Source organism: Heloderma suspectum, chromosome 1 (genome assembly GCF_057233095.1).
Source record: "Heloderma suspectum isolate Gila_16-S chromosome 1, 16-S_ref, whole genome shotgun sequence".
Taxonomy (NCBI): Eukaryota; Metazoa; Chordata; class Lepidosauria; order Squamata; family Helodermatidae; genus Heloderma; species Heloderma suspectum.
Genome location: NC_139458.1, coordinates 377,508,299 through 377,794,028, shown reverse-complemented (window position 1 = coordinate 377,794,028; position 285,730 = coordinate 377,508,299). Strand labels below are relative to the sequence as shown.

The following is a 285,730-nucleotide window of genomic DNA, read 5'->3' as shown; positions in this document are numbered from 1 at the left end:
TCCTGAATGTGAAAACAAAACAATGCATCCACTTCAAGCACTTCGAGCCGGAGGCCTCCTAGCACCACCAATTAGGAGGCATTGGGCAGGTCCTCCATTTTTTTTTCTCCTCAACAGATTTTCCACGTAAGAGAAAAGACAGAAGTGGTGGGAATACATGGGAGGGCTATGAGTGGAAGACAATGATGTTTGGACACCCACACCCCCATAAAGTTCTGCGAATGAGGCAAGGTGATGGCATGATAAAAACCTCATCTGGAAGAAGAACCCCTAATCTCTCTCCCCCCAAAAGTATTTTATTGGGGTGTTGTGCCAAAGTGATGCAGAGAAGTGTCAGATCTGGACAGGGATCAGTTTGGATCAAAGTCCTGCTCAGCTAAAAAGTTCACTGGGTGGTCTTGGATCAGTCATCCTAATCTACCTTACAGGGTTATTGTGAAGATAAAATGAGATAACCATACACATGCTCCCCTGAGCTTCCTGAATGATACAAATGTGGTAGACAGAAAGATGAATATCTAATTATGGCAGACCTGAAGCAGAATAGAGAGGGTATACAACGTCTTTGGGAAGAGGAGAAAAGCCCACTAAGTTCTTGTGGACCACAATTTGAGGCAGACAAATAGCCTTCATCAGGGTCCAGGGATCTTAGAATATGGGCGGGGGGGGGAGGGGGCACAGGCGTGCACAGCACATTTCATTAGGGTGTGCACCCAGGGAATTTTTTTTTAAAGGCGAACATTTACCGAATACTCAGTCATAAAGGACATTATTTTTATTCATCAAACAGACTGAAGGAACTAAAACTTGGTATTTTGCTCTCACTTTTTAAGTTTGCATTTTAAAGTAAAGTTTAGTTGTTAATTTAAAAAAAGTTTATTTAAATTAGCAACTATACTTTAAAAATACAAACTTAAAAAATGAGACACAAAATACCTTTTTTGTGTGTGGTCGCTTATAGTCAAAGAATTTTCTACAACAGTAGTTGGAGGGGGAGGGGAAGACCAATGGCGGTAGCGGGGAAGCATGCTGCGAGCAAATGCAAGCTTCCTATACATTTCTACTGTATCTATATTACGCAATTTGGCGCTTATTGCATAATACAATAATCAATACTTTAAAACAAAACGAGCGTATCATGCGATTAAATTAAACCGCAAAGCCACCTCTGTTTTTTCCTTTCTTTTGTGACACATTAGGGTGTGCCTGGCACACCCTGTACGCATGCCTATGAGGGATGGGGGCAGAGGCCCCTAAAATTAATATGAGAGAGGTACAACTCTAGGAATGGGCAACTGACTGCAGGATCTTGTCTACTATGGGCTCCTTCGCACAGGGCTTTTATCCTGTGATTGAGATTGCTCCTTCACGGAAGTTTGCAGGCTCTTTACATGACACCGTGACCCTGCCGTGACCCTCCTGCACTAAATGCCCTTTGTTCTGTTTTTAAATAGATCACCGATAATGAGCTATCAAATTACCTCCCACCCTTGTGTTCCGCTTCAGTTTCCGCCCTGAAAAGAGTAAAAGCTGCAAGAAGAGGAGAGAGATCAATGAAAGATAATGGAAGACTTGGATAGGGGGAGAAGGAGGGGGAAGGGGAGGGGGGAAAGGAAGCGTGTGTAAAGGGGGGCAGTTGTGATCCTGCATTTCAAATGGAAGCAGAAAGCCCCGTTATAAATGCAGGATTTTAGGCTGGTGTAGAAATGCTCTGTGCCTTGGGAGCAGAGCTCAGCTTAGCTGTGGAGGAAGAAGTGAACTGAGCTGAACTGAGTCCTAATGTGTGAAGAGGGGGAAAGGAAGGAGGGAGACAGAAATGAGGCTCAGAGTGAATAAATCAAGCTCCAAACAGTACTTCTACCATTCTATAATATCCATAAATAGTGTGTTCTCAGTACAGGTGAGATCCCTTTTGAGTTTAAATTTTAATTTAATCACAGAATCATAGAATCATAGAATAGAAGGGTTGGAAGGCCATCGAGTCCAACCCCCTGCTCAATGCAGGAATCCAAGTCAGAGCATCGCTGACAGATGGCTGTCCAGCCTTGTCTTGAACGCCTCCAGTGTGGGAGAGCCCACCACCTCCCTAGGTCATTGGTTCCATTGTCGTACTGCTCTAACAGTCAGGAAGTTTTTCCTGATGTTCAGCCGGAATCTGGCTTCCTGTAACTTGAACCCATTATTCCATGTCCTGCACTCTGGGATGATGGAGAAGAGATCCTGGCCTTCCTCTCTGTACTTCTTTCAAGTACTTGAAGAGTGCTATCATATCTCCCCTCAGTCTTCTCTTCTCAAGGCTAAATATGCCCAGTTCTTTCAGTCTCTCTTCACAGGGCTTTGTTTCCAGTCCTCTGATCATCTTTGTTGCCCTCCTCTGAACCCTCTCCAGTCTGTCTGCATCCTTCTTAAAGTGTGGTGCCCAGAACTGGACACAGTACTCCAGATGAGGCCTAACCAGTGCTGAGTGGATGGGAACTAGTACTTCCCAGGATTTGGAAGCTATGCTTCTATGAATGCAGCCCAAAATAGCATTGGCCTTTTTTGCAGCCACATCACATTGTTGGCTCATATTCAGCTTGTGATCGACAGCAATTCCAAGATCTTTCTCGCTTGTAGTGTTTTTGAGCCACGTATCCCCCATCTTGTAACTGTGCATTTGGTTTCTTTTTCCTAGGTGCAGAACTTGGCATTTCTCCCCATTAAATGTCATTCTGTTGTTTTCTGCCCAGCGCTCCAGTCTATCCAGATCACTTTGAATTTTGTTTCTGTCTTCCAAAGTATTAGCTATCCTGACCAATTTTGTGTCATCTGCAAATTGGATCAGCATTCCCTGCACCTCCTCCTCCAAGTCATTAATACAAATGTTGAAGAGCACTGGGCCCAGGACTGAGCCCTGCGGTACCCCGTTCGTTACCTCTCCCCAGTTTGAGAAGGTCCCATTGATAAGCACTCTTTGAGTCCAATTCTGTAGCCAACTGTGGATCCACCGGATCGTTGTTTCATCTAGCCCACTTTGAGCTAGTTTGCTCATCAGGATATCATGGGGCACTTTGTCGAAAGCTTTGCTGAAGTCGAGGTATATGATGTCTACAGCATTCCCATGGTCCACAAGGGAGGTTACGTGATCAAAAAATGAGATCAGATTTGTCTGGCAGGACTTGTTCTTGACAAATCCATGTTGGCTTCGAGTAATCACAGCATTGTTTTCAAGGTGCTTCCAGATGGATTGCTTTATCATCTGCTCCAGAATTTTCCCTGGGATTGATGTCAGACTGACTGGTCTGTATTCCCAGGTTCCTCCTTTTTACCTTTTTTTGAAGATAGGGACAACATTAACCCTCCTCCAGTCATCTGGCACTTCCCCCGTCCTCCATGATTTCTCAAAGAGAATAGACAGCGGTTCTGAGAGTTCTTCTGCCAGTTCCTTTATTACTCTAGGATGCAGTTTATCTGGCCCTGGAGATTTGAACTCATTCAAAGTAATTAGGTGTTCCTTGACCATATGCCTATTGATCTCAAGCTGCAATCCTGCCCAATGTTGGACCTCTGTGTGAGTCTCCACTATTAAAAATACATCAGGGGGCCTTCCTTCATAAATGACCCCAACTGACTTTTGAAAGGAGAAGCACAGTATACAATTTATTTACTTGTATTTTTATTAATTAATTAATTCATTCATTTCATTTCTATACCGTCCAATAGCCGAAGCTCTCCATTTGTACTCATAGGCTGGTCAGATCAGGTGAGTAAGTACTCCTAACCTAATATTGCCACACAATCATGTGAGATAAGTTACTATAGTTTCCAAGCTACATCTCCTGGATTGAAGCTTGGAGCTACTAAATTGACTTACAGTGCAACCCTATACATGTCTACGCAGAAGTAAGTCTCATTGAGTTCAGTGGGGCTTACTCCCAGGTAAGTGGGCACAGGATTGCAACCTTAATAGCGCAAATGGTCTGTTTTGATAGCCCTGCTGTTGCTGCCACTTGGTCAGACTTACTTTTAAATTATGTTTTAAAACTTGAATTGTTTTAATTGTGAATCATCCAAATTTGTTTTTATTGTAAAATGCCTTTGGTAAGACCAATTATGGGCAGTATAGAAATGTAATATATAATAAATAATACATATAGTAAAATACATATAACAGAACTGGACTTCAGAGATGGCAATTTATAAATCTCATTCAAAGCTATGACTGCACTCCATAACATCCAGTGGAGGCTGGTAGCTCCTATGTCAGTGGGGCATCCGCTCCAGGTTTCCGTCAGAACCAGTCAGAACTCTAAAGGAGCTATCCAAGGGATCAAGGGCGGTCCAAGACATTTTGTTGCTTGAGGCAAAGAACAAGTTGGCACCCCCTCCTGTTCCATGCACAAAAGCCAGCTGGACTGGCAGTTGAATCTTACTTCTATATTGTGGATGGGACAGTGTCCTCCGCTGCACCTGAAGGCAGCAGGCTAGTTTTGGGAGTGCAGGGCAGGCTTCATGGCACACACAGCTCTCTCCTCCAACAGCTTTCTGCCGCCTCCCAGCATCTGCTGCCTGAAGCGACTGCCTCACTCTGCCTAATGGTAGGGCTGGACCTGCAAGGGATTCACCGCCCCACTGACATCAGAGCCACCAGCCTCCACTGATAACATCCTAATTCAGCCTTCCCCAACCTGGCTGCCTGGGGGATACTGGGAGTTGTAGTCTAACACATCTGGAGGACATCTGGGGAAGGCTGTCTTGGTTCATTCCATGGCTTGCCTGATGTTTTAAGAAAGCTGTCAAAAGTCTGAACCAACAGCAACAGTTGTTGAGCTAGGAAAGCCCAGGAAGTAGGTCCAAATCCTAGAAAAGTGTGAAGAGGGCAATTTTCCTGTGTCAATAGAATGTAAATGGGGAATTAATCTTTGAGTAGCCAATCAGAGCAAAATGTTACATGATAGTACAAGGTATTTCATAACTTACCACAAAATGATAAAACAGCCCAGGACTACATTTCCCTGCTTGCAGGCATAGATTTGTAATGAGGTTTTTAAAGTAGTTTTTCTGACTGGGCTCAGAATGATTTCCATGCTTTCTTCATAAGTTATCTGTTTTATGCAACATATTGTGAACATGGAAAGCTTTGTCTTTGCCATCTGATTCTGCAGCAAGGACAAGCAATTGATTTTTTTAAATATATGCCTTTACAATCTAGAACACCAGGAGAAGACTAGCTGGTACTCACATAATACTTGAAGATGCCAGAACTAAGAATATAAGAAGAACCCTGCTGGCTCAGACCAAGGGTCCATCCAGTCCAGCATTCTGTTCACACAGTGACCAACCAGCTGTTGACCAGGAAACCACAAGCAGGACATGAGTGCAACAGCAGCCTCCCACCCATGTTCCCCAGCAACTGGTGTACATAGAGTTACTGCCTCTGATACTGAAGGTAGCACATAGCTCTCAAGACTAGTACCATTGATAAGTGTGACTGTGCAGCTAGTGTGTCCATTGTAATTGTGGATGCCTGTGGAATGTGCTCGTGCAAATGCCATGGATACGGATTGGATAGTGCTTCTGACAAGACTAGAGGGAAGTGACTCATTCTACCCCTATGCCTCCACCATTTTGTGACAGGTTTTTGAACATTTGTTTATTTCCTTTTTTGAAGCAGATGAGCAAGAATGCTCATGAAGCTGTCAGAAGAAGCAAACAGCAGCAGGTCACACACACATGAACAGCAATGCTACTGACCTCCCATTTGTTTTTGTTTTTAAAATATATTTAATTCTTTGAAAGCTGTGCGCTACTCTTCAGTATATTTGGAGCACACATCCCCTGATTTTTCTTATAACAGAAAACGGGGTTACAGTTACCCATGCTCCCAGAAGTAAGGTTATCATTCTTTTGTTATGTGCAGACAGAATATTGTGTTATTGGTGTTGAATCAGTGCTACAAGTGCTTCTTCACACGGTGCTTTTATCCTGCTATTGCGATTGCTCACTCACGGAAGTTTGAGGGTCCTTTTCATGATGTCGTCAACCTCCAGGGCACATCCAGAGGTATTTCCTGGTTATTCCATCTTTAAAAGATCCAGAAATAATGAAATATCAAATTAAGTTGGATTGTTGCGCTATTAAAACAGCCACTAGATGGCAATGTTTCATTGAGTTCTATGGAACCTTGAAAATTAAAAACTTCCCCTCTCCGCAATCACGTGGTTGCCATTTGGGAGCCGTTGGAAACGCGGAAAGGCTCTGCAATCGGAGGACTACAGGTTTTTTCTTTAATGTAAAGGCATGCCATAAGAACATTGGGGTGGGAGGTCTGGAAAGATCCTCAGTAACATGTGATATTCAGGACAGGGATGGTCCATTTCCACTTGCACACCTGTGAAAGAGACCTGTGTTCACAGTGCATAGCTGTTAGTCTTTCCTTTTAAACCTTTTGTTCCTATGTTTATATAGTCTATCATAAATGTACCTCAGGCAACATTTCATTTTGATTTACAAAACTATGGAGAGGGGCAAAGATTTATGGGATTAGAAAGAGGAAATTTATCTAATTCATAAAGCTCTTTTCATCTGCATTCTGTGGATTATTCTATTACTACTCAGCTGTAAAATGCACCCATCCTTGTTATATTTGGGCTTTTGTTACAGCCCTTTAAAGAACAATGAAGATACTCGGCTCAAGCCCCATCCTCCCCCTGTCATCTCCTCTTGTGTCCTCTCAGTATATTTATTTATTACATTTTTATACTGCCCAATAGCCGAAGCTCCCAATTGTCAACTATCCTCAATTCTGAAATCAGTACACATTAGGGGGAAGGACAGTCTGTGCAGGAAGAGGAGAGCTTCCCAATGGATTGCTCACTTTGATATTTACTTGTCCTACCTATCGACTGCATTTAGTGTTGGCTAAATTATGATTTTACCATATATCAGTGCTGACTTGAAGTTGATTTAGCTGGTATGTGGGCCACAGCCTCAGTATAGCAAACATCTTGGATCCAGAGCAGGCAGCAGCGTTTACATAATTCAAGTTTCACCACTTTGAAGAGGGTTATATCCCCCCTCCCCCAATGGGTGCAGATTGCCATCCAAGTTAACTCCATCCTCAACGATCTCAAGGCTAATTTGTATAGTCAGTGTGCTGTGTGTGCCTGCCTGGGATTGTGCTGGGAAGCTCAGATGAACCAGGCTGTACAGAGACTGTGGTTCTGCAGAACATGCTGCCACAATTACAGGTCAGGAGTTTCCTAAAATATGCTCAACCCAGGCCCTCTAAGGGTTGAAACAGGAATCACCAGCACCTTGAATGTGCTGGTGATGTAAAGTGTCAAGATGTTAACCGCCAGCCAGTGCAACCAATACAGCGGTGTCGATATCGTCTGAGGCCCACACCCAAGAGCAGAAAGGCAGCTACATTATACACTAAGATGCAGCTTTCAAACAGGCTTCAAGGTTAACTCCATGTAGCAGTCGGTCCAGATGTATATTACTGATAATTTTCGTGATGATCCTGCTATGGGAGTCCACTTTGAGCACGCATACCATGTTCTGACCTGGATCAAGCTTAGGGGGGAAAAGTCATCTTCTAGTTTGCAACTGAAGGGCTGTGTAAGCCTGAATGGCCTTATGTAGGGATGTACGAAAGTGACTTAGCTTTTTGCGGATTCTGTTCATGGTGGGGGGGGAGGTGTTCCGTCCCTCCCCCCGGAATCCTCGACCGGGGGGGGAAGCAATCCGGTCCTCCCCCCTGGAATCCTCGATGGCCGGCTCTGCTCCGCGGCGGCTCCACAGAGCAGCCGGCCAGGCCAGGGTTGTCCGCAGCCGGATTTCTGGCCGTGGTGGCTGCTGGGTAAAAAACCCAAAAAAACAGTGTACGCAAATGGCAGCAGCTACGGCCGTCGCCATTTGCGTCCCTTTTTGATTCGCCGTCTTAGTCTACGTAAATATTTACGTAGGCTAAAACGGCAAATCAAAAAGGGACGCAAATAGTGCCCACTACACTATTTGCGTTCCCCTTTATTTTTGCCATAACAGTCTACGTAAATATTTACGTAGACTAAAACGGTGAAAAATAAGGAACGCAAATGGCGGCGGCCGTAGCCGCCACCATTTGTGTACACGTTGTTGTTTTTTTTAACCAGGATGTGATAGGCTACGTAAGTCTTTATGTAGCCTATCACGTCTCTGAAAAAAAAACAAAAAAAACAAAACGACAAGACTGCAAATGGCAGCGGTGGCGGCTGGTCGGAAGACCAGCCGCCGAAGCCGCCGCCGCCGCCACCACCGGAGCTGCCACCACCCGGAACATCCACCCCAGGTAAGTCTCGTCCCGGGGGGGATCCCCGGGGGGGTGGCAGGCCGTTCCGCCACAGATTTCGGGGGGCTGAATGCACTGGCATTCGGCCTCACTGAGATCCGTGACAGAATTCTCTGACATCCCTACCCTTATGACAGCCATGAAGTTAGAAGACTGAACCCTGAGAGAGATCACACGTATTGAGAGCATTTTTCTGGTGGAACTCTCCCTTCCCAACCTTTGTTTTGGTCCTGCTTTCAGACTGACAATCAGTAATGTTCACGAAGATAAGATCTGGATGGTGTACTAACTTTGCTTTAACTTTCCTTCACTAATGAAATAATTCTAATCACAACTGATAGCAAATGGATTCGAACCAACTGCTACACTGTCATCGTCTCTTCCTTGTTTACTAACAATCTATTTCTGATTGAGTCTTAACAGAAGAACAAACTATCCCATGTTTGAATATTTTCACTAATATACTGAAGGACCATTAGAAGTAGAAAGAATGTTTGAACACAATTGAATCTCAGTTTCTCAAAGCCTTACATGTTGATATACACAATCTGATGTGGCAGAAAATTGTTGGTGTAAACAATTTGGGTGTGCCAAAACAGGTAAATATATTTGGATCAACTGTTAGTCTATGAGCTTTGGAGTTACATAGCATTCTTTCTTGGGTAGTTACATTAGGTAGGGCTTCCTGGAAATAATTAAATATAGGGGTTGTAGAGGTTTATTCGGGAAATGTATAATTGACCTCGGTGGGACTTGTTTCCGAGTAAAATGTATGCAGGACTTACTGGGCTTCAAGATTATGTGTCGTCATCAAATAATATGAAGAAAACATCACATCGCCCTGCACCAATGAAGCACAGCACATTTTCATTGCCATCCCATACTCTCTAGACTATTAGAAGCCTGTCTTTTATAAACGATCATTAAAAAAAAAAAATTCACAAGGGTTAGCTGCTGCAGTGACTGCTAACGAATTACAACAAATACTTCCTTGGCTAAATGTGTTTTAGATTATACATATCTTTTCCTGAACAGAATGTGTAACATTGGCTGCATGTGAAATAAAATAAGTTAGCTGAATACTTGAAAGGGCTGAAGGAGAATGAAATATGGTTCTGTCCCTTTAAAGCCATCCTCCCCCTTCCCAAACCACTATCCACTAATTGCCTGCAGCAAATCTACTGGGGAATTGCGTGCAAACTCTGACATAACCCCAGGCTTAACATAAACTAGACTCTCTCAGGTCATTGGCAAGTAACAGGTATATCCGGTTATGCCTTTGTACCTGCCTGCACACAAATTAAAAGTGCATGTAGAGGAACCATAATCAAAGGCAGAAGGGGGTGGGGGGACAGGGGCTAGAGCTAATAACCAAGTGGATCATGCTATACATTGCACGCTTTATTAGGGTCCTTGGTGGCAGATGGAGCAAAGCACTACGGTGGCCCAAGATGTACTGCCATCCCAAATGCCAACACTGCATAGTGCAAAGGTGCACCCCAGGATTCATTGCAGTGTTGCAGAGGATGCTGGGATTGTGGACAGCGACATAACCTGCAGTCCACTGCTCAAAATGGAGCTTTAGCATACCCTGGGAAATGCAGCACCTTGTGGGAGGGAGCATATTTAGAGTTTACCATTTCCTTTTCAATTTAAGCATATTTCTCTAAAAAGCTGAAGCCAATCTCCCTCTTTTTATTGTTACAGAAAAAGCAACTGAATTAAGCAAAGAGGGCTGATTCTTGTTCCATCATGGATCTACAGCAGGGGTCTCCAACTTTTCTGAGCCCATGGACACATTGGGCATTTTTAAAAAGTGCCCTGGGAACCACCACAAATTAGCTGCTGTAGGGGGGTGGACAGCCAATCACAAAAATGTTGGGGGCACCTGCTCCCTTATCTGTGTTTACATGTGTGCATGGATGTTCACCCTGTGTGTGTGCTACTCACTCTGACTTCTCTCTCTCTCTCTCTCTCTGGCTCTTTTCTCTCCTTCTCTCTCCCTCTTTCTGGCTTCTCTCTCTCTCTCTCTCCCTGGCTCTCCGCTCTTCTTTCCTTCCATCTGTCTCTCTGGCTCCTCTCTCTCTCTCTCTCTCTCACTCTGGCTTTTCTTTCTTTCTTTCTTTCTTTCTTTCTTTCTTTCTTTCCTTCCTTCCTTCCTTCCTTCCTTCCTTCCCTTTGTCTGATTCCTCTTCCTTCCATTTATGTCTCCTCTCTCCTTCCTTCCTTCCTTCCTTCCTTTCCCGACTTTTTCTCTCTCTCTGGTTCCTCCTTCTTTCTTTTCCTCCATCTCTGGCTTCTCTCTCTTTCTCTCTCTGGTTCCTCCTCCCATCCTGCCTATCTCTTTTTCATTTTCTCTCCCCATCCCCATGCAAGTGAATGGAGCAATTTCTCCATTCATTTGCATGGAGTGAAAAGCCCCCCTGCGGAAAACCAGCTAGAAGAGGGGTGAAGGTCACCCCACTGCCAAGAACCCTGTTGCCCCAGTGGTCCTTGGTTGGGGTGAATTTCACCCCCCTTGTGCCATGTTTGGCGGGCGGGCTTTCGCCCTCCCTATTAAAGTCAATGGACAAATCACTCCATTGGCTTTAATAAGGAGGGGGGAAGTCCCCCTCCCAAAAATTGGTTGGAGAGGGATGAAGGTCACCCCCTGCCATGGATGCTGTTGTTCTGAGTGTCCTTGGTGTGGAGGGGAGCGCACTTTGCCACCCCTTCAGCTATTTTTCAACAAGAAGGCCTTTTTCCCCCTGTGCAAGTAGCAGGAAATTTGCATCATCCACTGTATTTTCTCACAGTTTCTAAAACTAAAAAAGTCCTTTTGAGGTTATCATATTTCCATCAAGTCAAAACCAGATGAGCTTTAAAAACTGCAATTCCAAAATATAACCTGCATTTCCCCCCTTTTAATCATCCCGTTTTTGCCTTAAGAAGAAATGCTTCCATTGTGGTAAACTATTAAGGGCTACTAGTCATGATGGAGATTATATATACATAACTTCCAGGATCAGAGACACTATGCCTCTGAATGCTAGTTGCTGGGGTTCATAAGCAGGAAGATGCTATTGCTTTCATGCCCAGATTGTGGGCTCTGGGGTGTTTCTACATTAAGCAAAAAATCCACAAAAATCCACATCCTTTCCAGAACTTCATGCTTTCAGTTTCTTTGTGGGATTAGGAAGAGCTCCTTTACATGGCAGACACATGGTTTGAACTGAGGGAGTGCCTCCCTCCCTCCCTGGCATGTGTGCAAAGGAGCGGGGGGGGGGGTGTTCTTGTTTTCGTAGCTTAACTTCTGCTGTACTCTTTTCTCGCAGCGCTCAGTAAACCCCTGACCTACTTCTGACTAGACATAAAATGTGAGATTGTGCCATAAGTCTGCAACTCTCGGCACACTTACTTGGGAGTAAGCCCCATTGAACTTAATGGGGTGCTCTGAATCAACAGAGGACGTTGCTTCTGAGCTTGGTGGGGTGGGGGATCAGATGTGTCTCCCTTCGTTGCAGAGACGCATTTTACCCTCTTCTCCCTGCAGCTGAGAAATGTGCTCAAGCATTTACATGGCAGACACCTGGGAATCGAGGACAGTCCTTCCTCAGCAAGACTTGAGCGGAGGCAGGAGTTGCAGTTGGGGAGCGATTCTTGCCCTCGCGCCTCAAATCTGCTCCTGCACGCTCCGGTCCCATCTTCAATGCCTTCATCATCCTGACCGTGCATGCGCCCAGCAACTGAAAACAAATGCCCACAGCAGGCAGGCAGAGTGGTTTCTCCCGCTATTGGAGAACTTCATGGGGAGGTCATGGCACTCCTGTTCCATGGGCTGGAAAAAATACCACATTTATTGTGTTTGGGGAAAACACGGGGGAAATTGGCTGGGGGAAATTGTGGGGGACACCCTGGAGGGTAACGGTGTCATCTAAAGAGCCTGCAAAATTCCGAGAGAGAGCCATCTCAATAGCAGGATAAAAGCTCCGTGTGTTGAACCCTCTGGACAAAATACGGCTTTCGCCTGATCCAGCAGGGCTCTTCTTATGTTCTCCTTGTGAGAGTCTTGCCAGTTGGAAGCTGTGCTGACGGCTTACGCAGATCCTGCAATTGTCTCTGCCAGCCATGTGGGGAAGTGGCTATGAGCCCCTGATGTGTATTTGTTTTGTGAGGCTGGATGTGATAAAACACAGCACAAGTGAGCACTTAAATATAATCCTGTAGCCTAGAGGCTAAGGCTGTGAGCTCTGAGTCATTCACTTCAGCTGTGAGCTCTCTAGTTGGATGTGGGCAGCTAGCCCCTCCTTCTCAGCCTCAGCCCCACCTCTGTAATATGAGGATCATAATATTGGCCTACCTTATAGGGTTGATGCTAACCTAAAGGTTACTGAGATTATAATACAGGAAGTATTTTGAATCAAAAAGCACTGTATTGTTAGGGAAGATCACCATTTTCATATGCATCTCTTGCATGTTTTTAAAAAGAGGACAATTAAAAGAGTTTGGAGACAGGCAAGTCTGTTTTTTTTATACTGACAGAATATGTGCTATACTTTAAACAGCTGTCTCGTAGGCAAAAATATTCCAAAGGTAATGCTTTCTCTGGCGCGGATAGAGAGTGGTGACAAAAGCGTCATATTTTGGATTTCTTCCAGTCATGCAGGGGATGAAGACAGGGAGCACCGACGGGAAAAAACAACTGGGCAGGGCTGGACGGAGCTCAAGGGATGACGTTTGCCATTTGGGTCACCTAGGAGAGCACAAACGGAGCTCACCCATCAGCAAGAAGCAGGGTCATTCGAAGTCCTGAGAAACAGCAGAAGATCACATGGTGGGTGGTGGACCTCCAAGTGTGATTACTGCAATGCACTCTACATGGGGATGCCTTTGAAGATGGTTCGGAAGCTGCAGTTTGTGCAAAATGTGACGGCTGGATTGATAGCAGGGACCACACAATAAAATTCTGGCTCACTTGCACTACTGCCTGTATGTTTCTGAGCCCAATTCAAGGTACTGGTTTTGACCTATAAAGCCTTACACAGCTTGGGACTGAAGTACCTGACAGAGTGGCTCTTCTGGTATTAACTTACCCATATATTATGCTGATCATCTGAGTGCCTCCTCTGAGGGACGCTCAGGGGATGGCAACAAGGGAGAGGGCCTTCTCAGCAGTGGCTCCCCATTTATGGAATACTCTCCCCAGTGAGACCTGCCTGGTGCCAACACTGTCATTCTTTTGGCAGCAGGTTAAGACTTTCCCCTACTCCCACGCATTTAACAACATATGATAAGATTTTTAATGGGGCCTGGGATTTAATGTAGTTTTAAATTGTTATATTTTTGTTTGTTGATCTTATATTATGTTATTGTATTGCATTTTTGCATTTTAATCTTTGTAAACCACTCAGAGAGCGTTGGCTGTTGGGCGGCACAGAAATGTAATAAACAAAAGGAAATGAAAATTAAATTCAGAAATAAGGGTGATTTCTTTTTTTTAACTCATTAGGCATGCATTGACAAGGTAATTGATCAGAAGACTGGAGGAAAGACTACCTGGATTTTGATGAAGGATGGAGCGCTTTCTAAATTTCCTACATTCTTCGAAATCCAGGCTTCCTGTAGCCAGGCCCCCCAGGGCACCCAAACATAATTAACACAGGAGATTTGCCACTTCCCCTTATAAAGTTGACAGGCATAATCTCATAAAATAAATGAGAGACAGTTCCCCAAAGGTGATCGTTCTAGACAGAGACATGTCACAACAGCTACAATGAAGCCTGTCAGCAGCTGCCACTAGGGGGTCTTAAGCAGCAGAATACTCCCAGCCTGCATTGCACATCTCACAGCCCCAACCTAATGCAGTGCTGGCATGTGTGTCCTTGGGGCAGTGCAGCCTCTCCCAACCTGGTGCCCTCCGGATGTTTTGGACTACAACTCTCATCAGCCCCAGCCAGCATGGCCAAACATTATGGTTTCTGGGACTTGTAGACCAAAACATCTAGAGGGCATCAAGTTGAGGAAGGCTGGAATAGTGTAGATGCCAACAGTAACAGCAGCACAATGCAGTGGTATTGGCCTAATGTCGTAGGCAAAAAGGGCTGGAGCAAATAATTAAGGGCATAGGAAGCTGCTTTATACTAAGACAGACCCTTGGTCCATCTAGCCCAGTACTGTCAACACCAGCACATAAGAAAAGCCGGAAAATTCTGGCTCACTTGCACTGCTGCCTGTATGTTTCTGAGCCCAATTCAAGGTACTGGTTTTGACCTATAAAACCTTATAGGTTTTGACCTATAAAGTGGGTCCAGGGGGTGGTAAATGCCTCACTCTGTCAGGGGGTGGTGCCTATCACCTTGAAAGAGGCTGTAGTGCACCCTCTCTTGAAGAGGACCTCCCTGAATCCAGAGGTATGTGAGATTGCCCCATTGCTAATATCCCCTTTGGGGCCAAGGTGCTGGAGCATGTGGTGGCTGGGCAGCTTCAGACGTTCTTGGAGGAAACTGATTATCTGGACCTATTTCAGTCTGGTTTCAGGCCAGGGTATGGCACTGAAATGGCCCTGGTTGCTCTGACTGACAACCTACTCCGGGTGAAAGATGGGGAAGTGCTACCCTGTTGACCCTCCTGAATCTCTCAGCAGCTTTTGACACCATTGATCATGGTGTCTTCCTGGATCGGCTCTGCAAGCTGGGAGTTGGGTGCACTGTGCTACAGTGGTTCTGCTCCCATCTGCAGTGCCAATTCCAGAGAGTGGTTTGGGGGATTCCTGTTCTACCCCATGGCTATTAAGCTGTGGGGTGCCACAGGGTTCTATTCTCTCCCCCATGCTGTTCAACATCTATATGAAGCCATTGGGAGAGGTCATTCAGAGTTTTGGGATGTGGTGTCACCAGTACACTGATGATACTCAGTTTTACTTCTCCTTGTTGTTGGAGTCAGCTGGGGCGGTGAAGGTGCTGGACCAGTGCCTGGAGGCTGCAATGAGCTGGATGAGGGCCAATAAACTGAAGCTAAATCCTGACAAGATGGAAGCTCTGTGGACTGGTGGTTTCCGAGTCCAGGAATTGGGTATGCAACCTGTCCAGGATGGGGCTGCACTCCCCCTGAAGGAGCAGGTGCGTAGCTTGGGAGTACTCCTGGATCCATCCCTGTCACTGGAGACCCAGGTGGACTTCGTGGCCCGGAGTACTTGGGGCCAGCTTCGGCTGAACCGCAAGCTACGGCCTTTCCTGGACAGGGAGAACCTAGTCACAGTAGTGCATGCGCTGGTATCTTCCCAATTACATTACTGTAATGTACTTTATGTGGGGCTGCCCTCGAAGACGACTTGGAAGTTGCAGCTATTGCAAAATGCAGACCAGAGCACCTCATAAAGATCATATAACATCAGTTTTAAAGGAATTGCACTGGCTGCCAATACACTTCTGGTAGGAATTCAAGGTCCTGGTGATGACATTTAAAGCCCTAAGCAGCTTGGGACCTCGATATTTGAGGGAGTGCCTCTCCCTATATATGTCTGCCCAAGAACTGAGATCTGTTGGAGGGGCCCTCCTTTGCATCCCACTAGTGCAAGACACATACTATGGTGGGATGTGGGAGAGGGCCTTCTCTGCTGTGGCACCTCGGCTGTGGAATGCCCTCTCCCTGGAGGCCCAATTGGTACAGATGTTGGTTTCATTTCAGTGCCAAGTTAAAACATGGCTTTTTACCAAAGCCTTTGAGGGCTAAAATTGCACACTGTTTTAACTGTTTTAGATTTTTTTAAATTGGTATTAGCTTGTTCAATGGTTTAATATGCTTTTAGCTGTTTACATTTATTGTTTTATACTGTTTAAATTGATTTTACCTGTACATCTCCCTGAGATCTTAACGATATAGGGCAGGATTCAAATGTTTTAAATAAATAATAAATAAAAAGCCATGCTGGACCAAGGGTCCATCTAGTCCAGCAGTTTGTTCACACAGTGGCCAAATGTCGATCAGGAAACCACAAGAACACAAGTGCAAAGCACCCTCCCACCCATGTTCCCCAGCAAGTGATGTACATAAGCATACCGCCTCTGGTACTGGAGGTAGCACAAGAGGCATCAGGACTAGTAGTCATTGATAGCCCTCTCCTCCAGGAATTTGTCTAACCCCCTTTTAAAGCCATCCAAATTGGAGCCATCACTACTTGTTGTGGTAGCGAATTCCATAGTTTAATTATGTGCTGTGTGAAGAAGTACTTCTTTTTATCTGTCCTGAATCTCCCACCAGTCAGCTTTACGGGATGACCTTGGGCTCTAGCATTATGACAGAGGGAGAAAAGTGTCTCCCCATCCACATTCTCCACACTGACTGGCAGCATCTCTCCAGGGTTTCAGGAAGGATTATCTCCTAGCCCCACCTGGAGATACAGGGGATCGAAACTGGAACCTTCTGCATGCAAAGCAGGTGCTCTACCACTGAGCTACGGCATCAAGTAGTTCAACCATGATCACCTCAGTTGACCTTGCTGCATTTTCACAACTGTCCATAGTATATTACTTAGCAGTAAATCCCCATGAGGTCTGCATTACTATTCCAAAAATATAATTACAGGATAATTATTAGTGATGTTTTCAGGACCTTCCTGAAAATAATTAGCATACAAAGAGGATGACAAAAAGAAAAACAACAACTATCAATAGAGTACAATAAAACAAAACAAAACAGACAGAGGCAGAAGACCCTGATAACATTTCAAAGCATCAGATAGAAAAGCTTTGAAAGGAGCAGATTTAAAATCCTGCAATGAAAGCCCATTGAAACAAAAAGAGACACTTAGGGTGCAATTCTATGCATGTTCAGACAAAAAAAAAAAGGCCTACAACACCCAGCATGCCCCAGCCAGCTATGCCGGGAGTTGTAGGCCTTTTTTGTGTGTCAAAACATGCATAGGATTGCGCCCTTAAAAACCACAATAAATGGTAGCTGGTGGGCCTGCAAAAGGTGTACTATGCTCTTTCAAGGTTATGGACAACGTGCAAATTACAGACGCCCCTTTCTCTGTGCTGCTATCATTACCCAAGTACCTATGAACTTGATTAGCGATATTAACATTTTGGATAATTATAAGTTTATGATTTTTGGTTATGTATTATCTATCTATCTATCTATCTATCTATCTATCTATCTATCTATCTATCTATCTATCCCTACCTACCTACCTACTTACCTACCTATATTATATACAATAGTAAATACAAGTTATAGTTTACAAGTATAGATAAATACCTACCTGCCGTTGGGAATCCACCCTGTCTATTAAAGGATCGAAAACAGAAACATGTAAAGTCCTCCAACCTGTCACTGGAAATGCTCCCACCCCAATCTGAGGCTGAAGAGAAACTTGCACTACCGGAATGTTGACAATGGGTGAAACAGCGCCACTGCTCAGGTGGGAGGACTGCAGTGGGACGGGGGCAAGGGATGACTTAGATTACGCACAGTAGCTTAATAAACTACTCACGGGGGCGGGGCATCGTGGATTATTTAAAAAATAAGCTACCATCAATAGGTTATGAACCCACCGTGACTTAAAGTGACGTCTGAATGAGGCTGGTGTGTCTGTGTGTGTTCTGCCACACGTATAGCATGACTAGCTGTTATCTGGCATGCTAGCCACCATTATTGGAGATAGCTCATACTATGGGCTAAATCCAACATTATGCAAGAAGACATTTGCTCATGTAATGGCCATTGCCATTCCCATCCTCCCCCTGTATGCCCCCCCTAAATCTGCTCTGGAGGGTCCCCCAACCCACTGGAGCAGTTTTGGGACTTGTGAAGGGGGGGGGAGGCTTCTGAGGAGAAGGGAAAATTGATTCACCACCAGTGTCCATGCCGCTGGTGAAAAGACACCACTGGATACAAAGCTATGCATTTTCACTTATTAGACGTAAAAACTTTCCCTTTTCTGACTTTTGCAGTAATCTGGCATGCACCAAATTCCGGTTTCCAAGGATGCCTTTTGCCAGTGGTGTCACTAAGTAATTTTAGACTGCAGACATACTGCATTTACTTCCCCCACTGTTTAGATGGCCATGTGTCTAAGCGAATACAACTAACATTCCTTTTCTCCACGCTCGAACCACCATTCCATGCTTTACACCTGCTTCTCCATTCCTGATAAGTTAGAATAACAAAACTGTTTGCCAATCCTGATTCAAAACAACAACAACAGCTGCTATTTTGTATTTGCAGCTTACTTAACTCTAGTGCCATAATGACTACGGAATAAAATGGAGATTACTCTTGCTGTCCTCGTTACCTGCCACCCTCTGGGTGGTCATTCTGCCCTTCCCCACCCTTCCACTCCCTGGACTCCAAGGTCCAACCCAGCTGCAGCACTTCCTCTTGTCACTAAACATCTTAATTATGGTAGGACTGATTTTAACAAAACAGAAATGACAAAATAAATTACAAAATGTTGATTATTCTAGATAAGGCGTAGGTGGTGCAACATGTCCATCCTTAGCAACAGGGGTTGCCCTTTTCTTGCAAGTACATATGTCTTTAATTAACAGCTTTGAGACAGGTAGAAATTAATTAAATGATACATTTCTCTCTACTGCATCTTCATGTTAGGAAAAATGTGTTATATGCTTGCCATGAAACTATTAAAGGAACAGATGCCTTTTCTGCAACAGACCTGTAATACATGGCAAGTTACAGACGTCTGTTACATCTTGCACAGACTAGCCCACAAAAGATTATGCCACCATTCTAATGGTGCAATTCTATGGGTACTTACTTGTGAGTAAGTCCCACCGAATGCAGTACAACTTACTCCTGAGTAAACACGTATAAAAGACTAAGCTGTAGGGTGTCACAAGATACTTGTGTGCTGTAATAAATGAGCACAGCTATCCTCTGGAATTTATTTTATATTGTATCATTATTATATTTTATTTATTATATTTATATCCTGCCTTTTTTCCTCTCGCAAGGAACCCAAGGCGGCTTACATTATCCTCCTCCTCTCCATTTTAGCCTCACAACAACAACCTTGTGAGGTAGGTTGGGCTGAGAGTCTGTGACTGGCCCAAAGTCACCCAGTGAGATTCCATGGCCGAGTGGGGACTAGAACCCGGATCTCCGGGCTCCCAGTCCAACACCACTACACTCTCTACCATTACACCTCCACTATTCTCACCACTATGCCACATTGGCTCTTATTACTGTCATTACTGTCATTACTGTATTACGTCATTACTGTCTAAAATTATAAATTAGTAGCTTATTTGACAGAAGGCCCATCCCCTTCTCTCTCTCTCTCTCCACACACATACATATACACATACACATACACAGGAGGATAAAATTTCCATGGTGATTCTCATTTTTAAGAGGAGCAAGGAATAGAAACTGCAACTGGGATCATCAAGCTGGCAACTATAAGCTAACATACTTTTGAAAATTAGAAAATGCAGTAATCAATACACATCATAGTATGCAATATCTGAAAGTAGCTACTAATCCTGGAACCAACTAATATTTAAAGAGGGGAAAGCACATAGCTTACTTCTTAAAGACAAATAGGCAATTAACAACTATAAATGGGGAGGGGAAGTCTGGGGAGAATTTAGCTGGCATTTTCCCCAGTGGAGCATATCCTGACAGTCAATACCACATAAATAGCAAATATGAACTAAGAGAGTCTTATTCATTCCTTGAACCTTAAGTATTTTAAGTTTGAGCTGAACCAAGTATTTTTGTCCTCCTGTGTGCAAAACTATTTCACTAACAATAAGGTGTTTGAAAACATCATGAATGAAATTATGGCTCCATGCAAGTATTCACTGTTTTTGGCAGAGTGGTTTCGTTACAGTATTACATCATTTCTTTTGCATTATATCGTTATATAAGAGAGCACTGAAAGAATGAACTGGTCCCAGACATACCCACTATGGTGAGATACATGGTATTCCTATTTAAATTATAGTCATTATTTTAAAATTTTTCATCTATACCTATACATTAGCATATGCACATTTTTCTCAGATCGGTATCCTCTTTTATTCTTTTGGGGTGGGATTGCATTTCCTCCTTTTCAGCGATGCATAAGCGGCCACCCTACCTTTCCTCTACATGGCTGTGGGGTGAAACTTCCCTCTGTACTGCAAGCCAAAGGAAAGCGCTGGCAAATTACTCATTTGAGCACCTGGATGAGGGGCACCACTGCTTCCTAATGTACTACTCTTGAAATCCCAAGCACAGACTTTGAGGGGCAATCTACATTACAACTTTAAACTGGTTTCAAACCTGTTTTTAGCGATTACGGCTACCAAATACTAGGAAGAGGGGCCGCTTGGTTAGGGGGACGGGGTCTCTAGCAAAGAATTCTCAGTACCCTCATGAAACTGCAGGATCCCTTTAGATAAACCGGTTTGAAACCAGTTTAAAGTTGTAGTGTAGATTGCCCATGGGTCTGTGCCTGATCATCTTAATGCCAGCAGTTGCGGTTTCTGTGATGGTGGCGGCAAAGTAGACGGGATGCAGAAATAACAAGAGGAGTGTTGGGCTTATTAGAACCATGGAGGCCTAAGCAGCCCTGAGCTGGTAGAGATTTTGTAGGGAGGGTTCCTGTGGCAAGAGACAGTGCCTCAGCTTTCATTGTCACAGCTACTGTGGCTCTTTAGGCCAGTGGTCTTCAAACTTTTTTGATCGCGCACCCTTATCAGTCAAAAATTTTGAGCACGCACCCCCAATATGTGTGTATCTATTTATAAATTATATACATGTACTACTGTACTAATATATTGTTGTTGTTGTTGTTCAGTCGTTCAGTCGTGTCCGACTCTTTGTGATCCCATGGACCATAGCACACCAGGCCTTCCTGTCCTGCACTCTCTCCCGGAGTGTGCTCAAGTTCATATTCATTGCATCGGTGATGCTATCTAGCCATCTCATCCTCTGCCGTCCCCTTCTCCTTTTGCCTTCAGTCTTTCCCAGCATCAGGGTCTTTTCCAGAGAGTTTTCTCTTCACATTAGGTGGCCAAAATATTTCAGCTTCAGCTTCAGTATCTGTCCTTCCAATGAGCACTTAGGGTTGATTTCCTTTAGGATGGACTGATTTGACCTCCTTGCAGTCCAGGGGACTCGTAAGAGTCTTCTCCAGCACCACAGTTCGAAAGCATCAATTCTTCGGCGCTCAGCCTTCCTTATAGTCCAGCTCTCACAGCCATACATTACTACTGGGAAAACCATAGCTTTGATTAGACAGACCTTTGTCGGCAAGGTGATGTCTCTGCTTCTTACTATGCTGTCTAGGTTTGCCATAGCTTTCCTCCCAAGGAGCAAGCGTCTTTTAATTTCATGGCTACAGTCACCGTCTGCGGTGATCTTGGATCCCAAGAAAGTAAAATGTGTCACTGCTTCCATTTCTTCCCCTTCTATATGCCAGGAAGTGATGGGGCCAGATGCCATGATCTTCGTTTTTTTAATGTTGAGTTTCAAACCAGCTTTTGCACTCTCCTCTTTCACCCTCAACAAGAGGCTCTTTAGATCCTCTTTGCTTTCTGCCATTAGGGTGGTATCATCTGCATATCGGAGGTTGTTGATAATTCTCCCGGCAATCTTAATTTCGACCTGTGATTCATCCAGCCCGGCGTTTCTCATGATGTACTCTGCATATAAGTTAAATAAGCAGGGTGACAATTTGCAGCCTTGTCGTACTCCTTTCCCAATTTTGAACCAATCGGTTGTTCCATGTCTGGTTCTTACTGTTGCTTCTTGACCCTCGTACAGGTTTCTCAGGAGACAGGTAAGGTGGTCTGGTACTCCCATCACTTTCAGAATTTGCCACAGTTTGTTGTGATCCACACAATCAAAGGCTTTGGCCTAGTTGATGAAGCAGAGATAGACGTTTTTCTGGAATTCTCTTGCTTTCTCCATGATCCAGCGAATGTTGGCGATTTGATCTCTAGTTCCTCTGCCTCTTCGAAACCCAGCTGGTACTTCCGGTAGTTCTCGGTTCACATACTGCTGAAGCCTAGCTTGTAGGATTTTGAGCATAACCTTGCTGGCATGTGAAATGAGCGCAATTGTGCGGTAGTTTGAACACTCTTTGGCGTTGCCCTTCTTTGGAATTGGAATGTAAATGGACCTTTTCCAGTCTTGCGGCCATTGTTGAGTGTTCCAAATTTGTTGGCATATTGAATGAAGCACTTTAACAGCATCATGTACTAGGATTTTAAATAGCTCAGCTGGAATACTGTCATCTCCGCTAGCTTTGTTGTTACTAATGCTTCCTAAGGCCCACTTGACTTCACTCTCGAGGATGTCCGGCTCAAGTTCAGTGACCGCACTATCATGGCTATCAGGGACATTCAGATCTTTCCTGTATAGTTCTTCTGTGTATTCTTGCCACCTCTTCTTAATCTCATCTGCTTCTGTTAGGTCCCTGCCTTCTTTGTCCTTTATCATGCCCGTCTTTGCACAAAACGTTCCCTTGAGGTCTCCAATTTTCTTGAAGAGATCTCTAGTCTTTCCCATTCTGTTGTTTTCCTCGATTTCTTTGCATTGTTCATTTAAGAAGGCCTTCTTGTCTCTCCTTGCTATTGTCTGGAACTCTGCATTCAGTTGGGTATATCTTCGCCTTTCTCCCTTGCTTTTCGCTTCCCTTCTTTCGTGAGCTACTTGTAAAGCCTCATCAGACAGCCACTTGGCTTTCTTGCATTTCTTTTTCTTTGGGATGGATTGCGTTGCTGCCTCCTGAACAATGTTACGGACCTCCGTCCATAGTTCCTCAGGCACTCTGTCTATCAGGTCTAATCTCTTAAATCCATTCCTCACCTCCACTGTATATTCATCAGGGATATGATTTAGGTCATACCTGAATGGTTTAGTGGTTTTCCCTACGTTCTTCAATTTAAGCTGAAATTTTGCAACAAGAAGCTCATGATCTGAGCCACAGTCAGCTCCAGGTCTTGTTTTTACTGACTGTATAGAGCTTCTCCATCTTTGACTGCAAAGGACATAATCAATCTGATTTTGATATTGACCATCTGGTGATGTCCATGTGTAGAGTCGCCTCTTGTGCTGTTGGAAAAGAGTGTTTGCTATGATCAGCATGTTCTCTTGGCAAAACTCGATTAACCTTTGTCCTGCTTCATTTTGTACACCAAGGCCATGCCTGCCTGTCATCCCAGTGATTTCTTGACTTCCTACTTTAGCATTCCAATCCCCTATGATGAAGAGGACATCTTTTCTTGGTGTTAGTTCTAGAAGGTGTTGTAGGTCTTCATAGAACTGATCAACCTCAGCTTCTTCGGCATCAGTGGTTGGGGCATAGACTTGAATTACTGTGATGTTGAATGGTTTGCCTTGGATTCGTACTGAGATCATTCTATCGTTTTTGAGATTGTACGCTAGTACTGCTTTTCCCACCCTTTTGTTGACTATGAGTGCTACTCCATTTCTTCTAAGGGATTCTTGCCCACAGTAGTAGATATGATGGTCACCTGAATTAAATTTGCCCATGCCTGTCCATTTTAGTTCACTGATTCCCAAGATGTCGATGTTCAATCTTGCCATCTCATGTTTGACCACCTCCAGCTTACCTTGATTCATTGATCTTACATTCTAGGTTCCTAAACAATATTGTTCTTTACAGCATCGTACATTATAAAACATACACAAAATATTAAACAGGATGAGATAAAGATGAAATAAACAATATTTTAAAAATAATTTCATTTATTTATTTATTATTGGTACAAAAAACCCTTTTGCTCTCAGTTTTTTAAAAAAATATTAATATAATCTGTAAATCCACTTAACTGCGCACACGTTGTTTTGCTATACGCTGACAATTGAGCGAGGGCACCACTGTCAACTTGCATGGAGGGGAAAAAAGTGCTTGGCCGGTCACCAAGCGGGTGCCAAGTCCCGTACACTGCGCAGGGTCCCCACTCCTTGGCCGACTGGTGGCTTGGCCTGGGCTGTTAACCCTTCCCGCTCTCCTTCGGCAGGATGGCAGCTGAGAGGAAAGCAGGTGCTTGCTTCTCCGGCTTTCTTCTCAGCTTCAGTCTGCCAAAGGAGAGCAGAAAGAGTTAACCTCCTCCTGGGCAGTTAACCCTTCTCACTCTCCTTTGGCAGGATGGAAGATGAGAGGAAAGTGCCCTATTCCTTCAGTGAAAGGAGAGTGGGAAGGGTTAATCTCTTTCCCGCTTTGCTGAGTGGGAAGGGTTAATCTCCTTCCTGCTTTCCTTCCGCTGCTGCCACCACTGACGCCACCCTCCTTGCACACAAAGGCAGCTGGTAGGAGCAGCGGGGGGCAGCTCATGCACCCCAGTGGATCGTCTTCTGCACTCCCTGGGGTGCACGCACCCCACTTGGGAGACCACTGCTTTAGGCAAACTGGCTTCCCTGTCCATCAGTAGCGTAGTGGCAAATGCAGAAGTGCAGGGTCCCTTCGTGACAGTCACAGCCATGCCCCCTTCTAAGATTGTACAACCTTGTAAGATATACAGCCTTCAACTGGGATCCAAAAACAATGCAGCTGAGAGTAAGGCAGGGGTATTTCAACTGGATGTCGGAGAAAAAATGCAGGGGTGATAAAATCTTTTTCACCCACCCACCCACTCAATCACTCGCTCACTCACACACAAACACTTTAGGTTTTCAAAATATACTCTATGGAAGCTTCACCCTCTCAACTCAGCTCTCATGGACAGATCCCTTCCCACTGAAACAACCCCTTGCACACTCCTCAGCGCCCCAACATCACCCATTAGTCTTCCCTAAGCTCCTTCATTATATCTCCCCCCTCCCCCTCCAACAGAAACGTCCAAACACCCAGCTGGATTGAACTACACACATGCACACACACACACACACACACACAGAGTGGTGCAGTGGTAAATTTGGAAATGCAGGAGCTCATTGTGACAGTCTCCAGGGGCAGTCAAAAAATTCCAGGCAGCTGTGTCGATCCATATCAACAAACCAGTTCAAGAGTTTTCATTTCCACCAGGAGCACATCTTTGGTAAAGCGAATAGGTCTTAATTGCTCATTCCAGACCAAGTCATCCCAAAGACTTTGCATTCCAATATGGAACAATATATTGTTGCTTGGAAAATTAATTACCCCCACAGCTACAGTGAGGATCGCAGCTAAGTTCAGAGGGAACCAGGAATTCTGAGCAGGGTGGCAGATGACATCAGAGTCCCTGCTAATGAAAAAGTGGTGGGGTTATGTCCCTGTGAGCCCTGCCTCCACTACACCAGTGCTGTCCATTCTTTGAGGTGTGATTGCACGTGACTTACATGCATGCTTGAAAATGCTATGCACACACAATCTTTGAGCAATATTTCTAATTACAGAAGTATAGTGGAATAAACATTGTCTCGCCAGGTATGATCTGCAAAAGAAATAATAAAAAACCACCTTAGGGCAAAGTTCACTGAAGTAATTTACCTTCATCTGGAGATATACCTGCTGTGGCTTGAATTTGCCTGGAGTTAGATGAAGCCGATATCATCCGGCCGTCATATGTTGCACGCAGGTTGTGAATAATGCTGGTGAAGGCTAATAAAAATGAAAAGATTAGCAGCCAGCCTCCAGTTAGCGCAGAAGCAGTTTTGAAATTATATTCGACATATGTTTCAGAAGCTGTGATTTAAGCATAAAGCCAAAAATGGTAAAGAAAGAAAGATGATAGATGGATGGATGGATGGATGGATGGATGCAGGGACACTGCCAAGGCAGAGTACAGAGACACAAAAATTATGAATGTTTGATGGGGGTGGGGTAGAAAGGACCAAAATTAGACCTCTGCCTGTTTTTTATAGCCTGGAAACTGTGGGTGAGCAATAGTTTAGGGTTGTGATGGGCTCCCTCTCATGGCAAGTGCTGCTTGGCAACAGTGGTGTATTGCTAATTTGTTGTTGTTGTTGTTAATTTTTATTGTAAATTTCAACAAAACAAAACAGATCATAAAAAAGGGAAAATAAAGAAAAAAATATAAGAAAAAATATATATGTATTGCTAAATTTTGAAGTTCATTATGACAGTCCCTAAAGCCATGCCCCCAAGGAAAGACCAAAAATGCAGGCAAGTCTTGATCCATCTCTCTCTCTCTCTCTCTCTCTCTCTCTTATATATGCTTTTTGTAAAGCTAATGGGTCTTGATTGCCCATTCAAGACCAAGCCACCTCAAAATATTTTTATTACAATGGGGATAGCTCACAACCTAAAAAAAAGATTTTTTGGAGCTGGAAAAAGTGAAGAAAAGAGCAACTAAAATGATCAAGGGGCTGGAGGATCTCCCCTATGAGAAAAGGTTACAACAGCTGGGCTTGTTTAGCTTAGAAAAAGGAGGGTAAGGGGAGACATGATAGAGGTCTACAAAATTATGCATGGTTGGTGTAGAGCATGTGGATAAGGAGACATTTTGCTCCCTCTCTCAAAATACTAGAACCCGGGGTCATCCCATGAAGCTAATTGGTGGGGGATTCAGGACAGATACAAGGAAGTACTTCTTCACACAGCGCATAGTTAATCTATGGAATTTGCGACGGCAGGATGTAATGATGGCCACCAATTTGGATGGCTTTAAAAGGGGGTTGGACAAATTCATGGAGAAGAGGGCTATCAATGGTTACTAGTCTCGATAGCCATGTGCTACCTCCACTACCAGAGGCAGTGAGCCTAGGTACACCAGTTGCTGGGGAACATGGGTAGGAGGGTGCTGTTGTGCTTATGCCCTGCTTGTGGGTTCCCAGTCGACAGCTGGTTGGCCACTGTGTAAACAGAATGCTGGCCTAGATGGACCCTTGGTCTGATCCAGCAGGGCTCTTCTTACGTTCTTATGTTCTAACAATATATTGCTGCTTGGAAAATTCATATTTCCCCAGCTACTGGCAGGACTGTGGGGAGACTCAGAGGGAACACAAAGCCAGAAGGGGGTGGCAGATGATGTCATCATCCCTGCTAATCAAAACATCCTGGTGCTTCAACCCTGTGAGCCTTGGCTCCACCACACCACTGCTCAGCATCCCCTGAATGTGAGACACTCACCTGCTTTGGTGGGGAACTTTGGGATATTTGAATTTGGCCAGAGAAAGAGTTTTAGGGCCAGTTTAAATGATCAACAGCAAACACAATGCTGGATTCTTTGGTTGCCGCACTCTGCTGAAAAGTGGGGAGAAGAATGAGTATAGTTTGAAAGGAAGGGGAAAGCAGTGGTGAGTGGTGTTATGCATATGGCTTTGGGGATTTTTTGATGCAGTTTCATCAGCTACATCCATTCACACATTTGCAAAATAAAAAAGGGGGAGCTGTTGGCTCCTGTGTGTGAAACATTTCATGAAAGTGAGAGCAAATAAAGATGCCTATATAAAAAATAACAGCAGTGCTTTATTATACTCAGGCATACAGTGATGTATATAATGGTCATCTTGCAGCACATTTGAAGAACAAGGGCTGATATTTTACAAGCAAACTAAAGATAAAAATGCTGTGCTTAGAAAAGTTTTCAGGAAACGTATGAATGCATGCGCATTAATTTGCTTCATTGAGTTGGGCCATGCTTCCATATTACCCAGTACTGCCTTATACCAGCTGGTACCATTTCTCAGGCACAGGTTCTTCCCAGCCCTCCTCCCTGAGTAAATGAAGATGCCACGGATTGAACATGGACTTGGAGCCCTATGCATGCAGAGGACATGACCCCCGGGTGGCCTTGTGCCCTCTTTTACAGAGGACAGTCCTGTTCTCGATCCGTAGCCATCGTTGTTTTCAGGGTATGAATTGCATTTATGGGAACCTCTGCATTTTGGGGTGTATATGTATAATCTATGTGCATATGAGGCCATGGTGGAGTTTGGGATTGGGCCAGAGCATGCAACCCTGTTTCATACTCACACACACACTTCTACCCAAACGAAGGCATCAACAAGGCTAAGGACTTCTATTGACCAATAGATGGGCTTTTCCGTAAATACACATTTCATGCACTGACAACTGAGATACTCCCTGGTGTTAATACTGATTGACAGCAGAGAACTGGAATTACTCAAAGAAGCATAAGACTCACAAATCTCTCCCTGCTTTTCAGAGTGGAGAAATTAAAGGTGCTGAAGTAAATGGTTTTCTTATGTAGCTGGAGGCATATTCTTGGAACTATAACATTTCTCCTCTCCTAGGAAATACTATTACTGAAAGCAAAACCAACATAGCTAAACAATCACGGAAACAATAAAGTGTACTGATGATAAAAGCTATGTAGAACATAGATAGATACTAAAGTCAGTAAGTTAAACACTGCCCCCTTTAAAGCCCCACATCAGATACTGAATAGCATTTTAAAGTTGCAACCCTATGCACATGTACTTGGAAGTAAACCTCACTGAACTCAAAGGGATTTACTTCTGAGTAGAAGTGCATAGGACTGCAGTGTAAAAAATCTGTCATAATAGCAAACTACCTTCACTCTGTGTATGTTCAGTATAAAGGGATTCAACACACAAAGTTATTTTAGTTAATTTAGCCCATTCTTAAGTGGTTTCTCTCCTCCTGCCCTCGGTGTTATACTGTAGCTATGATTTGTTTCTTACTGACTGAGCTGGAGGTTGAATATCTATTTGACGGACACCACGATTGTTGTTCCAAATTTGTTGGCATATTGAGTGCAGCACTTTAACAGCATCATCTTTTAGGATTTTAAGTAGCTCAGCTGGAATACTGTCATCTCCACTAGCTTTGTTGTTAGTAATGCTTCCTAAGGCCCACTTGACTTCACTCTCGAGGATGTCCGGCTCAAGTTCAGTGACCGCACTCTCATGGCTATCAGGGACATTCAGATCTTTCCTGTATAGTTCTTCTGTGTATTCTTGCCACCTCTTCTTAATCTCATCTGCTTCTGTTAGGTCCCTGCCTTCTTTGTCCTTTATCATGCCCATCTTTGCACAAAACGTCCCCTTGATATCTCCGATTTTCTTGAAAAGATCTCTAGTCTTTCCCATTCTATTGTTTTCCTCAATTTCTTTGCATTGTTCATTTAAGAAGGCCTTCTTGTCTCTCCTTGCTATTCTCTGGAACTCTGCATTCAGCTGGATATATCTTCCCCTTTCTCTCTTGCTTTTCGCTTCCCTTCTTTCCTCAGCTACTTGTAAAGCCTCATCAGACAGCCACTTTGCTTTCTTGCATTTCTTTTTCTTTGGGATGGATTGCGTTGCTGCCTCCTGAACAACGTTACGGACCTCCATCTATAGTTCCTCAGGCACTCTGTCTATCAGGTCTAATCCCTGAAATCTATTCCTCACCTCCACTGTATATTCATCAGGGATATGATTTAGGTCATACCTGAATGGTTTAGTGGTTTTCCCTACGTTCTTCAATTTAAGCTGAAATTTTGCAACAAGAAGCTCATGATCTGAGGTCTTGTTTTTACTGACTGTATAGAGCTTCTCCATCTTTGGCTGCAAAGGACATAATCAATCTGATTTCGATATGGACCATCTGGTGATGTCCATGTATAGAGTCGCCTCTTGTGCCGTTGGAAATGAGTGTTTGCTATGATCAGCGAGTTCTCTTGGCAAAACTATTAGCCTTTGTCCTGCTTCATTTTGTACACCAAGGCCATGCTTGCCTGTTATCCCAGTGATTTCTTGACTTCCTACTTTAGCATTCCAATCCCCTATGATGAAGAGGACATCTATTTTTGGTGTTAGTTTTAGAAGGTGTTGTAGGTCTTCATAGAACCGATCAACCTCATCAGTGGTTGGGGCATAGACTTGAATTACTGTGATGCTGAATGGTTTGCCTTGGATTCGTACTGAGATCATTCTGTCGTTTTTGAGATTGTACCCCAATACTGCTTTTCTCACCCTTTTGTTGACTATGAGTGTTACTCCATTTCTTCTAAGGGATTCTTGCCCACAGTAGTAAATATAATGGTCACCTGAATTAAATTTGCCCATGCCTGTCCATTTTAGTTCGCTGATTCCCAAGATGTCGATGTTCAATCTTGCCATCTCATGTTTGACCACCTCCAGCTTACCTTGATTCATTGATCTTACATTCCAGGTTCCTAAACAATATTGTTCTTTACAGCATCGGACTTTCTATTCACCACCAGAAACATCCACAGCTGAGTGTCCTTTCAGCTTTGGCCCAGCCGCTTCATTCTTTCTGGCGCTACTTGGAAATACCCTCTCTTCTTCCCCAGTAGTATATTGGACACCTTCTGACCTGAGGGGCTCATCTTCCGGTGTCATACCTTTTAGCCTTGTCATACGTTCCATGGGGTTTTCTTGGCAAGAATACTGGACCGGGTTGCCATTTCCTTCTCCAGTGGACCACATTTTGTCAGAACTCTCCGCCATGACCTGTCCATCTTGGGTGGCCCTGCACAGCATAGCTTATGGCTTCACTGAGTTACGCAAGCCCCTTCACCACAACAAGGCAGTGATCCATAAATACTTATTTATTAGAAATTGAATAACTAGTATTTTCTGTGATTGATTAAATTATTAATTGACTAAAATTGACTGGTTAAATGGTTACAATTTTTTTTCACTATGGGATAGGAAAATCATCAAAATAATCTTACTGGGGAAGGCCTGAAGTATGGGAGTAAAACAGTTGGTACCAGAGAGGAAAGGATAGCATCTGTTCACGCAACACGACAACCCAGAGTATGGCTTGAGTATGGATTATCATTGAATCGTGGGTAGTGGTGCTATATGAACACAGCTGTGCTAGCAAACCATGGTTTGTTAACCATAACCCATGGTTTGTTGTTGGGTTGTGAACTCTGGACTGTCCGTGGTTAACAAACAATGGTTTGTTAGCATGGCTGGGTTCACATAACAACCCATGATTCAATGACAAACCATACTCAACCCATACTCTTGAGTTGCCATGTTGTATGAACCCAGTAGACTGAAGAAACTATAAAAGAAAATGTATTTAGGCTTAAGTCCAAATGTTCTGCTTTAGATAAGACAAGGGATATTTTAATAGACTTAAAATGCTTTCAGAATACTTTCTGACAGGCATCTGGGATTATTAGTCTCCAGTTTAGCTTCTGTTTGATCTTTAAAATCTGTGATTTCTGTTCTTCAACATGAAACAATTGTTAGACCTGAGGATTTCTGTTGGGCAGAGCAATCCTGAAATGGCCTGATAGGGAGATCCACCACAGAGCCACCTCTGCACCCCAAGCCCTGGCTGAGCCCAAGTGGCCAAGGTGGAGGTGGTGGTGGGGATTATTTTTCACAGTTTTTTTCCTTTGTGGATCTCTAAATTTCCCCCCATCTGATTGATTACAATGAGAGGGGAAACACCAGTGCCACTCTGAGGCTGGGGAAGATTGGGGGCCCAAACCTGGAGCCTCACTGGGGAAAGGAGGCTCTTTGACCCAAAATCACATAATAATAAACACCCAAAATTTCATAATACAGGAAAGTCTAATGTCTCAAAAATCAGATTTTGGTGCCTTAAATTCATTTCAAAATTTAATTTTCAAAATTCTGCCACTGACATTTGAAAGTCACCTGTTATGATTAGCAAAAATGCTGCCACCCCTGCTTGCTTGAGCAACAAGGTCTTTCTGAGGTCTGTTGTATTCCTGCATCCCAGTCTTTCCCAAGCTGGGGCCCTTCAGTAGTGCTGGAGGACAAATCCCAGCATGGAGCAATTTCTCCATTCATTTGTATGGGGTGAGAAAAAGCACCCCTGCAGAAAATTGGCTGAGGGGGGGGGCAAAGTCTCCCCCCTCCACCAAGGACCCTGTTGCCCCAAGCATCGTTGGTGAGGCATGCATTTTGACCCTCCTTCAGCCATTTTTCAGCAGAGGGGCTTTTTTGCTCCCTATACAAGCCTATGAGGATTCACTCCAGATGCTACTATAGGGAGTAAAAATAGCTTGGTGGATGCCAGTGTAGGCTGGTGGCTCTGATGTCAGTGGGGTGGTGAGGCTGCTCCAGGTTTCAGTCAGAACCAATCAGAAGCACCTTGGATAAGTCCTTTAGAGTTCTGACTGCTTCTGACTGAAAACCGGAGCGGATTTACCACCCCACTGACAATGGAGCCAGCAGCGTCCACTGGTGGGAGCCTCAGCCTGGCTTTGCAGGTGCTGTGTGGGGGACCCCTGGTTTACATGATCACTGGTCCTCAGGTGAATATGAGTGAGTGTCTGACCTTCCAGTTGAATATTCACTTTTTGCTCCTTCAATCTCGGGTTCACGCTTTGGACATGTGAAATCAGAATGACATGGGCTAAGAGGTTATTTCACAGAATTACCAAAAACACAAACACACACGAAACAATAAACCACAAAAACCCAGTTTAAAAACCCACAGAATATTTTTTAAGAACATTTCATTTCAGGATAACTTCACACTGTCATTTGGGTGAAAGATAAGCAGACATTTAAATAGAGGAGATGCAGACCTCGCTTAAATAATCTTAACCACAAATTAAGCTATTCAAAGTTTGTAGGACGTTCAGTTTCTCTTTACCTCATAAACAAGGCCCTAGCCTATTCCACAGGAGCTCTTTTTAAGCGCCTCTTTTAATTCAGTGGAAAAGTGCTGACAAGTGTTGTCATGCAGAAATTAATTCTTTCAGCACAATCTTCCGTGGCTTAGAGTGATTTATACAGTGTAAAATGTTTGGCAAAATTGAAATCCATTTATCCTGTTTGAACAATGGAACAAAAGTATTAAAATAAACATTCCATTCAGCTCAGCCTCTTCATTGCTGGCTTCAAAATCAATGTGTTCACAACTGTAACATCCAGTTTAAGATCCATTAAGCTAACATATAAAAGGTTTTCACAAAACGCTGGACATTTTTCTCAATGAGCCTGCTGTTCACCTTGGGCTGATATTGTCATACGGGTAAATTTTCTATTCTGGATTTTAAAAAACTGTACTTCTATTTAGATTTATAGACCATCTTAATCCTAACAGCCAGCTGTATTATGGCAGATTGATGAGAAGGTTCCATTAGGATTAGCATCAGCCTACATTGGCAGTTGATACTAGTAGGTACCATTTACTGGTCTAGGATGCAGGGACGTATGTATAACCCCATACTGCTCTTTAAAGGCAAGTGGACCACATCTGAATATATTTCCCCTGTAACTGAATTATGGTAATGCGTATCACTTTAGCAACAGATATCAGGCCAGAATGGATGGTGGATATCAGGTCTCAGATCTGTGTTTGCAATGGAACAGGTACATCTTATACACTGAGCTAAGCTCTCTGCGGTTATTTCTGTTTACTTACTGCTACTGTATGAGATCTCAGCATATACGGACTTTTGGCTTAAATTATTTTAATGAATCTTATAAGGAGAAGTTTCATAATTACACATGCAGGCATACCCTAACAGATGTACGCTGATCGTGGGGTAAGCAGCTCCCTCCTTTTGACCCAGTACAGTTCTCAGGCCATGGGAAATGGTTTATGCTAAATTGTTAATAAGTTCAAATCATCTCATGCTACAGGACAAAGCACAAATGAAACAAGTTTAGGCTGCCACCCTATACACACTTACCTGGGAGTACGTCCTACTGAATTGAGTAGGATTTACTTCTAAGACCTAAACAGAATTGTACTGCATAATATATTAACAGATCAGACACATCTTACCCTGGTGTTATTAATTAATTCAGAGGAGGAAAATATTAATAAGCTTAAGAGAATAGGTAAAAACATGCCTTCAAAGAAATCTCTCCTCTTTCCCAAAAGCTTTGAAATATTGTCACCCTCCAAAGTTCTTCATTGTTGCTAAGATACTTTACACACACAAACACACGCACACATGCATACAGGACACACGCACAAGACTTGCATTGGTAGGACTTCCATAAATAATTTGAGCTACCAACATCTTTTCCTTTTCAATAGCAGCTGCACAGGGAAGGGTAACCCTTCACCCGCTGAACCATTTTCTGGCTCAGAAATTGCCCCCAATTAAAACAAAGTATAAGTACAATGCCTAGCTTTAGTTCAAACATCCTTACTCATTAAAAATTCTTACGATTCTCTGGAGAGAGTCCTGTACCACATATTTGCAACAAGGGACTAAAAAGTAAACTTCTAGAAGGGTAGCTGTATTAATCTGTTGCACTGAAATCTTAAGGCATGAAATGTCCTTAGTTTGCAGGCATATATAAATATGCATACATAGAGGGAAAAACTGGTAAATGCTGAGTTCAAATTATATAAATGCAAAAACTACTGTCTGTGATAATTCACTTGTCAGTTTTCAAAATTACAGACTGTGCTTTTTGCCTTTCATTGTCATTTGACCCCACACTTTACCATTTTTCTCTCTTTCTCTCTCCATTCATATATATATATATATATATATATACACACACACACACACACCTCAGCTGAGAATAACACTTCATACATCTGATGAAGTGAAGCAATTGATGAAGTGGACTTTAGTCTGATGTAGCAGTAAGCCAAAGGCAGAGAGTTCTGACAAAGCTGCATGAATGAGGTTGCTAGAATATTACAACAGATCTTCAACTGTCCATCAAAAGAGAGATCAAGCTAGAGATTTCTGGAGTACAGAGGTTAATTGACACTCAAGGTCTATTGTACTGACCAGTGCCAGCTCCAGGCTTTTGACGGCCCTAGAGCAGGACTCCCTCAATGGGCCCCCTCCCTCAGTAAGGGGTTCATCACATGGAGCTTTTATCCTGCTATTGAGATGGCTCTGTCACAGAAGTTTGTGGCCGTTACCCTCCAGGGTGTCTCCCACAATTTCTCCCAGCCAATCCCGTGTTTTCCCCAAACGCAATAAATGTGGCATTTTTTCCAGGCCACGGAACAGAAGCGCCATGACCTCCCCGTGAAATTCTCCAATAGCGGGAGAAAGAACACACACACCCTGCTCCTCTTCACACATGCCAGGGAGGGAGGAAGGCACTCCCTCAGTTCAAACCACATGTCTGCAGTGTAAAGGAGCCCTTCCTAATCCCGCAAAGAAACCGAAAGCAGGAAGCTCCGGAAAAGATGTGGATTTTTGCGGGGGTTTTGCTTAATGTAGAAACACCCTGAGTCTACCTTCCCAACACCATTATCACTAGCTGCTATTGCTCCTCCTCCTCCTCCTCATTGCTACTACCACTTGCTTTCTTGACAGACAGACAGCCAGTGAGCAAGTTGGCAGTGGCATCTACTGCTCCTCCTTCTCACCACCACCATTGTCAGAGTCAGACAAATTATTTATTTATTTATTTATTTATTTCTATACCGCCCAATAGCCGAAGCTCTCTGGGCGGTTCACAAAAATTAAATCCAAGCAACACACAATAAAACAATTTAAAATATACAGAACATTAAAACCACAATATAACAATACAACCACAATAAAACCTAGCAGCAGTGCAGGAGTTTAAAATACAGATTTAAAACAGCAAAGATAAAAATTTAGAAAGAGACAAAGAGACAGATGAACAAGCAGGTTGCAACGGTGAAGAGGAGGAGCAACTCTTGTCAGTGGTGGTATATACCTGATGGTGTATGGGCCCTCAGCAGCTGCCCAACCATGCCTATTCTTGACGCAGGCCCTAGTACGGACAATCCCTTGGCTAGTGATTTTAAAGAATGTGTAGAAAATAAATAATAACTAACTATATATTTAGATTGTACTCCTGCAGGCAGGACCTCTGTTGTTTTTAATTATTGTCCAGTGCCTAGTAAATTTATGGGCTTGATAAACACTACTGATAAGTAATGCTAGACTTAGACCTGGAAGACCGATTCCTGCTCAGCCCTAGACTCAAGAGATGGTATTGCAGGGACATCACTACCTCTCAGGGCACAACCAAATGGCTCTGACACTGGCAACTAAGCTCATCTGACCTCCACAGCCCAGTTCTGTAGGACTGCTTCACTCCCTGCAAATCTCAGCAGTAATGTAAGATATCTGCCTAGACTGAAAAAAAAATGGGGACGTGAATATGTAGTAAGCCAATGTGCACATGATCATCTCACTGGCCTGCCCAGAGAAAGCCTACATCAATGTACATTGCAGCACACTTTCAGGGCCATATGGGGATTATCACATTATTGCATTAATCACCATTACTGTTACAGCAGTATAAATAGATGGGAGCACCATTCAGAGCATTGACAGGTACAGATGTAAGCCTAACACAGACACACACACACACACACACACACTTAAACTGGATCTTTAGCCACTTCTATTCTCCCGCCCCCCCCCCCTTTTTTCACTTGCTATTGCTATATAAAACAAATATATGAGCTTCCATCAGGGGTTAATCAGGACTGTTTTTTGCAGGTCTTCAGGACAGTTCTAAAGACCCACTTGTTTTCCCTGGCCTTTCCCTGGCTGTTGGTTTTATGTACAAGCACTGTTTTTATTGAATCTGTTTTATACTATTTGTTTTTATCTTGTACGCCACCTTAGGAGGGTTCCACCCTTAAAGGTGGCCTAAAAATAATTTTAAATACATAAAATTAAAGTACATATATGAATCTGCCACTGTTGGTGAGGGGATGAACTGTGCCTCTGTTTCCCACCTCACTGGCAGGTTTCAAGGATACTTAAGTAAATTCTATATTGAAAAATAGTAAAAAATAGTTTTTTAAAGAAAAGGGACAGCTGTGGAAAATATTATTTCTGCATCTTTTTTCCCCTTTTCTTTTCTTCCTCTGACAATGCTCAGAAGCTGAGGAGAATTTCTTGGGACTCCTCTGCCTGAGAGGCTTTATTCTCCATCATTCACACAGAAGCAGCTCTGAGAAACAGGGTGATGAATGGTACGAGAGAGGCGGGAGGCCGCTGAAGGGGGCCCTTTCAACTGGGGCTGAACAGGCTGTACAAAGAACTAGTTGGAATTCTGCATAAGGCCAGGCTACTGGCAGAATTCTGGTTAAAAGAGACAAAGAACTTTACATTCATTCATACATATATTATATATAATCTCATTGTATGAAGTGTTCAGAAACTTTGCTTAAACAATAATGAAGAATGGGAGATGTGGGTGTTACATGAGGGAAAAATGTCCTGTTTCTAGACATGGGGAAAGATGGGAATGTTTCTTGTCTCCCTGTGATGCTCCCACTGACTTTCTGTCTTCAATTTTGCATTCTACTTCTTTTGTTCTTTAAAATACTAATTTATTAATTTTGTCTGGCTTATTTTTAAAACCTCAGCAAGCTGAGATGTGAGTGAAATGTAATGGTTTGCATGTATTTTATATTATTTGACGGGTTTCCCCAGTAAATCCATCGTGCCAACAAGTGCAACTGGAGTTGAACAAGAGGTAATTTATGCTAGTGCAATGTAATTTACGTTAGCAGTAGTGTTGCACTGGATACTGCCTTTGGCTTACAGAGATACAAGATTAATAGGCAATAGTACATTCCTACGCATCTCTATCCAGAACTAAGCCCTGTTGGCTTATATTCAACCATGTCCTTCTGCCAGCGGAATGGGCACCGTTGGTAGATCAAAGTCCTCCTCTCCACTGCAGGCATACATGTGTGCCCCCCCCCATCTGTTCCAGAAGGTGTTCACCCTCTGGAAGAGATTTGTAGAACATGCGGGGGGAGGTGTGCAGGGGGAGATGGGGAAGGGAAACTCCCATAGCACAAGTGCAGCCTAACGGAAACTCAAGAAGGAAAAATTAAACAGGCAGGCTGATAGAAGCGACCACAAACTGTGAGTTTCTGCATTTGATTGGCAAATGCTTATCCTATATACCAATAGTAATCTCAATTCTCTGAGTGCAGTCCATATGTAGCCAAAACAGCACTATCCACACACAACATGGAAGTATTAGCAGGGTACAAAAAATATTTGGGAAAAAAAGGGGGCAACCCTCAAATAACATCTCAGTGAGGACTGAGCATGTTCAGTGGACATTGAATACTGACTTACTAGGGGTGGGGGTGGGGACACACGGATGGATGGAAAGAAAAACAGGTGGGAGGTGGAACGGAATGGAGTATCCTGATCAAGAAGACTGTGTACTGCAAGTTTTTTGTTGCAGGTCCAACCTGTGACATTAGAACAGAGGTTTAACAGCCTTTTGGCTTTATATATATATATATATATATATATATATTCCTAAAACATAAAATGGTGACATTCATGTATGGAACTGCCATCACAGAACAGACACCACAGCCTAACATTTCCAATTCCATCACATCATCTCAAATGCAATACTTTTGAATGGAATCAGTTCACAAGTTCAGTTGAGAGTCACTGAATGTATATTAATGTGTAGAGCAGGTCTAATTACATCAACAAATAGTTTATGATGGGTAACCTGTGCTTGTGTATCCTCGTAAATAATGAATTTATACTGGTGTTGCAGGCACATTTTTCCAGAAAAGTCACCAGGACTGAGTTCACAGATTATTATTTTCTTAAATCCTGATACCATGAGAATATATATAATACAACTGTGAAGCAGGTGGGCTGGGCTGGGCTGGGCTGGGAAGGGGTGGGAGCGAGACAGATGCTGTGAGCATGCAGGCAGGGAGCAGGGAGATGGACGGGGCAGGGGGCAGATGGACACGAGTGCACATTCTGATTTATACATATGCGCTCGGCACATCTTTGTGAAGAAGCAACATAAACATCTCCCTGATTGGAAATCTTGTGTTGCCAATATGGGTACAGCATGCACATCTCCATGTGGGAGTTGGATGGGTTCCACATTTGCACAATACTCAAATTATGGAAACAGGGTGCAACAGTTAGTATAGTATAATATACTTGGGGAGAAATCCTATGGCTACTAGACGCTGTCTAGAGGGTCATTGGATATGCTCATTTCTGGGAACTGACCTTGGAGGCCGCACTCCGAGGTCAGTTCCCGGAAAACTGACCTCCCCCCCGCGTCCGCACTGCCTTGGAGGCTGCGCGGAGAAGCCCTGTCCTCTACGCTTGGAAGAGGAGCGCAGAGTGACTGAAAAGGGGCAGGGGCAGGGAGAGTGGAGCTGCATGTAAGACACATCCTATGTGTCATACACACAGCCTCCTCTCCTGGTCGCCACACCCCCACATGGCTAGACAGCTGAAAACGGCTGTCTAGTGGAAAATAACAGGGCAGAAGATGCGGAGGGAAGGATCCCCCTGTTCCTCTTTTGCCTTGGTATGGATAGGCGGTCGCCTCTGAGTTCGGAGGTGGCCACCTATCTTGATAGAACTGCACCCTTCGTGGCTCTGAATTACCACTTTCAAATGCACAAAACAGGAGGTGAATAAAACAACCACTCGCTTAATAGTTCTTTTTATCCTGCCTTGTCTTTCCTTCTCTGTTCACACAAACTTCTAATTATCCTTCTGAAATTGCACTGTGATATCTCAGAGGCATTTTAAATTGAATTTGACTAATCCCAAAGTTTGATTTGTCTCTCTAGGCTTGTTCTTTCTTTTGTTTTCAGTCTTTTAATGACAACAGTGTTATCTTCCTTGTTGTTGAAGCATATAGCTTGTGAGTAGTTTCCTTGTAGTCTTCCCTTTCTTCCCAAATTCTGTTGCTTAGTTTTGTAGATCTCCACTCCCTTTATTACATTATATATTTAATGAACTGGAACAATCTTTTCTTTTTTGCTTCCATTCCACTTTAAAAACCAATCTGACATGTCACTGTTTCTCAGTTTGATTACTGAAATCTGCTACTTATATATATTTTTTTAAGTCTCATGATTTCTATTGAACAGCTGGCTACCAACATTATTTCTTTTGTTTCCTATTCCAACAAATAGTTTTTGTAAAAAACGACTTTGCTTGCATTCTTTCTCTTTTCTTGATATCCAATGAAAAGCACATAAACATGTTTTCTACACCCTTTATGGCTTTGCTTTCCCTGGCATTTCAGCTCTTAGGTTAATTTCTGACGTCATGTTTTACATCCATGGGACAAATCTTGTGTAGTGCAATCTAATCACTGCCTTGTCGTGGCGAAGGGCTTGCATAACTCAGTGAAGCCATAAGCTATGCCGTACAGGGCCACCCAGGATGGACAGGTCATGGCGGAGAGTTCTGACAAAATGTGGTCCACTGGAGAAGGAAATGGCAACCCACTCCAGTATTCTGGCCAAGAAAACCCCATGGAACATATGACAAGGCTAAAAGAGATGACGCCGGAAGATGAGCCCCTCAGGTCGGAAGATGTCCAATATACTACTGGGGAAGAACAGAGGGTATTTCCAAGTAGCACCAGAAAGAGTGAAGCGGCTGGGCCAAAGCCGAAAGGACACTCAGCTGTGGATGTGTCTGGTGGTGAAAAGAAAGTCCGATGCTGTAAAGAACAATATTGTTTAGGAACCTGGAATGTCAGATCAATGAATCAAGGTAAGCTGGAGGTGGTCAAACATGAGATGGCAAGATTGAACATCGACATCTTGGGAATCAGCGAACTAAAATGGACAGGCATGGGCAAATTTAATTCAGGTGACCATCATATCTACTACTGTGGGCAAGAATCCCTTAGAAGAAATGGAGTAGCACTCATAGTCAACAAAAGGGTGAGAAAAGCAGTACTGGGGTACAATCTCAAAAACGACAGAATGATCTCAGTACGAATCCAAAGCAAACCATTCAACATCATAGTAATTCAAGTCTATGCCTCAACCACTGAGGCCGAAGAAGCTGAGGTTGATCGGTTCTATGAAGACCTACAACACCTTCTAGAACTAACACCAAAAAAAGATGTCCTCTTCATCAAAGGGGATTGGAATGCTAAAGTAGGAAGTCAAGAAATCACCGGGATAACAGGCAAGCATGGCCTTGGTGTACAAAATGAAGCAGGACAAAGGCTAATCGAGTTTTGCCAAGAGAACATGCTGATCATAGCAAACACTCTTTTCCAACAGCACAAAAGACGACTCTACACATGGACATCACCAGATGGTCCATATCGAAATCAGATTGATTATGTCCTTTGCAGCCAAAGATGGAGAAGCTCTATACAGTCAGTAAAAACAAGACCTGGAGCTAACTGTGACTCAGATCATGAGCTGCCTGTTGCAAAATTTCGGCTTAAATTGAAGAACGTAGGGAAAACCACTAAACCATTCAGGTATGACCTAAATCATATCCCTTATGAATATACAATGGAGGTGAGGAATAGATTTAAAGGATTGGACCTGATAGACAGAGTGCCTGAGGAACTATGGACAGAGGTCTGTAACATTGTTCAGGAGGCAGCAACTCAATCCATCCCAAAGAAAAAGAAATGCAAGAAAGCAAAGTGGCTGTCTGATGAGGCTTTACAAGTAGCTGAGGAAAGAAGGGAAGCAAAAAGCAAGGGAGAAAGGGGAAGATATAGCCAACTGAATGATGATTTCCGGAGAATATCAAGGAGAGACAAGAAGGCCTTCTTAAATGAACAGTGCAAAGAAATCAAAGAAAACAATAGAATGGGAAAGACTAGAGATCTCTTCAAGAAAATCAGAGATATCAAGGGAATGTTTTGTGCAAAGTCAGGGATGATAAAGGACAAAGAAGGCAGGGACCTAACAGAAGCAGATGAGATTCAAAAAAGGTGGCAAGAATACACAGAAGAACTATACAGGAAAGATCTGAATGTCCCTGATAGCCATGAGAGTGCGGTCACTGAACTTGAGCCGGACATCCTAGAGAGTGAAGTCAAGTGGGCCTTAAGAAGCATTACTAACAACAAAGCTAGCGGAGATGACAGTATTCCAGCTGAGCTATTTAAAATCCTAGAAGATGATGCTGTTAAAGTGCTGCACTCAATATGGCAACACATTTGGAACACTCAACAGTGGCCACAAGACGAAAAGGTCAGTTTACATTCCAGTTCCAAAGAAGGGCAATGCCAAAGAGTGTTCAAACTACTGCACAATTGCGCTCATTTCACATGCCAGCAAGGTTATGCTCAAAATCCTACAAGCTAGGCTTCAGCAGTATGTGAACCGAGAAGTACAAGCGGGGTTTCAAAGAGGCAGAGGAACTAGAGATCAAATCGACAACATTCGCGGGATCATGGCGAAAGCAAGAGAATTCCAGAAAAATGTCTATTTCTGCTTCATTGACTACGCTAAAGCGTTTGATTGTGTGGATCACAACAAACTGTGGCAAATTCTTAAAGAGATGGGAGTACCAGACCACTTTACCTGTCTCCTGAGAAACCTGTACGAGGGTCAAGAAGCAACAGTAAGAACCAGACATGGAACAACCGATTGGTTCCAAATTGGGAAAGGAGTACAACAAGGCTGTATATTGTCGCCCTGCTTATTTAATTTATATGCAGAGTACATCATGAGACACACCAGGTTGGATGAATCAGAGGTCGGAATTAAGATTGCTGGCAGAATTATCAACAACCTCAGATACGCAGACGATACCACCCTAATGGCAGAAAGCGAAGAGGATCTAAAGTGGATGAAAGTGGACAGTGCCAAAGCTGGTTTGAAACTCAACATTAAAAAAACTAAGATCATGGCATCTGGCCCCATCACTTCCTGGCATATAGAAGGGGAAGAAATGGAAGCAATGACAGATTTTATTTTCTTGGGCTCCAAGATCGCCACAGACAGTGACTGTAGCCATGAAATTAAAAGACACTTGCTCCTTGGGAAGAAAGCTATGGCAAACCTAGACAGCATAGTAAAAAGCAGAGACATCACCTTGCCGACAAAGGTTCGTATAATCAAAGCTATGGTTTTCCCAGTAGCAACGTAGGGCTGTGAGAGCTGGACTATAAGGAAGGCTGGGTGCTGAAGAATCGATGCTTTCGAACTGTGGTGCTGGAGAAGACTCTTACGAGTCCCCTGGACTGCAAGGAGGTCAAATCAGTCCATCCTAAAGGAAATCAACCCTGAGTGCTCATTGGAAGGACAGATACTGAAGCTGAAACTCAAATATTTTGGCCACCTAATGCGAAGAGAAAACTCCCTGGAAAAGACCCTGATGCTGGGAAAGATTGAAGGCAAAAGGAGAAGGGGACGGCAGCGGATGAGATGGCTAGATAGCATCACCGATGCAATGAATATGGACTTGAACACACTCCGGGAGAGAGCGCAGGACAGGAAGGATTGGCGTAATATGGTCTATGGGGTCACGAAGAGTCAGACACGACTGAACGACTGAACAACAACAAGTGCAATCCAATGCATATTTACTTAGAAGTACATCACGTTAAGTTCAGTATTGCCCAGTTAGTAAGTTTAAGATTGCAGCCTCCATGAAAGGAGAAAAGAGCTAAGCAGTAAAGAATGGCTCATCCATATACTTTGCTCCTAAATAATCCAAGAGCTGAGGCCAGGGGTGTGTTTCCACACTATCACCTTCACTTCTTTTCCAATTTTGTTGTGCTGTTTCCCCAAGCGCATTTTCTCTCTCATGTGTTTCCATGTCTCAAAAGGACCCTGTATAATGCTATCATCTTTGTACCCTGGCGGGCTGCGCTGTTTCCACTGAGCCCTAATTGCGTTATTCTCTTGATGGCTGGGTGGAGCCTTTTTGGAGTGGGTTGGGTCTGCTTACTCTGTCTGTTTTCCCGCCTCCTCCTGTTTCCAATTTCCCCTCCCTTGCCCCTCTGCCCCACTGAAGTTTCCCACTCTGGCCAGTCTCCTCCTTGCCTTCCCAGCCCTTTTGCTTGCTTTAGAGAAGGAGCGAAAAATCAAAGCGCTGTGTCTGGAGCATCCGCCCCCTTTAAACCTTCCTTGTTGCCCCTGAAACGGGGATTTAAGGCACAATTGTGCATTAATGAAGTGGCGATCATCCCACACCCCTTCTTTCTTGCCCCTAAAACGGGTGCTTATGTGTGCATCTTTTCATCTCTGCCTGACTGCGTACTCCAAGATCATCTCCCCCTCTCCTTCACACAACTTCAGTCTTCCCACCTCCTCGGCTGTGTTTTCAGGACAACCGAAGGAGAAGCTAATGAAGGAGTATGGATTTTTTAAAAGGCTTTCCCTCTCCCCCCACTGCCTTTGCGTGGTAAAGGCAGCCATGCAAATGGCGGCCGCTATGCCATTTGCGTGGCTGCCTTTACTGTGATAGGCTACGTAAATACTTACATAGCCTATCATGGCTGACTGCAAGGACGCAAATAGCAGCCGCTACGATGGCTGCCATTTGCGGCCGCAGCAGCCCGGCCATGGCCAGAACCGGCCCCGGCCAGCAGCTCCGTGGAGCCGCAGCGGAGCAGAGCCGGCCGGGGAGGATTCTGGGGGGAGGGACAGAGCGCCTCCCCCCACACCGCAGATTGCTTGGCACGGAGCAAGATAAGTGTTTCGTACATCCCTAGGCATGCGATGGGTCTTACTTTTGAGTAGACATGTATAAGATTGCACTGTGGATTACTTTTATAACTTGCTTTATATCTCCTTTAAATATTTATTTACTTCATGTGGTATCTCCAGCTTAATTTGGAACTATGTAATTGGATGTTTATTTTATTTATTCAACTTGTATGAAGTACCATTTAACTTTCTTGATACATCTTTCACTGTGTATTGAATAATGAATCATAATTACATATATATATATATATATATATGCATCCTAATGCATTCTGATCTCTGCATGCCTTGTTTTACATGAAATGATTACAAACTTGTTTTCAATAAGAAGTATTTTAACAAAAGTGTAAAACAGACTGACAACGTAAGAAAATGTAATAAAAATCATATTTTGCATATGCTTTATCAAGTCTATGCATTTCATGCCTATGGAAAAAAGAAAACTGATCCTGGAACAGTTATTAATGGCTGTGATTATCAGCCTGAAGTCCCTAATTGCAGCCTATTAGAAATAATGAGATTTGCATGGCAGAAGCCAGGGTTTTATGAGGATAAAAGAAAAACAAATCACAATGCAAAAGGTTATTACAAAAATATACTGCCTGAAAGTGCAAAAGACCCATCAATTGAGGCCTCATTACTGAAGATTGACCCATGGGTAAAAGTGTCACCCAGTTCAGAGACTTTCCCATGAGGTCTGGCTGCAGAAGTTACAAAAGATAAGGACACAGTTGTGGAAACTTTTAAACTAATGAGAGTTGAAAGTCGTTTGAAATATCCCAATGACCTCACAGATGGGATGCTTATTAAGGTATCTGCATCAGACTCCCTTTTTGTCTAGCAGACTGTTGGAAAGCTGTGCCGAGGCGTAGGCAACAGTCCGTGAAGGTGTCACTATGCTTTCCAACATAGCTAAGGCATATCTGAATTAATTCAGAATCAAAACCAACATGCTCGCCCAGTGTTTTTGTTTTCAGACATGATTGTGGGATAGCACAAGCGAGGCAGTCAACTACGATTACTTCATCAAAATTGGCTTCGCTGCTACCTATGTGACTATCTGCTTCAATGCGCTGGTAGCGAGCCAACCTCCAATGTAGGTCCTGAAAGTCCGAAGAAAAGCGCTTTATATGTACGGGTTCCATGAAGGCTTTGAAAAGTAATTAAGCCATCTTTTTCTTTCTTTTTTTAATAATAAAAGGCTAGCCACTGAGATGACATCAGTAATTAAAATATAATTCAAGAATACAAATGTGTGCCCTTTCCATTTTTAAATAATTTTGAAACATATCGGAGAAAAAGAACAACTTTATTGGGCCTTAGATGAAATATTAGGTGAGGTGTGTGTGTGTGCGTATAAATTTAGTGACCACTAAACATAAAACAGTGACTTTCTGTTAAAATGAATAGGGGCCTCATCATTGTGGAAAGCTGTTGATGCTATTAACATCTTGGTGTTAAAGTGATATGGGAAGTCACTTTGTGAGAGAAGTCTTTGTAATGGCGCTATTTTAATGGCACTCAGTAATTGCTGTAGGCTGGATTTTGGTCACGTATGAAAATATTTAGTCACTGAAGTAAGAAGATTGAAGGCTGCAGCCTTAACAAATAAACCATAATGACTGGGGATGGTGGGAAATCACAATTTTGCTCAATACTCTTTGAGCTTGAATGTTTGCATAGCACTTTAAAAAGTCTGCCCCATCTCCATTTTATGAAACATTCTAGGATCTATGACCTTGGAATTTCTTTAACCATCATTTAGACTAATATTTTTATTATTTAATTTGAAAGACACTGGTTATATTATACAGAATATAGCCCCTAAACAGAACTATGAATAGGGTGGTCATTTACACAGCAGCAAAAAAGAGAATAAAAGAAGGCACAGATTTGGATAAAATTTCCATATACTAATTTATATGTATAGCGGCATATTTAGAAATAATTCCAATAAAATAAATAAAAATACGATGCTTCTCTCCATAGTGGGGAAAACTGTGACTAGGTCACCTGTGTGCTCGCTCAGTCTTCTGTCCAGGTGCTAAGACTGGATGGGCAACTCCTCCATTCTTTATGGTTCTTAATCTTTAAATTGGACTTGGATTGGTCAGCCCATCAAATAGAGGGTGCCTTCAAAACAGAAACCTGTCCTCTGTATATTAGGATACATGGCCACCCTATGAATGTGGATTCCTGTTGCTCCCTCCCTTTATCGCTATTGAAAGGAGTGCATTTAAAGCTAGTGTTGAATGTATGTCTGCTAGATTAAGAAATTTAGCAATGGCTCCATTTCATCCAGAGTAAAGTATTAATATGAAACAGTGCTAGAAGTCTTCTCTTACATCACTGCCACATGTAAATTGTTTGATCTCACCGCACCCCCGCACCCCTCCAGCAACATAGCAAAAATAATGAACACTAAAAAAACAAATTCAGTACATTAAAAGTCTAAAGTAGGTAGAGGAATATACAGCAAAATATAACACTAGAAAAATAGGACTGTCAAGCTAAAGTTTGCCCCAGTTAATTACTAATGTGGCCTTGATTAATTGATTAATCAACTAAAGCTGGAATCCTGTACACACTTACCTGGCCGTAAGTCCCATTGAACTCAATGGAACATATTTATGAGTAGAGATGTAGAGGCTTTCACTGTCAATTTAAATAAATGGACACATTGCAAAATATTTATAATGGTAATATTTTTTGCAGGATATTTTAGCAAACAGGTAATATCCATTACATGGGAAATAATTTACAAGTTATTAAACAAAACATAATCTTTACTGTAGAATGAAAGACTATCTTTAACATTTTCTTTCCACCAATTTGGAAATTTGGAATATCCATTATTATAGTAAAACACCAGAATAAAAATGGCTTTAAAAATTCCTTCAACCCTTATTACAAAAGATCCAGATTTAAAATATGTACTAACAAAGATATCAACTGAGCACCGTCAGCTTCATTTTCATACAGTTCATTTTGATTAATCGGAAAGGCAGGCTAATTACTCTAGTTACTCTCCCTGGGGATAACAGTGCCAATGGGGAAAATGAGTGAAGGGGGGAGGGGAGGCCCCACCCCTTGACCACATCACAGCCAGGTCACAAAGGCACGCCCAGGAGTTAATACCGAGGAACGCGGCACATGCAGCAGAACCACCTAGGAGCTGCTTTAACTGAAAAAAAGGAGTAAAACTCCTTTCCGATGATGCAGCTTTTCAAGACAGAAGCTGCTGGTTGGCAGCACACTGGCCACAACATCAAGTACCGCAAGTTACCTCAAAATGCTTCTAGTCCTCAGGAAATCGCCCATAAAGATAGCCCCTTGGGCCTACATACCTGAAGGAGTGCCTCGTCAGATCACCCTGTCCACGCATTATTATCTTCAAAAGACATGATACTTCTCTGAGTACCATTTGGGGGCGGGGGGAGAAATACATCATGCATTAAGAAAAGGGAGGGCCTTCTCTGTGGTTGTGCTTTGACTTTGGAATGCCTCCTGAGGAAGATAAGATCAGAGCACCAATCTTGCATTCTTTTCAACGCCAAATCAAAATTTTCCCTTTTGCCCAGGAATTTTAATTTCTTTTAATGGATTGGCTTGTTTGTTTGCTGGTTGAACATTTTTATGCCTCTTATTTTGTAATTTTATCACTATTGTATTTGCTTTTTCTTATATAATGTTATGTATACCACCCTGAGATCCTTTGTGGATGAAGGGTACAATACAGTTCACATTGCCAGAAGGAAAACCACAGAAAAATGCAAAATGTTTGCTAGTTTTGCATACAAACTGGAAGGAAAAGCTGTATTTAACAGGGAAGAGGGAGCTATGTGGCCTGTGCAATATGCTTCTCTATCTTAGCCCCATAAATTAATGGGGGGAATTGCAGCACCCCATGCACCCTCAAAACCTATTCAGGGGGTTGAGGGACCCTCCAGAGCTGTTTGGGGGAGCAGAGGGACCTGCAGAGGGGAGGAGAAAGTCCTGTTGCACAAGCAGATTTCCACTTGTGTGTCGTTGGATTCCTCCCTAAACCTGTAGTTAAACTGGCTAAATTATTTAGGGCGCAATCCTATGGAGATAGGCAGCCACCTCCAACGCAGGGCAGGAGAAGCACAGAGGGGATCAGCCCCTCTGCGCTTCAACTGCCCTGCATTTGTGGCTAGGCAGCCGATTTCAGCCGTCTAGCCGCGGGAAGGTGGAGTAGGGGAAGCGGCTGCTGGACGACACATAGGATGTGGACAACACATAGGATGTGTCATACCATCATTTCCGCCTTCCCTGCCCTGGAACGCCCCCCGGAACGCCCCATTTTTGCCGCTCCGCACTCCTCTCCCGAGCGCAGAGCACGGGGCTGTTCCATGAGGCCTGTGAGGCAGTGCGAGAGCGGGGGAAGGTCGGTTCCCAAAAACTGACATATCCTACAGCCGTCTAGCCACTGACTAGTGGCCATAGGATTGCTCCCTTAGAGAGCAATCCTATAGTCCCTGGGAGAGCATCCCAGGGACCATAGGATATTTCAGATTCCCCCTTCTGAGGCCACAGACACTCCTTCTGAGGCTGTAGACCATCTGACATAAGATCCCTCCCCCTTGCAACTGACACAAAAAGAACCACACCGGCTGCTTTCTGAGGTTGCAAAAGCAGCTTCAGATGATCTTGTAGAGATCAAAAAGTGGGTGTTCCAGTGGGCAGGAAAGGGAGGGAAGAAGAGAGGCCAGGATCCACAAAATCATATAGCCTCTTGGTTGCCTGCTGGTAAAGTCAGTTCGATGGGCTCAGAGGCTCATCTAGCTATAGGCAGGGTGTTTTTGTTTTGTGAGGAGGAACGTGAGGTGAAATTGCCTCTGTTCTTCTCCTGCCCTGCTGGCAACAGCCCAGTAGGGCATAGGATTTTTGGAAGCCTTGGGGCTCCTTCACACCAGGCATTTTATCCCGTAACTAACCGGTGCTTCTGCTTCCAGATTCTTTTCAAGATCAACGCTGGCCCTGTACCCAGTCATCTATTATATCGGTATGTTCCACTGTACACCTTTACACAAGTGGGTGGAGTCGCCAGTAAACATTGGAACCGAACCGCGGAAGAGCTTACATTGTACATCAGCAGTCCACCCTGGGGTAGCCCCTCCTCCCCTCAGCAAGAACTTTTCCATTTCAACATCCTTGCTCCCCTTTTCACTTCCACTGGCTCTGATCCCTACCTCAGCAACTTCTATAAAGAATCCACAGTACTTCTGCAACTTCAGAAGTCTGCTCTCCACCCCTCATGTGCGCAAGTCAGTATTGTCCCTGCCAAAGCCAGCAGTAACATTTCTCTCGTTTGAGTATACAAATCCACAGTATTTTTGCAACTCCAGAGGTCTGCTCTTCCCCTCGCACACCTATTTGCCTGCATCATGTAGGGTCTGCGACAACCTACCTCTCCTCCCTGCTGCTGCCCATCTGCTTAGGCATCCCTGAAATGTGAGCTGAGCGCAGCTTGGCTCCATTTTGCTCCTGCCCCCACATGCTGCCAATTTGCTCACTTGCTCCCGCCTGCCTGCCTTCCACCCTCACAGCTGATTCACCTGGAAGCAGCAACTGCAGAGCAGAGCAAAGCACTAGCTCTGATCCCATCGTAAAACGCTGCTGGCTCCCCCAAGGAAATCGGTGTGGAGGTGGGAGCAGGCAAGAAGGAGAAATGGAGGAGGACGAGGCGGCAGCTGCAGCCAAAGTGCCAGATGGGGAGGAGGAGACAATGCTGCTCTACCGTGCTTGTGAACCATATTGTGCTCTGCCGGCAACCGGGCACAAGGCTGCCCGGAAGTCTCCCAGCTGTATGGACAGAAAGCCCATTGAATTCAATGGCATGTCCTTTCCTGCTGCCGCCTGTTCGCCCCAAAGGAAGCCTTGACTGGATCAGTGAAGGCTGAAGCTGAAGGGCTCTCTCCCCAACCCCGCACGTGTGCAAGTCAGTATTGCCCTTGTAAAAGCAAGCAGTAACACTTCTCTTGTTTGAGTATACACTGGGAGAGGGGATTGAGTGGAAAGCAGTTGCATGTACTCATGTTTTGCCTGTACCATGTAGGAGCCGTTACACACACACACACACCACTGTCCATCTGCTTAGGCATCCCTGAGACAGGGAGCTGAGCATGGCTGGGCTCCATGCTGTACTAGTGAAACATCAGTGTGCTGCACTTCCGACGTTCCCAGTGTGGTTCCCAAGACGAGAATGGCGGAGGGGCAGGAGGTCAAAGGACACGTGGGAGGAGACCCTCCTGTCTGAGCCTCGTCAGTACCAACATCAACATCACACCACCCAACACCTGCCTACACAAAGCAGGACATAGCGCAATGGCAGGAATACACGGGGAGATGGTGGCGATTTCATTGTGCGACCACAAAAAACCCTGCATTTTCCCCATTCCAAAATAGCATGGGAAAGGGCGGGGGGGAGACATGAGACAGCAGCTGCACAGCAATGATGCTGACATCATGTAAAACACGCAGGAAAAACTGTGAACAAAGAAAGACGATTACATGAAAAAAATCCTGTGTGAAGGAGCCCTCGGAGCTTAGAGGCTTTTGTCTAACAGGCAGCAATCCCATAGGATTGCTCCCTTTAAAATACCTAACAGCACAATCTTATGCATGTTTACTCAGCAATAGGTCCCATTTAGTTGAAAGGGAGTGTGTACAGGATTTTCATCTTCACTGACTAACATATTGGTTACACTGATTAAAGGTGCAATCCTATTAGGATAGGAGGACACCTCCAAACTCAAAGGCGGCTGCCTATCCGATGCAGGGCAGGAGAAGCGTGGAGGGGATCATCCACTCCACGCTTCAGCCACCCTGCATTTGTAGCTAGACAGACGATTTTGGCTGTCTGGCCACAGGAAGTCAAAGCAGTGGTGGGGAGATGCCGGACACATAGGCAGCATCGGAATGGCACTTCTGCCCTCCCTGCCCCGGCATGCCCCCAGGAACACCCCATTTTCGCCGCTCCATGCTCCTCTTCCGAGCGTGGGGCCATTCTGCGCTGCCTACGAGGCAGTGCGGGAGGGGGTCAAGGTCGGTTCTCAGGGCTCAGAGAACCGGTCCTGGGAACCGACCTATCCCATGGCTGCCTAGCCACTGACTAGTGGCCATAGGATTGCATCCTAAATTGATTAACTGGTTCTAGAATCAACACTTTGCTGTTCACTGCAGAATCACTATCATCACATATAACAGACCTGGCCACAGTTTGGTGATGTAAATCTGACTGGGACCATGGAGCTGGGGTTGGTGGGTGGGGCTTAATCTCTATACACCATGCTATTTTACCTATTAAAATTGCCCATCCTGGAAGAAAACTTACACAGCCATAATACAGCACTTATACGTTTTTTGCCATAGAGCTCACAGTAGATCCAGGAGAGTGATTTTAACAGGGGAAAAAGTGGCAGGAAATGGGTTAACCTTTCCCTCTCCTAATAGTCCTAATGAGTTTTGAAGCTCCCATGGCCGATACCAATTTTGTTTAAAACTACAAAGGATCTATGATTACAGATATCCCACTTCACATCTAGTTTGATCCTTAGACCCAATTCATATGTTGCCTCAGGGCTTCTTCACACGGAGCTTTTATCCTGCTATTGAGATTGTTCACTCATGGAAGTTTGCAGGCCCTTTAGATGACCTTGTGAACCTCCAGGGCATCTCCTGCATTAAATGGCCTTTATTCTGATTTTAAATAGATCAGAGATAATGAGCTATCAAATTACCCCACTTGTGTTCCGCTTGAGTTCCCTCCGTGAAAAAGGAAAAGCCCAAGAAGAGGAGCGAGATCAATGAAACATATGGAAGATTCAGATAAGGGGGGAAGGAGGGGGAAAGGGGAGGGGGGAAAGGAAGCATGGAAAGAGAGTCCGTTGTGCATTTAAAAGCAGAAAGCCCCCTTTTAAATGAGGGATTTGGGGATGGTGTAGAGATGCTCTTAGCCTCACCAATGTGGTAGCTCCTGAAAAACTGCTTTTGCATGATTAGACTCAATATTACAGCAATCATGTATGCAAGGATAATCATATGGGTTACCCCACATTGACTGATTACTTTCCATTACAGTGCAGCACTTCTACTGGGGCTGCTGGTACTGGATGACATGGTATAGTAGTCTACTGAAATGACTGGTCCTTGCATATGTTACCGCTGTAATGTGGTGCTGGGCCACACAGAAGCACCCCCCTCCCACATTGCTAAGCCATTGCCTAGATAATGTATGAATTGGGCCTCTGTGTGCAAAGTGCTTTTCCATTCCTATTCCATTCATCCTCACAATAGTCTTGGAAAAGATGAAGGCCATCCTTCTTTCCATGTTACAGCTGAAAAGCTGAAGCTAGAGGGGGGAAGTTTCCCGAAGTGCACTAAATGAATCCTGGGGTGAACTAGGATGTGAACACAGGCCTCCGAGGACCAATGCCAAGTCAGTATACATTGGGTAATGCTGGCATTTTAAGTACTTGAGTCAGTGTGTGAGAGAGGAAGTTTTTTTTCTGCAGTGCTTCAGCCAGTTTGAGGCATATCATTTCCTAGTTTGACCCAGTTTTATCCTGCTCTTTGGAACAAAGAGGGAACTGGACAGAGTAGGCGAGATTCAGGAGACAGGCTAAAATGGCAAAGCAGCAATCATTTATGCTTCAGTTTGGCAGCCTGCAGTGAGTTTTGTGTCTCACGCTGCTTTTGTGTACCCAGATCCTGTGGCTGAGTAGCTCAGAATGATTAATTTAGAAAGAAACAAGCCTGTTCACAATGCTGCAACCTGGAATGGTTGAGATGATGAGTTCCTATTCATATTTAATCACAGCATGAGGGCACTGCTGTTTTTTTAACCCTAACAAGATCTGTCATTAAAAGTTACTGGAGCCTGACTTTTCTTCATTCTCCGCTAGTCACCCACATCCATGGCTGCGGGTCAGGTTTTCTTTGGAGACAGCTGAGCTCCTGCTCTGCTGTTCTGCAGTCTTTGTTTCCATTTTTGCTGGATAATGATCGGCAGTTCTAGTATTCAGTGGTGGACTTCCTCTTTGCATAAAAGGCCTTAATGAATTACGACTCCCACAAGGGGACAAAAATATCAGGTACCAGTCATTATAGAAAGGTGTTCTCCCCTCCCCAACCCCCCAACCTATTAAGGTGAAAGATGGTCAAAATTAATCCATATTTCATCAAATTAGAGAAAGTAACTAAACTAATTCCTTACATTAACCACTGTCTAAATTATTTGTGACATCTGATGCATCTTTATTCAGATGCTGCTATGTTGGTTTAAAAGACCAAGAGGTACAAAGTTGGTAAAATTATCTCTTTTATTGAACCATCTTAAATTGCTGTAGAAATTCAATACTCTTTGTTGTCTTTGTAGAATATGCAAATTTTCAGAGTTTCACAGAACTCAACATGATGCAAAGTGCTGTGGAACTCTACAGCTTTTGCTTCCTCGGCGCACATCAACTTAAGTTGGACAAGAAAGAGAGAACATTTTGCTTAATCTTCAGCTTAGTTCTTGTCTTTTTAAGGCATTAAGACTGCCATCTAAGTAACAATGTTTACACCCCAATTCTATTTGATTGATTAATTGATTGATTGATTGAATTTCTGTTTTGCCTTTCTGAGACCAACCAAGACAGTTTACAAAATGTTCAAAACATAAAAAACAATAGTCAAATGAAAACATAGTAAACATTAAAAACAACTAAAAACTATAACAACAGTTTTAAAAACCAAGTTAAAAAGATGTACCTTTAATCCCTTTCTGAATGCAGAGTGAGTGGGGATCAGACACAACAACTCCACAGAGAGCATCCATGGTTTGGGGACAACACAGGAGAAAACCCATTCTTGCATGCCTAACAGGCCTCTGCAAGTGAGGGTGTCTTCAAAAGGGCCTCTCCTGCTTATCTTAATAACTGAACAGGTTCATACTGAGATAGGCAGTCACTCAGTCAGGCCCTACGCTGTTTGGAGTTTTAAAGGTTAACATCAACATCTTGAATTGAGCCCAGAAGACAACTGGAAACCAGTGCAGTTTTAGTACTGGGGTGATATGATCATGACACCATGCACCGGTTAGCAGCCTAGCTGCTGCATTTTGCACCAATTGAAGCTTCTGGATTCTCTTCAATGGCAGACTCACATAGAGTGCATTGCAATAGTCTAACAGTGATGCACCCAAGCTGGTGCACTAGATGTAGTTGTGCAAATGCACTCCTTGCCATCACAGCCCCCTAAAGATCCAAGAATAGTGTAGTATCCAGGAGCACCCCAAGCTATTATCCTGATCTTTCTAAACATAGAGGCCATATTCTGTGGCACACCCAATGAAGGGTATATGCATTTTTGACCTAGCACAATTTCCCTCACCCCCCCCCCCACTTCTGCTGCCAAGCTGCAAGTCAACAGAGAGGAGTTTTAAGCGATTGACTACAGCTACACGTGTGTGTTTGCACTGGAGCATCAAGACCTTTGGGTTGTATCCAATGCTAGTCTAACTTAAGTCCCATTAATTTATTAGGTCTACTGTAAGTAGGACTAACATTGGATACAACCCTTTAACCCAGACTCTATTGGTATCAGAGCACTAGGTCTTATGCATAGGTAGCAAAATACCATTGTCTATTTTTTAAATCTATATCCTGCCTTTTTTTCTTTAAAAGAATCTACATCAGGTTACATAAATTTAAAACATGTCATATATGTATTTTACATTTGAAAAACATTTTATTATAATGATTGATAAAATAATTACTAAAATCAGCATAAAATGCAACAGCGGGATAAAGGAAGAAGGGGTTACTCAACTACTAGAGGCAAAAAATAATAATCTGATCATTTAAATTGGTCTTCCAGACAACTTGCCTACAATATGCTGGATTTGCCAAATGAAAACAGACCAGTTTCCCAGAATTTATTCTCTATGCTTGAAGTTTTCCTTCTGAGATGGGTTTAAATTATATTAAGCTAAATTGTACTACATGTGGATAATTAAATGAAGTCATAAACCATCAGTGCTAATTCTGCCTGGTTAGAGCCAATTAAAGGGGTAAACACAAATCCAGCACTTTACTTGAACTTACAGTGGAGTATGACAAGCTGTGGAGGACATCTCTCTCTATACTTATTATCAAGTAAATTTCATTGGTATGGTTCATTGATAATTAAAATAATAAACACTGTGGAGTCACCAGTTCATCCATATAATTAGAGTCAGGTAAAAGCAAACAAAATGGAAGAGGATTCTGATAGAAGAAATCCTGGCACCAATGTCTTGTTTGCCTTTTACATTATTGTTGGCTGATATTGTATGGTTGCATTTTCATTCATTCAGGGTTCAGATTACACATCATCCTTCCAGTGTAACAGGGGGAAACCCCTTTACTGGTATAATAAGCAAACAGCCTCAAATATGTAACCACAAAATTACACTTTAGAATCAAGCCTTGAATTCCTGTTGATTCTGATCCTTTTTCAATGTGTCAGAAGAATGCCTAACCATCCCCATCACCCCCTAATGCTGTGGCAACTCAGAGATGAACTGATTATTATTGTAGCCTAAGCTTTTTTTTAAAAAAAAGACAGTATACTTCATCAGAAGGATGAAACTGAGAAGACGTTTGGTATATATGAGTTGGCAGAAGATAAATGAAGTTAACAAGGGCAGGCAAGGTAAGAACTAAACATAAATGGAATGCAAAGCAATAAAAAAACTTAACATCCTGGAAGAGTGACTTGCCACCAAGCAAAATGGAGGCATAACTGCTCTGCAGACCCGTCTCCTTGTAGGCATCGATAATGGCAATCTTTATCAACCCTCCTCCCCACCGCACTCCACCACACCCAGATAGGAGATGCAACAGATAACAAGCGGGCAATATGGCAAAATACTGAAACTCACAATCTGTTTGGATATAGCCACTGACAGCTCGAAGGCCTCAGCGAGGAAGAGGAAACTGACATGACAGAGGGCAGGCCAAAAACCCAAAAGGGAGCAAAACTAACTAATGCCCTAGCTGTGGACATTGACATATTCTCACTTAGGGCATGTCTCCAAGAGCAATATACTCCAAGCTGGCTGCGTATGGAGGTCGTTAGGGATACATGACGTCGTTGCCATCCAGCAGCCACCCCGCAGCTTATCAGGGGAAAAAAAGATTTCCTGAGACTGCATAAAGTCCAATTCTTTTCCTTAAGTTGGGTTCTCCCAGGTATAGCTGCTGTGTGCCCCAACTCCCGCATTTACCTCGGGTCTGCTAGCCCTGCCCAGAGGTGTGCCTTTCACCCTGACCCTGGTCAAGGGGTGTTTCTTGTGTGTTTCCTGTCCCTGTGCAAACCAATTAGCATCTACTCAGAAGTAACTCTCAGTGTGCTCATTGAGGCTTGCTCCTGAAATGCAGGTGCATCTGGAGCTTCAGGAGAAAAGGGGGGAGCTTCTCTTATTGGTTGAGCAGCCCCTGCCAGTCAGATGACATTCACTCCACCCCCACCCGGAAGTATGTTCTGTGACGCAATTTTTACTGGTGCGAAGCACTTGCTGTGGAGCCCTGCATGGACCAAAGCACAGCAAAACTGATTCCTTTTTACAAATCTGGTACTACTCCATTTGCTTCTCCTTCCGTTGTCATGGAAACACCCCCATAGTCAACAATTTAGGACAGAACTAGCAGAAAACTGGGCTGCAGTCCTAAAGGAACTCTGTCCTACAGAGCTGACATTAGACTCAGTCTCAGCGCAACTTGCATTGCTTTCAAATACTGCTAATGAGGCTTTGAACCTAGGCTTTGTGCAAGAGGCAAAAACAGAAAGATTGACAAAGATAACTAGGGACTTGCAAATGAGGCTGGAGAAACAAGAAGACAGTCGTCACAATTTTAGGATCTGTGGCCTGCCAGAATCTGAGGAAGGGAAAGACATAGTAGAATTCCTAATAAGGTGGTTAGCAACTCTAAATTTAGAAATTACAATCAAAATGGAATATACAGAGTGCACACAACGCTAGGACAAAAAACAATAGCGGGCACTGGCAGCCAAACTCAAGACATAATCAGGTTTGAAAAGTACCGCATGATAGAAAAGGTCTTCCAAGAACTACAAGACACCCGTTATCTTCAGTATAAAGGCAGAAACCTACAAGTTTTTCAAGATAGTGGCGCTCGCACCCTGCAGCGAAGATGGCTTTTTAAACCTGCTACTGAGAAACTGAGGGAGGTAGAGATTGCATATCGCTGGGGGTTTCCATTCAAGCTGATAATAAAACACAAAGGTAGGTTACATACGGCCTCTACACATGTACAAGTGAGGGAGACATTAGTGCTTTTTAGCTTGGAAGCCCCCCTGCCTACATTTGATGATGAAGACCCACTGTCCTACAAAGACTTGGTAGCTGGGTGAAGAATGAAGTAAAAGAAGAAAAATAGCAAACCATGGTGACCGGAACTGTTGGGGAACCATGACCCACCAGACAAGATGGCTGCCATCATGGCACACTGATTCTTCACTCCACAACAGTAACAATGGATTCTCTGCATTAAGAAATTTAAGGAAGGTCCCTTTTGGCATTTCCTAACATGAGCAGTTGTCCAGCTGGGGCAACATGACTGATATACTCATCTACGCAGTCAGGTAATATGGGAAATTGGAGGTGGGGTAAAAGGGAGTATAAAATTAATACCATGCTGTTATATAAAGCGTAACACAAAATAGATTAACAACTGGAACTGGGGAGAAGGAGTTAGCACATCAAAGAATGGATATATGGGGACAATATAGCCCCCCAAATCCTACCGTGGTTAGGGGAAGGAAATCACACACACACACAACCCACAGAATTAGTGGCACAAAGTTGGTATGGCTTGGATTCTGTTTTGATGTTATGCTTAATTGGTTCTCTCATTCCTGTTCCAATGGTGCATGCTTTAATATTAGGCCCCCAGTCATGGATCCCATGGTTGCCTCTTATATAATTGGCTTGAAATGTATGCAGTGACAGGAGCAACAAGTGGGAGGGATCTTTCCCTCCTAACACTGAATGTTAAAGGTCTCAGCACTCTGATGAAAAGGGCGAGTGTGCTTGCAGAACTACATAGACATAGTCCAGATCTGGTGTTCCTGGCAGCATGTCCAGGCAGAAGCCCAGAGCCAGAGGCACAGGGCCCATCCAGCAGCATATCAAATATCCTACTCATGAGGAGGAAGCATGCTCTGGCTGAGGGCCCTAATGACAAGCCAGGAAGGGGTGGGCCATCAACATCCCCTATAAAGCTGCTGAACCAACATATTCCTTATTGCACCCTCTGTTCAACAACTTCCCTGCTAGTCTGCCCTTCCTGAGCCTTGAACTGCAGGACTGCTCCTGATAAGCCAAGTTCCCCTCTTACCGGGGAACCATGATTTGTGGGGGGTGCAAGCCAGTAGCAAAGAGAGGAAAGGCTGGTGAGGACCAACTGCACAGCTGCAATATTGACGCCTTCCCAGGGAGAGGACTGCTGACCCAATCGGAGCTCCCATGGGCTTGATGGGGGTGGGGCCAAAGGGGCAGACCCACCGGAGTGAGATCTCTCTCCTTTGTTCTCCCTCCAGTTCAACCTGAGGACTCGAAAAGCAGGCCTCACACTCTGCTGCAGAATTGCAGTCACTGACTACCCCACCTACCCACCCTGGGTAGTAAAATGTCTTGCAGTGGGAGAAGTTGTCGCCAGTTAATGGGGCCAGGAAGGAGTTTTACCTGCATACCTATCGGCCAGGACGGTGCAGGATTTTTTGCCTTCCCCATTGCAAGATTAATTCCACTGTAAATAAGTTGATCTGGACTATCAGTAAATTCTTTGTGGATGCTTCATTTTATAACATTTGTTACAACTACGTAGGCATGATAGGCATTGGGCTGGATCCACTGGTGAGGGGGAGCAGGATTGGGTTTGCCGCTCTCCTGTGGTGGGGATTCTTGGGGATGTGGCACCAAGACTGGGGCAGGATGGGGGCTGTGAGCTGGCCACATCCGGGACGGTGGAAAAGGATTCACATTAGCTGCCCCTGGCCCCGCGATCCACCACCAGCACTCCTGGCATGTGGCCCAGGAAGGGAGAATTGGACAGCAGGTGGGCTGGCTGATGACAGGATCCACGCCCTATGCCACCACCAAGCCTATTCAAGTGAAAGCCAATAAAGCTGTGGCCAATTTATTTTCCCAGCTATGTCCGTGTGTCTAATTTGTTCTCTTCCCTTGACCAATTGGACCCAATTAAATGCTGCCTACAAAAGGCAGGAATTGACCTACATGGCAAGCATGGGAGGAATAGGACAATATTTCTAGTTCTTGTTTTGTACTTGTGGCATGTTACTAGTCTGGATCATTGTAGACTGACAGTGGTGGTGTCAAGAATGGGTTAATAGAGTAGGAGGCATAAGGGCCACTGGGGTAGTCCGGTATGCAGCAGCCACCTGGAGGTTGATGGTTTTTAGCTGGTTCTCAGCCTGCAGCTCAAGGTCATGATTTGCCCGGCTAATTGGGAAAATGATAACAGCCATGCTTGATGGGAAGATGCAACCTTGTTGGAGGATGGAGTGGGGTGTCCCAGGCCTGGGTTGGGATTGGGTGCCTAGAATCTGCCTTGGGTTGCTAGCGCTGGGCGATAAAAGGAGGGCTAGAGAAGGGGCAGGTGTCTCTTCTTGGCCCTGATGGTATTAGAGTGTGCTGCTGCTGCTGGTTGATGGCTATCCTGAGAGGCCCATACTTTGGTATGTATAGGATAGACTAGCTAGTTTTATTGTTTTGCTCTTGGGAGTGTGTGCCTTGGTGTTTGGCGTTTCTGGTTTTGTTTAGAGTCTTGTACCTTGCTTGTAATTTCCTGTACAACCTACCACCTCTGCCTATTCATTTCTTTGTTCCATTCCCCTAATAAATTTTTATCCAACTTCCAGTTGGTGTGGTGTGTCTAGAATAACTTCAGCGCTAAATACGGTGCCTGTTGGCCTGGGAGGGAGCTACTGGGTTAATTTGGGGGAAAATGAGGCCAAGTTTGGCCTGGTCTACCTTGCAGGGTTGTTGGGGTGAATACCAGCAATCCTTCACAGGTGGCCTCATATCATCTGGGGGGGGGGGCTGACTTCTTGAGTTAGAATTCCACACCTGTGTGAAAGCAGCTTCCACAACCAAGTAACATGACTTTCAAGAATCTCTTAATAGTTAGAAATTCTTGCACTTATTTTCCTTTACCTGCCTTTTACTAGTTGCTTATTCCTGTACTTTATCTCACTGCCCCTTATTCCAATCAAGTGGTGTGTGATTATGATTACTGAGACTGGAATTTGGTATTCACCATGTCTGTTCTAAAGAAACATCTGCTTCATAGTAATCTGCAACAATATGAGGTTTGATATATAACATCAGCACTTTCCTAAATGGTACTTACAAAATGCTCACTGGAGTCATGCAGTTCTAAACTAACTTTTGATATACTTTTTAAGCAACACCTTATGAGCCTAGAGACAAATTCACTTTTGATTTTGAAGTATGTTACAATGTAGAGGTACATAATTAACTCATTAATGAATGGCCTGCCACACAGGAAATGTTAGAAATAACACCTGGGTTCTACTCTAAAGGCAGAAACACACCCTTTCTTGCCTTTTTAACTAAGTTTCTTGTGGCTCGTAAAAAGCTATTTTTAAAATAAACGGAACTACTTAATTTAGATATAAGAACAAACAGGGCAATGCATCTACTTGTAGCAACTCCAATGGAAGTTAGGAGTTATAAAATAGACATGGTATGTGTCAGTAGACCATTCCCTGGTCACCTGAAGCAGGAAGAAAGCAGCTATACTCAAACATACGACCAAGAGCAGCTGCAGGAAACCTTTGTGAGACCTTAATTGTCACTGGCCATGTGAAGGAAAGGGAAAGTAAACTTGGAACATATCATTATGACTTCCACAGACACAGCTGGTTGGACCCCACATTACCTTATTCCTGCAGTTGATCAGGCAATTACTTAAGCACAATCTCCATTTCACAAAGGAGCTATGCCAATCCCAAAGCACTCATAAGAACATAAGAGCTATGCTGGATCCATCCAAGGGTCCATCTCATTCAGCCTTCTGTTCACACAGTGGCCAACCAGCTGCCTATAGGAAACCCATAAAGTGGACATGAGTGCAATAGCACTCTCCTGCCCATGTTCCCCAGCAACTGGTGTACATAGGCATAGTGCCTCTGATACTGGAGGAAGCATATAGCCATCCTGACTAGTAGCCATTGATAGCTTTATCCTCCATGACTCAAGGGGCCTGAAGATATTTTAGAGGTTTTCTGTTAGCTTTAGAGGTGGCTCACTATTCTAGCAGCTGGAATGAGGCAAGATAAAAATTAAAATAACTAAAATAACTACACACACTACTATAGATAAGGACACAGACTGCCACAGAGTCCCAAAGGTTTGATGTGTCTTGGCAGAGTATTCTACTGCAATGTGTATTGTACTGTAATGCCTTACTTTAAAAGTACATATTGAGCTTTAACAAGAACATTTTCTTTCATTTATGGCTGCAGTCTGCTACCACAATGTTCCCAAGTTCAGAAGAGTCAGTCATGAAGGGCAAAAATCAGGGCTCAGTTCTGAAAGGTGATGCCATACTAAGGTTCAACTGCACAGCCAGCATAGCCTGACTGACTTGATAAAACTTAAGGTGTAGCATGCCAGGACGACTGCCAAATCTTTTGAATATGCTTTTGTTATCTTCTGGGCTGTAGCTGCCAAGGTATGTGGTCTGGCAGAGTGGGAGCGAGTCTCTTGTTTTGTTTTGTTTTTATTCTCCTGTGTCAACACATTGGACTACACATTGATGAATCAAAAGTGTATTATTAAGTTCTTGCATGCATGAGATATTGGCAAACCAAACAGCTTCCCTATCATTTCAACAGCTGAGAGCCACAGGATGTATTCCCATCATTACCATTTGTAGATTTTCCAGAATGATTGGAACCATTTGTTTTATTATAGCCCAAATGAAGGGTACCAAAGTTAGTAAAGCGTTTGTTATTTCCCTACTGTGATGCCGACATTTGGCCTTGAGAGAACTTAAGGATGACAATTTCACTTCTTAATGAGAGACACATTGTAAATGACAACACTTAAGAACATAAAAAGAGCCATGCTGAATCAGACAAACAGCCTATCTCATCCAGCATTCTGGCTGAAGCAAAATAAACCATGCAGAAGAAAACCAACGTTCTAAAACCAAGAAGATGTCTGTTCTTTTGGTTAAAGTTATATTACAAAAATATTATCGCCCTACAATTGATTATCAATCTTTCAAAATAAGCTTCACCAATGTGCAAATTATTAGCACTGCATGGCATGTGTGTGTATATCTACATTTGTGACTGAGTTACAAAATGCATCCACCTAACTCAGAGATTTCAGCTTCTATATATGCAGAGTAGGGAAATGAAGCTTGAAAAATGGCAAATCTAGAAACACATACTAACAGAATTAAAACAGGCATCTGCAAGGCAAAAATACAGACAAAATAGTGATTGTGATTTATCTGGGACTGTCCCTATTTTCTCTGGTATCTACCCCTGGCAAATTAGGACAGTTGGAGCATATGGACATCACATTTTCTTGATGTAGAACCTGGCTTACCTTCGTGCAAATTCCCCCCACACACACACACTTTTTAAGGAGCAGTGAACATCTCTGTAACAGTATACATGGTAAGTGGTAAGTGGGCTGCAGGAAGCCCAGGGAGCTGCCCTTTATCCTTCTGAGTGGCTGTGAGCTCACCAGGTACTTCTGAGAGCTCCAACTGAATTGGGGGTGTGTGGCCTGATGCCTGAGTACTCCCAGCAGCTGAGTGGGCAGGAAGCTTCAGTCTGTTTCCCGCCTCCCAGCAGAGCAGAGCAAGCTGCTCCAGCTGGTCCAGGGACTACCTACAGAAGCATGCAAGCTCCCAGAGAGCAAGCAACCAGAACGAGCGAACAGGGGGAGCAAACAGGGCCAGGGACTACAGAAGCAAGCAAGCTCCCAGTAGAGCAGAGCAAGCTGCTCCAGCTGGTCCAGGGACTACAGAAGCAAGCAAGCTCCCAGAGAGCAACCAACCAGAGCGAGCAAACAGGGGGAGCAAACAGGAGTTGGCCAAGGGAGTTAGGCAGGGGAGGTCAAGGGGGAGGCCCCTAACTTTTTTTTTCTTTTCTAACTAACTTTTTTTAAATTTATTTGTCTTGTAACACACACTTCCACACCAGTGGGACTCTGCTTTTAACCTCTACTGAGTAGAGGAGCAGGCACAGGCTAGTCTAGAACAATCACAAAGCTAGACACAACAAGGGAAAAGTGGCTATGGAAGGACAAGACAATCCAGTGGTGACCTGCAAGGTGTGTGCAATGTTTGTTTTCTTGCCTGAGAACAACATGGCCTACACCCGCAACAAGTGCAAGTTGATCACGCTGCTGGAAGAAAAAGTGGACTGGAGCGGCGACTGTCGACCCTCTGGGGAATAAGAGAACATGAAGAGTTCTAGGACAGAATGGGGGAACTACAGCAGCAAAGGGAAGACCAGAAGTTTGAAGAGCAACAGCAAGCTGAGGCAAAAGTGGGAAATGCTGAGGTGAAGAAAAATGGAGTAGAGGATACTCCTTGGAAAAGGGTGACAGTTAGGAGAAGAAGAACTAGACGCCACTCTGCACCATTGGAAGCAGTGGAGCTGTGGAACCGATTCCAGGTACTTGCGGATGAGACTGGAGGACAGCCTGCAGAGGAAGAATCACAAGGGAACCTACATGAGAGTGAGCAAGAGGCTGAAGGTCAGTCAAACAGAGGCAATGAAATCCAGGCCTACAACAACAAGAGTGGTAGTAGTGGGAGACTCCTTGCTGCGTGGGATCGAGACCTAAGTATGTTGCGAAGACCCGTGGACTCGCCAGGTATGTTGTCTCCCGGGAGGACGGATTACAGACCTGACTGAAAGGTTGCCTGCACTCATAAAGCCCACCAACAGGTATCCCTTTCTTCTCATCCATGTGGGAACAAATGATACCGCCAAGCGCAGCTATGAAGAAATCACGTCAGACTTTGAAGCTTTGGGAAGGAAACTCAAGAACTTTGGGGCCCAGATAGTTTTCTCATCCATCCTTCCAGTAGTTAGAGGAGGGATAAAAAGGGAACGAAAAATACTCCGGGTGAATGACTGGCTACAAAGGTGGTGCCAACGAGAGAGATTTGGATCCTGGGACCACGGGCTATACTTCCTGGAAGATGGGCTGTTGGCAAGGGACGGGTTGCACCTCACAAAGGATGGGAAGAATGTGTTTGGCTACAGCATGAAGAACTTCATCAGGAGGGCTTTAAATTGAATCCTACGGAAGGGAGATGTAAAGTTGGGGGTAACAATGGACGTAGGCTCATGCACTGCAACAGAGAGAACAGCTCTAATAGCGCCCAATAATAGTCTTCAGACACATGTAGGAAGAAAGCCAGACTATGAAGCACATGGTCTTCGATGTCTATATACTAATGCCCAGAGTATGGGAAACAAACAGAACGAACTTGAACTCTTAATACAAGAGGGAAATTATGACTTGATAGGTATAACTGAGACTTGGTGGGATGACTCTCATGACTGGAATACAGCAATTGAATGATATAACTTGTTCATAAAGAACAGGAGGAACAGAAAGGGAGGTGGGGTTGCACTGTTATGTGAAAAATAAATATCTCTGCACAGAAATACAGGAGGATGAGCTTGGTAGCCCCATCGAGAGCATCTGGATCAAAATAAATGGTGCAAAAAATAAAAGGAACCTGATGGTCGGAGTCTACTACCAGCCACTCAATCAAGGAGAAGACGAGGATGAAACTTTTGAAAAGCAAATAGCCAGTGTTTTAAGGAAGCATGATATAGTAGTAATGGGGACTTCAATTTCCCTGATATTTGTTGGGAGACAAATTCTGCAAAACATAGCCCCTCCAGGAAATTCCTGACTCGTGTGGCGGATAACTTCCTCCTACAGACAGTAGAGGAAGGAACTAGAGGATCGGCTATCCTTGACTTGATCCTAACCAACAGAGATGACTTAGTGGATAAAGTAGCAGTTACAGGATCTCTGGGGGAAAGCGACCATGTTGTACTTGAGTTCTTGGTTCTAAGGGAAGCAAAAGCCGAGTGTAGTCAAACGCGTACCCTGGATTTTAGGAAAGCTGATTTTAATAAACTCAGAACAATGATCAGGAAGGTCCCATGGCAAGCGACGCTAACAAGAAAAGGAGTCCAAGATGGGTGGGAGCTTTTAAAAAAGGAAATTCTCAAGGCACAATTACAAACAATTCCAATAAGAAGAAAAGGTGGAAGACAACAGAAGAAGCCAATGTGGCTTCACAGAAAACTTAGAGATGACCTGAAAACAAAAAAGGACACATATAGGAAGTGGAAAGAAGGCCAAGTAACCAAGGAAGAGTACAGGCAGGTAGCACAGAATTGCAGGGATGGTGTCAGGAAGGCTAAAGCTGAGAACAAGCCGAGGTAAGCGAGGGATGCTAAAAGCAACAAAAAGGCTTTATTCAGCTACGTGCATAGTAAAAGGCAGAGGAAAGAAATGGTTGTTCAGCTATTAAATAAGGATGGCAAAACGATAACAGAGGACAAAGAAAAGGCAGAGGTGCTCAATTCCTACTTTGGCTCAGTCTTCTCCCAAAAGAGGGTCTATGACCCCGCCTGGCAAAGACGAAGTACAGGCTGAAGGGGCAGGATTGCAGCTTGAGATGAACAGGCATCTGGTCAAGGAACACCTAATTACTTTGAATGAGTTCAAATCTCCAGGGCCAGATGAACTGCATCCTAGAGTCATAAAGGAACTGGCAGAAGAACTCTCAGAACCGCTGTCTATTCTCTTTGAGAAATCATGGAGGACGGGGGAAGTGCCAGATGACTGGAGGAGGGCTAACGTTGTCCCTATCTTCAAAAAGGGTAAAAAGGAGGAACCTGGGAACTACAGACCAGTCAGTCTGACATCAATCCCTGGGAAAATTCTGGAGCAGATGATAAAGCAATCCATCTGGAAGCACCTTGAAAACAATGCAGTGATTATTCGAAGCCAACATGGATTTGTCAAGAACAAATCCTGCCAGACTAATCTGATCTCATTTTTTGATCAAGTCACCTGCCTTGTGGACTGTGGGAATGCTGTAGACATCATATACCTTGACTTCAGCAAAGCTTTCAGCAAAGTGCCCCATGATATTCTGATGAGTAAACTAGCTCAAAGCGGGCTAGATGAAACAACGATCCGGTGGATCCACAGTTGGCTATAGAATCAGACTCAAAGAGTGCTTATCAATGGGACCTTCTCAAACTGGGGAGTGGTTGGTAACGAGCGGGCTACCGCACAGCTCAGTCTGGGCCCAGTGCTCTTCAACAGTTTTATTAATGACTTGGAGGAGGAGGTGCAGGGAATGCTGATCCAATTTGCAGATGACACAAAATTGGTCAGGATAGCTAATACTTTGGAAGACAGAAACAAAATTCAAAGTGATCTGGATAGACTGGAGCGCTGGGCAGAAAACAACAGAATGACATTTAATTGGGAGAAATGCCAAGTTCTGCACCTAGGAAAAAGAAACCAAATGCACAGTTACAAGATGGGGGATACGTGGCTCAACAACACTACAAGCGAGAAGGATCTTGGAATTGTTGTCGATCACAAGCTGAATATGAGCCAACAATGTGATGTGGCTGCAAAAAAGGCAGATGCCATTTTGGGCTGCATTAATAGAAGCATAGTTTCCAAATTCCGGGAAGTACTAGTTCCCCTCTACTCAGCACTGGTTAGGCCTCATCTGGAGTACTGTGTCCAGTTCTGGGCACCACACTTTAAGAAGGATGCAGACAAGCTGGAGAGGGTTCAGAGGAGGGCAACAAAGATGATCAGGGGACTGGAAACAAAGCTCTATGAAGAGAGACTGAAAGTACTGGGCATGTTTAGCCTTGAGACGAGAAGACTGAGGGGAGATAGGATAGCGCTCTTCAAGTACTTGAAAGGTTGTCACAGAGAGGAAGGCCAGGATGTCTTCTTGATCATCCCAGAGTGCAGGACACGGAATAATGGGCTCAAGTTACAGGAAGCCAGATTCCAGCTGAACATCAGGAAAAACTTCCTGACTGTTAGAGCAATACGACAATGGAACCAATGACCTAGGGAGGTGGTGGGCTCTCCCACACTGGAGGCGTTCAAGATGAGGCTGGACAGCCATCTGTCAGGGATGCTCTGACTTGAATTCCTGCATTGAGCAGGGGGTTGGACTCGATGGCCTTGTAGGCTCCTTCCAACCCTACTATTCTATGATTCTATGGCAGCCTGACAGCTTCTTATCTGAGCAGGTGTTTTTTTCCAGACTTGTTTTCTCAAGCTGTTCTGAGCAGGCAGCCTGTTAAAATAATTTGATGAGAACTTTTGGTCAATGTTTTGCAGTTATATCAAAGTCTGATTGTTTCTGGCTTTAGAAACTATTTTTAAAAACAGCAACAACAGGAGGTACTTCCAGATTAACTTTTATCGTGCAATCGCCTTGCCTCATTCACAGAATATCATTGGGGGTGGGGATTCCAGACTTCATTGTTGTCTTCCACTTGTAACCGTGCTGTGTTTTCCCATTGCTGGTTCTTCCACAAAAACTCAAGGAGGAAAAGACAGAACAGCTGCACAATGCCTTTTGATTGGTAGCACTGGGAGCGCTCTGTCTGGACACACCTAGGGTCAGGGGTTAAGATTCAGTGGTTATTTAATATTAATGAGAAGGATGAATCTCTTTCCCCTGCCTAGATTTACTAAAAGGTGTCAAAGAAATCTACTTTAAAGTCCTGTTGACTCTTGGATTTTAATACATCCCTTGAAAGATTAAAATTTTGTTGAATACCTCATTTACCTGATATCCTGGAAATAAACTAACTCAGGAAGATAACTTATTTTTTGTTTTCCCTTTTGTTAAGGGAACATATTCAGGTCTGTCAAGATGGGTGTGGTTGGCTGTTCTTCAAACTAAAATGCACTCTAAAATATTAAAGCAGAGCTTGGCACCGTTTCAGACAAAGCAACTTATCTGTGTACAAAATGCCACCAAATGGCATGTAGAATAGCCTTCTCTTCTGCAATTACGCAAGGTCTTTACACCACATACAAAGAAAATCAAGTGATTCAGCTTCATTTACGCTAATTAAATATGGTATGTGAGGAAAACACTGAATCTCCTTCTGTTTATATGTGGTTTCAGTGTATGTGGTGAGAGAAGCTGAATGAGCCGGTTCATACCGCAGCTAGCTACAATGCACAGGCCTAATTACCTGTAAAATTACTTCAATGAAAGCTAAGACCAAGTAAGCATTGCAAGCAAAGGTTTGTATCCATTATAGCTGAATTGCCAGGCTTCATCTCAAGCTGAGGTCTGAGATCAGGCTATGGATTCTATTCTTTGTCCTCTTCTCCCACTAAATTTCCGGTACTGTTGGTGCTGGTTCAGAGATTCCACTATTTTACTGGGTTTTAAGGATAAGGAAAGGGATAGGTGGGCAGCATCAGCATAGTGATGGCAGTGAACTCCAAAACCTTGCCCAACCTCTTCCTGCAGGGAAGAAGGATAGGAACAGGATGGCACCCTGCATCAGCAGCACCTGAAAAGATAATTCTCATGGGGTGGAGCCACCTTCAGAAACATGCTTGACAGGTAGGAACACAGAGACATCCCTACCATTTGGTAGAGAGAAGTAGCCACCTCAGGCAGCAGATTGTTAATATCATGAAAGGGCAACAAATGGTGGATTATTTATTATTGTTGTATTATTACTGCCAAGGTAGAGGAGAAGCACTTGTGGTATTTTCTGCCTCAGATGCCAAAATAACCTGACCGGCTGCTGGGACTATGTGCCATGGTGTAGGGAATCCTTCCTCCAGATGTTTTTGACTTCCCACCAGCCCCAGCCAGCATGGCCAATGGTCAGAAATCCTGGGAGTGGTAGAATCATATAATCATAGATTGGAAGCAGCCATTTAGGCCATCGAGTCCAAATCATCTGGACTTGGGGGGAAGGGGTACCATTTGCTGCTCAGCCTCAGGCAGGAAAATGTCTTGGGCCAGCCCTGTAGGAACAGAACCATGTCATTATGAAGCCCAACCCAGTGAGAAGGTCCAAATGGATACTGTGGCCAATGGTTCTGAAAGCTGCTCAGATTCCTGCACTGAGGGGTTGGACTTGATGGTCTTGTAGGCCCCTTCCGGCCCTACTAGTCTATGATTCTATGTCTGGGAAAAACAAACAGGACCTATTTCCCTTATCTGTCTCCCAGCTAAGGTCGTCAACCAGTATGGCCAAGGAGGTATCCTTCCTAAAACCTGGCCAAATTCAAAGTCAGATAAGAACAAGAACCTGGATGACAATCTGGATTTGACTCACTATAACCCGCTGTACCATCTTGTATGTGAATGGAATATGTGAGGTTATTTGAGTCAGATGAATCCAGTGAGAGCTTCTTCACTGAAGATCATATAAAGGTCCTGGAACAATCTCTTTATTTAGGGAAGCATTAACTGGAGCCCTAATAAACTCAGCCAGCCCCTGCCAATATGTTAGAATTGGGTTGGGCAAGAGTCCAATCAATGCAAGTTGCAAGAACTTTATCCATATCAGGTCAAACAACTGAAATCCAATCCAAGCAATTGCAATATGAAGAGGCTCTGGATACCTCCTGGGACAAATCTGGAACCAATATAGAGGCCAGGCTGGAATGGAGGCAAGTAATTTTGTCTAAAAAGTGTCCCAAATAGATTACAATGGGTAACCACGCAACTGTACATCCTTCTGGAAACTCACAATGATGCTTGAAGTCATGACCATTCCCTCCAGGAGACTTCCCCAACCTAGTGCCCCCAGATATGTTGGACTACAACTCCTATAACCCCCCCACCCCATCCAGCACCAGGTTGGGGAAGGCTGCCCTACAGTTTCCCTCTCTCCTACCTGCCTAACAAATTGACAGTTTACCTGGCAAGTTAACAACCACACAAAAGAGAAAGGCCTGCTGCCACCAGCACTAAACCACAATAACCATATGGAAGTCTGTATACGCCACCTGCTGTATATTATGTCTACTGCAATAAAAGTAATTAAATTTTGTTTCCTAAATCCACATTTCTCCATGAAAAATAAAGTCATCTGACCAATTCAGAATTACTGAAGTATATTTCAGTACTGAATGTGCCCATCTTTCAACTGGACACCCTGGGGGGTGGCCTGGATTTTCCTTTCCTTAGCATATTTTATATCCTGTGTGAAGGAAGGGGGTTACCCTAGGTTCCCGCAGTGTAGGCAGGGACGAGAGGTTGCTCGGGCTGGGGGAGACAGTTCTCACAGAAGCCCAGCTGAAATCATTCAGTGTAACTGGCAGGAGTCCTACTCCGGCTTTGAAGCCAGAACAGATAACGCATGCAGGTGGTTTAAAAAGTGTGTGCAGGCCCCTCTTCATAAAACAAATTTTTACAGGCAGCTAGATCACAGAAAGAAAATGGATTTATTGACATCCTGATTTCCAAATGTCTCCCAGAGGGCCGTACAGAAAAATGATAAGATAATCGCAATAAAAGACAACAATAATAAACAGAGCGGCCAGACTGTTGGAGTGTTAAATCCGAATGAAAACAAGGATCTACAGTTCTGAAAGATCTAAAAATCCTGGGCAAATAAAAAGGTTTTCACTTGGTGCCAAAAATACATTAAACTAGGTGTGCATCTCTGGAAAGAGCTTTCTATAGCCAAGGCACCACCGTCAAAAAAAAGGTCTATCATAAGGATTTAAAGAAATAAGCATGTCTTCTATGTGTATGCAACAGAAGTATATGAAAGCCAACCCCAGGCTTCTTTGAATAGTCATGAAGGCAGCAATCCTATGCCCACTTTCCTGGAGTAAACCCTATTGAACACAGAGTGTAAACATGCATAGGATTGCAATGTAAGTCAAGATCCTCCATATCCATATGATGATTCCATAACATATCATACATACCATATCATACCATATCATACAGGTTAGGGGTAGGCTGACGTAAGTCCTGAATGGTTTTCTCCCTCTCTCTCTTAACCCTGTAGTCCACCAATATATTAATTTTACAAAGCAACACTCAGGATTCCTCACAGTTGAGACATGACTAATTTGTGTTAAGTAACATTGAGTGTGCTTAGGAATGTAAATACTTTGCAGAATCAGACCAAGGTCCACCTTGTCCAGAATTCCGTGCAAGGATCCCAGGAAGCTGCAGGTGCTAAATGGACTCCTGGTTCACCAGTGGATTATCGTCTACCTCCTGCCTACCCTGACATAGGTTATAGTATCAAAGACAGAGGAAGGTGCATAGTGCCATTAATGCCAGTGGAATGAGTAATATACTTTATAATTCAAGCTAGTGATCCTACATGGAAAGCTGAAATTCATCCATTATCAAAAGAAACTCTGAGTTATGTAGAGGCTGTGGTGAGAAACAGAGAAGTGTTCAAAGAAAGATTTTTGTTGATAATTTTAAAATGCTGAGATAATCAAAGTTTAGATAGAGAAATTCTTCTGCTTTGCCAAACAAAACACACACACACACATGCAAGAAGTGGTTTACACTATAGCATTGAAAAAACATATTATAACAGGTTTACTGATGGGTATGGAACAATGCAAAAATGCATAGAAAATGCATGTATATTTCTTATATATACACAGCAGATATTTTCAGTGTAACTGAGATTTAGACAGCATAGTAAGAAGCAGAGACATCACCTTGCCGACAAAGGTCCGTCTAATCAAAGCTATGATTTTCCCAGTAGTAATGTATGGCTGTGAGAGCTGGACTATAAGGAAGGCTGAGCGCTGAAGAATTGATGCTTTCGAACTGTGGTGCTGGAGAAGACTCTGACGAGTCCCCTGGACTGCAAGGAGGTCAAATCAGTCCATCCTAAAGGAAATCAACCTTGACTGCTCATTGGAAGGACAGATACTGAAGCTGAAGCTCAAATATTTTGGCCACCTAATGCGAAGAGAAAACTCTCTGGAAAAGACCCTGATGCTGGGAAAGACTGAAGGCAAAAGGAGAAGGGGACGGCAGAGGATGAGATGGCTAGATAGCATCACCAATGCAATGAATATGAACTTGAGCACGCTCCGGGACAGAGCGCAGGACAGGAAGGCCTGGCGTGCTACGGTCCATGGGGTCACGAAGAGTCGGACATGACTGAACGACTGAACAACAACAACAACAACAACAAAGAAGCAAATGACTTTTTCCCCATCCTGTTGCAGTCAGGAAGGAAGCAGCTTATTTCTGTTGTTGATATATTTTCATACTGAAAGAAAAAGGAGATTATTCAGGGACCCTCTCAGTTAAATGCCAACAAAAAGCATCAATACTTTGGAAAACAAAAGCCTGCAACATGTTTATGGCAGTTGCTCTGAATCCCTAGCACTAAGAAAGATCTTTCTATACCATAATAAGTCATACTGGTGATACCAAACAACAATTAAGGTAGTTATATAGTAGTTCTAGAACTTCATAAAAATACCCCCTGACCCTCCCAACAGGAAGAAGAGGAAGAAGAAGAGGAAGAGTGCTGGTGTGGAGAGTGAAAAGGTTTTGCCCTTCAAAAAGGGCAAAAAGGAGGAACCTGGGAACTACAGACGAGTCAGTCTGATATCAATCCCTGGGAAAATTCTGGAGCAGATGATAAAGCGATCAGTCTGTAAGCACCTTGAAAACAATGCAGTGATTACTCAAAGCCAACATGGATACTCAAAAGAATGACCCTGCTTTCCCTCTCATCTCCAGGGACAGGGGCAGTCTAACTGGATGCCCCTGATGCTCCCTTTGCCTGCTTCTGTCTCCCTCACTCCATGTGTTCCACAGGGCAGTTGATGTCAGTTAGTCCTGTTTGTTCGGGGGGGGCGGGGGAGTCCAATTTGAGCCCTGAAGTTATGGGGAAGAATCGGTAGGTGGCGGAAGGGTTGAGTATTGCCTTCCTACTCACTGATTCTCCCCTACAAAGGCCCCCCAGCCCCATCTTACTGTTACCTGGCAAATACCGCAACTTCAGCAAAGCTTTCAGCAAAGTGCCCCATGATATCCTGATGAGCAAACTAGCTCAAAGTGGGCCAGATGAAACACCGATCCGGTGGATCCACAGTTGGCTACAGAACTGGACTCAAAGAGTGCTTATCAATGGGATCTTCCCAAACTGGGGAGAGGTAATGAGCGGGGTACCGCAGGGCTCAGTCCTGGGCCCAGTGCTCTTCAACATTTTTATTAATGACTTGGAGGAGGAGGTGCAGGGAATGCAGATCAGATTTGCAGATGACACAAAATTGGGCAGGATACCTAATACCCTGGAAGACTGAAACAAAATTCAAAGTGATCTTGATAGGCTGGAGCGCTGGGCTGTAAACGACAGAATGACATGTAATAGGGATGAATGCCAAGTTCTGCACCTAGGAAAAAGAAACCAAATGCACAGTTACAAGATGGGAGATACTTGGTTCAACAATACTACAGGCAAGAAGGATCTTGGAATTGTTGTAGAATACAAGCTGAATATGAGCTAACAAGGTGATGTGGCTGCAAAAAAGGCAGATGCCATTTTGGGCTGCATTAATAGAAGCATAGCTTCCAAATTCCATGAAGTACTAGTTTCCCTCTACTCAGCACTGGTTAGGCCTCATCTGGAGTACTGTGTCCAGTAATGGGCATCACACTTGAAGAAGGATGCAGACAAGCTGGAGAGGGTTCAGAGGAGGGCAACAAAGATGATCAGGGGACTGGAAAAAAAGCCCTATGAAGAGAGACTGAAAGAACTGGGCATGTTTAGCCTTGAGAAGAGAAGATTGGGGGGAGATAGGATAGCGCTCTTCAAGTACTTGAAAGGTTGTCACAGAGAGGAAGGCCAGGATGTCTTCTTGATCATCCCAGAGTGCAGGACATGGAACAATGGGCTCAAGTTACAGGAAGCCAGATTCCAGCTGAACATCAGGAAAAACTTCCTGACTGTTAGAGCCATACAACAATGGAACCAATGACCTAGGGAGGTAGTGGGCTCTCCCACACCGGAGGCATTCAAGATGAAGCTGGACAGCCACTTGTCAGGGATGCTTTGACTTGGATTCCTGCACTGAGCAGGGGGTTGGACTCGATGGTCTTGTAGGCCCCTTTCAACCCTACTATTCTTTTTTTTACCACAATGGGAGTTACTTCTGAGTAGACACACACATTTGTGCTAGGAAAGATGGGGACGGGAAACCAGTCCCCTTTCTAACCCAATGCAGTATAGGGCCAAAGGTGTGAATTTATTACTTCTGAGCAGCAATAAACCAAACAACGGAGAATCGCAGCTTCAAGATAGCACTTTACAGTCTTCAGGGAATTCGTGCTTTAAAATGTGCTATTTCAATTGAGGGGGATCTCTAAACTCTGACGTGCACTTTAAGGAGACAAGCCACATTGACCACAATGGGAGTTACTTCTGAGTAGACACTAACTGGTTTGTGCTGGGAAACACAGGGATGGAAAACAGAGACAGGAAACACCCCTTGAGCAGGGTCATGGTGAAAGGCATACCCTGGGCATAGCTAGCATACCTGAGGTAAATGTGGGGGTTGGGGCAGCAACAACTATACCACAGAACACCCCACTTAAGGAAAAGAATGGGGCTTAAAGTAGTCTCAGGAAATCCCGGGTTTTCCACAAAAAGCTCCAGGGTGGCTCCAGGATGGCCACAACATCATGTGTCCCGAATGACCTTGAAGTGGAGCCATCTTGCAACAAATCGACCGTGGAGACCCCTCTGGTAGCAATGGGGTGTGCCCCATTACAGCAATGGGGTAATGCATGAGGAATACCCTACTATACCTGTACAGCTTGCCACGTCCCCCAAGTCTGTACATTATTTTAGCCTTGTTAATTAATCCACAAAAGGCTTTAAAAAGTTGGTTTTGGTTTTAGTAACTGGATGTTTAATTGTATTATTCTAGCTAACCAGCTGCCTGTGGGAAACCCACAAGTAGGACGTATATGCAATAGCATTAAAAACCATCACAAATCTCTTGTACTATTCGGCTTTCAAAACAGATGATAAAGCCCATTAGGATAAGCTCTACATTATTTCCTGATATACAAAATAGTCCCAAGGCCAATTACTATGATCATGTAGAATAAGCCAAACACATCTGAGAAAGGTTGAGCAACCAAAGGCATATACTCTCAAGTTATATTCCATAGGGATGCTATCACCACACTGCTGTAAAATGCTAGCATTAAAATCAACGTGAGTACATTATCTCACATAAAGCATTTCATTTTAGCATCTCTGATAAAGCATCTGTATACATTCTCTCTCACTCACTCACACACATATCTCATAGAGTAATTTTTTCCCTACAGAGAGTTGGCATCATTTTATTGAAGAACACTGCAAAAACCCATAAAAATTCACAAGAATATCAAAAATTACAAGAATGCAGAAAATGATAAAAGACCAAAACTCTATGTCCAGATGGATGTTTAGCTATCATGTTAGTTATCATGTTAACTCTTCAGGAGTTAACTCTACATTCCTAAAACAGATACCTCATATTCTTTCATCTGCATTGCTGCATGTATGTGGTTTCAGAATGGCACTTTGTATTGGGAATCCTACTATAGTTTTCCATCAGTTTTATACATTGCAAACAACTGTCTGTGCTTGAACTTCTCCACTTACAAGCTACTAAATTTCACTGAAATCCAAACCATATTCACTCTTTTCTTTCTTGAGGCAGAATATGCATTACCTTGATTAATGTGTTTGCCAGGTAACAGTAAGATGGGGCTGGGGGGCCTTTGTAGGGGAGAATCAGTGAGTAGGAAGGCAAGACTTAACCCTTCCGCCACCTACCAATTCTTCCCCATAACTTCAGGGCCTGCTCAAATTGGACTCCCCTGCCCGCCCGAACAAACAGGACTAACTGACATCAACTGCCCTGTGGAACACATGGAGTGAGGGAGACAGAAGCAGGCAAAGGGAGCATCAGGGGCTTCTCCAGTTAGACTGCCCCTGTCCCTGGAGATGAGAGGGGAAGCAGGGTCATTCTACCAGCCCTGCTAAAACAGTTTTCCCCCCTCTTCCCTTCCCACCACTTTTTCTTCGTGTGTCGTGTCTTTTTAGGTTGTAAGCCTGCGGGCAGGGACTGTCTTTTTTCTTTCTTTCTTTTTACTGATTGTAAGCCACTCAAAGAGCCTTTTTTGGCTAAGGAGCAGGATAAAAATACTTCAAATAATAATAAATAAACTTCTCCTCCCCCAAGCTGGTTTTCTCCCAGTTGGGTTTACTTCTGGTCTCAGAGGTGGATAAGGAAAAAAAGGCTGAGAGGGAAAGAATTGACAGGTGGGGTAAGGGTTAAACACACCCCACTCCTGTACACTGATTCTTGCCTGCAAATGCCCACCCCTGAAATAGTCTTGCAAGGTAAACGTGGGAGCCCCATGTTTGCAGCATAATGTATAGTTCTGCTCTAACTGGAAAAAAAATCCTAAAAGCAATTACGCCTGTAAAATTAAACATACAACGTAGACAGTACACCAACAGAAGACAAGTTTACAGTCTAACCAACAAGCCAGTTAAACGGAATTATCTGGATTGAAGATACTTTGCATTCTGTATCCTTGTGTCAGCTCATTTTCAACAACACAATCATAATCACACGTTGAATTGTCCCACTCAAAACAATGGGACTTGCTTCCAATAAATGCATTTAAAATTGAAGGTTTTGCAATTGTCTGAGCACTTATGTGCTGGCACAGCAAATTTCCAGATTAAACCAGGTTTAGTTGAAGGAAACAGGAATAATATAGTTTTAGTACGAAGCACCTCAGCTTAACTAGGTTATAGATTCAACTGCCATTAACTACTTTCTTTTTAAAGAAAAAGAAAGTAACGGAGAAATTTCCAGTCAGCACTTTTATGATCTTTGAATTCAAACAAATATATGAACATGTTATATAAATAAGCTTGCATGGGCAGAATGTGTTGCCTTAGGGCCACACTTTGTTTCCATGAGAGATGAGCACAAAAGGCATACTTGAGCCTGTTTCATGCTATTTGTGCTGCATGTGAATGCTATTAATGTGGGACAGAATGTAGAAATCAGATGTACATTGTGGCCAAAGTAGGGTGCGCGTGTGTTTTAATGTTCACACCATCAAGCATTTAAGACAAATCAATTTAAGCGTCACATATAAAAATGTGCTAACTCCTAGATTCTTCAGTGGAACTATCACACATATTCCAAATACCAGCCACCTTGTTAGTTTCTAAGTTAGCATTTCCTTTGTTCTGTAAAATTCCTGGAAGATCAAGAACAGACGAAATAATATAGTGAGGGACAGGAGAACTGTCTTTTGGAGCAGTTACAGTTTTATTTATCCATATGGTTGCTTTCAAGCCTGCATTCAGGCCTCCTTGAATATCTGTATCTAGAGAGTCACCAACCATCACACAGTCCTCAGGCTGAACCCCTAGAACATCACAACAGTGACGAAATATAGAAGATGCTGGTTTCTCCTCTTTTTGCTCTCCTCCTACAACAATGGCATCAAAGTACGGTTGGCAAGCACAGGCTTCAATCTTCTCTCTTTGTGTCTCCGTGTCTCCATTGGTTAGCAGAAGCAAACGGACAATCTTTCTAAGGTCACTGAGCATCCCTCGTGTCTCCTCTGCCAAGGTCAGATGTTGCAGACGGGTAGTTTTCCAAAGGAAATAACATTCTGCTGCCAGATTCTGATTGGTTGTTCCTCCCTTTATTTCTTGTATAGATTCCTCCCAGTGTTGAATCCTTAGGTCCGTAATAGACATCTTAGAAGGATCGTGGCATTCTTTGAGGAGTTTGGCTTGGACTTTATCACAAATCAGGTGAGCTTCTCTTTCATCACAATGATGCTCTGACTGTAAAACATTTATCACCTACGAAGAGAGGGTCAAAACACAGCAGGATCAATTTGGTTCAGAGTCTATTGTTTTGCTTTGTACTGGGTAATGGCTACAGACGTTCCACTGGAATGAACAACATGATTGCAACAAGGACCCGCTATAGGAAGGATGCATCATAGTTACAAAGCTAGGATTTACGAAGTGACCCTCCTGGTGAACCAGGAATAAGGAATGTGTGACCCTCCAGATGTTGTCAGACTGCAGTTCCCAACATCACTCACCATTGGCTTTGCAGGCTAGGGCTGACTGGATTTTCAGTCTCACAACATCTGGAGGACCGCACGGTCCCCAACCCTGTCACATGCACTGTTTCAAAGGGCATCACACACATTGGCTTGTCCTTTAGCACTCATTCAATCATTATTTGTGGTTGTTCCTTCTCTCATGAGAGTCATCTACAGTGTGACACATGAGATGGAATTCATGTATGTCAGCCACAACTTCCGCAATACAGAGCACTCCAAAATTTACAGAAACCGCTGTAGTCAACGCCTGAGAGCTCCCCGTTCTGCCATTATATTGCTCAAACAAGTCAACAAAGCAGCCACAATTAAAGGGAGGGCTGCTCTAAACTCGTATTCTGATAGCAGTGCTAGAACTATTAATTCTATTCTACATTTACAATAGAAGCTCTCCTTTTGTGAAAAGAGGTTAACACACAGCAAGGGGTGTGTGTGTTCAAACACTAGAGCTTTCTCTATGCAAGGCCACATTTTGAACCTAGTGCATTTGTGTAAAATCCTTTAACCACCTCCCTGACTGAGTATAGATAGGCTACATTACCCAAACGAGCATTTTGCTTTAAAATACCTGAGATCCATTCTCCTCCATTTTGAAACAAAAAATCATGACACATTTTGTGGAATGCAACTGTGATGCATATCCAAGGGTTGGTGTTATTTTGTTGATTCAGAAAAGATCTCTCTCTTACATACACTGTACTTCAAAAAAGAATTTTAAGTGTGAGCAATCTCTCCCTTTATCCCAACACACTGTCACATAATGCACCAACTCACATTCTCTTATTCTGGCTTAATTAACCCAGAACAAATTGATTACCTTCTGATTACTAGCTAATGGTCACCAAATGTGTAATCAACACATAACTTGTTGGCAAAACTCACAGACCCATAGGTTCATCTCTAAGTCTGTCTTCATCAGTGCACAAAGTTGCTTTTTAAAAGGATATGCAATGCACCCACAGTGTCCCTTACCCTACAGATGGCCACAGATCTTTTTTTCTTTGAAAAACTTCAAGGAAAGAGATCCCATGAATCTGACTGTCATAGAGGGGAGAGCACTACCCTTTAGCATGAGCCACCCGGGTGGAATTGGATGTGGGGATAGTTTGCACCTACTTTATGAGAGTCACACCTGAAAAAGTTTTAACAGTCAGATTCAGAGAAGGAAACCTTTGAAACAAAGGCTATAAAGTAGCCTTCCCCAACCTGGTGTCCTCCAGATGCGCCAGACTACAATTCCCACAATCCCCCAGCCAGCTGGGGGATTATAGGAGTTGTAGTCCGGCGCATCTGGAGGACACCAGGTTGGGGAAGGCTGCACTAATGTGCGGGCTTTCCACCTGACCATATTTATTGTGCTTCCTGGTTTCTTGATGGCGGCAGAACGGGTGGGAAGGAACAAGGAGCACCCGGTACCTCTTCAATGGCTCTCCTGCCTGCCGCGTTGGTGTCGATCAAGGTGTTGTCCAAGTCGAAGAAAACCGCCTTGACCCCTTGCAGCCCCATGGTAGCAGCGACAGCGGCAGCAGCCTCACCCGGGTCGCAGCAGAGCTTGCCGACGAAGAGAAGAGCGGTCACCGCGACCCCCCCCCCCGCCTCGATTCATTCACTTGTCTCGCGGGAACTGGCAACTAGCCGAGAGAATGCGAGAATACGCTTGGAATGGGAAAGGGACGCGTCAGCTTCACCGGCCCGGGGCTTCCGGCGTTGTGGAATTCGGTTATACCCGGGCACATAGATTTGTAATAGTGAAGACCAATATATGAGAGCCAGTTTCAGGTTTCAACGGAACTTTTCTTAATATTTTTTTTGTCTCATAGATGGAATGGAATTGAGCGGCGCCCATCACTTCCTGGCATATAGAAGGGGAAGAAATGGAAGCAGTGACAGATTTTATTTTCTTGGGCTCCAAGATCACCGCAGACGGTGACTGTAGCCATGAAATTAAAAGAATTTTCCTTGGGAGGAAAGCTATGGCAAACCTAGACAGCATAGTAAGAAGCAGAGACATCACCTTGCCGACAAAGGTTCGTATAATCAAAGCTATGGTTTTCCCAGTAGCAACGTATGGCTGTGAGAGCTGGACTATAAGGAAGGCTGAGCGCCGAAGAATTGATGCTTTCGAACTGTGGTGCTGGAGAAGACTCTTACGAGTCCCCTGGACTGCAAGGAGGTCCAATCAGTCCATCCTAAAGGAAATCAACCCTGACTGCTCATTGGAAGGACAGATACTGGAGCTGAAGCTCAAATATTTTGGCCACCCAATGCGAAGAGAAAACTCCCTGGAAAAGACCCTGATGCTGGGAAAGATTGAAGGCAAAAGGCGAAGGCGATGGCAGAGGATGAGATGGCTAGATAGCATCACCGATGCAATGAATATGAATTTGAGCATGCTCCAGGAGAGAGCGCAGGACAGGAAGGCCTGGCGTGCTATGGTCCATGGGGTCATGAAGAGTCGGACACCGCTGCAGAACCCAGAGTCAGAGAGACCACGGAGTGAAGGAAAAAGAGTTTCTTTATTTAACGCGCGGGCTTAAGGCTGGAATCATTTCCAAAGAGCCAGAAGCCCCGATTTACATCAGCACATTGTTTTTACAGACATTGTGACACATATGAAACGGCTCCTCCTCCCCCTCCCGTGTGGGGTTGCAGTCCTCAACATTTCCTCTCTTAGCACCATTGTTTATATCCCAGGAACTGGGTTATAGGCCATGATAAACAAAGAACATAATATGCAAGAACATGATATCCACTATTCTGACTTTAGCCTTGCTAACTAGATAAGACATTCCTGCGTCTTGTCAGCTTACAAACATATATTTCAGAGAGCAAGAGCTCAGCAAGAACATGAGACTGCATGAGGCTACTTAGTCTGACCCCCGATATGGCTGCTACACACAACTTGACTGAACAACAGCAACAACTGGACAGCAGCATGTCGTGGTCCATTGCCCTGCCCTGCATAAAAAGTAGGGGTGGCAGCAAAGAGGAACTCCTCCTCTTTCTAATTCAGTTCTTATTTCACATGATTTGGGGGAGGGAGAGTTTTTAGACATTCAAAAGTGCAATGCGGCTGCATGCAAATGAATGGAGCACAAGGCTTCTGCTTGCAATTTGCTTATCTATTACATTTATATCTCATCTTTCGTTGAAGGCACCTAAGGGCTCCATCACACAGGCGGAGAATTCCGTATCAATGCCGGTTCTTTCCACATCCAGTATCATTGCAGGACTGGGTCGTTCTTTTTAGATGGCTGTCCCCATCAATTTTTTGTTTCTTTCCTTCTCATGGGGGCGGTGATGCCTCTCAGAGGCATCGCCACCTTTCCGCAAAAAAGCATTACACATGTTTGGGGTGTAGCAACAGCTCCTCCCTGATTCCTGCCCCTTTCCCTCCCTTTGCATGTTACTGGTGGATGATCTCCCTGGGTACCCCATCTCCCTGTTCAGTGTTTTTGACAATCTCTGCTGTTCACTCGCTGGGAATGCACAGCAGGCAGGTCGGAAGGCCAGCATGCTGCTCTGCCAACCTGCAGTTCTGCCAATCTGCTCGTCCCCCACAGCCCATTGTCATCGCCTTTGCCATCATGACTGCGCCCCCAGCAACCCAAAACAACTCCCCACAGCTGCCAACACACAGCAGTTCATTCATGCTAGGGGAGAAATACATGGGGAGGTCATGGTGTCCCATTTGCGCATATTTGGAAAAATACATTTTTTCCATTTGAGGAAAACACGGGATAGGTGGGTGAAATGGTGGGATAATGACTGGACGATGATGTCATGTAATGGACCCACACAATTCAGTGAGTGGACAATCATGAATGTGCAGTAAACTGGAGGTGTTGTTGTTCAGTCGTGTCCGACTCTTCGTGACCCCATGGACCATAGCACGCCAGGCCTTCCTGTCCTGCGCTCTCTCCCGGAGCGTGCTCAAGTCCATATTCATTGCATCGGTGATGCTATCTAGCCATCTCATCCTCTGCCGTCCCTTTCTCCTTTTGCCTTCAGTCTTTCCCAGCATCAGGGTCTTTTCCAGACAGCTTTCTCTTCGCAAACTGGAGGTGTAGAGATGCCCTAAGACACTATACATGGTCCTCCTCCTCCTCTCTATTTATCCTCAAGAGCCCTTTCAGGTAGGTTAGGCTGAGAGCCAGTGACTGGCCCAAAGTCACCCAGTGAGCTTCATCGTCAAGTGGGGACTAAAACCCGGATCTAGTCCCAGTCCAACACTCTAACCACTACACCACACTGGCTTTCTCAACTGAGCGCTGGATTTTGTTGGGAGAAGCTCGGTGGGGGCAATTTAAGTAGATTTGCTGAACTTAAGGAGTGTTTTGTATGGAATTCGTTTTTGGCTGGAAATCTAAGCCAAACTTAGCCGCATCTCCGATATTAGGAGTGGATTATATTGCAGGGCCGTCAGAAGTCGCTCTGTCAGGCTCAACCTGACCCCCAACGTACAATATTAACGTTAGACTACATTGCAAGTTTGTTGTAGGCCACTTCTCCCTCCTTCTCTCTCAGCAGCTTCTGTTTGCTTTAGGATCGTCATGGGCTGTTGATACTGAAATTTGGACACACACACACACACACACACACACTGCTATTTATTTATTTTTATTGTAGAAACCCGAAAGCAATTATTATGCTCCACACTGCATCAGACCTAAGTGACAGAGAGCTCTCTTCCTGCTACCCTTCCCTTTGGGGCAGAGGGAGGGGTTGCCAAGTCAGAGCTACGGGAAAACCTCGCCTTTCCTCATTCACGTCTATGAGCAGCTGTCACGACTGCCCTGCGGCCCTTCTAAAAATGCCTCCTTCCAGCTCAACCTGGAAACAGGCTGCCCAGGCGGCGAGATCGCCGCTGCGGCCTTTGTGTACATCTCTGCGGCCTCCCCTCACAACCTCTCGGGGGCTGAGTCGCAGGCGCGCCCCCTCCCTTCCCTCGCCTCGCCCCGCCCCCGGCCCACCGCTTCCCTCGGTGGGGGCGGGGCACACCGTCGCTCCTCGCTCTGTGTGGGAGGGAAGGGAGCGCCTCTTCTCCCTCCCTCAGGCGCGCTGTCCTGCGTGAGGAGAACGGGCCCTTGAGACGTTTGTCAGCGCCCGGGAATAGGCCCTTTCATCTGAATGGAGGGTCAGCGGCTGGGGACTACCGCTCCCTTCAGACCGAAGGGGCAGCACGAGTGCGCTTGCAGGCGGTCCGTTGCCGGGCCGTAGTTAAAAGCAGAGCAGGGAAAGTGAGGCAGCCTCCCCGTCCCCCGCCCCCCTCCGTACCACCACCACTTCATGGCTGCTCTGGTATTCTGCAATGCGTGCTTCCAGAAACCCCAGGGAGCCTCTCCAAAGTTCAGCCTGACCAACTGCGGCCACGTTATCTGTGAGCAGTGTCTCCAGAAAGGTAACGGGCCCAGTGTGTCTTGACTGTCCACGCAGCGTGCCATTCATTCACAAGTGCACATGCTTCTCTTCGCGTTGATTCATCCTGAAGGGTTCAAATGGCCAGGCTGCACTTCGGAGTGCGCTCTTAAGATTATTTCTGTGTCCAGTGTGAACAAAAAGGTGGTTACGGTGGAACTAGCAATCTTGTTGGTGCATTTGTAGCCCAAAGGCAGGACTGGTGGAGACAGATATGACGCACTAGAGTTGTTTGCCCTGACGCTTTGAGGTTTTCAATAGAATATGTCAGCAAATAGCATGGCGCTTTGGAATGCTTTTAATCAAGACTGGGAACAGGCCCTGAAACCGTGCACCACTGCTTTTAGATTACCAGTCTGAAATCCTCATATCAGAAACTCAACATTCTCAGTTTTGAAAGGAATGCTGATACAGGGTGGCAAAGAGGAAAAATGCCAGTCTTAGCCTGTGCTTCTTTCTCTCACAGACCAGGGGCACTATATGTGTCAAAAAAGTTCCTTGGAAGACCATGGTTTCCATGTTCCTCAGAAATTTCTCACATCAGGCAACAGTGACAGTTGCTTATCCACACATTTGAAAAGGGTTCAGGATTTCCACTTCACTTCTTTCTTGCAAAAACTGTTGCCACCTTAATTTCATTGCCCAGTGATGCTGCAAAAGGGAAGATGTCCACAATTTACCTAGAAAGAGGGAAAGAAGTTCTTAACCTATACTCTGTCTCAGAGGCATATACATCAACCCCTCCCATTTTTGGTTTTTAAAAAACGCTCCTGTTTCAGCCATCACACACTTTTGCTTGAGATTTTCTGCCCATGCTGGGACCTGTTACTGTGCTGCCCTTCCCAAAATTTCGCACCAAAGTATCAAATCCAATACTTTGATTCCACAGGGCATTGCACAAGTTGTTCTGCAACTCATTTCGCAAGGCATTGAACAATTCATTATGACTTCATTAGGTTACGTGTTACTTGTGCTAGTTCTGCTAGTGGTTGAACAACAGGAACTCCTTTGTTATTTTTCCGCTAGTGTAACATTTGATATAACTCATATTGCAGTTGTTACCTGCTCCAATAAATCAAATTAGTACATTCTGTAGTATGATGAATATGCCAGGGGAGGAAAAAAGACCATAAAAATAATTTCCAGTTACTGCCTTATGAATGAAATACATGTTTGTCTATATGTAATTGATCAGGCATTACAACACATTTGCCAGTCAAAATGGTATGTACTGATTTTTATTTTCTAGGTAAAAAAGAAGAGTGTGTGATTTGCAGAGCGCCTTGTCGTACAATGGTACTGTCGAAAAAGGTATAGAAAAAAGTTTCTAACAACTACAATGGATCTAGTGATTTACAAGATGCTTAACAGACATTTTTGATGGATATCTTAGATCAAAACCAAGCTATTTGGACCTATTGATTCCAGTGAAACATAATCCCAAATAAGTGGGCTTCTGTTCTGATCACAGAACTACTGCCCACTTCTGTAAATATGCACACCATGAATGGAATATTTAGTGTTGGTTACAACAAGACCTTTGCTGCTATAATTCCAGACTTGTGCTGCCATTGGGACCCTAACCAGGACTCAGTGTGGGTACTACGGCAGCACTGGGAGGTTGCCTATTTGTGTTGTGCCATGCTGTACACCAGGGGTATGAAGATTAATTGTGTGGCTTCAAAAAGAGCATAAGGGAAACCGTTGGAAAGGCAACGAACAGGAGACAACTTCATTTCCAGGCCATTACATTTCATTCTAAACATCTTTTTGGTCCCAAACATTCCAAGGAAATTAGTACATTCACGTGTGGATGTTACCTGAGAGCAAGTGGAAAGATGTTTAGCATGGCAAGTGAGGTACAGCTCTTAGCTCTGCTGCATTTCCAGAAATAGGGTGCTACATTCACAGGGAAAATCAAAGCATACTATGTCAAAGTGCCAACCCCTTTTTTGTGTGCTGCCTGCCTGCACAAGGTTACATGAAGTATGCACATACAAAACTTCCAGCTATAGTATTCTGTGTGTGTGTGATGGTAATGTCTGCCCCCATCCCATGCATAGAGGCATACATCTTATGGCATAACACACTAGAGAAAATGGCTTCTAGTGTGCCCAATCTCGTCTGATCTCAGAAGCTAAGCAGGGTCAGCCCTAGTTAGTACTTGGATGGGGAAGTCCCTGGGAATCAGGCTTCCTGCATTGAGCAGGGGGTTGGACTTGATGGTCTTATAGGCCCCTTCCAACTCTATGATTCTATGATAACATGCCCCTGAAAGGTTACTTTTTGGTGACTTTCAGGCACATAATTACATTGTACACAATTAGATTAGCACTGACATGGTTGAGGGTGGGGGGAAACCTCCCTTACAATAATAAAAAATACCATGATGTGTTGGGCAAACTAGATGCGCTCCTCAGCACATAAAATTAACTGACCATCTGAACAGCACTTAGAATTACTAGAAGGCTCATATCTTAGACCAAGGGGGCTTCAGTATGGTGCCTGTGGGCACCACTGTGCCCCCCTCCTTTGGCACCCACCAGCCTTCCCGCCCCTCTTTATTTTAATTTTTTAAAAAAGATTTTAATTTTTTTAAAAATAAGAGGCTGGCATGCTGCAAAGTGAAGTGCTGTATTTATTTCCAAAATGCCTCTGGGCCCCATCTTGTTTCCATTTTTAGAAAATAAAAAATGGTGAGTGGCTGCAGCCCTGCACTTCATTTTTGAAGCATGCCCAGCCACTCACAGGAAAGAAAACAGTAAGGTGGGGTGGGGGAGCATCCTGGGGGCCTAGGGCAAGATGCAGAGTAACTTGGGGTGCTAGAGGGGATGGCAGGGAACAAAGGGGGGTGTTTTGCCTGGAAATTATGTGTGTGTGTGTGTGAAGAAAACAGAAGGAAGTGAGCACCAAAAGTAAATCACAAAGAGGAGAAACAGGTTCTCAAGATGCAAAAAAGATTCATTGTAGGAAGCCCAATGCGTTTCGGCCTTTTTCTTATTTTTAGGCCCTCTTCAGGGAGCTGTAACATTAATGGTAATAACAATACTTTGAATATCACCAGTTTGCGTTCTGTGAAATGGATATTTTGTTGTGCTTTATTTGGGGAAAAATCTGGTTTGGCATTTGGGGCGCAAACCTCACCCTGCCTTGTACTTAGGTTCTTGGGCAAGTTATTTTTCTTTTAACCTCATCAGTTTGGGAAATGGGTGTCTGCCATGATGCCCATTATGGCAGTTATTCTGTAAATGGGCAAGCCCCCCCATGGTAGCCAATATTCTTTCAAAATTTTGAATGTGCTCACTGGCTCAAAAAGGCTGCCCCCCCCATTTTAGATGGTTTTCCCTTTTCCAAAATGTTGTGCCAATATACTCCATTGTGTACCTTAAGAATGTGAGAATTACCTTGATAGGTTAGATCAAAGATCTATCTTGCCTAGGTCCCTGCCCCTGACAGTAGCTAGCCATATTCCCAGTAAAACTTGGAAGCGCGATATGATAGAGATACTATTACTAACAGATTTCCTCCTGTTTGTTCTTCAGCAATGGTAACCAAACGTATATTGGCTCTGCACGTGGAGGTTGCATGTCTAGTAACCATTGAGAAACCTCCTATGAATTTGTCTAATTGCTTTAAAAATAGCTTATATTAGCAGCCATCACAATTCTATTTGACAATGAATTCAGTGGTGCAGTTAGGTAATTTTAGACTTTGAACTTAATGGAATTATGGGCGATGGCTCTTTAGATAGCAATGTGTATTACAGGGATGGGGAACATGTGGCCCTTCAGGACTGCAACTTCCATCATCCGTCACTATTCGCTGTGCTGGCTAGGGCTGATGGTAGTTTGCAGTCCAACAATATCTGAAGGGCTATGCATTCCCCACCACTGACTTATTACTTCACTTACTTAAACATGTGGTAAGCCATCCCTGCTGCATTAGGGGGCACTTCTGCTCATTCTGCTGATTGGGGCCCTGGACATCTGTCCCAAAGTCCTGCCTTGACAATACCAATGACTTAACTAAGTTAATTTGTTAACACAAATAAGATACTTCTGTTTGTTCATTTTGAACAAAGATTAATTGGAAAGCACTACATTTCTAGTCCTGTATGTTTGTTTGTTTGTTTGCTTTAGAGAAAGTAGGCTTGTTAAGATTTTTTTCCTGCAAAGTGGCTTGCTTTTACAGATCTCAAAAATATTTATACACTTTTATTATTTTTGGTAATTTGCAATTTGTTTTGCTGCAGATGAATTCAGATATCCAGTCATTGTTTATGGGAATTGATGGATTATGCAGAAAATATTCCAAAGAAGTCACACAAGTGAGTTGCTTGAAAACTGAGTATTTTCCATCAGGAGTGTACTAGATAGTAATTTTCTTCACCAAACCTTCTCACAAGAGGAAATTCTTTGTTGGTATCTTCTTAATGAAGATACACAATACAGCAAATAGCTGTTAGAAATGACCTTTGATGTACCATTCCAATGGAAGAAAAACTGTTTTGGTATCGTTTCTATTAAATAGGAAGTAATTAAAAAAAAATCTTGTACATATTTCATCCCACCTCACCCACAGTGTTTTAATATGTGTTTAATGACACTTATTTATAACACTAAACTCAAATTCTAAAAAAAGAAGACAAAATTGTAACAGATTAGAGTGTATGAATGCAAGTGGGCTGTTAGCTTGACGCTGAGGCTCACCTGTGCGCCACTCTGGATCATCTGACAGTTTCCTGTTCTTCCCTAGGCTCATAGCACACAGGGCTACTTTCAGCAGAAGGCTGAGTGGTGCCACAGCTTGAGTGGTGCCACAAGTGGAGTTCTGAAGAAGAGCTGGCCACTGGTGAAGTATTGGAAGCTTTCAGCTTTGTAAATGGCCTGGCTGTACCCAATGGTGAGGTGGCATAGCATGGGACAGGAAAGTCATGTGGGACTCCATTGAACAGTCTCTCTCTTTCTTACTGTCCAAGCTTGGAGGGAACAAGACTGGATTTAGGCTTTGGAAACAAGGCAATAAATGGGGGGGGGGTTAAAAGATGGATCATTACATGCCAAATCAACACAATATGGCAGATCAAAGTCATAGATTTAAAAAAAAAATGATGCAGAGTCATTATACATGTTGCTATCACCTGGGGAAGAGCCATACCCTGCCAAAAAACTTGTTTAAGGTCTCTTTTCCTATAAAACATGTGCTTGTTCTTTTTTTGCCATAAAATGAGATGTACTCTACCTATAACATTATTTTAGTGCACAGTCCTATGCATGTTTAGACAGAAAAAAGTCCTACAACCCCAGCATTCTCCAGCTATCCATGCTGGCTGAGGAATGCTGAGAGTTATAGGACTTTTTCTGTCTAAACATATATAGGATTATGCATTTTGAAGCTCAGGGGCTCTTTCAGAAATGTGGAGTGTTGTGTGCCAAAATGAGCAGAAATACAGCAATTAATTGGCAACCAAACATTTATACAAATTCCAAATCATTATAACAAATTCCTTAGATCACAGGGTGAGATACAGACTGAGACCCAAAACCAAAATGCAACTTTTAGAACACCGTTATTTAGGTAAAATACAGTTAATTTCAAATTCACCCTGTCCAAATTCACTCAAATAGTTACCAGTGTTGGAGCAACAGAACCGGGTGTCCAACCTAGGTTGTATACTTCGAAGTAGGAGGTGTGCTCGCATGCTAGCCGCTTCTCTCTTTGGTGTCCATGTCTTCCTCGGAGTTCTGCTGATTTTGGTGGATCTTAAATATTCTTTTTCTCATGTCTTTGCACACTGCAGAAAAACATGGCCTTTGAATACGTGTCCTGGCTGTGTTTTAATTGAGCTCATCTTATCTCTTTTTGAAATCCTTCTTTCCAATGTTAAAGGACATCACTTTTTTCTCAGAAGCTGGACTGTCACTTCTACCTGCTAACAACATTCCTGAATTAACTCAACCATTGCCTCAGTTTTTGGACTTTTCTTGGAAGTTTCTGTCCAGTATTTTCTTCCCAAACTCAGCTAATTAACTGCATCTTGCTGTTCATGTTCAGTCAGCTTTGCACAAACACCCACCTGCTTTCCAATTCTTCAGCCTCTTTTTCTGGTGACTCTGCACATTCTTTTCTGCTCCTCAGGAACCCTTTCACCCCAAAGGGGGCCATTATATGATTTTACATGACTTCATCAGGAATTTCTGCACCTATTATCCTATGTGTGCAAGTAGACCAGTAATGCTGTTGGTTATGTCGATCCACTGATCTACTAATGATCAGTTCACCCAGCACATTTCATTATGATAATGTCATGTGCACATGATATTTTGGGCTGAATTTCTGAAAAATGCAAAAAAAAAAAAAATCCTCCCCCTGCCCCATTAACATGTCTGCAACGTGCTATAATTTTCAGAATATAATTGGTCGTTAGGATTTGTTTGTTGATTTGGAATGGAATGACCCAGAAAAAACATGAAAGATAGCATGAGGAATTCCATTCCTGTTGATTTTTTTTACTGTTCTAGTTTTTTATTCTTTTAGCTTTTTCTCTTCTACTCCTTATCATAGCAACATTATATTTAAAATGCCTGGTACTGTTTCTCCCTCCCTCAATTTTTAGATTGCCCAGTTCCAGGAAAAACACAGAAGACGGCTATTGGCACACTACAGAGGAAAGGTACTTTGAACTCATGTTGAACTGAAATATTGGGCTGTGGGAAGATTAGATGAAGTCACGTTTACATTTTGATATTGTATTACTGAAATGTAACAGGTCAACTAACCTATCAGTATTATTACTATTACATTAAATGTCAGAGGTAGGGCAGCTTCAGAGGATTCTTGCTTTCCACCATGTGAATGGGCTAGATCAGGAAGAGGTATATTTAGTCTGGTCCTTTCTATTAATTAACAGTCAGAACATGACTCTGAATCACTTACTCTGGAACAATCCCATTAAAGAGAGTTGGAGTTTTTCAGTGGTGGTAGATGAAAACAAAAATCACAAAGATTAAATTACTGAAATACATTATTCCATACAGATTACAAAACTGGAAGGATATCTTAAGAAAGCAACACAACAAATTCAGCATATACAACAACAGTAAGCAGCATTTTAATTATTAGCATGACAATTGGAATTGCAAATAGAATGGGGGAGGGTGTTTTTGCTTTCATGCCCTCTTTGTGGCTGGTCACCATGGAAAACATGGTGCTGGACTAGACGGACCTTTGGTTTGATCCATCAGGACGCTTATGGTCTTAAATGGAAAAGACAAGTATTAAATCTTTGCTACTCTTGTGAAAAAAAACTGTGTTTCCCAAATCAACTAGGTAAATGCTTACTATGAATCCAGGAAAGTTATATAATTGTGATAAGATGGAATTGCTCACCTTTCATTCACAGCACCATTTAAAGCTGCAGTCCTACATCTACTTGCCTGAGAGAAAGCCCCATTGAACCCAATGAGGATTACTTCTAAATTAATATGTTTAGGGTTGCTCTGTAAGTCTCTGAAGGAATCAATAACCTTCTAGTTCTTTACAAAGGACTTTGAAGTGTGCAGATATGTCTATAGCCTATGAAAGAGAAGATAAATGACATGAGATCTTATACACTCATATTTATAGATGGTAGTTCACCCCAAAAGGCTTCAATAGGATTAGCTTAGCTTAATACTGCAATATCTTATTATTTGTAACTCAAATGATCAAATATAACATGGGGATATAACATATGTTTAGCAATTTTTGAGCTTTACTAGTATTATTTTATATTAATATTTCACATCCTGCAAATTATTTTTTCCATATGAATCCCAATCTATCAGTAGGGTTTCATCAATGGAGGTAGATCATGTGCCAAGGAAAGTAAGTGGCTTTCTATTTTCTATATAGAAATAGTTTCAATTATAAAGGTTCAGCTCTAATTTGCACTCAGATTTGTGACAAAAAGCAAACTGCTATTTAGCATGCTTTCCACCTTGACCTCTTAAAAGTATAAGATACCCAATGAGAGGGAAATGATGTATTGAAGCTTTGTCATTAGTGGTTGGAAAGCAGAAAACAACAGTCTTAGCATTCCTCATGGCAGTCTACTACTATCTCACACATACTCTCTCTCACACACACAGATACACACACACAGTCAAACTAGATGTAACTGTGGCCAACTCATTTGTTTAAACTTGGATCTGCTTCAGTTACATGATAAGTGTGGGTTGGAGTCCAGTTTTTAGAGTGAAATGTGCATGCATGCTGTTAAACTCTTTTCCTCCCTGGAGTCTATGTTCCCAGCTGTTTTCCACATTAGTGAGCTTGGCTGAGAGAAAAATGCTTGGGAAGAGGGGGCACGGCAGCAATAATGGGTGTAGAGACAGTTCAGGCCTCCACACCCATGTGACCTTCTGTTCCAAACCTTGGACCTCTCCCCATCTCATTCATTCATTCATTCATTCATTCATTCACACACACACACATGCACTTTACTTTAAACTGTGGTTTGTCTGAACATGTCAAGATTGAGCTGTGGTTTATTTTGAGTTATACTTATTAATAATAATATTCCTACTTCACAAGAAAGCAATGAGCTCCTGAAATGAAAACATCCATGATTCAGCCACTGTGGAACAACAAATCCCATACGATATATTTTTTAATTAAATTATTACTTACGTTACACGCTTTTACATTTATTGTACTGTCTTATCTCCAAATACACCTAGACTGAAACACTGGCTGGACCTACAAGGATATCACTGATAAGCCCACCTCAGAATGGACATATGGGTAAGAAGAGATAATTACCTATTACTAAAATCTGATCAGGAATAGATATGTTTTGGGGTTATATGCTGATAATGATTCTGTTCTCTCTCTCTCTCTCTCTCTCTCTCACACACACACACACACCAGCATTCACCACCTATTATTCTGTTCTCACCTTGGGGGACAATCACCTTGAATTCCAGGACAGGGAAGCAAGCAGCAGCAGCTCCTTTGAATATGGGAGGCCTCTCTTTCTTCTCCCATGATCCCCACTGGAAAAAGACATAAGGATTGTCATGATTTTGACAGCATCTTAGAATCATAGAATAGTAGGGTTGGAAAGGGCCTATAGGACCATTGAGTCCAATCTTTTTCACTTTACAAACAGCTGAGGGAAAGAGAAGTTTGGTTGGCCTGTACTGCCTAACACCCCAGCCTGGCCCTCAAGTTTTTGCACTGGAGATAGGATGAGGTAGTAGAGGAAATCAGACCCTTTGAATGGTCAAAAAAGCCCTTGAGGGGCTTCAAGCTTCAACTGAAATACTCAAAGGGTGCAATTTCTTTTAAGGAAATGAGCACAAAACTACTCACCCAGCTATAGAAGAAATGGCCAAAAAACCTACATTCTGTTGAAGGGGTAGCTTGACTTGTCTACTCAGTGCTGTGATTAGATAAACTTTATGTCATGCATGTAAAGATTTAGGTATAAAGTGTTCCATGTTTCTGCTTGTCTAGTAATCATAAGAACATTAGAAGAGCCATGCTGAGTCAGACCAAGGATCCATCTAGTCTAGCATTCTGTTCACACAGTGGCCAACCAGCCGGTGACCAGGAACACACAAGCAGGGCATGAGCGGAACAGCACCCTCCCACCCATGTACCCCAGCAACTGGTGTACATAGGCTCACTGCCTCTGGTACTAGAGGTAGTGCATAGCTATCAAGACTAGTAGCCGTTGATAGCCCTCTCCTCCAGGAATTTGTCCAACCCCCTTTTAAAGCCATCCAAATTGGTGGCCATCACTACATCCTGTGGTAGCAAATTCCATAATTTAACTATGCACTGTGTGAAGAAGTACTTCATTTTCAGGTGTCCTGAATCTCTCACCAATCAGCTTCACAGGATGACCCTAGGTTCTAGTATTTTGAGAGAGGAAGAAAAATGTCTCCCTATCCACATTCTCCACACTATGCATAATTTTGTACATTTCTCCCCTTACCATCCTTTTTTCCAAGCTAATCATGGTGTTTTGTATTACGTATGTACCAATTTTCACTTTCTGTCTATTTTGGAAGTTGTTTAACCATTTTGATCCATCACTGTATGAATGAGACCCAAGAGGATAAATGGTTAGGCAGATACTAATAACTCAAATTATAGCGAAATGTTATATAGGAGAACGTGATACATCATGTTGTCTAAGTGAATGATGTTAGTGAATTTCTATTTAAAATCATGGCCCATTTGCAATGGTTTATACATTTTTACTGACATTTTATACTATTAGCCATCCTGCTAGCTTCAAACAAACTAGATAATTTTGAGTGATCTAAAGGCACTTCGACTAAGATTTAACTTTTTAAAAGAGCTATATTATATTTATACATTTCTGGAAATGTGCCTTCAAAATAATGCATTATGCAAACTATATTCTTTACAGCACAGTCATATACATGGCTGTTCAGAAGTAAGACTTAATGAGTTCACTGGAGTTTACTCCTGGGCAAATGGGTATAAAATTGCAGCCTTAATCTGCTAACATAACCAGGAATATTATTTACAGGTAGTGTTAAATGCAGAAGTTCTCAATTGTCTGGAATTACTTCATGTCAAAGGAGTACACCAGGGTCAATAAGGTAACTAAAATCAACTTTGCAATGGGATTCAACTGCTGTAATGAAAGGGTTATCTTTGCTCACCTCAGTTTGTATTGGACATTTTGACTTTCCAGAGAAGAAATGTTTTCATTCAAATTGGCTTCACTTTATGCAAATATCTTCATCATGGTTACATTCCATCATTGTGAAATTTGGGTACCAAGTTTTATGTAAATAATTATATTATTTTAATTTGTTTACTATATTAAGTACAAATTTAATTTTCACTTTGTTGAAAATTAAGCTCTAACCTTAGCATCTCTATTATTTTCTTCTTCTGTAAGGTGGGACTTCCAACAATACTGTCACTCATAATATTCCTATATGACTGTAGCAATGACTGGGGTGGGCCATGTACTAGCATAGAATCTTCCCAAATGACCAAATTATCCTTCATGTATCAAATGGACTGTTATCTTCCTCCTTTTGGTTCATTTGAATTTGTAGCCCACACTGCAGTGAAGATGGAAATAAATTAAAATATAAAAAGAAATGGATGCCTGACCAAAAGGTTCAGAGCTTGAAGTCAATACAGGAAATGGTTGTCTTATCCTAATTAATCCCCCACCCCAGGTACGTGTTGCTTCAAAGTGATCATAGAATCATAGAATAGTAGGGTTGGAAGGGGCCTACAAGGCCATCGAGTCCAACCCCCTGCTCATAAAAATGATCACTTTTAGCATCCTGGACTGTCAGCATTCTAGCACTTCTGAGGAATGATCATGCTCGATTCTCTTAGGACTGCTTGTCTTTTTTTTTAAGTTTGCAATCCAATATTTTCAGGTCTGGTGTCACCACCCAGCATGGTCAGGTAGATGCCAGCGCTCACAGCCCTTGGTGGGCCCCCACAATTGATGGCAAGCTCCTCTAAAAACAAACAAACTTTTGTTTGTTTGTTTCTTTGTTTAGGGAGAGGTGCTGGGCAAGACAGCCACCACAGACTTCCTTGCTTATGGGGCCCAGAGGCATTGGGAGTAGAGCTCCTCAACTGCCTTATCCAGACTGTGGGAAAAGGTACTAGGTATGAAGCTGCAGCTGCTACTTACTTCTGTATTCCCAATACCTCTGGGCCCTGCCTCTTACATGTATATTGGGAGTGAGAATGGGGAAGATGGCTATGGCTGTTGTTGCCTCACCTAGCGCTTTGGCTGAGGAAGTAACAGGTGGCTGCCACCACCAGTCCCCATCCACCCTCTGGTAAGCTTTGGGAGGGGCTGCCCGGGCACCTTCCCAGGGTCTCATCAAACCTGGTGCTAGCCCTGAATGTTTTTCTTCGTAAGTGGGAAGTTCTCTCCCCACAAAATGCAGAAACCATTACCTTGTCTATAAGCAATCCCTTTCACTACCCAGCAGATAGGCAGAGAGCTTTGGCTACTGGGCAGTACAGAAATGTAATAAGTAAGTAAGACAAACCACCAAGTTTAGTATTAGAAGGAACTGGGAAAATACAATAAAAAGTTGCAATGTATCTTCAGCTTCTTATAGGAATTCTTCTGTTCACGGCACCAGCCTGAAGCAGGAATCTTCTAGTGCTATCAGAGCTTACAGGATAGGGAGAAAATGTATCATTTTATTATTCAGTTTGAAAAAAATGTGTTAAAAGTCAAACCTGTTTTAAAAACAGTAGATTTTGCTATAACTGATTATGCTATGTCTACCTTTCTCAATATGCTAGACTCCGTCTTCTCTATTTAATTACTAGGTCATCACCATTAAGAATGTCAAATAGTGGGACTTCTTATATATCACCATTTGTATCATCACAGAATAGTAGAAATCACATACCAGATACTTTTGGACTTCGAAATACTCAGCATTATCAGTGTACTCCAACATTTTCACTGCCATCAGCTACAAGACACCCAATTAGCCTTTCCAGTCTTTTACAAAGGCAACATTTAGGTAAGCGAGTTAGTAACTGAAATAAAATCATCCAGAATCAAACTGCTATTCAGGTAAAGTGCAATGTGTAGATTGTATGGGGCAGTGATAACACCTGATAACTCCGACAGGGAGTTGCTTTTGTCCTTTGAAAGTAATGCAAGTCACTTTGTGGCTGGGTTCACACATAATGCTAACCCGCTGTGGATCATGTTTGGGAGTGACCTACATGGGGTTAGCATGTTGTGTGGCCGGAGTTTTCCGCACCCATGATCAGTAAGTTACCTACTTGCGGTACCCACCCTCTGCGGTGGGGGTAAGGGGCCCCAGGGTGGCTTACCATGTTGTCTGTCAGGCACTCCATCACTAAAGTCCTGCGACCAACAAGACGGACATCTAGAGTGGTGGAAAGTTCCAGCAGCGCTCTAGCCAATGTAGGCAATCTCTATGATAGAGATCACCTAGTGACAGCTGGAACAGCCAGGAGGAGCCCTTTCCCACCGTGTGGCTGCCGGGATACGCAGCCACAGCAGTGGGAGGATTGGCGAAGAACCACGCTGCAGGGTGGGTAAGTTACCCAGCCTGCACCATGTGTTTCATTGGTCATGTGGGGGGCACATGTGCTGTGGTTCCCTTAGCCCCTCCCTGTTTTGTGGTTCCGTTACACCCCCCCCCCCCGGATCAGGGCCTGTCTCTCCTATGAAGAACCCTATCCAGCATCTACACAGGCCTGAACCCACCATAACACTATATTCAGCTGTCCAGCCTATTGCCCAAGATGTTATATGGCCACTGCTCAGAACCTGTATAATATACGCATTACAAACTTATGTTTATCATGTGCATACATTTCTTGTTTATGTGCAGATGTAAAAAAATTTATGATGAGGTCTTGAGGTGAGGAGGCAAAGTTGAGGATGCTCTTTTCTTTTTTTAAGGGCAGGTTGTTCACTTAAATGGATAGGTAATGCATTTGAGACCTTGAACAAAATACCTGCTTTAAGAACTAGTTCACAGAATATAAGGTTACACTACAGTTGTCTGCCATAAAAATAGGACTGTTCAGAGATGAAGTATGACTAAATTATAGTCTTGCCAGGCAGTTGTCACATCCAGGAACTGGTCTCTAAAACTGAATATGTCCTTGTTTTTAAGGTAAATGTGCATCTTTAAGTAGTTGTGGCTAAATATGGTTGCTGTTATTTACAGTTGTTTATTTGTTTATTATGGCTATCCAAATGATTTTCTTTGCAAATAATGTATTAATGTGTCACTTCTGGAAATGAAATTTATTTAAATCTTTCTTTTTATAGGATCCACTAGTCTTCCAGGACATTCATTACAAAAATAAACACACCTACAAGCTCGATTCAACAAAACCTGTACACTGTATATTTTTAAAAATTGTATATAAAAAGAATATCACAGTTCATACCATTGTAAATATCTATCTTGATTAAAGACTAAGAGAAAGCTTGTATTGTTGTTATTGCACTTTTTTGCTGTTTTATTTTTCAGAGAAAACAAAACTACTACATTTTGCTACTATTTAATGGTTCATCTCACTCCAGAGATCAGGAGTAAAATAAATAATGAAATAAAAATTAACAAAAACAATAAATGCCACAGCAATAATGCTAACCAACATCCAGCCTCAAAATCTGAAAGAATTAGTTAAAAACCATCAACCTAAAATACAATTCAAGAGAGAGCCAACAAAAACAAATGGGTCTTTAGAGCTTTCCTAAAGGCCTGTAGAGATGGGGCCTAACGGTCCCTAGATAGCAATTCCTGAAAAATGTTGGTACTACTGAGAAGGTCCATTCCCTTGTACTCACCAACTAACTATCCTTGGTGGTGGGCAAGTGAGAAGGGCCTCTGTTGCTAAAGGAGGCCCTTCTCACCTTGAACATAAGAAGAGCCATGCTGGATCAGACCAAGAGTCAATTTAGCCCAGCATATGCTCACGCAGTGGCCAACCAGCTGTCCATGGGAAAAACACAAGAGGACATGAGCGCAACAGCACCCTCTCACCCATGTTCCCCAGCAACTGGTGTACAAAGGCATACTGCCTCTGATACTGGAGGAAGCATATAGCCATCAGGACGAGCAGCTATTGCTAACGTAGTCTCCTTGCTTCAGCTAAAATGTGAGCAAGCTGGTACTGATATAGGCTGCTGTTCAAGTATCTTGGGCCCAAACCATTTAAGGCTTTGAAAACCAGCACTTCAAACTGGGTTTGGAAATGCACTGGCAGGTGTACCTGGCACAGTATCGGTGTCACATGAACTGAATGCCTGACTCCATCTAGTATCTGGGTGGCCACATTCTGCACCAGCTGAAGTTTTTGAACCATCTTTAAAGGCAATCCTTGCAGTATTTTGTCATCAAAACATGGATAACAGGCAAAACCAGATCTCTCTAGATGGGATTACAATTGGCCTAAACTGGTAAAAAGCAGTCTTGGCCATTGCCACCTTCCTCAGTTAACACCAAATGCAACAGTACTCCTAAGCTGTGCATTTGTTCTTTTTTACTGAGTTTTAATAAAACAAAAATAAAAAAGTAACAAAACCAAAACAAATCAAAAGTATAACATATTATATAACATCTTCAGTTTCAAATATTACAATATTCTAAGAAGAAAAAGAGAGGGAAAGAATAGGGTAAACTCCAGTAAAAACAGACCAGGTATCAAAATGTAAGTCCATTTGCAAGTTATGCCTATATACCACTCTTTCAAATGTTGCTATTGTTGTTAAGTCTTCAATCCATTGCATTATAGGCGGTGAGCTTTTATCCTTCCAGTATCGTTATATCAGTCTTTTAGCAAACAAAAGGATGCGAAGAATCCATTCACGCTGACCATCTGTTACATTCCAAAAAGCAGGAAATTAATTTAAGAGAACATTTACATCAGTAAATATTAAAGAGCTTTCCAATACAAAATGAATATGATAACTTCCTCCCAAAAGGAGGCAACTGGTGGGCATTTCCAAAACATATGAATAAGAGAAGCATTAACTGCATGATACCTCCAACAATTAGCCAAGTTTGACAAAACTTTATTAAAGAGATGTTGTGGTGTCCAACAGACCTGAAACAAACGTTTTTACTGAATAAGGTGTAACTGAAGATCCATAGAGATATCTGATACAGACTCCAAAATGGCGGTCCATTAATTAGACAAAATAGGACATTCCAATTCCCTGTTCCATTCCTGCTGTAGACCACATGTATCATATTTATCCATTGATAATGGGTATTTGTAAACATGAATGGTGGGCCCATATATCTGGTCAGTTTCAGTAAGTTTTTCCAATAGCAAAGGAGACTCCAAGGCAGTAAAAGCAGCTGGACCAAATCTAGATACTAACAAATGTTTCAACTGCAAATACTGCCATTCCGCTGTAGCAGGCAAATCAAATTTATCTCACAAAGTTGAAAATAGCAAAAACTCATCATCAACACCCAATAATTAATCCAGGTTAAAGATCATTTTATCTGTTCAGGTCCGCCACAAGAACATTTTCTTTCCAGTTCTTAAATCTGGATTTCCCCGTAACGTCAATTTGGCATGGGAAAATGGGTCAAACTGTAATTGGCGTGACATTATACGCCATACAACTCTTAACTGCAAAGACTGTGGGAGGAGCTCTATCAGCTTTAATATGCCTAGAACCTAATGCCATCCATTCCGTGGAGCTGCTAGCCATCTCCGAAGTGCCAGGGATACAGCCACCATGCCATATCGCTGGCTGAAGGGGACTTAACTGCGGATGCAAATGGCGTCCAGGACGCTGTTTGCAGCCATGCTTTTCATTCACGTGATTGGCTACGCAAATATTTGCGTAGCCTATCATGTGAATGAAAAGCACAGATGCAAATGGCGTCCAGGATGCCATTTGCGGCTGTAAAGGTCTTAGTTTAAGCTAAATGCAGCCATTTACGGCTGCATTTACCTTAAACTAAGGCCTTTACGGCTGCAAATGGCATCCTGGATGCCATTTGTGTCCGCAGTCAGTCCCTTCAGCCAGCCATATTGCTGGAAATATGGAGGCCGTATCGCTGGAAATCCGGAGCCGGAGGAGCCGGCCGAAGAGGATTCTGCGGGGAGGCGGAGGTAAGTGTTCCATTCCGTCACGGACTATGGGGGGCCAGAATCTTTAGAATCCGGCCTCATTGGAGTCTGTGGCGGAATTCTCCGCCATCCCTAATTGTATGATCCTGAAGGATACCATAGTCAATGGTATTGAAAACCACTGAGATGTCCAGTAGAACTAACAGGATCACACTCCTCTTATGTCCATTCCCCAGTGTAAATCACTAGGTTGACCAAGGCTCCTTCCATCTGAAAACCAGGCCTGAATCCAGATTGAAATGGATCCAAATAATCAGCATCATCCAACAGTCCCTGGCACTGAGAAGTCACCACAAACTCTAATATCTTACTTCAAGAGTGGCCTCACCATTGCTTCCTTCAAGCTAATGGAGGCCATGCCATCCGTCAAGGAGGTATTAATCACCACTGAGCCCAGGATGGGCAAGGGTTCAAAGAATGAGCAAACAGTGGCTCTCTATCTTCCAAGCAGTACGGCCACATTTTAGGCTGCACAAGCTGCAAGATGTACATTATAACATGTCTAGACAACTTGCTGGTCCCATCTATCTCTGACTGTTAAAACAATTGTGTCTCTGGGGCTGTCTTCACAGGGGATTTCCTGTGGATTGGGAGCATTTTGAGATTGTTCACGGCACATGACATTGTGGCCAGTGTGCTGCCAACCAGCAGCTTCCGTCTTGAAAAGCCTCATTATCGGAAAGTAGTTTTACTCAGTTTTTTTTCAGTTAAAGCAGCTCCCAGGTGGTTCCACTGCAGTGTACCATTCCTCCGCATTGACTCTTAGGCATGCCTTTGTGACCTGGCAGTGACATGGTCAAGGGGTGGGGCTGTCCCTCCCCTCTTCACTCATTTTCCCCATTGGCACTACTATCCCCAGGGAGAGTAACTGGAGTAACTAGCCTGCCTTTGCGACTCATCAAAGCACTATTGTGCTCTTTTGAGCCTTCAGAATGGCATTGCACTTCCTTTTCACCAGTGGGAGTAACTAGCCTCTGTTTCCCTGTTGATAGCTGTCATTATGTGCTTCTCTAATGTTTGCATTATTTCGCTTCTCTGATGTTATGTTAATTCACTTTTCTGATGTCATTGCCCTGCTTTAGATCAAGTCTTGGCCATTTATAGTATGGATAGGGAGAGAGGCAGTAGAGTAGTCAAGCTGGCAAGCAAAGGGTCAAGCACACAGGTTTCAGTCCAAGGAGGTTTAAGCTAAGACAGAAGTGGTCAAAATCCAGGCAGAGGTCAGAACACAGGCAGGCAGGCAGGCAGGCAACAAGGATCAGAAAGTAGCAAGAGTAGTCAAGGTAACAAGAAAGAGTTCAAACATAGTAAATCAGTCACATATGTTACGCAGTCCAGAAGCAGGGTCACTGAGCACTCCAAAAGGTCAGGAAACAGAGCATCAGATAGGGCACAATTCAGGATGCAAGGTACATGGCAGAGACCGGATGAACCAAGTTGTTCCAACACTGTAGAGGTTTTCAGTGAAGGCTTTTAATCCCAAAGCCAGCCAGACCCCACCCAGAGCTTAGCTGCAGCAATCAGAGCTCCCTTTCCAGAGCCTACTCCTGAGGAGTCCCTTTCTCCTCAGGAGACTTTTTCTGGAGGCCAGCACTTCTCTCCACAGGAGCCCTGCTAGCCTGTCACTTGAGGCAACAACGCTCCCGGGGACCAGGAGATGGCTCAGCCTCTGCCTCAGAGGCAGAGTCCTTCTCTCCTGAGAAGGATGGCCTTGCAGCCACTTCATGCAAAGGTTCAGGCTCCTGTGGGTCTGGTGGCAGTCCCTGATCTGGGGTATCCTGGGCTTCTGGGGCTCTAGCTTCTCCTTTGAGGAGGACATCTCCATTGGGGCATGACAGTCACATCAGTTCGCTTCTCTGATGTTATGTTAATTTGCTTCTCTGATGTCACATTACTTCACTTCTCTGATGTTTGCTTTACTTTGGTGCTTGTCTGCTATTTATTTATTTATTTATTTATTTATTTATTTCTATACTGCCCAATAGTCAAAACTCTCTGGGCAGTTCACAAAAATTAAAACCACGGAGTGCAGCATAAAATAAAATAAATATGAAAGCTTAAAACCTCAATATAACAGTACAACCAGAATCAAACCTGCACTGGATAATCTCATGCCACAGTTGTTTCCCACCTGTGAGCTGTTGAAAGAGTTGGCCTTAACACAGGACTATGCTATGATGATAAATGAGAGCTCCTTTTACTTCTTTTACTCTGGTTCTACTCCATATGTCAGATGATGAACATAGTTAGCATGCTGTTTCTTACACTAAATCCATTTTTTTCATACTCATTTTGTGACTTTTTTCCATCACAGTGGCTTCAGTGCAATTTGGCAGGCTGTGTGACCTCAACTAGCTTCGCTGACGGCTGGTGGAAGTGGTACTGATTGGTGGAAGGGGAAGTTGCCTGGGACGAGGGCGTGGAGAGAGCAAAGGGCTAAATGTCTACCCGGATGCAACTCATTGCCCTCAATTGCACTTTGCCTATAATCGCTGCCTCTCCCTTTTCATATTCATTCATTGAGCACGGGGTAATCACGCGTACTCGGAAACAGGGATGGGTGAACGGAGCCTTACTTCGCCTGGGTTTAGGGGTGCTGCTGCAGCAGTGTCTGTTATTATTATCATTATTAGTTTTGGTTAGGCCTCATCTGGAGTACTGTGTCCAGTTCTGGGCACCACACTTTAAGAAGGATGCAGACAAGCTGGAGAGGGTTCAAAGGAGGGCAACAAAGATGATCAGGGGACTGGAAACAAAGCCCTATGAAGAGAGACTGAAAGAACTGGGCATGTTTAGCCTTGAGAAGAGAAGACTGAGGGGAGATATGATAGCACTCTTCAAGTACTTGAAAGGTTGTCACAGAGAAGAAGGCCAGGATCTCTTCTTGATCATCCCAGAGTGCAGGACACGGAATAATGGGCTCAAGTTACAGGAAGCCAGATTCCGGCTGAACATCAGGAAAAACTTCCTGAGTGTCAGAGCAATACGGCAATGGAACCAATTACCTGGGGAGGTGGTGGGCTCTCCCACACTGGAGGCCTTTAAGACGAGGCTGGACAGCCATTTGTCAGGGATGCTCTGACTTGGATTCCTGCATTGAGCAGGGGGTTGGACTCGATGGCCTTGTAGGCCCCTTCCAACCCTACTATTCTATGATTCTATGATCTAGATGTATCATTCCTGACAGCAAGGCAACAACAGTTAATACAAAATGATATGGGTGGCATTACTGGCACACTACAGCTGTAATGTGAAACACACTTTTGATTATTTTTAAAAGGGATTTTATATGACACCCTCAAATAAAATCCCCAGTGTAGCTCACAATTTTTAAGAACCTCCTATTAAAAACATACACATTATAAAAAGGCAAAAATATACTAACTTATCTATTAGGGTGTAAGGCCTATTGATCAGTGTGGCATATTTCTAGGTAAGGAGGCATAGGATTGTGATGTAAAAGATCTGATCTAATCTAATAATAGTACATGTCTTACACTGTGTTTTAAAGTTCTTTCATGTTCTAGAGTGAATAGCTATCCAGACTTTGTCATATTAAACATTCATGCTACACAGTTGCCAGAGAATACTAAAGTGGGGAAAGCTTCAGTATAGTACTATCATTCCTTAAAGAGACAAGGAGTTCTTTAAGGTATCTGTGGTTTCAGTCTGTTCTCTCCACCGCTGTAGGGCCTCTAGTGTTGGCGATCTCTTTCCGTAAGTGATTTTGTGCCCAGAAAGAGTTCCGCCCAGCTCGTAAAAGATTAAGTAATTCTTAATTCCAGAAGCTGATGAAGCAAGATATGCTTACAAGTCAAAACAACCAGAGTTTAATGTTTCAGGAATTACTTCCTCCTCTGCAATATCTTTTACTGCGCAAGAAAAGAAGTGTGCAAGAATCTGGTCACACAGAACTGAACCTGCCCTTCAAACGGTAGTATCGGTAGTATCGTGACAAGCCAGCAAGAGAAAAGTATGGCTGACAAAAGGAGTAACTTCGTGAAACAAATAGACAAGTTTTTTGCTGACAATAGAGAGAACAAGAATGGGGAGCTGATGTTTACTTTCAGAGGAGTATTGTATCCTAATCGCCTTTGTAGTGCCGAGACCTTTGCGGCACTGGAAACCATGGAAGCTAGAAAGGACGATGTGCTGATAGTAGCTTATCCAAAATGTGGTGAGTATCTGGTGTTTTTTTTTAAAGGAGAAGTTAAAAGGAAAAGGATTTTAAATCAATTACTATCTGATCACTGATGATTTGCTTGCTTATTTTTAAGAGTTATCCCCCACTCTGCAGTCTTTCAGTCAAATGACCTCCAAGGTAGCTTACCAATTACAACAGAGTAGAAAAATATAATGGCTTGGGGCCAGAGGAACCTGCCAACCTTAGAGGCCATGCTTCCTGGCCTGCCTGTTTGTGAGATTAGACAGGTGGGCATGACAGAGAAGAACGCCTTTTCAGTGGTGGTGCCTGATGGGAACTGTTTGGAATGGCTGTCTTGTGTTTGGGCTTACCAGGTCTCCAGGCCCTGCCTGGAGTGTCCAGATGCGAATGGAGGGGGGAATATCTCTAGGCGAGAGCTCTCTCCCAGCTGCGCCCCCCCTTGTCCTCCCCCCCCATGAGCCAGGGAGGTAGGGAGCGAGCACACCAGCCGCGGGGCCTGTTTTTGTTCTGCCCCCTTGGAGCTGCTGCCCTTCCGCGCACCTTACCTGCTTGGCCAGCTGCTCCCTCACTTGCTCAGGAAGCGACATGCAGGGCTGTGGCGGCGGCAGCTTCCGAGGGAGGCAGGACAGTTTTACGGGTAGTGGCTGCAGCCCAGCTGGCGAGAACCCACTCAGTGAGGGTGGAGAGGAAGGTGAGGGAAAAGCGACCTAGGAAATGGGAAGGAGGCTGGATTTCTCAGATCGGTGGGCAAGATCACTTTCGGGAGAAGGATGGGGCTGGAGCGTGCGGTACAGCCCTTTTACACGGGCAGCACCGAACTGCCAATAATAATAATACTTCCGGTCATGTGGAGCAATTGGGCAGAATGAAGTGGTAGTCTGAGAGGAAGTGCTAGAATTTTTTTTGCTTGGCTACAGAATCGGACTCAAAGAGTGCTTATCAGTGGGATCTTCTCAAACTGGGGAGAGGTAATGAGCGGGGTACTGCAGGGCTTAGTCCTGGGCCCGGTGCTCTTCAACATTTTTATTATTGACTTGGATGAGGAGGTGTAGGAGGTGTTTTTTCTCTGCTAACTGCCTTTTTAACGGGAGTAGGATTGCAAGGTCCATAATATCCCAGGCCCTGAGATTTCAGGGCCTTTGGGTGATTTCACAGGGGTGGCCCCTGGTGATGTCATTAAGCATGATACATTAAGCATCAAGCACAGATGATCAGAGAATGTAATTCAGATAAAAAATACAAAGTCTAACCAATTAGAAAACATTTATCTGGTTAGAAATTAAGATAGAAACCTTAGCTAAAAGGGGGTGTTCCCAGGGCCACCTGAAGTGAGGGGATCATTCCTTCTCACTTGTTTACAAAGCCTGGTTAGGGAACATTTAATCTAACCTATTAACTTCCTGCTTCTGAGGGTTTAAGTGTCTTCAGGCCAGTCACCAGAAAGCCATTGTAGGAAGAGGGGAGCCTAAGTCCCATAGAACTCAATGGAACTTACTTCTGAGAAGATATGGTTAGGATTCTGCTGTTATTGGTAAGGCTTGACTAGTGGGGATCCATCTCAAAATTATCCATAGCCCACTGAAGCTTCTAGTGTTGATCATTCTCTGTTCAAAGAAATTCTACTAGTTCTAGCCATTTCTGGTCTAACGCTACTCTGTCTGTGTACAGTCAAAAGTAGATACATGCTCAAAAAGGTCATGGAGAAAGGTGGGGGTGGGAGAAGATGCTGCTGCTGTTGCTTTCCTCTCCCTAGCCAAGCTGGCTTCCGCCGCTGCCATTGGACATGGCATTTTCTGTGGCTACATTAGAATTTGCATGACAGTGTGTCAACAATACATTGTAAAACTATTTGCTTTAAAATTTGAGTTCCTGAATAGAGAGTTTCAAGACCCTTTGCCATATTTATAAAGAGATCTCAAAAGTTGCACATTTTTTGTGATCTTTGAGTTGGCCCAATAAAAATATTACATTAATATGGATTTTGGAATTTTTCTTCTAGTCAACACGGCACCTTTTTGCCAAAAACCGGTGCTCAATATGGCTAATAAAATACAGACTAAAAATGCAGTATTAATTAAAACAGAACACAAAACCAAATACATTAAAAACAAAAAACACAGCAATACGAAAAAAAACAACAGCAGCCAACCAATTAAAAACCCCTTCAGCCAAAGGACTGAATAAAAACGTCTTTGAGTGCCTATTTCCTATTTCTCATCATTCCTATTTCTCAACTTCTATCAAGTTGCCTTAATAAACATCACTTGCAAAAGTGTATGATGAAAACCCTTCCTTTATTACGTCATCTAGTTTTTACAAGCTTGCAAGGGGGAACGGTATCTATCAAAAGCCTATTGCCTCTTATTATTCTACATTTTAAAAGAGCTAGCAAACAATGGCATTTAAGCTACAATCTTATACACACTTACCTGGGAGTAAGTCCCATTGACTCATTGGGGCTTACTTCTGACTACATATGTAACACACAGCTTAGAAGTCATAGAATCACAGAATAGGGGCCTATAAGACCATTGAGTCCAACCCCCTGCCCAGTGCAGGAATCCAAGCCAAAGCATCCTTCATCTTGAGTGTCTCCAGTGTGGGAGAGCCCACCACTTCCCAAGGTAATTGGTTCCATTGTCATATTGCTCTAACAGTCAGGAGGTTTTTCCTGAAGTTCAGCCAGAATCTGGCTTCCTGTAACTTGACCTCATTATTCCGTGTCCTGCCCTCTGGGATGATGAAGAAGAGATCCTGGCCTTCCTCTCTGTGACAACCTTTCAAGGACTTGAAGAGCGCTATCATATCTCCGCTCAGTCTTCTCTTCTCAAGGCTAAACATGCCCAGTTCTTTCAGTCTGTCCTCATAGAGCTTTGTTTCCAGTTCGCTGATCATCTTTGTTGCCCTCCTCTGAACCCTCTCCAGTTTATCTGCATCCTTCTTGTGTGGTGCCCAGAACTGGACACAGTACTCCAGATGAGGCCTAACCAGTGCTGAGTAGAGGGGAACTAGTACTTCCCGGGATTTGGAAGCTATACTTCTATTGATGCAGCCCAAAAGAGCATTTGCCTTTTTTGCATTGTTGGCTCAGATTCACCTTGTGATCTACAACAATTCCAAGATCCTTCTAGTATTGTTGAGCAAAATATCCTCCGTCTTGTAACTGTGCATTTGGTGTCTTTTTCCTAGGTGTCTCAGAACTTGACATTTATCCCTATTAAATGTCATTCTGTTGTTTTCTGCCCAGTGCTCCAGCCTATCAAGATCACTTTGAATTTTGTTTCTGTCTTCCAGGGTATTAGCTATCCTGCCCAACTTCCACATATACACACTATACACACCATCACCACCACTACCAATTCACACTTTTAGCTTTCAGTTTGCATCTTAGAACTACCTGTTCTTGCAGGAAACAAAATATTAACTACTGCATATAGAGCATCCTGTGTCCATGTCCAGATGCCTAAAGGAGAGGTAACTTAATTGAACTTAATTGGGCTTACTTCTGAGCAGACATGTATAAGATTGCCGTGTCATATGTCCTTCTAAGAAATATTCTTGAGCAAACAAACCTGAACCAACATATTTACATATTTACTTGAGGACATGTAGAAGAGTCCTCATCTCTTTAACAAGCTGAAAAAGACTACTTGTACCTTTGTTCATTACATGATTATTACATGTTCTAGGGAAGGTTTCTCCACAGTACTACTTCATGAACAGCTAGGATAATCTCTCTTTAGCAAACAGTATCTCCAGCAGCAAACTAATGTCTTATTACATCAGACCTTCAGAGGTAGTTCAGCCATAATGCCACATGAATGAGCCAAGAGGAGCCTCAGGATCATTCACTTCCTCCGTTGCTCCCTCCTTTACACCAGGGGTGGGCAACCTGTGGCCCTCCAGATGTTTTCCCTTACAAGCCCATCACCCCTTACTATTGGCTATGCTGGCTAGGGTTGATGGGAGTTATAGGCCAAAGCATCTGGTGGGCCACAAATTGCCCAGCCCTGCTTTACAAATTCATCCCTCTGATCTTATTTTGAGGCAAACCACAGTTGCCATTTCATCAAATCAGTGAACTCCGGTGAGTGCTTGCCCTGCAAACCAGAATCAAACCCTGGTTTGCAGTCCTGGGTTTGCAGAGAAATTGCAAACCATCGCTTCCTCATTTGGATGAAATGGCAAGCTATGGCTTGCCTCATCGGAGGGAAGGAATCATGATGCAGAAGGGGAAAAAGGAAGGGTGAGGAGGGAGTACACATTCCCAAGGCTTTTCTCTGCTCATTTACGAAATGCTAAACCAGCCTTCCCCAGCTTGGTACCCTCCAGATATTTTGGACTACAACTCCCAGCAGTCCTGACCTTTGTTGTCCCAGTTGGCTGAGGGACATGAGAGCTGAAGTCCAAAATATCTGGTGGGACCAGGTTGGGGAAGGCTGTTCTCAATTACAGTTTGACATTACATCCAAACCAGGTGGTGGTACGCACTAAAGCTTGGAAACTAAGCGCTAAATATTTCAGAAGTCCATGGTCATAGTCCAGCGTAGACTTTGGCATGCTTAAACTCCACTGACTTAAGTGAACATAACTGTGCTCACTACTGTGTGGCTTATGCCTCTGGAATTCATATGTGGTTCATTTGCCTTTCTATTGCAGGTACTAACTGGGTACTACACATTATAACTGACATGGTAGCTGCAGTTCCAGATTACAAGGACAGGCCACCACTAGAAACCTTCCAAATGCTTGAATTCGGACCCTCCAAAAAGGTTGAGGTCAGCATGAACTCAAAGTTTGTTTAGCAAACTATCTGTGTTTGCATGTGTTTATGTTACAGTGTATCATGCAGAAGAAAAACACTTTACAGCTATTGCATGTTATTGTATAACGGTTATAGAGTTAGATTCCTTGAACTTTTAGCCCAATGTTAGAGTATTGTAAAATAAACACAGAAATGTTACTACAGGCCATCAAGATATAAGCAAGTATAATTTGCCTTTAGATCCTTAACACTTCACTTGGAAGTTCCATCAAGTGCAGTAGAATGTACTTCCACCGAGCCACCCCAATCCAGAGCCTGGCATATGTTCTGATGTGTTTGCAGAACTACTTGTGCAAGGGGGAATGGGAAAGACAATGATGTGCACAAAGGAATGCGTAGGTGGAGCTGCCTCTCCATTCAGGTGAATGGAACAACATTTACAAACCGAAAAGCTCCAAGTGGGCATCGGAACCTTACCACCACCAGAACAATGATGTATTAAGGTAAAAGCGTTTAGGATCAGAGCATCAGCAAGCATATGAAGAAAAAAGAAAAGCATCACTGATCCTGGTAGTAGTATTAATGCTATTCTCTGTGGCAGAAGCATGCCACATACTATTCTTATCTTTCCCAAATATGCAACCATGCTGCTGATACTCATGTATTTCCATGACTAGAAAAAAAGTCGTTTAGGGGGCACCACCCAAAAAAGCAATGGGGGAGCAATCCTATGGCCCCTATACAGCGTCTGTGGGGGCCACAGGATATTTGGGATTCCCAGATCCGAGGTCAGAGACAGCGCTCCGGTGTCAGGTTCAGGCATCTGTGCTCCCCGCCACGCCCTCCCCCCCGCACAAAGAGAACCGCGCCAGTTGCTTCTCCGAAGTCGGGAACTTGACCTCAGAGATGGGGTAAAGGCGGTGTTCTAGTGGGCAGGGAGGGCGCTGGGAGGCTGGGATGCAAGCTATCCCCAGGCCTCTCTGGCCTCCTTCTCTCCCCCTCCAGAACGCCCCAGCTAGACAGGCAAAAAAGCCTTTCTAGTGCAAAATGCAGAGCAGGAGGATGGAGGCGGCAGTTGCCTCTGCTGCTCCTCCCGCTCTGCATTGGGATGATTGTAAGCCTCCCAGTTTGGAGGCTTACAATCGTCAAGGGTGGGTATCATAGGATTGCACCCACAGGGCACAAAAAAAATCCTCCAATTCTTGGCATTCCCCGGCCAGCATGACAGTGTTGTAGTTCCTGCAAGAGACTACAGCTACCCTTCTGGTAATCACACCTTCTTTCATTGTTGGTAAAATGAAGCTGTGTTCATAGAATCATAGAATAGTAGTGTTGGAAGGAGCCTACAAGGCCATCGAGTCCAACCCCCTGCTCAATGCAGGAATTCAAGTCAGAGCATCCCTGACAGATGGCTGTCCATCCCCGCCTTGAATGCCTCCAGTGTGGGAGAGCCCACCACCTCCCTAGGTAATTGGTTCCATTGTCGTATTGCTCTAACAGTCAGGAAGTTTTTCCTGATGTTCAGCTGGAATCTGGCTTCCTGTAACTTGAGCCCATTATTCCGTGTCTTGCACTCTGGGATGATCAAGAAGAGATCCTGGCCTTCTTCTCTGTGACAACCTTTCAAGTACTTGAAGAGCGCTATCATATCTCCCCTCAGTCTTCTCGTCTCAAGGCTAAACATGCCCAGTTCTTTCAGTCTCTCTTCATAGGGCTTTGTTTCCAGTCCCCTGATCATCTTTGTTGCCCTCCTCTGAACCCTCTCCAGTTTGTCTGCATCGTTCTTAAAGTGTGGTGCCCAGAACTGGACACAGTACTCCAGATGAGGCCTAACCAGTGCTGAGCAGAGGGGAATTAGTACTTCCCAGGATTTGGAAGCTATACTTCTATTAATGCAGCCCAAAATAGCATTTGCCTTTTTTGCAGCCACATCATATTGTTGGCTCATATTCAGCTTGTGATCGACAACACTTCCAAGATCTTTCTCGCTTGTAGTGTTGTTAATCTTTGAGAGCTAATTGCCCCATGTTGTTGGAGTACAGTGCACGATCCGCTATGCATGTGCCACACTTCTGCAAAAGATCCCCATATTTCCAGGTCTGTCAGGATTGTTTTATGTATTTTATTTATTAGATTTATATACCGCCCAGCTGGCAAGGCTTTCAGGGCGGTTTACAATCATAAGTTAGAGAACTATCCTTTGATTTAATTTTCATTCTAGATTTTCGAAAACCAGCCTTCTCCACGTGTTTTTATGACTCATCTCTTTTATGATAACATTCCCAAATCTTTTATTGAGAAGAAGGTGAAGGTGAGTGACCACCAACCTTGCTACTATTATTGTCTAAAAGCATTGCCCGATAGCACTGATGTGTGTTGATAGTGCATACTTTATTTCTATAGGTCTCATAATCTCACAAGCTTTGTTATGGCCAAGCAGATGTTAAGTACATTGTATTCGCAGCATAGCTGGAGGCAGATGTGAATTTTCCTTTATAATTTCTGTGCCAGGTAGGATACTCCTGGAATTGAGTCCCCTTCAGACTGAGATCCTGCCACAGCTTTATCATATGACTCAAACCACTGCCTATATTTGACAATCTGCCTTCCTGCCTTCTTCCTCACATATGTACCCCTCCTTACCTGGCAAAGAAATCCTTCTTGGACTCAAATAGGGTAATGTAGAGCCTGAATATGAAACAAATACTATCCCTCAAGTCTCCCCAACAGGAAGTGTTCTTGGGATAGATGTCTGCTCCACTTAACTTCCTGCCTCTTGGTGTGGCAGTCTGCGATGTCCCATAGAAATATGGCCTCCCAGCCCCCATTCTAGGTGGGATCAGAGGAAATGGAAACCTCGCAGATTTTGATGCAATCGAGGGTTGAACACTTCCAACATTCCAATTTTAGTTTGCACTGATACGTTGATTTCCATATAAAAATCGCTCACACCACAGGACGCCAGTTGTTGCTGTTTATTTGCTCAGTCGCTTCCGACTCTTCGTGACTTCATGGACCAGCCCACGCCAGAGCTTCCTGTCGGCCGTCGCCACCCCCAGCTCCCCCAAGGTCGAGTCCGTCACCTCCAGAATATCATCCATCCATCTTGCCCTTGGTCGGCCCCTCTTCCTTTTGCCTTCCACTTTCCCTAGCATCAGCATCTTCTCCAGGGTATCCTGTCTTCTCATTATGTGGCCAAAGTACTTCAGTTTTGCCTTTAATATCATTCCCTCAAGTGAGCAGTCTGGCTTTATTTCTTGGAGTATGGACTGGTTTGATCTTCTTGCAGTCCAAGGCACTCTCAGAATTTTCCTCCAACATCACAGTTCAAAAGCATCTATCTTCCTTTTCTCAGCCTTCTTATGGTCCAGCTCTCGCAGCCATAGGTTACTACGGGGAATACCATTGCTTTAACTATGCGGACCTGTGTTGTCAGCATGATGTCTCTGCTCTTCACTATTTTATCAAGATTTGTCATTGCTGTCCTCCCAAGAAGTAAACGTCTTCTGTTTTCCTGGTTGCAGTCAGCATCTGCAGTAATCTTTGCGCCTAGAAATACAAAGCCTGTCACTGCCTCCACGTATTCCCCCTCTATTTGCCAGTTATCAATCAAGCTGGTTGCCATAATCTTGGTTTTTTTGAAGTTTAACTGCAACCTAGCTTTTGCACTTTCTTCTTTCACCTTCGTCATAAGGTTCCTCAGCTCCTCTTCACTTTCAGCCATCAAAGTGGTATCATCTGCATATCTGAGATTGTTAATGTTTCTTCCAGCAATTTTAACTCCAGCCTTGGATTCATCAAGCCCAGCATGTTGCATGATGTGTTCTGCATACAGGTTGAATAGGTAGGGTGAGAGTATACAGCCCTGCCATACTCCTTTCCCAATCTTAAACCAGTCCATTGTTCCGTGGTCTGTTCTTGCCGTTATACTTGGTCGTTATACAGATTCCTCAGGAGGCAGACAAGATGATTTGGTATCCCCATACCACCAAGAACTTGCCACAATTGGTTATGATCCACACAGTCAAAGGCTTTAGAATAGTCAATAAAACAGAAATAGATGTTTTTCTTAAACTCCCTGGCTTTCTCCATTATCCAGCAGATATTGGCAATTTGGTCTCTAGTTCCTCTGCCTTTTCGAAACCCAGCTTGTACATCTGGCAATTCTTGTTCCATGAATTGCTGGAGTCTATCTTGCAAGATCTTGAGTATTACCTTACTGGCATGTGAAATAAGTGCCACTGTTTGATAGTTTGCTTCCCTTTTTTGGTATGGGGATATAAGTTGATTTTTTCTAGTCTGGTGGCCATTCTTGTGTTTTCCAAATTTGCTGGCATATGGCATGCATCACCTTGACAGCATCATCTTGCAAGATTTTAAAGAGTTCAGCTGGGATACCGTCGTCTCCTGCTGCCTTGTTATTAGCAATGCTTCTTAAGGCCCATTCAGCCTCACTCTTCAGGATGTCTGGCTCTAACTCACTGACCACACCATCAAATCTATCCCCGATATTATTATCCTTCCTATACAGATCTTCCGTATATTCTTGCCACCTTTTCTTGATCTCTTCTGCTTCTGTTAGGTCCTTGCCATCTTTGTTTTTGATCATACCCATTTTTGCCTGGAATTTACCTCCGATGTTTCTGATTTTCTGGAAGAGGTCTCTTGTCCTTCCTATTCTATTATCTTCTTCCACTTCTGTGCATTGTTTGTTTAAAAATAATTCCTTATCTCTTCTGGCTAACCTCTGGAATTTTGCATTTAATTGGGCATATCTCCCCCTATCACTGTTGCCTTTTGTTTTCCTTCTTTCTTGGGCTACTTCCAGTGTCTCAGCAGACAGCCATCTTGCCTTCTTGGTCTTCTTTTTCTTTGGGACGTTTTTTGTTGCCACCTCCTGAACAGTGTTGCGAACTTCTGTCCATAGTACTTCCGGGACCCTATCTACTAAATCTAGTCCCTTAAATGTATTCTTCACCTCCACTGCAGATTCATTAGGAATATTAGTAAGCTCATATCTAACTGATCTGTGGGTCTTCTCTTCCCTATTCTCTTTAGTCTGATTCTAAATTGTGCAATAAGGAGTTCGTGATCTGAACTACAGTCAGCTCCAGGTCTTGTTTTTACCAACTGTATAGATGTCCGCCACCTTTGGCTACAAAGGATGTAGTCAATCTGATTTCGGTCTCGACCATCTGGTGAAGTCCATATATAAAGTCGTCTTTTAGGTTGTGGGAAGAGTGTGTTTGTTATGCACAGTGAGTTGCCTTGGCAAAATTCTATCAGCCTATGTCCCGCTTCATTTTGTTCTCCCAGACCATGCTTGCCTGTAATTCCAGGTGTCGTTTGACTACCCACCTTAGCATTCCAGTCTCCTGTAATGAAAATAACATCTCTTTTTGGCGTACTATCCAGTAAGTGTTGCAGATCCTCATAGAACTGATCTTCTTCTGCTTCTTCAGCATCTGTGGTTGGGATGTATAATTGGATCTCTGTGATGTTAAATGGCTTACCCTGAATTCGAATTGAGATAATTCTGTCGTTTTTTGGATTGTATCCAAGCACTGCTTTAGCCACTTTATTATTAATTATGAAGGCTACTCCATTTCTTCTGTGGTCCTCTTGTCCACAGTAGTAGATCTGGTGGTCATCTGATGTGAAGTGGCCCATTCCAGTCCATTTCAGTTCACTGACACCCAAAATATCTATATTTAATCTTGACATCTCCCCAATAACCACATCCAATTTGCCCTGGCTCATAGATCTTACATTCCAGGTTCCTATGGTGTGTTGATCTTTAGAACATCGGATTCGTCATTCACCACCAGCACCATTGGCCGCTAGCCGTCGTTTCGGCTTTGAGCTAGCTGCATCATCACATCTGGGGCTAGTTGAACTTATCCTCTGTTCCTCCCCAGTAGCATTTTGACCATCTTCTGACCTGGGAGTCCCATCTCCGATGGTATACCGACATATCTCTGGTTGTACTGATCCATTTAGTTTTCATGGCAAGAATACTGGGGTGGGTTGCCGTTTCCTTCCCCAGGGATCATATTTAGTCTGACCTCTCTGCCATGACCTTCCCGTCTTGGGTGTCCCTTCACAGTTTAGCTCATGGTGTCATTGAGGTGCGCAAGCTCCAGCACCACGACAAGGTAATGATCTCCTTTGCTGGAGACAGGCTGCCAGTAGTTGCTTTAAACCACAAAATCTAACATATCTTTTATTATTGTTTTAATAGATCCTGGTGATATTTCGAAATCCCAAAGATGCAGCTGTATCCTATTACCACTTTTACAACAAAAATCCTTTGCTTCCAAATGTCAGTTCCTGGGATGAATTCTTTCAAATGTTCATGAGTGGTGAAGGTATATTATGCTAGAAGCTTTTCCCATCTGTTTTTCAAATGTGCAGCACACCCTTCCAAAATTCTACCTAGTATGAATATTCTCCCAAAGTATCTGTATACACAACATGTCCACATGAAACTGGTTCCAAATGAAAAGGGCACTTGATTGCTGGAAGAGAAACAGCTGATATTTCTTTTTCTCTGAGGAGATATCAGGAGATAATGAGATGATTTGAGCAACTGGAGTCTTGCACTGGCCAAGTGTCTTACCCAAAAGGAGGCTGTGAGTTAATTATAAGGAGAGCTATCACGTTGAACTCAAACTGGTACACAAATACTATATTTGCCATGTTTCTAGATTAGCCATTCCTGTACATACATATCTTCATTTTTGTTCATGCAATCAAGACTTGTGCAGCAATTAACTTCTTATATCAAATGTTTTAAGAGCTGAATAAATGACAGTTCTGAAGTCACACACATGTCAGTTTCATTTCAGGATATTATAATGATGATACACATCCATCACTCTCCTCTACAGGAACTCACAATCCCTGACCATTGGCTATATTGGCTGTGGTTTATGGGAGTTGTGATCCAAAACATCTGGAGAGTACCCCATTGCCTCCCCCTGGTCTAAAATGATACACGTTGAATAATTTAGAAGACAAATCAGTAGTTAAAGTTCATTAACTAAAAGAATAATCGAACAGCACAAAATTAGCCCAGTGCAAGAAGCTTATATAGCCTGATTTCATGGCATGTAAAATCAACATGTCATTGACAAGTTCCCATTCAGATCATGGTGAGTAGCCAAATTTATCACTGATTTATCTAGATCAGCCTTCCTCAACCTGGTACCCTCCAGATGTGTTGGACTACAACTCCCATCAACCCTAGCAAGCAAGGGCATTGCATCAGGTCAGGAAAGGCTGTTCTAGAGTGCATTTAGCCATTCTTTCACCATCTAATCATCTTGATTTATGTATATTGATTTTACTTGTTACAAAAATGGGTCCTGTGTTGGCCAGTCTGGGGCTAATACCACATTAGGTTGGATCCAGACATAGTCATGCTAAAAGCAGACCCATTAAGATCAATGGGACTTAAGTTACTCATGATAGGGGAGCAACCCTATGTGGCTTGACAGTTGCCTCCAACCCCGGGGGCGACCACCTATCCAGGGCAGGGTGGGAGGAGTGGTGAGGAGAGGACCTTTTCCTCACTCCCCCCACCCGGCTTCATGGCTAGACAGCTGATTTCGGCTGTCTAGCCGCGGGACCTCGGAGCGCGGGAAGCAGTGGCCAGATGACACCTAGGATGTGTTGCACCGGCATTTCCGACCTCCACGCCCTGCCCCTGGGATCGCCCCGTTTTTGCTGCTCCGCACTCCTCTTCCAACTGCGGAGCACAGGTTCGATCCGTGCTGCCTACAAGGTAGTGCGGGAGGGAGTGTGGGGGCAGTTATTCGGGAACCGACCTTGGAGCGCGGGCTCCAAGGTCAGTTCCTGGTAGCTGACCTATTCTATGGCCATTTAGCTGCTGACTAGCGGCCATAGGATTGCGCCCTAAATCTAGTTCCAACCTCATGTGTGAAAACTGATATGAATGAGCCACTACTTCCTTATTTTATCATATTTGGAGCTTTTGGCATAAATTGGAATGGGTGTTATTTTCTGTAGCTTTGATGTATTTGGTTTGTGTTTCATTTCAGTTGGTTGGAAATCCTACTTTGAGCATGTTCTTGCTTGGGACAAACACATGGATGAAGAAAATATCATGATCGTCACATTTGAAGAGCTGAAAGAAGTGAGCATTTTTAGAATCTGAAATAGTATTTGTTACACATCCATTTTTCTGAGGACTGTCATGGAAAGACTTCTTGTACTGGTCATTTAGGGTGCAATCCTATGCATGTTTAGACAGAATGAAAGCCCTACAACTCCCAGCATTCTCTAGCTAGCCCTCTGGTCTTGCTCTGGTCTTCAGCAGTGGTCCTGCTTTGTGCCCCTTTCTGATATTAGACACAGGAGGATTTGGAACAGGGCATTTTATGCCTGAGATTTGGAACGCCCTTCCTCATGACATTCACAGGGCCTCTTTACTCTTGGGGGCGGGGGAACTCCATGGCAACGGGTTTAGTTCGCTCTCCACTTTGCTGCACTTTTTACTGGAGTCAAATCTGCTCTGTCTGGGAATACACAGGGCTTGAAAACCCGGATTATCCCAAAGCTAGCCTGGGGCTCTCAGCAGGTCACAGCAGTTTACTGTGAATTGTTTGGGTGGCTACTGGGTGGAGTCTCCTCCATGTCATCATTTATAGAACCTGTTCCCTCCCACTCACCATGTTCCCACCTTTCTGCTTTCTCTGGCCAGTGTGGGTGTTAGTGCCTGCTCCCTCCCCATCCTATGCCCAACCCTCCCCTACCCAATTTTTAAAAATTTATTTTCCCTATAAGACTGCAATAGCACAATAGCGACAGGACTAAATGCTCAAACCCATTGATTTAATTTTACTTGGGGTGCTGGAACCATCAGGTGGAGTAGTTCTTTGCTGCGAGACTGCGCCCATTCCCCCTCGTTTCCTCAGCGGGAGTAGTTTTTCCCATTCCCATTGAGAACATCTCCAGGAGTGCAGCAGCAACCCCTCTCATTACTGCAATAGTGGGGACACTCAATCGCTTTAGGTAGCTTGCTTTCAGTCTGTAACATATCCCCCCCCCCCAGTGCGTGTTTACTCGGAAGTAAGAAATAAATCTCACTGCCCTGCAGTGGAAGGGTTAAAGGCTAACTTTGGTAACTCACCCTAAAGCACTCTTTTCCTTCTCCCTTAGATCACTATTGTGACATGTTCACTAGGTTCGCTTGTTATGTAAAATACCTTCTCTGCTTTATTGCTTTGTCACACTAACATTCTTTCCTTCACATTGCTGAGCTGGGGGAAGGAGAAAGGGAGAAGGGGGGTGGGGGTTGGAAGCAATGGGCAAAAGTGCACACATGGGGAAAAAATGGCGGCGGGAGCAATAACTCCACAGCAGATTGCTGGGATGTGGCAAAATTGCGGTGGGGTGGGGGGGCTCTCAGGAGCCATATAAAGGGGGGGGCAGTTAAGATTATGAAGGCCAGTGTAAAATTACCTAATTGCACCACAGTTGAAATGAACGATTTGGATCAGAGGGGAGTGGAGTGAGAAGATGGCTTCCTCCACACCCAGAAAAGGAAGGAGAGAAGGAACTCGGTGCCCTGTACCCCCCTCCCCCACCCCCCATGCGGCACACTGGCTCTCTCACCCCTTAAGCTTGGGGCAGAGCCAAGTGTGGAAACGGTTTCCACAGGACAGGCTGGAAAGGGCTCAGGAGTCCTGGCTTTCAGCCCCCAATACGCCCCCCAACACTCCTCTGTCTGAGTTGGGGGCAGTTATAAGGTCCCACCCCCCTAAGACAGCAAAGTAGCCCCATCTCCGCCAAAAAAGAGAATTAAACCCCGGAGACTCGTATCTCACCTCGTCTTGTCTTGGGACCCTCAGAAGCTGCCAAGAAGACCCACTGCTCTATTCTTGTTTGACCATTAAGTGGTATGATTCCCTTCCAGCGACCTCCGGGACCCAGCATTTTGGCTCTGACCGCTGTATCCCCCTCCCTTTGGCAAGGTTCAGGCAGTGCTCTTGGTTCTTGCCAGGACAGGCAGGCATTCAGCTCACACTGTCCCAAAGCGGAGAAGGGGAGAATGCCATCTTCACCTGTTGAATGTTTGCCTGTCCTGCAGCAGTTAAAGGCACAAAAGCTCTGCTAAGAGGGTGTGGGTGGGCACCCCCCAATTTAGAGGTATTGACTGGATTGACAGATATATAAATAAGCAGACGGGATGGGCAGTCTTGAGGGGGGGAGGATTGGAATGGGGTGGTGGCCATAGAGACAGCTCTACCATGAGGCAAGGTGTGGTGTACCTATCAGGGGGCAGAGCTGGGGTGCCATTAGGTCCTCATGGGGTAAGTTCTCCTGTGCAAACCACACCTAAATGAGCAAGAGCTGTCAGGCTCCTTTTCTTCTGGTGAGAGCCTGCCTTTGGTTCTGCACATCTCGCTACCCTCAGATAGTCTGCTAATGAAAGATGCTCCATTCTGGAATCCAAGCACAATGCACTGTTAGCTTTCAAGGTTGTTGAACTCAGGCGTCCAGGCACCCAGACCCTCTTTCCTCATGCAGAAAGAATGAAAATTTGGGGAGGGGGTCCACCACCATCAAAGGTGCTGTAGGCGCTGAGAAAGACCTTACTAGCATCCTCATTTTGGCCATTTGTGCTAGGGTTCACTTTATGAAACATAATGTGATGTTATCTTGAAGAGAAAGGGGTGCATTTGAACATGTGCGGAGTGCCTTTTCCCCACCACCAGAACGTCACCACAACCAGCTCCCCACCTAACTGGAGTTACAAAGGTTAGGGATTGCAAGTCACAGAAAGCCCGGATTGGCAATGTTGACATGGCGCAGTGGTTAGAGTCTCGTACTAAAACCAGGGAGACCCAGGTTCAAATCCCTATCCTGCCACAAAGCTCGCTGGCTGAGCCTAAGCTACTCACTACCTATCAGCTGAATCTACCTCACAGGGTTGTTGTGTGGATAAAAAGGGGGACGGAAACAGTGTAAGCTGCCTTGTGCTCATTAGAGGAAAGATGTATGTATGTCTATATATATGTGTGTATGTAAGGAATTAAAGTGCTGCCTGGCATTCTATGGAACCAGGGCTTCTGCAGAAGGGAGCAGTGCCCAGCAATAAGAGCTTGTCTTTGGGATGCCATTAGGCGCCCCATGGGATGAGTTCCCTCCTCTTCTTTCGGGGAGGGCCTGCCTTTGGTTCTGCACACCTTGCCATTGTTTGGTAGACTGCCAAGAAAGCCAGTGTGGCGCAGTGGTGAGAGCGTTGGACTGGGACTCAGGAGACCTGGGCTCCAGTCGGCACTTGGCCACGAAGGTCACTGGGTGACTTTGGGCTTATCACTGATTCTTAGCTTAACCTACCTCACAGCGTTGTTCTGAGGATAAAACGGAGAGGAGGACCATGTAAGACACCTTGGGTTCCTTGCAAGAGGGAAAAAGATGGGATTTAAATATAATAAATAACAGAAGCTCTGCTCTGCTCCTGAGTTCAGTTCTTCCCCCACAGCCTCCATTTGATCCCAGAGGGCCTGAACACTGAGGATGGTAATGCTTGCATGAAAAGAAAAAAGGAGCGTTAGAATCCTGGGCAATGCCTCTTTGACCTGGCAGTGTCCTAGGATGCCCCTTTCCCCAGTGGAAGTAGTTTTTTCCATTCCCATTGAGAAAATGGGGAAGGAGAAAGGGAGCAGCGACTCCTCACATTACTGCAGTAGTGGGGACACTCAATCACTTTAGGCAGCCTGCTTTCAATCTTTAACATGCCCCCCTTCTGTGCGTGTTTACTCAGAAGTAAGAAATAAATCTCGCTCCCCTGCAGTGAAAGTGTTAAAGGCTAGTGTGGTGTAGTGGCAAGAGTGTTGGACTGGGAGCTGGGAGATCCGGGTTCTAGTCCCCACTCGGCCATGGAAGCTCACTGGGCGACTTTGGGCCAGTCACACACTCTCAGCCTAAAAACCTCACAGGGTTGTTGTTGTGAGGATAAAATGGAGAGGAGGAGGATCATGTAAGCTGCCTTGAGTGCCTTGCAAGAGGAAAAAAGGCGGGATATAAATGCAATAATAAAAATAAAATAAAAGGCTAACTTTGGTAACTCACCCTAAAGCAATCTTTCGCTTCTCCGATGCTCTTTCAGATGCTGTTGCTAGGTTGTGCTTCTTTGATGTTCTGTAGTTCTCTGTTTATTTATTTATTTATTTATTTCATTTCATTTCATTTCATTTCTATACCACCCAATAGCTGAAGCTGTCTGGGCAGTTCACAAAATTAAAGACAATGTAAAATATGAAAGCTTAAAATGACAATATAACAGTACAACCAGAATAAAACCTACCAGCAATGCAGGGATTTAAAATACAGTAACTTCTCATTGCGAGCAGGGGGAAGAAGAAAGGGAGAAAGGGGTGGGTGGGAAACAAGCCTCACACACTGGTCTCCCCTCCTTTTTTTCTCTCATGTCCAACCACCCCATACTCCACTGGTAAATAACCCTACTTCTCCCAGGCGGCTGTGGTTGGTGAAACTGGACCGCTTACTTCGGGTTCACAATGTAGTGGTCATGTGCAATTTCGACGTTGCACTTTTACACAGTATCAATTTAAGAGGATTTTTTTAAAGGTAGAGGCTGCCCAGCAGAGCACACCTATACTATTGGGGGGATGGCCACCAGAAGTTAGTGGTAGGCAAGGCAAAGTAAATACCATGAGGTAGCTCAGAACTCCTGAATGGCCAGCTGCAAAATGGCAGAAACACTGGGAAGGGAAACATTGGGGGAACACCCCTTGACTGGGCTTAATGAGGTCACAGCCAGGTGAAAGACACACCCCTGTGCAGGGCTATCATGCTGAAGTAAATGTGGAGGGTTAGTACACACTGCAAAAGAAGTGCAGACAAGCTGAATTAAGGAAAACGATCAGACTAAAAGTAGTATAAAAAAGCACAGTTTTTCCACAAAAAACTCCGGAATGGCTGCGGGATGGCCCTGAATGACCTCCAAATTCAGCCAGCTCGCAGCAAATCCCCATTGGAGACACCCCCTTGGTCTTCTATCATATAATAAAAGCTTTCTGTTCACAGGATGTTTGGGGTTAAGCTGTTCTAATGTGTGCTGGCTTTAATATTTTGACTTTTCTCTGCAATTATTCTTATGATTATGTTTTTATTGTATCTTATTTTTAGCCATTTTAAAGCTGCTTTGGGTGTTCTATATTAAATGTTTTAAAATTTAGGAAAAAGATAATACTGCATTTGATTAACACTAAGCACATAAATGTTCCAATGAGATTAACAGCACAATCCTACGTATGTTTATTCAGAAGTAATTCTCATTAAATTCAATGGGTTTCCTTTCTGGTAAGCGGGTATGGAATTTCAACCTAAGACTTTTTAACGTAAACTCTTTCAGTGTGATTCTTCTCAGGCCTACACATCATTTATATATACATATAGGTTTTTTCTTACTCATAAAAATATTAAGAGTGCAATCGTATGCATGTTTAGACACAAAAAAGTCCTATAACTCCGAGCATTCCCCAGCCAGCACTGCTGGGAGTTGTAGGACTTTTTTCTGTCCAAATATGCATAGGATTGTGTCCTTAGGGCGCAATCCTAAGTTGATAGGTGGCCACCTCTGACCTCGGAGGTGACCGCCTATCCAAAGCAAGGCAGGAGAGGCATGGGGGTGGGGATCGTTCCCTCCACGCCTCTCCTGCCTTGCTATTTTTCACTAGACAGCCATTTTTGGCTGTCTAGTGGCAGGGGGCACACCGGGAGAGGAAGCTGCCGTACGACACATTGGATGTGTTGTATGCACAGTTCTGCTCTCCCCACCCTGGAACTAGGGGTGGACGAAAGTCACCTTTTCTCGCAGCTTGTTCACGGTGGGGGGGGAGCGCTTCGCTGCTCCCCCCGCGAAGTTCAGGCCGGGGGGGGGAGGCTTCCCGCCTCGCCCGGCCGAAATTCAGGCCGGGGGGGGAGGCTTCCCGCCTCGCCCGGCCGAAATTCAGGCCGGGGAGGAGGCTTCCCGCCTCGCCTGGCCGCGAACACGAAAGTAAAAAAAAACCAAAAAAAGTCCCCTGATAGGCTACGTGACGATTCACGTAGCCTATCACGGCTAGATCTGGAAAGTCAGCCGTGATAGGCTACGTGAATCGTCACGTAGCCTATCACGGGTAACTTTAAAAAAAAAAAGCGCGTACGCGAATGGCGGCCCCCATAGGGAGCCGCCATTCGCGTTCCTTATTTAGTTGCTGTAGTCTACGTCAATGTTTACGTAGACTACGGCGAAAATAAGGGCAACGCTATTTGTGTTGCCCTTATTTTCGCCGTAGTCTACGTAAACATTGACATAGACTACAGCGACCAAATAAGGAACGGGAATGGCGGCTCCCTATGGGGGCCGCCATTCGCGTACGCGCTTTTTTTTTTTTAAAGTCACCCGTGATAGGCTACGTGACGATTCACGTAGCCTATCACGGCAAGATTTGCAAAGTCAGCCGTGATAGGCTACGTGAATCGTCACGTAGCCTATCACGGGTGACTTTAAAAAAAAAAAAAAGCGCGTACGCGAATGGTGGCCCCCATAGGGAGCCACCATTCCCGTTCCTTATTTGGTCGCTGTAGTCTATGTCAATGTTTACGTAGACTATGGCGAAAATAAGGGCAACGCAAATAGCGTTGCCCTTATTTTCGCCGTAGTCTACGTAAACATTTACGTAGACTACAGCAACTAAATAAGGAACGGGAATGGCGGCTCCCTATGGGGGCCGCCATTCGCGTACGCGCTTTTTTTTTTAAAGTCACCCGTGATAGGCTACGTGACGATTCACGTAGCCTATCACGGCTGACTTTGCAAATCTTGCCGTGATAGGCTACGTGAATCGTCACGTAGCCTATCAGGGGACGTGTGTGTGTTTTTTTCTTTCATTGCAATGGCGGGGGCGGCAGCCGGTCGAAAGACCGGCTGCCGCTCCCGCCCCGCTCGAACACCGGACGAACCGCCAGCCGGACCCGCCGCCGGGAGGGACATTCAGGGAAGGTAAGTCCCGTCCCGGGGGGGGGTGCAGGGGGGGTGCGGAGGATTTCTCCCCGAAACTTGTTCGGGGGGCCGAACACGTTGGCGCTCGGCCCCCTGAAGTTTCGGGGAGAAATTCTCCGCCATCCCTACCTGGAACACCCCCAGCACCACCCCGTTTCAGTCGCTCCACACTCCTCTTCCGAGCATGGAGGACAGGGATTCTCCATGCTGCCTTGGAGGCAGCGTGGACGATGGGGGCAGTCGGTTTTCCAGGAACTGACCTCCTGGAAATGAGCATATCCTATGGCCCTCTAGACAGTGTCTGGTGGCCATAGGATTGCTCCCTTAGTGTGCTAAAGCATGTACAGTTTATTTATTCCAGTTCCTAGCCTGCCCTATCCTTGTGTTCAGGAGAACTTATAATTTAGGGTTCAATCCTATACCCTCTTATCTGGGAGTAAGCCTCATTGAACTCAATGCGACTTATTTCTGAGTAGACATGTATGTTATTGCACTGTTAAAAACCTAAGTGCCGGACATATTTATGAATTCATCACTAACGTGACTGTATTATTTTACAGAATCTTTATGAAGGAGTGAAACAAATAGCTGATTTTTATCAATTTCCTCTGCCTGACGAGAAGATTAAGTCTATTGCAGAAAAAGCTACCTTCCAATCAATGAGCAATAAATCACAAGAAACTCATGGTGCTTTTGGTCCTGTCCTTTTCAGGAAAGGTACTCTTTTATTCAGCATAGTAATGCCATTTCAGAGTCCTATACCATAGCTTTCTTTTTTGCATACTGTTTCTTCAAATAACACAAGAGCCCTCTAGTGGAAGCATTTATGGTTTAAAGCAAAATTGAAATTTATACAATTATCTCTTGTCAATGTCTCCTAGTAAATATTTATTAACACTAAGCACATAAATATGCCAAAAGAACAAAACTTCAAATAGACAGTTGATTGACTTTTTTTTAACCTAGTACAGCATCTAAAATCATCTCTGGCTTGGTCCAAAAAGAAGCTAGACCCATAAAGAGTGCCTAGTTTCCCTCTGTGATCAAGTAGTAAAAGGAGTCTGTGTCCTTTGCCCAGGATAAAACAGGTCTGAGTAACAGCTGGATTTTCTATTTCCAAAATAGGGGATCCAATATTTTTCCCTTTCTGGTTCCCAGGAACCCTGAGGGCAGTTCCAGGTCTAACCTTGTAATCATCACATGACTTGCAGAACCTAATTTCATGCCTGCAAAACCCTGTCCCCTGGCCCACACACACACACCACCTTGGGACACTAAACATACAGAGACTGTGATTTCACCAGGGTTCCCCTGCAATTCCATCCCCACGCAGCCCTGCCAAACCTGCTGTTTGTAATGTCTCTCCTGATGAAGATATCTGAAGATACCTCAAAAGCCTGCACTTTTTTGGGATCTTTTGGTTGGCCTAATAAAGGTTGTACACAGATTTTAAAACAATACTGTTATGCATGCAACCCAATCCTCTTGGGCAATGGAGAACTCCAGGGCTGGAAGTACTTACATAGGTCTGGTTTCCTTTGAATGGGGTTACTGGAGACTTGCTGGCATATTTCAGTATTTGCATTTATTTACAGATATACAGGTTGAGCATAGATGAAGGTACACAACTTAAACACTCCACTGTTCACTGCTACCTCTGAGATTTCTGCAGAGGCAGCCAGCACATTCAGAGCTCCAAAAAATTACCACTTCTGTCCTTTTGCCTAGACTGACCACTAGCAGCTCCTTCCTTTGTTCACCCATGGACTGCATTTGCACATTCCTTGGGGTAGAGGGAAATCCAGTTGAGTCATCTTCTTGCCTTTCTGGTCTGTTCACTAAGGCAGCAGCTGAGCTGCCAACCATCCGTTAACACAGGGACGGGTCCAGGCCATGATCTCGCCAAACCCATTTCCTATATCTTGCTCCTCCCAGTCCAGGATCTTTGTCAGTCAGAGTCATTGCGCTGGGAGGGATCCCAAGAGATCGTCCTAACCCCAATCCAATAACAACATTGTAAAAACCTTTCCATAGGTGCTCATGATTCTGAAAGATAAAACATTTCATGAGGTATTATTTTTCTCCAAAATGTCCCATTCTTCCATTGGAAAAAAACTGGGGGAAAGAATCTCTTTCGTAGTAGTAACAACAATGTGAGGTTGATTTTAAGCTTTATTATTATATAACATTATAAAACAAATGATTTGTTATTATTATGTATCCTTTTAAATCTCCTTCCTTTTTTGTTATTATTACTATCATTACTGGTTAGTAAGATTTTTGGCTGGTTAAATTGTTGAGCTTTATTATTATATGTTAGCTGAAGGGCAATATATGGTTACTGGAAATGAATTGTAGGCCTGCTTCCTTGCTATAAGACTAATGATATGATATTGAAATGTTAGGTTGATTATTTATGCTGTATTGAATTGTAATATTGCCAATGTTATAGGTATAATTTTTAAGCAGAATGGGATTTGAAGTTTCTGTGTAATGGAGTTTCAATTTAATTCTTTTAAATAATTTTTTCCATTCCCCCCCCCCCGCTCTTTCTTCTGTTTTCTTTATCTTTTCCGTTATTGCTATGTCCTCCTAAGAATACTGTATTGTTGGGAAATTGTAGTTATTGATTAGGTTGTTGGTATTGTTTATTTCATTTATAAAGTTAAAAAATAGAATAAAAATATTTTTTAAAAAAGTAGTAGTAACAACAACAATTTTAAAAGGAGAAATATTTTTAAAAGAAAAAAAGCCTCCAAATATACACACCCACACATTTTTTTTCTGTCCCCTTTCCAGGCCTTCACATCTCTACTCCCAACAGGCATGTTTACTCAGATATACCCTCTTTACTTGGTTTATTCCCAAGTGCCTTAGGCTCCAATCCTATACTCATTTACTTGGGAGTAACTCCCATTGAACTCAATGGTGCTTAGACATACAGGTTTGCACTGTAAAGCAATCATTTAAATTATGACAATACACTTACTTGTTTCAACTTTTCAAAATCAAACCTCTATGTAGGATGCAGAAATAGTCATTCATTTTTCATTGTTCCTATACAGGTACAGTGGGTGACTGGAAATCTTTGTTCACTGAAGCTCAGAACCAGGAAATGGATGCAAAATTTGAAGAGTGTTTGGCAGAAACCAAACTGGGTAGAAAGCTAAAATATGATGTATACTGTAAACCTTAAACCTTGTAATTTTGAAGTCATGGTCTTAAGCCCTTTAGTTGTACCTTTTCTAAATGCAAATAAAATGATTTCCAGCAGTGTAGACATTTACACACAGAAAACTGATAAATGTTTCTGTCTTTTTTGGTTTTAAGTTTAAATTTTTAGCCTTCTAAATGGGAAGAATTTGGAGAGTAACATGTTTTTTCTGTGAATGAATTCTGGAGATGGTGTCTGTTATTCTGTTGTATTTAATAACTATGTCCTACTTTAAAGATACACAACTTATTCCCCCAGTTTTATCCTCATTTATCCTACAACTGATAACATTTCATGCATCTGATGAAGCGGACTGTGGTCCACAAAAGGTTCTGCCATAATACATCATGTGTTAGTCTTTAAGGTGCCACAAGACTCTTCAGGGGTTTTGTGTTTGTTTTTACTGCAACACAGACCAACATGGCGACCCCTCTGGAAACTATTTACTTTCTCTGTCCTATTGTAAGGTCAAAACCCACTTGACCATCTTGTTGTGCACTCTGTTGAACTTACTGAAATTACTCGAGCCCCTTGCCATATTTGCCAGACACATGCTCGTCTATACAGTCTTCGTAGTATCCATACTGTGACACTTCTGCACGTGCTCCTCTCTTCTCTGTATAAAGCTACACGTATCTATTGCATACCTATGGAATGTAGCATAACATACCCACCATGAACACAGTTTGGTGGAAAGGTGGAATACAAATTTAACCAATACGTATAAATAATACTTAGGGGACAACTGTGAATCAGTTCAAATCTTATTTTTCCTATGAACTAAAGGTGCTGTCCTATGAAGATAGTTGCTGGCCTCTGAACTCAGAGGCTGCTGAGTATCCAATGCAGGGCAGCTTGAACACAGAGGCGATCTTCGCTTCCGCTCCCCAGCCACTCTGTGGGGATCTCTACACCTCAAGTTTATTGCGCATTCATGGTTGCTCACTCACTGAATTGTGCGGGTCCATTATATGACGTCGTCGTTGTCCAGACATTATTCCACTATTTCCTCCCACCTATCCCGTGTTTTCGTCAAATGGAAAAAATGGGGTATTTTTCCAGATATGTGCAAATGCAGTGCCATGTCCTCCCCGTGTATTTCTCCCCTAGCATGACTGAAGCACTGAGTGTGGTTGTTGGGGGTGTGGTCATGGTGTCGAAGGTGGCGACGAAAGTCTGATGGGGGTTCAGCCTTCCCGCTCCTGCACCATTTTGGCTCCTCGCCATTTTCAGCCTGCCCTTTCAGAACAGAGTGGCGGGGGGGGGGGCAGCAGAGTGGAGGATCAGCAGAGGGGCTGAGCGGCACAGACTGGCCAAAAGCATGGAAGAAGGAGGCAGGGCCCGGGGAGATCGGTGGGGTGGGGGGCTGTCCACTTATCAGTCCCCATCCACCAGTAATGTGCAAGGAGAGGGAAAGGGGCAGGAACCCAGGAGCAAGTATCACGGAACTTGGAGCGTGTATAATGCCTCTTCACAGAAACATAATGCTATGGGAACGGCCATCTACAGAGAAGGAAGCGCGTGTAAAGGGAATCAGTTGTGAACTTGCATTTAAAATGGAAGTGGAAAGCCCCGTTTTAAATGCAGGATTTTAGGCTGGTGTAGAAATCCCCTCAACTTCTGCTAGATGGACGATTCTGTCCATCTAGCAGAGGTGCTTCAGAGGGGGAGGGAGGGAGGCTGGGGTGGCCATAGGAAACACCTTATGGCTGATGCCCCAGTCTCCTTCCCTCCCCCAGGAATGCTCCCTTTTCCAGTCTTCACGCTCCATTTCTGAGCGTGGAGATGTAGCCAAAACTTTGCTGATGACGACGGGGAGGGGAGTGCGGTTTCTGGGCTCCAAGGTCCCAGCTCCCAGATGCTATCTAGGGGACATAGGATTGCTCCCTCAGCCAACTATTTCCTCAGTCTCAGTCCCTTACCCCCACCTGCAATATCCCAATAATACTGACCCACCTTGCATTTATTTCAAATTATTTTAGGCTGCTTTAAGGGTAGAGCCCTCTCTGAAGATACTGTTGTAAGGCAGGGGTGGGCAACCTATGGTCCTCCAAATGTTTTGGCCTACAACTCCCATCCACCCTAGCCAGTGGTGATGAATGATGGGAGTTGTGGGAGGAGGTAATGTTTGCAACATGATTTGAACACATGAAATAATTAAATGCTAAATATTATTACAGACATCCATCCACAAAGGCAACTATCCTAATCCACCCCTCATCAGTTAGGTGACTGAGAGGCACATTCAATTCCGATAGCAATTTGCAGATGCATCACTTATGATTATGGCAGCCAGATGCCAAAGGACATAGGACTCCTGCAACCTTTACAGTGGTGCAGAAAAGGGAATTTCAGCAGTGCCACTTGTCATGCAAGCAACACCAGCTGAAATGTATTTATTTTTATTCTATTTTACACAACTATGAAAGGTGCAGGAGCCCTGTTTTCTTTTACATCTGGACATCCTACCTGTGACAGAAGCCTTCCAGGTGATGCCATGCTCAATTCCTGTTCTGTTTGCCATGCTGAGCTTGACCCCATGCACCATTCCTTTGTTTGCTATACACAAATCAACAAACCCAAATATGTGTTGCTAGGCTCTTTACATGACACCGTGACCCTCCACTGCGTCTCCTGCACTAAATGCCCTTTGTTCCGTTTTTAAATAGATCGCAGATAATGAGCTATCAAATTACTCTGCTGTATTCCACTTCAGTTTCCTCCGTGAAAAGAGGAAAAGCAGCAAGAAGAACAAGATCAGTGAAAGATATGGAAGACTCAGGGTGTTTCTACATTAAGCAAAAAAGCCGCAGAAATCCACATCCTTTCAAGAGCTTCCTGCTTTCGGTTTCTTTGCGGGATTAGGAACGGCTCCTTTACATGGCAGACACGTGGTTTGAACTGAGGGACTAAACACATGTGTGCAAAGGAGCGGGGGGGGAGTTCTTGTTTTTGTAGCTTAACTTCTGCTGTACTCTTTTCTCGCAGCCCTCAGGAACCCTCTGACCTACTTCTGAGTAGACATAAAATGTAAGATTGTGCTGTAGGTCTGCAACCCTTGGCACACTTATGTGGAACAAGGCCCCATTGAACTCAATGGGACTTACTTCTGAGTAGACATAAGATCGCCCTATAAGTCTGCAACCCTTGGCACACTTACTTGGGAGTAAGCCCCAATGAACTTAATGGGGTGCTCTGAATCAACAGAGGACGTTGCTTCTGAGCTTGGTGGGGTGGGGTATCAGATGTGTCTCCCTTCGTTGCAGAGACGCATTTTACCCTCTTCTCCCTGAAGCTGAGAAATGTGCTCAAGCATTTACATGGCAGACACCTGGGAATCGAGGACAGTCCTTCCTCAGCAAGACTTGAGCGGAGGCAGGAGTTGCAATCAGTGGGTGATTATTGCCCTTGCGCCTGTCAAATCTGCTCCTGCACGCTCCGCTCCCATCCTCAATGCCTTTGTCATCCTGACCGTGAGCGCCCCCAGCAACTGAAAACAAGCCCTCACAGCAGGCAGGCAGAGTGGCTTCTCCTGCTATTGGAGAAATTCATGGGGAGGTCATGGCACTCCTGTTCCATGGGCCGGAAAAAATACCACATTTATTGCATTTGGGGAACACACGAGATAGGCTGGGGGAAACTGTGGGATCAGGCTAGATGGTAAACAAATATTGTGGTGCTGGTGGAGAACTTGAAAGCTTGCCTAATAAAAGGTATTGCCCTAATACGGATTTTTTCTCCTGGTCAATGTGGCTAACCTTTGCTTTTTTAAAAACAAGAACCCCCCCCCCCAATTAATAATGTAGAGGAAGAGAAGCATTCATATTTCAAATGAGCCATCTGATCAATGAACACATTACAACTTCAGCAAAAATTGCTTTGAAGATTAACTATGAAAAAACCCTCATCTTCTACCCCGTGGTGTAGTGGTAAATTTTGAAGTGCAGGCATATATCACGACAGTTCCCATAGCCATGACCCCAAGGACAGCCCCCAAACGCAGGCAGCTGTATGGATCCATCCATCCATATCCATCTCTCTCTCTCTTTCTCTGCATGTGTATATATGTCTTTTGTAGGTCTTTTGTAAAGCTAATGGGTTATCTATTTAATTACCCATTTAAGACCAAGCCACCCCAAAATACTTCTCACACCAACAGCAATAACTCACAACAATATGTTGGCCCTAGGAAAATCCATCCCCTCCCTTACTGTAAGGACTCCAGCAAAGCTCAGAGGGATAGGGAAGTCTGAGGTGGGTGTGTGTGGGCTGGGTTGGAGTGGGCAGATGAATTACGTCATCGTCGCTGCTAATCCAAAAGTCCCCGCATTTCAAGATATCCAGTTGGAGCCATGGCGTCCTACAGTGACTTGCGGATCTCTGCAGGTTGCTTATCTCAAACAGCTGTGAAAAGGTTGAGAAACCTTTTTATCTTCTCCTGGAATTAAAAGGGGAAGCTTACAGTACCATCCGGATGAAATCTTGGAAGAACAGCTGCTTCTGCGGAGAAACAGAGGGGCTGGAATCTAAGGTTAGACGCCAGAGTGTCATCTACTGAATGCTGTTTGAAACTCCTAAGCAATTAGGAGACAGAAGGACAAACGGCTCCAAATAGTATTTCTGAATGTAAACTACCAGCAATATTTGAGGACTTCTAATTAAATCTGCATAAGTGTTTGTTTTTGTTTCTGCAATCATACTTGCTTGTTGTGCTTCTGAAAGTGGAGGATGGCTTTCCTTTTTTTTTTCCTTTGGAGGATTTTCCAAAGGAAAAAAAGAAAGGCTTGAGAACGCCACCTACCCCCCCCCCATTGCTCCCTCGCAAAGGTTTCTAGAAAAGCCAGAGATGAAGAGGAGTTGCTTGCTTTGATAAAAACTATGTCTCCTCAGTTACCAGAGCAGTCAAAGAAACTTGAAACAATTCAGGACTCAATTATTGCCCTTCAGGGGGCTGTGGATTTAATTAATATCTCTTTTCAAAAGATGGAATCGAAGGTTAAGGCTCCTGAAGATCAGGTTACTGCTCATGAAACGGCCATGGAAACGTCACATATATCGAATTTCTCAACTGGAGGCCTGCACACGTACAGCGAATCTATGTATCCTTGGAAGCAAAGACGTGGCTATTGATATAGGTTTGGCTGAATTTATGGATAAACTTCTGCATGAGCTATTTGGGTTACCATCTGATTTTTTACTTGATATTGAGCATGCATATCATGTTCCTGGTTCAATTGTTGTTGTTGTTCAGTCATTAAGTCATGTCCGACTCTTCGTGACCGCATGGACCATAGCACGCCAGGCCTTCCTGTCCTCCGCTCTCTCCCGGAGTGTGCTCAAGTTCATTCCTGTTCAATACGTGGCACTAAAGGGACTTTTGGGACTGTTATTGTTCAATTTTCACGAGTCTCTACAAAAAATTACCTTATGTGTCTGGCAAGAGAACAAGGTGAGCTTCGGTGGGGGCCAGCAAATGACAAGATTATGCTCTTTCCTGATTATACTAAAGAAATCGCTGACAGCAGAAGGCAATTCACCAAGGCGAGAAGTTTGGCAAACCAAATTAACCTGCAATATTAAATATCCAGCTACATTTTGCATTCTTTTTGAAGGCCAGATGAAAAGATGTTTGGATCCTGATGCTGCAGAATCATTTTTAATTGGTATTAAAATTAAAACAAGGGAACCAACTCTCTCAGCCTGCGGAGTTGGAACTTAGCCACCTTTACTGTTCTTTTGAAGTGCAGTTTGGGCTATAGCTGATAAGATGTTTAGGCAGTATGCCAGAGTAAACATTTGCATATTCTTTTTTCTTTCTCCTTTTTTTGTGTTATAGTGTAATAAAATGCCTATTTGTGTGTGTGTGTGTGTGTGTACACACACATATATATTTTTAGATATGATATTACTTAAAATATACAAATGATTTGCTTTTGTTTTTTGTTTTTTATCTTTTTCTTAAACTTTCCCCTCTTTTTATTATTATTATTATTATTAATATCATTATGGGATTATTATTATTACTATTTCTTGTTGGCTAAACCTTTAATGTTTATTAATATGCGTTAACTGAATGGTAATATATGGCCAATAGAAATTGATTGTTTGCTCCCATTCCTTTGCTATAAGACTGAGGTTATGATACTGAAAGATAAGGTTTACTGTTTGTGGCATAGCAGATTGAAGATTTAATAATACTTGCAATGTTTGGAAGAATGCTGTATAGGTTAGGGATGTCAGAGAATTCCGCCACGGACTCCAGTGAGGCCGGATTCTTTAAAATCCGCCCCCCCCAGAATCCATGGCGGAATGGCCCACCCCCACGGAATCCCCCCGGGACGCAGTGTACCTGACAGCAGATGCGGCGGATGCGGCAGCTGCCGGGCTGCTGCGGCCGCAAATGGCAGCCGTCATAGCGGCCGCCTTTTGCGTCCCTGCCTTTTGCCGTAATAGGCTACGTAAACACTTACGTAGCCTATCATGGCTAACTGCAAGGACGCAAATGGCGGCTGCTACGATGGCCGCCATTTGCGGCCGCAGCAGCCTGGCAGCGGCCAGAACTCCAGCTGCGGCTGGCCCCAGCTGCCAGCTCAGTGGAGCTGCCACGGAGCAGAGCTGGCTGTGGAGGATTCTGGAGGGAGGGACGGAGCGCCTCCCCTCCACCGTGGATTGCCCGGCACGGAGCCTGGTAGGGCTTTCGTACATCCCTAGTATAGGTATAATCTGCAGTTGGATTTATATTTGGATATTTGGTTTGTTCTTATTGAAGTTTAATATAATCCTTTTTCCCCCTCTTCCTGCTTTTGCTATCCTCCCTTTTTTCTTTTCCTCAGAATACTGAGGAATGTTGGAAACTGGAGATTCTGATTATGTTGTTGGTAGCGTTTATCTCATTTACCAAAATAAAATAAAAATAGATTAAAAAAAACCAAAAGTCCCCGCATTTCGGCCGGGCTCTGCCACCCCACCGCTTTTACCTGTCCATAGGCAGCCCACTGAGTCGATTCCCGGAGCAGGCGCCGTCTAACCCGCGCCCGCAGGCGAGCGTAGGCGCTAGGGGGCGCCTTGTGGCGCGCTGTTCTCCGCGGCTCGGCCTTTCGGTTTCGTTTATCCGCGGCGCCAGGCGGCACCGCGGAAGGGGCGGCGCTTGGCGGCCGGCTGGCAGCCGCAGGAGACGACAGCTGGGCTGCCCGCAGCGTCTCCAAGGTGCTCCGCCGGAGACGGCGCCCCGGCGCCCCAAGGCTTGGCCTGTCTGAAGGGAAGCGCTGCCGCTGCGTCCGTGAGGATCCCGCGGCTGTACGTGCGTGTGTGGGAGGCCGAGCGGGCTGCTGTCGGTAAGCGGGGGCGCCCAGGGGTCGGGGAACCGCAGATGGAGGCTGGCGTCCCCAAACCTCTTCATATTTCATGCGATCCCAGTGGGATCAGGGCCGGCCCCAGGCTTTCGGCTGCCTAAGGCGGAGCAGCAAATGGAGGCGCGCCCCCCTCCTGAGCGAGTTAAGGTGCATAGTACCCAAGGCTGGCCCAGTTGCTTTGACACCGGAGGCACAAGCCCCTGTTCCTGGGTGCACCCGAGGCCAGTTCCCCCTCCGTCCATAAGAGAGATGCCAACATCCACGCTTCAGCGGTGCCTGGTTTAGGACCCACCAAACCCCCCCCCCCGCCCGGGCCCCGGGCCCGGCCCCGGCGCGCCTTTCCCGAGATGTCACTGGCTTCCCTTTGCAAGTTTACTGTGTCCACCTGGAGACGTGCCCAAGCTCGCGGTGTGGTAAGAGCGTTATTCGTTGGTTTAGGGTGTAATCCTCTGCGTGCTGAGACGGAATAAAAAAATCCTGCCCTGCACCCAGGACTCTTTTTTTTTTCTGTCTAAAGAAGGGAAGGAGCTTTTGAGATCGTCGAGACTCCTTCGTAAAAAAACGAAAGGGGAAATCGAAAGTAGTCCACTCTGCAGTTTGTAATAGCCTGCAGCAGCCTTCCCCCACCTGGTGGCCCCCAGATGTGTCAGACTGCAACTCCTCTGTTGGCTGGGGATGTTGGGACTTGTAGTCAAATGCACCTGGAAGGTGCCAGGTTGGGAAAAGCTGATCTGCAGACTAGGACTTACTCTTTTTTGCCTTGCCACCAGCATCTTTTTTTTCCCATCTACCTCTCCCTTCCTCTTCCTTATTTTGGTGACCGAGGGTGGGGTGGGGGCTTACCATCCACTCTTCTGAAGAGTTTGGCTGACCTATAGCAGTCCTTTTAAGGGTCCGAGATATGCCCAGTAGGTATTGGTCTCCTTACTTCCTCACATTGTGGCACTGCATATGTGGCTGCCAGATGGGCCCCCCTGCACCCAGTCTATCTGTCCCAAGCCCCCACCTGTGGACTCTCCAAACTTGGTGGAAGATGTCAGTAGAAATGTCTTCCAGAATCCCCATCAAGCTATGCTTCACAACACTGTGTGTGAGTTTATGATCTGTAAATGCTATTCATGATTTTGATCTAGTTTATTGAAGTATTTTAGGCTTTGATCCTATGCACACTGAATTGGGAATAAATTTTATTGCATTCAGTGGGACTTGATTTTGAATCTATATGTATGGGATTTTATTTGTTTGCCTTTAGAACAGGCGTGGGCAACTTGTAGGCCAAAAGCTCTGGAGGGACACAAGTTGCCCACTGGTGATTTAGAGCTCCACTGCTCCGGTCACAGAGCTTCACTGCTCAAGTGTCTGTGGTGCACTTTGAGGACTTGTCTGTTAGGACAGGCTTGACATCAGTGGTCAGTATAGTCAGGTATGTGAAGCCCATAGAGTGGAAGAGAGCTTATAATTGATAAAAGATGCTGGGGACAGAATGAGCCTCATCCTGCTGCTTTTCCCTATGGAGCTGCTGCTATGGGTCCCATTTTCCCTATGGGAAACTGGGAGACTGCTCCAGCAGCTCCTGTGAAGACATGCGTGGTAGGAGCAGAGTGAGAATGTCTCATGCCCAAGTACGCTCGCCCCCACTGGCAAGGAGGCTGGTGCTAGTGAGGCAAAAAGGAGCACAAAAAGGAGAGAGCTGAGCTCCATTCCTTCCAGGCACCCTTCCCTTTGGGAAATGCGGGATTGCCTCTGCCACTGTAGAGCCAGTGTAGTGGTTAGAGTGTTGGACTAAGAGTCAGGAGATCTGGGTTTATTATTTATTTATTACATTTATATCCCGCCTTTTTTCCTCCTTAAGGAACTCAAGGCGGCTTACATAATCCTCCTCCTCCATTTTATCTTCATAATAACCCTGTGAGGTGGATTGGGCTGAGAGTCTGTGACTGGCCCAAAGTCACCCAATGAGCTTCCATGGCTGAGTGGGGACTAGAACCCAGATCTCCCAACTCCCAGTCCAACAGTCTAGCTACTACACCACAATGGTTCTAGTCCCCACTCGGCCATGGAAGCTCACTGGGCGACTTTGACTCTCAGCCTAACCTACCTCACAGGGTTGTTGTGAGGATAAAATGGAGAGGAGGACAACGATGTAAATCATCTTGGATTCCTTGCAAGAGATAAAAAGTCAGGGTTTAAATATAATAATAATAATAATTATTATTATTTTAAAAATTGTAGGTGCAGTTGAGGCAATTTCCCACTGCGAGTGATACTTGGCCGCCATGCTTGTATTGAGCTTCCTGGGGGAAGGAGGTGGTCGTGAAAGCCCCTGTGGCTATCAGTACAACTGCATCATGACTGGGGGCTGGGGGGGGGAAGGACAGCCTTGCAGGTCTCTTGTCCAGGGTGCCCGGTGTTTAGACCTCTTTTTCATACTTTAACGTAAGAGACAGATGTTCTTAAGAATGCAGCGTTCCTTATCAGATATTCTTTCATTTTCATAGGCTACACCAAAATGGCAGTTAACCAGGCTGTTCCATTTGTGTACATGGCCAATCTTAATGAACACTGTCAGAGAAATAATTTAAAACTGGAGTATGAAGTTGTTGATGCCACAGGCCCTCCACATGACCGCATGTAAGTTGATGAAGAATGTCAAGAAGGAGATACGATGGGGAAAATTTTATATATATCTCAAGGCGTGTGCTGTGTAAAAATTGAACAGGGCAGGTGTTTTTCATGCAGCCAGAGACTCAGTGTTGATAGGAGATCGATAGAAAGCTCCAGGCTTTTCTTCAAACTTGTTCAACCCCGCTCTCCCCCTGCATTTAATAGCTGTGCTGGTGACACACTTCTCAACTGCCACAGCTTCTCACTCCACCTGAATTTACTAGTTTCCTCAAGATCAAGCATAGGGCAGCGTCAGGCTTCCTTCTCCATACCTAGTTTTGCACTTTGTTTCTCGTCCCAAATTCAGTTCCTAAGTTGGGGAGGGTGGTGCTGCATTTTCTGTGTAGCACGGCTTTGTTTTCCCTCTCAAGTCAATTCCCCAATTGGAGAAGGCCAGGAATAGAAATGTGTCACGCTGTCTCCCTTCTTAAAGATCAGTCCTGTACTCTGGGGTCTTCGGAGAGTCCTTACCCCTCTCCTCAGCCTGGCACCTGGTGGGTCACTAGATACGCCTAAGTAAAAAGGTGTCTAGTTATCCCCATTTTACCACAAGGACTAGATCTGCCCCAAAATATCCTAATTACTAGTTTCTCCTATATACTGAATTAGCACAGCATCAGGACTCAACAGTATTATGGCAGGAGTCGGGGAGGAGATCTAACTGAGGTATTGAATCGCTGCTGTACCAGTTCGGAATCTCTGTCCATCCAATTCTCTAGAGGGTCAGCGCATGTCAGTGCAGTAGCTTGGCTGAGAAGACTAAGGGAATAAGGTGAGGCAATATACAATGGTCCAGAATTTACCTAGATAAGAACATGCCAGATCACTTCAACAAAAGAAGTAGATTTTTTACCCAGCTCACACAGGCCATAGCATTGCAGTCATTTTAATGAAGAAATGATGAAAATATTATTTCTAACTCCGAAGACTTCCCTTTGGTGGCATAATAGGCAGGTGGGTCTATCTTACATGCTGCAGAAGATCCATTTTAAGAGGAAATATTTGTGTGTGTGTGTGTGTGTGTGTGTGTGTGTGAGAGAGAGAGAGAGAGAGACCTCGTTCACACATAATGTTAACCCATGGTTTATTTAACCCATGTTTAACCATGGTTTGTTGCCCTACCCCAGGGTCTGACTGTCAAGTGATCAAACAAACTGCGTTTTTTTCCTCAATTCCTGGATTGTTTCTGTCCTCCTTCGCCGTCAGACCCTGTATCCCAAATGCCTTTATGACACTATAGTACTACCATGCAGAGCAGCTGACTTTTTTTTTTTTTTACCACTATCGCCTGTCACCTCTGTAGCCTGGTGAAACAACCCACCATTCTGGGTTCACACATAATGACAACCCATGACTTCACAACCCAACACCAAACCATGGGGTTCTCTTTCTGAGTTGTTTGTGGTTAACAAATTATGGTTTGTTAGTGTGGCTGCGTTCACACATCATAGCAGCCCAGAATTTAACAACCCATGGTTTAAATAAACTATGGGTTAGCATTGGCTGGGTTCACACAACACAACAAGCCTGAGTGTGGGTTATCATTGAATCTTGAGTTGTTGTGTTGTGTGAACCCAGCTGTGCTAACAAACCATGGTTTGTTAACCATGAACAACCCACGAAGACAACTCATGGTTTGTTGTTGGGTTGTTCACAGTTGTGAACTGTGGGTTGTTCGTGGTTAACAAACCATGGTTTGTTAGTGTAGCTGGGTTCACATAACACAACAACCCATGATTTCAACAACAACAATCTCCCAAAAGAGGGTCTATGACCCCCCTGGCAAAAGCGAAGTACAGGCTGAAGGGGCAGGATTGCAGCTTGAGATCGATAGGCATATGGTCAAGGAACACCTAATTACTTTGAATGAGTTCAGATCTTCAGGGCCAGATGAAATGCATCCTAGCGTAATAAAGGAACTGGCAGAAGAACTCTCAGAACTGCTGTCTATTCTCTTTGAGAAATCATGGAGGACGGGGGAAGTGCCAGATGACTGGAGGAGGGCTAATGTTGTCCCTATCTTCAAAAAGGGTAAAAAGGAGGAACCTGGGAACTACAGACCAGTCAGTCTGACATCAATCCCTGGGAAAATTCTGGAGCAGATGATAAAGCAATCCATCTGTAAGCACCTTGAAAACAATGCACTGATGACTCGAAGCCAACATGGATTTGTCAAGAACAAGTCCTGCCAGACGAATCTGATCTCATTTTTTGATCAAGTAACCTCCCTTGTAGACCGTGGGAATGCTGTAGACATCATATACCTCGACTTCAGCAAAGCTTTCGACAAAGTGCCCCATGATATCCTGATGAGCAAACTAGCTCAAAGTGGGGTAGATGAAACAACAATCCGGTGGATCCACAGTGGGCTCCAGATTTGGACTCAAAGAGTGCTTATCAATGGGACCTTCTCAAACTGGGGAGAGGTAATGAGCGGGGTACCGCAGAGCTCAGTCCTGGGCCCAGTGCTCTTCAACATTTTTATTAATGACTTGGAGGAAGAGGTGCAGGGAATGCTGATCCAATTTGCAGATGACACAAAATTGGGTGGGATAGCTAATACCCTGGAAGACAGAAACAAAATTCAAAGTGATCTGGATAGACTGGAGCGCTGGGCAGAAAACAACAGAATGACATTTAACAGGGATAAATGCCAAGTTCTGCACCTAGGAAAAAGAAACCAAATGCACAGTTACAAGATGGGGGATACATGGCTCAACAACACTACAAGCGAGAAGGATCTTGGAATTGTTGTCGATCACAAGCTGAATATGAGCTAACAAGGTGATGTGGCTGCAAAAAAGGCAAATGCCATCTTGGGCCGCATTAATAGAAGCATAGCTTCCAAATCCCGGGAAGTACTAGTACCCCTCTACTCAGCACTGGTTAGGCCTCATCTGGAGTACTGTGTCCAATACTGGGCGCTACACTTTAAGAAGGATGCAGACAAACTGGAGAGGGTTCAGAGGAGGGCAACAAAGATGATCAGGGGACCGGAAACAAAGCCCTATGAAGAGAGACTGAAAGAACTGGGCATGTTTAGCCTTGAGAAGAAAAGACTGAGGGGAGATAGGAGAGCGCTGTTTAAGTACTTGAAAGGCTGTCACAGAGAGGAAGGCCAGGATCTCTTCTCCATAATCCCAGAGTGCAGGACACGAAATAATGGGCTCAAGTTACAGGAAGCCAGATTCCAGCTAAACATCAGGAAAAACTTCCTGACTGTTAGAGCAATACGACAGTGGAACCAATTCCCTAGGGAGGTGGTGGGCTCTCCCTAGGGATGTACGAAAGTCACTTACCTGGTCTCGCAGCTTGCTTCGCAGTGGGGGGGAGGCGCTTCGCTTCTCCCCCCGAAATTCAGGCCGGGGGGGGAGGTGCCCCGCCTCGCCCGGCCGAAATTGAGGCCAGGGAGAAGCGCCCCGTCTCCCCGGCTGCGAACTTCAAGAGAAAAAAAAGAAAAAAAGCCCCGTGATAGGCTACGTAACGATTTACGCAGCCTATCACAGCTAGATTTTCAAAGTCAGCCGTGATAGGCTACGTAAATCGTCACGTAGCGTATCACGGGTGACTTTGAAAAAAAAAAAAGCGCGTACACAAGTGGCGGTGGCCCATGGGCACCGCCATTAGCGTTCCTTATTTGGCATGTCTAGTCTGCGTAAAGATTTACATAGACTACGGCGAAAATAAGGGCAACGCTGCGTTATAAGCGTTATAATTATAACCTAATGGTTATAATAAGGCCCTTGAGGGATTGCCTCTGCGGGAATGTAGATCTCAGATGGAAAAGGATCCCTGTCCCTGTTCTGGTAGCGTATGGCATCCTAGTTGCGGTCAAACCATAAAAATCACTTCTCTGCTCTACCTACTTTCCAGTCTTCTTCAAGTGATATATATATGAAGGTCTTGTAGATGAAGGATGATGAACTTTAGGAATGTTTTATAAATATTGGGAATCATAGATTTATAGTACTTATAGTACTATCTGAAGATCCCATTGTCTGTTTTAGCTACCGTTCTTGCTAGCTTTCAAGTCTTCAAGCATGTTCACATTTGGCCTGTGCTCTCCCTTCCCCAAATGTTTTGTGAATTATTTTGTTCAATGCAGATTCACTGTAGCAGTTGTAATAGACAAAAGACAATATAGCCAAGCACAAGGCAAATCAAAGAAGGAGGCAAAACATCACGCAGCAGTATTGGCTTGGGAAATCATACAGCAAGGAATGCAGGTAAGTAGAACATACAGAACGCATGCAGTGGAACGGGGATGATCTAAAAAACCAGCAACAACAGCCTTTGGCCAGAAAAGAGAGAGAGGCAACAGCTTGATTCTAAATAGCTTGGGTCGCCAGAGGTAGAGAACGTGATTAGCTCACGCTCTATTAGGGCCCATGCATATTTCCTTTTAGTTACTCCTTCTCATGAAAATGGAAGGAAGCAGAGTTTTCTTCATTGCTCTACAGCCAGATTTCCCCAAAAGGTAGAAAACCCTTTACAAACCTTGGTAGTTCTGCTATCACTCGCACCGAGCCGTCAGAGATCCTTTAAGGGTGCAACCCTAGGCATGTTTAGACAGAAAAGTATCCTACAACTCCCAGCATGCCCCAGCCAGCCATGCATAGGATCGTGCCCTAAATTATTTTATTAGAAAGGGTCCTGGTATTATCTGGGTATCATGAAGTCAAGCAGAGTTCGCATTGTGTAAAACATAAAAGGAAGAAAATATTTCTAACGTTTTATCTTTTTTATTTTTTAAATTAAAATAATACTTTTATTTCGCCATAAAAATGGCGAGAAAACCCCATATAAAGACAAGCTTCCTTACATAAATGCATTTCTACGCTGCATGGTGCAGGTGAGATACCAGGCAGACACACACACCCCTTACATGTTCCACTGTTACATGATCTTAAGCTATTGCAAAGGGTTTCAGAAGGAGTCACTGACATGTTAACTGGGATATTGCAGCTCCAGGCAACTGTGCACTTCACACAGACATAAGGAAGAGAGTAATTCACTAGGCAGAAAGAAAGTGTCTGATAAAGTGGGCTGTAGTCCATGAAAACCTGTGTCACAATAAATGTGTTAGTCTTTAAGGAACCACAAGACACTTGGTTGCCTTTTGTGCATCAGAGTAGCGCCAGTTAATACCTGCAATCCTTAGACCTGTGCGCTGCTAGGTTTGTCATTCTCCCTCACCCCCCTTTGCGTCGGATGCATATTGTTGTCATCACATAACATGTTGCAAAACGTTGCTCTGGTTAGCAAAGGGTATTCCAGTGCTGGCCACCAACATGACTTGGAACATGAAAGGCAAGCTTAAGAGCAGACCTACCCTCCCCATGTGGTGAGGAGGAACTGGTGAGCTACCTCTCTCCGCTCTTAAGTAAACTGAACTTATGCATATTCCTTGTAGGCAGATCCGGCCCCAAGACTACTGCAGCGGCTGCAGCCCTCTCCGTCACCACCACTGCTGCAACCATCACAGTTGCCTGAGCCAGCTCAAAACTTAACAGAAGCATCACCTCAGCCTTCAGTTAACTACATTTCTTTGCTCAATGAATATGCTCTGAAGAACAAAGTAATGGTTACATATATCTTGAAGGATAAAGCTGGACAGGACCATAAGCCAATGTAAGCTATCAAAAATACTTTATTTTTATTACACACACACACACACACTGCTCTTAGTGGCGTGCTTCCAGACAGGTGGCTTTATCATTACTCTTCCACTGTAAGCTACATGTGGTAATCTACACTTTGCATCCTCCATGGGGTATAGAGTTTTGTGTGTGTGTGTGTATTACACCAGCCTTCTCCAACCAGGTGCCCTCCAAATGTGTTGACAGCAACTCCCAGCATGCACCAGGAGCTACGTGGCTTGGGGAATTATCTCTTTCCCCACCCCCAGCCCTCCAATTTCCATCACCATTCTTCTTTTCCTCCTCTTCCTTCCCCTCTCCTGGTTTTTCTTCTTTATTCCAGAGCAAGTCCTGGAATTCTCAAGGGAGGAGGATGGTGGGTGAGAGAAGTTCTGAACTGTATTTGACTTTATACAAACAGGCAAGAGGATTTGTTTTTCTCCTTCTCCCCCCGCCCCAAACTCCTAGGGAAAAATGGCTTCACATGGTTGCAGAGGAAGGAATCTGAGTCTATTCTGAATTGCAGTCTTAGTTGTGATTTTTTTTGTCCTTGGATGTAATAGAAACCCATGAAACCCCATTAGAGTTCATATGGTTACTTTGAGCACACATAGACATGTATTTTAAACTAATTTGGGTAAAGAATAGGAAAATGGGCATCTTTAGGTATTGACAAAATAACGGTATTGTTCCATATTCTACATCTGCATTATACATATGAATAGATTGGATTAATGTTTATATACATACTGTTTTTGTAAGAGACCACTGAAGAAGACCATTGGGTCGAAACCCATCTGGTTTTATTTTGAATAGTTACAAAAAAAAAGTGGTTGGTTTGGTTGTATATAGCGGTAACAGATTTTATTTTCTGTTTTATAGTTATTTTCAGAACGTACAAAGTTACTACGTCATACTTTTGGAAGTCAAGTAATTGGACTTCATGTTATCAGTTTATCTCATGATAACACAGTAGCTACCCTTCGTCCAATTTTTGTCAGACAAAGTTCATTGAATTCGGTAACTTTGAAAAGGCATTTTAGTGCACATTTGAAAAGAGGGAAAAGAAACGCCATGGTGATCAGTAGCAAGTTGCGCTACTGATATGTTCTTTCAACAACAACAAAACTCCCGACTTTTCTGTATCCTGAGTAGTTGGAAGGACCATGGGGGAAATAGAAGGGAGCAACAGTTGGGTGACAATGTCATATAGATGCCCCATTAAAAAATGAGTGGCTATTCTGCAGTAGACACCTACTGTGGAAACAACCTGACAGTGCAAACTGTTGTATATCTATTCAGAAGCAAGTCCCACTACATTAAGTGGGGTTTATTCCCAAGTAAGTGCGCTCTGGATTGCAGTCTTAGTCTACAACAGTTAATGCTAACTGATTTCCCCACTACTCTCTGTTATATCTTCTAGCTTTTCCCAGGTGTGTAAAATAGAGGATGAAGATTTCGGTGTGGGCACAGGAAATAATATACAAATTGCAAAACAGAATGCAGCCAAACTAGCATATGAAAAGTTGACTCTCCAACCAGCTTCCAGGGTATGTATAACATTTACAGGAAAAATAAAGAAGTAAATTCATTATTCCTTAAGTGTAAGAAATCAGTGCTGCTTTATGAGATTTCTTTTCCAGGACTATGGGCAGTATCCAGTGCTGCCTGCATGCTAGCAGGACCCACTTGTAGTGCAACGGAATGCTAGCAAATCCTTAAGCAAATGGAAACGAGCAGAAATGCTCAGTTCTGGAATGGGGCAGGTCAGCGGAGTTTGCAGTAAGGAGCTCTGCTGACCTGGCCTGTTCTGGAAACGAGCTTTCCTGCTTGTTCCCAGGGTTGCTTTAGGAATGCTAGCACTCTGTTACTCTAGTACTGTGTTACTCTAGAGTTCCACAGGTACAAAAGAAACAGCAGGAGCTTAGCAGCAGTATAGGATACTGTTGTATGGAATTAGATAATTTGTTTAGCATTGTATTATACTCTTGGTTTTCTAAAAACCGACTTGCTTTCTTGACAGAAATAACCTATTCAAAGTTCTAAGTCAGGCTTTTTCAACTTGATGACCTCCAGATTTTTTGTATCACAACTCCCAGAATTCCTGGCTATTGGCCGTACTTGTTGGGGCTGATGGGAGTTGAAATCCAAAACATCTGGAGGATACCATATTGGGGAAGGTTGGTCTAAGTAAAAGTTAACCTTAAATTAAGTTTTAAATCTGATCAGCAATCATTTCAATTTTTAGAAGTGATAGAGAAGTAAGATAGAGAAGTAATATAATAAGAACAAATTGTACACATGAGATAAAATGCATGGGGTACAAGTAGATTTTGGGATCTGTTGGTAGTTTTCTGGGTAATTTCAAGTAAATAAGGATTTATGGCTCCCAATTGTTTAATTATGGCAACAACAACCCCCCCCTACCAGTGATATTACTGGAATGAATAAAGCAGAGGTGAGTTGGGGTTTCCGAGAGTGGGTTTTGATGTGGAAGGACTGTGAGCTCAGTTATAGTTCTAGTATTCAAAACAAATTCCTGGGCTCAGAATTCTTTAATTCTTTGCACATGTCTTTATATCTGGCTCTGCTTGTTGGATCCTGGGGGTCTAGTAAAATAACAAAGTTGATCTTGCAAGGCTGAAGTCTATCCACCCCTAGGATACATTGGTTTATAGGTGTAAACCACTTGATCAGATAACTTCCCACATGGCATCATGGAAAACTTGAGTAATATAACAGCAGGCTGAGGTTTGTTTTCAGTCCTTGCAGACTTGGGGCAGTATCCAGTTCTGCCTGCATGCTAGTGGGACCCACAGTGGGAAGCTAGCGGTTCTTCTCGTAACTGGAAAGAGTGGGAACGCTTGTTCCGGAAACAGGGCAGATCAGCAGAGCTTGACAAAGGAAGCTCCACTGACATGTCCCACTCCAGAGATGAGTGTTTCCACTCATTTCCAGGGATGATTTCAGAATGCTGGTTCCTGTTGTGCTAGCAGAGGCGCAGCAGCGGTAATGCGTCCTGCCCGTGTTCGTAGCAGGCGTGTGAATGGTTTTGTCATGAGTTCAGAATGTTAGTGTTCTCATAGTGCAGTGGCATTCCCTTTGTCCCACATTTCATTGTGAGATCGCCACAGTCTGTGTTCATGCTGAACTGATTAGCGTGGTATACGCATTTTCAGTCATGTGATGAATCCCTTTTCTGGGCATTGTTGCTGCTTCATCAGCCCGGGACAGGGATACGTGACAAGATATGACACTGAGCAACGTCCGTGAATTCTCTGTTGTTGGGAATGTGTGTAGGGAGCTGTCTGACAGTTTAGGGCTCTCCTTTTTAATCAGGGTCGGGTGAAGGAGTGAAAGTGTCTAGAATCTGTAATGGACAGGATGGGGGCTAATAAACTGAAGGATTAAATTCAGACTGGCAAGTTTTGTTGATAGGGGGCCTACCTGACTTGGGAGGCAGCTTTCAGAGTGTTCTGGCTGGTGTTGCCCCCCTTCACCTTCGCAGTCTGAGCTTGCTGACACACGTGGACCTTACCTTTGATGCACTGGTGGCATGACACACTCTGAGGAAGCTTGGGCTAGTGAGCCAGCTGTGACTCCTGGCCAGAGGTGGTCCAGCCAGAGTTATTCAGGCCCTACTAACATCTAGGCTGACCGTTACAATGTGTTGTATACGGGGCTGCTGTTGAAGATCCCTTAGAAACTGGCTTCCTCTGCATTTCCAAGATTAATTCCAAAGTCTAGTCAGGGTATCTCAAGGGCATCTTAACCTGTCTTTTCTTTTGATATTCTTTGGAGGCCCTTCTCCAGTTCGCCTTACCTACTTACACAGATGGATAGCTATTTATTTCCTTAAAGATGTTATTGTGACTATTCAGTGACTGGGTTCAGACATCACAATAACCCACAATGGGTTAAATAAGCCACCATGGCTTATTTAACCCACTGTTGGTTATTGCGTCATCTGTCAGGAATTTTTAAATCCACAATGGCTTAGTTGGCCAAAATAAGCAACTCGGATAACCCACAGTCTGCAGTAAGGGTTATTTAACCTACTGTGGATTAGTGTGTCATCTGGTGCTCAGTGTGGCTTATTCCGATCACTTACAGAGTTGCCTGGCAAGAGCAGTCAACACCATTGTGACCGCTCTGTTCCAGCCTGCAGAGCGCTTTTTCTGAGATCTAGCAAGCAGCCGAGGGACAACGGCAGCCAGCCTTCCACAAGTACAGTGACAGCCTCGCACTATCGTGCTACCCCGCTACAGCAGAGTTACACAATGACAGGCTTCCCTGATTGCTACTCTGAAACTGCGCAACTTGGGGAATAGGGAAAAAATTGTTAACTTTTCCATGAAGAAATGCAGTTCCACAATTACCCACTGTAGCATCTGGAGGCTTCCCACGAAGGCACCCCACCTGTGCAGTTTCACCCCATTCCGGCAAACTGTCAGGAAGTTATAGGTCCCACCGCCTTTTTCCTTCTCTGGTCACTTTTCCATGAAGAAGCAAAATGGCTATGGGGGGTGGGGGGATGTGTAATTGCGCTATAGTGAACAGCAGTGGCTCAGTCAGCAATGTGGGGGGGTGAAATGCACAACTCTACTGTATCGGTAAAGCGCTTTAGTGGTTTTGACTGCACTAAAGGCTCTATGCCAGCAATGACTATGGGGGTCTTTTGTGCAATTTTGCTTTAGTGCTATAGCGAACAGAAGTGGCTTTGCCTGCAGTGTCGTGTGTGTGTGAAATGCGCAACTCCACATCATTGTCAATTTTGATGACAATAAAGGTGTCTGTGCCAGCAGTGTCTCTGGAGGCGATTGAGGGTTTTGTCCTGATCCTGCAAACCCCAAGGATTTATTTGTGCCACCTCCTTTTTGGTGCACCCAGGATTTTCTCCCCTCTGGGGTAAGTGTGCAGGGTTTTGATGCTGCATCAGGTACCTCCCGACTAGGAGAGGCTGCATGTGAAGTTTGGTCTGGATCTTGCAAACCTCCAAGGTGTTATAGCTGCCATCCTCTTTTGGTACACGCAGGATTTCCTCTCCTTTGTGAGTAATCACGCAGGGTTTTGATAGTGCCTTAGGTGCCTCCTAACTAGGGGAGGTTGTATATGAAGTTCTGTTCCGATCCTGCAAACTTCCAGCACTTTAGGGCCACCACTCCCTTGTTGGGGTGATGCTGTAAGCGCTGAATTAAGCCTCTGTACTGCACCCCACACCTCTCCCCTCTCATTGGGATATTGTGGAAGGTTAACACAGGCCGCTGCAATGTTGTCAATGGGTGGAACTGTGCCACTGCTTGGGTGGGGGTGATTCAGATTATGCACAGTAGCTTAATAAACTACTCAGTAGCTTATTAGCCCGGTCATGTGGCAGGGCATCGCAGACTATTTGAAAAATAAACTACTGTGAGCAGTTTATTAAGCCACCATGGCTTAAAGTGACGTCCGAATAGGGGTGGACGAAAGTCACTTACCTGTCCTCGAAGGACGTTCGCGGTGGGGGGGAGGCGCTTCACTGCTCCCCCCGCGAAGTTCAGGCCGGGGGGGGAGGCTTCCCGCCTCGGCCCGGCTGAAATTCAGGCCGGGGGGGAGGCTTCCCGCCTCGGCCCAGCCGAAATTCAGGCCGGGGAGGAGGCTTCCCGCCTCGCCCGGCCGTGAACGTGAAAGCTAAAAAAAAAAAAAAACAAACGCCCCCTTATAGGCTACGTGATGATTAACGTAGCCTATCACGGCTAGATCTGCAAAGTCAGCCGTGATAGGCTACGTCAATCGTCACGCAGCCTATCACGGGTGACTTTAAAAAAAAAAGCACGTACGCTAATGGCGGCCCCCATAGGGAGCCGCCATTCGCGTTCCTTATTTAGTCGCTGTAGTCTACGTAAATGTTTACGTAGACTACGGCGAAAATAAGGGCAACGCTATTTGCGTTGCCCTTATTTTCGCCGTAGTCTGCGTAAATCTTTACGTAGACTACAGCGACCAAATAAGGAATGGGAATGGCGGCTCCCTATGGGGGCTGCCATTATCCGTACACACTTTTTTTTTTAAAGTCACCCGTGATAGGCTACGTGACGATTGACGTAGCCTATCACGGCTGACTTTGCAAATCTAGCCGTGATAGGCTACGTGAATCGTCACGTAGCCTTATCAGGGGGCGTTTTTTTTTTTTCTTTCATTGCAATGACGGCGGCGGCAGCCGGTTGAAAGACCGGCTGCCGCTCCCGCCTCGCTCGAACACCCGCAGAACCGCCGGCCGGACCAGCCACCGGGAGGGACATTCGGTGAAGGTAAGTCCCGTCCCGGGGGGGGGGTTTCGGAGGATTTCTCCCCGAAACGTGTTCGGGGGGCCGAACACGTTGGCGCTCGGCCCCCCGAAGTTTCGGGGAGAAATTCTCCGCCAACCCTACATCCGAATGTGGCCAATAAAATAGCATTTTCAGGACACAGTTGTTGGTCGTTAACGGTGCAGTTGTATACATGTCTATTGAAAAGTACGTCTTGCTGTTTTCGATGAAGCTTATTCCCATGTAAGTATCTATAGGATTGCAGCGTAACATAGCTATATTATTGGATTATTCTGCATTTTTTCTCAATACGTCTATAAATATATCCCATTGGATGCTAGAGCACATGCTTGGGTAAATTCAGACTGCTTATTAACTGTTCATTCACATAGTGACAGTCTCATTTTGCGGGAACTTTCTCCCATTGAGATCTGTTAATCTCTTCATTTTCCAAGAGCTTCTCACCTTGAGTGACCATGTAATGAAGATTTCAGGCAGTTACGATATCATGTGATCATTGCAGTCATTATCACCAACATGATTTAATCAGTCATGGCTGTCAGAGTAATGATTTAATCATGCCCTTCCTTTAACTTGCATTGTCACTTTTTGTTGAAACAGATCTTTTAATTTGCAGTTATTAAATTATTCTGTATTGTTTTCCAGACAGAAAGAAGTGCTACTCCTACAAATACTTCTACAAATAGTTCATCTTCTAATTCCCAAGAAGCATCACATGAGGCATCTGTGAAGTAAGTTAAGTGTTTAATGAGGTCTTTTTAAAAAATACTGTCTATTTTAAGAAAAAATGAAACTGTATGATATCCCATAATGAACAGGGACATTTAAAAGTAACTTAGCATGAGTAAAACAGAAAAAGTAGATGTAGTAAAATGTAACATAGCAAAAGTTAATGACAGACAGGTGTGGTTGATGGTGATGTGAGACATGAGAGCCTTTTCAGTGGTGGTGTCCTGATTGTGGAACTCCTTCCTAATGGAGGTTAGATTGGTACCTTCTTTCATGTCTTTTAAGTGGGTGCTCAAGACATCTTTATTTCACCAAGTGTTTGCTGTATTTTAATCTTGCATGTTTGCGGATCTATTTTATTTGCTTTGTTTTGCCTTATTTTAATTGTGAAGGTGTTTTATACAGTTTATTGCTTTTTAGCCAATCAGGCCGTCCGCACACAAAACAAATAGAATTCTCACATCAACCCAAAAGGGAGACCAAAGTACAAATTATTAATAAAATAACTAACAAGAGCAAGTTAAAAACATTTTAAAATCCTAAAACAATATCTGCCAGAATATTATTACCATGTTTACGGATTTAATTTTTTTATAACAGTCAATGACTTTCGCCTCTCCAGGAATTGACTGACAAACTTAGCAGTCCTATATGATGTATAATGATCTGTTCCAGCTAATAATAATCGAGTTATACTTGCACCAGAAGTATCCTCAAGTACAGCTAATAGGGGCTCAAGATATTGCTTCCTCAAATCGATATACAATGGGCATTCTGCTAAAAAGTGTACCATGTCCTCTACCTTGGGGCAGCCAGCTGGGCAATCTGCACTCATGCCATGATGGATCCTATAACGTGCCTTCACCTCCATCAATTGGAGTGAGTTCAGTCTACATCTAGTCATGAGCCATCTCAATTCATGTGAGGTGATGGAAATCAAATACGGGGGAGCCTTCCCCGGAGAGGTCATGATGCTTTTATAGATCTTGTTAGGGCGACTTTCAGCAGCAACAGCCATTGTTGTTTGAATATCAACATCCTGTAACCTCTTTGAAATCTCATCCCTAGCTCTATCATAGCCCCTCGCAAGCAAATATGATTGTGAAAAGCCCAACTCAGAGATAGATGTGGTTATCTTGTCTGCCCATGAGCCCCTTCCCATAGCTTCATATGCTAATAAGACCAAGGGGGAGGCCAGTTGGAACACTATCTTTAACCAGAAGAAAGTGGCAGCTTTTTGAACAAGCATTCCCACTGAGTGACAAGCTGTTTCTAGTCGGACAATGGCCTTAGAAGTGGATCTGGGAACCCCGAGTACTCTGGATAGAAATTTATGCTGCACTGACTCCAATGAAGCAATGTTAGCATGGGTCCAGGCAGGTGCCCCATATAATATTTGGGGAAGTAATTTGCCCTTGTATAGCTCTATTAAAGGGGCCACCATCTTACCACCTGGTCCAGCAGCAAAACGAAGAATGTTACTACTAGTTACATTAGTTGTCAGGGCTATTGCATTCAAGTGCTCCGACCAAGATCCTGAACTTTGAAATGTCACTCCTAGGTATTTATATTTGTTGACCTGATCAAGCAGATGGTTATCCAGCTGCCATCGGTATTTTTTCCTCCTTTTGCCAAAGACTAAGATTTTAGTTTTTTCGTAGTTGACCTGAAGGGCTTCTCTCACACAATATGAGCTTAGGGCTCTTAAAAGCCTACGCATCCCCACCTGGGTGTATGACAGGAGAACAGCATCATCTGCATATAATAACACTGAAATATTCCTGTCTTTTAAAAGAGGTAGGAAGAAGTCTGGATTAGATAAGTAGGGAACCATATCATTAAGATATAGATTGAATAAAAGAGGTGCAAGCAAACATCCCTGGCGCACTCCTTTGTTAACAATAATGGAGCCTGAAAGATCACCTGAAGACTCTCTCACACGCAAGATAGAATTCTCATACAGCCCCTGTATTCTTCTGAGCAATTTATAATCCACATTTAAAAGTGTAAGCTTCTGCCAAAGGCGAGGTCTAGATATAGAATCAAAGGCTGCTCGAAGGTCTACAAATGCAGCAAAAAGTGAGTGATAAGGGGGAGATGTATATTTCCCAGCCAAATATTTTAGTAGAAAACAATGGTCTACTGTAGATCTGCCACATCAGAAGCCTGCTTGTTCTTCAACAAGGAGATTCTCCCTGAGCACCCAATTTTCCAGCTTATCTAAAAGATGTCTTGCATACAGCTTACTTATAACATCCAGTAGACTTATAGGGCGATAATTCTTAGGGTCTGACCGATTGCCCTTTTTATAAATAGGCACTACAATAGCTACTGCCCAATCTTGGGGAAATTTCCCAGTTCTATCAGTAAGTGTAAATAAGGTTGCTAACATTGGGATCCACCAATGAGGATAATCGATCAAGAAATCTGGTGAAATGCCACTCCTTCCGGGGGCCTTTCTGTGCTTCAACTTCCGTATCAGCATAGCTATTTCCTCACAGGTGACTGGGGGCCAACTAGATGATTCTGGGTCTTCCTCCTGTAATGGGGGAAGACAGGCCATCTCATCATAAAAGAGGGAATGGAAGTGTCGTTCCCATTCATGTGTTGTAATAACAGAGTCAATGGATGGAGTCCCAGAGTATCTTAAGTCTGAAGTAAGGTGCCAAAATCTAGGTCTATCATTTCTTTCGAGTGCTGATGCTAGTTCCACCCATTGCAACCTAGCATGCTCTTCCTTTTTTTCTTTAATTGTATTTTTATATAATTTACACAGTGCCAAATAGGACTGTGGTAAAGGGACTATACCTCTGTCTCTTAGGAGTTTATGTTGTCTTTTAATTTCCTGCTTAAGTTTCCTACAGTCCATGTCAAACCATGGATTACCCACTTTTGGCCCCTGGTTCTTTGACTGGCCTTTCCAAAATAAGAGAGGTTCGACTGCTGCTATAATCTGGGCATAACATTCTAGTACTACTTCCGTCTCTTTGGAAGAGGACAGGGTATTCAGCAAGAGTTGTACATTCTCAGAATGCCATAAGCGTTCCAAAGCATTTAAATTCACATTTGCCCATTTACGATGGTATGTTGCAACCCTCGTGCTTGGGACTGGGAGCCTATTTTCTTGATTTGCCTGGGCATTTTTAAAACATTCTAACTGGACAATCAGTGGTTGGTGATCACTACATGGATATGAATCTACTCTAAAGAGCGTAATCAGCCCAAACACAGCTGGAGGAACTGCAATATAATCAATTACACTAGCCCCAAGATGGTTGATAAATTCCCCTGTCAAATCCTCGGACAGAGAGCCATTCAGAATGAGAAGTCCAGATTGAAAGATCATTTGAATAAACTGCTTCCCTTGGGTGTTAATCGTGTGATCCTTTGACTGTCTATCCTTTATCAGTGGGAAGTCATCCAGGGAAAAATAGGAGACTGGCTCTATTGCATTCCAGTTTGGGCCAATCCGGGCATTAAAATCACCAACTAATATCAAATGAGCTCCAGATAGTTGGGTCTGCAGGCCAAGTATGTAATCTGTAAGGCTTTCCCAAACATTTTTGCTGTGATGAGTTGATTTCCAAGGAGGAATATATACATTTACCATGATATATGATGTTAAATTAATTTTGAAAAATATAGCCAAAGCCCAGGACTCCAAATTACTGATGAGATAGCTTTCGCCTTTCAATGAAGTTGATATACAACAGGCTAATCCCCCCCACGGGTGTCCCATGCCTCTGGGGATACTTGCAGGGACTTCATAGGTTTTGTAATTACTCAGAAGAATTTCCCCCGTGCACCATGTTTCCTGTAGGAATATGATATCAAAAGATCTAAGGTACCTTCTGAATGAACCATCTGCCCTTTTATTAGACCATCCAGAGATGTTCCAGGAGACACACTTAAGTGAACTCCCCAAAGCCTTATTTTGTCAGGAGGAACAATCTAATGTAATTTGATCTATTGAGGGGTCAAGCTGTACGGCACCATTTAAGCAGGAAGTGGAGTTCTGGATCATGTGTTTCCTTTGAGAATTATTTGCTATTGGGACTACTGTAGTGTTGATTTCAGCTACCACTGTTTTCTGTTTTTTTTGTGGTATCAACTGAAAGTTGTCAATATAAGAATTAATTGCAGTATTGGTTAAGAGAATTTCAGTGTCTAACAAAACATCATTTTTGAGTGGGGGACTAGAGGGACATAAAGACCTAAAGTTTGTTCTCTGAAGGCCCTGATCAGTGGACTCTATATCAATGGTCCCAACATCTGTCTCCTGAGTTGTAAAATCAATGAGCATTTCAGTGTTAGACTGCTCTAGAACATTATGTAGTCGACTTGCTTCTGGGGCATACTGATCTATGGGTTTCCTTCTAGATATCTGCTTAAATAGTGGTGTTAATGAATAAGTTTTAAAGACCCTTCTAGCCCTTACTCCATATTTACCCAGTTGGAACCTCGCAGCAAAGATTTCTTTAACCAACATTGGTGAGTTAAAAGTTATTATACATCTCTGTAAATACAGAGAGCCTGGAAGTGTGTGTACAGATCTAATATTTCTTATATGAATTCTTAAGTTCAACAATGCATTAAGATTATACACAACTCGGTTTTTCCCCCACCAACTAGGCAGAACCCCATTTGATAATGGTGATATTTCAAAGGCCACTTGGTCTGGGACTAAAATTAAGTTCCCTTTAAAGTCCCAATTCTTCAGTTCTACAAGTTCTCCATAGTCTGCAAGGTTCAAGGAATTCGAACGCTGGGATACAGTTGAAGGAACCAAAGCCTGTACAGGTTGTAAAACTGGAAGTGTCATGTCTTTCTGATTTACTTCTGGATTCACGTCTTGTTTTGTTCTGGTATCCTGATCCTTGAGAAGTTGTATAATCTCATCAAGTTGTTTTGTATATCCAGTGATAGGAATTAGTTTATCATTTATAGCTCCGATTGTCCCAAAAATATTAATTAGAGTTTTAAAAATTAACAAGCACTGTTCTGCCATGGTATCAATAATTGCCTTGTTCACATCTTCAGGCTTCATCCCGGTAGTTGCCTGTTTCTCCTCATTTCTCCATTCCTGGGAGTCCTCAATTTTTCCTTCCTGGGACTCATCATTTTCCCCCAAAGTGGAGGCCAGGATTGAATATCGATTAGTAGTAAGGATTGGGAGTCCTCCAGGGGTATCAGAGCTACCGAGCATGAAGCTATCAATTTTAGATTGTTTTGAAACAGGGAAAGTTGGAGACTCTAGTTGGTCTCTCTGTCTCTTTTTCTTACTACACATTGCAAACAGAGGATAGAAAAATCAGGTAGCACCACTCCGCAAGCTCCTCCACTTGATAAATGCTTACAGAAGTTAGCAAAATTGGCAAAACAATGAGGCAGGCATTCACATATGCTTCTATGGCTTGTGTGTGTATGTAAGGACTTTATCAGAAGAATTCAAAACATAGTCCAAACACTGAGAGCTCTCGCATTGCCTCCTCATAGCTGGTAAAAACTTGAACAGATTAAACCTTTAGGGCAGCCAAAACATTACAGTTGTCTGGCGTGCACTACAATAATAGAGGTTTAAACTGGCAAATTAAAACTTAAAACACATTGTGACAATTTAAAACAATTGAAATTTAAAACAAACAAACAGACCGAAGAGCCATGAAAGCTACCGCTGCTTGTGCTCGAAGGTGTTTTAATTGTTGTGAATTGCCTTGGGGGCTCTTTTTAGGGCTGAAAGGCTGTGTGTGTGTGTGTGTGTGTGTGTGTGTAAAATGTTGTTTTTGCTGTTGTTGTTGGTTTTATCATTGGCTTTTATCGTTGCCTTTATTGCTCTTTTATTGTGTTTCTGTTTTATCGCTTTTAATATTTTAACTATTTTTATATATTTTATTGTTGTGAGCCACCTTGGGAGGGCTTCTGTAAGGTTGCCAAGAAATTATTTAAATAAATAAATAAAATAGGCACCTACCGGGTTGCGAGTGGTATGTAAACCTTTCCTTCACATGACCAGGCATAGCCCCGCTGGTGCTGCATGTGAACCCCTCTTCCTATACGGACGCAGAAAGGTTTCTTCTTTTTTCTCTTTTGCCAGAAAGATACTCAGTGCCCAGACTAGGGGCAGCCATAACTTGCTTGTGCGGATCCTGGGCTGGGGAAACACTTCAGCACACTACAGCTATCTATCTCTGCAAGTCTCTTCACAGACAGAGTTACTAAGAGTGGGGGACCCTAACCCTAACCACAGATGCCATAGTCCCTTGGTGGGGAAAAATAGTGGTGCCTTATGGCTGTTGCTCCTGTGATCTCTGTGTCTCTCTTCTGGCAAAAATAGGGAGAAGGTGTTAAGATTGGGGGCAGTCTTCATGCCATCATAAGCTTACAGGAAGGTTCCCCTTATATATGTGCATATAGAGATCACTGGGCCTGAAGAAGAGACTTGTTCTACTGAAGCCAATAACTAAAGTCTTCCTTAGACCAAAAGAATTGCTCGCATTATGCTACAATATTGCTTCAAACAACTTTTGGGGAGACACTACTGTCTTCTCTGGGTTGGGTTTCTTCGAGGGTTAAAAATTGTTTAGGTGGAATCTACAGCTTCCTAATCTGCAGAGGGTCTGTTCTTTTGATATTATGTTATAGTTGAAACTATTGAAGCCATTTTAAACTGCAATCTGAAAACTTGTCTTTCAGGTCTGTTCAAGAGGGCATGGATCTTGCTTCTGACAGGTCGGAGAGTATAGTTTTTCAAAACTCAAAGTAAGGGACAATTTCAGTGCCAATTTAAATATGAACAGGTCAAAGGTAGTTGAGAAGAGAGCCCGCATTCTTTACCTATCCTACTATTCTTGTCACCTTTGTGGAAGAATTACAAAGCTCATAAGGCGAGAAGGCTCCTTTTTCTGTTTAATAACCAAATTAGTTCAGAGGCTTTCTGAATCTATCCAAGGTTTTGGGTGGCTATAATGTCTGAAATAGATTAGGCTTCTTGGGGTGGGGTGGGGTGGGGTGGGGTGGGGTGGGGCAGGGCGGTTGAACTGAATAAGTAAAATAGAAATTAGAAGCAGCATAGCCCCTTTGCCTTTATTCCTGTAATAGAATATCCCTGAAGTTTGGGTTATTTTTCAAGCCATATAAAAGCATGTATAAGTTTTTGCCATATTTGAGTGAGTTTGATGGGAATCGTTCGGAAGAGATAACGTAAAACTTGGTAGGGTTAATATTTTCACTGCTGTGCAGTCTTTTGTTAGCATCACTCTACCTATCAAATTCTTTTTTTAAATTCACATTGTGAGTGCAAAAGTGAAGTGATAGGAAAGAGAAGAAGAAAAGGGACATCCTGTTACTTTAAAACTGGCAAGATTTCTTACATTTTGCAATCATCTATTGTATATTTCCTAAACTAGGTATATATTTGAAAAGAAGTTAGAACAAGATAACTCCATAAGTGTTTCACCCTTAAACGTGACCTGAAAATAATTTTAAATAGATTAAATAAATAAAATAAAAATACCAGTTTTATGAAATTCAGGTCCTAGCTATTTAATGCCCAGTAGAGATCCTAAGGAGATGCTATAACTACTTATCTAGGAGTAAGCCCCATTGAATTCAGTAGCTCATTTCACACATCACAATAACCCAGAATTGTTTAAAATGCTGGGTTATTCTGAATGCATCAGCTTGGGGATCAGACAAGCCAGGGTTCCTGGATTGCATGTCGCAGCAAACAGCTGCTCCTGCTTTAACTGCTGTTCACAGGAAACAAGAAAACCACTTCTGCAGCATGCTCTAGTACACTGCTTCTGTTTACCCACTCCCACGCAGCAGGCACCAGTTCACAATAACCCAGAATTTAAAATCTGGGCTATTGTGACATGTGAACCAGACCAGTGGGACTTACTTCTGAGAGGCAGCAGTTGTTGTTGTTCAGTCGTTCAGTCGTGTACGACTCTTCGTGACCCCATGGACCATAGCACGCCAGGCCTTCCTGTCCTGCGCTCTCTCCCGGAGCGTGCTCAAGTTCATATTCATTGCATCCGTGATGCTATCTAGCCATCTCATCCTCTGCCGTCCCCTTCTCCTTTTGCCTTCAGTCTTTCCCAGCATCAGGGTCTTTTCCAGGGAGTTTTCTCTTCGCATTAGGTGGCCAAAATATTGGAGCTTCAGCTTCATTATCTGTCCTTCCAATGAGCAGTCAGGGTTGATTTCCTTTAGGATGGACTGATTTGACCTCCTTGCAGTCCAGGGGACTCGTGAGAGTCTTCTCCAGCACCACAGTTCGAAAGCATCAATTCTTCGGCGCTCAGCCTTCCTTATAGTCCAGCTCTCACAGCCATACATTACTACTGGGAAAACCATAGCTTTGATTAGACGGACCTTTGTCGGCAAGGTGATGTCTCTGCTTCTTACTATGCTGTCTAGGTTTGCCATAGCTTTCCTCCCAAGGAGCAAGCGTCTTTTAATTTCATGGCTACAGTCACCGTCTGCGGTGATCTTGGAGCCCAAGAAAGTAAAATGTGTCACTGCTTCCATTTCTTCCCCTTCTATATGCCAGGAAGTGATGGGGCCAGATGCCATGATCTTCGTTTTTTTAATGTTGAGTTTCAAACCAGCTTTTGCACTCTCCTCTTTCACCCTCAACAAGAGGCTCTTTAGATCCTCTTCGCTTTCTGCCATTAGGGTGGTATCGTCTGCATATCGGAGGTTGTTGATAATTCTCCCAGCAATCTTAATTCCGACCTCTGATTCATCCAACCTGGCGTTTCTCATGATGTACTCTGCATATAAGTTAAATAAGCAGGGTGACAATATGCAGCCTTGTCGTACTCCTTTCCCAATTTTGAACCAATCGGTTGTTCCATGTCTGGTTCTTACTGTTGCTTCTTGACCCTCGTACAGGTTTCTCAGGAGACAGGTAAGGTGGTCTGGTACTCCCATCACTTTAAGAATTTGCCACCGTTTGTTGTGATCCACACAATCAAAGGCTTTAGCGTAGTCAATGAAGCAGAAATAGACGTTTTTCTGGAATTCTCTTGCTTTCTCCATGATGCAGCGAATGTTGGCGATTTGATCTCTAGTTCCTCTGCCTCTTCGAAACCCAGCTTGTACTTCCGGTAGTTCTCGGTTCGCATACTGCTGAAGCCTAGCTTGTAGGATTTTGAGCATCACCTTGCTGGCATGTGAAATGAGCGCAATTGTGCGGTAGTTTGAACACTCTTTGGCGTTGCCCTTCTTTGGAATTGGAATGTAAACTGACCTTTTCCAGTCTTGTGGCCACTGTTGAGTGTTCCAGATTTGTTGGCATATTGAATGAAGCACTTTAACAGCATCATCTTTTAGGATTTTAAATAGCTCGGCTGGAATACTGTCATCTCCGCTAGCTTTGTTGTTACTAATGCTTCCTAAGGCCCACTTGACTTCACTCTCGAGGATGTCCGGCTCAAGTTCAGTGACCGCACTATCATGGCTATCAGGGACATTCAGATCTTTCCTGTATAGTTCTTCTGTGTATTCTTGCCACCTCTTCTTAATCTCATCTGCTTCTGTTAGGTCCCTGCCTTCTTTGTCCTTTATCATGCCTGTCTTTGCACAAAACGTTCCCTTGAGATCTCCAATTTTCTTGAAGAGATCTCTAGTCTTTCCCATTCTGTTGTTTTCCTCGATTTCTTTGCATTGTTCATTTAAGAAGGCCTTCTTGTCTCTCCTTGCTATTCTCTGGAACTCTGCATTCAGTTGGGTATATCTTCCCCTTTCTCCCTTGCTTTTCACTTCCCTTCTTTCCTCAGCTACTTGTAAAGCCTCATGAGACAGCCACTTGGCTTTCTTGCATTTCTTTTTCTTTGGGATGGATTGCGTTGCTGCCTCCTGAACAATGTTACGGACCTCCGTCCATAGTTCCTCAGGCACTCTGTCTATCAGGTCTAATCCCTGAAATCTATTCCTCACCTCCACTGTATATTCATCAGGGATATGATTTAGGTCATACCTGAACGGTTTAGTGGTTTTCCCGACGTTCTTCAATTTCAGCCGAAATTTTGCAAGAAGCAGCTCATGATCTGAGCCACAGTCAGCTCCAGGTCTTGTTTTTACTGACTGTATGGAGCTTCTCCATCTTTGGCTGCAAAGGACATAATCAATCTGATTTCGATATTGACCATCTGGTGACGTCCATGTGTAGAGTCGCCTCTTGTGCTGTTGGAAAAGAGTGTTTGCTATGATCAGCATGTTCTCTTGGCAAAACTCTATTAGCTTTTGTCCTGCTTCATTTTGTACACCAAGGTCATGCCTGCCTGTTATCCCGGTGATTTCTTGACTTCCTACTTTACCATTCCAATCCCCTGTGATGAAGAGGACATCTTTTTGTGGTGTTAGTTCTAGAAGGTGTTGTAGGTCTTCATAGAACCGATCACCCTCAGCTTCTTCGGCCTCAGTGGTTGGGGCATAGACTTGAATTACTGTGATGTTGAATGGTTTGCCTTGGATTCGTACTGAGATCATTCTATCATTTTTAAGATTGTACCCCAGTACTGCTTTTCCCACCCTTTTGTTGACTATGAGTGCTACTCCATTTCTTCTAAGGGATTCTTGCCCACAATAGTAGATATGATGGTCACCTGAATTAAATTCGCCCATGCCTGTCCATTTTAGTTCGCTGATTCCCAAGATGTCGATGTTCAATCTTGCCATCTCATGTTTGACCACCTCCAGCTTACCTTGGTTCATTGATCTGACATTCCAGGTTCCTAAACAATATTGTTCTTTACAGCATCGGATTTTCTTTTCACCACCAGACACATCCACAGCTGAGTGTCCTTTCGGGTTTGGCCCAGCCGCTTCACTCTTTCTGGCGCTACTTGGAAATACCCTCTGCTCTTCCCCAGTAGCATATTGGACACCTTCCGACCTGAGGGGCTCATCTTCCGGCGTCATCTCTTTTAGCCTTGTGATACGTTCCATGGGTTTTTCTTGGCAAGAATACTGGAGTGGGTTGCCATTTCCTTCTCCAGTGGACCACATTTTGTCAGAACTCTCTGCCATGACCTGTCCGTCTTGGGTGGCCCTGCACGGCATAGCTTATGGCTTCACTGAGTTACGCAAGCCCCTTCGCCACAACAAGGCAGTGATCCATGAAGGGGGAGAGGCAGCAGTAAGTGATTGCTATTGCATTCTGCTGAGGTTAGGTTGCCAACCAGGGAAAGGTATGTATACAAAAAAGAAAACTAGTGTAAACATTCAGTATAAGAACAAACTTGTTTGACTTAATAGTATCCTTATTCGGTAGGTTGAAATACAGTTCTGATTAAACATATTACTTGGTTAGGAAAGTCTTTTGAGTTATTTGTATGAGATACAGGGAATATCACACGTGGAAGAGCAAATGAGCTGCAAGCAACATAAATGAGCATTTCAGAAAGTATAACAAAGATATCTGCAGCATTTGTACCACCCTGGCCTTTATGCAGATGCTTTGTTATTGTATTAAAAATCTATTATGCACATCATATCTGTTTTGGAAACAATACAAGTAATGTCCCTATACCTTGAAATTATTCGTCTTACCCCAAAAGTGAACTAAATGGAAGAAATTAAACAAGTAATGCAGAAACTCCTTTTTTTCTGTAGTGGTACAGATTTGGATTCAGAATGTAAGGGTGTAGGTGACAGACCAGCTAATCAAATTGGCGCTGTTCATCCAGGTGAAACTTCTTCATCCTCTAGGGTAAGGTATACAAACTATTTTCTTCTCATCACTTAGTGACCTGGTTCACACATCACTGATTTAACCCAGGAATTGCAGGAATGAGCAAAGCTCATGAGCTGCATGCTTGTTGTTTCCACTTTCAGGTAACAGGCCAGGAATGCCCCATTATTGGGTTTTTTTGTGACATGTGAACTTGGAAACTCTGGGTTGTTTATGGGTTAAACCGCCCTGAGTTAACCCAGCAACAAACTATGGACAATTGTTGGGTTAACTCTGGGTTGTTTAGCCCCCAAACAATCCAGAGGTCCGGGTTTGCACATCACGAAACAACCCAGGAACTGGGCTGTTAATTGAAAGCAGAAATGACAAGCTTGGTTTGTCCCTGGCCATTCCTGGGTTAACCAACCCGGAATTGCCGCCATGATATGTGAACTAAGGCTGTATGCTATTAGTTGTTTGTACCTATTTGTTCTTGTTTATGCATTCTGAAATATTAATCCTGCTATAAAGTTTTATAGGCCAAGACTGAATTAAAAGACTCTGGTTCGCCTGATACAATGCAGTTAATTTTTTTAATGTAGTATATTTGTATACTGCCCTTCAGCCAAATGGCCCCAAGGGTGGTTCACAGTAAAGCTGGGCAGGCCAAGGGAAAAGAGTAGAAGAAGGGCAGGCTGGGAACAATGAGGATGGGTAGCTTAGTGGCTTCCCTCAGTGATGAGATGCCCAAAAGGAGGGAGTGCAGAAAGCCTTGGAACTATAAAAGAGGTGGTGGCAGGGGGTTGCCTTTTCTGGATTCTTTGGCATCCTATTTCTTGGTATTTACTGGGGACCGTGGGGTTCAAACCAAGAGGAGCCTTCTCTAACCAGCTCCCTTAGTGGTTCAGGAAATTGGTGCTTGGTTTGTAGTGCTTCTGGTTTGAGCCCTGTGTGATGCCTACTATGATCTGCATTCTGACTTTGGGTCAAGCATTTTAAGTCGAAGCATTTGGTAACAGGTTTCAGCTACTGTGCTGAATACATTTTTCTTCTTCATTTTCCTATAGGCAAGTCCCACAGGCCATGCTGTGAAATCTAAAAGGTATATGTTTATGTTTAAAATTTATAGACCATTTATTCAATTGATTTATCAGTTGGGGAAAGTTATTAACACCAAAAATCAATGGCACTTTCACATGTATTTGTGTTTACTACTTAAGGGTGCTGTCCTATGCATGTTTAGACAGAAAAAGTGCGACAGCTCCCAGCCTGACTGGCTGGGGAATGCTGGGAGCTGTTGCACTTTTTTCTGTATAAACATGAATAGGATGGCACTCTGAGGGCGTAATCCTATCTGGACAGTCACCAGCTTCCGAAATCAGAGGCTGCTGACTATCCTATACAGGGTGGCTGGAGCACAGAGAAGGTCCTCTTCTCTGTGCTCTGGCTGCCCTGCATTTTTCCAGACAGGCAATTACACCTGTCGAGGCATGGCTTCGGGAAGAGAAGGAGACCTGATAGGAAGCTGTGTAAAGCAGCTTCCGTAGTCCCTGCCCCGCCCACAGGACTGCCTCCTTGTCCCCATCTCCACACTCTGTTTCCGAATGCAGAGATGTAGCTAGTGTGGAGAGAACTGTATTGGCTACAAGGGGGTGGGGGAGTGAGGAGCGGTTCCCAGAAACCGAACAATCCTGTGGCCCTCAAGACAGTGTCTAGGAGCCATAGGATTGCTCCCTAAGTGTTGCAAAGTTTCATTTCAACTTTTTTTTTTACTTTTCTAAGAAAAGAGATACCATTGGCAGCCAAATTTTCAAATTCCCCACATCAAAAGGAGAGTAAATACACCTCCAATGACAGGTAAGAAGTGCTGCTGAATGTTTTAAATAAGACTGCCCTTTTTAAACTTTGAAGTTTGCGTTCACATGGAATTGATACATTTGCATGAACAGAGAATCGATTTAGGTATAGATGGATAGATGGTTTGTTAACAAGTAATGTCCAGTGTGCACATAGATGCCCAGAGGGCTTTTCCATTCACTGCCCTGAAAAAGGCAACTCCAGCCATACACTGGGTATGTTTGCAACGAACTGTCCCTGACATTACACAGCTTCAGGAAGTTCTTGTATGATTATTTTGATCCTTTTCAATCTGGGTTCCTTCATTAGAAACATATGAAGTTGCTTTATACTGAGTCAGACTAATGGCCCATCTAAGCCCAGTACTGTCAGCACTGACTGGCAGTGGCTCTCCAGGGTTTCAGGCAGGAGTTTTTCCAGTCCTGCCTGGAGATGCCAAAGATTGAACCCAGGACCTGAATAGATCTCAAAAAGTGGTGCTGGGAGCCTGTTGTTCCATTTACTGGCCTTTGGCTTTCAAGATACCATCTTGTTTCCCCATTCTATTTTGTATCTAAACGGAACTGCTGGGAGAGATTGTACAGAGATTTGGGGGCACAGTTACATCAATATGCTGAGGACACCCAGCTCTTTCTCTCCTTTCCATCAGAATCTGGGAGGTAGTGGAAGTTCTCAACCTGTGCCTAAGGTCAGTAGAGTAGGGTTAACAAACAAACTCAATCTAGGCTATGGCTATACCAAATCACTGGTTTGTCCAATAGGGGAGAGTATTTATCTCCACACCCATGGGTGGATGCGATTTCAAGGGATTGGAGGATGAATGATTTGCAGGGAGGGGGCAGTTTCCACTGCAGCAGCAGCTTTCTCTTATTAAACAGTTTGTAGGTGGCAACAGAAATAGCTCTGGGTGTCAGTGATGTCATTCCAGGGGCACTCTGGAGAGGAAATGTTGTGGCTGTGGCATTCCTGTGGCATTACCAGCGAGAATACTTTTTCAATAACGCCTTTCCCACAGGAGGCAACACCTTCCACCACACACAGTAACTCTGCCATCACAGCCTTTACCTCAGGTCCAGCACTTTTACTTCGTGAGATGTGAGGACACACTGGCTTTTATTCTGATCCGTATTATTCTTTTTATTACTTTACCCTTTTGTAGCCACGGGCTATAGGTGTAGGATTTTATAAAACATAGAAATATGTATTCTTCTTCTCCAGGAATAGGTGCAGCTGGTAAACCAGCCTGAGCTCATTTAAGCTGAGTGAGTTGCGTTATGTGCTGGTGGCCATTTCAGATATTCAGGCCATGGCTATGGCTTGTCATGTTGTCCTAACCCAGCGGGTGTGGGTTGTGTGAGAGTTAAACAATCACTTGTAGAACCCATGGGCTGTTTTAGGCTTGTGCAAGGTTTGTTTAACCCTCGCACAGCTCACACCCGCCAGGTTCAGACAATATGACAAGCTGCAGTCATGGCTTGAATTTTTAGGTGCCTCTGGGTACTGTGGCTTGCGATCAGGCAAACCTGGTCATTGTCTGAACACGCACAGACAAGATAAAATTCCATGAATGAGGTACGATGGTTCCAGAATAAAAGCCTCATCTGGAAGCACCCAAAGGACGCATCACAGACTTTACCAAGTCTTAAGGGAGACTGCAACCCCATTCGACACAGACTGTATTCCTAATTCACAGAATATCTGCCTTGTATTACTGCTGAAGCAAAATGGCCTGCCCAAAATGGCCACCACCCTATTTGTGGCAGCAGCAGCAGAGCTCTGGGGGCCACTGTGATGTCACATGTATATACGTTATGAATCTGGGCTTATAGATATGTATTTATGTTATAATTCTGTGTTTTCTGGTAAGCAGATCTAGCATGAGAGTGGTATGAGTGACAGGAAGTATGATGTATTTTCATATGTGAGATGATAGCCTGAGTGAGTGCGGGGCTAAAAGGGTGTGATACATAAACAGGGAGCTGTGCTTGTGTAGTTTAGATAGGGAAGAGTTTGGATAGAGCTTGTAAAGAGATAGATAGCAAAGAGATAGATAGTGAGGAGATAGTAACTAGGATTTGTGTGTATGGGATTAATGTGGTAATTAAGTGTGTGTATGTGTGTGGGGGGATTGAGAGAGAGAGTTTTTAAAGTGACTTATTTGTGGCTTAACATCTTAATGCTGTAGACCATCTGGCCACAGTCGTCATGCCTTAGTCACACCCAGTTTGGACTACTGGAATGCGCTGTATGTGGGGCTGCCTTTTGAAAAGTGTCCAGAAAGCACAATGGGCACAGAATGCAGATGCTAGTTTATTAAGTGGAGCAGGCCACTTGGAGCATATTCCTCTGCTTTTTCTACTACTGCATTGACTCCCAGTTGGTTTCCTGGTCCAAACTGAAATCCCAGTCTTGACCTTGAAGGATCAGAATTGTCTGGACCTAGGATACTTGGAAGGACAGCTTCCTCCCATATGAATCTACCTGTACTTTTGAGTTCTTCCTTGGAAGCCCTGCTCTATGTGCCCTTTCTGTCTGAAGTACAGTGGTTGGCTATATACAGTAGGGCCTTCTCTGCTGCAGCACCTAAACTCTAGAACTCTCCTCATCTCTTTCCTGCACTTAATGAGGCAGTGGCATTCGAGAGAGCTCTGGAGGCTTTGTAACTGTTCTAATTCCTGGTGGAGTTTTGTGTCATGTTGCTGATATCTTTTTAATGTGTTGCTAGTTTTGTTTAGTGTTTTGTTTGCTGTGGTGTTTGATCACGTGATGGTGATATTTGATCATTGTTCTAATATTTCATGTTGATTTTTTAATTGATTACTGTTAGCTGCCTTGCGCATTCTATGAATGGAAGAGGGGGATATAATTTTTTAAATAAAATAAATGTGTTGCAACTCCACGGTTGTATATGAACCCTTGGGCACATAATGACCTCTGGATCAATGTGATGCTGTAGGTTGCTGTTTTCTAGACGTTTCCCTAACAAAATGTGATTCCAACGCTGGATAACAGTTTGTTTTGACCTATCCAGCCTTTCACCTTCCAATGGATGTATTCTGTCATGACTCCCAATTCTCTACCCTAATCCTTTCCCATGTTTATTATAGAAGTCACTCCCAACTGATTTCAGTTGGACTTATTCCCAAGTAAATTATGAATTGATGTCTGGAATGGGCTTACAAATTGGACCTTAATCCAGACAGAACAGAAGTGCTCTTGGTTAATAGGACCATGGATCTGGCAATGGGATTACAGCCTGTTTTAGATGGGGTTGCACTCCCCTTGAAGAACTGGGTTTGCAGGTTGGAAGTGCACCTGGGCTCAGCTCTTTTCCTGGATCCTAAGATAACAAGGAAGGTCACAGGAGGAAAGTTCCATCCTTTCCTCTCCACTGTACCACCCCATCCCACACACACACCTTTCCAGATAGGCTTTTTTTTTGGGGGGGGGGGTGCCAGTGGCTGTAGTGGGAGGAGAGGATGGAAAACTTGCCTTCTGTAACCTTAAGTTATCTTAGGATTCAAGCCAATGACCCAGATCGCACGATAAAAAAACCACTTTGATCAAAACAAATAAGCCACGGTAGCTTGTTCTAATGCCCAGAGCTATTTTCCTACTCTCCCGCCTGGGTGTGGCTTGTTGTGTTGTCCTAACCCAGGTGGCATGGGTTGTTTGAGGGGGGAAACAACCCTCAAACAACCCACCGGCTGTTGTAGGGTTATTTGAGGGTTGTATCCCCCTCAAACAAGTCATGCTGATTGGGTTCAGAAGACAAGCTGTGCCCAGGCAGGTAATGAGACAAATGGTGCCCGGCATGTGCCGGAGATTAAAACAAGCCACTGTGGTTTATTTAATCCACCATGGCTTGTTTGATCATGTGAACTGGCCCAATAAATGCATGTGTAGGATTTATTCTTATATTGGTTTCTCATTTTGGGTCATTTTTGCTCTGGGATATTTCTTCATTTTCTGTGCAAATATGTGCAAATGATTCCAACCTCTGTACTTCGCTTATTATCATTTGCCAGTGTCAGCAGTTCCTAGTTTAAAATCCTCCATATGGTGTTCCATCTGATCAAACTCTGTTCTTTTCAGAAGGAGTTACCATTCAGGGTCTGGAAATCAAGAATGAATCTTTTAGTTTTCCTAGCGAACCATGGAAATAAGGCTAATATTTTTACAAATGTATGAAAATAATTGTGCTTGCTGAATTTTCTAGCTGCTACTCCATGTAATGGATTGATTCTCCCTTTTTACCCAGACACATGCAACCCGAGTCTAACTGCAGTAATATTCCAAGGTTGCAAGCTAGCCTTCTGTAACCTAGAGAGTGTCCCCGTCACTTCCTAGGGAAGGAATTACACAATTGGGGTGCTGCCACAGAAAAGGCCCTGTCCCATGTCCTCACCAACCTAGCTTCTCTTGGTGATGGAATGTATGACAGGCTTTCTGAAGAAGATCATAAACTCTGACTTGGATTCCTGCATTGAGCAGGGGGTTGAACTCAATGGCCTTGTAGGCCCCTTCCAACCCTACTATTCTATGATTCTGTGGGCAGATACATACAGGAGGGGTGGCCCTTTCACATATCCTGGCTCCAAACTGTTTAGCGCTTTGTATGTAAGAACCAGCTCCTTGAATTTGGCCCAGAAACAAATTGGAAGCCTATGTTGTTGTTGTTCAGTCGCTCAGTCGTGTCCGACTCTTCGTGACCCCATGGACCATAGCACGCCAGGCCTTCTTGTCTTGCACTCTGTCCCGGAGTGTGCTCAAGTTCATATTCATTGCATCGGTGATGCTATCTAGCCATCTCATCCTCTGCCGTCCCCTTCTCCTTTTGCCTTCAGTCTTTCCCAGCATCAGGGTCTTTTCCAGAGAGTTTTCTCTTCACATTAGGTGGCCAAAATATTGGAGCTTCAGCTTCAGTATCTGTCCTTCCAATGAGCACTCAGGGTTGATTTCCTAATGTAAAACTGGTGTAATGTGGTCTACAAGACACGCAACATATCTGGCTGCAGAATTTTGCACTAGATGTACTTTCTAGGTACTCTTCAGTAATCTGAATGGGAAATGATTAAAACATGGATCAATGCAGCCTGATCAGTCTCCTTTAGGAAGGGGCGTAGTGGCACAACAGCCAAAGGCACTCCTGGCCACAGCAGCCACATGGGCATCCATGGGCAATGTTGGACCTAGCAGCACCCCCAAACTGGTCTGATCTAATTTGAGTTTGGAACTGGGGCATTGAAGATACCACTAGGTTTGTTTTTAATAGATGGAGGAAATATACCTGGTCACAGCCTTCTTGGATATAAAGCTGTATATCGTGATTTCATCATGGAATTCAAAAATCAGTGATCTTTCAAGGATTTTGCCACGTACGATGCTAAGGCTTGCTTTCATTTTTTAAAAACAGGTTTCTTAAGGACTTTGAAGATATAGAGCAAATTGGCTCTGGTGCATTTGGGAAAGTTTTTAAGGCAAAACATGCCATTGATAAAACACTGTATGCTGTCAAACGAGTCAAACTTACTGTGTAAGTTATCCTGTACTTGCTTTTATTTTAATCAAAGTATTCTAAGCCTTTTAAAATAAGTGCAGCTTTCCGCATTAATGCTGCTTGACCTAATGCTACGTGAAATAATTTTAGTCCTACTTTCAGTGGAATTAAGGGGCACCATTTGTGGAAACTTCCATTTTTATGCCCAAGAAGGCTTTGTTCATAGTTACTAATACACAAGCATGCAAATCTGGGGTGGGGACATGCCATTTCTCTTCTATTGTTTGACTATGTGTTATAATTAGAATAATAGTTCATCTTCTTACGTATAAACTTGAATTATCCACAGATAGTGATGACTGCATTTGTCATCAACAGAGTAACAGTGTTTATAATAACGGAAGTATACCTAGCTTTACGTGTATCTTAGATCCCCTTCACATGTACCTGTACTGTCTTGTTGCTGTTGCTTGTGCAACAGATGTGTTGACTTGACAGCAATTTTACATAATACCCAAGCATTATCCATTAGGTGTAAGATTATTTCACTTCACCTGAAAGTAGCAAGCAAGACAAAACAAGTTTTTCTTTGAACAGTTTATGCAATTTCTGTATGCTATAGTAGTTCTTTATTGTAGGGTAAAGCTTTATGGTCAAGACCTTTTTCAATATCAACACGTACATTCAAAAGCATTATCAGTACTTCAGACCTTACCCTGATGTTTCTGACATAGTTTCTGGACTTCTGTTCGTTGGAATTCCAAATTGGAAACCTGATTTTAGAAATAATGATCTATTGATCACCCTCTTATGGTGAAATGTGTACATTAACCACCCCTATAAACAACTGATTCTGAAAATGACTGTTTATGTAGGGTAGTCTTTTTGCATTTGTAACAATTTTTTCCATCTCCCACAACCAGCGGAGAAAAAAACGAATCAGAAAAAGAAGTACAAGCTTTAAGAAAACTTGTCCATGAAAACATTGTTCGGTATTACAATTGTTGGATTGGGGAAGACATTCCTCCGTCAGATGACAGCACAAATGATAACAGGTAATTCCATTCCATAATTAGTAGGTCTCTAAGGTGCTACATGTTGTTCTTGTTCTTTCAGTAAACAGTCCATCCCAATATTGAAAAGAAAATCCCCGGCTTTATCGCCACTGTTAAGACATAGGTATGTTAAGATGTTAAGTGATCCCTTCATAGATCACTGCCTTGTTGTGGCGAAGGGGCTTGCGTAACTCAGTGAAGTCACAAGCTATGCCATGCAGGGCCACCCAAGACGGACAGGTCATGGCAGAGAGTTCTGACAAAATGTGGTCCACTGGAGAAGGAAATGGCAACCCACTCCAGCATTCTTGCCAAGAAAACCCAATGGAACGTATCACAAGGCTAAAAGAGATGACGCTGGAAGATGAGCCCCTCAGGTCGGAAGGTGTCCAATATACTACTGGGGAAGAGCAGAGGGTATTTCCAAGTAGCGCCAGAAAGAGTGAAGCGGCTGGGCCAAAGCCGAAAGGACACTCAGCTGTGGATGTGTCTGGTGGTGAAAAGAAAATCCGATGCTGTAAAGAACAATATTGTTTAGGAACCTGGAATGTCAGATCAATGAATCAAGGTAAGCTGGAGCTGGTCAAACATGAGATGGCAAGATTGAACATCAACATCTTGGGAATCAGCGAACTAAAATGGACAGGCATGGGCGAATTTAATTCGGGTGACCATCATATCTACTACTGTGGGCAAGAATCCCTTAGAAGAAATGGAGTAGCACTCATAGTCAACAAAAGGGTGGGAAAAGCAGTACTGGGGTACAATCTTAAAAACGATAGAATGATCTCAGTACGAATCCAAGGCAAACCATTCAACATCACAGTAATTCAAGTCCATGCCCCAACCACTGATGCCGAAGAAGCTGAGGTTGATCGGTTCTATGAAGACCTACAACACCTTCTAGAATTAACACCACAAAAATATGTCCTCTTCATCATAGGGGATTGGAATGCTAAAGTAGGAAGTGAAGAAATCACCGGGATAACAGGCAAGCATGGCCTTGGTGTACAAAATGAAGCAGGACAAAGGCTAATCGAGTTTTGCCAAGAGAACACGCTGATCATAGCAAACACTCTTTTCCAACAGCACAAGAGGCGACTCTACACATGGACATCACCAGATGGTCCATATCGAAATCAGATTGATTATGTCCTTTGCAGCCAAAGATGGAAAAGCTCTATACAGTCAGTAAAAACAAGACCTGGAGCTGACTGTGGCTCAGATCATGAGCTGCTTCTTGCAAAATTTCGGCTTAATTGAAGAATGTAGGGAAAACCACTAAACTATTCAGGTATGACCTAAATCATATCCCTGATGAATATACAGTGGAGGTGAGGAATAGATTTAAGGGATTAGACCTGATAGACAGAGTGCCTGAGGAACTATGGACGGAGGTCCGTAACATTGTTCAGGAGGCAGCAACTCAATCCATCCCAAAGAAAAAGCAATGCAAGAAAGCCAAGTGGCTGTCTGATGAGGCTTTACAAGTAGCTGAGGAAAGAAGAGAAGCGAAAAGCAAGGGAGAAAGGGGAAGATATATCCAACTGAATGCAGAGTTCCAGAGAATAGCAACAAGGGTCAAGAAGCAACAGTAAGAACCAGACATGGAACAACTGATTGGTTCAAAATTGGGAAAGGAGTACGACAAGGCTGCATATTGTCGCCCTGCTTATTTAACTTATATCCAGAGTACATCATGGGAAACGCCGGGTTGGATGAATCACAAGTCGGAATTAAGATTGCCGGGAGAATTATCAACAACCTCAGATACGCAGATGATACCACCCTAATGGCAGAAAGCGAAGAGGATCTAAAGAGCCTCCTGTTGAGGGAGAAAGTGGAGAGTGCAAAAGCTGGTTTGAAACTCAACATTAAAAAAATTAAGATCATGGCATCTAGCCTCATCACTTCCTGGCATATGGAAGGGGAAGAAATGGAAGCAGTGACAGATTTTATTCTCTTGGGCTCCAAGATCACCGTAGACGGTGACTGAAGCCATGAAATTAAAAGACGTTTGCTCCTTGGGAGGAAAGCTATGGCAAACCTAGACAGCATAGTAAGAAGCAGAGACATCACCTTGCCGACAACAGCCCGTCTAATCAAAGCTATGGTTTTCCCAGTAGTAATGTATGGCTGTGAGAGCTGGCCTCTAAGGAAGGCTGAGTGCCGAAGAATTGATGCTTTCAAACTGTGGTGCTGGAGAAGACTCTTACGAGTCCCCAGGACTGCGAGGAGGTCCAGTGAGTCAATCCTAAAGGAAATCAACCCTGAGTGCTCATTGGAAGGACAGATCCTGAAGCTGAAGCTCAAATATTTTGGCCACCTAATGCGAAAAGTCTCTGGAAAAGACCCTGATGCTGGGAAAGACTGAAGGCAAAAGGAGAAGGGGATGGCAGAGGATGAGATGGCTAGATAGCATCACCGATGCAATGAATATGGACTTCAGCACGCTCCGGGAGAGAATGCAGGACAGGAAGGCTTGGCGTGCTATGGTCCATGGAGTCACAAAGAGTCGGACACGACTGAACGACTGAACAACAACAATGTTAAGACCATGCCTTTTGGTCGGTGAAGGTGCAAGTCTTAGTGCAATATCAGGCTTTGGATATTAATCCACCATCTGTGTAGCCTATGTGGTCTTGGACATTTAATACAGAAGGGAGTTGACAACACAGCAGTGGAAGTAAGAAACTGTTCCAGGGTTGCATCATGGTGGTGGTGGCAGAGATACAGCAGTGCCCCTAATCATAAACAGGATGGTGCGATTTGCTTGTAGCCATGTAGCTGGCGCTTACCCTTCCCGTATGCCTGGAGGCTGTATTTGAATGGTGCCATCATGTAAGTGGAAGATCATGCGAGTATTTCCATACAGTGCGATATGCCTGCCCATGTAGTTGTTGTTCACATGGAGCCCCCAGCCATTGTGGATCAAATCGTGGAAAAGTAGCTTCCATGCAGCTTTGTATGAAAAGACACCAAAGGGAGCCCAATGCCTGGAGTTCAGTAGTCGGGATGAATTAAATGAGCTGTAGCTGAACTCATTTGTATGTAAACTCTGTTGTCAGTCTCTTGGTTCCAATATCAATGTTCACGAAGACATTGGAAGGAGCTTGCTTTTATTTTCTAATTTATTTTTATTTTAAATCATTAACAGCTTAGGGAATGCCGGCCCATGTGACTGCCTCTTCATAATGACAGACTATTGTGAGAAGGGAACACTAAAAAAATGGATCGATCAAGAAAGGATGAAAGAAAACCGTAAGGATAATGCCCTAATAAAATTCGAGCAAATAGTGAAAGGGGTGGAGTTTATTCATAAAGAAAACTTCATTCATAGAGATCTCAAGGTATTTGGACTAATTTACCATTTCAGTTCTGAGATGTAAATGTCGAACAAAAGTTGCTTGCTAGCTATATTTTTATTGAAAGGCTGTGCTAGTCCCATCCCAGAGGCTCAGCATATGAATTACTAATATAAGAACACACAGAAAATATTCAGAATCTTAATGAGACTATGTCCTTCAGACTAAGTTTGAATCACTCAGATTCTTGTCTTCCAGAGTCTGAAGTCTGACTCCGTTCCTGTGACCAAAATGATTACCCTCTCTCACTCTGCATGCAGATTCTACAACTGAATATCTGGAAAGAAATGCATGATTAAAGAGCCACAATTTTTGGCTGGCCCATTTTGATTGCCAAGCCAAAAATTGTTGCTACAACCTCGTCCTGCAACTTGTCTCTCACCTTGTGTTGTGGTTTCACACAAGGTCAGGGACAATGATGGCCCAGTACATTTTGCTGCCCAAGATGCAGTCCAAATAGTGCCCCCTTTACCCTTAGAAAGGGAAGACTTTAAAAAGTCTTGTTGTATCATTCAGACACCAATTCTGTCTTCATTTATGCTCTCTCACACATGCACGGTGTCACACACATCACAGAGTTTCTGCCTGAAAAAGATCATTTAACAAGCTTAAAGCACTACGGGCACAAATTCTTTTCGTTATTTTTTTTTATCATGGTGCAGTGGGGGACAGTGGGCCGTGTAAGTGTGTGTGTGAGTGTGTGTGTGTGTGTGTAAAGTCTGAGACTGAAGAAGTGGTTGTTTGGGAGATGTGATAATAACAGCAAGACCCTAGTTTAGGTAGCCATCGTTCTGAAAAGTGTGTTGAGATGAAGTACTCATAGTCAATCTAAATACCAGTTTATGAATGAAATTCTATTAAGTGAACTAAAGACAGTTCACAGCAGAGAAAATTTTAATTGACAATAAATTGAAATGCCAGTGAAGCTGAAGACCTCAGCCATTACCTTATTTGTGTTCTCCAAATTTATAAGTTGTATGATTTTCACATGGAGGCAATTTCAGACAAAGACCTTCTCATAGCACCTTCAGTTTTAGACTGACACCTCCCCATCTCCTGCTGTGGCAATGTATTTTAAAACTGACCCAGTTGTTCTATATGTGCCTCTCTTGCGACTGATTCAGTTGATGTATTTGTATCAAGGGTCTATCATTTTTGGCAGAGCTTCCTAGACAAGCCCAACATCGTATTCACCAGACTGCCTCTCCAGCCAAGCCATACCCAGTTGGCTTTTCCTGCTGGGAATGGCAGGCGGGGAAGGAGGTGTTATGCAATGCTGGCCAGAGAAGAAAAGATTGTGTGCAGGAGGGGTTTCCCAGTTTGGCCTTGTGTGGCTGACTGCTGATCATGTTCAGCAGAGGGTGCGGCCACATTTGCCATGGTAAGCCGGGCAAGTGGCTTCATTAATGCCTGGATCTTCTCTTGCAGTTTTTATTTTTTGTGATTTTAATCTGGAAACTGCTTTGAGGTCCCTTTGGGGGTTTGAAAGGTGGGGTAGAAAGGTTCTAAAATAAGATGAGAAACTGAGGTGATGCAGACTCTGCAGGATAACTATACCATTGAATTGGCCCATTCTGTCTTTGCCTTAATAATGTTTGTCTTATTAGCAACTTGTGTGCCTGAATACAGGGTGGCTGCTTTGACTTTGTTTTTTGTTTTTGCATTTATAGCCTCTAAATATATTCATATCTAGAGATGATAAAATAAAAATAGGTGATTTTGGACTGGTGACATCAGGTGTAGATGACCTTTTGGCACAGCGTACACAAAACAAAGGAACATGTACGTACATGGCTCCTGAACAGGTAATTCTTTGTAATATCATGTGTGCATTGACACTTCTTTCCTAGAGCAGTTGTTCACTTGTTTTATGTACACATCCACCCACCTGGAGTGATCTGCACTACAGTGGGATACCAGGTCAGAATCTCTAAATAGCAGACAAGCAAAATTGTTGATCTTATCACATATCTAAGGCCTGCTTGTTGCAAAAACGATGGAAGACTCCCTTGAAGTTCTCCAGATAAACTTTCTAGTGCTGAGGATTAAATTGTATTGATTTGTTTTCTTATTAATTATCCCATTCTTCCTCCCTCTAAGGGCCTCAGGGCTTTGCATGGTTCTCTTCCTCCCCTCACCCCCAATGTAATCATCACAACAACATAGATTAGGGTGAAAAAGAGTGCTTTGTCCAAGGTCACTCAATGAGCTTAATGGCTGAATGGGAATTTGAAGTACTTGTTTGGAAAAGAGCCGATTGCCCTGATCTTATAATCAGTTTTTAGGGGGGAAAGGCCAACATGTACTTTTGACGTTTGTAAGGCCTGTACAGTTAAGTTCTATGAATATTTTCTGTTAAAATATGTTCTTAAGACGTAAGACAGCAGATCTAACATGCTTGTGTTGTACTGTCCTCAGAAGGAGAGCACTTATGGAAAGGAAGTGGATATCTTTCCATTGGGATTAATTTTATTTGAAATGCTTTACACATTTGAAACCGCACATCAGAGAAGCAAGGTAAATAATCCAAAAGTGCTCTCTCACTTTTGACTGTACGTGTTTCTTATTATAAATGCATAGGAAATATGTATGTACAAGTGCTGGCCCCAAACACTTGCAGTAATTGGAAAGGGCAGGACTTGGGGATATTAATGTGCATGTTTGCTAATGAAAACTGGTCTAGAAAAGCTGACTGGAGAGACCTCTGGAAGCCACTTCCTTCATAGTAGGTGTCATAGCAGCAGAGGTTTTCAGGAGACAGAGAAGGTTCTGTTGGGAGGAGCAGAGAACTGCCTACCTTCCTTCCTCATCAGTTGATGAGCACACAGGAAGTGTATGCCGCTTGCACATACAGAAGGGCAATGGATGGGTGCAGATTGCTTACCAGTGGACAGCAACTTTGAACAGTGCAACTTACTTTAGAGACCCCTTTGCCATTTTCTATGTGGCCCACAATCCCCGGAAAGACCCACCCACTTTCCCTTGTATCCCAGCTAATCAGCTGGGCTGCAGGGAAGGGACTGCTGTTCCGGCACTGCTGTAAGCAGCACCAGGACAGCAGTCCCAATTGGAGCGCTGGGTGCGGTTTTCCTGCCATAACAACAGTGGGGGTGGGAGGCTTTAGCCAATTTGATGGGCAAGGAAATGTGGCACTGTGAGAAGGTGGTGGGGATCCCAGGTTGGGAAGGGTGAGGCAGTGACCTGGTTCGCATGTTATGCTAAGCCACGGTGGGTTGTTACCATGGGTGGATGCAGGGTGGCTTAGCATGACATCTGAACTCAGTGCAATTGTCCTATTGTGGGTTCATTTTCAGTAACAAGCCACCCTGAGAACCCATAGTTTGTAGTGGGGGTGCTTAGGGTGTCTTGTCACAATGTCTGAACCCGGCAGAGTCACTTCAGCATGGGTTATCTTTAAAGGCAAGAGAGCTGCCTGGGAAGAGCGGTGAAAAACCCTGCCAGCTGCTCCTCGCAATTTTGCTAGTGTTGCCGCCATCCCCACTTCTCCTCTGCTGTCAGTGTCCACCCTTTCACTGATACTGCATTGACATCTGGCAATGTCCCTATCATATTGGCAGCCTTTTTTTTCTGTCCTTCAAAATCACACAAATTGTTTTTTGGGGGCGGGGGGTTCCCTTCGGTCCTGAGCAAGTGTGCACATACTCAGGACTGCACCAAGGCATATTTCCATATTTTATTCACATACTTCATGGATTGTTAAATTGGCAAAACAGAATAAACTCCACATACTCCCACAGTAATTATTACACTCGTATCAAAAGCTCCCCTCTTGTTCAGCTGCCCCTTTCGGAGTTTTCTGTCAAGGGAAGTTTACACGACTTGGGACTACAGTACCTGATGGGATGTCTCTCCTGGCATGAACCAACCCATACACTACACTCTGCATCCAAGACCCTCCTCTGAGCACTTCCTCTGAGGCTCAGAGGGCGGCAATAAGGGAGAGGGCCTTCTTGGTGGTGGCCCCCCCTATTTATGGAATGCTCTCCCTGACGAGGCCCACCTGGTGCCAGCATTGTTATCTTTTTGGTTCCAGGTTAAAACTTTTCTTTTCTCTCAGGCATTTGGCAGCATATAACGAGGTTTTTTTTTAAATCAGGTCCTGGATTGTCTCTGGCTGCTTGTTTTAAATTGTTTTAGATGTATATTGTTGTGGGTGCTACCTGTTTTATTTCCTTATATAAATGGTTTTTTATACTTTATATAAAGTATTTTAATGGCTTTAATTTTTGTGAACCGCCCAGAGATTTCATAGAATCATAAGGTTGGAAGGGGCCTACAAGACCATGGAGTCCAACTCCCTGCTCAGTGCAGGAAGCCTGATTCCCAGACAGTCTCCCATCCAAGTACTAGCCAGGGCTGACCCTGCTTAGCTTCCAAGATCAGACGAGATCAGCCACATCCAGCCCTTTGCTCCAGCCATGGGGCAGTATAGAGCTGTAATAAATGAAATGGAGGAGGAATTTGACAGCTGTCATTTCTAGATGTGCAGAGGGCTTATCAGTGTGCTTGGGTTTTATACTAGCTGCTGTCATTCTAATACAACTTAAGAATGTGTAAACTGCGGACCAAGGGTTGCCAATGTGTCAAGATTGTTCAGAAAGGGGTGGGGGCGACCGCAGAGAGGGGAGTTTCCCTCCATAGGGAATATGAGGCTTTGTGACTGAGGGGAAAAGAAGTCCTGCTAAGCCACCACGTTCCCAGTCATCTGCCAGGAGTACCATGCATTCTTCAGAGAACAACCCACCCATGGTGGCTTATTCTCAGGATGGCTTATCCTGACGTGCAAACTTGCCCAATAGGCATCACATTGCCTTTCCCCTCTTTCCCGAAAGAGTTCCCTGAGCAATATTGCTCGACTATATGATAAAATGAGAGTGGGACCTAGAACTATGAGGGCTTGCAATCTGCATGTATAGAATTATGCCCCAACTCCTGCTGAATTCTGCTCTCTTCCAAATAGTAGTCTGATTCAAGGGTGTGAAGAGGCATTGCATATCTCACAGCCCAACGTTCTGCCCCATATGTGGCTAGACTTGATATCTGCCTGAATCCTGTCCTTTGTTATTAAGTAAGCCTCATATGCCAAATATTGAACTTTCTTACCTATGAAATATCCCATTTGCAAACTCCTCCAGTAATCAGGTATTTTGCTCACTTGGTTAATGAATGTGAGCAGCGGCTTGTTGCTTCCTTCTGTTGCTAGCTGTCACATATACATAAGGATTACAAGAGCAGTGAGTGGGATTGGTGAACATACGCAAATATTATGGCAAAAAAGTAAAGTGGGGTGGAAAACTGCGCAAATTCCAAGGCAGAACAGTTAAACAGAGGCAAAAATTGCATAAATGTCATGCCGGAGAAGTACAAAGAAATCCAAAATTGTGCAGATTTCAAGACAGAGCAGTAAAATGGAGGCAAAATTTGCTGCTACAAGCCTCTTAATGACTTCTTTTACCCTCAGGCCAAATTTCCTAAACTTCCACCCTAGCCAAATATACTCACGACAAGGTCCAGCTCTTGGGTACAGACTTCGATTCCCAAAGCTCATCCTGTTGTATTTCTGGCTACCTGGTCAGTTTATCTGAATTTTTACTGCCTGCTTGTTTAACCTTCTTCTGGCAAGATCTTGGCATAACACATCCACCTGGCATAACACAGCCACCTGCTCCCTTCTCCTGATCTTCACCAGCCACTTGTGGTTATCCCACAGAGAAGGAGTAGCCTAATATCCAGGCCTTAGCTATTCAGCTTTCTCCTAGTTCTTCTGGAACACCACCCACCAGCCAGCAGACCTTCTCCCGGCTTAACTTAAGTAAGTTACCAACTAACTTAACTCTCAACTGCCAACTCCTTAACTGTCATTTCCCAATGGCTCTTTTCCACCTAGTTAGAATCCCCAGCCAATCAGAATTGAATTTATCTGATCCAGGCCCCATATAACAATATTCAAAGCGATTGTTCCTTTCTCCCCTTTCAGAATGTCACTAAGCAACTACCACACAGGCCTTTGACAGTAACATGACAAGGCCTCAGGCCTACTCAGATATATTGTAGCCTCACAGAGGCCACATAAACAAGACATGACAGTTATATATAGGGCATTTCTTCACACCAGGGGTGGAGGAGAGCAGGATAATAAAATGTAGGATGGTCTAACACTTCAAACTGTTTATGGTAAATGCTATCTATGCTTCCAAAAGAATCCAGGCTCTGATTTGAAAGTGGGCTCCTTTATCCTTTGTGGGTTTCTCATGCTGGTTTCTCATGCTACCCTACTCACTGCAGGGTGGTGAGTATTCCATTCCTCTGTAGACATTAGAGCCATGCAAGGAGACAGTATTATGCATGCATACTCACACCTATTCCTTTATCCCACTTACAAACATGGGAGGCATTCAGTTTCCAAAATTAGGCAGATGTTTGTCTACCTCAGAATTGATGAAATGGTGTCATCAGAAGTATTGTGTCAATTAAATGTACTGTATGATTTTTTTTTAGGAGTGGTCGAACATCAGAGATGGCAACCTTCCACAGATGTTCAATGAGACATTTCCAGGAGAGGTATATGCAGTAAAGCATTTTCATGGATTGTCATAGGTTTCATGGGTTGTCTTCATTGTATTTTTTTAAAAACATATTATTTCTTTGTTTACAGGCATCCCAAATAAAGGAACTGCTTTCGATAGACCCATCTGAAAGACCATCACTCGTTAAACTTTTGCAGTTTTTAAGCCATCAGCTATACAGCCCACATACTTGTTAGCTAAAATCTGTAAACACACAATTGCAGCATTTTGGTCCATAGCTGGTTGTTCCTTTTGCAGTCATTAATGTCTGAAATCTCATTCAAATCAAAGTGTGGCAGGCAGTGACACAAATGGCTTCGGCCATTTAAATCTGAAGGATTTCCTTTTCCTGTATGCTTTCTGTAGCCTTTGAGATCTGCTGAGGATGCTGTCATGGAGGCAAAACTTGTGTGAAAAGTCAGAACATCTGTGGCATAATAAGAGACATTCTCAGTGATGTCTTCCGGGTTATGGAACTCTCTCTGTTTGGAAGCTTGCGTGAGCCTTGCTGTAATTCAGCAAGACCTTTTTATTTGGACTTGCTTATCACTTCCTGACTGTTAGAGCAATATGACAATGGAACCAATTCCCTAGGGAGGTGGTGGGCTCTCCCACACTGGAGGTGTTCAAGACGAGGCTGGACAGCCATCTGTCAGGGATGCTCTGACTTGGATTCCTGCATTGAGCAGGGGGTTGGACTCGATGGCCTTGTAGGCCCCTTCCAACCCTACTATTCTATGATTCTATGACAGCAGGCTGTGATGAAGGGAACCCTGATGTTGTTGCCTCTGGGTTCTTTTAAAAACTTAAAATGGGTTTCCTACGCTGCCATAATTTCTTTTGTTTTTTTTTAAACACCCTACCCACCGAGAAATTGATATCTAAATAGGACATTTTTAAAGTGAATGAACTGGGATAAACGTCTTGTATTGTTATAGTAACTAGTCCAATCAGGCAGGGATACAGAGATTCTCAAATGCACTTTATACTGCAGAATTTACACAGACGTAGAGCCACAACACAACCTTGACCTCCCACAACATTAGTGTCTTCTATCACCTGCCTAATGTATCCAAATTTCAGCCTCTTACCATTTATTTGCTTTCAGAGAACCTCCCCCAACCCCGAATATTTTATTCTGGGCATAAAATACCCCAGGATCTATTGTTTTTTTTGCCACTGAGATGTCTTTATGTCCCCCAAACAAGGAAAGTTGGGGGGGGGTATAAAATGAGCAATGTTTGGGGGGGTATAAAATGTCCCCATGGGTCTAGGACCTTTGGCATAAACAGTGGGATCGGACTGGAGAACATTCACTTCACCAGAGACAGATTTGTTACAGGGTTAGAAAAATACCCCCAAGAGCAAAAACTTTATTCTTAGTGATAATAAAGTTTTACCTAAAGATTTACTTTGACAGTTTAATGCTTTTCTAATATTTTGAGTTTCAGTCATACTTCTGACCCTACACATTTCAGGTTGTGAGATGTTTTTTCATCCCAGGATACATTGGAAATTGGCTTGAGATAGTAAAATGCCCCCATGAACACATTTGTGTATATTTTTTACAAATTTTGGGTGATTACTATCAATTTATAGTAGTCATGGCCAGTGTGGTGTTAGATCTATGAGAGTATTAATACTTTTACTATGTTGTGTTGGAAGAGATTTCTTCAGAGGATGAAACTGCTACATGCTGTCCCTCTTGGGTAACTGATTTCAGTTCATCTGTACAGGGTTTTGGTTGCTCATTACTCTGAAAAAAAGACTAGTTTTTTGCTTTTGCTTTGCTTTAACAGCCATTTATTTTTATTAATCCTTATATACTGTTGATGGTTGTGAGAAAGTATTTTTGATGATGGCCTTTCCATTGTTTCAGTTATGTTGTTGTTAGTCACAGTACAGATAGGATCTGTTGTTTTCTTTTCTGCCTATTACAGTGAAATCTTTTTATAGAGGAACTGTTGCTCAGTTCATCTTGACCTATACAGGACTTACCTGCTCTATCTGGGCTGTGTCTCCCAGGTGATTTGTGAACTTCCATACGCATACATTTTCTACCTGGTGTGCAACTGGAAACCAGAAATGAAATATTTTGGCCCTCCCTGGTGCTAAGCTCCTGCAGCATGTATTTCTGTAGGGGAAGTCAGCCCTCTCCAACCTGATGCTTTCCAGATATGTTGGACTACAAGTCCCATCACCAGTTGCCAGTATGACTGTTGATGAGAATTGTAATCTAACACCTCTGAAGGGCACCAGGCTGGGGAAGACAGGAGCGAGTCATGTAAAGTCATAGTGCAGGAACTTTGCACTAGGTTTATTTCCTGCTGCCGTTTTCATACTAGATGGAAGCTGGAAGGTGCTATCAGTGACCAGACTTTGATGCTTGGGAATCACATAGCCAGTAGTGTAGTGGCAAATGCAGAAGTACAGGGTCCCTTCGTGACAGCCACAGCCACGCCCCTTCACAGCCACGCCCCTTCTAAGATGGTACAACCTTGTAAGATATACAGCCTTCAACTGGGATCCAAAAACAGTGCAGCCGAGAGTAAGGCAGGGATATTTCAATTGGATGTCTGAGAAAAAATGCAGGGATGCTAATCTTTTTCACCCACTCACTCACAAACATTGTAGGGTTTCAAAATATGATACTCTATGGAAGCTTTCCTGTCTCAACTTGGCCCTTATGGGCAGATCCCTTCTCATTTAAGCAGCCCCCTTGCACACTCCCTTAGCGCCCCAACATTACCCATTAGCCTCTTAAGCTCCTTCATGATCTCTCTCCCATCATGCAACAGAAACATCCACGAAGCCAGCTGGATTGAACCACACACACACACACACACACTTTCTTTCTCCTCTCCCCCCAACTGATATTTTTCTGTTTCCATTTCCTCTACCAGGGTTTGTTTGCCCAGATACACGCCAACCTTGTACCAAAAAGTGTAGCTGACCAAGCAGGTTGCATTTGGCATTTCTGCTTACTGTAGAAATTAATGTTCAAGAATTAACAGTGCAATCCAATGGGTCTTTATTTCAAATTAAATTTACAGAGATCTTGGGAAGGCAGCTAAGGCTGCAGTCCTACGCACACTTTCCTGGGAGAAATCCCAATTGGCAATGGAACATAGGGGGACTGACTTCTGAGTAAACATGCATAGGATTGTGTGATAAATCCTAAAAACTGGCACAAACCAGCCACCTGCCCTGTCCCATAAGTAAATAATGGTGGCAGCAGTACCCCCCCCCCATTGCTGCTATGGCCAGCAGCAGTGGCAGCCCTAAACGGGTGGCTGGTGTTGGAGGAGATGAGGGCAGTGCCAGGCATGGAGCAGGGATGGGCGAAGCCAAGAGCTGAGGGGGGGGGCGAGAGGAGGCTGCGGAGCTCTCTCAGGCTCCCTCTCTCACTCACTCGCTTGCTTTGCCTGGCCAGCAGCCAAGAGGCAGCTGCCCACGCTCCCTCCTCCTTCCCTAGCAGACTGCAACCTACCCAGCTGGGGGCTGGCTTCAAAAAAAACTGCTGGAGCGACACCCCAGCACGACCCGCCACCACTACACTGCTGCACGTAGCTCTTCCCTTTTTAATTCCCTCCTCAAAACTTTTTTACATCTTTAAGCCTCTATAGCTTCACGTCAGAGCTGTGTATACTCGGTGCTTAAAAACCACCACCCCTCCCCCAATGTTTTGCTCAAAACACCTTAAGTAATGTACCAAGAGGCCGAATCTTGTAACTTGTATAAATCATACAAATGTACATACACTTGACTATTTCTAGGCCTATCAACCAACTGAAGAAGTTTTAATTTATTAATCATCTGCCGAAGGAATCTGTTAAATAGATTTGCTTATTACCAAAACTTCAGTATAGGTATCTTTTTGAGATATTTATTTATTTACATAATAATAAAGGAACCCAAGGCGGCTTACATGATCCTCCTCCTCTCCATTTTATCCTCACAACAACAACCCTGTGAGGTAGGTTGGGCTGAGAGTCTGTAGCCCAAGGTCACCCAGTGAGCTTCCATGGCCGAGGGGACTAGAACCTGGATCTCCTGGCTTCCAGTCCAACACTCTCACCACTACACCACTCTGGCTGTCCTGAAGGATGAAGGATGTGAATAAGATACCAAGAAGTTAGAGCTTGGGCTACACAGTAAAGCTGATTACTAGTAGGATCAAAACAAAAAAAGCATAACTAAAGTTACTTCCACAAGATAAGGAGACAGCCACTAACTTAGATTACTTAAAGGGCTAGACAAATTCTTGGAGGATAAGACTATTAATGCATCTTTTGTTGTTGTTGTTGTTGTTCAGTCGTTCAGTCGTGTACGACTCTTGGTGACCCCATGGACCATAGCGCGCCAGGCCTTCCTGTCCTGCGCTCTCTCCCGGAGCGTGCTCAAGTTCATATTCATTGCATCGGTGATGCTATCTAGCCATCTCATCCTCTGCCACCCCCTTCTCCTTTTGCCTTCAGTCTTTCCCAGCATCAGGGTCTTTTCCAGAGAGTTTTCTCTTCGCATTAGGTGGCCAAAATATTGGAGCTTCAGCTTCAGTATCTGTCCTTCCAGTGAGCACTCAGGGTTGATTTCCTTTAGGATTGACTGATTTGACCTCCTTACAGTCCAGGGGACTCGTAAGAGTCTTCTCCAGCACCACAGTTCGAAAGCATCCATTCTTCGGCGCTCAGCCTTCCTTATAGTCCAGCTCTCACAGCCATACATTACTACTGGGAAAACCATAGCTTTGATTAGACGGACCTTTGTCGGCATGGTGATGTCTTTGCTTCTTACTATGCTGTCTAGGTTTGCCATAGCTAATGCATCTTATTAATTAATGCATCTTAGCCTTATCCTAATAGCTGAATGGAAACTCCATAAGCCTGGGAAAGGTGAGGAAGGGGTTTATTTTCCAAGCCTTGGACTGGCTCAGAAAAGTTGGAATGCAGAGTTAAAAATGTTATTGAGAGCTGTTTAAACCTTTAAAAGTTTGTTAGAAAGTATTTTTTAAAGATCCTTTAAATCAGTTGTTATATAGAACGTGAACATATGGTAGATCGCATGACAAAACACTTTACACAGTAAAATTTGTCGATTGCAGTCAGGACTGCAAAGGTCAGAACTGAAAGTAGCGTAGGAGCTCAGTGCCAGATAGGACCATAATGTTTCTATTCAAGCTACAGATTTCAAGTAGATGTTGTATGTTTCTGGAAGTTTTCAAATTAGGTGTGAGAGCATTTCAAACAGCCCAAATGAGCAGTTAAGACTCCCTGGGGTCAGTGGGAAGACAAATGAGTACATTTGCATGCATTACACATGGATAAAATTGCCCTTCTAGGAATGCCAGTTGGCATTTTACATTTTAGAAAGAAATAGTTCTGCCTTTGTGGTGAGAGACCATTGATCCTCTTTCTCCAAAGAATCGTTGTTGCAGAGACTTCACAGATCCCTTCACTGTCACCGTTATTTCCAAAGTTATTGCACATAGTGCCATGGGCAACCCCTCCGCCAGTTTTACCCTCCTGAAGAACAATGGCTTAATGGAAAACATTATTTCAGACTAGTTAACTTGATATCTCTAAATTCAAGCACTTGCACAAGATCATGAACAACGCTGATACCTGAAGGCAGGAGGTCTAGGGCAGTATACCTCTCAGTGGAGAAAAAACTCACTGCGAACTGATCCATATGTGGTGTTAAGATCAACTGTTTTTTGTTCCATTTCCAGAGGAAAGCTAGTCTATTGCAGCAAAACCAACACAGTATTTTGGCACCTTAAAGCAACCTTCCCTTTCCTGGCACCCTGCAGATGTTTTGGACTACAACTCCCATCAGCCCCAGCCAGTATCACCATTGGTCGGGAATGCTGGGAGCTGTAGTCCAAAACATCTGCAGGATGCCAGGTTGGGGGAGGCTCCCTTAAGAATTAAGTGTGGTCCATTTCATCAGATGCATGAATTATTTAGAGTTTTAGATGTATATATACAGAACACGTGGAGGGTGGGGGAAAGAATTGTAAACCAGTCAGAAAATGCAGCATGTACTGACAGTGACAATCTGTATTATTAACAGTAATAATTCACAAAACAGTTGCTGCTGCTAATGCAAATATCCTGACACTAGGTAAGCCAGTGAACACCTGTGTTAAAAATCCTTTTACCTGATTTGAGCTGCTTATGACAGAACTGAATCTGTTGATGAATTCTAACTCAGTAGTCTGTTGTGGATATTGCTGCTTATGATAGTGCTTCCAGAGTTGTAGTGGGGACAAATAGTACTTTGGCAACACTATTGCGGGTCTTTCCTATTTACATTGGATCTTCCGCCTTGGTCAGTTTTGGAATCTTCTTGTCTGGTTCCTCTAAATACAAGGATGAATAGGTTTCCTCTCACGGTGTCTAGTGTTAGAGATGTGTGACATATAATGTCACATCAATTACACTTTGATCGATTTTCTCATGATAAAGTCTCATGACTTTATGGGGTAATCCAGATCTAAAAATTGGTAAAAAAAATGTTTTCATGGTGAATGTGGACAGATAAGGCAATTTTTCTTTCGATCCACAGGTGGGTCCCAATGATGAGTTCTTGCCGTTTTCTATCCTGCATGCCAAATGCCATTCTGCCATAGCTGGCAAATTGTAATACTTGAATTGCAGCATTTGTTAGTATCTAGGTTTGGCCCTGCTGCTTTTACAGCATCAGAGTATCCGTCATTACTGGAAGTACTTACTGAGGCTGGTCAGGCAAAGAGACCCAAGATCCATGTCTATAAATATTTGTTATTGGTAGGGATGTACGAAACACTTACCTGGCTCCGCACCGGGGCATCCGCGGTGGGGGGGGGGAGGCTCTCTGTCCCTCCCCCTGGAATCCTCCCTGGCCGGCTCCGCTCTGTGGCAGCTCCGCAGAGCTGCCAGCCGGGGCCAGGCGCAGCCGGAGTTCCGGCCGTGGCCGGGCTGCTGCGGCCGCAAATGGCGGCTGTTGTAGCGGCCGCCATTTGCATCCTTGCAGGCAGCTGTGATAGGCTATGTAAGTATTTATGTAGCCTGTCATGGCAGAGCAGAGACGCAAATGGCGGCTGCTATGCCATTTGTGCCCCTGGTCTTTGCCATGATAAGTTACGTAAGTATTTACATAGCCTATCACAGCAAAGACCAGGGGCACAAATGGCGGCCACTACGCCATTTGCGTGGCTGCCTTTACCGTGATAGGCTATGTAAATACTTATGTAGCCTATCGCGGCAAAGAGCAGGGGCACAAATGGCGTAGCAGCCGCCATTTGCATCCCTGCTCTTTGCCGTGATAGGCTACCTAAATACTTAGCCTATCACTGCGGCCCGCAAGGACGCAAACGGCAGCTGCTACGATAGCTGCCATTTGCGGCTGCAGCAGCTGGGCAGTGGCCAGCTGGGAGACTAGCTGCCGCTGCCGCCTCTGCCCCAGGTAAGCTCCCTCCCCGGGGGGATTCCACAGGGGGCAGGAGGCCATTCCACCATAGATTCCGGGGGCCCGGGTTCTTTAGAACTCACTGGAGTCCATGGAAGAATTCTCGTGACATCCCTAGTTATTGGTGAATATATACATGTTTCTAAGCAGAATGGAATAGGGAATTGGAGTGTCCCATTTTCCCTAATCAATGAATTGCCACTTTGGAGTCTATACCTACAGCGTCTATGGATCTTAGACTGCATCTTATTCAGTAAAAGGTTTTGTGTCTGTTGGACACCACAACATCTCTTGAATAAGGGTTGTCTAATTCAGCTAATTGCTGGTAGTCCAGTGTAGGTAATTCTTCCTTGAAATATGTGTTTTGGCAATGTCCGGTAGTTGTTTCTTTTGGGGGAAGAGGTTATCATGTGGATAAATTTTGTACTGGAATAGTCTTGAACATTTGCTGGTGTATGTGGCCCTTTAAATTATCTACCTGCTTCTTGGAAATTAACGAATGGGCAATGTAAATGGATTCTCTGAACCCTTTTGACAGCTAAAAGACTGATACTACAACACTGGAAGGATGAATGCTCACCTTCTATCATGGCATGGACCGAGGACCTTAAAATACTTTTAATATTTGAGCAGGTGGTGTATAGACTTCAGTTTCAAATGGGTACTTACTTTGATATCTGGTCCACTTTTGTTGAAGCTTATTTTTTAAAAAGACACACACACACACACACACACACTATTACAGGTCCTAATAATGCCACCCAGAACATCGGGTTCATTTCACTTGCTCATTTTCCAATGTGATATATGCTACCATCTGTCAGCAATGCTCTTCTGCATTCTACATAGGGCATCCAGGCCAGTCTCTGAAGAAAACATGCATTTTTATCACACTACATGTGTTAGTTGGCTTACCTAGTGCCAAGATGTTTGTGTTATCCTCAGGAACTGTTTTGTGAATGGCCACTGTTAATGTGATTGTTGCTGTCAGTACTTCCTACACTTAAATTTCTTTCTGACCTGAGTGTTTACAGTTCTTTCCTCACCCACCCAGCCATACCTGAAACTCAAGATAATACTTCATGCATCTGATGAAGTGGACTGTAGTCCATGAAGGCTTATGCTAGAATAAATTTGTTAGTCTTTAACATGTCAGAAGACCCTTTGTTCTTTTTTAGTTTTGATGGGGGGTCCTGCAACAGAACATTGCCATGGATGGGGGAGTCCTGAGCCCTGTGACGGAGGAAATGAAAAGAACGAAAGTTGGCATCAAAAACAAGAGTCCCTGCTCTTAAGGTGGGGCTTACTTCATGTGCCTTTTTTCAACATTTACAAGTGAAACCATTCTGCAGGCAAGTCAGTGGAGCATGAGGCCTAGATATGTAGAGAACAGCTTAGTCTACCCCTCTGCAGATGCATCTATATTTGGACCGATATTGAGTGTTAATGTACACAATACATTTTTCTTGGAGATGGTTTTAGGAACATCAACAGGACCAGTCTGAAAAAATGTCTTGAAGTCAAACAAGTCTTATGAGCAAAAGATGTTCAAAAAGTGCTTACAGTTAAAGAGGATGGCTGCTGTGCATGTGAAAGTAACATGAATGGTGGCATCTATCTAGGCTGTGCAGCAAAAATTGTTTGGAAAGATATTTTGAATACCTAGGGTTTAGGTCTTTTAACGATTCAACTGTGCAAACATATACATGGGAGGTCCCACTGATCTCAGTGGGACTTACCATCTCCTTTTGGGCCATTTGAGTATCTCTTTAGGATGATTTACAAAATTTCTGTATGCATACAGCCTCCACCTGCAATATTCACCTGGAAGTGAAATATCTTTTCATTAAGCTCTTATAATAACAGCATTCTGCAGTTTGAGGCCCCAGTCCACATTTTCAGTTCCACCATCCAACGCTACACAAAGATGGCAACTTGGGAAAGCACTTGGTTGGGATTCTTGGCCAAACCTAATCTATGCTAGTATGCCATTAATTTGAATTCTTTCATGTAAGTATCTGCTGACCACTTAATTGTGTTAAATCATAGACATTAGAAGCATGTTAGGTATTAAGTTCTAATTTTGTTTTTACTGGAATTGTATTTCTTAACATCTTGAAAATTAATGTTGCTATTGTTTTAGTATGCATCGCTTATGTTACTGCCTTCATGTATAGTTACTTTTATCAACCCTAGTAAATTGTGTTTATAAACAAAATTGCTGGATTGCTCATTTCCTTAGGGAACATCTTTCTAGAGGAAATATCTGCTCAGCAGTAATGCTCCCCTTAGAACGTAGCCGTAATGGGGCTTGCTTGCCTTCAGAAAGGTCTGGCCATGGACTTGAACCTTAGCTCCCTTCTGGTCTCTATCCTGGAAATACCTGCCCCAATCCACAATTAATAATGTAGATCACAACAGTGATTATTTACTAGGACTACTTGCTGCTAAAACCAGCATTCTCCAGGTACACAGCTAGCAGTAGTCTGGCAAGTGGCTCAGTATCAGATTGTCTGGGACAGTGGGCACTTAGGGAATTTTGAGTGTGTGACATCATTAGCCATTATCACAGAATCATAGGGTTGGAAGGGGCCTACAAGGCCATCGCGTCCAACCCCCTGCTCATTGTAGGAAGCCTGATTCCCAGGCGGTCTCCCATCCAAGTACTAACCAGGGCTGACCCTGCTTAGCTTCTGAGATCAGGCGCATCCAGCCCTTTGCTCGTGTCATGGGCACTCACAAAATAGCTGACATGGTGGGGCAGGAGAGGGGGGTCGCCCATTCATAGAATGGCTGCCATGATGGGCATGGGGCCAGGCACAAAACACCCATTTCCCAGAAGGCAAAGTGGTGAGGCTGAAATAAAACTTTTCCCAAGAACCTAAGTACAAGGCAAAGGTGGAATCTGAGCTCCAAAACAAAACACACTTTTGAACCTAGTTTTCTGCTCCAACACCATTTCACAGAAAGCATATTGATGAGACAAGTAACTTGGCCAAGAAACTGAGGACAAGGCAGTGGTGAGGTCTGAGCCCCAAATGCCAAGTCACAAATTTACTCTCACAAACCAGAAAATACTCAGTTCACAGAAGGCAAACTGATGGTGCTCATAAACATACACACAGGCAAAATGTGCACACACCACACAAAAAGCAGGCAAAACACTCCCCCTTCTCTCTCACTCTTACTCTTCCTTGAGCCCCACAGGATGCTCCCTAAAACTCTCAGCTTACTTTTTTTCTGGGAGGCCGGGCTGCAGCCACTTGCCATTTTTATTTTCTAAGAATGCCTCTGGGATTCACATGGGGTTTAGAGGGAGTCCTGGATATAAAGATGCTGGAGTTGGGCACTTAACTTTGCAGCATGCCAGTCTCCCAGTTTAAGGAGAGAAAAAACATCTTTAAAAATAGAAGTCAGGAAAGGCCCCGAGTCTGGTGGGCACCAAGAGAGGTCTACAGGCACAGTGGTGCCCACAAGCACCATGTTAGGGACCCCACATCTAGAAAGTTATAGTACAGTTGTATTACATACATAAAGAAAAATAATCAAAGACTAAACAGACATCCAGGGTTTATTCTTAATTTTTTATATATATTGGTGTTGGGTACTATGCTTCTGCTTTCATTAGTACATTCCAAACCCATTTATCATTCTAGATCCCTGACACATTCTAGCCAGACTTGAACACTTTAAAGAGCTATTGCTTCTCATGGAATGAGGTTTTTAAAGCCTGCTTAACTTTCCTATTGAATCACCCAACATAGTCCTAAGCACACTTACTGAGAAGTAAAGCCTACTGAGTCCAATAATAGTTTTTTCTGATTTTTCAGGGTTTGTACAAGTTTAATTATAAATTTCCCATTTCTCTATTTTCCTCCCACCCACCCATGTGTTATGATCTCATAGGAACAAGGGAGCACATGGTCTTGTTACAGCTTGCCCACTTCCTCTCTGCTAAACACCCTAGGTTGTTTCTTCCTCAAAAACTGGAGTGGCAGGTTTGAACGTCACAGCAAACAGCCCAGAAACTGCATCCCTGAGTTGAACATGCTCACTCCCAACACAGTCATGACTACCCATGGTTAAACAACCCACAGGTAGTTGTGATGTGCAAACCAGGTCACTGTGTTCACATAATGCAAATCACTTGTTACAATTTGATTTCTATGGAAAAGGGAGAGAAGAAGGGAGAAGGATATAAAGAATGTAGACAGAGACCAGAGAAAAGAGGAACAAAAGGATTTGTTAGTTATTCACCAACTCTTGTAACATGGTACAGTCCAGCTGATACTATGTTATTTTACTCTATAGTTCAAGAAAGCTATGTCAACTTGTCTGAAATCTGTCACTGTGTAGTTTAATATAAAGTATCCTTTTGTGGGCTGCCAGTAGTAGGTGATACCAGACTGGAATTCCAATTTGGTAAAAATATGTATTTGGCCATCCGGGTGGCTCTGGCATTTTTGGAAAGTGACAGCTAGTGAACGAAGTCAAGAGGAGAGAGGGAGGCAAAGACAACACCAGATGGACTGTCCCCTCTCCTAGTACAGGGCCATCTTAACACTATGTGTTCAGGTAGAAAGAACATTAGGGGCTAGCTCCTACTTGAGCAGGGCTGGGAGTTTTGTTCTAAATGGGTGGTTCTTGGTAATATTATCCATTTTATGTTTATAAATATGAGCCACTTTGATATCCCACTTTTCAACTATATACCTCACTCTACTAAATAAATAAATAGAACAAACGTATTCAACTATGGTTATCGATACAAAACATAACTAGAGGGTTAAGCATTAAGCAAAAACCGCTTTAAGTCATCACAAATGGTTGGGAAAACAGGTTAAAATCCATTAGCATAAAGCACCTAAAATGTCAATAACGATAATTTGGTCAACAGAAAAATGCGTAATCAGCATGTTTACTCTAGTCCAACTGAGTTCAATAGAACTTACTCCCAAGGATGTCAACTTAAATGTCCCATTTCTACAGGCAGTATCCTATACTGCTACTGAACTCTCCTTGTTTCCATTGTGCCAGTGGGACCTACTGCTAGTGCTACAGGAAGCTAGAGCTTCTTAAAGCAATGCCCAGAAATGCTCGTTGGTGGAATAGGACAGGTGACGTGAGCTCTGTTCTACGAGCTCCGCTGACCTGCCTATTCCAGAAACAAACGTTCTGGCTCCCTTTCATTTTCTTAAGGATCTGCTAGCTTCCCATTGCACTAGCGGTTAGTCCTGCTAGCACGTGGGCAATGTTGGATACTGCCCTATGTTTTTATTTTTTTTATATTTATGTGTGCGTGTGTGTGTGTGTGTATATATGTCGTATCCAATGTTAGTCCTATTTAAGAGTAGACACACTGAAATGAATAACTTAGCCATGATTAACTTATGTCCCATTCATTTCAATGGGTCTGCATGAGGTAGGAGTAACATTAGATACAGCTTATACACACATACTTTCCTTCTGAAACAGAGGTTTAGAACCTTTTCAGCTCCATTTCCCTGCTTCAGCAGAATTATATTCCATTCTTGCTGCAGGAGAAGATGGTCCAATGCTGTTTGTTTTTGCTGAAGGAACACAGCAGTGTTTGAAAAAGAAGAATACATAACGTGCACAGGTAATGCCTGACTGATTACACAGTTCCTAGTCATAGGATTCTTAGTGTGTAGTGTTGAGAAGGAGCCATTTTATATCAATTCTTCCAAATGAGCAGGGGTTCAGCAAGCATCTCCATTTTAATATACAAAACATCCCACAAAAAACATAACCCTATAAAAATATGCAGTCCTCTAAATTAGTCCATATGTTTACTCTAGGTAGGATTTAGACACTGTTTTACTTTTTTCAGAAAATTATTCGTGATCTGCAAAAGTGTCTCCAGGGCAGTGTGAAGATATATCTTCTTGATCTGGAAGATTTAAAAAAAGAGATTACACACACTCAATCAATCATTACTGTGCCTTGTAGCCAGACTGAACTAGAAATAAAAACGAAAGTGACAAGGCCACACACAAAGGAAATGGAACAGTTTGATGTCCAGATACATTTAGGGTTTCTTTTCATATAAGCTCCACTGATCAAAAGCAGTTGTTCCCATTTGTTTTGGTGAGCATCTCCAAACTCGACTAAATCAAGAACTTCAAGGGCAGTATTCAATTTCTCTTTGCAAGCCATTCAAAGAGAAAGTTGGGAATACAGCCATAAAGAACATTGGGCTATTCTGTGAGCAGAAGTCTTTCCAGTCCTCTACTCCCCACCTGCGCACATCCCAAATCTGTTCTGAAGGATCCCTCAACCCCCAGAGCGGATTGGGGGGAACAGGGAGAAGACATGCCACTCCTCCAGTGAACATAATCGGATTTCACCCTACATTACAAGCTTTGAGGTCCTCAAAGAATCAAAAACAGAGGACATCAGTGCCCTCCTTGCCAAAAAAACCTTTTGACATGAGCTACAGATAAAAAGTGAACTTGAAAGAGGTCAGGGTTTGGAATGGAATTTGGATTTTCTGGCTCTGTCTGTGCCTTCTTGGTGTTGAATTGTAGAAGGCAGTTCCACTGCATGTCCTGAATGTTCCAGGCTGGATAACAACATCCTGATTCTCAAGTGATACCTGCAGTTAGAATGGCATTTATGAATTCCGCCAGGGGGTGGAAGAGGCCGCCTTCATTTATGCCAGCAGAGCAACTGAAGTATAGGGTTGAGATTCAATTACTACATTTAAAAGGAGAGAGGGATTTATGTTTACCTTCATAGGTTGTTCCACACCAGATGCAATAGAGATGTTCTTCCCTTAAATATGCTGTCAAAATTTGTAACTTTTCTGATTCCTGTAAGAATAAACAAAAAACAACCCCACCACCACCAATAACAAATTATTGCACTTTTTAATGCACACTCTCATTGAAGCTGATTTAGTAACCTGAGACAGGCCTTATATTTGGTCTTATATCTGGAGATGGAGTGTTCTCTTCAGTGAGCTGGATCCAGGCTCCCCACCCAGATTAATTATCTTCCTAAGAGTTCCCCTGGACACAATTTCTCTATTCCAGGACAGACAAAACAAGTTTGTATTCAACATCCCCAAGCCCATTTCTCACTTTCTGATATATACCCAATTCATATCTGCAACTATTCCTCTGATTTTTTAAAATTTCACTATATATATTAAAATTTGTCAATTGTTCCCCATCCAATTAGTAGTCAACTTTTTTCTAAACCGCTCCCTGTCATTTTTACACTACCTTTTCTGCTGCCACCTTTTTGAAATGACTTCTGGAAATAAGATCATGTGGATCTACAGACCCAGATCTCATGTCGCCAATGGGATGATGTTATTTTGAAAACAGAGAGCATGTCATTATAATAGCCCGGTTTGGACATAACGTTAAGCCATGGTTTAGCATTACATGGATGAGCAAGACTTGAGCTCATGCAGTTAAGCCTCCATTCTCCTCCAGTGCAGCTGCAAGGAGGAGACTGAAGCTTTAACTTCTTGCTTTATGAACTCACCAGTTTCTTATTATGTCTGGACTAAGGAATGCGGGATAGTTTAAACTATGGTTGTTAACAAGCTAGGATCCTAAGGATCCTGTTTGATCAAAACACAGATTAAACTAACCAGTGTTCCCACAGTTCTGACATGACAATATTTAGTTTCTAAAATAGGAAGCGAAAGCATCCTATCCCTGCCTTGTGGCCACGCCAGAGGAAGAGAGGGGAAGGGAAAGCACATGAGCCCAAGGCTTGCTACTGCTAGTACACACAGTGCTAAACTATGGTTTAGCGTTATATCCAGGCCATAGTGATGCTATGAGATGACTGAGTTTGAGTGTACCGCTGCACAATTAAGAACATGGATGACACCAATGACAAGAAAAATAAATCATCATCGTAAGCAAACACAAGATCAAACAAGTATGATAGTGGCTTAATCCTAATATCACATCCAAAAACGCTTTGCTTGCACGTCTTTTCTCCCATATATGCAGCTTTGAAAAAGTACCAGAACCAGAGTGTATGGGTTAACTATTGATAGGGTATCTATTTAGCGTCACTGCTTTAACATTAGAAGAAGAAAATGTATACCCAGGAGAAGCAGATATTAAACCTTGCTATAACAGGAAGCCAAAATAAATAGTCCACCATACCATATACCTCATGTGATCCACCACCCATGAAATATGAGACATACTTAAGGAAGCAAAATGGATTATGTCTTAATGTTGCTGTGGATGATGGGAGAAAGAATCCACGTGTCCTTGGCAGGAGAGGGCAGGTTATGCAGCTGAGGAAAGAGCAAAGGACTACATGGGTTAAAACGCAGTAAGAGCTGACAACCAAAGCAGGGCCTGAGTAAGGGTATCTAAGAGCAGGTGAAGCCTGGAAGGAGGCAGAGAGAGATGAGATAGAGCGGGAAGGGAAGGGAGCTAAGGAGTGGAATCCCCAGAGGAGGAGTGCTGAGCGGGACGCTAGTCTGATGAGGGCCTGCAGCTGGCAGTGGAGGGCTGCTCACTCTACTGATGAGTATGGACAGTGACGGGAACCAGATGCAAGAGGCCATTTAAGCCCAGGAGATCTAAGCACATACTGGACAGAAGTTGCGTGGGCATCTCCTCTCTGAACCCTTAAGGTACAAGAGGCCACTGCAACAAGGGTGAAGTAACTGCCAGGGCAATTATTGTCATCACATCTTGTTATTATTTGGCATTCATGTTTGTTGCAGTCTACCCACTTGTCGTCTGGTTTGGTCATTAATATGGAACAGTATAAAGATGGAACTGTCACCAGATAGTCTCACGAGTACAGTTGCTTTAAAGAGTATCTGAACATACTTACTTTGTGTTCATCTTCCTCTTCCTCCTCCTCTTCCACTTCCTCCCCCACATCGTCTTCTTTTTCGCCCTCTGGTCTTAACCAGTACCAAATCTCTTTGGGGTGTTCAAGGCCCTTCAAAATAAAAATGTGGCAAGAGCAACTGACATCCTTGCCCATCGCTTTCTTAGCAATTTGGTAACAGAAAAAGGCATAACTGGTGTCAAAACTGCCCCAAACATTAAAAAATGTTTTGAAAAAAGAAAGATTTTAAAGCCATACTGCATATAAATAACAGATAAAATCAAATGCACCACAAGACACTGTAGCAAAGATGTCTTAGGTGCAATCCTGTGGCGATGCCTGTAAGCCTCTGAACTCAGAGGCTTGCAGGCGTCCTATGCAGGGCGGGAGAAGCGAATTTCACCTCCCCGCTCCTCCTGCTCTGCATTTTCACTAGACGGGCTTTTTGCCTGTCTAGCTGGGGTTCTGAAGCTTGGGAAGGAAGGAGGCTGTGGAGGCCTGAGGAGACGTCATATCCTGGGTTCCCCAGTCCCCTCCCTGCCCACTGGCATGCCCCCTTTACTCCTCTCTGAGGTTGCCCTTGCGACCTCGGAGAGGCAGCCAGGGCAGTTTTCTCCGTGCTGGCTGCAAAGGAGAGGGGGCGGGGAGTGCAGATTCCTGGATCTGCAGTTGGAGCACTCTCCAACCTGGGATCCTGGAATACAAATTAGCCTATGGCCCCCAAGGCTCTGTCTAGGGGCCACAGGATTGCTCCCTGAGTTGTATATAGTTCTTGGACAATAAAGCTACCAGCCTACCAACCTGTGATCCCAGGAGTTGTAGGACTTTTTTCTGTCTAAACATGCATAGAATTGCACACTAAAGCTAGAAAAGTTTACAAATATTGAGGGGTTTGGATTGTTTTGTTTTGCTTCAGCCTGCTGTGCAGGCTAAAATAATACATGTGGGATTACAATAATATGTGTGGGCAGACAGGTTTGTAATTTCTTCTTGTAGTTTGGTAGTTTTTTGCCTACTTATTTGCAAGGCTACAACAAGGAGGTGCAAGGCACAGTACCCATCCTTGGCCCATAAGGCCATAAAAACATTTTTATTTTAACTTACTTTCTGGATATCTAATTGTTGACAGGCTTTCTGACTTTTCTCAAGGTCCCGTTTTACTTGCAGTTGCTCCCGTTTGGTCTTCAGTCTCATTCTTTTAATTAAAAAAAACCCATCGATTAACATAACAGAAGAATATACTTTGTTCAGAATTAGATGAGAGATCACACATAGGGGCATTTTGCACCACACAGCGGCATTCGGTGGGAAATCATGGGTTAATTAATCCATGATTTTTTAGGGATGTGCACCATCCATAAGATGCTTCCATAAATCTTAGGTTAACTTTGGGTTGTTTAACACACAAACAACACAAAGTGTCCGGGTTTGGACATCACGCTAACAACCTACGAATGGGGCATTCGTAGGTTGTTTCTGCAAAGTGGAAGCAACTCACAATCCCCTTAAATTGTGGATTAATTAGCCCACAATTTGCTGCTGTGATGTGCAAACCAGGTAATGCATCCCAGGATTCCAGCCAGTGTGAGCAGCTGCTCTGATGGCACACAGGGACTTTTAAGCTCTCACTTCAAGCCACAACCTTCTGAAAAGACCCTTGCCAAGCTTAAGGAGAGGGACAGTATTCTGTAAAGGTACAAAGATAGCTGTTGTCAGGAATGTTTGTGCCGCCCCATACATGAGTGGAAATGCCTTCTACTTGCACACAGCTGGGGGAGGATGACAGTTGGATCTCACCCACAGTTTTGTTCCCTACAGGTCTGGGATGGGGAACAACTGGCTCTCCAGGTATTGTTGGACAACTCACATCATCCCTTGCCATTCGCAATACTGTCTAGGGCTGATGGGAGTTGTAGTCCAACAATATCTGGAGGGCCACATGTTGCCTACCCCTGCTATAGGTAGTTATCAAAGTACAGCATTCACCAAAGGTCACTTTGAACAAGGCAATGAAAATGTTTTAAGAAGACAATGAGAAAGTAACCATATTCCTGAGGAAGGCAAAACCGGCAGCCATGAATCTTCCCCCTCCAACCGCGTAGGGCCACTTGACTTTGCCCATGGAGATGAGCCCCATGGGTGTCAATCAGAATGTCCCCCTGCCCTGCCAGTCTGCCTTGCACACAGGGGCAATGCAACGAACCTGCCCATTCACAGGGAATGGAGGCCTTCACTAGACCTTGCTGCAACTAGTGACCGGCTCCCCTGCTGCAGAGGCTATAAACAACAAGCGTAGGAGCAATCTGTGCACCATATGACTGGAAAGAGGTGGGATGCTGGATACAGCAAAGCAAAGCTCAGGAGGGTCTCTGTTATGCCTCAGCATACTGTAACACATCCAGCTAGCAATGGCATGCACACTCAGAGTCAGGCTGACAGGGAAGGACAGGGTTCTGATACACACCTATGGTGGTTCTCTCCACGTGTGGAGGTAACTACTCTTGGAGCACAGAGGAGGAAGATCCATGTGTCACATTCTTAAACAGAGTTCCATATTTAGCTGCATTTCCTTAAGGAAAGCAACCTTTGTTTTTGTTTTTGCAAGTCGGAACTATTTGCAATTACAACTCTGATCCTAAACATCAGAAGTGAGTTTGCTTAGGGTCCCAGCCTCAGAACTTATGCATGCTTTTGTTTAGTCAGGGGACAGGACTCTAGGGGTTAATCTTTCCCCACAATGCCCCACAGGAACATAGGAAGCCGTCTTGTATCAAGTCAGACCATTGCTCCTTCTAGCTTGGTACCGACTAGACTGATTCACAACGGCTCACCAAGGTTTGAGACAAGAGCCTTGTTGAGCCCTACCTAGAGATGCAGGGATTAAACCTGGCCACTTCTGCATGCAGAGTAGGTGCTCTACCACCAAGCTAAGGCCCTTCCCCTAAATAATATACGTGTTATTATTTGCAGAGAATATGTCAAAAAACTGCGCATTACTTGAAGAGGTCAGCCGTTTGCTTGTCAGCCTGTTTTTTCGTATGCATTTTTTTCCTGTAGTATTCCAGGTTTTCTTCAGCTTTCCGTTTTTTTACTTCTTCGTGTCCCAGCCCACTTCTACCTGTCCCAAGTTGAAAGGACTAGTTTAACATGTTGAGCAGTGTCACGTTTCAACTAAAAATAAATTAAACAGGGTAGACTTCACAAACCTGTGGTAATGTTCAGAGGAATGGGCTCAACAATTCCCTTCCCTGCAGAAAATGAAAGCGTGCAGTTGATAAGAGTACACGACACACAGTTATCATTAGCACTGGACACACTTGTATCCCCTTCCTCTAATGAACTCATGGGCTTATCATATGTCATCCTCACAACAACCTTGTAAGGTAGACTAGATCAAGAACTAGTGGCACACTGAAGGCCACCTGCTGAGCTTCTGTGCTATTTTATTGTGTTTTATTTTTTAAATCTCTTTAAATATTTTAACTGTTTTTATGTATTTTACTGCTGTAAATTGTCTTGGGAGGGCTTTTGCCCTGAAAGGTGGCCAAGAACTATTTTAAATAAAAAAATAAAAACAAAGGTTTGAGTCTAGGGACTGTATCTAACGTTAGTCCAACTTAGAATAGACCTACTGAAAGGAATGGGGCTCAAGTTAGTCACGGCTAACTTAAGTCCCAGTCATTTCAGTGGTTCTACCCTATGTAGGACTAACACTGGATACAACCATAGGTCTCCCTGGTTCAACCTCAGACTGCACTGGCCCCCTCCAATCTTTCATGTTCCTGTATAATTCCAAACCTTCTCTACCACCAACATGACAGTTACTAAACAGAAATTGGATCTGATGACTCAGCCTTCTGTGTAACTTGGAAATGCACTTTTAAATCTCTACAATTCTATAATAATGCTGTGTACTGCTGGCTGGCTCCTGCATCTTCTCTCAAGAGGCTGCACTGGACTGATACGTATTATATGCTCTTGAAATAAGCATTATATTTCTATTTGAAAACATTGACTTTGCCTTGACATCATGCTAAATCAGGCTGGATTGTTTTCCCTAGGAATCAAGAGACAGCGGCAAACATTTCTAGGTGTCAAGAAACCAACTGTTGTTTAGCAGCACAGGAAAACCTGCTGGCCAACCAAGCCCATTCCTTGCTAACCAGGGCTTGGCTGCATACTCCTCCCCTCCTGCTGCTGCAAAGAAGCACAGCCTGATCCATCCCCGCTCCAAAGGTTGGCTCCGGCCTTTCCACAATTCTGGCAGCTGCAGAATTGTCAGGAAGCGGGTCTGAGAGATTCACAAGCTGCACCCTTTTCACAGTTTGAAGATGGCCCCAGTAGAAGTCGGCCCCATGTTACAAGCCACATTTGGAGAACTGGAGAGGGAGAAACTCACCGCTCTTGCCAAGAGGCTGCCCACTTTTGTATCCCATCTTCTGAAGCATGGCAAAGCCTTTGTTTTCGTTTCCTAAAGCCATGTTTAAGACCGTCTCACGTTGCTCTTTCTCCTGCTCTTTTATACTCTTTTGCCGACTTCTCTCGTTAGCTTCTTTTTGTTTTTCTTCTTTTTTAAACGTTTCCTTCACACGCCTCAACATCGGCATGCCTGGCCTGATGTCCTGGCTGAGCAAGGCCAAAAAGCCAGTTGATCATAAAGCAATTATAGGGAGAGAAGGGATGTTGAAAAATTAGCAACAAGGTCCTCTTCAGTGAACCAAATGTAACTGTAATAGTGCAATATTATGCATGCCTACTCAAAAGGCCCACTGCGTCCGATGGAGTTAACCCCTAGGTAAATATACCTAGAATTGCATCCTAAACAACCAGTTCAGAGAAGCAAACTACAAATGATATGCTGTGCAATCCTATGCACGTTCACTCAAAGTAAGTAAATTCTGTAGTACATAGGATGCCAGCTATAGAGTACTAAGATAGTCTCTAAACAGGATACCAATAATCTCAATTGTAATCCTGACAATAACATGATAGTTCTTGCAAGAATATGTTTGTCTACTCTGCTATGTCGAAAGTGTATTCAAACAGCTTACATGGTATGATAAAATCTCCACCACAAGGCGATATACCCACAGGTATATTAGAGCACTAGGGGCCGCGGTGGCTTAGTGGTTAAGACGCTGAACTGCAGACTGGAAGGTCGGCAGGACAGCAGTTCAAAACCCGAGTGCCGCGTGACGGAGCGAGCTCCCGTCTTCAGTCCCAGCTCCTGCCAACCTAGCAGTTCGAAAGCAAGACATTGCAAGGAGATAAATAGGTACCGCTCCGGTGGGAAAGGTAACAGCGTTCCATGCACCTCGGTGTTCAGTCATGCCAGCCACATGACCACAGAAGCGTCTTTGGACAGCGCTGGCTCTTCGGCTTAGAAATGGAGATGAGCACCACACCCTAGAGTCAGACACGACTGGCTGGGGACACCTTTACCTATATTAGAGCACAGGTCTCCAACACAGCGCCCCGAAGGCCAGGCTCAGGCGCACGCCAAGCTATTTCTGCTCCCTATACAAGCCTATGGAGCGATTTCTCATAGGCTTCTATAAGGAGTGAAAAAGCCTCCCTGCTGAAAAACGGCTGGTGGTGTGTGAGATGCACCCCCTCACCAAAGACCCCTGGGGTAACAGGGTCTTTGGCAGGGGGTGGACTTCACCTCCTCTCCAGCCAATTTTTGACAGGGAGGCTTTTTCTCACCCCATGCAAATGAATGGAGAAATTGCTCCATTCAATTGCATGAGGCTGGGGGTGGGGGCGGGGAGGGAGAGAGAGAGAAGAACCAGGGAGAGAGATAGAAGGAAAGAGAGAGAGAGAAACCAAAGTGGGTAGCACATACAGGGTTACATTCATGCGTGTGTGCATGCATGCATGCGCGCACGCGCACACACACGCGCGCGCACACACACGCACACACAGAGAAGGGGGCATTCCTCGCATTTTTGTGATTGACCCCCCAACAGCAGTCAATTTATGGTGGTGCCCAGGGCACTTCTTCAAAATGCCAGATGTGCCCACGGCCCAAAAAGATTTTATATCCCTGTATGGCAAGACAAGATCCCAGCTCACCATCTCCTGGAAAGCAATGAAAACGTTTGGCTGAGCCAGGAGTGGCGATCTGCAATATGTCACAGTGTATGTCACAGTATATTATCATATTAGGGATCATCTGGATTCACTCTGCCCCAGTCCAAGTGAATTATTTGAATTATCCAAGCACTTTCCTGGTTTTTGGAATCAGCAATCCTAGTGGCAATTTCATAAACCACTTACAGCATGCCTCTCAGCCATTGCAAGCCAGTTTGCTGGGCTGGAATTCTCCAGTTGGAGAATTGGGACCTCCAGTGGAATGGAATTCTCCATGGTGACATATTTATAGGCATATGTCCTGATCACTCCTGCAACGGAGCTGAAACTCGAGAACTGGATAGCACTGTAGCAGTAAGCTAAACTTCTGATTCATTGGCAAGAAGAAGCTTATAGAGTACAAGTCTGCCCCAAATGTAACCGGTCACATTCGTCCAAGGCTTCTTAAACCATGGCTTATGATGCTGTGGATGAACACCATGACCACATGCTTCTCCCTCACCCTTTCTCCCATTGTATGCCAGCTTCAGCATGAAGATCCTGGCTTGCGTTAAGCCAGAGTTCCCTGTTAGGTCTAAGCCAGGAAACTCTGGTTCAGACCTAACAGCCAGGATTTTCTTTTGCACCAAAGCTGGTACACAACTGGAGGGGTAAGGGAGGATTTTGGCGCCGAAGCCAGAATGCAACAGGAAAAGAAGGGAGGACTTTCCTGCTGAAGCTGGTAGGTAATAGGAGGTAAGAGAACACCATGGTTCTCATCCACAGATTCATAAGCTATGGTTGATAAAGTCATGGATGACTGTCCGAATGCAGCAACTGTTTCTGTAAGCAAGTTCTTCTCATTCACCTACCCCTGGTTTCTAAAGAATAATTCAACCCAATTCTGTGAATGAAAAGTGAAACCTAAACTACTTCTGCGGTAGGTGTTAGCGGACTACACAAGAGATGGAAAAGCTCCCTGTCCAAAAGAAAGTCTTGGCGGAAAAATAGAGGGGGGCAGGCAGCAGAGAAAGACTGGAGAAGTCAACAGCATCAACCCATGCAGGGGTGTGCTAAAAGACCCAATAGAAAGCAGATACATGTTTGCCTACGTTTATCTGAATAGCATAGTGTCATTGTTTCCCCAGAGTTGTTCTAGGCACATATCAATCTGAAACATTCTGCATATTACTGAGACCTTTCACCTGAGCTTTCAGTCATTTATTGGGTATCTGAAATGCCGCAAAGCAGTTTCAGCTACAATATTTATTAGGTAAGGTAAGAAGGATGAGAAATTTAGAAAAATAATCCACTTACTTAACATTAATAAAGCAATCTGACATGTAGTCCTCTTCTGTGTCATCCATGCTTTGTATCAATGCTCTACCTGCAGTCTTCTTGCCTACAAATTATATTTTGCTGGCTTTTAGAATGCACTGAAAATAGTTAATTTTTTTCTAACTCTTTGATTAAAAAATCCACACAATTTTAACTGGCCCATTTCTTTTAGTAATGCTTTGTTAAGTCTGTGGTTCCTCAAGCTTCTGCTGTGTACTGACCCCCATCCCCATATTTTGTCTTTGAGGACCCCCTCATGCTCCTAATTCCTTACCTAGCCTGTTGTGCTCCATAATGTACCCATCATCATGCCAGTCAGGCTGCCCACCCTCAACTCAGCACGTGGAAATGGTTTTAGTCAGCAAGCATTTGTGGCCAGGAAGTTGAAATTTAATTACTGCCAACTAAAGCCCTCCCATGCACTTGCTTTGAACCAACTACTGCGGACCACATTACTCTCTTTCCAGATAGACAGTGGTATTAGTATGGGTAGCAAAACCAACAGACAGTCCAACACATTTATTATAGCAGACGTTTGTGGATGAGAGTCCACTTTTAGATATCTGCAATGGACGTAATACTTCATGCATCTGATGAACTGGTCTCTAGTCCATAAAAGTTTATGTCATAATGAATGTGTTAAGTCTTTAAGGTTCCACACGATCAGGGTCAGAGTCAAGGGCAGGCATGGTTGGGCACCTGCCAAGGGCCCACACCGCAGCAGGGGCCTACTCACAAGAGCCCCATAGAGATGTTCCTCCTCTTCACCATTGCAATGAGAGTATTCACCTGCCTCTCACTTTGTCCCAGACAATGGAGGTGGTGAGAAGGAGAAACAAGAGATGCCACTGCCTACTTGCTCACTGGCTCTATGCCTGTCAAGCAAAGAAATGGGAGCAATGACGAAAAATAGGATGAGGCACAATAGCAGCAAGTGACAACAGTGGTGAGAAGGTAGGCTGACTGAGGAGGGAGCACACAGAAGGTGCCTTGCCCAAGGGTCCTCCGAAACCTGGAGCCAGCACTGCACACAAGCCTCTATTATTCTTTTTGCTATCAACCAATCTGAGGACCTTCACACTGAAAGAAATGAACAGATATAATTTAGAGCATGACTTTGTTACAGCTATAATGTAAAACAAAAACAAAATGAAAAATAGTTGCAACCATTTCCACAGCACTTTGGAGGAATGGGCAATAATCCTCTTTATTGTTCCCGTGTAAAGAGTCACCTTTTGGGGCACCAAAACAAGAAATTAATTTGGCAATTTAGTCTGATGAAATTCCACTGAGAAACAGCTGAAAAACACAACTGCTTCCTGAGTATGACCTACACAGGGCTTGTGAAGCATCGTGAAGCTCAGTCCCATGCCTGTTGTTCAGTCGTTAAGACATGTCCGACTCTTCATGACCCCATGGACCATAGCATGCCAAGCCTTCCTGTCCTGCACTCTCTCCCAGAGTGTGCTCAAGTTCATATTCATTGCATCGGTGATGCTCTCCAGCCATCTCATCCTCTGCCGTCCCCTTCTCCTTTTGCCTTCAGTCTTTCCCAGCATCAGGGTCTTTTCCAGGGAGTTTTCTCTTCGCATTAGGTGGCCAAAATATTGGAGCTTCAGCTTCAGGATCTGTCCTTCCAATGAGCACTCAGGGTTGATTTCCTTTAGGATTGACTCATTGGACCTCCTTGCAGTCCAGGGGACCCGTAAGCGTCTTCTCCAGCACCACAGTTTGAAAGCATCAATTCTTCAGCGCTCAGCCTTCCTTATAGTCCAGCTCTCACAGCCATACATTACTACTGGGAAAACCATAGCTTTGATTAGACGGACCATTGTCGGCAAGGTGATGTCTCTGCTTTTTACTATGCTGTCTAGGTTTGCCATAGCTTTCCTCCCAAGGAGCAAGCGTCTTTTAATTTCATGGCTACAGTCAGTGTCTGCAGTGATCTTGGAGCCCAAGAAAATAAAATGTGTCACTGCTTCCATTTGTTCCCCTTCTATATGCCAGGAAGTGATGAGGCCAGATGCCATGATCTTCGTTTTTTTAATGTTGAGTTTCAAACCAGCTTTTGCACTCTCCTCTTTCAGCCTCAACAAGAGGCTCTTTAGATCCTCTTCGCTTTCTGCCATTAGGGTGGTATCATCTGCGTATCTGAGGTTGTTGATAATTCTCCCAGCAATCTTAATTCTGACTTGTGATTCATCCAACCCAGCGTTTCTCATTATGTACTCTGCATATATGTTAAATAAGCAGGGCGACAATATGCAGCCTTGTCGTACCACTTTCCCAATTTTGAACCAATCGGTTGTTCCATGTCTGGTTCTTACTGTTGCTTCTTGACCCTCATACAGGTTTCTCAAGAGACAGGGAAGGTGGTCTGGTACTCCCATCTCTTTAAGAATTTGCCACAGTTTGTTGTGATCCAGACAATCAAAGGCTTTGGCCTAGTTGATGAAGCAGAGATAGACGTTTTTCTGGAATTCTCTTGCTTTCTCCATGATCCAGCGAATGTCGGCAATTTGATCTCTAGTTCCTCTGCCTCTTCGAAATTCAGCTTGTACTTCCGGTAGTTCTTGGTCCACATACTGCTGAAGCCTAGCTTGTAGGATTTTGAGCATAACCTTGCTGGCATGTGAAATGAGCGCAATTGTACGGTAGGTTGAACACTCTTTGGCACTGCCCTTCTTTGGAATTGGAACGTAAACTGACCTTTTCCAGTCTTGTGGCCACTGTTGAGTGTTCCAAATTTGTTGGCATATTGAGTGCAGCACTTTAACAGCATCATCTACTAGGATTTTAAATAGCTCAGCTGGAATACTGTCATCTCCACTAGCTTTGTTGTTACTAATGCTTCCTAAGGCCCACTTGACTTCACTCTTGAGGATGTCTGGCTCAAGTTCAGTGACCGCACTATCATGGCTATCAGGGACATTCAGATCTTTCCTGTATAGTTCTTCTGTGTATTCTTGCCACCTCTTCTTAATCTCATCTGCTTCTGTTAGGTCCCTGCCTTCTTTGTCCTTTATCATGCCCATCTTTGCACAACATGTTCCCTTGAGATCTCCAATTTTCTTGAAGAGATCTCTAGTCTTTCCCATTCTATTGTTTTCCTCGATTTCTTTGCACTGTTCATTTGAGAAGGCCTTCTTGTCTCTCCTTGCTGTTCTCTGGAACTCTGCATTCAGTTGGGTATATCTTCCTCTTTCTCCCTTGCTTTTTGCTTCCCTTCTTTCCTCAGCTACTTGTAAAGCCTCATCAGACATGCCTGTTTACTGGGAAGCAAATCCTACTGAATGTAACGGGAATTACTCCCAAGTAAGAGAGCACACCCTGTCGAGGCTGGGGTTTGTCTGGCTTCAGAAATTAAACACTGCCCCTCACTATTACTATGGATTTCGCTACCTCAAGATGTAGCGATGGCCACCCATTTGGATGGCTTTAAAAGGGACTGGACCAATTCCTGGAGGGGAAGGCTATCAAGGGCTACCAGTCCAGATGGCTACCTCCAGTATCAGAGGCAGCATACCTATGTACTACTTCAGTTGCTGGGGTACATGGGCAGGAAGGTGTGGTTGCACACATGTCCTGCTTGTGGGTTTCCCGGGGGCAGCTGGTCGGCCACTGTGTGAACAGCATGCTGGACTAAAAGGACCCTTGGTCTGATGCAGCAGGGCTCTTCTTATGTTCTTATTACCTTGCTCTCACCATATTATCTGAACACAGAAAGAAGCCCGCTGGATCAGGCCAGAGGCCTACCTAGTCCAGCATGCTGCTCCCACAGTGTCAAGCAGAAGCCCATATGGGGACGCCGCCGTCGCACCCTCTTCCCGCTCCTCTCCCCCAGAGACTGGCGGCCACGGAGAGCGCGATCTAACCCGCTACCCACCATCCACGGGCAGCGCGCGAACAACACTTCCCGCCCCGCTTTCATCGCCACTCCCTACCAGCGCCAGAGCCCAGCCACCGCTCGCTCTTTCCTCCCTTCTCCCAACGCAGTCCGGGTTCTTGTTTCCCCTCAGCGCCGAGACAGCTGCGCATGCGCACCTTCCGCCGCCTCGCTTCCTGAGCCTCGGCTGCGCTTGCGCCTGAGCCGCGGCTTCCTCCGGTGGCTGCGCGGAACGCCATGGCGACGTCGGGGGCTCGCCTCTCTCTGTCAACCGCCGCAGTCGTCTGCGGCGGCGTGAGCTGTCGGAAAAGGTCAGTCCGTGAGACGCGGGCCTGCCTTTCTGTGGGGAAGAGCCGAGGAGGCCAATATGTGGGGAGTCCGGGGTGGGCCTGAGTGGGTCCCGGGGAAGGAGAGGTCGACGGCAGCTTCTACGGGTCGAGAGCGGGGTCAGCGTAGGGCGAGCTTCGCGGTGGGATGTTTCGGCCTTCGGTGCGGGGACAGATTGGGAGAGATCTTTGTCGCTGGGGCTGCTTTTCCCCCCCGGCAGGGCCGTGCGATCGGGCATGAGGCTTCCTCATGGTGATTCTGACCGTGGTTCATCTCGTCCAGAGTTGACTGGCGGTGGCTTCTCAGAGGTCCCGTCCTGGGGATTGAACCTTGGCCCTTCTGTGTGCAGGACTAAGCTATAACCCTCCCCCGAGACTGAGAGGCGGTTTGGGGAGTTCAGCGGCAGGCCCAGATCTGTGTACCAGCAAACCTGGGGTTGCCCCTGACTGTGCACTCCAGGAAGCTGGAGACCATTCCAGCTCGCTCTCATTGCACCCGAATCTAGTGTTGCAGCTCTTGATGCATCATCATCTCAGGTTTTGTTGTAGGGTCACGAAGAGTCGGGCACGACTGAACAGCAACAACAATCCTGCCCTTATTTGTGGCCATTTCATACACTGCATGGCAACAAACCTGAGCTGGCTGACAACAGTTCCCTGTTAGTGTTCGTGTATGATGCAGTGTGAGTTTATATCTGCATGGCTGGATGTTCCTGATGTGGTTGTGCGTTGGTGTTATACCCAGCCATGACTGTCCCAGACAGTCTGCACCACCACTGCGTATCACATATGGCGGCCACCTTTTTCATGTTATGATAAATGTCCCTCACTGGCTTTTTCATGAATTACCTTTCTTATGGGCATCAAATTTATGTATTAAGTTGGTATTGGTTGGTTGGATTAGGGCTAATAAATTGATATTCAGCTGAGGCAAGACAGTTAACTGAAAGGGAGTTTAACTGATCCAGGAGGTGGTATTCAACCTGTTCTCGATGGTTGCACTCACCCTTAATGATCACATTTGCAGCTTGGAAGTGCCTTCCGTCCTGCCCTTCATTTGGAGGCCAAAGTAGCATTGGTTGCACAAAGCATCTTCCACCTACTTAGGCTGGTGTGCCAGTTGTGGCCCCATCTGGACAGAGATAGTCTTGCCACAGTTATCCATGACCTAATAGGATCCAGACCTGAGTACTGCAATGCATTGTACGTGAGCCTACCTTTTCAAGGCTACTGGGAAATTTCAATTAGTTCAGAATAAATATCCCTCACTGGCTTTTTCATGAATTGAAAAATGGACCGGAACTGGCCAGCTGGAATGTAACTTGCCAATATGAAAATATATTCACTGGATTCCAATCTGTTTCCTGGCACAATTCAAGGTCTCTGATTTTACCTATAGGTTGGGCCTGGGTTTTCTGGAAGTTTATATTTTATTGATTTTGTATATTTAAGTTGGTGCTTTGGGTTTTTTAATTGCTTTAGATGTTTTTATGCTAAATTTAAAAAATAAATACGTTCAGCTTAACTTAGTGAATAAACTTTAGTTTAGTTTAGAACTTGAAGAAGTAGCAAACATTGGCCAAGTAAGTGAGTTTACACATCGAACACCATATTCTTGTCAGAATACAATGTTACCAATGGCATTGCCTAACACCTCAGACACCAGCAGCACAGGATAGGATCTTACAGGAAGCTCAAAACCTGATGGCTTTTCCAAATGTTTGCATCCCTTTGAAAGGTGGCTTTAATGCCTCCCTCCATGTTAGTGATTTCTCTGAGGTAACACCTTGGAGACAAGTTGTTCAAACACAAAATAGGCGTTCTACAATCACTACTTCAAACTGGCCTGGGAGATGGGGAGGAAGGTGCAACATGTCTTCCTTCTCCTCTCTCTTCTTTTCCTCTGTGACATTTGATTATTTGACTATGCTATTATCTTCATCTACCCCTTCTGTGTGCCCTCTTGATTCTATCTCCTCCTAGTTTCCTTCTTCCTGGCCATTATTCCACCTCTCCCCTTTATTATCAACCCTTTTCTTCTCTTTCCACTCAGTTTTCAAATGCAGTACATTTTCCCTGTTCTTAAAAAAAATAAATCTCTTGACCCATCCTCCATTTCTAAGTACCATACAATTTCCCTTCTATCTTTTTTCTCTAAACTCCTGGAGCATGCTGCTTACTCCTGCTATTATAACTTCCTCTCTTCCAACTCAGCTTTTGACCCCCTCCAGTCTGGCTTCCATCATCTGCACACCACTGAAACTGCCCTCATAACTATCACTGATAACATCGCTGCCAATACAAGGCTCTGTATTGGAACCAGTGCTTTTTTATTGGTTCATAAATGATCTGGAGTTAAGGGTGAGCAGAGAGGTGGCCAGGTTTGCTGATGACACATTATTTAGGATGGTTAAATCAAAAAGGGACAGTGAAAAGCTCCAGAAGATCTCTCCAAACTGGGAGAGTAGGCATTAAAATGGCAAATTTGGTTCAGTGTAAGTGAATGTTAAGCGATGAACAATGGGGCAAAAAATCCTAACTTCATATATACATGGATGGGGTCTGAGCTGGTGGTGATTGACCAGGAAAGGGATCTTGGGGTTGTGGGGGATATTTATTTATTTAAAATTATTTCTAGGCTGCCTTTAAGAGTGGAACCCTCCCTCAATGAAAATTATTTATTTATTACATTTCTATACCGTCCCATAGCTAAAGCTCTCTGGGTGGTTTACAAAAGTTAAAACAGTAAAATACAATATGCAAAGTTTAAAACCATTTACATAAAAGCATATGGACAGTATATACAAACAACATATAACTAAAAACAACATATAACTAAAAACAATTTTTTAAAAAATCCAACACTAAAACAATACAGCTTAAAAACAGTATACAAAAGTCAGCAAAAGGAACAGGAGTTCTAAAAAGGGAAGGCCTGGCAGAATAATGGAGTCTTTAATGTCTGCTTAAAAACCTTAAAAGAGGTCATCAGGCACATTTCAACTGGTGGGTCATTCCACAACTGAGGGGTGGCAAACGAAAAGGTCCTCTTGCATGTGGCTGCCGATCTCACATTAGGCAGCCACAGCGGATAGCCCTCAGAGGACCTTAGATGGTAGACTGGGATGTAGGGGAGAAGGTGCTCCCTCAGGTACCTTGGACCTAGATGATGTAAGTCTTTTAAGGTAAGAACCAGCACTTTATATTTTGCTCAGAAACAAATTGGCAGCCAGTGTAAAGATTTTAAAACCACTGTAATATGGTCTCCACAGGACATCCCAGAGACCAACCTGGCTGCCGTATTTTGTACCAGTTGAAGTTTCCAAACTAAATATACAGGCAGCCCCAAGTACAGCACATGACAGAAATCAAGCCTAGAGGTTACCAGCACATGCACCACTGTTACCAGGTCCACTTGTTCCAGGAATGGGCATAGCTGGCGTATCAGCTGAAGTTGATAACAGGGACTTCTCAGTGTTGCCCCCACCTGGGGTACCAGGGTGGGTCAAGAAGCACCTCCAAGCTACAAACTTGCTCCTTCAGTGGGAGTGCAACCCCATCCAGAACTGGTTGACATAGCTCAATACCTGAATTAGGACCCTTCACAATGAGCACCTCTGTTTTGTCTGTATTCGACTTCAGCTTGTTCACCCTCATCCAGCCCATTACCAACTTCAGGCAGTCATTCAGAGGAGTCCTACCTTCCTTGGCTAAAGATGTTAAGGAGAAATAGATCTGGGTGTCAACAAAATGTCAACACAGTGTACAGGTCCTGTGGAAAAAGCAAATTCTATGGTGAGGATCATAAGGAAAGGAATGAAGAATTCTTCTGCTTTCCCTCTCTCAGTTTGGGGTCCCCAGGGCTCTGTACTTTGCCATCTGCTAGTCTCTCTAGATAAGTTGTCCCTGGGTAACCTTAACACATTTCACGGCTTTCAGTACCAATACGCTGATGATACCCAATTCTACCTTTCTACATAAGAACAGCCATGCTGGATCAGACCAAAGGTCCATCTAGTCCAGCATTCTGTTCACACTGTGGCCAACCAGCTGTCGACCAGGAACCCATGAGCAGGGCATAAGCACCACAGCACCCTTCTACCCATGTTCCCCAGCAACTGGTGTACATAGGCTCACTGCCTCTGGTACTGGAGGTAGCACATAGCCATCAGGACTAGTAGCCATTGATAGCTTTTTCCTCTTGGAATTTGTCCAACCCCCTTCTAAAGCCATCCAAATTGGTGGCCATCACTACATCCTGTGGTAGCGAATTCCATTGTTAAACTATGCGCTGTGTGAAGAAGTCCTTCCTTTTATCTGTCCTGACTTTCCCGCCAATCAGCTTCATAAGATGACTCTGGGTTCTAGTATTTTGAGAGAGGGAGAAAAATGTCTCCCTATCCACATTCTCCACACCATGCATAATTTTGTAGACCTCTATGATGTCTCCCCTTACCCTCCTTTTTTCCAAGCTAAACAATCCCAGCTGTTGTAACCTTCCCTCATAGGGGAGATGTTCCAGCTCCCTGGTCATTTTTGTTGCCCTTTTCTGCACTTTTTCCAGCTCTACAATATCTTTTTTTTTTTAGGTGTGATGACCAGAACTGTACATACTATTCCAAGTGGCCACACCATAGATTTGTATAGCGGCAATATGATATTGGCAGTTTTATTCTCAATTCCTTTTCTCATTATGCCTAACATGGAGTTTGCCTTTTTTACAGCAGCCACACACTGGGTTGACATCTTCATTGAGCTGTCCACCACAACCCCAAGATCTCTTACCTGGTCAGTCACCAATAGCTCAGATCCCATCAGGCTATACCTGAAGTTGGGATTTTTTGTCCCAACGTGCATCACTTTACACTTGCTTACACTGAACCGCATTTGCCATTTAGATGCCCAGTCTCCCGGTTTGGAGAGATCCTTTTGGAGCTCTTCACAATCCCTTTTTGCTTTAACCACCCTAAATAATTTGGTGTCATCTGAAAACTTGGCCACTTCACTGCTCACTCCTAATTGGTGTACATAGCAGTGAGCCTATGTAAACCAGTTGCTGCAGAACATGGGTGGGAGGGTGCTGTTGCGCTCATGTCCTGCTTGTGGGTCCCTGGTCGACAGCTGGTTGGCCACTGTGTGAACAGAATGCTGGACTAGATGGACCCTTGGTCTGATCCAGCATGGCTCTTCTTATGTTCTTAATTCCAGATCATTTATGAACAGGTTGAAAAGCATTGGTCCTAATACAGATCCCTATGGGACCCCACTATTTACTTCCCTCCATTGGGAGAATTTACCATTTATTCCTGCTCTCTGCTTTCTGTTCTTTAACCAGTTACTGATCTATAAGAGAACCTGGCTTCTTATTCCATAACAGCTAAGTTTGCTTAGGAGTCTTTGGTGAGGGACTTTGTCAAAAGCTTTTTGGAAGTCTGAATAAACAATGTCTACCTAATCACCCCTGTCTACATTTTTATTGGCATTCTCAAAGAACTTTCTCCCTCTATCCAATGTTACATCTCTAACTGTATCTCTGATATTTCTGTTTGGATCTTCATTGTCTCACGGTCAATATGTCCAAGAATGGACTTTTTGTCATTCCTCCCAAGCCCTCCACTCCTTATCCATTGATCTCTCTCCTTTGCACCCCATCCCCCTGTATGCATTCTGTCACCAAACATGTTGTTTCTCTTGTTACCTTACAAATATATGGCCCTTTCTCTCAGCAAAAACTTTGGTCCATGCTCCGATAATCTCTTACTTGAACAACTGTAATTTTGTCTGTGGTCTTCCATTGTCTCACCTTTATCCATTCATATCCATCCAGCACTCTGCTACCAAAGTTATTCATCTCTTTCATTGCTCTGATGGTGTGATGCCCCTCCCCATCCCTACACTGACTTCCTTTCCACTCCTGGATCCTGCACAATCTCCTTTCCTTTATCTTCAAAACCCTCTGAGGCCTTTCCCCATCCTCTTATGTTCTTGACCCAACCCTGTCTGTGACCTTCGCCTGTCCAGTTCCACCATCCTCAGCTGTCTGAAGAACTCCTTCTCCCTGACACAACTCTGCACTTTCTCCCTTGCTGTCCCTTATGCTTTGAACTGCCTCTGTACAACCACATTCCTTACTTCCTTCAAATCTCACCACAAAATTCAATTTTTTCCACATATTCTTCCCTTGTTTACCCCGGCACCATTTCTCTCCCTCTGTTGTTCACCTTTATATTTAGATTGTAAATCCCTTCGGGTAGGGGCATGTCAAATGTGTTATTTGTAACATATACATAGATGGTGCTATAGAATTAGGGTTGGATCCAAATTTAGTCATGCTTAGAGTACTATTCTAAGCATGACTCAATCTAGATCCAACGTATAATAAATCCGTGCAGATGCTTCATGTTAAGTGTTTGCCAAACTGGGATGTAGTAAATATCATTAAGGGTGCAATCCTATGCATGTTTAGACAGAGAAAAAGCCTACAACTCCCAGCATGCCCCAGCCAGCATTGCTGGCTGGGGCATGCTGGGAGTTAGACACTTTTTCTCTGTCTATACATGCATAGGATTGCGCTCTAAATAAATGAGTTGTTTGCAAACTGCCACTAGGAGTAAGAAAAAAATAGTAAAATCTGTTTTTCTGTGGTACATTTTTTTCTTTTTACATAATAGGAAATAAGTGCGCCCTTAGGAAAAGTGGAATTTAGCCAGCCATGGAGCTTGCTCACAGTTTGTTATTAAATGAAGAAGCTTTGGCTCAGATCACAGAAGCAAAGCGGCCAGTATTCATCTTTGAATGGCTGCGGTTTCTTGACAAAGTGCTTGTAGCTGCTAACAAGGTAAGTTTTAAAAAATGTTGGCCTTTTTCTAATATGATTCTAATTCTGTTATATAACCAAGCTGGTATACCTTAGAACATGCCAAACAGCCAACATATTTGATTTAGCTGTATAAACACTTTGTTGCTGGTCTATGACGTTAATGGCACAATTCTATCCATGTCTACCAGAAGTTAATCCCATTGAATTCAGTGGGCTTTACACCAAGATAAGTGGGTATAGGATTGCAGGCCATCTCTCCTGCTTAGGGAAAGCTATGATTGGCATGAAACTGTGATGAAGTTCACTAATTCGGGTTATTTGTTTTTCCACCTGGTACACCAGTAGTCTGTGGTGAAAAGCTTGTTATGTCATGAGCTGTAATTCCCTTTCGAAGTGAATCTGTATCAATAGTGTCAGAGAAATGTCAAAAGGCAAATGGGCCAGTGGATGAGGCCAGTGCTGGCTTTGTTTAATGAACCATCAAATATCATTGTGTCAGGACTTCCTAATGAAAAACAAAGGGGAGTTGTTATATTCATATTCATAGAAATAAGAATATATGAACAGCAAGCATCTGAAAGAATTAAGCATTTGTATGTCGAGATGTGGTGATCAGAACAAATAAAATGTGTATTTCATTAACAGACAGATGTAAAAGAAAAACAAAAAAAGCTTGTTGAACAGCTGACTGGTCTTATCAGTAGTTCCCCTGGACCACCCACCCGGAAATTACTTGCAAAGAATCTTGCTGCTCTGTACAGCATTGGAGACACTTTTACTGTATTTCAGACCCTTGATAAGTGTAATGACATTATCAAGAGTAAAGATGATACTTCTGCCTACTTACCAACCAAACTGTAAGTAATAGATTGTCTATAGGAAAAGAGCATTGTTACAAGTAGTCAAATGTTGTCATGTCTTAGCTTGTTAATTTCAAAGCACACAGTTCCCTGAAGAGGTAGCTGACCAGATTTGAATCATTCTCTGTCAGAGACTCATGGTGTGTATCGGTTTTCAAAATTCTCTGGGGAACATACCACTGATAAATTATTAACACCATGGAGCAACCATGACATTTATTTCCTATTGCTTTGGTTACAAGACCGGTTCATTACGAATGTGACACAGTTGAATGTAGAGGATAAATGAAAACGGCAGGTGGGCAGTGATGTTTAAAGAGGGGGTATTTCTATGCTGGTAATTATTTTCTTTATGATCTTCTAGGTTTTTTTCCCATACAGTGTAGGTTATAGGAATGAAATTATACCTCCTCTGCTTGTAAAGATGTACGATTGCCTAATATTTGAGAAGAATACTAGTTTAGGAACTTCTAAGTAATGTTTTTCCCCACTTAAATGTCCAAAATTTGGAGCTCAGTCTGTTCTTTTCCCCATTCCTTCCAGCATGAGAGCACAGATAGCACAAGGGAGCACTGTAGGGCTTAGTAGGCCCATGTGTGCCTTCCACATCCACATCTCATCTATCTTTCCATACACCATGCAAATTACAAGTGTCCAGGGCATGTGGAGACAGAGAGCTAGGTGGTGATATGGAACTACTGTTCCCTGCAACACCTGTTTGCACTGACTGCATGTGCACCTGCACACTTATATTGGGCAGGATGAAAGTGAAAATAGGTCTTCATTGAGCATTATGAGACTCCTCTACATACAGGTGCTGTACCCTCACTAGACTGCACTGAGAACTTAGAAAAACTAAAGGCACAATCCTATGCTTGTTTAGACAGAAAAAAGGCCTATAACTCACAGCATGTCCCAGCTATGTTTACTGGGGCATGCTGGGAGTTGTAGGCCTTTTTCTTCCTAAAGATGCATAGGATTGTGCTCTAAGTAAATTACAGCACAATAGTTTGAAAGAAAAAAAAAAGCTGAAGGATTACTTAATTCTACTAGCCATTTTTAAAAATTACTTTGGAGTATTCGCAGGAACATCTTTTAAGTACTGTGAGTTAACAAATTGCATCTGTTTACATTAGATTTCATACTTTCAGGACTTGTTAGTGAGCTTCTGATGTGTGAAGTCAAAGAAGGCCACATTTTACTTAATTATTTCATACATCCTTGCAAAATACACTTAAAATATGCCAAACTACTGTTGGTGAACATCACCAACATTATACTTACTTTGAAATATGTGAGAAATATGAGTTACTCCTTGGGGCAGTGGGGGGTGGATGGGAATATTGGAAATCATGAGAGTCAAAAAGTGTTATGAAACTTGGCATCTGCTTTACTTGTTAACTTATTGCTAAAACTTCTGAATCATTACCTACTCATTTCTAAGATTATCTCTGTAGCCAAAATATAAGCTTGGATTCTCTGAATTCCTTCAAAAATCAACATAAACCTTACCACCCTTGCCTGAAGACATTTAACCTTTGGTCTGATGCCCCTATTTATTTAAATGTCAGATTGCTAGAGATTATCTTGCTTTTTTGCAGCACTGCAGTGGCATGTGTTGGAGCATTTTATGAAAAAATGGGGAGAATGCTGGGCAGCTCTTTTCCAGAAACAGTTAACAATCTCTTAAAGTCTCTGAAAAGTGCTGAGGTGAGTGAAAGGAATATTAAAAAAAGTCAGTCTGCATATTTTTCACTGTTCTTCTACGATGAGTTAATAGAGGCTATTTTGCAACAGATTCACAATATCAGTTAAGGACATATTTAAGGCTTATAAAAAGTGACTTGCGTAATCTGTTGTCTTAGATTTATATAGCCCATATTCAGAAATTGTATCTGCTGCTATTAGTGTAAACTATTTTTTTTTTTTGAGGGAGCAGGAGGGAAACCTAGTTGATGCAAGCAAATATTGTATCGTATTTTGGCATTTTTGTAGTTCTCTGTGCAGTTAATTATTGTCTTTTCACCTGGGGCTAGTTCACATACAATGTTGTTTTTACACAATTGCTGGGATCACCCACAGCTGAACTCAGACGCTGTGTTAACTGATGCCTCTGTGTATGGTTGTTCTGCTTCCCATAAGAGTGGCAGCTTGAAAAAGCGATTTCCATTATGAAAATGGGGTGGGGGGTATAACACCAACTACATGGAAGTGCTGGTTTGCATAAACAGCATCTCCATCTGAACTTTCTAGCAACCTCGCATAATCATGAAGTGATTTGTTAGGGGGCACCACCTGTGTGATTTTCAAAGTTTGATTTTCAAAAGAAATACATCCATAGTAGACTGGCGAGTGGGTTATGGTCGTCTTACTTTGTTAACAAGCAGGAAATGTATTAAGATTTTATTAAAAGATAATATTGCAGCATATGCTTAGATAAAAATTGATAAGGTAGTTGATGAGCTCCATAACTGGCATCTTCATAAGAAATATTTTTGTATTGTGGTAATTGTTTGGTACCTTTTTATATGATGTGATGATCATGGCCTGTCTCTTCTTAAGCCTCCCTTAGTCCATCTCTTTGAAAGATGAATTTGGCAAATACATTTTTACAAGAGGGACCTGCAGCAACAGGTTTCAGTTTGCAGTGCTCCTATTCAGCATTTCAGCCAGCCATGCCTTTCTTTGAGGTACTCCATTCCCCTTACTCAGGTTTTCTACCCCCACAGACACTCAGCAGTCTGTTACTACTGAGTATGCTTAGTCCACACTGGGCGCTTTGGATTTTTTGCTCCCTTAGGTTTATTTCCTTTAAAAGATTTACTTCTGCAAACCTTGGGATTCCCCCAAGTATGCTAATACCTCCCTCTTGTTCCTCTGTAGCCCCGTTTTGGCCATATAGTCATAACTCAGCACCTGAGTTCATGTTAGTATATATGATGTGCTTATACCTCACTGTTTAGTCATCTTCATTTCCTTTGGTTACACCTATGTTCTGCTGCCAATGCGCCACACAATATAACATGATGGTTATTCTTACTGCTTCAGTATAATGCTTATTTTTAATGAAGGGTACTGTTGTCTGAACACCTTCAATATACTATATTTTTACCATTGAAGCTTTAAAGACATAAATATGCTATTTCCATATGTTATAATCTACAGTATTTTAAAATAAAATGAAAATTAAAAATACAAAACAATGTGTTTGACTTCTGCTTTATTTTCTTTCTCTCTCTTTTTCTCTCATGTTACTTCTTAAATCCCATGGCAAATTGCAGTCACAGGGTCGGAGTGAAATTTTAATGAGTTTACAGAAAGTCCTGAGTGGGCTGGGTGGTGCAGCAGCTTCTTGCCACCGTGATATCTATAAGAATGCACGTTCTCTCCTGACTGACAGAGCTATGGCTGTGCGATGTGCAGTAGCTAAGGTAGATTTGTTTTCTTTTCCAAATTATAGATCCATCATTTTTGGTTCAGTGCATCCTCCATAGGTCTTTTTAGGCTGTGTAGTACTTATGCAGGGATCATGCCTGAGGTAAGCCCTGCTTTGCTGTCACAGCAAGCGCAGCTAGATATGTCTCAGAACTATTTTGGAAAGGAGTGGTACAGTAAGTAGTTTATTTGTATGGCTTTCTAAAATCATTTAGGCAGCCACAGGGCAATTTTTATGTTGGAATCCCTTATTTCTAATTTTTGGCTCTAAGCTCAGGATATAACTCAAATAATAAACCATTGTAATGGGATTCTAAATGACAGCAGAATAGAATTTTCCCTCTTGCTGAAGATAGAGTGCTACTGGAGCAACAGTGTAGCTTTCGTCATGCTTCAAAGTGCTGAAACCTTTTTATTTTCATTGTGGAGAAGGAGCTGGGATGTCTGGGCAGGGGAACCCACACTACACTTTAAAACTGAAAACTATTGGTGTGTGTTTGGAAAGGAAGTTGAGTAGACAATTCCTGGAGGATAATGGCTACTAGTCGTGATGGCTATATATTACCTCCAGTATCAGGGGGAGTATGCCTCTGTATACCAGTCGCTGACGAACATGAGTTGGGCGGGGAGGGGGTTGCTGTTGCACTCATGTCCTGCTTGTGGCTTAGCTAATATAATAACATATTAACTAATGCAATAACATTTGTGTATGTATACCAGTGACCTTTACAAACCTTTCCTGAAACTATAAAGACAGATTTCAGTGTATCTTCTCTGGATTTTTTTCTTAAGTAATTATACCAGTCATGCCCAATACAAGTGGGATAAATGATAGTGGTGATTGTGCTGGCTGTATTCCAAGATTGGATGGATAAACATTCTAAAAGTATTAACAATTCTTTGTATTTTTTTTTCTTATAGTGCCTACTCGAACTACAAAATGAAGCTGTGTTTATGTGGACAGCAGAACTAGAAAATGTAGCAACTCTATGTTTTAAGGCTCTGGAAAACTCAAATTATGGTGTACGAGTTGCAGTATCCAAACTTTTGGGAACAGTTATGGCTACAGCATTGATACCAAAGCAAGCCACAGGTAGTAAAGCTTGAGTTGTATATGTAATTATTATTCTGTGCTTTGATTTCACAGGGATGTGCAATCACATAAACTGAATATATTTGTGTAATTCAAAATTGTAGAATACAATTAGGGGGATCTTTGCTTTTTTATATTTGTGCAGCTAGCCAAGGTGAAATAATTTATCTACAAAGGCAGAGGTTGATCTAATCAATAAGATTGGATTCCATGAAATGAGTCAGAAACCCTTTGTGAATTAGTATTGTAATTGTTTGAAATCTTCTGAAGACTTTGGGCAGTATCTAACCCTGCCAAGTGCCAATGGAACCCACCCGCTTGCACAATGGGGACTTAGCACTTTGGATAGAAACCAGAAACAAGCAGACATGCTCATTTCCAGAATGGGGCAGGTCAGCGGAGCTTGCATGATGGACTTCTGCTCATTTGGGGGCTTGCTTTATGAATTGCTAAACCCTTGTTGTGCAAGCAACGGAATCGGCAGGAGCACAGCGGCCCCGTTGGATACTACCCTTCACGTTTATTTCATGGTTGGAAGCTGTACCTAGTATTAATTATGGTTGTTACTGTAGCAAGACATGATACTTACCAAAATCTCAGTTATAATATGAGTCCAAGCAGTATTAAAATATTGTTTTAAAATATTCATTAAAAATTGATTACATTATTTTCTCCTTGAAGTGATGCGCCAGAATGTGAAGCGAGCTACATTGGAAGAGGTCTTAGAACTCATGGCCACTGGTTTTCTGCGAGGTGGGTCTGGATTCTTAAAAAGTGGTGGTGAGATGTTAAAAGTGGGAGGATCTGTCAATCGAGAAGTGCGAGTTGGCGTTACACAGGTGTGTTCACTTTTTTAAAAAGATTTCTTTTACTCGTAAATAATTTTCGTAGTGTAGATAGCTTGCTTTTATCTCTGCCTAGGCAAGAAGTGCTCAAATAACCATTATTTCATAGCTTTTTAGAAATGGATCACTTTCTGACATTCATGTCTTTTGATTAAGCATATCATAAACATGACATCATTTTTCACTCTTTATTTTTCAATGTTTATTACAATTCTAACTATATATAGAATGGGATCCAAAGAACTGTGCAAGACAGTCTGTGTGCCCAAGGGGGCTTTGGGTATGTTCTTTGAATAGTAGCCCCTGTTCCAAGTGAAAGCTTCTTTTGAACCTTTCAGTAGCGGTTTAATGTGGCATGGTTATCAGCTGCTGAAAGAAAACAAGTCCAAAATCCCACTGGGCATGCCCATACCCTTGGCATTCCTGAAATAGCTCTTTAAATCCTAGCCATAATAACCTGTTTAAATGGTTAGATAAATAAGAAAACAACTGCTACCTGCAACAAAATGTTGTATGCCCAACCCTAAGAGGAATGCCCAGCCAGCCTGAACCAAAAACCTTATAGCAGTGTTTGGGGCTTGCAGAGGATACTGTTTTTTTCTTTCCCACCCCCAGAGGCCTTACTCGACTGTGCTAAAAGGTAACAGGTGATATGAAAGATCTCTGTCTGAGAAAGCTGCGACTAGGCAGATTAGGTAATTCTGGGCTTATCTGGCCTGGTATAAGGCAGCTTCCTAGGTTGCAATAGTACTAGAGGGCTAGTACTATTGCAGTTCTGGAGAGTCCAGAAAAAGGTACTTTTTCCCCCTTTAATTCATCCTAAAACGACCCAATAGCACAGGTTGTTTGCTTGTTTAAATTGCAGCACAAATCCTACGAACTTCAACTTGCCTCCACCTGATTTTTGGCTACCACATCCCAGGCCTTTACTGAGACCCCCAACCCTTAGGATGGTCTTTTTAAGGGTGCAGGGGATTGTAGTGGTGAGGAGGGGTTGGGAATTCCCTTTTACAAGTGTCCCTTCTGCTCATGGAGCATTGTTTATAACACATTGTATATGTTAGGCAAAAAAAATGAATCCATACCTAAAATAAGTTTGTCTTGCTTTGAAATTTCATGCAGCTTGAGTCATTTAAGCTTTCTCTTTATGGTTTCCCTTTGTTATTTCACCCCATTTTAGAAATGTGAATAAATCCTCCCTTTTGTGGTTGTAATGTACACATTTTGAATCTGCAGGCCTACGTTGTCTTTGTCACAACACTAGGAGGTCAGTGGCTGGAGCGCAATTTTGCTACGTTCTTGTCGCATGTGCTGGATCTAGTGTCTCATCCTCGCGCAACTCAGACTCACGTAGAAGCTGTATACTCTCGAAGATGTGTCTCTTTTATCCTCAGAGCAACTGTAGGAAGTTTACTGGGGGAGAAGGCACAGATTGCGGCTGCCAAAGATATCTGCCAGGCTATTGCTAAACAGATGAAGGCAGTAGGTAAGAGAGAGAACTTGAGTGAATCAGTAATAGCAATGCAATAATTTTCAAATATGCTAATTCAATAGTTGGTGTAGTTGTTATTATAAATGGGGTTTCCTACATTGTTCTATGGCAGTAAATGTCCATAGAATAAAGGGAGTGTATGAATACAAATCTACTGCTTAATAGTTGATAGGATTTGCCCACAACATAGAGCGGAGGTGTTCAGTGAGATGTGAGGTAAAGTGGAACTATTCAGCATTTAAGCCACCACATTCTTGGTTGGGGGGCTACACTGTAAAGATAGAGAGGCCCCATAGGATAGGGAAGTGAGGCTTTTCTTTGTTCTTGTAATACCCACCCTTTTGATATATTCCATTTGCAAGCAACATGCATGAGGTGTACAGGTTGGGATTGAAAAAAGGAGATGCAACAGAGGAAAAACAGGGACTGAAATATTCTGTAAGATCAGTATATTTTCTAGTTAGGTGTAGATTGTGGCCATTGTTACTTTTAAGATGTTTCATGCTAATATGAGAATTCAGTACTGCTACTTAATTTTTTCCCTGGGGCATTCTGATTCTTCCTTTAGGGCACAAGAAGTTGATGCTCTGGTTCTCTGCCTTTTAGTTTTCAGACTTGTCTCTGTTAGGGCTTTAAAAAAGAACAAACTAGGTTTCTATAGTAAAAAATAAAAATGATGACATATTTCATAGTAATTTTTTCCCTCATTCCTTGAGAGGTTATCCAACAAGAAGCTCTCTTGTGATAAAAAATAAAACATTTACAATGGAAAAACAGGCTTTAATGTGGGTTGCCAGCACAATATCATAGAATCATAGAATAGTAGGGTTGGAAGGGGCCTACAAGGCCATCGTGTCCAATCCCCTGCTCAGTGCAGGAATCCCAAGTCAGAGCATCCCTGACAGATGGCTGTCCAGCCTCATCTTGAATGCCTCCAGTGTGGGAGAGCCCACCACCTCCCTAGGTAATTGGTTCCATTGTTGTATTGCTCTAACAGTCAGGAAGTTTTTCCTGATGTTCAGCCGGAATCTGACTTCCTGTAACTTGAGCCCATTATTCCATGTCCTGCACTCTGGGATGATGGAGAAGAGATCCTGGCCTTCCTCTCTGTGACAACCTTTCAAGGACTTGAAGAGCGCTATCATATCTCCCCTCAGTCTTCTCTTCTCAAGGCTAAACATGCCCAGTTCTTTCACTCTCTCCTCATAGGGCTTTGTTTCCAGTCCCTTGATCATCTTTGTTGCCCTCCTCTGAACCCTCTCCAGTTTGTCTGCATCCTTCTTCAAGTGTGGTGCGCAGAACTTGGCACAGTACTCCAGATGAGACCTAACCAGTGCTGAGTAGAGGGAAACTAGTACTTCCCGAGATTTGGAAGCTATGCTTCTATTAATGCAGCCCAAAATGGCATTGGCCTTTTTTGCAGCCGCATCACCTTGTTGGCTCATATTCAGCTTGTGATCGACAGCAATTCCAAGATCCTTCTTGCTTGTAGTGTTGTTGAGCCACGTATCCCCCATCTTGTAACTGTGCATTTGGTTTCTTTTTCCTAGGTGCAGAACTTGGCATTTCTCCCTATTAAATGTCATTCTGTTGTTTTCTGCCCAGCGCTCCAGTCTATCAAGATCCCTTTGAATTTTGTTTCTGCCTTCCAAAGTATTAGCTATCCCGCCCAATTTGTGTCATCTGCATATTTGATCAGCATTCCCTGCACCTTCTCCTCCAAGTCATTAATACAAATGTTGAAGAGCACTGGGCCCAGGACTGAGCCCTGTGGTACCCCACTCGTTACCTCTCCCCAGTTTGAGAAGGTCCCATTGATAAGCACTCTTTGAGTCCGATTCTGTAGCCAACTGTGGATCCACCGGATCGTTGTTTCATCTGGCCCACTTTGAGCTAGTTTGCTCATGAGGATATCATGGGGCACTTTGTCGAAAGCTTTGCTGAAGCTGAGGTATATTATGTCTACAGCATTCCCTTGGTCCACAAGGGAGGTTACTTGATCAAAAAATGAGAGCAGATTCGTCTGGCAGGATTTGTTCTTGACAAATCCATGCTGGCTTCGAGTAATCACTGCATTGTTTTCAAGGTGCTTACAGATGGATTGCTTTATCATCTGCTCTAGAATTTTCCCAGGGATTGATGTCAGACTGACTGGTCTGTAGTTCCCAGGCTCCTCCTTTTTACCCTTTTTGAAGATAGGGACAACATTAGCCCTCCTCCAGGCATCTGGCTCTTCACCCGTCCTCCATGATTTCTCAAAGAGAATAGACGGCGGTTCTGAGAGTTCTTCTGCCAGTTCCTTTATTACTCTAGGATGCAGTTCATCTGGCCCTGGAGATTTGAACTCATTCAAAGTAATTAGGTGTTCCTTGACCAGATGCCTGTTCATCTCAAGCTGCAATCCTGCCCCTTCAGCCTGTACTTCGTCTTTGCCAGGCAGGGTCATAGACCTTCTTTGGGGAGAAGACTGAGCCAAAGTAGGAATTGAGCACTTTTGCCTTTTCTTTGTCCTCTGTTATCATTTTGCCATCCTGATTTAATAGCTGAACCACCATTTCTTTCCTCTGTCTTTTACTATGCATGTAGCTGAAGAAAGCCTTTTTGTTTCTTTTAGCATCCCTCTCTAACCTCAGCTTGTCCTCAGCTTTAGCCTTCCTGACGCCATCCCTGCAATTCTGTGCTAACTGCCCGTACTCTTCCTTTGTTGCTTGGCCTTCCTTCCACTTCCTATATGTGTCCTTTTTTGTTTTCAGGTCATCTCTAAGCTTTTTGTGAAGCCACATTGGCTTCTTCTGTTGTCTTCCACCTTTTCTTCTTGTTGGAATGGTTTGTAATTGTGCCTTGAGAATTTCCTTTTTTAAAAGCTCCCACCCATCTTGGACTCCTTCTCTCGTTAGAGTCGCTTGCCGTGGGACCTTACTTATCACTGTTCTGAGTTTATTAAAATCAGCTTTCCTAAAATCCAGGGTACGCCTTTGACTTCACTCGGCTTTTGTTTCCCTTAGAACCAAGAACTCAAGTATAACATGGTCGCTTTCTCCCAGAGTTCCCGCTACTTTATCCACTAAGTCATCTGTGTTGGTTAATATCAAGTCAAGGATAGCCGATCCTCTAGTTCCTTCCTCTACTTTCTGTAGGAAGAAGTTATTCGCCACACAAGTCAGGAATATCCTGGAGGGGCCATGTTTTGCAGAATTTGTCTCCCAACAAATGTTGGGGAAATTGATGTCCCCCATTACTACTATATCGTGCTTCCTTGAAACATTGGCTATTTGCTTTTCAAAAGTTTCATCCTTGTCTTCTCCTTGATTGGGTGGCTGGTAGTAGACTCTGACCACCTTGTTCCTTTTATTCTTTGCTCCATTTATTTTGATCCAGATGCTCTCGATGGAGCTACCAAGCTCATCCTCCTGTATTCCTGTGCCGAGATATGTATTTTTCACATACAGTGCAACCCCACCTCCCTTTCTGTTCCTTCTTTCTTTATGAACAAGCTATATCCTTCAACTGCTGTATTCCAGTCATGAGAGTCATCCCACCAAGTCTCAGTTATACCTATCAAGTCATAATTTCCCTCTTGTATTAAGAGTTCAAGTTCGTTCTGTTTGTTTCCCATACTCTGGGCATTAGTATATAGACATCGAAGACCATGTGCTTCATAGTCTGGCTTTCTTCCTACATGTGTCTGTAGACTATTACTGGGCGCTATCAGAGCTATTCTCTCTGTTGCGGTGCATGAGCCTTCGTCCATTGTTACCCCCAACTTTACATCTCCCTTCCGTAGGATTCAATTTAAAGCCCTCCTGATGAAGTTCTTCGTGCTGTGGCCAAACACATGTTTCCCAGCCTTTGTGATATGCATCCCGTCCATTGCCAATAGCCCATCTTCCAGGAAGTATAGCCCGTGGTCCCAGAATCCAAATCTCTCGCGTCGGCACCACTTTTGCAGCCAGTCATTCACCCGGAGTATTTTTCGTTCCCTTTCTGTCCCTCTTCTAACTACTGGAAGGATGGATGAGAAAACTATCTGGGCCCCAAAGTTCTTGAGTTTCCTTCCCAAAGCTTGAAAGTCTGACGTGATTTCTTCGTAGCTGCGCTTGGCGGTATCATTTGTTCCCACGTGGATGAGAAGAAAGGGATACCTGTCGGTGGGCTTGATGAGTGCAGGCAACCTTTCAGTCAGGTCTCTAATCCGTCCTCCCGGGAGACAACATACTTTGCGAGTCCATGGGTCTTCGCGACATACTTGGGTTTCGATCCCACGCAGCAAGGAGTCTCCCACTACTACTACTACTACTATTACATAGTATACTTATGTAAATATATACTAAAAAAAAATCTCTATTTCGTAAGGGTAGACTGTTGCAGGAAAAAAGGATAAAGAATCCTTCAAAGGCAAGCACATACAGCTCAGTTTCTTGGCCACTATGCCACAATAACTCTTCAATTTCTACAGTGCTTCTTACTTGTACTTTTCTGAATACACCTCAACATTAGCAGAATGCTGGATTTCTCTCTCTTCTCCCATTCTCACCCCCTTTGGCAGAAGCAGTTGTGAATGATGCTAATATTGAAAACAAATCGGGAGCAGCTGATGTCGCTGCCAGCCAGCACGTGATGGTTTGTGCGCTTCAAGAGCTCGGGAGCCTAGTTCAGAGCCTGAATGCCACCGCATCTCCTCTTATACAAGAACCTTCTATAGGTAAGTCATTAAGACTGCGGATACACACATACCTGGGATAAGTCCTATTGAATTCAGTGGGGTTTACCTCTGTGTAGGTATGTACTGGATTGTACTATAAGTTGAATATCAACTTCTCTACTCACTAGACTATCTTCTACATAATCCTGGCATGGCATACAAACCCAAGCAAAGCATGTGCAAATGTAATCCAGAAAAATGTAAAAATGTTAAAGTGCCACTGACTTCAGAGGGATGTAAGCAATTCTGGATTTCTCTGCTTTGCACCCATAATTATTAAACAAACAGACTAATAAGGAATATAGACTGACAACAGTTCAAGTAATTATCAACATAGTTTCATATATTTTATTTATTTATATCCCACCTTTCCAAAACATTCAAGGTAGCTAACAAAGAAAAAGAAGTAGAATTGATATAGATCAAAAAAGATAATAAAACACAATCAAGATAATACACTAAAATCTCATTAAGTAGAAGAGAGAGAAAAAACAGCAGCAAAACCCAGAAAGATAAAACCAGAAGAACAGTAGTAAACTTCTATCTGGTTCACTGAAATCGCTAAGAACCAAAACCCTTCCTAAAGACGAAGGTCTTCACATTGTGGTGGATGGCCATCATGAAAGGGAAACCTGTCTGAGCGGGGAATTCCAAAGTCTGTGACCCTATCTGTGAACCTAAATTTGTAGTTTAGGGAGTGCTGGTGAGTGCAGTCTCTTCGTGTTTTTATTGCAATGAAAAATAAATACAGAATTTAAAAAGCAAAAGTGAAGTTTTAAATCTTATCCCTTAGCAGGATTAGATAGCTTGCCAAACTACTAGAAGCAATAACAGGGACTGAATGGATCTGAGTGCGTATCCCTTCTTGTAACAAAATGCTTGGTGGTTACCTCTTAATATTCTACTGTTGTCTTGTTGCTTTCAGGCTTGCTTGAGACTGTTACTTCAGTTCTTCTTCATCCAAGCATGGCTGCTCGACTTGCTGCTGCGTGGTGCTTGCGCTGCGTAGCTGTGGCCTTGCCTTTCCAATTGACTCCTTTCTTGGACCGGTGTGCAGAAAGGCTCAACAATCTGAAGACCTCGCCCGAAGCTGTTAGTGGTTACAGTTTTGCAATGGCAGCTTTGTTAGGTGGAGTTCATCAGTGTCCTTTAGGTATTCCCCACGCAAAAGGAAAGGTGAGATTGTGAACATTTTAGAACATTGTTTTGTCTATGGTGGTGTGGTGAAAGGCGACTGTCATAAAGTAACATTAGGAGTTGTTAATAAGGCTTCAGGCTGTGGTCTGAAGAAGCTATGTACACACACACACACACACACACACGTACGTGAGAACATAAGAGGCCTGCTGGATCATACCAAAGGTCTGTCTAATCCTGCTTCCCACAGAGGCTAACCAGATGCCTCTGAGAATCCGACAAGCAGGACTTGACAACAACAGCCCTCTCCTGCCTGTGTTCCCCAGGAACTGGTAATTAGTCCCATATTTCCTCTAAACCTGAAGGATGCATATAGTCATTGTTAATAACTGCCTTCTATGAATTTGTCTAATTCTTTTTAATAAGCTAGAGGTCACTACCACCTTTTGTGGAAGCACTGCTCTTTTCTTTTTTAAATGATACTAAATTATTAGATACTGAAGAGGCTGATATGCTTTAAGGGGACCACTCCAACCACCTGATCAGGCAAGAATTGTATATGCATCTGTGATGTTTTTGGATATGGTTGCTGCAGCAGCAACAACAGCTGAGCGACTTTTAAAACTGAGTAGTAGCTTGTGTCTTTGGCAGTGAGTTAAGAACACTTTGGCTACACTCTCGATGGTCATTTACAAATTCATACAGCTTCTCTGGATCACAACAAAAATCTAATACTTCTGTTTTAAATAGTCATCATTTATTTATTTATGATTTGTATCCTGCCTTTCTATTAAGAAAATGATACTCAAGGCAGCTTGCATCATAGGAACTTAAAAAAATGAATTAAATTTAAACTTGATTAAAACAGTAAGAAAACAAACATATTAAAAGCACAATTAAGAACAAACAATAATAGAATAAAACAGCACCCAACTCAACAGACCAGCTTATATGCCAAAGGCCTGTTTGAATAAAAAGGTCTTTGCCTGGCAGCAGGACAACAGAAAAGGAGCTGATCTAGCCTCCTTCAGCAGAGAGTTCCACACCCTGGGTGCAACCACAAGAAGGCCCACTCTTGTGTTGCCGCCAAACGTGCCTCAGAAGGCAGCAGTACCAAGAGAAGAGCCTCTCCTCGAGACCTTAAAACCCGGACAGGCTCATATGAGCAAAAGTGGTTTTTCAGGTAGCCTGTCCCCAAGCTGTATACATGCTACATTCCTTGGTAATGTTATTGTAGATTCAAATCAATGGCAGTGCAAATAGTCACTACTATTTTCTTTTACCATTTCAAAATGGTCCTGTGTTAATAAGGTGTAACTGATAAGGCAAGAAAGCAGTGTGGGCTAGCATAGTTAGATAACATGCTCCCACAATATAATTAGATATACTCAATAAATTACAAAGGCATTTTATTTGAGAAAATCTATGTGTGTTTTACAGCCCTGTGACAAGGTGTAATCACTAAGGGGAAATCCCATTTTTATCATCTGATAAGGATTTTGGTTGGTGTGTCCGAGTGTGGCTTCCTGGGGGAAGTACCATGTCGTAGGACTCCATGGTAGGATTGCCAGGCAGTAAATCTCACCAGCCATGGCACACATTTCTAACATAACTGTACTTTATTGTGTTGTAGTACATGCTGGGTTTGACTTATCTTCAACCTTATCTCTGATCACACAGTTGTCCTTTACGGCTCTGAATTGCACACCCCAGAGCCCTTTTGCTATAAGCTGCTGTATCTGTTGCCACTTGGGCATCCACATGCAGATATTGTTTGTATCACGTCTACCCTCACAACTTTGGGTTCCTTCCTTGGGCCCAGCTAACAGTGGCCTTCACGCTCCTGCATCAGTTGTGCCACTTGGGAGCACATGGTCCATCCTGCTCTTGCTCCCTTTCCATTGCATCCTTCTCAACAGCTTTCTCCCCGCTCTGCTCCACCTTCTCCTTTGAGTTCTGCCTCCACTACTTCATCTTGGCTTGTTTCCTCTGTTAACCCTTTCCTCATGCTTCTGTGCATCCTATGCTGTGAGCCTGTTAGGGCCCATGTCTCCCTGCCTTGACATCTGCTGAGTCTTGGTCTGCTTCCTGGCCCCTCCTCAGGCTGGCTTCTTCCTCTCGCTATACAGACTGGGAAAATAAAGGAAGTTTACTTTGTGTTGAAAGTAAGTGAATGAAGATGCATATCTTATCAAAGACAGTTTGCCTTGTCAACTAATCTTATATCCTGTGCTAAACTAACTCATATATCTTACTAGTTTTTTTAAAAGTTCAGACCTAAGTCATAACAATATCTCCTCCCTTTGTTTTCAGATGGTTGTTAGTATTGCTGAGGATCTCTTACGAACTGCTGCACAAAATAGCAGACTGTCCTTACAGCGAACCCAGGCTGGATGGCTTTTACTTGGTGCTTTAATGACTTTAGGTATGTAAAACTGGCTGTCTTTTTCACTGTGTAGTAGTACAGTCCTTTTATTCTTCATAAGCATGTCTGATTTGTCTTTGGCAGTAAAACCTCTTAATGTGGGTAAACACCAGTACAGATAAGGATAAATAACGCTTAGCCAGCACTTTAACATTGTCCTAAGCCTTCCAAAAAACAAATCTAATAAACGTGTGTTGAAATATAGTTTTAAAAGAAAATAGAAATTACAGTAAGTGATCATATTCTTTTCTCTTCAGTTTCATGTTATTTTAAAGTAGCTAGGAGTAGGAAGTGGTTTGGAAAAAAGCAACATTCTCTTCTTGTGTCTTATGTCTGTTGTTTTCAGTTATAAGCATTGGGGTGGAAACTGCTTTAAATCTAGACAATCCCATTTAAATACGACACTCGGTGGGACTTTGATTTTTTTTAAATAAAGAAACAAAAGCAGAAGCTCCCTATACACACCACAAATTGAAATCTCTCTAATGCAGGGAAAGTGCAAGAGTCTTATCAAGGCCTGTTCTTAAATCCAGATTATTTTTACAGTGTCACACAAATTCAGATAGTTGCTCTGCAATGTTTGCATGCTTATCCTAATCCAGCAAGGGTTGGGAACATTTGGCCCTCCAAATGATGTTGGACTGCAGCTTCCATCATCCCTCACAATTGGCTAGGGCTGATGGGAGTTGCAGTCCAACAACATCTGGAGGACCACATGATCCCCACCCCTAATGTAACGTGTGAGTTGCTGGATTACTGCTCTTGTTATAAACTAAAAGCATGAAAAAAAATACTCTGTAGTCAGTCGATAGCAGTTATTAAGTTGTAAAGAGCACTTAGGATTTTAATAGAATAGTTATTTAAATTAGCTTTAGTTGTTTCATACCTTTTAATGCTGAAGAGTAATGAATAGATCTGTGTATAAAAGTACGACTATTTCTGTATTCTTAAGGTAGAACATCAAATGCATTGACTGTATTGATCTTTGTTATTAACTCTCCCTGTACAGCAATTTGCAAAAGATATGTAGTTATTGGCTGTCTCTCTTTTCCAGTTTAAAATTGCCCAAGTGGCATACAAAATGCAAAATCATTAAAAAAAAAAAGGGTGGGGAGGAGACTGGCATGCAAAAATGCTGTTCAAGTATTTTTAGAGTAATTTGTTGTTTTGATTTTGTTTTGTTGAGAATTGTTATGCTTTACTGTAATTTATTTCCTTGTTAGGTCCTTCAGTTGTTCGTTACCATCTCCCAAAAATGTTGTTGCTGTGGCGAAATGTGTTTCCTCGGTCTCTCAAGGAATTGGAAGCAGAGAAAGCTCGTGGAGATTCCTTTACATGGCAAGTAACATTGGAAGGACGTGCAGGAGCTCTCTGTGGTAAGCATCTCAAAGACATAACTCTGGAACAGCTCCATTACTGTTTCAGTCTGTTTTACCTGCAACATTGTGGTTAGAGTGCTAGGCTAAGACTGGAAGAACTGAAGTTCAAATCTCCACTCATCCATGAAGCCCAACAGGTGACCATGGGCTAGTCACAATCTCTCAGTCTAACCTACCTCACAGTACTGTTGTGGGGATAAAAGGGAGGGGGAGCCTTCCAAGATATGCTGAGCTCTATGATGATTAAAACATTAATTAATTAATACACAAAATAATACACGTGGTGATGACAGTGACGGGGAGCAGAGGACATGGGTGCATAATGAATATTACTTAGAATATGGTTGAGGGTTTTGATCCCTGGGTAGAAAGTGAAAGAAAAGCTGGAACATTTGCAACAAGAGTTGGATAAAAAGTATTAGGAACCTGCTTGGAGAATGTGCAGCCCAATCATATGCATATTTACTCAGTAGTAAGTCCACTAAATTTGGTGGAACTTGCTTGCAAATAAATGATGTTTTGTGGGGGAGGGACAGAATTGGATACCACATTGGGTGTAGCAGCACATTTTTGCCCCATACCACATATGGTGGCATGTTGTTGTTGTTGTTCAGTCGTTAAGTCGTGTCCGACTCTTCGTGACCCCATGGACCATAGCACGCCAGGCCTTCCTGTCCTGCGCTCTCTCCCGGAGCGTGCTCAAGTCCATATTCATTGCATCGGTGATGCTATCTAGCCATCTCATCCGCTGCCGTCCCCTTCTCCTTTTGCCTTCAGTCTTTCCCAGCATCAGGGTCTTTTCCAGTGAATTTTCTCTTCGCATTAGGTGGCCAAAGTATTTGAGCTTCAGCGTCAGTATCTGTCCTTCCAATGAGCAGTCAGGGTTGATTTCCTTTAGGATTGAATGGTGGCATGACCCAGGGTCTTTTTCCTGCCTTCTCTATAGTCTAACGCAGGGGTTCAAAAAAAGGGTGGCCCGCAGCCCACCAAGCCATTTCTTGTGGCCTGCCAGACCCATTTGCATCTTCTTTCATGATGGCACTGCCTATCCCTCCTCTTCTCTATCTCTGATTTGTCATCAGATATCAAAGATAAGTAAGTGATTAGGTCAGGGTCACTGGGCCAGAGAGAAGGCTGCAGCCTTCTCGCCTCCCCAGCAACGCAAAAGCAGCCAGGATTGCTGCTTTATCACTGTTAATTGCCGTGATTGGGTTGTGGTCTCTAACACTTCTTGACTCTAGTACAGAAGTAGGCAACCTGGGGCTCCCCAGATGTTTTGGACTACAATTCCCATAATCTTTGACCATTGGCCATGCTGACTGAGGGATGGTGAGAGTTTCAGTCCAACACATCTGGAGGGCACCAAGTTGCCCACCCTGCTCTAGTGTATTCCTTTCACTCACTTGATCAGTCTGCCTTTGATTTTACCACTCTTTCTCTGAGACCAGCTTGCCACTTTCTCCTTTTTTGGGAAGCTATAGTTTGAGTGCAGAGCTCCCCTTGCTCTATAGACTAATGTGCATAAGCTAACACACCCTTTCTTTCCCTATATTTCTCGTATTTTGAACTTCTTTTCCTAGCTTTTCAATTTCCTAATTAAATTGTCAGTTGAATCACATTTTTGGTAGGGAAAGGACTGGCAGTTGCACCAGCATTTGAATCACATTGCTTTTTGAGAGCTGGCATGTCTTCATATCCACAGTTAAAGTTTGAATAATATATTTTTCATTATTAGCTATGAGGAGTTTTGTTGCTCACTGTCCTGAACTTCTAACAGAAGATGTTATCCGAAAACTGATGACCCCCATAGAATGTGCTATGACAATGATGTCTCAGTAAGTATGATTTCTTAGGTGCTGAAGCAGTTTTTCATTTCAAAATCATCTGTTGTTGGCATAAGCACACAGACCAAAAATAACAAGAGAGGTTCTCATTTTAAAATTATTCAATCAAATATAAAAAATGAAGCAAATTTGAACACATCGGCTTCTAAGAGTTTAAGGATGCAACCATATTGGGTTGCCGCAAGCTAGATGGAAGAGTCCGATCTTGGAGGCTTCCGAGATTTCTGTGGCTTGCTGGGCTGCTGCCAGCAGGGTGGGAGGAGTGACAGAGGTGATTTTTGTCTCTTTATCCTTTTTTAAATTTTTAAGCCTCCAAGTTTGTCTAGTGGAGTCACACTAGCAGGGATTGGATCAGGCCTGGAGAAGCCACAGAACGGAGTGTTTCCTGGCCTCTCCTCCCTCCCCACCCACTGGGACATCTCCCTTTTCCTCCCTTGAGGAGAGAGTGATGCCATCAGCATCACTGATGGAACAAGGAGGCAGTGATAAAACCGCTTTTAAAAAAGCCCTCCTTGGATCCCCGAGTTCTGAACAACTTTCGCCCAGTTTCGAATCTACCATTTTGGGGCAAGGTGATTGAGCGGGTGGTGGTGATGCAGTTGAAGGCACACTTGGAAGAAGCTGATTATCTAGATCCATTTCAATCAGGCTTCAGGCTTGGGCATGGGACAGAAACAGCCTTGGTCGCCTTGGTGGATGATATGAGGAGGGCTTTGGAAAGGGGTGAATGCTCCTTCCTTGTTCTCCTCGACCTCTCACCGGCTTTTGATACCATTGACCATGGTATCCTCCTGGACCGCCTGGAGGGGTTGGGCACTAGAGACACCATATTATGGTGGTTCCAGTCCTTCCTGTCCAGCAGGCACCAGAGGGTAGTACTGGGAGAGGAGGTTTCAGACTCGTGGCCACTCACTTGTGGGGTGCCACAGGGTTCCATCCTCTCCCTGATGCTATTTAACATCTGTGTGAAGCCTCTGGGGGCTATCATCAGGAGGTTAGGGGTGTGGTGTTATCAATATGCAGATGACACGCAGCTCTGCCTCTCGTTTAAATCTTCACCAAGGTTGGCTGTAGAATCCCTGTCCAAATGTCTGGAGACAGTGAGTGGCTGGATGGGGAGGAATAAGCTGAAGCTGAACCCTGACAAGACCGAGGTACTTTTGGTGGGAGACAAGAGGAGGTTGGGGGATGTTGACCTGGTATTGAATGGGGTACGGCTACCCTTGAAAGACCTGGTCTGCAGCTTGGGGGTCATTTTAGACTCCCAGCTGTCCATGGAGGCTCAGGTGTCAGCTGTGAGCCGGACAGCGCTGTACCAACTCCATCTGATACGGCGGCTGCTACCCATCGGTAGCACATGCCCTGGTCTCCTCTCATCTAGACTACTGTAATACGCTCTACATGGGGTTACCCTTGAAGATGGTTCAGAAGCTGCAGCTGGTACAGAATGCAGCGGCTTGCCTGATTAAAGGCAGCCGCCGGCGTGATCACATCACTCCAGTGCTGAAGGAGTTGCACTGGTTACCAGTTGTTTTCCGGGCCAAATTCAGGGTGTTGGTTTTGACCTTTAAAACCTTATATGGTTCCAGCCCAGCCTATCTTAAGGAGCGCCTCCAGCAACACCAGACAGGCCGCTCAACAAGATCAGCCTTGGATGGCCTTCTCTCTGTCCCATCAGCCAGGGCAGCTAGGATGGTGAGGTCGAGGTAGAGGGCCTTCTCTGTGGTGGCCCCCACTCTGTGGAACTCCCTCCCTAGGGAACTCTGCTATGCTCCCTCTTTAATGAGCTTCTGCCAGACGTTGAAAACTTAGTTGTTCAGGCAGGCGTTTGGGGTGGGTTAGGGAAATTTTAGAAAATGATGTTTTAATGTGTAATTTTACTGTTTTTAAACTGTTTGTATTACTGTACATCGCCCAGAGTGGCTGGGTGACTGGCCAGATGGGTGATTAAGAAAATTAATTAATTAATTATTAATAAGGAGCTTTCTGAGGCAGCTGGGAAGGGGGCAGAGGTGAAGATCTGAGCAGGGATTTTCACCTCCAAGATTGTTGCTCTCAGCCTCAAAGGTGGAAATCCCCAGTATCCTATGTCCCCCCCCCCAGGCAATCTCTAGAGGCCATAGGATTGTGCCCTAATTGTATGTCTTTCTTTCTTTTTGAAGTTTGAGATTTTACACTCTTAAAATTAATCCTATTTCTTGTTTTATCTGTTCTGACCCAGAAGGTATGAAGCTTGTTTAAAAAGACTTTTAAAGAATTTATAGCACATTAATTTATCTGCAGATCATATACCAACTCAATGAGAGTCATTGCTTATGACAGTATTTAAGACAGACTTGTGACCCACTGAACCTGGTACAGTCCACCAGCCATGTCTCACAGCCCGCTGATAAACCTCTTGGGATGATTTTTCACCACCAGATAGGCCAAAATACGTGGCTGGTGGCCTGCACGTGTGTTGGTGAATAACAAGTTGTGCAGGCCTGATGTAATCTATTATGAGAAAATGCACCTCTGTTAGAGCAAATTTTACAGTTAACAGTTTTAAAACTTAGAAACCTCATTTATATTTGTTGTTGGTAACCCAGCATATGCTGCTGGAAAACATATATTGTATAAGTCTGCTGGCATCCTCCTGGAAGCTCCTGTTCCTTCAAGTATCTTCCCTCATCAGTTGGTATGTGTGTGGCTGGGGGCTATCTCAGTCTGGGCAAGAGAAATGAGTGAGTGTGGTGGCAATGGTCTTCACCCTACACACTTTCTCTGTCTCTTCTCTCTTAAGAGAGAAAAAGAGAAAGAGAGTGCGGGGTGGCTCTGGTCCTTCCCTCTGCTGGCATTTGGCTCCCAAGAGATTACCTCCAAGGGAATGCAGCCCTAAATGTAAAAATATATTGTGTCAACAGTTTTTACTAGTAATTAATCATCTTTTTTTTAATTCCTTAGTATTCCCTCTGTAATTAAGGCCCATGGAGCTCATCTGAAGGCTAGTGCAGCAATGGTCCGATTAAGACTTTATGACATTTTGGCGTTGTTACCACCAAAAACGTATGAAGGTAAATTACATGAATTGTTCACTATTGTTCTTAATACTTGGCTCCAGGTCCCTTACATTGTTCATAATACTTGGTTCCATATGTGGGACTGGCACTATTTGTTATTTTATTTTAAAAGTAGTAGCAAAATTAGCAGCATTTCTAGAACCAGTTGTCCCTCTCTCCCAGGACAGTTAAACTAGCAGAACCACAGTGTTCCTATATATGCACATGCACACTCAGTGTCACCGTCACCACCAAAACTCCCTCTAAAAGCCACGTAAACATAGGCCTTAAATATTACAAAAATTAGACTACAAAGATGTGAAATAACCCTGTATACCAAGAGTGGGCAACATGAGCACACAGGCTGCATGCAATCCCCACAGGGGGAGTTTTGCAGGCCCCATGGGGACCGCTCCCTCCACAATGCGGCCCCCACCGCTGCTGTGCCACTGGATTCCTAGCAATTCTGCTGGGAAACAAGGCATTGTGTGCCCTGTTTCTCTGCAGAATCTCACTCCCCCAGCCCGCCGAACAGCAGCAGAGGGGGAAGGGTGCAGCCCCTGGAGCGTTCTGAGGGACCCAGTGCACTGGGGGTCAGGTATCCTCTGGCATCTCTCTCTATAGATAACTCCAGTTTGGGAGGAGAAGCACTTGAGCACAGTGTTAACTGAGTGGCATCGCATGAGTGGTATTAGCTGCTGCCTCAGTTACAATTCAACTGGAGAAATTATCTAGTTGGAACAGATATCACTGCCTTCTGATATTTTCCTCTTGAGTGGAAGCTGGGTAAAAGTTTTAAAACTTATTTCCACCTATTGAGGAGGGGCCTGAATCAGGACTCTCTGTGTTTTGGCTGGTGCCCTGCTGAGTCTTAGTTTCTTGAGACCCTGTTCCTTGGGTTAGCTTCTCGATGAAGGAGTTATCAGGAGATGGTTGGGGTTATGGTGTGGTGGAAGCAATTTCCAGGCCAGACTTGTTTAGACCGAGATTTTCAGTCTAGCCCAGGAGGAACTTAGTAGTGGGTTTTGGAAATAGTTGAGTTTCAGTAATGTTGCCCAAAACTATATCCTATTCTATCGGTAGAGTACAAATGTATTGTCAAAGAATTTTGGTGCATGGTTAATGTCAGTATGTTCAGTAAACCATCCTATGAGAAGAAAAATACAGAACATTGAACTGGATTTATGGAGATCAGGATTAAATTATGTTGTGAATAGGGAGCTTGTCATGCACAGTCAACTTCATGTGCAATGGGGCTTTGCAACCTTACCCATCCAATAGTAGCTCTTCATATCTTCTGGAAAGCTGCTCTAACAATTAGGGACCAGCATTTCATCAGCTACGAGGGCTGCACCCAAAGGGAAAAGAGGCAACTCTGCATGCAGAAGCGCTGTGCATGTGCGCATGGGTCTCTTTCTGTTATATTTATTCTAGCTTTATATCATTAAAGAAATCAAGTCTGCTATATAATACTCTCTAGTAGCATGGTTCTCTCTTCCATATCTTTAACTTCCCATGTGCCTATGATGAGAGTTGCTCAATCAGCCGTGTTTTGCTTTCTGTCAAAACTTCACGTTCAGCTTTTTGGGGATCAGATGTGCACTTTCAGTGTATTCAGTAGCACAGGACGCATGGAGCTGGCTTTTCAGGCAGATGAATGTGGGATTACCATGGGCTGCACTACTCAGGCATAATATTAGTGCTAGGCTTCCTGTGCCATATCATCCCTGTTTAGGACTCTGTTTGCTTCATATAATGTTTGTTGGTTCACCTGCTAAGTATAAGCTTTATTTTGCTATTTTTTCTTCCAATTCTTTTACTTTAGGATCATTCAATGCACTTCTTCGGGAGCTAGTAGCAGAATTTACTTTGACAGACAACTCTGCTAATACTACCACATCCCTCCTTAGATCACTTTGCCATTATGATGACAGTGTTCTTCTTGGCTCCTGGCTACAGGAAACAGACCATAAATCTATTGAAGATCAGGTATCAAAGCTTTTCTTTTTTTCCAGACTCTTGTTCAAACCATGTTATTAGTAGGACTGGTTAGTTCTGCTGATTCCTAAATTCAGAAGAATAGATGAGACTCCATCATCACTAATATTGAACTCGGATGATTGAGTGCCTATCAGTTTAGAAATAAAACAGGACCATCCAAAAATAAGGTAACTCCCCTACTGCATAGTCAGAAGACTCCCTTGTTATGTAGCAGTATATAAGTTTGTAAATCAAAAGAAATATATTGTTTTTTAAAAACAACAACAACCCCAAAACAGCCCTACAAACTTCCAAAACTATAGAATGGTGAGGATTTGTGAAGTGCCCAGAGAGCTTTGGCTATTGGTCGGTATAGAAATGTAATAAATAAATAAAATAAGTAAGTTTAGAGTAAGAAAACTCATTGAAACTTTGAGATTCACAGTGAATACCAAAGGCAGGAAATTTCCTTTTGTTTTTTGGGGGAGGGGGGAATGCTGTTGCCCAATCACAGCTATGTTCAAATCCTGGATTTCTCCTTTGATTTCTGTAGGCAGCTCTCACTTCTGCCTGAAGGAATAAAATAAGGCTTAGATGAAATGGCAACTCCAGCTTTCCATCTGATTCTTGGGTGATGAATTTGGGGTGGCTGTTCTGATTGCTTTAGCTGAGAAGAACATTCAGGGGGCACTTACTGTGTTGGAGGTTTCCCGAGTCTTCCTCTCCCCCCCCCCCTTTAATGTTTTGGAAATGATGCCTGCTGCAGTAACAGTGGCAACTTCAACCCTTTCCTTTTGAGTTTAAAAAACACTGCTTCTTGCAGGATGGCGGGAGCAGCCTGGCAGAGCCAGTCCCCAAACCTGAGCCCTCAAGCTGAGGGGAAGGCCTCAAGGAGCCAGGAAAAAGAAAACGTGTCCTCTGTGATTCCCAAAGAGCAATACAAGGCTCCTGTTCCAGGCTGGCTGGAGTCCTGAACAGGAGCACTCTTCCTAGGGTGTGGGGACACACTACAATATTTTGTTTCAGGTCCCAGTTGTATTCTATTAAGAGCAGTCTGGATTTGAGGGAAAGTTGGAAATGCCTTGTTTCTGTTTCTAGCAAATTGCCTCTCAATATAGGGGAATGTTGTCAGACCTTTGTCATGGAGGTTGTGAACTAATAGACCATATTTATTAATTAAGGATTGATGGATACTATTGACTTCTCTTGCTACCCATGTGACTTCTATACTCAACTGTTGCTTAAGCCACACTATGTAGCTTCCTTTTTGCCAGATGTCAGGCCTCAGACTCAGCTGACAATAAGAAAATCAATTCACACAATAAACACAATATGTTGGTTGGAGGTGCTTGCAGGGGAGAAAAGATAAAATGAGCATTCCATTCATTAGATGCTACTGCAATCGTTCTGATTTTTATGCTAGGCATCTAATAGTACAATTGTGGCACATGCTTCCTCCCCATACTTCTAGGTAGAAACTGTGTTTGAGAATGTCTGGTCTGAAATTGCCCTATTGGTGTAGCTCATAGATTTCATGCAATCCTAGTAAGCGCATGATTGAACACAAACAACGCCATTTAACTTTTATAATACAGATAGGCTTGGATCCTAACTTCTAGCTCTGTGAATGGAAGCTTCTTCCATTCACAAATCTAAACATTAGAATCCATTCTGTGCAGTACTTGAAATAAGTACTTGTAATAATGAAGATGTTTGCACCAACCAGCAGTTATAAGGTGTTTATTTAGTTATTTGGCACTGTGTAAAATGCAGATTTATTGGTGCCATTGAACAAGAATAATTTGGAAATAATCATTCTTTTGGCTAAGGTAGCATTTCTTTAGTCAGTGTGTAAAGTTAGGGTGTGAAAGATATATCTCTATCATGTTCCAAATGTTCTGATGCTTTGCAGCTCCAGCCAAACAGTGCCTCTGGAAGTGGTGCTCTAGAGCATGACCCATCTTCCATTTACTTGCGCATCCCTGCTGGTGAAGCTGTGCCTGGTCCTCTTCCTTTGGGAGTATCTGTAATTGATGCCTCGGTTGCTCTCTTTGGAGTGGTTTTTCCTCATGTTTCCTACAAACACAGGTCTTTTTTTTACTACTATTTTTTTTATAGTAAAAGCTTACGCTTGAATGCTTCATGATGGTGTTCTTTAATTCAACAATATCAAAATGAGAATTCTGTTTAAAAGATACCTATCGACAAATATTTTCACATTGATAATTTTTCAAAATTTACAAGTTATGTTTTGAAAAGGCTTGTAGTGTGTATTATGCAGTGCTGAAGGTAAATCCTCTGTCTGCTTACTATCCTACTGACTCATTTGTACGTGGTGGAAATGTGTTTAAAATTAATTTGCATGTCTAATTCTATTGTAGTTAGCATAACCACCATCACTTTTATAAATGAAAGATGTCAGAATCTACAACTTTTGTAGTGTTATATGTATTAGATATGAGAAGAAATCAGTCTTTCCCATTTTGCCAATATGTATATTTTCTCAAAAGCAAAAGCTTAAAGTTAGACAAATTTACCTCCACCGAACCATAACCCCACACTTCAGAGCCAGGGACAGTTATTGTCTAGCCTACTTATGGATCCTCTGAAGCAGCTGCACTCCAGCAGCTTGCTGGGTGATTTCATGTGATAACACTGTTAGACAAGTAAACAGCTCAGAAACAAATGTTGCTTGTGGGCTATTTAGTGCCATCTTTAAGATAATTCCAGTCATGTGACTTCGCATTGTGGCACAGTCTTTTTGCCACATGGAGGCGCCTGACAGTCATTACCTCTTGAATATTATAGTCTCCATGTCTCTGTACTTTGAAGAACATTTCCCTCACAGTATTTTTATTTGCAGGCTGCAGATGTTGGATCATTTTGCAGAATGTGTCAAGCAGGCAAAAGGTGTTCGTCAGCAAGCTGTGCAGCTTAATATATTTACTGCTGTTCTCAGTGCATTAAAGGTAAATCTCTTTCAGAAGGTATAATGCTTTTGTCTTTTTGCTCTGTTCTATTTTTGCTGTCCTTATGTAGTTAGAATTTAATCATGCTGAAATTAGGAGACATTGATTGAGGTCTGTATGCCTGCACTCACAAATTCATTTCTGGTATTATTGTGCTAATGTAATTAAGAGGATCAAAGTATCCTCTTTAATTGTATTGGACTTCAAAAACTGCCCAGCAAATTTGGGAATTTATAAGGAAATATATTCCAACTTGCTCTTATATTTCCATTCATAGAAGAGCTTTCTGAGGAGCTTTCCTATTCAGTGCCGAAATACATGTTAACATTAAATAAAACAGATATGAAAAGTGAACCCTAAAGGGATAAAGAATGCACATGGGTCTTGATAAATTCCACTATTAAATATTTGGGTGGTGGTATTTTAAAAAGAAGACTTATGAGATTGGATCCACTATTGGCAATCTTCACACAACAAAGTATCTGGAGTTGCATCACAACCTGCAGTACGTGATATGTGATCCATGTTGTAGTGTGTAGGTGTGATCCCTTTAGACCAGGACTTGACAATTTGTGGCCCTCCAGATATTTTGGCCTACCGCTCCTATCAGCCCTAGACAGCATAGCCAGTGGTGAAGCTGATGGGAGTTGTAGGCCAAAACATCTGCAGTGCCACAAGTTGCCCACACCTGCTGTGTACTTAACTGATGCGTTGTGGGGAGATAGAAAGGGAGCTATATTATTTTAGAGATGTTCCCCATTGCAAAGGTAGTCCTAACAGCTGGGCTGCATACAGTTCCCTACTGCAAAACATTCTCTACAATGGGGAACTGTTTGTGCCTTGGCCTTTCTTTCTTTCTTTCTTTCTTTCTTTCTTTCTTTCTTTCTTTCGGTCTTGCTTTGAGAATAAGGACTTGAATTATAAATAGATATGGAAACTACAGAAGAAGAGCAAACATCTTGTGCTAATGAAATAACATACCTGGATTTTATGTTATTTTAGTGCAAAGTCAGAAGCAGCCCTTCTGTAAGTGGAAGGGAACCTTTGGATGCAAGCCATAGTATTTGACTATGAGACATTTGAAAGAACGTTTGTGAAACCTTAAACTTTTCCACGATTGGAAATGTAGGAAATTCATTTACAGAAACGATAGTTGTGAATTATTATATGTCAAGTTTAAAGATGTGCTCTTACAAAATTTCATGTGGTTTTATCTTGTTTATTTTTCTGTTAAAGGGCTTAGCTGAGAATAAAAGTACTTTAGGGCCAGAAGAAGTTCGCAAGTCTGCCTTGACACTAGTTATGGGGGCTCTTGACAATCCTAACCCCATTCTGAGATGTGCTGCAGGAGAAGCTCTTGGCAGAATGGCACAGGTGGTTGGAGAAGCAACTTTCATTGCCAGGATGGCTCAATACAGCTTTGACAAGTATGTTGTTATTTTGCTCTAAGTAAAAGCAGAACTTTAGTAAATCTCTGTTGTGAATGTGACATCAGGCAGATTCTTACATCTTTTCTCACATTGTGTATATTTTTTCATTTCTGTGTGCCCTGTCAATCTCATGAACACTTTATGAAGTGTATATCATTCCTAATTTTGGTTTCTTAAGAAAATTAAGAAGGAAGTAACTTGGCTGAAAGAATTTATGTACAAAGTTTTGCCTTCCTAACTCTTGTTGATTGAAAGGTTTCTTCTTACATCACCTCAAAAAGCAGTCTTGCACTAAGTTTGTTTTTGTACTGTCTCAATGAAATCTGTATTAGATTTAACAAAAATTAATCTTTCAAAAAATCTTGACAGGCTGAAATCTGCTAGAGACGTTGTATCAAGAACAGGCCATTCCTTGGCTCTTGGCTGTCTCCATCGTTATGTTGGTGGAATAGGTTCTGGGCAGCACTTGAAAACCAGTGTCAGCATTCTGTTAGCACTGGCACAAGATGGAACATCTCCTGAAGTTCAGGTAAAAGAAATATATAATACCCAGCTCAGTTTAAAGTGTATATGCTTTGTCATGTCTTCTATATGTGTTTGGATGTTTAACAATGTCATAAAAAGGCATTGCTATAAAAAAAAGCAGTAAATTCTATAAACTCGTTAAAAGGAAGAAAAGTTTTATGATCATAAGCAAGCAATAACCATACTAGCTCTTTGGTAAACTGTCTGAAAATATTTGTGTCTCTCAACACTATTTGAAGCAGATACTGGGCGCAATCAGCCATTTATTACATTTATATTCAATCTTTCCTCTAAGTGGCGTACATATTTCTTATGCCCCTATCCCTTATTTTTATCAGAACAAATCTGTGAGGTGGGAGAGCTTTCTAATTGCCTGAATTGTGGGTTGGTATATGATTAAAAGTATATGACTAAACAATTCATTCTTCTTCCAGACATGGTCACTTCATTCACTTGCTTTAATAGTGGATTCCAGTGGACCAATGTACCGTGGATATGTGGAGCCCACTCTGTCTTTGGTTCTCACATTACTTCTGACTGTGCCTCCATCACATACGGAAGTCCACCAATGTTTGGGTCGATGTCTAGGAGCTATAATAACAACGGTTGGTCCTGAGCTGCAAGGTTAATATCAAAAGCAATAAATATGAATATTGCAGTCCTCCGTTCAGTTACATGCATGTTATATTGCAAATGCTTTTCAGTGAGAGACAGGATTGCTGTTTTAAAGTGGTTTTCATTGATTTTTCGTTAAACTTCCAAATAAATGCTTAGGATTGCAGCCTTAGTCCTGCTGCAATCTCTTTTTATTTTATGTCTTTTACCTAAGATCATTCCATTACAAATACCTAGGGGGCCATCTACGCAGCACCGCTTTCAATGTTCACTCCGTCGTAACTGCGCAGCATTGCAGCTGCGATTAGCTTCTCCTGCAGCACATGCGCCGTTTATTGTGGACTTCTTCAACGGAAAAATCCACTGTGCCCTGACACATGACAGTTAAAGTGAAGTAAACTGCAGCAGTCATGCTGCACTTTTTTTTTTACCAATATATTTAAATGCACAGCCACGTGAGGATGGGGGTACAACACTTGGGGTTTTAGTGGCTGTTTTGTATTTTAGGGGTTCTTTTGTGTCTGTCTGTTCCTCTTTGGTAAAATGTGGGTAGTCTGCTCCTTCATTACCATGCCAACTGTTTGTACACAATCACAGCAGCAGTCCTCTAGTCCCACACTATCGCGATGGTTTGCACATGCGAAGGGGCGTGCCTACCCACCATTCAAAAATAGATCCCTCTGAGCTTCGGGTGCAGCTCTCTCTTACTGCGCAGCTGCAGAGGAACAGGGAGGAATGGGAAGGAGCAACAGGGCATCACAGAGTGACAGAATCACTAAGTACGCCTACCCCATGCCCATTGCAAACTGCGAAATCAGTTTGAGGAAGGGACAGACAGTTCAGCAACTGCGGTAAACCCGCAAGCTAAAATAATCACAGAAAAATGCCTCTGTGGAAATCCACATTTTCCCTGTGAGAACTGCGGTTTGGCTGCCAAGTGGCAACTGCGTCATATGTTCCAAGGTTCTCAGATCGCAGCAGCCACAGAGTAAATAGCTCATATAGATGGGGCCTAACTCAAATAGTATTTTATTGAATAGGGAATACTGATAGTTCTTTAACTGGTCTTTTCTGAAGTGTTAATGTTTGTGGATTATTGTAGAATCTTCTTTATACGAACCACATTTAGCACATGGAACTGCTAAACTGGTCCTTGAGTATAGTAATGGACTGGATGAGGGCCAACAAGCTGAGGTTCAGACCAGAGAACTTGAAAGTGCTGTTAGTAGGTGGCTCATCTTGCTGTGTGAGTGTTGTGTATCTACGATAGGGTTGCATTCCCTCTGAAGAAGGTTTGCAGTTGGACAGTGCTCCTTGAATCATCTCTGTCACTGGAGATGCAGATGAGCCTGGTCTCCGTGATCCATGCTGTAGTAACCTCCAAGTTGGACTCCTGTAGTGCGTTATATTTGGGGATGCTTCTGTAATGCTTTGGAAACTGCAGTTAGATCAGAATATGGCTGCTAGCTAGCTGGGACCGGACATTATGAGTATATTACATCAGTGCGGCTTCAACTGCACTTGCTCGTGGTCTGCTTCTGGCCCCAATTCAAAGTGCTGGTCTTGACCTTTCATGCCCTTCAAAACTTAGGGTCAGAACACCTGAAGGAATCACCTAACTCCACAAGTGCCTCTCCAGACTTCGATATCCTTATTGGAGGCCCTTATTGGAGGCAGTGGTGTCTTCTGGGGGGGAGGGCCTTTTCAGTGGTGGCAACCTGGCTGTGGAATGCCCTCTCCAGGGAGGCTCACCTGGAGAGGGCAGGTGTCTTTCTGGTGTGAGGCAGGGACCTTCTTATTTTCCCAGGCTTCTAAACTTTGGTCATGGCATCATGTAGCTTCATTTCAATGTAGTCATATCTGAGTAGTCCAAATGTTCATTTGAACTTTGGTTGACCCTCAGGACATGGATAAATGAGATTGTACTGCAGATGTGTAAAAGTTGGCTGCTTTTTAAAATTATGGCAGATTGCTTCATTATGTGAGACATTTGATTGTCATTGCAAATATATATGGGATATTCTCCCACATATTTGTCTGGTTCCTTTCTGAGTAGCTGGTAGATGAATTGTGAGAGACCCAGGTAACTCAGATCGGTTTACAATAAAGGATGGAGAAGGGCATTAAACTGTGCCGTAGAAGCTATAGTCCTTATATGTAAATTAAACTTTGAGAACCTTTTTCGGGTTTGTGACAGGATATAAATTTAATACATCTGTGAAATCATGACTGAAAGAAAAATGCATAGATGTTTCAGATGTTGACTGAATAATGTTAATTTAATTAGGTAATGGAGCAACCATTTCTACCATCCGCTCCTCATGTCTGGTGGGGTGTGCAATTACACAAGATCATTCAGACTCTCTTGTTCAGGCAGCTGCCATTTCCTGCCTCCAACAGCTTCACATGTTTGCACCACGGCATGTTAACCTTTCCAGTCTTGTTCCCAGTCTTTGCGTGAGTATAAACGAATCAGTCCTTTATTCAGTCAGTAAACATAATAAGTATTTGATAATCTGGAGTGGGGCGGGGGAGGGGAATGCAGTTTGTCCAGTTATTTTGGGCAGTTGTATTTTATTCAGTTCTCCATCTGACACCATTTTGAAGTTCACCTATCCTTACTACTTTCTTAAGAAGACCTTCACATTTCTCCCCTTTTTTCTGAGCGGCTGTGGCTTCTTAAGCCAGAGTCCAGGCAGATAAGCACTTTGTCATCTTTAAGATGTCTCAGCCTAGGTTACTTGTGTATAGTGTGTCTGGCAGGAGGGACAAGGCAGAACGAGGAAATTCTCTACCTTCATGGACATCTCCATATCTGTATCAAAAAGTTCTGAGCTCTGATGGGTCCTTGTCTTCCAACAACATATTAGTATGGCTCATAGTGTCCCATGACACTGTCATGACACCTGGTTAATGCAATGGAGAGAAAAAAGAAGGGGCAGTTAGTTACTTGACAATCACTACTTGCCCTAGGCCAGCCTTCCCCAACCTGGCACCCTCCAGATGTGTTGGACTACAGCTACCAATATCCCCTAGGCCAGCTATGCTGGTTGGGGGATGGTGGGAGTTGTAGCCAAACACATCTGGAGAGCACCAGGTTGGGAACGGCTCCCCCAGGCATACAGGAGAATGGCATCTTGTACCTATGTAATCAGATAGCCATATTATATACAGACTTCTTTGATGAATTGCAATTTTTTATCTTTAATTGTATTGGGGAAACATTATGGATGGCAGTTTGATAATATTTCAATATGTACACACTTTAGATATCAATGAAGAATAGACTGAGGGAGCAATCCTATGGCCACTAGACAGGATATGCCGTTTTCCGGGAACCGACCTCGGAGGCTGTGCTCCGAGGTCAGTTCCCAGAGAACCGACCTCCCCGCACTTTCACGCTGCCTCAGAGGCAGTGCGGAACAGCCCCATCCTCCGCGATTGCAAGGGGAGTGCAAAGCGGCCTGAACGGAGCGTGGCTGGAGGCATTCCGGGGCAGGGAGGACAGAACTGCCTGTACGACACATCCTATGTGTCGTACAGCAGCCTCCCTCCCTGCTCTGTCCTCCCACAGCTAGACAGCTGTAATCAGCTGTCTAGCCGAAAAAGCAGGGCAGGAGGAGTGCAGAGGGACTGATCCCCTCCGTACTTCCCTTGCCCTGCTTTAGATAGGCAGTCACCTCCGAGTTCAGAGGTGGCCGCCTATTTTGATAGGATTGTGCCCTTAGCATAGTATCCAATGGCGTCATTCGGCAAACCCAAATAGCATTGGCAGAGCTCCGCCAAATCTTTCCATTACAAGCAGTTGCGTGTTACGTAAATGGTTGCACAAGTGTAATGCACAACTGGATGCATAATGAGTTGTGCAAGTATAATGCACAACCAGAATGCTCAGCTGCTTGTGTGACCACGCATGTGCAAATGTAACTTTAGATGAATTCTTCTCTTGCACATAGTTCAGAACCTAGTTTCCACTAGTGCAACATCATTTGTGCCAGCAGAAAGACACAGTTGGGTATAGCCCTTAGTATTATGTACTCATAAATTGTTCATGAATAGTAATTTCCATTCTTACCTCATGCTAAAATGAGAAAAGCAAATATGTTTTCAATGCAACTTTTAGTAAACTGGCAGCTGTTCTAAAGACAGCGTTGTTCTCTCTCAAGGGAAAAATGTACTACTCTGTGTACAATTACCTTCTGTGAAGAAAAACCATGAGTCTGCTAAATTATCTGGAAGAAAAAATATTTAGATGTTAGGGAGAGAGTATTTGGAACACATACATGTGGCCTTGAAACTACTTCAGGCTAACTGAGAAGGATATGTTTTTATTTTCAATCCACATTGTTTAGACTTTGCTAAACCTGTTTTGGCAACTGTATTAATAAAGTAACAGCATACTTTGAATGAATTCTGCCAAAGATATATGGATGGACACATTCATCCCTCCAGTGAAAGAATTTTTTATTAGAGCTCAGGCCATAGTGTTTTGTATAGTCTACTCACGAAGACAGAAAGTTGAAACGCAATTGGCCCATTTGTAGTTTTTAAAAGTTATATATGTGTGTGTGTGTGTATTTACATATTGTCATATGTGTCCTTTTATATTATAACATTTTAACATCACAGGTTTTATGTTTTACAGTTCTGTTTTTATTTTGTATATTGTGACACATGTTTTGGATACAGTGTTCTTAATGTTTGCACTTTCTAACATTAAACTAATTTAATTGTGTATATTTTGTACTTTAACTGTCAATTGTATATATTGTTGAGGACTGTTGGTGCTTTGTTGTCATCATCTTTGTTCTTTTGGTTTTCCCCACAAGGTTTCACCTGTGGGAACACAATGGCTAATGGTATTGAGATGTTCAGCTATACAGATGAACAGATAGTGTCACTGTTTGATGCTCCTTCTTTCTTTTCAAATAGTACAAATATTCAGAATGATAAAACTAATTGGAACAAATACAAGCATCTGAAAGAGAAATGCATGAAATGCATGAGCCCTCATGCAGGGGCCCTTGGAGATTATTGCAGGAATCAAAGAATTCCTTGGGGCCTCAGAATATTGAAAGCCCATGGGATGTTTCCCCATCATGAAAAGTTCAGAGATAGATGGTATGCCATCTTCAAACAATGTTATTTGAATCTGATGGTCCTCCTCATAGAAACAGCTAAGGAGGAGGTAAGGAAAGTAAACATTGAGATAAAGAACCTGGGGGTTGGACTCGATGGCCTTGTAGGCCCCTTCCAACCCTACTATTCTATGATTCTATGATTCTAACCTCAAAGAATCCATGAAAAAGAACTTAAGAGAGGGGGCATTCCAGCAGAAAACTAATGAAGAGGATAAGGATGTAGACAGACAATTTCAGGAACTGAAAGAGATTAAATACTGAAAATTTCAGAGGGGCTTTAAGGATTACCAACAAAACAAGGTCTATAATTAGAAAAAATCCAAACCTGAATTTAAACATCAGAAAATCATCTTTCACTAGTGATCCAGAGGAGGGTCAGTCAGATGAGAATGGCAGTCATGGCTGGCACTGTATGTTCAGTTCCTCCTTGGAGCCTTCTACCTTTCGAGCTGAAAGATCTTTATTAGCAACCAGTTGGGGGAGAGAGTACAGGAAAAGAAACAGACGAAGAGAAAGCAGGGAAACACACCAGAAAAAATACTGAAAACCAACTTGTCATCTAGCACTTTCAGTGATGTTGAACTGAGAGTTTTGAAAAAATATTTTTATTTTGTTTCCACATCAAGGTAAATCCATGATTGAGTTACAGCAGCTATTTAGAAAGATTAGGATAGCTGATTTCTTTAAAGACAAGGATGCATCACAATAGGAGGAGCGTCGGAAATTCAAACCTAAATTCATGTTCAAGCCTCCCTCTAGCAATAGTAGAGTACAAGTCTTTGAGGAATTAATTCTCGATGAAGTAACAGAGATTAATAAGAAGAATATGAGGGACTGGCACAATTTACATAGACAAGAGACCACAGTCTTAACCCATTTGAGAAGGAGGGAGGATGTAGTTTTCAAGCCACCTGACAAAGGGGATGCAGTCATCATCATTAGGGAGAGAGCATTTACCATAAAGGTTTGAAAGTGCTTATGTTTGAAAAACTTACTTAGGGTTGCCATATAAACTGTGGTCTGTATTCAAGAGCAGAAGCCCTTCATAACATGTCATGTGAACTTCAGCTGCTTGTAGTTCTGATCATTAGTTTCTTCAAAAGCTGTAATACTACTGCCCCTGGCAACTGGTAACATCATCTAAATCATATGACAGTAAAACATTGTCTCCTCTGGAATCTGATCTTATGCCCTTATCCTTTTGCAGTTATAAATCCTAGTAATTTTTAGCTTTCTTTTTGATCCATATGTTGTTAAAAATGTGTGCTTAAGTCTTTCAAAAGTACTTGGTATCCATCCAACAGATACTGTCAAAACCATTTAATTAAAAAAAGAGGACGATGCCAGGTAAAAAAGGAACACTTCTTTACATCTGGCTACTGATGAAGCAGTGCTTAAACTGGTTCTTAAAATACGGTGTTCTGTAGGTACTGACTGAATAGTAATCATTATAAAATCTTAGGATTTTTTGAAGTTTGGTTCAAAACCACAGCTCTAAACAACTTTCAATTCAAATTTCTGAAAGACTATAAACGTTGACTTAAATCCAGCCAACATGAAGTACTGTGAAATCCCATTGGTTTCAGTGTGGGAATTAAGCACCCTAAGGCTCACTTCAGACATAACAGGAAACCATGGTTTCCCATTATGTGAAAGAGCCTCATTTCCCCTTCCCCTCGTGCACTCCCCCTTTGGCTGTTTTGTGCACCCATGGAGGAGATGGAAAGTTTCCACATTCAGTTGTAAACTATGGGTAGTGGGAACAAGGAAGTATACGAAACTATGTCTGTATCTTGTTTTCTTCCCTGACTAACCATAGTTGGAACAAACTGTAGTTTGCATCACAGGGAAGTGTGATTAGTTCAAAAGCAGATCCTTTTGATCTTCTCCTCCTAGTATATGGAAGGAGGGGAGAATGGGAAGCCTAAATGTGCACAATTTGTGTGGATTGCTCCCACTTTTGTTAAGGTTAATTTCAATTGTATTAATAGAAAATAATTTGTTTTGAACATTTAGATTCCTATATGCTGGCAGAAGTACTAGTTGCTCTGGAAATATCATGCGTTGGTTGGTCAAGTCTGAATCCTGTAGCTCAATGCTTTCCTTAACTTACTAGAATGCACATAGATGCATACACATGCATACCTATTTGGCCCTGTTTTGGCAGGAATGTGCATGTCATGGATTTATTTTTCTTCATATGTAAATCTGTGCCTCTTTCTTAATTGCTAATATAATCATAAGTTGAGCAGCTGATTGCCATTAATCAGCAGTAGCAATGGGTTTCTTTAAAGTGACACAGCAATTTTGATTCCTTGTTTATGATTATAGGTTCACTTGTGCAGCTCCCACCTCCTGCTCCGTCGGGCTGCAGTAGCGTGTTTGAGGCAGCTTGCTCAGAGAGAAGCAGCCGAAGTATGTGAATATGCCATGAGCTTAGCAAAAAATGCTGGTGACAAAGAAAATAATGGCATGAGTAAGTTTTGCTTGTCTGTGTTCTTTCTAAAACACAAACCAAAAATAACCAAATTGTCAACTTCTTATATGTAGTTCCCCCTTTTTGTCTTTTTCATATTTTCACCTACATTTTCCCTGATTTCATAAACGATGAAATGAACATTCTCTCCTTCCTGGTTTTAAAGGAGTGACTTTTGTCAGTTGTTGTCCCTTGCTTGGCTGTGGAAGGGACCACCCTTGAGCAAACAATTTGCGTATACAACAGTCATGATTCTCAGGTTTGATTAGATTCACCCCTTGTTAACTTTTCCTCTCATGAGTCCTTTCCCTTTCCTCCTTTTGTTATTTCTCAGTCTTTGACATTTAGATTGTAAACTCCTTGAGGGAGGGAGTGCTCTTTTTTACTCGTTACTCTGTAAAATGCCTTGCATGTTGATAGCGCCATATAGAAAGAAAAACTGGGAGCTTTGTACAGCCGGGGTTTAGTTAATTGGAACTCTGCTCAGAGTTCTGTTACGTTTGTGTTTCATGTGGCTGGGACTATATTTTTTTTACAATTCACATCACACAATTGATCTTCCACTACACTGGAGATACTCTTGTCCAGCATTCCCCAACAGGGTGCCCTCTGGATCTTTTGGCCTACAACTCCCGTCAGTCCCAGCCAGCATGGCCAATGGTCAGGGATGGTGGAAGTTGTAGTCCCAAATATCTGCAGGGTACCAGGTTGGGAAAAGCTGCTCTAGTTAGAGTGGTAATATTAGTTTTAGTTCAGGGGGAGGTTGTCTATAATCCAAAGTCACTCAATACCGTATACTTTTGGGCAGAGAAATTGTATCTTTAAGAGTGCTCCGACTTCGGAGTCTCCAATGTATCTTAAACCCTGCTAGGCTCCTGATCTAGCATGAGTTGACCTCTTTCCCTCTCATTGTTCCAAAGCTAGTGTAAATTACCCTCTGTGATAGGGGTGTGTTTGGGGACTAGGAGGGTGGAGAGATCACCCCCTCAGAGCTCCAACATCAGGGACGTAAGTGATGCAGAATTCTCTGCAGGAACTGAGAGTGGAGTCCAAAGTTGGGACCTCTCTGTCCACTCTAAGAGGAGGATTGGATACCCTCCTGGGGCCATAGGATTGAAACCTAAATTACTAATATCTTTTCCATGGATGGTTACATTTGGCAGTAGGTTGCTGCTCCCAATTAAATGTTGCATTTACTGTTGCATTTTACTGCTGGAGATTATTTCACAAACAGCTAGACTGATGCACTTGTGTTAGCTATTTGGATTGCATGGAGCTAAAGATTTACTAGAAAAATCTCATATATTGGCCGTTTGAAGAAATTAATGCATATTGCTAATGTAAAATATCTTTGCTGTTTGTTTTGCAGATATTAATTCTTTTGCTCCAGGACTGGGCTCCCGAAGGGATATTCATGGACGACATCAGGGAATTAATATCACAGAGACTGGACTTGAGGGAGTTCTTTTTGGGATGTTAGATCGGGAGACTGATCGGAAATTGTGCTCTGATATTCATGATACCTTGGGACATATGCTTTCATCTCTGGCAGTGGATAAACTCTCTCACTGGCTAATGTTATGTAAGGATGTCCTTGCAGCATCCAGTGGTAAGTATTTGAAAATGACCATGTAAGTTGACTAAGGAAATATTACCTAGCTTGTTGGCTCTTATTCTGCCCATAGAAGCTTTTTATTTAGAAGACCATTTCTTTTCATTTTGCATGCTGCTGTGTCTTGAAGGACAGACAATATCCTATACTATAAAATATCAAAATATTAAATACGGTACATTAAAGTATCCTTCTTCCTGATTACCCTCAGACAACAAATGTAAGCAATAAAAAAGCTTTGAAAGATGCTTGGGCTTTAGTTGAATTTTTAGAGAAATGAAATCCCTTAAGTGTGGAGCAACGGTTAACATGTCCCTGCATGGCCATATCACAAAAAGTATTTTTATGATAGTTTTCTTGATTAATCTTGCGTTGGGACATAGGAGATGAAGTAATTTGTAAAACTGTTGCTGAAATTCCTAAGGTACTTCCTCCTATGTTTTGAATTATAGCCACCTGATCATTTGCAACCCTTTTTAATTGAAAGCTTCTATATAGAACTAGATGCATAGTAATCCAGCTGAGGCCTAATCCATCTGGAATGATTCATTCTTAGAAACTGCATTTTCTGGGTTATAAAGTTCAGCCTATAAATTTTATTTGGGTACTGATTTGTGTTTTCCACTAATACACAGAAGCATCATAACTTTAGTGGAGTCTTAGACCTATTTAGAAACTCAATGCTATAACATTTCATTGGTAGCTTAGGAGGTGCTTGGTATGTTGATAAAACTGTCTTTGGAAGATTATTTATGAAGTACTAAAATGCGTATGAAACTTCTCGAAGTCAGTGATCTGTGGATTTCAATTTCTTCTGGGAACATTTCTCCTTGGAGCTGGAGTGTGAATTGAGCTATTGAGTTCTCCTGAATTTTGTTACCTTATGTAACATAGTGCTATGGAATTATTCTGTATTCCTCTCTAAGTTTTTCTGTTTTCTGTTAAAAAAGAGGGGGAGGGAGAAACAGATTTACTTATAAATAAATACAAATAATGTAGAGGCCTTCTAATGGATAATATTTTAATGCTAATCTTGCTATTTTATTGCTGGTCTTGCTGCTATTTGTTTTATTGATGCTCCTTTTACTGCTGTTTTACTTGATTCTATTATTGTATAGCTTTTAATTGATTTAGCTCTTGTTCTAAGATGCCTTCGAGGTTGTTTCACTGAAAGTTGGGTAAGAAATGTTTTAAATTAATTAATCCCTTATTATTTTGCAGACATGACCACGACAGCTCCCTTGGGAGGCGAAAAAGATGAAGACTCAGAGAAGAAAGATGAAATGGATGACGATACAATGTTTACCACATTGGGCGAAGAAGACAAATCAAAGCCTTCTGTGGCGCCTCGTTGGGCTACTCGAGTCTTTGCTGCTGATTGCCTGTGTCGAATTATCATGCTCTGTGAAAATGCAAACAAAGCCCACTTTGATCTAGCTCTGGCTCGTTCTGCCAAACTAAGAAACCCTAAAAGTAAGGAGAACAGGCTTCTTTCTTTGCTTTTATTTGCTCTCTAACGTGACATCTGAAATAATTTTTATAAGGATTTAGTTAGAAGTTCACAATTATTGCTAATTTGAACCTCCAAGTTCAGAGGCAGTATGCCTCTGAATACCTGTTCCTGGGCAGTAGAGGGCAAGACACTGGAGCACAAGCAAAGGGGTTGACTGTTGCCTTCAGACCCAGATTGAGGCTTTCCATAAGCATCGGGCTGGCTACTGTTGGAAATTATGAAGTCTAATACTAGGGAAAGTGGAAGGCAAAAGGAAGAGGGGCCGACCAAGGGCAAGTTGGATGGATGATATTCTGGAGGTGACGGATGCGACCTTCGGGGAGCTGGGGGTGGCGATGGCCGACAGGAAGCTCTGGCATGGGCTGGTCCATGAAGTCACGAAGAGTCGGAAGCGACTGACCGAATAAACAACAACAACAAAATTCTTACAAGTTAGACAAAATATATAATTTAAAAGAATTCCCAAATATTTCTGTGATACATCCAAATCCTAAAAAGTGAAACACTTTTAAAGATTTGGATGAAATGATATTGAATATGTTTATTAGTCATTTTGAAGATTGCATGTTAAAATGGGGCAAACCACCGGGTTGTATCAAATGGTAGCTCTTCCTTAATGGAAAGCACTTTTGCTCACACAGGTCAGGGCGCCTGATATTCGTCAATTTCCCCAACCCATGTAACCCACCCACCCCATCCCCTCCCCAAAAGCTGCTCCTGAGGGTTGTGGTACTCTCTGGAATAGAATGGGGAATAGTGCATGGTACAGAGGAGGGACTGCCGAAAATGGGATGCCCTGATTTGCATGAGTGGAAGCACTTTCCACTAAGGCAAAGCCGCCATTGTATACAACTCATGGACTTCTCATGCTGATGAAGTGTTTCAGAACTCAATAGAAAATTGTCATTTGATCAGCAAGAAACCTATGCAGATTCAATGCAACACTGACCTAAACTAAAAAAAAAAAAGTTAAATGCAGCTAAAGTCACAATTTTACAGAAATCTGACATTGCTCATCCTTCTCTCCATCTTGCACTCTTTCAATAGTTCTGTTTTATAGTCTGAATCAAGCTTTTGTTTCCAGAGTACGGTGGGTGAATTGCTCCTTTAATCCAAAATAACCAATAGCTGAACCTTAGAAGTGATCACATGCTCTGTTGTGAAGAATAGGCGTTCTGAGCTTGCTAAGTACAATTTAGATTTTCTGTGGTCATGAGCAGAACGCTATGATTTTATTTTATTTTTAAATTCCTGTCTTAAGGAGGATAGTTTACCTATGAGAGGTCTTTGCTTTTAAGTCAGTACTTTGGCTTGGTTTTTCTTTTTATTTGCTTTGCTGACACTGTATCAGATGTGCATGTTATAATGTAGCTTCTCTGGGTGAAAGGTGTGTGTGTTTGGCAACCACGCATTTACAGATGACTTTTGAAGTAATGTGCGCTTTTTCTTGCTTCTATTTTCAGATGACCTTCTAGTGCTTCACCTCTCTGATCTTATCCGTATGGCATTTATGGCTGCAACTGACCACAGCAACCAGTTGCGAATGGCTGGTCTCCAAGCACTTGAAGACATTATCAAGAAATTTGCAGCAGTTCCTGAACCAGAGTTTCCAGGCCATGTGATTCTAGAGCAATATCAGGCTAATGTAAGATAATCTTTGTGTTTATGCTATTTATCAATTGTGAAATGATATACATCCCAGATTAGTGTCATCTTGCTTGTGTCAGAGATTTGAAGTGCATACCGTGGTGATGTTTGGAACAGATGTTCTATATGCATAAATGGAGCTCTCACAGAGTTGTGGTCTAGGCTCATTTTATGTGAGGATTTACTGGAAGATCGGCTATTCCGCCCACAGATCTTAGGGTGCTCCCAGATGAAGGGCTCCTAGCAGTAGCAACAAAATACATTGTGAAGCTATTCCATCTTTTCCTCCTTAACGGATTTTTCGTGAAAAGAAGAAAGACAGAAGAAGTGATGGAAGAACACCAGAGGGTCCAGGTGGAAAACAACATCATCTGGATACACACACCCTATAAAATTCAGTGAATGAGGCAGGGCTGATTGCACAATAGAAATCTTGTCTGCAGGGGCAATTGCAAAAGAAAAGTCTTCCTCCATTTAACTATTCCAGCATTGTAAAGCCCAAATAGAAAAGTTTAAATATAGTTCTGGAGCTGTGCCAATCAGTGCTGCTTAGCTCATTCCATCAAGGCAGCAGCTCCTTCTTTAATCTCTTCAGCCTGCCAAGTCAGACCTGGAAGGTTCTGGAGGTTGGAAGGGTTAGCAGTGGTTAGGTCCACTCACATGTTGTCAGCCGCTGTTTTCCCTTTTCCATGATTAATAATATTAGCACAATCAAAATTATTTGGAATAACAATTTCAATATGAAACATATGCTTTCTTTGTAGATACATTTGCTCCTAAAATGAGATGTCCTTTCCCAGAAGAAATGAGACCAACAGTGCACACGCACACACACACGCACACACACTCTGCATACTAGCTACAAAGGTTGATTAATTCAAAATGTTTGAATTCTCATTTCAAGAGCCAGGGAGTGGTTCTGTCACATTCTTTCTTTCTTTCTTAGGTTGGAGCTGCTTTAAGGCCAGCTTTCTCACAGGATACCCCTTCAGATATAACTGCAAAAGCTTGCCAGGTACAAAGAAAAGCATTGTTGCAATTGCTTTTAGAAAATAAGATGTGCAAGTGAGAGAGAAATTAATAGCAACCACAATTTCCAGTTTGAGCATCATATAATGTGACTCTATTAGAGATAATTCTAAAAATATATAGTATATATTTTGTTCATCTAATACTGCATTTTTCTTTGGGCATCATATTGAGAAACCATCTCATTTACTTGAAACTTCCTTGACCATATTTATTTCTTTGTCACATTTGTATTTCAGCCTGCCTCAAAGGCAACATACATGGGAATTTCCCCATTTTATTCTTACAACATCTCTGTGACATGAGCTAGGCTCAAACTCACCCTGTGAACTTTATGGCTGGGTGGAGATTTGAACCAGGTCCAAGACTGACATGCTACTGGATCTACCATGCTGGTTCTCAGTATGTATGGCTGTATGCTTTCTTAAAAGGAAAGCTGATTATTATTATTTTGATTTTTAGGTGTGCAGCACCTGGATAGGAAGTGGAGTGGTAAGTGACCTTAACGATCTTCGCCGTGTTCACAACCTCCTTGTCTCTTCTCTGGACAAAGTGCAAACAGGAAAGGGGTCTTCCAGCCAGCTTTATAGGGAGAGTGCCACTACTATGGAAAAGCTGGCAGTACTTAAAGCTTGGGCTGAGGTAAATGTTTAGGAATAATAATATACCAGTACAGTAATTACTCATTCTAGTTTTTTTGTGGATTGAAGAATGCATTATATATGAATATGCTGTATGATTCATCTGCTACATACATATGTTTCATTGCATAAAAAACAGACAATAATTTGTAAGTTAACAGAAAGCAGTAAGCTGGGCTGCTGCTGTATGCAAATGTTCCCGTAACATTATTTGGATTTTAAATGCAAGATTATATATCTTGAGGTTATTTTGAAAAAAGCAAGTAAATCATCAGCACCTCATCTCCATAGTGAAGTATTTCTCACTGTGGTATTTCTATCTCTGAACTAAAGCAAACCATTTTTCTGGAGACATCTTATTACTATTTTACATCCTGTCTAAATCACTACTTCTTACTCTTACATGTCTAATGCAGCAGTTTGGAAAGCATAATTTATTTCACGGTTAGTGAGTTTTTAAAAGAAATAGCAAAAAAATTCTTCTGCATAAAATAGTTAATATCTTAAGGCAATATCCTTTAATAAGGCCATCCATTTTTTACATAGAATTTGAGCTTATACAAAAATAGAATACTTAGGAGCTAGCATGATCCAGTATGCGAAGTAAGACCTGGAGACGACCTATCTCAGATATAGGCTTACTGGCTGGTCCTAAATAAGTCCCTTATTTCAGTCTCCCTTACCTATAAGAAAAACAACAATATCAGCAAAATAATTACCTACTGTAGTGAGGAATGATGTGAGGAGGTTTGTAAAATCGATTTGCAAGTTTTAAAAGATGCTATAGAAAAAATAAATACTCTTAGTACTAGGGAAATATTTCTGATTTTCATAATTATATTTAGACACTTCATTAAAATTATGGTATTCTGTAAAATTTTATTTATTTATTATAATACTTATATACTGCATAATGTAATAAAATCTCTAACATTTTTATAAATATTAAAAATCATTATTTAAAATACACTATTAAAATAATTTCAACTACAAAAACAACCTCAAATAAAACTTTATTTTATTACTTCTAGGGAGCAATCCTGTGGCCGCTAGACACTGGCTAGATGGCCATAGGATATCTAGTTTTCTGGGAACTGACCTTGGAGGCAGCGTGGAACAGCCCCGTGTTCCACGCAAAGAACAAGGAGCGGCCGAAAAGGGGCGTTTCTGGAGGACATTCCGGGGTGGGGAGGGCAGAAATGCCTGTACGACACATCCAATGTGTTGTACAGCAGCCTCCTGCCCTGCTCAGCCCTCCTGCATCTAGACAGCCACAATCAGCTGTCTAGCCAAAAATGCAGGGCAGGAGAAGCATGGAGGGAAAGGTCCCCTCTGTGCTTTTCCTGCCCTGCATTGGATAGGCAGTCGCCTCCGAGTTTGGAGACGGTTGCCTATCTGAATAGGATTGCGCCCTTAATTGTTTATAATAATCAAGAGTTAAGTGTGTATTCTGTTTCTTCACATTAGACAATTAAAAGTGTAGAAAAAGCTTTCTTGATGTTAGGCATAAAACTCAGCATCCAGAGAATATCAACTTGCATTATTTTTTCTTTTTTTAGAAAGAAGTCTCTTGCCCTTATGGCCCTAAAAAAGGCATGACAGTGTGCTGAAGAATTTGCCCGTTCATGACACACAATTTGAGCACACTAAGGGGGGGGGGGTAGTGCAAAGGATGCAAAGGTTTGTCTGTGATTTAATGACGCATGTCTTTTTATGGGTAGGAAGGGATACATTAATGGTCCAGAGAGCATTTGTATTTTCTACACAACTAGTGATATTTTGCATGGATCTTTATCTAAAGGTATATGTAGTAGCTATGAAGATTAAAAAAGAAGCAGAGACTAAACCAAAGAAAGCAGTAAAGAATGGGGGCGATGACGACGATGACGATTATAATACTGAAGATGAGCTGCCCCCGGACAGTTTGATAACACTTGTGCAACCAGAGCTGCCAACTCTTAGCCGCCTCTGGTTAGCTGCACTTAAAGACTATGCTCTTCTGACTTTACCAGCAGAATTTGCAAGTCAGCTACCTCCAGATGGTAAGAAACTACTTTTATTCAGAATTCAATTATTTTTATATATGTGAAATGCAGATAGAATCTTGAAAATTCAAGGGCTATTCACACGGCTGGGAATAGCCCTTACGTTGATAAAGTTGGCCGCCTCTTGCTCACTAACTGTATCCACAGCGTGCAGAGTAACACACCTAATCTGATCAATTTTATTGTATGTTGTACATCGCCCAGAGTGGCTGGGTGACCAGCCAGATGGGTGATTAATAAATTTAATAATATAATAATAATTGAAAAGGCAAACATTTTGTAAGGCTCAGTGTCTTCCATACATGTGCTTTGCTAGCATTTACGATACTTTACAACATTGCAAAAGACACAAGGGCACAATTGCCTGGCATATACCAGAAGTCTAAGTTTCCTTTGTTCAGTAGCACTCTGGCTGGAGGTGGGAGGTGCAGAAAACAGCATCCTCTGACCCTGATTAGGAGCTGTCTGTCCCATGTACATTTGTTACTTGATGAAATGGTGACTGAATATGAGAATGCCATGTGCAGCATTTTGAGTGTACATAATCTTGTGAGGTTTGTCCTCATTTTGCCAGCCCTTGGTCATTGTCTGCACAGGCAAGTTAGCAACAGTCCTAAGATTTATATAATGCCAGCAAACAGATTCCACTTCACACGGCTGGGAGTAGCCCTTACGTTGATAAAGTTGTCAGCTGTCAGACTTGGACACACAATGCCCACCCCGTCTCAGTGAAGCCATGCTGCTGGCACCCCGAAGCATAACCCCTTCCACGGTGCACCAGTGTAGTCCCCTGAGGAAGATCTCTCAGGGGGAGACACAATTAATTTAAATGTGTCCTTGTGGTGGAAGCCTGCAGTACATCTTCAGCCACTAGGGACAGACTTTCCAAACCAGTTTATAGGTTTTGTAGTCCATACAAACTGAAGCCAGGGGAAATTAGTAGGCCAATGGACAGAGACATAAGCCTGCTGTCCCCTCACCATGCTTGGGGCAACCCTGAAGCATGCCCCACAGCAGGGAAGAGAGGGAGCATGCATATAACTCTATCCCTGACCTACTAAATAGCCCTAAACTTTACAGAGCAAAGCCTTCAAGCAACCCTACACAGCTGTCAGAGAGCTGAACACATTGTACCTGGCCCATCTGAATGAAAGGTTCACTGGCACCCCTAGGTAAGGTCCCTGTCAAATGTACCCCTGCCGGATGATTTAAAGAAGCATGTCTTTTATGGGTAGGAATGGATATATTGAGGGAGGGCTCTGCCCACTCCATTCCTGTGAGGGTGGGCGCGCCACCCCACAGCAAGGGGAAGGGAGCAGCCTTATATCTCTGTCCCTCAGCCTACTAATCTCTTCTGGCGTCACACTGTGTGGACTACAAAGCTACATATTGGTTTGGGAAACTGTTTGGACTAGTACAGCCATGTGGCTGAAGATATACTGCAGACTTCAACCCCCTGGACCCATTGGCACATTTAAATTAATTTAAATTAATTGAGGACGCAATCCTACGGGGATAGGTGGCCACCTCTGAACTCAGAGGCAACCGCCTATCCAATGCAGGGCAGGAGAAGCATGGAGGGGATCATTTCCTCTGCACTTCTCCTGCCCTGCATTTGTAGATTGACAGCCGATTTCAGCTATCTAGCTGCGGGAAGGTGGAGCGGGGGAGGAGGCTGCTGGACAACACATAGGATGTGTCGTACTGGCATTTCCACCTTCCACGCCCCGGAGCACCCCGTTTGGGCGGCTCCACACTCCGCTTCTGAGCGCAGGGCACGGGGCCGTTCCACGCTGCCTGCGAGGCAGTGCAGGAGGGGGGAAGGTTGGTTCTCCGGGAGCCAACCTCAGTTCCCGGAAAACCACATATCCTATGGCTGTCTAGCCACTGACTAGCAGCCATAGGATTGTTCCCTAATGCTTTTAAAAAACAAAATAACCCTGAGGTGCACACCTCTAGGATTCCCTTAGTATGCATGCCAAGTTCAGGTGTCTAAGTTTCATGGTTTTGGAATTATGGTGGAGATGGATGGATAGACAGATGCACATCTTTTATTGTTAAAGATTAGATAAATATATTTAAAATGAAAGTGTATTTACAACGCGCTCTGTTCCTTCTACCACCACACCCATGCAATGTCATGTTTGGCTTAACAGGTGGAGCTTTTTACACTCCAGAAACAATTGATACAGCTAGGCTTCATTATCGGAATTCATGGACTCCAATTCTGCATGCAGTTGCACTGTGGCTAAACAGTACAGGATTTAATGCATCTGAAACAACAGAAGATGCATCAGCAGCAGTACCTAATCCACAGAAACGTGCCACATCCATTATGTTAAACCCGGCACCTGGAACACCACCTTCAACCAAACCTTTGCAAGAAATAAACAAAGATAGAATGCATTTAATTTTGGGTAATATCTTGTACTATTATTTCAGAATTTTGTGGTTATACTTCTGTATATTATCGGGTTCAGCTAGCAATATTGCCACTTTAATAGACTCTCGGTTTGTGAGTCCATACCAGAAATGGAGCCATTCTAGCTTTCAAAGATGCCTGAGTCTTTATGTTTTGGTGCTTGAGAATCCTGACTTGCTGAATCTGATGGCTACATTCTTATTATGCAGTCATTGCATGTAAAAACCATTTTAAAAAGTATTTCATATTTGCACAGAAGTTTGCAATAATAGATTGTTTTTATACCCTCTTTACCAATAAACCTTTAGAAGTTGTCTAAAAACTTTAAATACTTTGCTTTTCAGGTGTAAGTATACAGTTCCTCTGTTCTCCTCGACCTGAAGAGCCTGTTGAACATGTTACATCCTGTTTACAAGCACTGCATACTTTACTGGATTCCACTTGTGCTAGAACCCATATTGCAGAGGACCAGGTATAGTTACTGAAGGCTGTAACTGCAAACTGTTAATTTCAGATTCATCTTAGCATGCAGAAAGTTAAACAAACTATTGGAATATTAAACTAATGAAAGTATACATTTATTCTTCATGGTATGGGAAAATATGTGAAATATTAAACAGAGCCAAATCTCAATTTTGTACTTTCAGCTCTCTAACACAATAAAATGCCAACCCAGATGCTCAGAAAAAGGTCAAATAGACTGGATCTATTAAGTAGTTGAGCAAAAACTAATCAAAGTTAAGTTATCTGAGGAAGTTAAGCATATGGGAGTTAAAAATGCTTAAAAATGTTGAATGCTCTGAAAAACATTCAGATATATTTAAGCTGCTGATTAAATGAGATATTAAAGGGGATTATCAGAAAATAGGGTAACAAATTACAAAAGGCTTTATCTGGACTTTCATAGCTTATAACAAACTCACAACTTTAAAAACAATTATTTCTTGATAACAGCTCCTTGGTGTTGAACTTCTGAGTGTGTTGCATCGACTCCTGTTGACCTGCAATCCTCCGTCAGTCCAACTGTTAGTTACAGGCGTTGTGCAGCAGATTGTAAGAGCTGCTCAGGATGATTTGCAAGAAAAAAGGAACACTTTCAGTAAGATATGCATGTTAGCTTTTCATGGAACAATTTTCAGTTTGGAGAAATAATGAAATATATTAAAGTGAAATTTTTATTGTGAAAAAAACTGTCACCTCAGATTATGTGTTGGCTTAATTGACCAAAGGTTGTCCTGATCCATACGTTATGCATTCATTTAGAGTTTGCAAAGTATATCCAGGTAAAATTTCAGGATAAAGACAAGTACCTTTGATAGCATACTTCTGGCTCTGTAGTGTTGAAACATTCCTGCTCATATAGCATTTTTATTTATTCTGAGATTTGTATCCCATCAATTAGCCTAAAACATAGTTCACACGACAGCTACGTGTAATTAAAAAATCAAGTATTACAATTAAAGTAATAGCACAAATTTAAATGAAAAGAAACAATTTTAATACCAGGCTATAATTGTGGCCATTTGCATGGGGTTGAAAGGTAGCTTATTCTTGAGAATAGCTGTGCTGCTCTGTATAATGACTGTCATTCAAAACCAGTTTCCTGGATATAAGATTAGTTACCACATACAGAATATGAGCAAGAGAGCTTAAAATATTGATCTTTTGTTCTCCTTTTACCAGAAGAACATTTTATTGAAGCTGTCTTTCACAGGTAGCTTTGCATGCATGGTTTTTGGCTTATTTTCTCCACGTTTATATTTTTCTCTCTCAGCTCATTTTTTTCACTTTGCAGAGGGAAAATAAGTACAACACGTACTTACAAAGCTAAACTAAGTCGAATAATTGAATATGCACTTATGACATTGGATGATACAAATAAGGCAAAATATACTAATGCCTGTATTTTATTTCTTGCAGTTTTAAAAGGGAACATACTAATATTCATATTAATACCTCACTTGTTTTGCCTACTAGCATAAGCATTCTGCCAGGTTTGATCTTGCCTTCTCCACCATTTCTAAAAATAAAAATAAACAATCTTATAAAGTCATTGAATATTAATAAGTCTACATTTTAATCAATGGTATTATAGTTAAAACACTATGTGGCCATATTTATACTTCTAGTTTTTATTTTGCACTATTTCATAGCCTTTTCTATATTGTCTGTATTGGATTTCATATGATTGTATTTTTATATATATGCTGTCTTTTATGTTTGTTGTAGATGAAGAAGATGTAAAGGAAAAAGATGCAAGCACTATGTTGGGTGAAGGAGGAGAAAGTGGGGGTCTTGTGCCAGGAAAATCCCTTGTATTTGCTGCCATGGAACTGCTAATGTTTATCCTAGTACGACACATGCCACATCTGAGCACAAAAATGTCTGATTCTCCAAGTCATCTCTCCAGTAGAACCCAGCTTCCAGAAGAAAGTGCTCGCCTTGTGGCTGCCACTGTTGCCATTCTGTCTGATCTGCCCACTCTCTGTTCCCCAGCTGGTAGTGTAATAAATCTTTCTTAAGATCAGTGTATTTTGCAGAGAATAAATCCCTGGCAATGAAATGAAAGCATGACAGGTTGAAACCTGCAAAAAATATGGAAAGTATTTGGGGAGGTGGGAGGAGTTTAGAGTAGTGACACAATCAGCAGAAAGTTGCTGATTGACTCTAGTGTTTTCTTATAGAGGGAAGGGGAACTTGCATAGAAATCTAAAGTTTTACCTTAAGCCTCATTTCAATGTTCTTCCATTCTTCTTGGAGGGATCTGGGCAATTTAAGGTAGTTTTAAAAAGATGAATGGGTTCCAGGGATCTGATGACATCAGCACATTTCAAGGCATTAGTTCCTGAAGTGCCCTGTTCTCTTCATTCTTCTGTGCTTCTCATCAGCAGAATTGCACTAGCCACTTTGGCTTCTAACTTCTGCTTACCTGTGTGGGTTGTGTCTTGCCCGCATCCTTTTTTCTTGCTCCTTCCATTTGCCTCTGGTGTTGGGCTGGGTACTTTGTAATGTGCCCCTAGCAGTTAGTTTGAGGTTTTTCTCCAGCCACCTCTTCCCCGCTTCCAACAGTGTTTCTTCTCACTGGAACCTTTCTGGGAGATACTTCCTGGTTATATCAGCATTCATTCTCTCTCAACTGACATCTCACCTATCAGCTTCCAGAGAACCAAGCATTTACCCAAGTGCGCTTCGATTGGGCATGTTTGAAATGTGCACATGCTCGTTTCAATAAACTGAACTCAGAGCTACAGCAGTTGCTTGCCCTTTAAGATACTTTCAGATCACTAAATGATGGTTGATACAGTAGTAGAGGCTTATGTCTAAGTTTTGTAAGAATCTCATTTTTTCATGGTCGTAATTAGGATAGATCACAATTTTGAAGCATCACCTGTAATAGTTTAAAATCAGAAAAGAAGCTCAAACACAGTTCAGTAGCTTTGATGTTCACAGGGAGCTCTGTGCAAGCAAAGGCTATTCTGTTCTCTTCTGTCAGTCAGACAGTGGTGCATGGACAGTGAGCATTCCCCAGCAGAAGAGAACAGGGTAGTGCTTGCTCATGTGGAGCACTGTGCCCCACAGAACTATGGATCATGCCTATTGTGCACCATTTTGTTCTTACAATTATCTGCAATAAAGTATATTTTATGTTTCAGGATGCATGACAATATTGCCCACAGTCCTATTTCTAATAACACAAGTGTTGAGAGATACTGCAATAAAAACAGTGGGAAATCAAGTCCCACTGCCAGTCACTGCAGCACTTCAAGGACTGAAAAACATTGTAACTCTTCCAATGACCATGAATGAAGACATACACAAACAGTGGACAAATCTTATCCGCAGCACCCTAGCCTCAATCTTAGAATACTCTCAGCCAGGTAACCTGTATGCAGTCACTGGAAGTACTTTTTAAAACAAAGCAAAACTAATAGTTCTTTTATGGGAAACAAATGTAATGTTCTTATTTCACTACTATATATATTAGCTCTATAGAATGAAGAGTAAGGAATTAAAGGCACATACCAGGATATCCAGTTCTTTGTACTCATGCTGGTTTGTAGAATTCAGCACTCCCCCTTAATGCCCTAAGCACCCTATATAGGTTGTTGAAAGTATTCATATGCATGTGCAGTTCAGGTCTTTATTATCCAGAGGTGGGGAACTAATTTGACAAAATAAACTAAATTCAATATGTGTTGCATGTGACACTGGAATGGACTTTTCAAAATCTCATCTGGATCAGTAAATCTGAAGACTGCTTTTCAGAAACACTTCAGGATTTATTTTCAATGCAAACCACTTCCATGCTACATTATAGTGTGTGTGTTTTTTGTTTGTTTTTTTACCACGAAAGGATTTGGCTGGAAGAGTTGTCGAGTAAAACATTATATAGCTTTTGAGATCAGAAATGTTGTGTGTGCATTTTCCAGTATCCTTCTACTTGGAAATAGCGCAATTACATTTGCCTATTCCAAACCCTTTTCAGTATAAGCTCTCACACTGTTTCCACTGTGTTTTTTTCTCAGAGCCCTCAAAGCCTATTTTGGATGAAGTAAGCATGCTTACAGCTATTGCACTCTTCCTTTGGTCTGCAAGCACAGAAATAATTGGAGTGCAGTCATTACAGAATGGCTGCATAAACAGATTCAAAATAGCACTGAATTCCTCTGATCCTTGGGTGAGTAGTGTATATATGTGCTCATAATTTCTTATCCAGCATTTGTTCACTTAAACTTCAGATAGTCTAATCTTCTGACTTAATTTATACAACTTAACTTATATACAGCCATAGAGTAACATATGACTGTTACAAAGCTTTCTATTTCGGCTTATGATTCATACTTGGTTAATGCAGAATAAAATTTTAACAAATAGAAAACACTGTCTTACTCCAAAAGTCAGGCATTGACTTTATGCTAGTGATCCTTTCTTATAGGTTGTTAAAAGTAGATGAATAGTACTGGAACTCAAATCGGTAATAAACTGACATTTCATATTTGTGATACTCAGGCTTCTTTGACAAACATTGTTGCATCACCTACCCCGTGCATTGCTGACAGGGAATCATGTTGGCTAGACTGCATCTAGATGATAATGTGCATCCATATCTAATCTTGGTCCCCAGTATTTTGGGCACTGCAAAAATAGCAAAAAGATCCATATATAGAAGTGCATCTCTGTATGTGAATTTCCCTTGCCAGTTTGGGGGCATTTGAGTGAATAAATCAAGTTATCAAATATGCAGCACCTGACTACTATGTACATAGTGCACATGGTATGTTCTCTTTAAAGTGAGTCTGAGTAATCTACTGAGTCCATAATTCTCTCTCCTTTACAGCCATTACACAGAAAATATACAGGAGCAATTATGAAGTGACCTATATCTGGCTTTAGAAATACACTGAGCATACGGTTATATGTCCTAGGCTTTGATGATTTGTCCACTGTGAATGTGTGTCATTTTTTTCTAGAATCAGGTTGTCTATCATCGCTATATGTCAATGGGTTCTAATGGACTGTAGCTTGAATCTGCTCAAAGTGTGAAATACTGTGAAGTTATAATGTAAAAGTGTTCTATCCATGAGTTCAGTTATCTGATAAGAACATTTGTTGTTCTGTCTGTTGTATTAATCTTTATAAACCACCTTGAAATAATTGCTAAAATAGGAGGCTTTTTTTCAAGGTCCATTGCAGTGTGGGAGGTGAGATTTGGGGTGGGGAGCTGGAGAAGGAAGCAGCTGGAGAAGGAAGGGTTAATCCTATGCTGTGACCTCTCTAAAAAAAAGTCCCTCCACCCAGCAATTAGAGGTGTGTCTGTATGTTCTAGGTAGATAAAAAATGTGATATCTCTAAACATAAATAAGTGAAGGCGTTATTATTGCCTGTCTGCTGTACTTTCTTTTCAATGTGGTACTAATGGTATTTCCTTACAATTTGAGTTGCTTTGTTTTCATTTTTCTTTCATGAATCATTATTTCAATACTATTTATACAAGTGTGATAGTTTCACTGAAAATCCTAAACTAACACAACTATGTTCATATATTGTGATTAGGTTCAAGCCAAATGCTACCAGCTTCTACTTTCTGTATTCCAACACACCAATCGTGCCCTCTCAACCCCATATATCCATTCATTAGCACCAATAATGGTTGAGAAACTGAAAAATGTAGAGAAGAACCGCCCAAACAACAAAACAGAACTTTTAGCAATCCAAGAAGGAATTAAAGTTCTTGAAACACTGGTTGCTCTTGGTGAGGAGCAGAATAGTAAGTACCTTGTTTGTTTCCCTGGAACATCAACGCTCAAACTTTACTGGGTACACTAGCATGCTGCAAGATAAGCTGAAATGTGCAATGAAAAATTAATGCTCTAGGATTGATCCATCTGCCACTCTGCCCAACAGTGGGCAGTTCTATATAGCATTGATCCCCTGCTCTCTAAAATATGGGCAGTGACATCCCAAGAGAGAGGAAGGAAGGATGTACTGGAATTTACTGACACAGTCAGTGCTATGCACAGTGGATTTGCAAAAAGAAGTGGTGAGGGTGTTGGACTGGGAGCCAAGAGATCCAGGTTCTAGTCTCCACTTGGCCATGGAAGCTCACTGGGTGACTTTGGGCCAGTCACAGACTCTCAGCCCAACCTATCTGACAGGATTGTTGTTATAAGGATAAAATGAAGAGGAGGAGGATAATGAAAACTACCTTGAGTTCCTTACAAGAGGGGAAAAGATAGGATATACATGCAATAAATAAATAAACAAGAGTGAAGGATGCCTCCAATATTAATGTTTTAAAAGCTGTGCCCCCAGGTTTGGAGCACACTTCCTAGAACATAGTATTTTTACACAGAAAGTAATTGTCGGAAATGATACATTTACATATCCTAATCCATCAATATGTTATGAACACAGAACTCTGATGGGCACATATAACTTTCCTGGAACAAGCCAACTTGCATAAGGCAGGAGCCTCCTGATCTTTTCCAGAGCGCATGTGGGATTCTGGAACAGGGCATCTGCCTGTGGCAAATAAATCTGTGATATTACAGATTACATGCTTTGTGATATGCTATGATAATTCTCCTACCAAAAGTCAAGAGATTCAAATAGTAGATCTGAAAATGCAACTTGTTCTTCTACTGGCTATATATTGCTAAATGCAGTTTTATGCTGTATCTATCCCCATGGTAACAGACTACCTTCGGGAAATACTTATCTGTGCTGGAACTGAGCACAGTGAAGAGATCCTAAAAATAGTTATTCTACTCTCTGCCATTGGCCTTTTGGATTCATATTAGGAAAAAATGAATTGACACCTTTTGAGTTTTCATTTGAATTAGAAAATAAATTAACATTGAAGTTCTGAGTTCACGACCAAATTTAAAATATCTAACTTTAAATATGTTACTGATTTTTAGGAGTCCAGCTGCTTGCTCTTCTCGTTCCCACCCTCATATCTTATTTACTGAATGAAAATGCCTTCTCTTCTGCATCCATGGTATCAAAAGAACTTCATGAGCTTGCCCTCCAAGACCTTACACGCATCGGACCTCTCTATCCTCATGCATTCAAGACGGTGATGGGAGCAGCCCCTGAACTGAAAACACGGCTGGAAACTGCAGTGCGAGCAAGTCAGGCAAGCAAAGCAAAGGCAGCTGCCAGGCAACCACCACCTACAGTACATTCCACTCCAACAATTAAACTCAAAACTAGCTTTTTCTGATTTATTTTTGTTGGAACTAATCATAAAATAGATCACTGAGCAATACATCATTCCTTTTGTGCTGCTATATATAGCACTCTCTGTATTTTTCATTGTTTGTCAGAGGCTATCCTAGATGTGTGTTATGACTTGAAATCTGTGCATTATAAGGGACGTAATATTATCTGTATGTACATAGATTTTTATGAAATGGAATAAGTTCGATCATGCATCTGAGTCGGTGTTAAACTATCTCCTATAACGAAGTGTACTGTGTGGTATTTGATTGCCTTTATTTTTAGAACATTAGAAATGCTGAAGTATGTGATTATGAAAGCGATAGATAGATAGATAGATAGATAGATAGATAGATAGATAGATATTAGGTAAGGTCATTGACGTGTGAGGGAGAGACTAAGAAACCAGTGTTCACTGCTATTTCTCACTGGAAACCTCAGCTGGGTAATGCATTCTTGTAAAAAGAAAAAACACAATTACGTTGAATCTCTCTGATTGGTGGAAGGATGCATCCAAGTGTTGGATTATCTCCTCTCACCATTCAGGAAGGCAGGAAATCACATGATTAGTGATATTTGAAGGATGTCCTGGTCCTGAAGCTCCACCTCCAGTTTCCTTCCCTGCCTTCGCCCAGGTAATTCATTTACTCTTGAAGCTCTTCCTTTTCTACATTCTAAAAAAAAATGTAGTGTACTACAAGTTCAGAATTGAAACCCTTCTGATCATAGAAGAGGCTCTCCACAATAATGAATTCTTGGTCTCAGTAGATTTCACGGAGGCTTACTCCACATACCAATAGCCCTTGTACACAGGCAATACTTCAGGTTTATGTACAATCTCAGCCTCTTGCACTGCTGGGCTATCCCCTTTGGCTTGGCGTTGGCATCAGAGTATTTAAAAAGCTAATGGTGCCAGTGGCTGCCTTTTTATGGCTTTAAGATAGGGATCTTTATCCTTATCTAAATGATATTCTACTCAGAGCTCCCTCCCCAAAGCAAAGAAAGGCCTCTTTAACACGCTTTCCTACCCAGACAGCAACAGCTTTCTGCTAGACACCAGGAAGAGTCACTTTTGGCCATCCAAAATGATTATCCATCTGGAGGCAGAGGTGAACATGGAGTAAAGCCTGATTTCCTTGGCCCCAGAACAAATAAAAAAGCTCCTTCATGAAAAATCTTCACACAGGCAAAAGTCTGTAGATGTCATGACTCTAGGTATCATGATTTCCTGCATTCAAGTCCTCCCTTAAGCTCATTTCCACTCTCACCCACTACAATTGCTCTTCTTGCCCTCTTCCTGCCCTATCAGCAGGACATAAACCAAAAACATCACTGTCCAATTCTCCTCCCTCCAGAAGTGAAGCTCTCCTATTGAATCTGAAAACTATTCAATCTCAAGAAATCCCCGTCCAGGATCCCTTCAGGATTGTTTGGGTTGAGGTGCTCATTGCAGAACCATGTTGTATAGAGAACTTAGTCCCCACAGGAGGCCAGCCACAGTATAAACTGGCTGGAACTCTAGGTGTTCACCATTTCTTGCTACATTTCTTCCAGAACCTTGCCAGCTGCTATGTTCTAGTCAGGAGAGACAACATCTGCAGAGACCCATATCAGTTGCCAATGCAGCACTAAATTCTGGTCATGCCACAAAGAAAGCAACAGTGCTCCTATAGTGGGCACAGTGATGCATTCTGTCAATCTCAGCCCAGCACATTCAGGCATCCTCAGTATGACTGCAGACCTCAGCAGACAGTACCTTGACCTAGAGGAGTGGGCTGTGAACCAGCAACTCTTCCTCCAGATACAGGCCCAATGTGGCATCATGGTTGTAGATGTGTTTGCTTCTCCCCAAAACAACAAGCTTCCTCACTACTTCTCTCCCTTCCTTACACCCAGGACAGAGGGCCAGGATGCACTGATGTCCTCTTGGACTATTTTACCTATTTTTTCCCATCCCTCTCCAGCGTTCTGAGAAAAGTCAGACATGATCAAGCCTCGCTGGTTCTAGTGGTTCCACAATGACTAAGGGGACTGTGGTTTTTGGAAATCCTATAGCTGACCCAGTCCAACTCCTCTTTCTTACCTGCTAGTCCAGACCCCTCTCACTTAGGGTCCCAGCCAGCACCCAAAGCCTAGATGGTTCCACCTAGCTGCCTGGAAGCTGAGCGGGAAGCTCACTTTCTTAACAGACATGGTAAGCACCATCTCCCAGAGACCATACATGGAGCGTATTTTGAAGATACATGGAAAGCTTTCACTGCTGTAAGAGAAAATCTATGCTAAAGCCAACATCAAAGACCTGCTGGCATTCCTATAAACAGGACTCAGCTTGGATCTACAGTCCAACACCTTGCACAGGCAGGCGTCTGCACTGGCATCTGTCTTATCCAGGCACCATCCTTAGGGTCAAATCCCCTTGTAAAACTTTTTCTCCCAGGTGCAGCACTCCTGGGTCCCCCATGGTACATACATTTCTCTCCTAGAGTTTATATAATGTCCTCAAAGCATTGACAAAAACTAAATTTGAGCCACTGCATACCATCCTGCTCTGGCTCATGTAGATTAAGGTGGCCTTCCTGGTCGCTATCACATTGGCTAGAAGGATCTCATGGGGCCCCACTCACTGTAGGACCAACTTTATGCCTTCACCAAGGACTTCGTCATCCTCTGCCTGTATCCTCCTTTCATACCAAAGATTAACTTGCTATTTCACCACTGTCAAGAGCTAGTGCTCCCTTTCTTCTGCTCTGACCCCACCCACCACTCTGAGAGGGAGTGGAACAAGTTAGATGTGTGCAGGGCACTCTAAATCTTTGAGATGCACTGACTCACTGTTTGTATCTTTCCACTGTACTTCCCTAGGCTGGAAGGATTCCAGGTCCACCATTGCTGGATGATTTAAGGTCTGTATTGTCACCACATGCAACTCACATCTGCCACAGTCGTCCTATCTGACTGCTTATTCCATATGAGCTGCAGCTGCCTCAGCAACCTTCACCACCAATGCTCCACTAGTGGAAATTTGCAGAGTGGCTGTGTGGGCCAACCCTAACATATTTACCCATCACTACAGACTAGATAAATTTGACTCAGAAGACGTTCTCTGGAGTGTTGACCTTCCTGAACAGAGTGAGCCACTAGCCCATCCATAAGATGGAGGGTAGCGTGGGCACATCCCAGTCCTTAGATGCCTCTTGCCACCAACCAGAGAATGGTACATTGGCTACTTAGCATGAAGGTCCATTCTGAGTTGATGAGATGGAGGCATTCAACCCCATCCTTCATGTTGCTGATATAATTTTGTCCTTACCTAATTGGCTCATCTGCACACCCCAGGTTGTTCCCTTGACCTCCAGGGAGGTGCCTTTTGATTCTGGGGTTTATTTTCTGGCTCTGCTGAGTTGTCCTCTTCCTGTCTCGAACTTGTCCATGTACACAAATCCTTTGATGTCACCATCCAACCAACCCAGGATGGACTTTCACAGTAAGTATCCAAAGTTCCAATTTGTTACATACTATAAAACAAGAAGAGCAATGGGAATGACAGTTAGGATTTAAAGGTGATAAGTTTTGGAAGCGGTTTCAGAACTAGTATTAAACAAGTTTATGCATCTTCCATATCATACATCGAAGGTAGACTCTTCTCTCTACCCTCAAAAGCTCTATGGAAGAGGACAGATCCTTTGGCCATGTTCAGGGTGCCTGTTTTATTCCACTGAATCCATAGAAATCCCCGGTGCTTGAGTTCAGTATCTGATTTAGGAAATAACTGCTCTGCTGAACTAAGAAGGCTTGAGACCTAGTACTCTGTAGAAGTTAATCAGTTGACTGACATCCTTGTGCATCTCTACTCTCTTGATGAAATACTTTTTTTGCTCAGGCCATACAAGGTTAGTTATAGTGGGTTGGATCCAGAGGTTCCCTTCTGTGAGCAGAAGGGCTTTTCCGGACTTGGTGCAAGACCCTTGTGCCTGAAGAGAGAACTGAAATCCAGAGTTGTGCTTCAATATGTGCAAGGTGTTGTGCAATTTCGTGCACATTGTCCCACAGTGTCTGCTCTGTGCTGACACTAAGCCTGTTGCCTGAGCTTTCTGCAATTTCATTTGATCATAGACACAGACTTTCATGCTCCTGGTAGAAAACTGTCTGGTGTGCAAGCCTCACAAATTACGTAAGATCAGCCCTCTAAGTTATGGATTTTTCTGAAGGGTAGGGCTGTTTAGTTGTCATAGATTCCTGAGCAAGGGTAGGACTGTTTTGTTATCATAAATTCCTGAACTGTTTGCAGTAATGGAATGGGGATTATCAATTGACCTTTATAACTAAAACTGGCCAAACAAGATTTCATTTTTACAGGGAATTTTATAATACTAACTTAGATCAGTTCTCAAAACATCTTAACCCTGACAATTTAAAAATGAAATACTTCTTTTCCCAACTGGCTTGGGAACCTATTATCATACTCTAAATATGCTGAAGGTGAACTTTGACTAATATGAATTACTTGTGACCCACAATGGAGAGTACAAATTGCACTGCAATGAGAACAGGCTGTAACTTTATTATATGTACAGAACTACACATCGAACCTTAGAAAAGAATGTACGTAGAAGAGAGGAGACTGAATATGGTTGTCACAGCAACTCCTGATACCAGAATAGTTTACTGGAAGGAGAATGGTTCATGACGGTGTTGGTTCATTTCTAAATTTCCATATATAGATATAAATTAGTACATGCAAATTTTATGCAGATTTGAATCCTATGGGCCTGAATCCCGAATCTTTTTGATGTCCCAGCAACATCCCTGTAGGTCTGTGTCTGCTGCCTTGAAGCATCTGTCACATAGCTTTGTTATATTTGTTTTGGCTATTGAAACATTCCAGATTCTTAAGCCACCTTCATGAAGTTTATGAGCATCTCATCCTCTCCCCCTCCTGCCTGTTGTTAAGGTTCTAATTGCAACAACAAAAGTATGTACTGTAACAGTTAACAAAACAGTTATGACAGCAAATGAAAGAAGTATCTGCTTAATGAAGAAAGTTGTCATTTTGTGACAGGTTGCAACGTTTATAAGCTCATTAGGTTATTAAATTTAGGCTAAGATTTTTGAGCCGACTAATCACAGTTTTCCATTTATTACAATGGATATACTGCAGAATGACTAGCAGAGGTTTGTTTACGCTGCGTCTGTGCAGGCGCCAAAGCTGAGGTCAGTTTAATGTTGAATGCACTTCAGTTTGCAACTTGTTAGAATGTTCAGATGTGTTGCTGGTTAGACATCCTCCATCTACAGTTAGAGGTTCCTGACCCAAACCTCTGTGGCCCAAACCAGAGGTGACAATCACAGGTTTGTTTAACCCGAGGCCTGCCCCAGTGGCATATAAAGCAGGAAGGTCCAACTTGAAAGCAAAAGAGGTGAATGGATGAGGCTACCTGCAATGTACCTCTGACAGTCTGTCCCCTGCCTGGTACGTTTTTCTTCAGCTGAGTTCCAACACAGAAGTGAGCTCTGCTGGAAGTGCTTGGAAGGAGAGGTTAAGGGATGGACAGCAGCAGGTGTGGAGAGCTTTCAGCTCCTCTCCCACACATGCCCACTTATGCTCTAAATGTTGGATACTTTAATTGACTGCAGCGGATATGGTTTAAACCATGGGTGGGCCACCTGCAGCCCTAGACCTAATTTCAAAAAGCCCTCTGCAAGCAATCAGCTCAAACCTCTGGCAATAATATCCTTCTCCAGACAGCCCTCTGGATGGGGAGGAAGAAGGAGGGGGGAGAGAAGAGGTGGTAGAGACAAAAGGGGTCTCTACCCCTCACTGCCAGCATGCACCTCCTGACAAATTACCCACAAGGGAATGTGGCCCTTGACAGCAAAAGATATCCCCTGCCCCTTGCTTTAAACAAACAAGTCTGCCTCTATCACATTGCCCTTAAAGTTCAGGCTTCATAGAAGCAGAGGCCAGAGACAAGCAGAGATTCTAGGCCAGAAGCCTGCCAACATAGGTGCATTGTTCCTTGGAACGCGGGTTTTTTTAATTGAATTTTTCAAAGTAACAACGAACAGTAACAAATTTAAGTACACCACATGTGAGTCAATTTCTTTACAGTGTCTCTGATCACTCAGGAACTCTATTTGGTACATGCAAGATTATCTGATGAAGGTGTCACTCATCAGCCTAATAGATCATGCCATAGGGTACCATGTGTCTTAGGAGGTTGTCGTGTATTCTCAGCATTAGGGGATTCAATAAATGAACACCATATTACATAAACATTTCTACTTGGCCTCTAGTGAGTTTCTCCATTAGTCAAGGTCCCAATTTTTTTGTTTCCATATGATAACAGAAAGTTCATTTGCTGATTTCCAGTTAGCAGCTACGACCAACCTGGCTGCTGTCCAGAAAACATCAGACATTACATCTTATTTGCGTATTAGGGTCCATATAAAGAGATAGTAGTGCCAGTTTTGCAGATAGTGTTATATCTTGTCATGTATGACCTGACTGGCGAAGGCAAAGATGTGGACCCAAAACCTTTGCACCAGTAAGAATTCCCACCACATATGCATGTAGGTGCCTCTGTGTCAGGATGGACACTGAGCCCATAGAATCCCAGAGTAGTTCTGATTTTGAGGGAGAGGAGCGCGCTCATCCTTCCCAGGGCCAACAGCTGACAGAGATTCCTCCCACCGGCATTCCTAGCATAGATAGCAGTCCCGGGAGTGACGGAGTGTGGGAAGCAGACTTGCTGGACGTGCGACGCCGACGCAGGGAGCGGCGCCAAATGGAGGGCGTGGAAAGGAGTCGTAGTGCCCGGTTGGCGCGCAAGCAACGGTTGCGCCCAGAGGATCCAAGGGAAAAGGGGAGGGACTCTCCCTAGCCCATAAGTTCAGGGTGTGCCAGTGATTGCCTTTCAAACGGGGACCAACTGTTCCAACTTAGGGCATAGGTACTCTGCTGCTCATATCTAGTTGCTAACAGTAGAGTTGTTAAGTTGTAAAAGGAATAAAGCTTTGAAAAGAATCCCTTTGTCTGTGTCTGGACTGGGCTACTGGATTAGACTGAGAGAGGCCTCCAAGGAGCCCTTGACACTCTGGTAGCTCCACACTTCCAACAATTAGCGTTCACATTACAATTAAACAGCACTGCTTTACTGGCATGATGTACCATCTGTGCCTCATCTTCAATGTATTTTCTTTCACTGTGACATAGACTTCATGGGGGCCTTAGAACATAATGCTACCGCTGCTCTGAGTCTTTTTCCCACACCATTTTTGCTCCCTCTGCCTTACAAATATCTATAGCATTTAACAACTTGCATATTTTTGCAGTTAAGCCCTTTGTTTCACATTTTGCCCAAGACCTTAAACATTCAAACCTGTTTAGTGGGTGCACAACTTATGACTTTATGGCCAGAGTAGATGTGAAATGAAGAATTTGGTGTATCTGAAACCACGGTATATCTGGTGATGACTGTTCTCTTATCTGTGTCCCAGTTTTTGGTTGCGACCCATTGTATAGGTCAGTGAGTCTTTATAAACCTTTCGCCTCCAATTTTGCAAACCTTAAATTTGTCTCTACAATAAAAAAGTGGATGGAATAAAAAAAGGAATCATAGGGGAGGAAGAAGACATCAACCGTTTATTCCATCTTTGCCAGGCACACATCATACTGTTTAAGAAGGGGTTATCTATTTTGAATATTCCTCAATTTTGAATATTTACCTTGAAATGGTATACCCCTAAATACTTCTTTGTGGTCCCTAGGTAGTTGTTGTTCAGTCGTGTCTGACTCTTCGTGACCCCATGGACCATAGCACGCCAGGCCTTCCTGTCCTGCGCTCTCTCCCGGAGTGTGCTCAAGTCCATATTCATTGCATCAGTGATGCTATCTAGCCATCTCATCCTCTGCCGTCCCCTTCTCCTTTTGCCTTCAGTCCTTCCCAGCAGCAGGGTCTTTTCCAGGGAGTTTTCTCTTCGCATTAGGTGGCCAAAATATTTGAGCTTCAGCGTCAGTATCTGTCCTTCCAATGAGCAGTCAGGGTTGATTTCCTTTCGGATGAACTGATTTGACCTCCTTGCAGTCCAGGGGACTCGTAAGAGTCTTCTCCAGCACCACAGTTCGAAAGCATCGATTCTTCGGTGCTCAGCCTTCCTTATAGTCCAGTTCTCACAGCCATACGTTGCTACTGGGAAAACCATAGCTTTGATTATACGAACCTTTATCGGCAAGGTGATGTCTCTGTTTCTTACTATGCTGTCTAGGTTTGCCATAGCTTTCCTCCCAAGGAGCAAGCGTCTTTTAGTTTCATGGCTACAGTCACCATCTGCGGTGATCTTGGAGCCCAAGAAAATAAAATCTGTCACTACTTCCATTTCTTCCCCTTCTATATGCCAGGAAGTGATGGGGCCAGATGCCATGATCTTAGTTTTTTTAACGTTGAGTTTCAAACCAGCTTTTGCACCCTCCACTTTCACCCTCAACAAGAGGCTCTTTAGATCCTCTTTGCTTTTTGCCATTAGGGTGGTATCGTCTGCGTATCTGAGGTTGTTGATAATTCTCTCGGCAATCTTAATTCCGACCTGTGATTCATCCAACCCGGCGTTTCTCATGATGTACTCTGCATATAAATTAAATAAGCAGGGCGACAATATGCAGCCTTGTCGTACTCCTTTCCCAATTTTGAACCAATTGGTTGTTCCGTGTCCACTTCTTACTGTTGCTTCTTGACCCTCGTACAGGTTTCTCAGGAGACAGGTAAGGTGGTCTGGTACTCCCATCTCTTTCATAATTTGCCAGAGTTTGTTGTGATCCACAGAATCAAAGGCTTTGGCGTAGTCAATGAAGCAGAAATAGACATTTTTCTGGAATTCTCTTGCTTTCTCCATGATCCAGCGAATGTTGGCGATTTGATCTCTGGTTCGTTTGCCTCTTTGAAACCCAGCTTATACTCCCTAGGTATCTCCATATTAATCCAAGATTTAATTTGATCATCATATATTAGGTGAATTAATTGTTTGACCTGAAAAGCATCATAATATTGAGTTAATCTGGGAATTCCTGGTCCTTTTATCTTTGTCATATAAAATATTTGTATTGAACCTAGGTTTTTTATTATCAAAAATAAAATGTAGAAACACCAATTAGAAGAAGGGTTTATTAAATGACATTCTCATGGAGGAATGAAAAATGCAAATTATAGTTCCAAATCGATTATATTTCTATCCTGCTAGCAGGCCTTTCCTCAATTAGAGCGACAGTTTTGCTTTATGCAGCACATGTCAGAAGAGATATGATCTTGTATTTTTTAAAAATCTCATACAGATAAATGTGCTTCCTCTCTAGATGAGCAGTGTCTATTACAGAGAACTGCCTATCTCCTCTGTTGTGTCTGAAGCTCATGAATAACTGAAGTGTTGGTGTGTGCATCATGAAACAGTGTGTTAGCTAAGGTTCATGTCTGAAAAACATTTAGAGCTATCCAGTTTTCCAAAGGCTGCTTACAGAAATATCTGGAAATAGGAGTGGCTGTGGTAGGGTTTTGCTGTGAGATGAGCTCTGTTTTCTCCCATAGGCTGTGAGGCGAACTGGAACAAAAACTGTTTAGCAAAAGGATTTTGTTCCAACCTTCCAGAGATTATATAATCTCCGGGGGGGGGGGGGGTAGGCATTAACCCCCTGGACCTTGGATTCAAAGTTCTCCACAAAACTTCCTGCAGTTTTTCGGTAGGGCATGAAATCAAATTTTGTATCTACTCTGTGTAAGGGTTTGGGGCAATAATGTTCACACTTTTTGCCCAATTTGGAACCCTGAGGGTTCAAAATGACTGGAAGAGGTCTGCAACATATTTAAATAATTTGTGGGAGCATCATAGAAAAGATGCAGATTAGACACTGCAAAATGTGTACAACATGTACTGAATAAATCTTATTTGAAAAAAATTTGCATAAGGAAAAAATAACTCACAGACTCCAGAGGCCTGTTCTCTCAGCTACATATTATACATCATTTCCCCCCTCTATCTTGCCTGCTGTCATTAACAATGCAAGAATCACTCAATGCACTGTTGGGGTATAATATCAACCATCTATCCCTCTGGGCAAAATATCAACCACCCATTCCTCTGGCAACATGTGCAGTAACTTAGGGCTCAATCCTATTGGGATAGGCGGCTGCCTTCACACTTGGAGGCAACCGCTTATCCAATGCAGGGCAGGAGAAACAGGGAGGGGAACATCCCTGCATTCGCAGCTAGGCAGCCAATTTTGGCTAGATTTCGGCTGTCTAGCTGTGGAAGTCGGAGCGGGGGGGCAGACGCTGGACAACACATAGGAAGCGTTGGAACGGCACTTCTGCCCTCCCCACCCTGGCACGCCCCCAGGAATGCCCCATTTTTACCGCTCCGCACTCCTCTTCCGAGCGCAGGGCCGTTGCCTACGAGGCAGCGCAGGAGGGGTGGAGGTGGGTTCTCGGGGAACCCACCTCAGAGCACGGGCTCCGAGGTTTGTTCCTGGGAACCGACCTATCCTATGGCCATCTAGCCGCTGACTAGCAGCCATAGGATTGCGCCCTTACTGTAGTATGTGTGTGCTCATTTTTCCCTTCATGTAAAGTAGTTGAAGAGTTAGTGCATGGACATTTCAGAATAATTTCTTTAAAAAACTGACAACTGCCCATTTTTTCATGGGAAAATCATTCTTTATTCGACAGCATTAAATAAAATGTGTATACACAATGATAATGAAAAGAACATTAACATGTCCAACTGTCTAACCTGGTACATATCAATCCTTTTCCTGCGAGGATAAATTATCCAGGGAAATACTATCCTTGGAATGGATACAGCTGTTTACATTTTAGCTTATATATTAGAAAATATTTTCTAAAGAAAAATCTGTTTTAATTTCTTTATTTCAAAATTGCAACACTGCATTCAAAGTAACTCTCTTCTTTCTCAATTGTAATCTTGTAAGACTCAGACCCTACCTTGTTTGCTCAATAGTGGGATGCTTCAGCCCAAAGGCTCAGACCGAGGTGACACTTCAGCTCAGATCTGAGGAGCAGCATTGTTCCATTTTCCCCAGTCTCAGATTGACTATAATGGGAAAATCTACAAACACCTATAACTTTCTTTTGAGCAGGATTTCATGAGATCTGTAGGTACAGTAGCTACTTGTGAGAGGATGAAGTCTGCCAAATGTCAGATGAATGGATGCAAGAAGTTTTGTGCAAGGGACCTTTCAAACTTGAGGATTTATTTTTTTTTAAGAGAGATTGTATTAACTAAGGGCACAATCCTATGGCTGCTAGTCAGCGGCTAGACGGCCATAGGATAGGTCGGTTCCCGGGAACTGACCTTGGAGCCCATGCTCTGAGGTTGGTTCCCTGAAAATTGACCTTCACCCCCTCCTGTGCTGCCTTGTAGGCAGCACAGAATGGCCCCACACTCCACATTCGGAAGAGGAGCGCGGAGCGGCGAAAACAGGGCATTCCCGGGGGTGTGCCGGAGTGGGGAGGGCGGATATGCCGTTTCAACGCTTCATATGCATTGTCCATCATCCCACCCCCGCTCCGCCATCTCATGGTTAGACAGCTGAAATTGGCTGTCCAGCCACAAATGCAGGGTGGCAGAAGCGTGGAGGGAAAGATCCTCTCTGCATTGCTCTCATCCTGCATTGGATAGGCGGTTGCCTCCAAGTTCGGAGGCAGCCCCTATCCTGATAGGATTGTACCCTAAACCAAATATAATAATAATTGAATTATTGTGTTATAGCACTATATGCCGTCATATAAAAATTAACTTTACAGCATGATGGTGTTATAGCACTATACCTTCTTTTTTATACTGTATAATGCAATTTTTTGTATTAATGTGCTATAACATAATACAATAATGCTAATTTTTAAAAATGACTGATCAGAAAGGGTGTGTGTGTGTGTGTGTGTGTGTGAAAATGGTTGAAAATTAACATTATCACACTATGGTGTTACGGTGCTATACCTCTCTTTCATTTAAAAAGAAAGAAAGCTGAAAAAGTGATAATGAAAGGATCACTTAAAACAAATTGGGTCATAAATGGCACCCACTACAAAATGTATGATTAATGTAAGTTGAGGTTCAAATGGCCGGACTCATATGGGACGTACACATAGCTAAAGCGCAATATTCCCAATCGTGTGGAAAGTCAATTGCAATTCCACTTATAATTTATAATGGAAGAGCAAGGACTGGGAAGTGGCAGGAAACACCCATCTGGAAGCAGCCTTTGGGTGGAATCCAATTGTGTGAGCTGACTTCTGCTTGTGCATTGGAACTTTCTCTGTCTCTACTTCCTCTTGCACCTTGCACCGTCGCCCAACTGTGCCTCTCAAAAATCTGTTCTGCAGTCTCCCAGCATCCTAGAGCAGATTTTGAGGGCATGCGGGGGGGGGGGGAGCAAGAGGAAGGGAATTGCCCCCTTCCTGGATCTGCTTATGGAAGCAGTTCTGTCAGTGTGGAGCTAATTCCCTAGATTTTGTCCTTTGTTTTTTTTTATTTTTAAGAGCTCAGTGTGGTTATCCAGATAAAAGTTTATTCAGGGTTTTATTTATTTTTAAAGTATCTCGCTTAAAAAATAATTTTAGGGCTCTGACAATAGGCCTTTTGACAGACACAAGGCCCAGCCAATAAGCACTATTCATGCTCTTGCCATGAGTAAGCTATAGTTTTGTGACTGACACAGGAGACAGCCAATCGGTGCTGTACAAATCCAGCTTCTCCTTAAACCAGAAAATTTGATTTGGGCAAAAAGACTGCATGTGTATTGAAAATTCAGTGAATGCACTTCCACAGCAGGCTCACCACTGAAATGTTCATCTGCATGCACCTAAATTAACCTTTGGGTCCCATTCTGTTCAATGGGACTTTACTCCCAGGTAAATGTGCCTAGGACTGCAGCCGTAGAGGTCTTCATTTTGTCAAAGTGCCATGAAATAGTGGAGCAATTTACACCCTGATCCTCTGCAGAGTTATACATACATTAAAAAAAAAAGGATTTTGGAATGCTCACTTGGGCTAAGACTACAGCCATACATTCTAAACTAGAGATTCACAGCAAAAAGAAGAGTTTTACCATAGCATTCCTGTGCTATGGTATTACAAATGTTAGCAAATCCACACAATGTTGTTGGCGCTCTAATCAGACTTGCTTTCAGCAACCAGAATAGCTGAGCAACTGCGTGAGTTGAGGCCATAATAAATATCTCTGTAATACAGAACACGTGACAACCTAGCAACACTGGTTTGCTACCTAGCAACACTTTACCTTTCATTTCATCCCACACATATTAATTTATTTTAAATCCCTTCTCAAAACCAACAATCCCTTGGTCCCTGTACCCTACTGTAACTAAGCTTAACCACCTCCAACTGAAATAAATGCATATCTTCCCCCGTTTATCCCTGCCTCCATCTCTTCCCCCATAGCCTATCTATCTTGTGTCAAATTTTAGTTTATAAGTTCTTTCAGGGAGGGACCTGTTCTCTTGTCAAGTGTCATATACACTGATGGTGTATGATGGTTATAGTATTACCAACAACTTGGTTATTGCCCCAAATAGTTACATGGAGTGCAGAAGGAATTAAATTTTAATTTGCAAGCATTTCAAGCATTCTCAAGGTGAGTGATACACAAACGATAAGCAAGCGAGAACAGTGCTATTAATACAATGAAGTTTAAGAACCTCTGTATAAAACCCAGTACTAGATTATCTGCCTGTAGATATTGTTCAGTTTGAAGAACAAATGAACTATTTATTTCATACCAGGATTAAAGAATACAAACTAACATTAGATGCTTTGAAACTGCTATCCAGCTCAGTAATCCATGGTTTATGTGTGTGTGGGAGGGGGAAAAAATAGAGGAAATCATTACAGAGGGAAGAGAGAAATCAAAGCGCCATAATATTATACAGCTGTTCTTCAGTGATCTGAACCACAACCCGAAGGAAACTAGCTGCTGATCTAATCAAAGAAGAATGTAAAACTTTGCATGTATTAAAGTCATAGAACAAGTTCTCCAGCCCATCTCTCAGTCAAAGTAATGACCAACTAACCAAACAGTGAAGGTTTTCAGCCA

At 43.2% G+C, this 285,730-nt stretch overlaps 7 protein-coding genes and 1 long non-coding RNA gene across 34 annotated transcripts; 4 read left to right on the top strand and 4 right to left on the bottom strand.

Moving 5' to 3' along the window:
* Positions 1 to 75,596: 75,596 nt before the first annotated feature.
* On the bottom strand, positions 75,597 to 80,479 carry NANP (N-acetylneuraminic acid phosphatase). Its single transcript, XM_084828354.1, has 2 exons — positions 80,279 to 80,479; positions 75,597 to 78,593 (listed from the first exon to the last, which is right to left on the bottom strand). The coding sequence occupies exons 1-2, from the start codon at positions 80,366 to 80,368 to the stop codon at positions 77,880 to 77,882; spliced, it is 804 nt and encodes a 267-aa protein (XP_084684480.1). The 5' UTR covers positions 80,369 to 80,479; the 3' UTR covers positions 75,597 to 77,879.
* A 3,008-nt stretch (positions 80,480 to 83,487) lies between these two features.
* On the bottom strand, positions 83,488 to 119,924 carry LOC146359898 (uncharacterized). 8 transcript variants are annotated; one of them, XR_014786828.1, is made up of 5 exons: positions 119,724 to 119,867; positions 93,219 to 93,315; positions 91,670 to 91,855; positions 89,912 to 90,074; positions 83,488 to 84,960 (listed from the first exon to the last, which is right to left on the bottom strand). It is a non-coding gene; the product is annotated as an uncharacterized LOC146359898 (long non-coding RNA). The 8 variants fall into 8 exon arrangements; XR_014786830.1 differs by lacking the exon at positions 83,488 to 84,960 and adding an exon at positions 95,172 to 95,373 and having other exon boundaries at positions 89,738 to 90,074; positions 119,724 to 119,841; XR_014786825.1 differs by lacking the exons at positions 91,670 to 91,855; positions 119,724 to 119,867 and adding an exon at positions 105,653 to 105,922.
* Positions 83,834 to 98,279, top strand: RNF212 (ring finger protein 212). 4 transcript variants are annotated; one of them, XM_084828346.1, is made up of 10 exons: positions 83,834 to 84,263; positions 85,530 to 85,591; positions 88,533 to 88,607; positions 90,897 to 90,953; positions 91,318 to 91,379; positions 92,107 to 92,146; positions 93,001 to 93,064; positions 94,827 to 94,899; positions 96,623 to 96,822; positions 98,115 to 98,279. In XM_084828346.1, exons 1-10 carry the CDS (start codon positions 84,152 to 84,154, stop codon positions 98,150 to 98,152), a joined length of 783 nt encoding a protein of 260 aa, XP_084684472.1. In that variant the 5' UTR covers positions 83,834 to 84,151; the 3' UTR covers positions 98,153 to 98,279. The 4 variants fall into 4 exon arrangements, with proteins under 4 accessions (XP_084684472.1, XP_084684473.1, XP_084684475.1 ...); XM_084828347.1 differs by having other exon boundaries at positions 83,842 to 84,263; positions 92,110 to 92,146; XM_084828349.1 differs by having other exon boundaries at positions 83,875 to 84,263; positions 92,110 to 92,146; positions 96,687 to 96,822.
* Positions 104,849 to 128,382, top strand: LOC146359897 (sulfotransferase 6B1-like). The gene is made up of 7 exons (XM_084828345.1): positions 104,849 to 105,119; positions 109,767 to 109,885; positions 112,094 to 112,183; positions 116,114 to 116,240; positions 117,936 to 118,030; positions 125,473 to 125,629; positions 127,978 to 128,382. The coding sequence occupies exons 1-7, from the start codon at positions 104,918 to 104,920 to the stop codon at positions 128,106 to 128,108; spliced, it is 921 nt and encodes a 306-aa protein (XP_084684471.1). The 5' UTR covers positions 104,849 to 104,917; the 3' UTR covers positions 128,109 to 128,382.
* Positions 125,600 to 135,649, bottom strand: LOC146359896 (uncharacterized). Of its 4 annotated transcripts, XR_014786823.1 has the most exons (3): positions 135,104 to 135,604; positions 128,640 to 128,773; positions 125,608 to 126,958 (listed from the first exon to the last, which is right to left on the bottom strand). XR_014786823.1 is itself a non-coding variant. In XM_084828350.1 (2 exons), exons 1-2 carry the CDS (start codon positions 135,530 to 135,532, stop codon positions 126,782 to 126,784), a joined length of 606 nt encoding a protein of 201 aa, XP_084684476.1. In that variant the 5' UTR covers positions 135,533 to 135,649; the 3' UTR covers positions 125,600 to 126,781. The 4 variants fall into 4 exon arrangements, 3 of the variants coding, with proteins under 3 accessions (XP_084684476.1, XP_084684479.1, XP_084684478.1); XM_084828350.1 differs by lacking the exon at positions 128,640 to 128,773 and having other exon boundaries at positions 125,600 to 126,958; positions 135,104 to 135,649; XM_084828353.1 differs by lacking the exons at positions 125,608 to 126,958; positions 128,640 to 128,773 and adding an exon at positions 132,432 to 132,564.
* Positions 135,290 to 182,272, top strand: EIF2AK2 (eukaryotic translation initiation factor 2 alpha kinase 2). 7 transcript variants are annotated; one of them, XR_014786822.1, is made up of 18 exons: positions 135,290 to 135,460; positions 137,977 to 138,109; positions 142,248 to 142,368; positions 143,556 to 143,773; positions 145,205 to 145,331; positions 150,735 to 150,820; positions 157,512 to 157,577; positions 162,441 to 162,537; positions 163,566 to 163,600; positions 164,281 to 164,355; positions 169,772 to 169,891; positions 170,779 to 170,910; positions 174,068 to 174,260; positions 175,946 to 176,080; positions 176,694 to 176,792; positions 180,007 to 180,108; positions 180,795 to 180,857; positions 180,952 to 180,971. XR_014786822.1 is itself a non-coding variant. In XM_084828334.1 (17 exons), the coding sequence occupies exons 2-17, from the start codon at positions 137,988 to 137,990 to the stop codon at positions 181,057 to 181,059; spliced, it is 1,797 nt and encodes a 598-aa protein (XP_084684460.1). In that variant the 5' UTR covers positions 135,290 to 135,460; positions 137,977 to 137,987; the 3' UTR covers positions 181,060 to 182,272. The 7 variants fall into 7 exon arrangements, 6 of the variants coding, with proteins under 6 accessions (XP_084684460.1, XP_084684461.1, XP_084684462.1 ...); XM_084828334.1 differs by lacking the exon at positions 180,007 to 180,108 and having other exon boundaries at positions 180,952 to 182,272; XM_084828335.1 differs by lacking the exons at positions 157,512 to 157,577; positions 180,007 to 180,108 and having other exon boundaries at positions 180,952 to 181,158.
* A 9,593-nt stretch (positions 182,273 to 191,865) lies between these two features.
* On the bottom strand, positions 191,866 to 208,590 carry GPATCH11 (G-patch domain containing 11). 4 transcript variants are annotated; one of them, XM_084828344.1, is made up of 10 exons: positions 208,507 to 208,590; positions 204,542 to 204,626; positions 202,432 to 202,531; positions 201,552 to 201,778; positions 200,359 to 200,400; positions 200,150 to 200,270; positions 198,257 to 198,347; positions 197,153 to 197,263; positions 195,063 to 195,144; positions 191,866 to 194,222 (listed from the first exon to the last, which is right to left on the bottom strand). In XM_084828344.1, the coding sequence occupies exons 4-10, from the start codon at positions 201,757 to 201,759 to the stop codon at positions 194,167 to 194,169; spliced, it is 711 nt and encodes a 236-aa protein (XP_084684470.1). In that variant the 5' UTR covers positions 201,760 to 201,778; positions 202,432 to 202,531; positions 204,542 to 204,626; positions 208,507 to 208,590; the 3' UTR covers positions 191,866 to 194,166. The 4 variants fall into 4 exon arrangements, with proteins under 4 accessions (XP_084684470.1, XP_084684467.1, XP_084684466.1 ...); XM_084828341.1 differs by lacking the exon at positions 202,432 to 202,531 and having other exon boundaries at positions 208,449 to 208,590; XM_084828340.1 differs by lacking the exon at positions 202,432 to 202,531.
* Positions 208,591 to 208,626: 36 nt separating this feature from the next.
* HEATR5B (HEAT repeat containing 5B) lies at positions 208,627 to 272,071 on the top strand. 5 transcript variants are annotated; one of them, XM_084828326.1, is made up of 37 exons: positions 208,657 to 208,759; positions 212,417 to 212,569; positions 215,446 to 215,612; positions 216,240 to 216,451; positions 218,056 to 218,164; positions 219,736 to 219,885; positions 220,811 to 220,982; positions 221,664 to 221,821; positions 223,064 to 223,313; positions 227,866 to 228,021; positions 228,947 to 229,197; positions 231,472 to 231,583; positions 232,807 to 232,959; positions 234,698 to 234,797; positions 237,750 to 237,859; positions 239,670 to 239,833; positions 241,737 to 241,912; positions 242,688 to 242,793; positions 244,030 to 244,220; positions 244,593 to 244,752; positions 245,183 to 245,372; positions 247,651 to 247,820; positions 252,836 to 252,980; positions 254,350 to 254,589; positions 255,814 to 256,065; positions 257,569 to 257,750; positions 258,699 to 258,767; positions 259,244 to 259,423; positions 261,224 to 261,464; positions 263,624 to 263,884; positions 264,234 to 264,361; positions 264,844 to 264,988; positions 266,119 to 266,388; positions 267,543 to 267,767; positions 268,416 to 268,567; positions 269,944 to 270,157; positions 271,311 to 272,071. In XM_084828326.1, exons 3-37 carry the CDS (start codon positions 215,487 to 215,489, stop codon positions 271,613 to 271,615), a joined length of 6,225 nt encoding a protein of 2,074 aa, XP_084684452.1. In that variant the 5' UTR covers positions 208,657 to 208,759; positions 212,417 to 212,569; positions 215,446 to 215,486; the 3' UTR covers positions 271,616 to 272,071. The 5 variants fall into 5 exon arrangements, with proteins under 5 accessions (XP_084684451.1, XP_084684455.1, XP_084684456.1 ...); XM_084828325.1 differs by lacking the exon at positions 212,417 to 212,569 and having other exon boundaries at positions 208,627 to 208,759; XM_084828327.1 differs by lacking the exons at positions 208,657 to 208,759; positions 212,417 to 212,569 and adding an exon at positions 209,372 to 209,457.
* Positions 272,072 to 285,730: the final 13,659 nt, after the last annotated feature.

What these genes read in the sequence shown, in the direction of transcription:
- NANP (XM_084828354.1), bottom strand. Translation starts at nt 80,368, where the DNA reads ATGGGGCTGCAAGGGGTCAAGGCGGTTTTCTTCGACTTGGACAACACC. An exon ending in GCAGGAGAGCCATTGAAGAG is followed by an intron (nt 78,594 to 80,278) that starts GTACCGGGTGCT and finishes CTCTCTTCGTAG; the next exon opens with GTGATAAATGTTTTACAGTC.
- HEATR5B (XM_084828325.1), top strand. Translation starts at nt 215,487, where the DNA reads ATGGAGCTTGCTCACAGTTTGTTATTAAATGAAGAAGCTTTGGCTCAG. An exon ending in TACTTAAAGCTTGGGCTGAG is followed by an intron (nt 259,424 to 261,223) that starts GTAAATGTTTAG and finishes CTTTATCTAAAG; the next exon opens with GTATATGTAGTAGCTATGAA. An exon ending in TGAATTCCTCTGATCCTTGG is followed by an intron (nt 268,568 to 269,943) that starts GTGAGTAGTGTA and finishes TATTGTGATTAG; the next exon opens with GTTCAAGCCAAATGCTACCA.
- RNF212 (XM_084828346.1), top strand. Translation starts at nt 84,152, where the DNA reads ATGGCTGCTCTGGTATTCTGCAATGCGTGCTTCCAGAAACCCCAGGGA. An exon ending in TGAGCAGTGTCTCCAGAAAG is followed by an intron (nt 84,264 to 85,529) that starts GTAACGGGCCCA and finishes TTTATTTTCTAG; the next exon opens with GTAAAAAAGAAGAGTGTGTG. An exon ending in ACCTCAGAATGGACATATGG is followed by an intron (nt 93,065 to 94,826) that starts GTAAGAAGAGAT and finishes TATTATTTACAG; the next exon opens with GTAGTGTTAAATGCAGAAGT.
- LOC146359896 (XM_084828350.1), bottom strand. Translation starts at nt 135,532, where the DNA reads ATGAAATATGAAGAGGTTTGGGGACGCCAGCCTCCATCTGCGGTTCCC. An exon ending in AGTGGGCTGCCTATGGACAG is followed by an intron (nt 126,959 to 135,103) that starts GTAAAAGCGGTG and finishes TTTATCTTTCAG; the next exon opens with AATCATGAGCACCTATGGAA.
- GPATCH11 (XM_084828341.1), bottom strand. Translation starts at nt 204,591, where the DNA reads ATGGATGACACAGAAGAGGACTACATGTCAGATTGCTTTATTAATGTT. An exon ending in CAAACGGCTGACCTCTTCAA is followed by an intron (nt 198,348 to 200,149) that starts GTAATGCGCAGT and finishes TTTAATTAAAAG; the next exon opens with AATGAGACTGAAGACCAAAC. An exon ending in AAGAGGAAGATGAACACAAA is followed by an intron (nt 195,145 to 197,152) that starts GTAAGTATGTTC and finishes TTATTCTTACAG; the next exon opens with GAATCAGAAAAGTTACAAAT.
- EIF2AK2 (XM_084828334.1), top strand. Translation starts at nt 137,988, where the DNA reads ATGGCAGTTAACCAGGCTGTTCCATTTGTGTACATGGCCAATCTTAAT. An exon ending in AAACTTCTTCATCCTCTAGG is followed by an intron (nt 162,538 to 163,565) that starts GTAAGGTATACA and finishes ATTTTCCTATAG; the next exon opens with GCAAGTCCCACAGGCCATGC. An exon ending in CGTACATGGCTCCTGAACAG is followed by an intron (nt 176,081 to 176,693) that starts GTAATTCTTTGT and finishes TACTGTCCTCAG; the next exon opens with AAGGAGAGCACTTATGGAAA.
- LOC146359897 (XM_084828345.1), top strand. Translation starts at nt 104,918, where the DNA reads ATGGCTGACAAAAGGAGTAACTTCGTGAAACAAATAGACAAGTTTTTT. An exon ending in AGTAGCTTATCCAAAATGTG is followed by an intron (nt 105,120 to 109,766) that starts GTGAGTATCTGG and finishes TTTCTATTGCAG; the next exon opens with GTACTAACTGGGTACTACAC. An exon ending in AATGTTCATGAGTGGTGAAG is followed by an intron (nt 116,241 to 117,935) that starts GTATATTATGCT and finishes GTTTCATTTCAG; the next exon opens with TTGGTTGGAAATCCTACTTT.